Genomic DNA, 288,358 nt, shown 5'->3' on the forward strand with positions numbered 1-288,358 from the left:
GAGCAATTATAATGAACTTACTTCCTTAACTCATTTACATCAGGCAAAGGAATATATGTAGTTATGCTCACCTCGAACATTAACTAGACTCAATGCATAACAATGACATTAGTGCTCCCGCATCTAGTGCTTTAGTAAGAAGGTGATGACTCAAAAGTAAAATAAGATGAAGGTAGATAGAAAGTCCCTTCGTAGAAGGAAGCATTGATTTGCAGAGGTGCGAGAGCTCAAGGTTTTGAAATAGGGATGATTTGTAATTTTGGGTGGTGTGGTTTTCCTGTCAATGTTACAATAGAGTTTTCAATATCTTCCATGCTAAACACATTTGTTAGGGCATATTTCTCCCTAAGTGGTTTTGGTGATTGATGACAATGTACGTGCGGACTAATCGTGTGTATTGAGCATTTCAGATAATTCATGACTAGGCACAAGACGATTCGGTGCCCCTCGAGGTCTTTCAAAGATGGTTGCTTTCTACGTTTCTCTTTGGTGGATTTGAGTTGTAGGAACGTCATACTATTAAGAGGGGGTCCGCTTTGGAAAGGTCTGGGTGGAATCAACACGTACACATTTCTATTGCACCACCTTTCCCTTGCTTCAATGGAGCTCCAATATGCTTTTTACATGTATGTGCAAAAGGGCCAGGGGTAGTACTGCTGGTGCCAGCGGTAGTACCGCAGACACAGCGGTAGTACCGCCCTCTGGGTGGTAGTAGTTTTTTACTACCACTCTCTAGGCGGTAGTAATTTTTTACTACCACTCCATTGGACTTTTTGTGCATCCTTTTACCTCATCAGTGGTATGCATGGTAGTATTTTCTTACCACCGTGCAGTAGTACCACCCCTAGTAGCGGTAGTACCGCTCCTAGCAGCGGTAGTACCGCTCTGCTAGTGCTGTGAGTGGGGGGGGGTAACTGTTGGATTGTTCCCCCACTATATAAAGGTGTCTTCTTGCTGGAAATATGCCCTAGAGGCAATAATAAATTGGTTATTATTATATTTCCTTGTGCATGATAATTGTCTATTGTTCATGCTATAATTGTATTAGAAACCGTAATACATGTGTGAATACATAGACCACAACATGTCCCTAGTGAGCCTCTAGTTGGCTAGCTCATTGATCAATAGATGGTCATGGTTTTCTGGCCATGGACATTGGATGTTGTTGATAACGGGATCACATCATTAGGAGAATGATGTGATGGACAAGACCCAGTCCTAAGCATAGCACAAGATCGTGTAGTTCGTCTGCTAGAGCTTTTATAATGTCAAGTATCATTTCCTTAGACCATGAGATTGTGAAACTCCCGAATACCGTAGGAATGCTTTAGGTGTATCAAACGTCAGAACGTAACTGGCTGATTATAAAGGTGTGCTACAGGTATCTCCGAAAATGTGTGTTGGGTTGGTACGAATCAAGACTAGGATTTGTCACTCCGTGTGATGGAGAGGTATCTTTGGGCCCACTCGGTAATACATCATCATAATGAGCTCAATGTGACTATGGAGTTAGCCACGGGATCATGTGTTACGGAACGAGTAAAGAGACTTGCCGATAACGAGATTGAATACCGATGATCGAATCTCGGGCAAGTATCATACCAGTACACAAAGGGAATTGTATACGGGATTGAGTGAATCTCTGACATCGTGGTCATCCGATGAGATCATCGTGGAACATGTGGGAGACAACATGGGTATCCAGATCCCACTGTTGGTTATTGGCTGCAGAGGTGTCTCGGTCATGTCTGCATAGTTCCCGAACCCGTAGGGTCTACACACTTTAGGTTCGGTGACGCTAGAGTTATAATGGGAATTGTATATGTGGTTACCGAAGGTTGTTCGGAGTCTCGGATGAGATCATGGACGTCACGAGGAGTTCCGGAATAGTCCGGAGGTGAAGATTTATATATGGGAAGTCCAGTTTTGGTGACCGGAAAGGTTTCGAGGTTTATGTGTATTGTACTGGGACCATCAAAAGCGTACCGGGGGTCCACCGAGAGGGTCCACCTGTCCCGGAATGCCACATGGGCCAAAAGTGGGAGGGAACCAGCCCTTGGTGGGCTGGTGCGAGCCACCAAGTGGGGCCCAAGGCGCCCAGGGAAAAAACCCTGGGGCGTGGGGCTCCCTCCCTCCGACTTGGGAGGCAAGCCACCCCTAGGGCCGCCACCGCCCCCTCCTCCTAGGGCTGTCACCAATCCTTCTAGTGTTTCCTAGGGTGGCCACCCCTCTCTCCCCTCCTCCTATAAATAGTGGGGGTTGGGGAGGGCTGCGGACACCCCTAAACCTCTCCCCTTGCCGCAGCCCTACCTCTCCACCTCTCCTCCTCCACGGTGCTTGGCGAAGCCCTGCCGGAGAACCACAAGCTCCACCGTCACCATGCCGTTGTGCTGTCGGAGATCTCCCTCAACTTCTCCTTCACCCTTGCTGGATCAGGAAGGAGGAGACGTCCCCGGGCTGTAGGTGTATTGAAGGCGGAGGCACCGTACGTTCGGTGCTTGGATCGGATCACCGCGAGTATGACTCCATCGACTGCGTTCATAGTAATGCTTCCGCTTTGCGATCTTCATTGATATGAAGATGCTCTTCCTCACTCGTTTCTAGCATCTTATAGATTGATCTTGGTGACACGTAGGATTTTTTTTTGAATTATTACTATGTTCCCCAACAGTGGCATCATGAGCTAGGTCTATGCATAGATTCTATGCACGAGTAGAACACAAGTAAGTTGTGGGCGATGATTTGGTCAATTTGCTTACCGTTACTAGTCTTATCTTGATTCGGCGGCATTGTGGGATGAAGCCGCCCGGACCGACTTTACACGTACTCTTACGTGAGACTGGTTCCACCGCCTGACATGCACTTGTTGCATAAGGTGGCCGGCGGGTGTCTATATCTCCCACTTTAGTTGGATCGGATTCAATGAAGAGGGTCCTTATGAAGGGTAAATAACAATTGGCATATCACCGTTGTGGCTGTGACGTAGGTAAGAAACGTTCTTGCTAGAAACCCATAGCAGCCACATAAAAATTGCAACAACGATTAGAGGACGTCTAACTTGTTTTTGCAGGGTATGCTATGTGATGTGGTATGTCCAAAAGGATGTGATGAAATATATGTGATGCATGAGACTGATCATGTTCTTGTAATAGGATTCACGACTTGCATGTCTATGAGTATGACAACCGGCAGGAGCCATAGGCGTTGTCTTAATTTATTGTATGACGCCATGTGATTACTTTACTTTATTGCTAACCCTTAGCCATAGTAGTAGAAGTAATAGTTGGCGAGACGATCACATGAAGACACAATGATGGAGATCATGGTGTCATGTCGGTGACAATGGTGATCATGCGCGCCCCAAAGATGGAAATCAAAGGCGCAAGATGATATTGGCCATATCATGTCACTTTATGATTTGCTTGTGATGTTTATCATGTTTCTATATCTTATTTGCTTAGAACGATGGTAGTAAATAAGATGATCCCTCACTAAAATTTCAAGAAAAGTGTTCCCCTAAGTGTGCACCGTTGCGAAGGATCGTTGTTTCTAAGCATCACGTGATGATTGGGTGTGATAGATTCTAACATTCGCATACAACGGGTGTAAGCCAGATTTACACACACAAAACACTTAGGTTAACTTGACGAGCCTAGCATGTACAGACATGGCCTCAGAATACGAGAGACCGAAAGGTCGAACATGAGTTGTATGGTGGATACGATCAACATGGAGATGTTTACCATTGATGACTAGTCCGTCTCACGTGATGATCGGACACGGCCTTGTCGATAAGGATCATGTATCACTTAGATGACTAGAGGGATGTCTATCTGAGTGGCAGTTCATTACATAATTTGATTAGATGAAATTAATTATCACGAACTTAGTCTAAATTTGTCTTTACAATCTATATTGTAGATCCAATGGCCCATGCAAATGTCCCACTGAACTTCAACGCCTTCCTAGAGAAAACCAAGTTGAAAGACGATGGAAGAAACTATACGGACTAGGTCCGTAACTTGAGGCTCATCCTGAGAGCTTCCAAGAAAATATATGTCCTTGATGCACCGCTAGGAGATGCACCCATTTTCCCAGTGGCTCAAGACTTTATGAACGCCTGGCAGTCGTGTAGTGATGATTACTCCCTAGTTCAGTGCGGCATGCTTACAGTTTAGAACCGGGGCTCTGGTACGTCCAAAACGTATCTATAATTTTTGATGGTTTCATGCTACTTTTATGCTTTTGATAATTGTTTTTATATTAAGTTTATGATTTATTTGGACTAACCTATTAATAGTTTAAAAAATGCACAATGTTCTTGTTTTACACTTTTATGTGTAGGAACTATCAAAAATAGAAGAGGAAACCTTGTTGGAGTCGAATTGGGACTTTCCTAAAATCTGTGTGATTTTTTTTAAAGATTGCCACATTACGGGTCGAAGACGGCCTCAAACAGAAATCTCACAGAAGACAAAAGTGTGGGAATTGTATGTTGATAATTCTAGACATAAAATTCGGCCTATTTGGAGTTCGAACGCTCCAGGAAAGCCCATTTTACTGGAGGACACATATCTGATTACGGGATTATGAGAATCGGTGACGTGATTGAGTCCAACTCTTACCATATTTGATGGATTTGGCCAAGCCACGACTTTGGAACCTCATTAGGGATGAGAGGGGACCCTAGGAAGGTTCTAGAGGTGCCCAAGAGCCCTTGGATGAAAGGGGCATCCATCGGAGGGCCAAGGATGATCGTCCCAGCTCATATAAGGAGAGGAAAGCCCTGATTTCTGGGCAGCCACCAAAAGACACGAATTTTGCCACCCCCATGGCTTCATCTCCATGGGGGAGGGCTCATTTACAGCACCAAGAAGCCATGGAGGAAGGGGGCTAAGGGGCGGCGCTCCCCCATGATGGCCGTCCGGCGCAGGAGGAGCCCCCTGGACCTCACGTGCTGCCCCTTCTCCATCCTCTCTGCCATGATGCCGCCTTCACCAACACCTCCATCATCATCTCCCCCATAGCTATAGCGGTCCACTCTCCCACAAACCTCTGTAATCCCCTATGTAAACATGGTGTTTGATGTTATAAATTATTTGCAAATGATCTATTGCATCTATGTCATGTTTGTGTAGTTCCCTTTTGTCATATAATTGATTGTTGAATCTCCATGGATGGTTTGAGCTATATATTGAATTTGTTGTCCTATGGTGCCCATCATATGTTTATGCGCGCATGGATCACATCATAGGGTTTGTAGTATGTGGAGAAATCTAGAGGGTGGGCTGCTTGACTCACAGAAACATGGCCCCAATCTAGTGATCAAAGCATATGGGATAAAGAGGATCTTTTGATCTTAATGCTATGGTTGGGTATTTTTGTCGTAATGTATCTTCTATTATTTACGGATGTTTGCTAGAGTTCCAATCATAAGTACTTGCAATCATTGGATAGTGAGAGCTTGTTAGCTTTGCCTCTCCCACATAAAAGAGGAATATCAACCTTGTATTTGACTATTTGATCATGGACAATTCCACCACAATTACAACCACTTTTCCGCTCTCATGGTACTGTGATTTTATGGTTACTTAGTATATTTTATTGCTGCAGCATTAACATTTACTTTCTTGTATTTATTATCTTGCAAAGCTTTCTCTCATACCCGTACTGTCACTCTAGTTTTATCTCCTAGATATTGCGAAACGTTTAGTGTGCGTAGAGTTGTGTGAATGGTTGATAGAACTTGAGAGAATATTTATCCCACCTTTAGATCCTCGTTGGGTTCGCACTCTTACTTATTGAAAAGGCTACACACTGAAAGGATCGATATGGTTGACTAGAGGGGGGGAGGGTGAATAGGCAACTACCAATTTTTAGCTTTTCTAAATAAATAAGGAGTAGCAATCATAAAGGATCACTAACATGACACTAGGTGGCAACCTATATGATGCTACATAGCAACGAGTAAAGAAGCACGTAAGAGGTACTATACAACACCAACAAATACAAAGTAAAGGTAAGAGATAACCACAAGTGGAACCGATGAAGACGAGGATGTGTTACCGAAATTCCTTCCCTTTGACAGGAAGTACGTCTCCGTTGGAGCGGTGTGGAGGCACAATGCTCCTCAATAAGCCACTAGGGCCACCGTATTCTCCTCACGCCCTCGCACAATGCAAGGTGCCGCGATTCCACTATAGGTGCCCTTGAAGGCGGTGACCGAACCTTTACAAACAAGGTTGGGGCAATCTCCACACAAAGCTTGGAGGCTCCCAACAAGACCACGGAGCTTCACCACAATGGAATGTGGCTCCGAGGTGACCTCAACCGTCTAGGGTGCTCAAACACCCAAGAGTAACAATATCTGCAAGGGAGTAGTAGGGGGAATCAAATATCCTTTGGTGGAAGTGTAGATCAAGGCCTTCTCAAGCAATCCCTAGAAAATCAACAAGGTTGATTGGCTAGGGAGAGAGATCGGGCTAAAATGAGCTTGTGGAGAAACAATGGAGCTTAGAGGGGTTGAAGGTGAGCTCTAGGAAGAAGAAGATGCCTTTATATAGTAGGGGGGGGGGCAGATCCACCAATTACCCACCTACCACATAAATGCACGAGCGGTACTACCGCTACCCAGAGCGGTACTACTGCTCCTGGGAGCGGTACTACTGCTCAGCTTCTCACCAACCACGGTAGTACCGGGATACTACCGTGCCACCACCTCCATGGAAAAGTATGCGAGAAAAAAAAGCCCGTCGGTGCGGTAGTAAATTAATACTACCGCACTGAGGGCGGTTGTATCGCCCTTGGAGCGGTAGTAAAAAAACTACTACCGTACTTCGGGCGGTAGTACCGCTCCTGGAGCGGTAGTAAAAGTTTACTACCGCACCTGGAGCGGTAGTAAAAATTTACTACTGCTCTGAGAGCGGTACTACCGCTGTGCCAGCAGTACTACCGCTGGTACAACGGTACTACCGCTTACCCTTTTCGCATAGGCATAGAAAATGCATTGGTGCTCCATTGAAGCCAAAATATGGGTGGGTGCATGAGGTGTGTGCGTGAGGATTCCACCCAAACCTTTTCGACGCGGACCCCCTCTTGATAAGAAGACTTTCCTATGACTCAAACTAGGAAGAGAAATGTAGAAGAAAATCCGTCTTCGAGAACCTCCGAGGGGCGTCGAGTCATCTTGTGCCTAGAAGAGAATATTCTGAAATGCTCAGGACACAAGATTAGTCCGCACAACAATTGTCATCAATCACTAAAACCACTTAGGAGAAATATGCCTTAACAATCTCCCCCTTTTTGGTGGATTGATGACAATGTTGGATTTGCACGGAACAATAGAGATAGGCATATGCAAACTCCAAAGATATCACAAGGGGACTAGTTTCCTCTGGGTATGTGCATACCAACAACTAACGACAGAGAGAACACTCCCCCTAGATTATATAGACTAAGCCATCCTTACTACATATTTACGAGAGATGAAGAATATTGAAGCATGGCAAAGCATGTGAGCAAAGGAATACTGGCACAAGATACTATGTCTCACAAGTTAATAACAATATGGATAAAACTGATAATACTGAGACAAAAGATAAGGAAGATAAAACATATATCTCACATCATGATAGGGTCTGATGACTCATAGTCTCAACCATATAGCAAAAGAAACGAACGAAAGCAACAAAGTTTTATCAAACCAAATAACCAGAAAAACTAGAGAACGAGCAAATCCTACACTCTCTCCCCCTTTGGCATCGGAACACCAAAAAGGCAGAGAGGAGCCCTACGACCCAGGTGGTAGAAACATCAGTCGGTGTCCTTCTCATCACGATACTCCTCATCTGAGTCATCGTCGGTGTCCTCCTCAGATGCAGCCTACTGAAACCGGTGCTTCGCCATCTAGTCAGCCTCGGGGGTGATCTCCCGCTCAGAACTGCTGGAGAAGGGCAGGTCAAGCTTCCTCATGATCAATTTGTCGCGCTCGCGACTCTCCTTTTGAGCAACATGGGTCCTGTACTGGCCCTTGGCCTGCATGCAGAACAGGGTCTTCATCCTGTCCGTGAGCCGTGTGGCCCATGATGGTTCCACAGAGGCAGGCATGTGGGAACCCTCACCCTGTCGGTGAGCCTCTGGAGGGGCCTCATCCTCAGCACCAGGCACATCTTCATCAGAATCCCTTGGGGCAGCAGGACGAGAGGAGGTGTTGGCCCATTTGTCCTTCTGACGCAGTTTGATGGGCTCATGGCGGACCCAATCAAGAGCAAGAAACTCAGCCCCGGGGAAAGTCTTGGTCCAAGTGGCCTTGATGAAGTAGATCAGGTAGGGAACGTAGATTGGGACCTTACGGTTAATGACTGCAGAGTACAGCTCAGTCCACGTGACATGAGAAACATTAAGGGGCTGACACTGACGATTCTTCCCTTTCTGACACATGAGAAGCATGTCTACCAGGTAAGAGTGAACCTGGTCCTTGTTGCCAACCCTGGGAAACAGCGTGTTGTGAAAAATCCGATGCATCACATCCAAAAAGGGGTTCATGACATAGGATATCTCGCCAGCTGGGGTGTGCTTCACAGAGAGGTAAGGGTGCAGCTTCTCCTTTGCAGCAGCTTGAGGCTTGGCATGGGGGCGCAAGCCAACAGGAGTAGTGAGGCCCTCATCCCTGACCTGAAGAAGATCCATGAATTCTTTCCAGGTAGCAGTCAACTGCACTCCATTGGTCAACCAAGTCATAGTACGAGCCTCATCATGGTGAAAGTGCACTGTAGCAAAGAAGTGAGCCACAATGGAAATATCAAAATCTTGGTGAAACGAGATAAGGTCCGCAATCTGAAGTTGTTCCACCATAGCGATGGCCTCCCCAAAGTAAGACATGTCCTTCCTCAAGTGATCAAGATCAATCCATTGCACCAGTACATATAGGTTCTTCTTCGATCTCAGAACGTATTCATAGATCAAGAATTTATCGCGATTCCAAAACAGTTCACCGCCAGGGAAAGTCTCCCTATTGTTGGCATATGGGTTGAGCTTGCGATGGTGTTGGAACTCAGCAAGCGGCATGGTGTTCCAGTTGACCGAGGGCTTCTTCGGAGCAGGCTTCTTGAAAGTGCGCTTGGGGGCATTGGAGCCTTCAGATGGATCGGAGGAAGGTCGCTTGGAGCTGGTAGTGCGAGACGGGTTGGAACGTCGGGAACCACCACCTGGGACACGCAAACAACACACAAAACACGAAAGAGAAGAGAAACAAGTCAAGGAAAAGATCAAGAAAGACCGAAAAACCCATAGAACACAAGAGAGAAGTGTGTGTGCACAAAGGGGAGCGGTAGTACCGCAGATGGAGTGGTAGTAAAATTTTACTACCGCTCTACGAGCGGTAGTACCGCACCATGAGGGGCGGTACTACCGCACGGGGAGGCCTAATCACAGATCTATACATATTTGAATAGAAAAACTTGTGAAGGAAGGTTTAAAGCCTCAGATCTGGATTCTATGCACGCCTGGACACACACACACCTCATATGCCAAGGAATCATACTAACCAAAAACTGCCACTAAATCCCAATCACGGTGCCATGAGACCATATGCCCTAACCCTAGATTGAATCAACAAGAAAGCACAAGAGTGCAGATGAGGGGCAGTACCAGGGTCCATGTCACGTGGGGAATAGTCCCACCGGTCGGAATCGGAGGAGATGGCCGGATAGGGAGATCCGGCGATGCCTTAGGGCAGTTTTTGAGGAGAGGAGAGAGAGAGAGAAAGAGAAGAACTCGGGGCTGAGGGGAAAAGAGAAAGGCCTCCCAGCCCTTTAAATAGCCCCCTGGTCGAGGCGACGCGGTAGTACCGCAGTCATCACGGTAGTACCGCTCCTCATGCGGTAGTACCGCGCCCACAGCGGTAGTAAAAAATTACTATAGTGCTCGGGGCGGTAGTACCGCTTGGTGAGCGGTAGTACCGCTCCCCCAGCGGTAGTAAAATTTTACTACCGTGTTGCGGGCGGTAGTACCGTGCTCGAAGTCACAAAATAGCCACAAAATGAACTCTCCACTCCTTAGGTGGTGGAAAAAACTTGATAAATCCAAGAGAAACAAAACACGGAAACAAGAAAGGATCACCGAAAGAAAAGAAACAACACAGAGTCTCCAACGGAGAGGGCGGTGGCCGAGGCCACCTATGTTTGAGACAAATGGTATGACACCACGAAGAATTATCCTTGGGTTCATGGCCATATATCGTCTTTGAAGCACAAGTGCCATTTAGTAATGGCCAAAGTGAAAGACTCGATCGATCTATGCATAATGGAGGGAGGGAAAGTTCATTGAGAGAACAACACTCCCCCTATGTCCATGCCTACATCTAGAGCAAGATGTAATGTAGAGCGAGGTGCAAAGTGCCTAGTTTCAATCCACATTACTTGAACCAATGATATTTAGCTCATGCCTTAACTCCCGGAACCTTGCTTCATCTAGGGGCTTAGTGAAAATATCTGCAAGTTGCTCTTCAGTGTTGATGAAGTGAATCTCAATATCACCTAGCTTGATATGTTCATGAATGAAGTGATGGCGAATATCAATGTGCTTGGTCTTGCTGTGTTGAACCGGATTGAGAGAAATCTTGATAGCACTTTGATTGTCACGTAGAAGAGGCACTTTGTCACAAGTGACACTGTAGTCCTTTAAAGTTTGCCTCATCCATAGCAACTGGGCACAACAACTTGCAGCTGCTACATACTCAGCTTCAGTGGAGGATAGTGAGATACAATTCTGCTTCTTTGAAGACCAACTTACGAGTGAACGACCAAGGAATTGGCATCCTCCAGAGGTTGACTTCCTCTCCACACAGTCTCCTGCCCAATCCGAGTCAGAATAGCTCACTAGGTTAAAGTTTGCTCCTTTGGGATACCATAGACCAAAGTTTGGGGTATGAGCCAAATATCGAAAGATTCGTTTGACAACCATGTAATGGCTTTCCTTTGGTGCAGATTGAAACCGTGTACAAATCCCTACACTCAACATGATATCCGGTCTAGATGCATAAAGATAAAGGAGGGATCCAATCATGGAGCGATATACCTTTTGATCCACTGCTTTACCATTGGGATCACTGTCAAGCTTGCATCTTGTTGGCATGGGAAACTTGACCGGCTTGACATCCTCTAGCTCAAACCTCTTGAGAGTTTGATCTCGAACCCGAGGAAGAACTTCAACTCACCCATCATAGACATCTCAAATTTCTCGGTCATCAATGCAACAAATTATTCATTGAAAGATTCGTTAGGAGAACCAAAAATGATATCATCAACATATAGTTGGCATATGAACAAATCCCCTTTGACACTCTTAGTAAAAAGAGTGGGATCAATCTTCCCAATTTCAAACCCATGATCTTGTAACAACTCAGTAAGATACTCATACCATGCATGTGGGGCTTGTTTAAGGCCATAGAGTGCCTTATTGAGTTTGTACACATGATTGGGGAGCTTGGGATGTTCGAACCCCGGGGGTTGTTTGACATAGACCAACTCATTTAAAGGACCATTAAGAAAGGCACTTTTCACATCCATCTGTTGTAATTTGAAATTATGATGAGAAGCAAATGCAAGCAGCATGCAAATAGATTCTAGACGAGCAACAGGCCGTAGTCGATACCCTCGACTTGGGAGTAGCCTTGAGCCACCAATCTTGCCTTGTTCCGAATCACAATCCCATTGGCATCTTGCTTGTTTTTGAAGATCCATTTGGTCCTGATGACATTATGTTCCTCCTTTGGCCTTGGCACTAAATCCCAGACTTGATTACGCTCGAAGTTGTTGAGTTCTTCATGCATGGCCATAAGCCCATCCTCATCATCGAGCGCTTCCTGTACCTGTTGAGGTTCACAATACGAAACAAACACATGATGCTCACAATAATTCCAAATTTGTTGACGAGTGGATACTCCCCTTTTCAAACTACCAAGTACATTCTTCATAAGATGTGACTTGACTCTCAGCTTGTTCGCAATCTTGGCTGCCCGACGCTCCAAGAGTTCTTCATTGGATAACTAGGGAACATCGACTTGATTGCTTTGCTTGCCCTTGCGTTTTGATCCTCCCTTGGCACCAGTAGCCTTTTTAGGCGCCGCAGAAGGAAATTGAGACACAACATCCTGATCAACTTGATCTTAGACTTGAGCAGGTTCACTAGTTTGTCCTTGTTCTTGTGGTTGCTCTTGATCTTGATCTTGTGCTTCTATTTGGTCTGGATCGTGTGGTTGCACTTGATCTTGATCTTGAGCAGGTTCGGAACCTTGGGTGAGTGTTTGTTCCTCATGGGACACGTCACCATCTTTAGGCAATTGATCTTGTTCTTGAGTTTGTTCAACTTGTTGAGGGTCTTCTCCTTGTTCATCGGAAGCGTGTGGGACTTGTGAGGATGATGGCTCCACTTGAGTAGAGCATTGTCCTTCTCCTTCGGCCACAAGGGGTTCCTCAATGGGGAGTATTTGACCAATCCCCATTCTTCTTATGGCTTGGGGAGGAATTTCATCATCTACATCACAAAGACCACTTTGCTCCACTTGGGAGCCATTATTTTCATCAAACTCCACGTTACACGTCTCCTCAATGAGTCCGGTGGACTTGTTGAGGACACGGTAAGCATGAAAGTTTGTAGCATAACCAACAAAGATGCCCTCATGTGCTCTAGAATCAAATTTAGCTAAACGTGCACCTTTCTTGAGAATAAAACACTTACACCCGAATACCCGGAAGTACTTGAGATTGGGTTTGTTTCCGGTGAGAATCTCATATGGTGTCTTGTTCAAGCCTTTGCGGATATAGAGCCGATTGGACGCATGACATGCTGTGTTGATGGCTTCGGCCCAAAAGTTATATGGAGATTTGAATTCCGCCATCATTGTTCTTGCAGCGTCCATCAGTGTCCGGTTCTTCCTTTCCACCACACCATTTTGTTGAGGGGTATATGGTGCCGAATATTGATGTTTTACTCCCTCATCACCTAGAAACTCATCCAAGGTGTAGTTCTTGAACTCGGTGCCGTTGTCACTTCTGATCATCAAAATCTTTGCTTCATGTTGATGTTGAGCTTCATTAGCAAAGTTGATAACAGTTTGTTGAGTCCCACTCTTCCTCTTGAAGAAATATACCCAGGTGTATCTTGAGTAATCATCAACAATCACCAAGCAGTACTTTCTGCCCCCAAGACTATCAAATGATGGGGGACCGAAGAGATCAGTATGAAGGAGCTCCAACGGTCTCTTAGTGTAAATGAGAGTCGTTGGACGATGAGCAGTTTCATGAATCTTTCCTTCAATGCAAGCACTGCAAGCACGATCTCTGGCAAAACTCACATTTGTTAGTCCACGAATATGGTCCCCTTTGAGGAGACTTTGCAAAGATCTCATATTGACATGAGCTAGTCGGCGATGCCAAAGCCAACCCACATCAACTTTAGCCATTAGACACGTCGCAGTCTTAGTGGGTTGCTTTGAAAAGTTCACCACATAGAGACCATTTTCGACATATCCAACATAGGCTACTTTAAGAGTCTTGCTCCACAAAAGGACCACGGTATCAAGATTAAAGAATGTGGGAAAGCCCATAATTGCAAGTTGACGAACCGAAAGTGAATTATAAGCAAGGGACTCAACAAGCATGACCTTCTCAATAGATAACTCTTGAGAGATGAGCACCTTACCAAATCCCAATACCTTTGACGATGATGATTGATGCATCGGTGAATTGGACATGGGTGGGCATAGATGGGGAAGGATGCACATCCACCACTATGTCCTTGCTTCCGGTCATATGATTTGTTGCTCCACTATCGAGCAACCATGACACCCCACCGGAAGCAAACTCCTGGAATAGATCATGGCTTGGTTTTAGGTACCCATTTTTGAATGGGTCCTTTAATGTTAGAGACAAGGGTCTTAGGAACCCAAATAGCACATTCAATGTACTCATAGTAAGAACCAACAAATCTGGCATAAACATGCCCATCACCAGCACGACATAAAACATAGGAAGGATTGAGTTTGCCGGCTGTGTTGGTAGGAATGGTTTTGCCCTTCTTGATGCTCCCATTTTCCACCTTGTTCCCGTTCACCTCCTGAGTCCCTTCGCCCTCTTTGAACAAGATGTCCATGAGGGTGGGGGATCGGTTGTTCCTGTTCTTCCTTTTTCTTTTAGACTTGGATGTAAGTCGAAGCCCCTCCTTTCCTACCACACCCTTTTGATTGCTCAAAAGGTCGTTTAGGCTCTTCTTGCCTTGGATGCATGACACAAGGCCCTTCTCAAGTTTATCCTTCAACTTGGCATTTTCCTCCACAAGATGTACATGCTCACAACAAGGGTTAGTTGTACAAGCATTATTAATTAAAACAAAAGGAGGACAAGTAGAGATTTTCTTGGTAAGGTTTGCTTGGAGTTGATCATGAGACTCTTTCAGGGAGAAATGACTACCTTTCAAGACCTTGTGAGCCTTGTCTAGTGTGTCAAACTCCGTTTGAGTCTGTCATGGTCAACCCCAAGAGCATCCTTTTCAGACTTAAGCATACGAGTAAGAACAATAGCATGATCTAGTTTCTTTTGCAATTTAGCGCAGTCATCGTTGTATGACTCCTCAGGAGCCAAATGAAGAGTGCGCTCCTTTTCTATTGCAATTGAAAGTTCAGCAATCTCATCGGCATAGTCACGACTATGACCTTGCATCTCGGAGAGGGTCTCCTCATGAGACTCGATGAGGTCATTAGCCTCACCCAGTTGTTCCAAAAGGGCAACAAAGTGCCTTTTGGTTTCTCCTTTGATAGTACATAGAAATTTGTCAAGATCATGTTCATTAAGTTCCACAACATCACTATCATCAACACAATTCAACAATGAGGGAGCACTAGTGATGTTGGTCTTAATGCTGGGTGTTACCTGATTGATTCCTTTAGCCATGAGGCACTTGGCGATGTGATTATCGTTGGGGGCGTTGAAGAGAGACACATTCTTGGGAGAAGGGGTGGCGATAGCGACAGTCGCAGTTGCCACCATATCATCATCATCATCATCATCGAAGGGGTACTCTTCAAGCGCTACCATACCCTTTGGATGGGGTTTCTTGACAAAGTTGTTCTTGCTTGGGAATGACTTTGTTTTGCCTTTGCGAATGAGCTTGCCTCCGTTGTCTTCCCTCTTCTCATAGGGACATTCCGCCATGAAGTGGCTCACATTACCGCAGTTATAGCATGTCCTCACTCGTTGCTTGGGTTTGAACCCACTTGAGTTGTTCTTGGTGAAATTGGGTCTTGAGTTCCTTTTGCTGCCCCAGAATTTCCTTGACGCAAGAGCCATGTGCTCGTGATAAGCATACTTAGTGTCTTCAGGGCAGCTCTCCTCTTCCTCATCCTCCTCTTCTTCTTCAGAAGCAACCTTTGCCTTTAAAGCAAGGTTAGGTGATGCTGTCTTTGACCGAACTCGAGCAAGTGCATTGTCAGCGGTCTCGTTCATGATTGACATTGCAATGAATTCATCCAACACCTCACTGGAAGACAAGGAGTGGAAATCTGGTCGTTGGCGAATGACTGATGTCATGGCTTTGTTGAAAGGCATGATGGCCTTGAGAAACTTGCGCTTGACCCATGTGTCATCCACATCCTTGCTCCCATGATCCTTGAGAGCAACAACAATAGCAGTCACCCTCCGATAGAGATCACGAGGGTCCTCATCTTCCTTCATTACAAACTCATCGGCCTTATCAAGTACCACTTCATAGTTTGACCGTTGAATGCTTGAGCTTCCCTTGTATAGCACCATAATGTGCTCCCAACAGTCCTTAGCCAGAGTAAAGGGGCGCAAGTGAGGAAGATCTTCAGGAGGTACTGTGGACTATAGAATAAACAATGCGGAGTGATTATATTGATTGTCCGCTTCTTCTCTTGGAGTGAGGTTTCTTGGGTCATGAGGATAGTAGCCTTGCTCGATGATTCTCCATAAATTTGTTGAGCTGTGATTCAAATGAGACTTAATAGAAAACACCCAGTTAGCAAAATCACCCTTAACAAGCTTAGGAGGAGGACCAATAGGGTTAAGACGCGGTGTGGGAACAGGTCCTCCATAGACTATGGGAGGTGGAACTGAGGCATAGGTTCCAGTCCCATCCTTTTCGAGAAAAGAGGAAGGTCGCATACCTTTAGCCGCTTCCTTAAAGGAATTGGCCTCCGAATCTGTGTTGGTGGGTTTAACCACCAATGCCGGTTCGGGTGAACTTTTAATTCCCTCAATTAACTCTTTAAGCATGGTCTTGACTTCGTTCTTCAAGGACGTCTTCAGGGCGGCCATAGCCGTATTCAAGTCGTCCCTTGTGACCGAAGTCAAGTCCATGGCCTCGGGTTGCCCATGGGGAACTCCCTCTTCGCCTTCCATACTCTTCGGGTGGTGAAACCCTTAATAAAGAGACGTGGCTCTCATACCAATTGAAATGATCGATATGGTTGACTAGAGGGGGGGTGAATAGGCAACTACCAATTTTTAGCTTTTCTAAATAAATAAGGAGTAGCAATCATAAAGGTTCACTAACATGACACTAGGTGGACAACCTATATGATGCTACTTAGCAATGAGTAAAGAAGCACGTAAGAGATACTCTACAACACCAACAAATACAAAGTAAAGGTAAGAGATAACCACAAGTGGAACCGATGAAGACGAGGATGTGTTACCGAAGTTCCTTCCCTTTGACAGGAAGTACGTCTCCGTTGGAGCGGTGTGGAGGCACAATGCTCCCCAATAAGCCACTAGGGCCACCGTATTCTCCTCACGCCCTCGCACAATGCAAGGTGCCACGATTCCACTATAGGTGCCCTTGAAGGCGGCGACCGAACCTTTAAAAACAAGGTTGGGGCAACCTCCACACAAAGCTTGGAGGCTCCCAACAAGACCACGGAGCTTCACCACAATGGAATGTGGCTCCGAGGTGACCTCAATCGTCTAGGGTGCTCAAACACCCAAGGTTAACAAGATCCGCAAGGGATTAGTAGGGGGAATCAAATATCCTTTGGTGGAAGTGTAGATCAAGGCCTTCTCAAGCAATCCCTAGAAAATCAACAAGGTTGATTGGCTAGGGAGAGAGATCGGGCTAAAATGAGCTTGTGGAGCAACAATGGAGCTTAGAGGGGTTGAAGCTGAGCTCTAGGAAGAAGAAGATGCCTTTATATAGTAGGGGGGGGGGTAGATCCACCCGTTACCCACCTACCACATAAATGCACGAGCGGTACTACCGCTACCCAGAGTGGTACTACCGCTCCTGGGAGCGGTACTACCGCTCAGCTTCTCACCAACCACGGTAGTACCGGGATACTACCGTGCCACCACCTCCGTGGAAAAGTATGTGAGAAAAAAAGCCCGTCGGTGCGGTAGTAAATTAATACTACCGCACTGAGGGCGGTAGTACCGCCCTTGGAGCGGTAGTAAAAAAACTACTACCATACTTCGGGCGGTAGTACCGCTCCTGGAGCAGTAGTAAAAGTTTACTACCACACCTGGGGCGGTAGTACCGCTCCTGGAGCGGTAGTAAAAAATTACTACCGCTCTGAGAGCAGTACTATCGATGTGCCAGCGGTACTACCGCTTGTACAACGATACTACCGCTTACCCTTTTCGCATAGGCATAGAAAACTGCATTGGTGCTCCATTGAAGCCAAAATATGGGTGGGTGCATGAGGTGTGTGCGTGAGGATTCCACCGAAACCTTTCCGACGCGGACCCCCTCTTGATAAGAAGACTTTCCTATGACTCAAACTAGGAAGAGAAATGTAGAAGAAAATCCGTCTTCGAGAACCTCCGAGGGGCGTCGAGTCATCTTGTGCCTAGAAGAGAATATTCTGAAATGCTGAGGACACAAGATTAGTCCGCACAACAATTGTCATCAATCACTAAAACCACTTAGGGGAAATATGCCCTAACACACACGATCCCCTATACTTATGGGATATCAGGCTCCAAAAGCATTTTGAGCAACATGGAGCATATGACATGTTCCAAGAGTTGAAACTAGTTTTCCAAGCTCATGCCCGGGTCGAGAGATATGAAGTCTCCGACAAGTTCTTCAGTTGTAAGATGGAGGAAAATGGGTCTGTCCGTGAGCACATACTCAGAATGTGTGGGTTGCAGAACCGCTTGTGTGAGCTAGGGTTTAACCTTCCAAATGACTTGGTTATTGACAGAATCCTCCAATCGCTTCCACCTAGCTACAAGAGATTGGTGATGCACTACAACATGCAAGGGATGGAGAACACCATTCCCGAGTTGTATTCAATGCTAAAATAAGCGGAGGTGGAAATAAAAAAGGAACATCAAGTGTTGATGGTGAATAAGACCACTAGTTTCAAGAAAGGCAAGGGTAAGAAGAACTTCAAGAAGGATGGCAAAGCAGTTGCCGCACCCGGTAAACCAGTTGCCGGGAAGAAGCCAAAGAATGGATGCAAGCCTGACACTGAGTGCTATTATTGCAAGGGAAATGGTCACTGGAAGCTGAATTGCCCCAAGTACTTAGCGGATAAGAAGGCCGACAACGTCAAAGGTATATATGATATACATGTTATTGATGTGTACCTCACCAGCGCTCGTAGTAGCTCCTGGGTATTTGATACCGGTGCAGTTGCTCACATTTGTAACTCAAAATAGGAATTGCAGAATAAGCGGAGACTGGCGAAGGACGAGGTGATGATGCGCGTCGGGAATGGTTGATGTGACCGCCGTCGGCACGCTACCTCTACGTCTACCCTCGGGATTAGTTTTAAACCTTAATAATTGCTACTTAATACTAGTTTTTATCATGAAAATTGTATCGAGATCTCGTTTTACGCGAGATGGCTACTCATTTGAATCTGAGAATAATGGTTGTTCTATTTATATCAGAAATATGTTTTATGGTCATGCCCCGCTGGTCAATGGTTTATTCTTAATGAATCTCGAACGTGATGTTACACATATTCCTAGTGTGGGTACCAAAAGATGTAAGGTTGATAACGATAGTCCCACATACTTGTGGCACTGCCGCCTTGGTCATATCGGTGTCAAACACATGAAGAAACTCCATACGGATGGAATTTTGGAGTCTCTTGATTTTGAATCATTTGACACGTGCGAGCCGTGCCTCATGGGAAAGATGACTAAGACTCCGTTCTCCAGAACAATGGAGCGAGCAACCAACTTGTTCGAAATAATACACACCGATGTAGGCGGTCCAATGAGCGTTGAGGCTCGTGGTGGCTATCGTTATGTTCTTACCCTCACTCATGACTTAAGCAGATATGGGTATGTCTACTTAATGAAACACAAGTCTGAGACCTTTGAAAGGTTCAAGGAATTTCAGAGTGAGGTAGAGAATCAACGTGACAAGAAAATAAAGTTCTTCGGTCTGATCGTGGAGGAGAATATATGAGTCACAAGTTTGGCGCACACTTAAGGAAATGTGGAATTGTTTCACAACTCATGCCGCCTGGCACACCTCAGTGTAACATTGTGTGTGAACATCGAAATCACACTCTATTGGATATGGTGCGATCTGTGATGTCTCTTATCGATTTACCACTATTATTTTGAGGGTATGCATTGGATACTGCCGCGTTCACTTTAAATAGGGCACCGTCTAAATCCGTTGAGACGACACCGTATGAATTATGGTTTGGGAAGAAACCTAAGATGTCGTTTCTGAAATTTTGGAGATGCGATGCTTATGTCAAGAAACTTCAACCTTAAAAGCTCGAACCCAAATCGGAAAAGTGCGTCTTCATAAGATACCCCAAGGAAACTATTGGTTATACCTTCTATCTGAGGTCCGAAGGCAAGATCTTTGTTGCCAAGAACGGATCCTTTCTAGAGAAAGAATTTCTCTCGAAAGAAGTGAGTGGGAGGAAAGTAGAACTTGATGAGGTAATTGTACCCCCTGTCGAACCGGAGAGTAGCTCAGATCAAGAAAGTGTTTCTGGAGTGCCTGCACCGTCGAGAGAGGAAGTTAATGATGATGATCATGAAACTTCGGATCAAGTTGCTACTGAACTTTGTAGGTCCACAAGGACATGTTCCGCACCAGAGTGGTACGACAACCCAGTCTTGGAAATCATGTTGTTATACAACGGTGAACCTTCGAACTACGAAGAAGCGATGGCGGTCCCGGATTCCAACAAATGGCTTGAAGCCATGAAATCCGAGATAGGATCCATGTATGAGCACAAAGTATGGACTCGGGTCGACTTGCCCAATGATCGGCGAGCCATAGAAAATAAATGGATCTTTAAGAAGAAGACTAACGCGGATGGTAATGTGACCATCTATAAGGCTCGACTTGTCGCTAAGGGTTATCGACAAGTTCAAGGAGTTGACTACGATGATACTTTCTCACCCGTAGCGATGCTAAAGTCCATCCGAATCATGTTACCAGTTACCGCATTTTCTGATTATGAGATCTGGCAAATGGACGTCAAAATGGCATTCCTTATCGACTTTCTTAAGGAAGAATTGTATATGATGCAGCCGGAAGCTTTTGTCAGTCCTAAAAATGTTGACAAGGTATGCAAGTTCGAGCGTTCCTTCTATGGGCTGGTCCAAGCATCTCGGAGTTGGAACATTCGCTTTGATGATGTGATCAAAGTGTTTGGGTTTGTACATTCTCCATAAGTCTGTATAAACCCAAATGCTTTGATCACCTCATCAAAGTGAATGTTCCAACTCCGAGATGCTTGCACCAGCCCATAGATGGAGCGCTCGAGCTTGCATACCTTGTTAGCATTGCTAGGATCGACAAAACCTTACAGCTGTATCATATACAACTCTTCTTTAAGAAAGCCGTTCAGGAATGCTGTTTTGACATCCATTTGCCAGATTTCATAATCCTAAAATGCGGCAATTGCTAACATGATTCAGACTGACTTCAGCATCTCTATGGGTGAGAAGGTCTCATCGTAGTCAATCCCTTGAATTTGTTGATAGCCCTTAGCGACAAGTCGAGCCTTATAGATGGTCACATTACCATCCGCGTCAGTCTTCTTCGCAAAGATCCATTTATTTTCTATGGCTCGCCGATCATTGGGCAAGTCCACCAAAGTCCATACTTTGTTTTCATACATGGATCCTATCTCGGATATCATGGCCTCAAGCCATTTGTTGGAATCCGGGCCCGCCATCGCTTCTTCATAGTTCGAAGGTTCACTGTTGTCTAGCAACATGATTTCCATGACAGGGTTGCTGTACCATGATGTCAGCTGTTCTTCCCCTTGCAACGGCACCAGAAGAATGCTGCTAGCACTCTCCGGCAATCAAAACTAGAAGAATGTTGTTGACAGCCCACCAGCGCATGGGATCATAGTAGTTTTCGAGGGTAGAGTATTCGACCCAAATTTGTTGGTACGCCTATAGGAGGTGAGAGGATACTCTCAAGTATTAGTAGCTGAATATGTCAGATTCAACCACACCTAAAATATTAGTATCTTCAAGCAAAGTAGTAACAACAAAGTAGTATGATAACAACAGTGTTAGAAACGATCAGTTGACACGGTAGACTATTTCTAACGGTTGTATCAATGGCGCCAAGTTGCCTCGTCGACGGAAATTTTCAGTTCCCGTCAACGACCAGCGAACCAAAATTGTAGCAGGTAGAAGCAGTGTAACGAGCAATAGCAGCGGCAAGGAAAAGCAGTAGTGACAGCAGTAGCAAGTAGCAACAGTAGCAAGCGACAGTAGTAGCAACAGTAGCAGCAGATCAACACAAGTAACAATAGTAGTGACAGCGGTAGCAAGTAGCAACCGTAGAAGGCAAGACAAGTAACAACACCAGTAGGACAAACTCATAGGCAATGGATCAGTGATTTGTTTGGATGATATTAATCATGCAACAGTTATAACACCGAGAGATATGTGGCTAGCTCCCGTTCGTCAATGTGATGTAGGCATGCATTTCGTGTGTTGTCATACGTGCTTAGGGAAAAGAACTTGCATGACATCTATTGTCCATCCCTCCCGTGGCAGCGGGGTCCAAAAGGAAACTACGCGATATTAATGTTCTCCTTTTAAAAAAGAACCAGACCAACGCATTAGCACTTGGTGAACACATGAACTCCTCAAACTATGGTCATCACCGGGAGTGGTTCCCATTATTGTCACTCCGGGGTTGCCGGATCATAACACATAGTAGGTAACTACAACTTGCAAGATCGGATATAAAACACACACATATTGGTGACAACATAATAATTTCAGATCTGAAATCATGGCACTTGGGCCCTAGTGACAAGCATTAAGCATGGCAAAGTAGTAGCAACATCAATCTTAGAACATAGTGGATACTAGGGATCAATCCCCATCAAAACTAACTCGATTACATGATAGATCTCATCCTACTCATCACCGCCCAGCAAGCCTACGAGTAGATTACTCACGAACGACGAAGAGCTTCATGGAATTGGAGAGGGAAGAAGGTTGATGATGACGATGGCAACGATTTCCCCTCTCCGGAGCCCAAGACGGACTCCAGATCTACTCTCCAGATGAAGAACAGGTGGTGGCGGCGCCTCCGTATCGCAAACGCGACAAAAAATTCTCTTTTTTTTTCTGGGACGAAAGTGAACTTATAGACGTGAGGTTGGGGGCGGCAGAGCCGTGTGGGCCCCACAAGCCTGCTCACTGCCACTAGGGGGGTGGTGGCGCAGCCAGGGCTTGTGGCCCACTCGCCCACCCCCTCACGTGGAACTTGGCGCAAATATTTTTCATATTATCCAAAAATGCTCCCCGTAAATTTTCAGGACATTTGGAGAACTTTGATTTCTACACAAAAATAACACCAAGGCAATTCTGCTGAAAACAACGTCAGTTCAGGTTAGTTCCATTCAAATCATGCAAATTAGAGTCCAAAACAAGGGCAAAAGAGTTTGGAAAAGTAGATACGATGGAGACGTATCAACTCCCCCAAGCTTAAAACCTTGCTTGTCCTCAAGCAACTCACTTGACAAACTGAGAGAGAAAGAAACAACTTTGACAAACTCTGTTTGATCTTGTTGTTGCAACTATGTCTAACTCATAACCAGAATTTCGACAAGATCACAAGTTAACCACATAAGCAAACGACACAAAGGTCTCACGGTAAAGTAATAACAGTGGCATAATCAGCTAACGAGCAAATAATAATGAGTTTCAAATACCAACACTTCAATCAAAACAAGCATGAAGCAATATGAATAGGTGGTATCTCGCTAGCTCTTTCTGAGACCGCAAAACATAAATGCAGAGCACTTCCAAAAATCAAGGGCTGACTAAACATTGTAATTCATAGTCATACTCAATATCAATCAAAAGCAAAGCATAAAAATGATAGAGGTGCCCTCTAATTGGTGCTTATAAAAGAAGAGGATGACTCGACAGGAAAATAAATGGACAGGCCCTTCGCAGAGGGAAGCATTGATTTGCAGAGGTGCCAGAGCTCAAGCTTTGAAAGCAGAGATAATAATTTTGGGTGGCATGCTTTCATTGTCAACGCAATGACCAAGAGTTCTCAATATCTTCCATGCTACTCATGCTATAGGCGGTTCCCAAACAGAAAAGTAAAGTTTTAACTCCCCCACCACCAATCAATCACACTCCACGGCTAGCCGAATCCTTGGGTACCGCCCATACTAACATCAATCCGGGGGGAGTCTTGTTTTACAGTTATGTTTTTGAGTTAAGCGTGGAACTGGGCATTCCAATTACCGGCCCCTTTCTCATGAATGACAGTGAATAAACACATGTCGATGATAACACGCCTAGCATGGAAGATACCAATAGCCCCCAGTCACCACATGAGCGGTTCGGGCATGCAAAACAGATTATTTCTTGAAGGTTTAGAGAATGGCACATGCAAATTTACTTGGAACGACAGGTAAATACCGCAAATAGGTAGGTATGGTGGACTCTCATGGAAAAACTTTTGGGTTTATGGAAATGGATGCACAAGCAGTATTCCGCTTAGTACAAGTGAAGGCTAGCAAAATACTCGGAAGCAACCAACTAGAGAGCGACAACAGTCATCAAGATGCAATGAGTTTGACTAACATCGAATGCAAGCATGAACAAGATATAAATCACCATGAACACGAACATCATAGAGGCTATGTTGATTTTGTTTCAACTACATGCATGAACATGCGCCAAGTCAAGCCACTTGAAACATTCAAAGGAGAATACCATCCTATCATACTACATCATAGTCATCGCAAAATCTATGTTGGCATTCAAGACAAACCATTATAAACTCTCAGCTAACTAAGCATGGCATCGGAAACTATGATCTCTAAGTTGTGATTGCAAACATGGTTCTCTCACAACAAAGCTAAATCTGGGTCGACAAGCTAGTCATATTTACAAAAACAAAATAGATAGAGTTCATACCAGCTTTTCAGTCTCATTCACTTCATCATATATCATCATTGTTGCCTTTCATTTGCACGATCGAACGATGTGAACAATACTAAGAGTGCTCGTGCAATGGACTAAGCTGAATCTGTAGGCAAACACAAAGGAGAAGACAAAGTAATATGGCTCTTTTGAAAGCTAAACAGGTAAGCATGCAAGAACCACTAAGCATTTTAACCAATATCTTCTACCTTGACACAAAGAAAAAGAAAACTATTTACATGGGAAAGCTCCCAACAAGCAAAAGAAGAAAGAAAAATCTTTTTGGATTTTCTCAAAAGGACACAAAACAAGAAAACAAGAAAATGAAAATAAACTAGCATGGATAATATAGTGGCAAAGTGTAAACACCGGCTAACAAAGTGAAAGCATAAGCATGAATGTAAAGTCGGTGAGAACATGTACTCCCCCAAGCTTAGGCTTTTGGTCTAGCTTGGTCTACTCCCAAGGATGGTCCTGGCGAAACCCAAAATCATAATGGGTGTTATAGGGAGTGCTGCAGCCACTGCCTGAATAGCTTCCTCACGAAGTCGAGCAGCAGTCGCCTCCCTCTCATACTCCTCTGCCTCTCCTATGGTTATGTAGTATCTTCGTTTTACCTGAAAGTCAAAGAAAGCAGGAGCAGGAAGGGTAATATGGAAAACACGCTGCCGATTAAATATCAAGCGGTATAGGAGGGATCCATGATCTCTCTCAAGGAACTGGTAGCGTGTTAGAGCGATACGATCAAGGTAGGCTGGACGGAGAGGAGGGTCTTCTGGACGGATGGATACTCCAAGAAAATTTGCTAAGCGTGTAGCATAAACTCCACCAAAGAAATCCCCCTCACTGGCATTTTTATTCAGCCTCCTTGCTATTATAGCTCCCATATTGAAGCTCCTGTCACCTGTTATTGCGCTCTTAAGGATACTAAGGTCGGAAGCGCATAGGTGACAATGTGCACCCTTGCCGTTAATGCACCTACCTATGAAGAGGGCAAGGTAGTGCAAGGCAGGGAAATGGATGCTTCCTATGGTGGCTTGCGTGATATCTCTAGTTTCTCCAACAGTTATACTGGAGACAAAGTCTCTGACCGAAGACTTAGAAGGATCATTAATACTACCCCCATCGGGTATCTTGCAAATCCTATTGAAATCCTCCAAATCCACGGTATAGGATTTATCGTATAGATCAAACAGTATGGATGAGTCACGGCCAACTGAGAATTTGAATCTACGCACGAAAGAGGCAGTGAGCATAGCATACTGTTCACATTTATCTAAGAGGAATTCTTCTAACCCGGCATTGCGGACAAGTGCATCAAACTCATCCTTGAAACCTGCTTCGATCATGAACTCATTCGAAGGCCATTCACATGGTTGTACTGGTGCTTCCCTTAGTTGAAAAGGTTCGGGCTCCCGAAAAGAAAGACGAGGACCCTTCTTACTTGAGGAACCACCATGAAACTTCCTCCTAAACATAATTTCCTTTTGCTGAAATTTTTGAAGTTCAAGAGAAAAGTGAATGAAGACCCACCACACCTTGTAGCAACTACTCCTACTAGTGCCTAGAGACCGTATCACGCGCTAAAACTACTTGGGACCAGCTAAAATCAACATTTCTTGCTCAAGAACAGGGTCATCCAAGGTAGCAAGAATTCGCGAAGGATAAAGCACTAGAGCAAAGACTAATTGGACCAATGGAGGAGTCACTTACCAAGGAGTAATTTCCCCAAAACGGTTCAGAGAATGGTTCTTTCAGCAAGGAGATCGAAAATCACAGCCAAATGAGCAAGAACACGGGTTTGAGCTGCGAAACAATTTTTTTCTGGAGGTGGAAGAAGAGGTTGGGAGCTGGAATGAGTGGAGGGGGTCCCTGTGGGCCCCACAAGCTTGCACTCCGCCACGAGGGGGGTGGGTGGCGGTGGCAGGGCTTGTGGCCCACTGGTCTGGCCCCTAGGCCAGCTCTCAGGCCCAGTAATTTTCAAAAATTCCAGAAAAAATCATACTAAATTTTCAGGACCATCGGAGAACTTTTATTTTCAAGGTATTTTTCTCCGGGATGCTAAAACAGAAAACAGGAAAAACTAAACTAATTCTACCATTTTTCTTCCAAGCAAAAGAAAATGAATGCTTTAAAACATAGGTATGTGAATCTTTGATTCATCCGTTTCATGGTCATCGAAAGAAATCCGTCAATATGATTGATCAAGTCCTCATGACAAAACCTTCTCGAATCGCAAGAGAGAACGGAGAATTTTCTAATAGCCACTAAGTCACCTCAATGGGGATATGTATCTCCCCAACAAGCAAATCATACTTCATCTTGACACGAGGAATAGGGCATTCAAAGCTCCCAATGAGAATCGATGAAGTCTTTTCGATAGCATTGATGCAATGTACTTGATATCGTTTCTTCGGGAAGTGCACAGTGTGCTCATTACCGTTGACATGGAAAGTGACATTGCCTTTGTTGCAATCTATAACAGCCCCTGAAGTGTTTAAAAAGGGTCTTCCGAGGATGACAACCATGGCATCGTCCTCGGGAATATCCAAGATAACAAAGTCTGTTAATATAGTGGTGTTAGCAACCACAACAGGCACATCCTCGCAAATGCTGATAGGGAAAGTAGTTGATTTGTCGGCCATTTGCACAGAACTTTCAGTGGGTGTCAACTTGTCCAATTCATCTCATCGAAGCGCTCAAAATCCTCATCATCCTTTTTCTTGGATGGCTTAGGAGGGAAGGGCATAGGTCTCTGAACCCATGGCTCCCTTTCTTTACCATGCTTCCTAGCAGTGAAGTCATTCTTATCGTATTTCTTAGGTTGTGGGTTATCAGGATTAACCTTAATCTCTACATCCTCATCATTGATAGGTTGAGCATTATTATGAACATCACTGTCCATATTTTCACCAGGTTCATGTTCATCACCAGATTGTGTTTCTGCATCAGACGCAAAAATATCATTAGGTTCTTCAGGTGTGACAGTATTTGGTGAACTGGCGTGTAGGTTTCTATCATCCTTATTCTTCTCCTTAGGATGACTGGGTGTATCAGCATTGATTCCTTGAGAATCTTGATCAATTCTCTTAGGATGACCTTCAGGATACAAAGGTTCCTGAGTCATTTTGCCACCTCTAGTAATGACTCTGACAGAGTTGTCATTTAATTCATTGAGCAAGTCATTCTGAGCTTGAAGTACTTGTTCTACCTGAGTAGTAATCATAGAGGCATGTTTACTCAGAAGCTTCAGATCATCGACATTTCTGTCAACAGAAGCACTTAAATGGCTAAGCATACGAGTACTTTGTTCCAAATGTCTGCTAACATAATCATTGAAACTCTGTTGTTTGGCAACAAAGTTGTCAAATTCATCAAAGCATAGGCTAGCAGGTTTATCAAAAGGAATATCACTCTCATCAAACCTACGTAGAGAATTCACTTCTACTACCTGTATCGGGTTATCGAGGCCATGGATCTCTTCTATAGGTGGTAGATTTTTGACATCTTCAAATCTAATGCCTGTCTCTTGTATAGATTTCTTGGCTTCTTGCATATCTTCGGGATTGAGGAATAGAATACCTCTTTTCTTAGGAGTTGGCTTAGGAGGTGGTTCGGGAATAGTCCAAGCATTATCGTTGATCAAGATGTTATTCAGTAGAGTCTCAGCTTGTCCTACAGTTCGTTCCCTAAAAACACAACCGGGACAACTATCTAGGTGGTCTCTAGAGGCATCGGTAAGTCCATTATAGAGGATATCAAGTATCTCATTCTTCTTAAGAGGGTGATCAGGCAGAGCATTCTGTAGCTGGACGAGCCTCCCCCAAGCTTGTGGAAGACTCTCTTCTTGGAGTTGAGCAAAGTTGTATATTTCCTGCAAGGCAGCTTGCTTCTTATGGGCAGGGAAATATTTCTCACAGAAGTAATAGACCATCTCCTGGGGACTACTCACACATCCAGGAGCAAGAGAGGTGAACCAGGCTTTAGCGTCATCCTTTAGAGAGAAAGGAAACAGCTTAAGGATATAGTAGTGACGGATCTTCTCCTCATTAGTGAAAAGGTGTCTATATCGTGTAGTTTGGCAAGATGGGCTACGACCGTCTCAGACTCATAACCGTGAAAAGGATCAGATTCGACTAGAGAGATTATCTCAGGATCGACACAGAATTCATAACCGTTATCGGTGATAAAGATAGGTGAAGTGGCATACTTCGGGTCGTATTTCATCCTAGCTTTCAGAGATTTTTCCTTCCACTTGAGAAGTAATTTCTCAGCGTCGTAGGCATCCTTACACGTAAGAAAATCCTCAACTATCTCTCCCTCCATAACATAACCCTCAGGTATATCAGGCAATTCATATCTAGGAGAGCTAGATCTAGCAGGAGCGAAAGCAAGTTCTATCACAATAGTATCGGTAGTTTCAGAAGCATCACGAGCATTGGCAGTAACTCTAGCAATATGAGCATCGAGGAACACCCCTAGTGGAACATCAGGCAAAGCAGTATCTCTAGCAGTATCATGCATAGCATCATCAGGCAAAATAGCATCTCTAGCATCATCAGGCAAAGTAGTATCAAGCATAGCATCTCTAGCAGTATCAGGCATAGCATCAGGCATAGTATCAAGCACTAGCAGTATCAAGCATAGCATCAGGCATAGTATCAAGCATAGCATCTCTAGCAGTATCAGGAATAGCATCTCTAGCAGTAGCATCATAAGCATCATCAAGCACAGGCGACATATCAAGATATCTAGCAGGAGGTGATGTCGCTAACTTACTCATAACTGAAGGTGAATCAAGTGCAGAGCTAGATGGCAATTCCTTACCTCCCCTCGTAGTTGAGGGCAAGACTTTGGTTTTCGGATCCTTCAGATTCTTCATAGGGATCAACAGATATAAATCCCAAGTGACTCAGAGAATATAGCAATACCTCCCCGGCAACGGCGCCAGAAAAATGCTTGATGTCAGCTGTTCTTCCCCTTGCAACGGCACCGGAAGAATGCTACTAGCACACTCTGGCAATCGAAACTAGAAGAATGTTGTTGATGGCCCACCAGCGCGTGGGATCGTAGCAGTTTTCGAGGGTAGAGTATTCGACCCAAATTTGTTGGTACGCCTATAGGAGGTGAGAGGATACTATCAAGTATTAGCAGCTGAATATGTCAGATTCAACCACACCTGAAAGATAAGTATGTGCAAGCAAAGTAGTAACAGCAAAGTAGTATGATAACAATGGTGTCAGAAACGATCTGTGGACACGGCAGTCTATTTCTAATGATTGTATCAATGGCGCCAAGTTGCCTCGTTGACGGAAATTGTCAGTTCCCGTCAACGACCAACGAACCAAAATTGTAGCAGGTAGCAGCAGTGTAACGAGCAATAGCAGCGGCAAGGAAAAGCAGTAGTGACAGCAGTAGCAAGTAGCAACAGTAGCAAGCGACAGTAGTAGCAACAGTAGCAGCAGAGCAAGACAAGTAACAACAGTAGTGACAGCAGTAGCAAGTAGCAACATTAGCAAGGCAAGACAAGTAACAACAGCAGTAGGACAAACTCGTAGCAATGGGTCGGTGATTTGTTTGGATGATATTCGTCATGCAATAGTTATAACACGGAGAGATATGTGGCTAGCTCCCGTTCGTCAATGTGATGTAGGCATGCATTCCGTGTGTCGTCATACGTGCTTAGGGAAAAGAACTTGCATGACATCTATTGTCCATCCCTCCCGTGGCAGCGGGGTCCAAAAGGAAAGTACGGGATATTAAGGTTCTCCTTTTAATAAAGAACCGGACCAACGCATTAGCACTTTGTGAACACATGAACTCCTCAAACTATGGTCATCACCGGGAGTGGTTCCGGTTATTGTCACTCCGGGGTTGCCGAATCATAACACATAGTAGGTAACTACAACTTGCAAGATCGGATCTAAAACACACATATATTGGTGACAACATAATAATTTCAGATCTGAAATCATGGCACTCGGGCCCTAGTGACAAGCATTAAGCATGGCAAAGTAGTAGCAACATCAATCTCAGAACATAGTGGGTACTAGGGATCAATCCCCATCAAAACTAACTCGATTACATGATAGATCTCATCCTACTCATCACCGCCCAGCGAGCCTACAAATAGATTACTCACGAATGACGAAGAGCTTCATGGAATTGGAGAGGGAAGTAGGTTGATGATGACGATGGCGACGATTTCCCCTCTCCGGAGCCCAAGACGGACTCCAGATCTGCCCTCCAGATGAAGAACAGGTGGTGGCGCCGCCTCCGTATCGCAAACGCGACGAAAACTTCTCTTTCAATTTTTTCTGGGATGAAAGTGAACTTATAGACCTGAGGTTGGGGGCGGCAAAGCTGTGTGGGCCCCACAAGCCTGCACACCGCCACCCGGGGGGTGGTGACGGTGCCAGGGCTTGTGGCCCACTAGCCCACCCCCTCAGGTGGAACTTGGCGCACATATTTTTCATATTTTCCAAAAATGCTCCCCACAAATTTTCATGACGTTTGGAGAACTTTGATTTCTGCACAAAAATAACACCAAGGCAATTCTGCTGAAAACAGCGTTAGTCCAGGTTAGTTCCATTCAAATCATGCAAATTAGAGTCCAAAACAAGGGCAATAGAGTTTGGAAAAGTAGATACGATGGAGATGTATCATACCACTCTGGTGCAGACCGTACCCTTGTCGACCTTTGAGGTTCAATAGCAACTTGATCCGAAGTGTCATGATCATCATCATTAACTTCATCTCTAGCCAGTGTAGGCGCCTCAGGAACATTTTCTTTTCGCTGCGCTACTCTCCGGTTCGAGAGGAGGTACAACTACCTCATCAAGTTCTATTTTCCTCCCACTTACTTCTTTCGACAGAAACTCTTTCTCTAGAAAGGATCCATTCTTAGCAACAAAGATCTTACCTTCGGATCTAAGATAGAAGGTATACGTATTTTTTTGCTTTCGGTTCGAGCTTCTTCGGTTGAAGTCTCTTCACGTAAGCATCGCAGCCCCAAACTTTAAGAAACGACAGCTTAGGTTTCTTGCCAAACCATAATTCGTACGTGTCATCTCAATGGATTTAGAGGTGCCCTATTTAAAGTGAATGCGGCAGTTTCCAATGCATATCCCCAAAATGATAGCGGTAAATCGGTAAGAGACATCATAGATTGCACCATATCCAATAAAGTGCGATTACGACGTTCAGCCACATCGTTACGCTGCGGTGTGCCAGGCGGCGTGAGTTGTGAAACAATTCCACATTTCCGTAGGTGTGTGCCAAACTCATGACTCAAATATTCTCCTCCACGATTAGATTGTAGAAACTTTATTTTCTTGTCGCGTTGATTCTCCACCTCACTCTTAAATTCCTTGAACTTTTCAAAGGTTTCAGACTTGTGCTTCATTAAGTAGACATATCCATATCTACTTAAATCATTAGTGAGGGTGAGAACATAACGATAGCCACCGCGAGCTTCAATGCTCATCGGACCGCATACATTGGTATGTATTATTTCCAACAAGTTAGTTGCTCGCTCCATTATTCCGGAGAACGGAGTCTTGGTCATCTTGCCCATGAGGCACGGTTCGCATGTGTCAAATGATTCAAAATCAATTGACTCCAAAAGTCCATCTGTATGGAGTTTCTTCATGCGCTTTACGCCGATATGACCAGGGCGACAGTGCCACAAGTATGTGGGACTATCATTATCAACCTTGCATCTTTTAGCACTAACATTATGAATGTGCGTGACATCATGATCGAGATTCATTAGGAATAAACCATTAACCAGCGGGGCATGACCATAAAACATTCCACTCATATAAATAGAACAACCATTATTCTCTGATTTAAATGATTAGCCATCTTGCATCAAGCAAGATACCGATACTATGTTCATGCTCAAAGCTGGTACTAAATAACAATTCTTAAGGTTTATAACTAACCGCGAAGGTAGATGTAGAGGTAACGTGCCGACGTCGATCACATCGACCCTGGAATCATTCCCGACGCGCATCGTCACCTCGTCCTTAGCCAACCTACGTTTGTTCTGTAGTTCCTGCTTAGAGTTGCAAATGTGAGCAACAACACCGGTATCAAATACCCAGGAGCTACTACGAGCGCTGGTAAGGTACACATCAATAACAAGTATATCACATATACCTTTGACGTTGCTGGCCTTCTTGTCCGCTAAGTACTTGGGGCAATTCCGCTTTCAGTGACCGGTTCCCTTGCAGTAGTAGCACTCAGTCTCAACTTAGGTACTTTCTTTGACTTCTTCCCGCAACTGGCTTACCGGACGCGGCAACAACTTTGTCGTCTTTCTTGAAGCTTTTCTTACCCTTGCCCTTCTTTAAACTGGTGGTCTTATTGACCATCAACACTTGATGCTCTTTCTTGATTTCTACCTCTGTAGATTTCAGCATTGAATAAAACTCGGGAATAGTCTTATCCATCCCTTGCATGTTGTAATTCATCAAAAAGCCTTTGTAGCTAGGTGGAAGCGACTGAAGGATTCTGTCAATGACCGCATCATCCGGAAGTTCAACTCCTAGGTGAGTCAAGCGGTTATGCAACCCAGACATTGTGAGTATCTGCTCACTAACAGAACTATTTTCCTCCATCTTACAGCTAAAGAACTTGTCAGAGACTTCATATCTCTTGGCCCGAGCATGAGCTTGAAAAACAATTTTCAGCTCCTCGAACATCTCATATGCTCCGTGTTGCTCAAAACGCCTTTGGAGCCCCGGTTCTGAACTGTAAGTCATGCAGCACTGAACGAGAGGGTACTCATCACTCCGCGACTGCCACACGTTCCTAGCATCCTGGGTTGCCGCGGGAATGGGAGGATCACCTAGCGGTGCATCAAGGACATATGCCTTCTTGGAAGCCATGAGGATGAACTTTAAGTTACGAGTCCAGTCCGCATAGTTGCTCCCATCGTCTTTCAGCTTGGTTTTCTCTAGGAACGCGTTGAAGTTGAATGGGACATTTGCGTTGGCCATTGGATCTACAATATTTGTAAAGAGAATTTTAGACTAAGTTCATGACAATTAAGTTCATCTAATCAAATTACTAATGAACTGCCACTTAGATCGACATCCCTCTAGTCATCCAAGTGTTACATGATCCACGTCGACTAGTCCGTGTCTGATCATCACGTGAGACGGACTAGTCATCAATGGTGAGCATCTCCATGCTGATCGTATCAACCATACGACTCATGTTCGACCTTTCGGCCTCCCGTATTCGTGGCCATGTCTGTACATTCTAGGCTCGTCGAGTCAACCTAAGTGTTTTGCGTGTGTAAATTGGCTTACACCTGTTGTATGCGAACGTTAGAACCTATCACACCCGATCATCACATGGTGCTTCGAGACAACGAACCTTCGCAATGGTAAACACATAGACGAATACTTATCTTGAAATTTTAATGAGGGATCATCTTATATTTGCTACCGTCGTTCTAAGTAATAAGATGTAAAACATGATAAACATCACATGCAATCATATAGTGACATGATATGGCCAATATCATCTTGTTCCTTTGATCACCATCTTCGGGGAACCATGATCATCATTGTCACCGGCATGACACCATGATCTGCATCATTGTGTCTCCGTGAAGTTGTCACGCCAATTATTACTTCTACTAACCGTTAGCGATAAAGTAAAGTAACCAACATGGCGTTGCATCTCATACAATAAATTAAGACAACTCCTATGGTTCCTGCCGGTTGTCATACTCATCGACATGCAAGTCGTGAATCCTATTACAAGAACATGATCAATCTCATACATCACATATGTAACATCACATCCTTTTGGCCATATCACATCACATAGCATACCCTGCAAAAACAAGTTAGACGTCCTCTAATCGTTGTTGCAATTTTTACGTGGCTGGTTTGGGTTTCTAGCAAGAACGTTTCTCACCTACGTGAAAGCCACAACGTTGATATGCCAATGCTATTTACCCTTCATAAGGACCCTTTTCATCGAATCCAATTTGACTAAAGTGGGAGAGACAGACATCCGCTAGCCACCTTATGCACCAAGTGCATGTCTGTCGGTGGAACCAGTCTCACGTAGGCGTACGTGTAAAGTCAGTCCGGGCCGCTTCATCCCACAATGCCGCCGAATCAAGATAAGAGTAGTAACGGCAAGCAAGTTGACAAATCAGCGCCCACAACTTTTGTGTTTTACTCGTGCATAGAATCTACGCATAGAACCTTGGCTTGGATGCCACTGTTGGGGATCGTAGTAATTGCAAAAAAATTCCTACGCCATGCAAGGATCTATCTGTGGAGAAACCAGCAACGAGAGAGGTTGTAGAGCATCTTCATACCTTTGAAGATCGCTAAGCGGAAGCATTACTATGCAGGCGGTTGATGGAGTCATACTCGCAGCGATTCAGATCGCGGTGGATTCCGATCTACGTGTCGAAGTACGACACCTCCGCTTTCAACACACGTGCAGCCCGGTGACGTCTCCCGCACCTTGATCCAGCACGTAGGAGGGAGAGGTTGAGGGAGAGAGCTCCGGTAGCACGACGACGTGGTGGCGGTGGAGCTACGTGGTTCTCTAGCAGAGCTTCGCTAAGCTGTGCGGAGGACGAGGAGAGGGAGGGGTAGGGCTGCGCTGAGAGAGAAAGAGTTCGTGTCTCAAATCAGCCCCAATACCTCGAGAATTTATAGGAGGGATGGAGAGAGGGTGTGCACCCCTAGATGTCCAGGAGGGCGGCGACCGGGGCAGGGAGAGGAGGGGTGGCGCACCCAGATGGGCCTTGGGCCCCTCCTGCGCCTAGGGTTTGCCCCCTCCACCTCTCCTTGCACCTTGGGCCTAGGTGGGAGGCGCACCAACCCACTCTGGGCTGGTGCCCTTCCACCTTTCGGCCCATGCTAGCCTTTGGGGATGGCGGCCCCTCCCGGTGGACCCCCGGAACCCTTCTGGTGGTCCCAGTACGTTACCGGTGATGCCCGAAACATTTCCGGTGTCCAAAATCTCACTTCCTATATATAAATCTTTACATCCGGACCATTTCGGAGCTCCTCGTGACGTCCGGGATCTCATCCGGGACTCCGAACAACCTTTGGTAACCACGTACACTATTTCCATATAACCCTGGCATCATCGAACCTTAAGTGTGTAGACCCTATGGGTTCGGGAGACATGCAGACATGACCGAGACATCTCTCCAGCCAATAACAAACAGCGGGGTCTGGATATCCATGTTGGTTCCCACGGATGCACCACGATGTCAAGGATTCAATCAATCCCGTATGCAATTCCCTTTGTCTATCGATATGATACTTGCCTGAGATTCGGTCGTCGGTATCCCTATACCTTGTTCAATCTCGTTACCGGCAAGTCTCTTTACTCGTTCCATAACACATCATCCCGTCGCTAACCCCTTAGTCACACTGAGCTTAATATGATGATGGATTACCGAGTGGGCTGATACGTCTCAAACGTATCTATAATTTTTGATGGTTTCACGCTGTTATCTTGTCTTCTTTGTATGTTTTATGTATCTTTTTATATCTTTTTTGGGGACTAACGTATTGATTCAGTGCCAAGTGCCAGTTCCTGTTTTTCTGTGTTTTTGACTCTTTTCAGATCTGATTTTGGAACGGAGTCCAAACGGAATAAAATCCGTGAAATTATTTTTTCCCGAACGAAAGAAGACCAGGGAGCCTTTGGGCCAAGCCAGGTGGGCCCCAGGGAGCCCACAAGCTTGCGCCACATCACCAGGGGGGAGGCGGCGGTGGGCAAGCTTGTGGCTTCCCTGGCCGCCTCCTGACCTAGGTGTTGCGCCTATATATTCCCAAATATTCCGCAAAAAATTAGGGGAGCCTCGAAAATACTTTTCCGCCGCCGCAAGCTTCCGTTTCCACGAGATTTCATCTGGAGACCCTTCCCGGCGCCCTGCCGGAGGGGACTTTGGAGGTGGATGGATTCTTCATCATCATCATTGCCCCTCCAATGACTCGTTAGTAGCTAGATGGCTTCTTCTCTCTCTTGGATCTTCAATACAAAGTTCTCCATGATCTTCATGGAGATCTATCTGATGTAATCTTCTTTGGCGGTGTGTTTGTCGAGATCCAATGAATTGTGGACTTGTGATCAGATTATCTATGATATATATTCGAGTCTTTGCTGATTTCTTATATGCATGATTTGATATCCTTGTAAGTCTCTCCGAGTCTTGGGTTTTGTTTGGCCAACTAGATATATGATTCTTGCAATGGGAGAAGTGCTTGGTTTTGGGTTCTGCCATGTGGTGACCTTTCCCAATGACAGTAGGGGCAGCAAGGCACACATCAAGAAGTTGCCATCAAGGGTAAAAATATGGTGTTTTTATCATTGGTTTGAGATTATCCCTCTACATCATGTCATCTTGCTTAAGGCGTTACTCTGTTCTTATGGACTTAATACACTAGATGCATGCTGGATAGCGGTCGACGTGTGGTAATAGTAGTAGATGCAGACAGTATCGGTCTACTTGTTTCACACGTGATGCCTATAGAAATAATCATTGCATAGATATTGTCACGACTCTGCACAGTTCTATCAATTACACGACAGTAATTTTTTCACCCACCGTCTACTTGCTTTCACGAGAGAAGCCACTAGTAAACACTACGGCCCCCGGGTCTATTCACATCCATAGTTTACAACTCTGCTTTTACTTTGCTTTGTTACTTTGTTGCTTTCAGTTCTCACTTGGCAAACAATCTATAAGGGATTGACAACCCCTTCATAGCGTTGGGTGCAAGCTTTTGTGTTTGTGCAGGATCTTGAGATACTCTTCCGCCGGATTGATACCTTGGTTCTCAAACTGAGGGAAATACTTACTGTCGCTGTGCTACATCACCCTTTCCGCTTCGAGGGAAAACCAACGCAAAGCTCCAAGGCCACGGGGGAAATCCTTCGCATACTTGCCTAGGAAGTCCCTGCCGCTACAGAAAGATCAAGCCAAGTATTCTCCCATCGACGAGCCTATCTCTAGCGCAGTTGGAAGGTCTTTGGTGCAGTAGCAGAAGTATTTCTGGCACCATTGCTAGGGATACACAGCAAACATCAGAAGTATTTCTGGCGCCGTTGTCGGGGAGGAGAAATCAAGATCTATCCAAGTAGGTCTCACAAACTCTTCTCTTGCATTTACTTTCGTTGCCAGTTGCCTCTCGTTTTCCTCTCCCCCACTTCACATTTGCTGTTTTCATTCACCTTTCTCCTTTGCTATTTTCTTTTGCCCTTGCCGTTTTCCTTTGCTGGTTTCTTGCTTGCTTGTGTGCTTGTTTGTTTGTTGAAGACATCATGTCTGAAAACACCAAACTTTGCGACTTCTCGAGCACTAATAATAACGATTTTTCCTTTCTCGTTGCGAGATCGCGCAAAAACTTGGTTTTCTTCTTTGCCTAAAAATAGTATCGATTCTTGGGATAGTTGCAAAGATGCTTACATATCCAAGTATTTTCCGCCGGCTAAGATCATCTCCTTACGTAACGATATCATGAATTTCAAGCAACTTGATCATGAACACATTGCACAATCTTGGGAGAGGATGAAGCTTATGATTAGAAATTGTCCTGCTCATGGCTTGAGTTTGTGGATGATTATACAAATCTTTTACGCTGGCTTGAATTTCGCTTCTCGCAATATCTTGGACTCCACATCAGGTGTAACATTCATGGAAATCATGTTAGGAGACGCTACAAAACTCCTAGACAATATCATGACCAACTACTCTCAGTGGCACACTGAACGGTCGCCTGCTAGCAAAAAGGTGCACGCTATAGAAGAGATTAACTCGCTTAGTGCTAAGATGGACGAGTTGATGAATTTGGTTGCTAGTAGAAACACTACCGTAGATCCTAATGACATGCCACTATATTCTTTGATTGAGAGTAGCAACGCTAGTTTGGACATGAATTTTGTTGGTAGGAACAATTTTGGTAACAACAATGCTTTTAGAGGAAACTATGTTCCTAGGCCTTTTCCTAGTAACTCCTCTAACAACTATGGCAATTCCTACGACAACACTTATGGAAATCATAACAAATTACCCTTTGATCTAGAGAGTAATATCAAAGAGTTCATCAACTCTCAAAAGATTTTCAATGCCTCCATAGAGGAAAAACTACTCAAAATAGACGATTTGGCTAAGAGCGTTGATAGGATGTCTTGTGATATTGATGCTTTGAAAGTTATATGCGCTCCTCCCAAGATCAACTTTGATGAAACTTTTAAAGCTATGCGTATCTCCATGAATGAGAGCAAAGAAAGAATACCCAAATTCGCGCTAGACATGAATGGTTTAAAAGGGTGCGTCCTAGCGATGCAAATCACGAAGATCTTAAAGTGCTTGGTGTGTCTCCTCTTGAATCTTTGTTTTCGCGTGTCAAACCTACTTATGGAGGGGCTGGATATGAATCCACTTTGGTTGAAAAATGCCCCAATGATTTGGAGTCCACCTATCTTGATGATAAAGGTGTGGAGAGTGGAGTAGAAGAAGTCAAAATTTTGGGTAGTAATGAAACTCCCACTTTGGATTTCAAGGAATTCAATTATGATAATTGCTCCTTATTTGAATGCATTTCTTTGATGCAATCCATTGCAAACTCTCCACATGCTTATAGCCAAAGTAAAGCCTTTACCACGCATATTGTAGATGCTATGATGAAATCTCTTGAAGAGAAGCTCGAACTAGAAGTCTCTATACCTAGAAAACTTCATGATGAGTGGGAACCTACTATCAAAATCAAGATAAAAAACTATGAGTGCAATGCTTTGTGTGATTTGGGTGCTAGTGTTTCCGCGATTCCAAAGTCTTTATGTGATATTCTTGGTTTTCATGAGATTGAAGAGTGTTCTCTTAATTTGCATCTTGCGGATTCTACCGTCAAGAAGCCCATGGGGAGGATCGATGATGTTCTTATTGTTGCAAATAAGAACTATGTACCCGTGGATTTCATTGTACTTGACATAGATTGCAATCCTTCATGTCCCATTATTCTTGGTAGACCTTTCCTAAGGACTATTGGTGCTATCATCGATATGAAGGAAGGGAATATTAGATTTCAATTTCCCTTAAAAAAGGGCATGGAGCACTTTCCTAGAAATAAAATAAGATTGCCTTATGAATCTATGATGAGGCCTACTTATGGTTTGAGCACCAAAGATGACTATACATGATTCCATCACTTTCGCCTAGCTAAGGGCATTAAACAAAAGCGCTTATTGGGAGGCAACCCAACGAATCTATCCTTTTTCTTTCTGTTTTGTGTTTTCCACACTTTCATAATTCTGTTATGATTGTGTTTTTTGTGTTTCTTTTTGCGTTTGTGCCAAGCAAAACCGTTATGATTAGTCTTGAGGATGATCATTTGGTCATGCTGGGAGAGACAGAAACTTTCTGCTCACGAAAAGAATTTTCATTTTTTTTGTAAGAGTTTTTGAGTTGATTCTTTTTGCTGCTGATTGCTATGCAAATTCGTCAGACTGTCGTAATTTGTCAGAATTTTGGAAGTACCAGAGATATACAAAACATACAGATTGCTACAGACTGGTCTGCTGTTAACGGATTCTGTTTTTGTTGTGTTGGTTGCTTATTTCGATGAAACTATGGATAGTATCGGGGGGTATTAGCCATGGAAGATTGAATGTACAGTAACCCAACATCAGCTTCGGTCTACTATGGATAGTATCGGGGGGTATTAGCCATGGATAGCGGTCGACGTGTGGAGTAATAGTAGTAGATGCAGACAGTATCGGTCTACTTGTTTCGGACGTGATGCCTATAGAAATAATCATTGCATAGATATCGTCATGACTCTGCACAGTTCTATCAATTGCTCGACAGTAATTTGTTCACCCATCGTCTACTTGCTTTCACGAGAGAAGCCACTAGTAAACAGTACGACCCCCGGGTCTATTCACATCCATAGTTTACAACTCCGCTTTTACTTTGATTTGTTACTTTGTTGCTTTGAGTTCTCACTTGGCAAACAATCTATAAGGGATTGACAACCCCTTCATAGCGTTGGGTGCAAGCTTTTGTGTTTGTGCAGGATCTTGAGATACTCTTCCGCCGGACTGATACCTTGGTTCTCAAACTGAGGGAAATACTTACCGTCGCTGTGCTACATCACCCTTTCCGCTTCGAGGGAACACCAATGCAAAGCTCCAAGGCCACGGGGGAAATCCTTCGCATACTTGCCTAGGAAGTCCCTGCCGCTACAGAAAGATCAAGCCAAGTATTCTACCGTCGACGCGCCTATCTCTGGCGCCGTTGGAAGGTCTTTGGTGCAGTAGGAGAATTATTTCTGGCACCATTGCCAGGGATAAACAACAAACATCATGGGCCCAGAGATACCTCTCCGTCACACGGAGTGACAAATCCCGGTCTCGATTCGTACAAATGAACGTACATTTTTGGAGATACCCGTAGTGCACCTTTATAATCACCGAGTTACGTTGTGACATTTGGTACACCCAAAGCACTTCTACGGTATCTGGGAGTTGCACAATCTAACGGTCTAAGGAAATGATACTTGACATTAGAAAAGCTTTAGTAGACGAACAACACGATCTAGTGCTATGCTTAGGATTGGGTCTTGTCCATCACATCATTCCCCAATGATGTGATCCCGTTATCAATGACATCCAATGTCCATGATCAAGAAACCATGAACATATATTGATCAACGAGCTAGCCAACTAGAGGCTCACTAGGGACACATTGTGATCTATATATTCACACATGTATTACAGTTTCTAGTTAATACAACTATAGCATGAATAATAGACAATTATCATGAATTGGAAATATAATAATAACTACTTTATTTTTGCCTCTAGGGCATATTTCCAACACGGAGTACATAGCTGCTTCGGAAGCAATGCAAGAAGGAATTTGGATGAAGGAGTGCATCACCGACCTAGGAGTGATTCCCAGTGCGTCGCGCTTGATGACTCTCTTCTGTGACAACACTGGAGCTATTGCCATTGCCAAGGAGCCCACGTTTCACAAGAATACGAAGCACATCAAGCGCCGCTTCAACTCCATTCATGGATACATTCAGGATGGAGAAATAGGTATTTGCAAAGTACATACGAATCTGAATGTCGCAGGCCGTTGACTAAACCTCTTTCATGAGCGAAACATGATCAACACCAGAACTCTATGGGTGTTCGATTCATCACAATGTAACTAGATTATTGACTCTAGTGCAAGTGGGAGACTGTTGGAAATATGCCCTAGAGGCAATAATAAAATGGTTATTATTATATTTCCTTGTTCATGACAATTGTCTATTGTTCATGTTACAGCTGTATTAAACGGAAACCGTAATACATGTGTGAATACATAGACCACATCCTGTCCCTAGTGATCCTCTAGTTGGCCAGCTCGTTGATCAATATATGGTCATGGTTTCCTAGCCATGGACATTGGATGTCACTGATAACGAGATCACATCATTAGGAGAATGATGTGATGGACAAGACCCAATCCTAAGCATGGCCCAAGATCATGTAGTTCGTGTGCTAGAGCTTTTATAATGCGAAGTATCATTTCCATAGACCATAGGATTGTGCAACTCCCGGATAGCGTAGGAATGCTTTGGGTGTATCAAACGTCACAACGTAAGTGGGTGATTATAAAGGTGCACTATAGGTGTCGGGGGGATATCCCCGGGGTAGGCTCAACGAGCCTGCTCCTCTATCTCCGGCCTCAAAGGAATGACCAAGAACCATTCTGCAAGGCCCAAGTCCTCTGGCCGGCTAGGCAACACCTACCGGCTAGGGGGCGAGGCGGCCAACTCTCTAGCCGGACAGGCAACACCTACCGGCTAGAAGCAAGACGGCTACCTCTTCCTGGCCGCCTAGGCCAAGCCAGCCGGCTAGGAACGAGGCGGCCGTGCCCAAGCCGGCTAGCCAAGCGGGCTAGCCGGCCGGGGATCTCAAGTCACATCAGATAGTAGGTCATGACGAGACCCTACGATTAAAGGTCGCTACGCGTCAGCAAAGGTACTGGATCGGAGTGCACGGCGGGTACCAGCGTCGGCAGCCACGCCGCTGACCTCCCCCGGCTCTGATCCATCACCCAACATAGTGTCGGCCGTCCAACTCCCACTCCATTACTGCACTCGGCGTGGGAACAGTAGAGGCGGCCGTACCGTCTGCCCATGACGAATATCGCTGGACGACGTCGGACGTACCACATGTGTCCTGCGTCAACCTTACGCGAGAGCTCCATTGGCTAGCCGGCGGGACCCACAGCCAGACGGGACCTCACAGCCGGCGGGCCCCTCAAGCGACAAGACAAGACCCTTATGGGCCCCCTGGCCAGCCAGCGAGGCTGCCAGCCGGGCCCCACTCTTGTACCCTTTATCCATATTGTAGGCCGATGGGTTCGTCTATAAAACCCCCCGCCCCCTCCATGCAGAGGGTCGGTCAACTGATCATAGACACACACACCAACCACATAGGAGAGGCAGAGACGAGCCAACTGCTCCCTTCTTCCTCCTCCGCAATACAGCTCCAGGAGCAACCTTGTAATCCCATCCATATACATCATACACTCCGGCAGGACTAGGGGTATTATCTCTACGGAGAGCCCTGAACCTAGGTACATCGTGCGTTCCATGCTTGTACCAACCTCGCCCCCAGCGCCCTCCGTTGCCACTTTGGTTCTCACCTACTTTAGCCTACCCATGGCATATGTTGTGAGTATTCACCGACATTTGGTGCCCATTGTGGGGCCGATCGCGGCATCGGCTGGCTTTACGCGCTAGGCGGGGCCCCACACCTACACCAACAGATGCATCATGTCCAGATCGATCTGCATGCCCGTGGAGCCTGCCTTCGATGAGGCAACGCCGTTGATGATCGACATCCCGGTCCGCCATGCAGATTCAGACGAGGAGTCCGATGACGAGGTGCCCCCTAGCGTCGTCGTCGCTGCTATGGAGAACCTCAGCGTCCTCTTTAGCGACATGCGCCTCAACGATGGTCCTCGCTACTTCGGCGAGGACTTCGATGTTGAGGCATTGTGCGCCAGCTTCAGTAGGCTCTCTATCGCTAAGACGCCTACGCACGACGTGTACCCCAACAAAGTACTCGTCTTCGATGGCCCTCCGCCGTCGGTGGGGTTCTTCACCCCATACCATGTCACCACCGTCGTGGATGTGATGGTCGTCGGCGCCGGCACCAGCACAGCTTAGGGCAAAGCGTCAGCAGACGCTGCTGACCCTGCTGCTGACACCGCTGGCACTCTTCAGGCTGCGCTAACCGGCCTGAAGACGCCCATCACCGCCTCCACAAACCCTAACGACGCAGGAGCCTTGCTGGAGGAGGCTCGCAAGAAGATCTTGGAGGAGGCACCGCCATCGCTTCGGCGAAGCGCCGGATGGAGGCCACGCAGCGCGAGTATAACTCCGCATACGACCTCACTCCGGTTTCCGAGGCCCCTAGCCGACTTGGGTCGGTCCGCAGCCGCGGCCGGTTCATTGCCGAGATTCTAAGCGGCAAGCAGCCCGTCTACGAGACTCCTGCAGCCAACTTGCGGGCGACACAAGCGGCCATGGAAGAAATGCCAAGCTTGGAGGGTGAGGAGCGCGTCTTCCAGGACAAGCGGGTCAAGGATCTCCTTGACGCCGCCAACGAGTAGCAGACACGGCTTGACCCCGGTCAAGCCCAGTCAGAGTCTTCGGGACCCAACCCCGGAGCGCGCCGCAACCCTAGCGGTCATCGGCATGCGGACGGATCTTCCTCGCATCGTACTTCCGGCCGGAAGGGCGAGGGAAGCCAAGACAGGCGCTCCCAGCGCCAGAGCGAGCATACTTAGAGTCGGCGTCGGGGAGGCGACAAGAGCGACTTGATGTATGAGGTTCCTCGTCCGGGGAGGACCCATGCCACCGGTTCGCAAGGTGCCCTCCCGATCGCGGCTCGGATCGGCGCTCGCGTTCCCCAGGGTGATCAGGACGCCCGTAGACGTCTCAACGCCCTGGCCCAGTCAGCCCTCCTAGAGGAGGACAGTCCTATCGGTCCAGCCTGCTTCGGCCCCTGGATCCGAGGAGAGCTGTTTCCCCGAGGCTCCACCTTGCCTCGGGATACTCCCAAGTACAACGACATCGCGAAGCCAGAGGACTGGCTGATCGACTACACCACCATCGTTGGCATTGCCAGGGGCAACAAACGCGTAGCAGTCCGCTACGTGCCACTCATGTTGGCCGGCTCGGCTCGGACTTGGCTTAACAGCCTTCCAGCCGGCAGCATCAAGTCATGGGTGGACTTTGAGGAGGCGTTCGTCCGCAACTTCACTCGCACTTACAAGCGCCCTGGCCGGCCTCGCGAGCTGGCCCTGTGCGTCCAGAGGCCCGACGAACCCCTTCGCGACTACACCACTCGCTCGACGAAGCTTCGCAACTCCCGCGAGGGAGTGCATGAGGTACAGGCCATCCAGTACTTGATCAACGGTTGCTGAGACGACACTCTCCTCAAGCACAAGCTCATGTGCTTCAAGCCCACCTCTCTGGCGGTGCTCATGGCCAAAGAGGACTAGTATGCCACGGCCGACTCCGCGATGCGAGTCAAGGTGACCGCCTCGGACAAGGCTGTCCCCACGCCGGCTACTCCCATGCCGGCTGGAGACAGTCGAGGAGGCCAGAACAACAACAAGCGCAACGCGGATCAGCTAGATTCGCGCTCCAACAACAAGTTGGTAGCCAGCGTGGAGGGTGAGGCGTCGACTTCTCAAGCCGGCTCTCAACGAAAGCGGCCCAACAGGGGCAATCTGAACTGGTTGCCCAAGCGGACTTTCGAGCAGCTGCTTGATGCCCTTGATACGTCTCCAACGTATCTATAATTTTTGACGGTTTCATGCTACTATCTTGTCAAACTTTGGATGTTTTGTATGCCTTTTATATCTTTTTTGGGACTAACTTATTAACTCAGTGCCAAGTGCCAGTTCCTGTTTTTTCCGTGTTTTTGACCCTTTTCAGAGGAGGATTTTAAACGGAGTCCAAACGGAACGAAACTTCCAGAAAGATTTTTTCCAAAACAGAAGAAGATCGGGGAACTTGAGAACCAAGGCAGGGGGTCACCAGGGACCCCACAAGCCCCCTAGCCGCGGCCAGGGGGGCCGCGCCTCCCATGCTTGTGGGCTCCCTGGGCCACCTCTGCCCATGGTCTTTCGCCTATATATTCCCAAAAATTATAGAAAAAATCAAGAGATCATCGAAAGTACTTTCAGGAGCACGTTCTCGTGCCCTGCCGGAGGGGGGATTCGGATACGGAGGGCTTCTTCATCAACACCATGACCTCTCCGATGATGCGTGAGTAGTTCACCATAGACCTACGGGTCCTTAGCTAGTAGCTAGATGGCTTCTTCTCTCTCTTGGATCTTCAATACAAAGTTCTCCATGATCTTCATGGAGATCTATCCGATGTAATCTTCTTTTGAGGTCTGTTTGTTGAGATCCGATGAATTGTGGATTTATGATCAGATTATCTATGAATCTTATTTGAGTTTCTTCTGATCTCTTATATGCATGATTTCATATCCTTGTAATTCTCTTCCAGTTGTGGGTTTTGTTTGGCTAGCTTGATCTATGATTCTTGCAATTGAAGAAATGCTTGGTTTTGGGTTCATACCGTGCGGTGACCTCACCCAGTGACAGAAGGGGTAGCGAGGCACGCATCATGTTGTTTCCATCAAGGGTAAAAATATGGGGTTTTCATCATTGGTTTGAGATTATCCCTCTACATCATGTCATCTTTCTTAAGGCATTACTCTGTTCGTCATGAACTCAATACACTAGATCCATGCTGGATAGCGGTCGATGTGTCGAGTAATAGTAGTAGATGCAGAAAGTATCGGTATACTTGTCTCGGACGTGATGCCTATATGTATGATCATTGCCTTAGATATCGTCATGACTTTGCGCTGTTCTATCAATTGCTCGATAGTAATTTGTTCACCCACCGTAATATTTGCTGTTTTGAGAGAAGCCTCTAGTGAACACTATGGCCCCCGGGTCTACTCTACACCATATTTTCAGCCTTACTCTTTTACTTTGTTGCACTTGCCACCTTCAGATCTCACTTTGCAATCAATCTTGAAGGGATTGACAACCCCTTTATAGCGTTGGGTGCAAGCTCTTTTGTGTTTGCGCAGGTACTCTGGACTTGACGAGATTCTCCTACTGGATTGATACCTTGGTTCTCAAACTGAGGGAAATACTTACTGCTCCTGTGCTGCACCACCCTTTCCTCTTCAAGGGAAAAACCAACGCAAGCCCAGTCTCCGTCAACGTGTCAATTTTTGGCGCTGTTGTCTGTTACCGTAGCAGAAGAATTTCTGGCGCCGTTGCCGGGGAGGATCAAGTCAAGAACTCATCCAAGTAAGTGTCGCAAACTCATCTCTTGCATTTAGTTTTTTTGCATCTCGTTTTCCTCTCCCCAACTTCTGAAAAACAAAAAATTACAAAAATATTTGCTTTTTCGTTTGCCTTTTTGTCCGCCCTTTTCTTTCGCTTGCTTTCTGTTGCTTGTGTGCTATGTGCCTTCAATATGCTTGCATCTTCGCTTGCTGGAAATCTTGTGATATGGATCCTCACCCACTTGCTAATCTCTTTAAGAGATCCAATTGCTAGTGAGTTGAGTGCACTTGACTTTCTCTATGGAGTTTTGCTTGAGATGCGTGAATCTGAAAATCGTGATGAAGAAATTCATGAAGTGATTCACGAGGGATTCTTGAATGAAAAGCATGATTGCAATGGTTTCACTATAAATTCTATTAGTGACAATCATGCTAAAAATATGCAAAACCCTAAGCTTGGGGATGCTAGTTTTGCTATGTCCACTATTTGTTGCAATGATCGTGATTGGGGTAATGATTTTTTCTTATGATCTTGAAAATTTGTTTAAGCCTCATGATGATTATGATATTTTCAATATTATTGAAAGTGGGATTGGAGAAGTCATGACTTTAGTTGATGATAATCCCATTTTTTTTAAGAGCGTCAACTTTGCATGCATGTGGGTCATGAAAAGAATATCCTATGCGATAGTTATATAGTTGAATTCGAATATGATCCCACATGTAATTGCTATGAGAGAGGAAAATATTATGGTAGAAACTTTCATGTTACCAAATTACCTCTCGTCATGTTGAGATTGATATTGTCTCTTTCTTCTTCCTTGCATATGGTAACTATTGGTTGTCTTGACAATCTGTTTTCCTATAAAATGCCTATGCATAGGAAGTATGTTAGACTTAGATGTGATTTTCACATGTTGTATGATGCTCTCGTTGTGCTTCAGTTCTTGTCTTTTGTGCGAGCATCATTGAATTACTAATGCCTAGCTAAGGGCGTTAAACAATAGCGCTTGTTGGGAGGCAACCCAATGAATTTATATTTTTCTTTCTGTTTTGTTGCATCCACACCATCATAATTCTGTTATGATTGTGTCTTTTTTGTTTCTTTTTGTGTTTGAGCCAAGCCAAACCTTTATGACTAGTCTTGGTGATGGTTATTTGATCCTGTTGGAAAAAGACAGAAACTTTTCGCTCACAAGATGATTTTTCATTTTTATTTAGAAAGAGATTTTGAGTTGATTCTTTTTGTTGCTGGTTGATATGCCATTTTCCCAAGCGGTCGTAACTTTTCAGAATTTGTGAGGTACCAGAAGTATACGAAGTATACAGATTGCTACAAACTGGTCTGTTTTTGACAGATTATGTTTGTGTTGAGTTTGTTGCTTGTTTTGATGAAACTATGGATAGTATCGAGGGGGTACTAGCCATGGAAAAGTGAGAATACAGTAATATAACACCAATATAAATAGAAATCAAGATTGCTACAGTACCTAAAGAGGTGGTAGTTTGTTTTCTTGTGCTAATGATATCACGAGTTTCTGTTTAAGTTTTGTGTTGTGAAGTTCTCAAGTTTTGGGTGATGTTCTCATGGACAAAGAGATAAGGAGTGGAAAGAGCTCAATCTTGGGGATGCCCAGGGCATCCCAAGCCAAATTCAAGGACACCAAAAAGCCTAAGCTTGGGGATGCCCCGGGAAGGCATCCCCTCTTTCGTCTTCAATCCATCGGTAACATTACTTGGAGCTATATTTTTATTCACCACATGATATGTCTTTTGCTTGGAGCGTCTTGTATCTTAGGAGTCTTTTATTTTTGTTGTGTCACAATCATCCTTGCTGCACACCTTTAGAGAGATACATGCACTCATCGTGATTTTGCTAGAATGCTCATCATGCTTCACTTATATCTTTTGAGCTAGATAATTTTGCTCTATGTGCTTCACTTAGATCTTTTAGAGCACGGCGGTGCGTGGCTTGGTAGTTGGCTTATGCTATGAAAGTAGTCCCAAAGGTGATAGGCACCCAAAGAGGATACGAAAACCTCCATCTTCATGTGCATTGAGTAGAAAGAGAAGTCTTGGTTCCTCTCAATTAGTTTTGAGACATGGATTTGGTAATATTAAGAGTTATGTTAGTAGGGTGTTGTGAATCTAGAAATACTTGTGTTGAAGTTAGTGATTCCCGTAGCATGCACGTATGGTGAACCGCTATGTTAGGAAGTCGTAGCATAATTGATCTATTGATTGTCATCCTTTGTGTTGAGGTCGGGATCGCGCGATGGTAAACACCTACCAACCCTTCCCCTAGGAGTATGCGTTTAGCACTTTGTTTCGATTACTAATAAAAACTTTCGCAACAAGTATGTGAGTTCTTCATGACTAATGTGAGTCCATGGTATAGATGCACTTTCACCTTCCACCATTGCTTGCCTGTCTAGTACCGCGCAACTTTCGCCGGTACACAAACCCACCATATGCCTTCCTAAAAACAGCCACCATACCTACCTACTATGGCATTTTCATAGCAATTCCGAGATATATTTCCATGCAGCTCCCACCGTTCCATCTCATGACCTGTGCCTTCACTCCCATATTGCCATTGCATGATCATAAGATAGCTAGCGAGATGTTTCAACGTCATACGCCAAGCTAGATCGTTGCACATCCCGGTACACTACCGGAGGCATTTCCTACAGAGTCATCATCGTTCTAAGCTTTGAGCTGTGAGTAAATAAAAGTGTGATGATCATCAATATTAGAGCATTTTTCCATGTGAGGAAAAAATAGAAGAGGCCAAAGAGCCCAAATAAAAAAGGGAGATAAAAAAGAGGCCTAAGAGCCCAAATAAAAAAAAAGAGAAAAAGAGAGAAGGGACAATGCTACTATCTTTTTCCACACTTGTGCTTCATAATAGCACCATGTTCTTCATGATTGAGAGCCTCTCGTTTTGTCACCACCATATGCTAGTGGGAATCTTTATTATATAACTTGGCTTGTATATTCCAATGATGGGCTTCCTCAAAATTACCCTAGATCTTCGTGAGCTAGCAAGTTGGATGCACACCCACTAGTTCTCCTTTTGAGCTTTCACATACTTATAGCTCTAGTGCATCATTTGTATGGCAATCCCTACTCATTCACATTGATATCTATTAATGGGCATCTCCATAGCCCTTTGATACGCCGAGTCAATGTGACCATCTCCTCCTTTTTTGTCTCACAACCACCACCACACTCTATTCCACCTACAATGCTATATCCATGGCTCACGCTCATGTATTGCATGATAGTTATAAAAAGTTTGAGAAAGTAAGAGTGCGAAAACAATTACTTGGCCAATACCGGGGTTGTGCATGATTTAAATTAGTTGTGTGAGGATGACGGAGCATAGCCAGACTATATGATTTTGTAGGGATAACTTTCTTTGGCCTTGTTATTTCGAAAGTTCATGATTACCTTGCTAGTTTGCTTGAAGTATTATTGTTTTCATGTCAATAGCAAACTATTGTTTTGAATCTTATGAATCTGAACATTCACGTCACATGAAAGAAGTTACAAAGGACAACTATGCTAGGTAGCATTCCACATCAAAAATTCAGTCTTTATCACTTCCCTACTCGAGGACGAGCAGGAGTTAAGCTTGGGGATGCTTGATACGTCTCCAACATATCTATAATTTTTGATGTTTTCATGCTATTATCTTGTCAAACTTTGGATGTTTTGTATGCCTTTTATATATTTTTTGGGACTAACTTATTAACTCAGTGCCAAGTGCCAGTTCCTGTTTTTTTCCGTGTCTTTGACCCTTTTCATAGGAGGATTTTAAACGGAGTCCAAACGGAACGAAACTTCCAAAAAGATTTTTTCCAAAACAGAAGATCGGGGAACTTGAGAACCAAGGCACGGGGTCACCAGGGACCCCACAAGACCCCTAGCCACGGACGGGGGGGGGGGGGGGGGCTGCGCCTCCCAGGCTTGTGGGATCCCTGGGCCACCTCTTACCTAGGTCTTCGCCTGTATATTCCCAAAAATTCTAGAAAAAATCAAGAGATCATCGAAAGTACTTTTCCGCCGCCGCAAGCTTCTGTCTCTGCAAGATCCCATCCGGGGCACTTTCTGGTGCCCTGCCGGAGGGGGATTCGGATATGGAGGGCTTCTTCATCAACACCATGACCTCTCCGATGATACGTGAGTAGTTCACCATAGACCTACGGGTCCATAGCTAGTAGCTAGATGGCTTCTTCTCTCTCTTGGATCTTCAATACAAAGTTCTCCAGGATCTTCATGGAGATCTATCCATGTAATCTTCTTTTGTGGTGTGTTTGTCGAGATCCAATGAATTGTGGATTTACGATCAGATTATCTATGAATCTTATTTGAGTTTCTTTTGATCTCTTATATGCATGATTTCATATCCTTGTAATTCTCTTCGAGTTGTGGGTTTTGTTTGGCCAGCTTGATCTATGATTCTTGCAATGGGAAAAGTGCTTGGTTTTGGGTTCATACTGTGCGGTGACCTCACCCAGTGATAGAAGGGGTAGCAAGGCATGCATCATGTTGTTGCCATCAAGGGTAAAAAGATGGGGTTTTCATCACTAGTTTGAGATTATCCCTCTACATCATGTCATCTTGCTTAAGGCGTTACTCTGTTCGTCATGAACTCAATACAGTAGATGCATGATGGATAGCGGTCGATGTGTGGACTAATAGTAGTAGATGCAGCAAGTATCGGTCTACTTGTCTCGGATGTGATGCCTATATGTATGATCATCACCTTAGATATCTCATGACTTTGTGCAGTTCTATCAATTGCTTGACAGTAATTTGTTCACCCATCATAATATTTGCTATTTTGAGAGAAGCCTCTAGTGAACACTATGGCCCCCGGGTCTACTCCACACCATATTTTCAGCCTTACTCTTTTACTTCGTTGCACTTTCCGACTTCATATCTCACTTTGCAATCAATCTTGAAGGGATTGCCAACCCCTTTATAGCGTTGGGTGCAAGCTCTTTTGTGTTTCAGTAGGTACACTGGACTTGACGAGATTCTCCTACTGGATTGATACCTTGGTTCTCAAACTGAGGGAAATACTTACTGCTCCTATGCCGCACCACCCTTTCATCTTCAAGGGAAAAACCAATGCAAGCTCAGTCTCCGTCAACGTGTCAATTTTTGGCGCTGTTGTCTGTTGCTGTAGCAGCCCCCTGCAAGATACACTCTGGGGAACAACCTTCTACCCACAACCTTCGACAGTGCAGCTTCGCACGATGGCTGTCGCAAGGGGAGGGCCTGCCGGCTGCCCCAGGTGCACAGGCTGCACCTCAAGCCCCGGCTCCGGGTCCTGCTCCGGCCGCCTCCACGAAGACTACCCCCATCAAGACGACACATTCGTTGTCTTCACTAGTGAAGGAGACGACAAGCATAGCCGCGCCAGCGATGGCGTGAGGTGAATGCCACGGTCCCCCCGGTTCCCCAATACATGCATTGGTCTGACAGGCCAATCACATGGAGCCGGGTAGACCATCCCGCGATGATGCCCAACCCGAGCTCATACGCGCTCGTCCTCGACCGCACCTTCGCCTCCAAGAGGCTCACCTGCCGGTTCTCCCGGGTGTTGGTCGACGGCGGCAGCAGCATCAACATCCTCTACCTCGACACTCTCCGCAAGCTCGGGCTCAAGGAGACGGACGTCCTGCCAACCAGCACTGTCTTCCATGGCATCGTGCCGGGGTAGTCCTGCTCACCTATCGGCAAAATCCAGCTGGACGTCCTCTTCGGAGACAATGCTCACTTCCGCCGTGAGTCCATATGGTTCGAGGTAGTGGACCTCAGCAGCCCGTATCACGCGCTGCTGGGCAGGCCGGCTCTGGCCAAGTTCATGGCTATCCCCCACTACGCCTTACTGAAGATGAAGATGCCGGGTCCAAAGGGCATCATCACCATTGCTGGCAACTACAAGAAGTCGCTCGAGTGCGCACAAGACAGCAGCCGCCTGGCCGACGCCATGGTGATTGGTGAGGAGAAGAGACAGATCAACCGGCTCGTGGCTCAGGCTACCGAGTAGCCGGCGATCCCTTCTCCTCTGTCCCAGTCGACCGGCGAAGGCTCCTTCAAGCCGGCTAAAGAAACGAAGCAGGTGCCACTCGACCCTGCAAACCCCAAGCAGTGCGTCAGCATCGGGGCTGGCCTCAGCCCCAAACAGGAAGGCGAGCTCGTTGACTTCCTCCGTGAGAATCGGACATCTTTGCATGGTCCCCCAAAGACATGTCGGGTGTTTCGAGGAAGTACGCCGAGCACAAACTTCACGTGCGACCGGATGCAAAGCCGGTAAAACAACCTTTGCGCCGCTTCGCCGAGGGGAAGCGGCGCACAATTGAAGAAGAGATTACCTGGATCCTTGCAGCCGACTTCATCATGAAGGTTTTCCACTCGGACTGGTTGGCTAATCGAGTCCTGGTGCTGAAGAAAAACAATACATGGTGAATGTGTATCGACTACACAAGCCTGAATAAGGCCTGTCCGAAAGACCCTTTCGCGTTGCCTAGGATAGATCAAGTGATCAACTCCACTGAAGGCTGCGAAATGCTGTCATTTCTGGAAACTTATTTAGGCTACCATGAAATCAAGCTGGATCCAGCTGATCGCCTGAAGACCTCCTTCATCAGGCCCTTCGGGGCCTACTGCTACACCACCATGACGTTCGGTCTGAAGAACGCTGGTGCGACATTCCAACTCTGCATGCAGCGGTGCCTACTGTCACAGATTGGTAGAAACATCCACGTCTATGTGGATTACATCGTCGTGAAGACCAAGCAGCACTTCAGTCTCCTCGACGACTTGCAGGAGACGGTCGCCAACCTGCGCGAGTACAAGATCTGACTCAACCCGGAGAAGTGCGTCTTTGGGGTTCCAGGCGGCAAACTCTTGGGGTTCTTCGTGTCCGCTCGTGACATCGAGGCGAACCCCGAGAAGATCGGCACCATCGAGCCGATGGTGAAGCCGGCTCGGATCCTAGACGTCCAGAAGTTTGCCGGCTGCCTGGCGTCCCTTAGCCGGTTCGTCAGCCGGCTCGGTGAGAAGGCCCTACCACTCTACCAGCTCATGAAGAAGACGATGAAATTTGAGTGGAACGACCAAGTGGACGAAGCCTTCCGCGATCTCAAGCGGGTCATCTCGAGCCTGCCAATCTTGGCAGTGCCGGCTAAAGGGAACCCGTACTTATATACATTGTCACGACCACTCGCGTGGTTAGTGTAGTGCTGGTAGTTGAACACAAGGAGGAGGGCAAGGTACTGTTAATGCAACGCCCTATCTACTACCTCAGCAAGGTCTTGTCTGCCTCCAAGCAAAACTGTCCCCACTACCAAAAAATGTGTGATGGTGTTTACCTTGCTGCTAAGAAGTTGAAGCAATACTTCCAAGAGCACGCCATCACTGTGGTGAGCACTGCTCCACTTACAAAAATCATGGGCAACCGTGATGTAACTGGCAGGATTGCCAAGTGGTCCATCGCCATGGTGGACCATGATATCCGCTATGAGCCTCGCACCGCCATCAAATCTTAGGTGGTGGCCGACTTCCTGGTCGACTGGGCTGAAACCAGTTTGAGCCACCACCCCTAGACTCCACGCATTGGCGGATGCACTTCGACGGCTCGAAGATGCGGACTGGTCTGGGAGCCGGCATCGTCTTGACGTCTTCAAAAGGATACCAACTCAAGTATGCTCTCCGGATCCACTTCGCCGCCTCCAACAACGTCGCCGAGTACGAAGCACTCACTCATGGTCTCCGGCTCACCAAGGAGATTGGCATCCGATGGCTCATCTGCTTCGGCGACTCAAACCTTGTGGTGCAACAAGTTTCCAGCGAATGGGACGCCAGGGATGCCAACATGGAAAGCTACCGCTTCCTCATCTAGCAGCTCAGCGGTCCCTTTGAGGGTTGCGAGTTCCACCACGTTCCCAGGGCGGACAACGAGGCGGCCGATACATTGGCCAAGATTGGCTCCATGAGACAGGCTATCCCAGCCGACGTCTCCCTTGAGGAGCTCCACAAGCCTTTTATCAGGCCGTCTCCAGAGTCAGCATCGATTTTCGTGCCGGCTGATTCTTCGGTGCAAGCGCCGTCGGCTCCACCAACTACACCGGCTACAGCTCCTGTACCGGCTACGCTGGCTCTGCCGACTCCAATTGCGGCATCGGCTACAACCACTTCGCCGGCTGCGACTACTTCGCCGGCTACAACAGCAAATCCGGCTCCGCCGTGCCTCGAATCCTTTTGTCTCGACACCTAGTGGGTGGACGTCATGGAGGTAGACGGCGAGCCGGCCGCCATGACGGCATCAGAGACACCATGTCTCGAGCCCACGACTACTGCTTCATCAAGCGCGAGGGCTGCAGAAGCCCCTGACAGTCTGGTCGAGATGGAGCTAGCCCTTGTGTCGGCTCCGTCATGGGCTCAACCCATCTTGGCCCTCCTCCTTCGCGGCAAACTTCCTCAAGACGAGGACGAGGCGAGGCAGATCCAGCATAGATTTGTAGCCTACGCCATCATCAATCGCGAGCTGGTTCAACATAGCGTGATTGGCGTGTTCCAGCACTGCGTCGAATTAGAAAAGGGATAGGAGATCCTCAGAGACATTCACCAGGGGGAGTGTGGGCATCATGCCGCCTCTAGAACCCTGCTGGCCAAGGCATTCCGCCACGGATTCTACTAGCCCACGACCCTTGAGGAGGCCGTGGACATGGTCAATGATAACCCACATGTGTAGGGGATCGCAACAGTTTTCGAGGGTAGAGTATTCAACCCAAATTTGTTGGTTTGCCAAAGAAGAAGCGAAAGAATATTCTCAAGTATTAGCAGCTGAGTTTGTCAGATTCAACCACACCTGAACGATTAGTGTCTGCAAGGAAAGTATAAGTAGCAAAGTAGTATGATAGCAACGGTGCCAGAAACGATCTGTTGACGGTAGACTATTCCCAACTGTTGTATCAATGGCGCCAGTAGGTTGCACGTGGATGGGAAATATTCTTCCCCGGCAACAGCACCAGAAAAAGCCTTGCAACAAGTAACAGCGAAGTAGCAAGGAACATCAGTAGCAAAAGTAGCATCAAAGTGGCCCAATCCCTTTTGTAGCAAGGGACAAGCCTAGGCAATGTAACATTGCGAGGACCAGTAGTAAAAGACTCGTAGGCAGTGGATCGGTGATGGATGAGTATGATGGATGTGATTCATCATGTAACAGTTATAACACAGAGAGATATGTAACTAGCTCCCGTTCATCAATCTAATGTAGGCATGTATTCCGTATGTAGTCATACAATGCTTAGGGAAAAGAACTTGCATGACATCTATTGTCCATCCCTCCCGTGGCAGCGGGGTCCTAATGGAAATTACGGGATATTAAGGTTCTCCATTTAAAAAAGAACCGGACCAACGCATTAACACGTGGGGAATACATGAACTCCTCATACTATGGTCATCTCTGGGAGTGGTTCCGGCTATTGTCACTCCGGGGTTGCCGGGTCTTAACACATAGTAGGTGACTACAACTTGCAAGATAGGATCTAAAACACACATATATTAGCGACAACATAATAGGTTTAGATCTGAAATCATGGCACTCGGGCCCTAGTGACAAGCATTAAGCATAGCCAAGTAGTAGCAACATCAATCTAGAACATAGTGGATACTTGGGATCAATCCCCGTCAAGAACTAACTCGATTACATGATAGATCTCATCCAACTCATCACCGTCCAGCAAGCCTACGATGAGATTACTCACGAATGATGAAGAGAATCATGGAATTGTCGATGAAGGAAGCTTGATGATGACGATTGTGACGATTTCCCCTCTCCGGATCCCTGAATGGACTCCAGATCTGCCCTCCAGATGAAGAACAGGATGTGGCGGCGCCTCCGTATCGTAAAACGTGATGAATCCTTCTCTCTGTTTTTTTTCCGGGCAAGACGGAAGATATAGAGCTGAGTTTGGGGGCGGTGGAGCCATGTGGGCCCCACAAGCCCTCACGACGCGACCAGGGGGGTGGCTGCGGCCTGTGGGCTTGTGGCCCACTAGTCCACCTCCTCCGGTGGATCTTTGCGCAGGTATTTTTCTTTTATTCCAGAAAAAATCTCCATAAATTTTCAGGACATTCCGAGAACTTTTATTTCTGCACAAAAACAACACCATGGCAATTATGCTGAAAACAACGTTAGTCCGGGTTGTTCCATTCAAATCATGCAAATTAGAGTCCAAAACAAGGGCAAAAGAGTTCGGAAAAGTAGATACGACGGAGACGTATCAACTCCCCCAAGTTTAAAGCCTTGCTTGTCCTCAAGCAATTCAGTTGACAAACTGAAACAGACAAAAGAAAAACTTTGACGAACTCTGTTTGATCTTGTTGTTGCAACTATGTCTAACTCATATCCAGAGTTTCAGCAAGATCACAAGCAAACCACATAAGCAAATGACATCTAGGTATCACGGTAAACACATATCAATGGCATAATCAAGTAGCGAGCAAATAATAGTAAGTCTCAAACATCAACACTTCAATCAAAACAACATGAAGCAGTACGAATAGATGGTATCTCGCTAGCTCTTTCTGAGACCACAAAACATAAATGCAGAGCACCTTAAAAGACCAAGGGCGACTAAACATTGTAATTCAAGGCAATGAAGATCCAGTCATAGTCATACTCAACACAGTTGAAAGCAAAGCATAAAAATGACAGAGGTGCTCTCTAATTGGTGCTTTTGTAAGAGGATGATGACTCAACAGGAACATAAATAGACAGGCCCTTCGCAGAGGGAAGCATTGATTTGTAGAGGTGCCAGAGCTCAAGCTTTTAAAACAGAGATAATAATTTTAGGTGGCATTATCTCATTGTCAACGCAATGACTAAGAGTTCTCAACATCTTCCACGCTACACATGCTATAGGCGGTTCCCAAACAGAAAAGTAAAGTTTTGACCCCCCCACCACCAATCAATCACACTCCACGGCTAGCCGAATCCTTGGGTACCATCCATACCAACATCAATCCTGGGGGAGTTTTGTTTGCAATTATCTTTTCGATTTGAGTATGGAACTGGGAATTCCAATTACCGGCCCCTTTCTCGTGCATGATAGTGAATAAACACATATCGAGGATAACATGCCTAGCATGGAAGATACTGATAGCCCCCTGTCACCACATGAGCGGTTCGGGCATGCAAAACAGATTATTTCTTGAAGGTTTAGAGAGTGGCACATGCAAATTTACTTGGAACGGCAGGTAGATACCGCACATAGGTAGGTATGGTGGACTCATATGGGACAACTTTGGGTTTGTGGAAGTGGATGCACAGGCAGTATTCCCACTTCGTACAAGTGAAGGCTAGCAAAAGACTGGGAAGCGACCAACAAGAGAGCAACAACGGTCATCAAAATGCATTGAGATTAACTAACATTGAGTGCAAGCATGAGTAGGACATAAATCACCATGAACATGAACATCATAGAGGCTATGTTGATTTTGTTTCAACCACATGCTGAACATGCGCCAAGTCAAGCCACTTGAAACATTCAAAGGAGGATACCATCCTATCATACTACATCATAGTCATCTCAACATTCATGTTGGCAACCAAGACAAACCATTATAAGCTCCTAGCTAAGTAAGCATGGCATAAGCAACTATGATCTCTAAGTTGTCATTGCAAACATGTTTCTCTCACAACAAGGCTGAATCAGGCATGATGAGCTAGTCATATTTACAAAAACAAAATAGATCGAGTTCATACTAGATTTTCCAGGCTCAGTCACTTCCATCATATATCGTCAGTATTGCCTTTCATTGCATGACCGTATGTTGTGAACAATAATAAGTGTGCTCGTGCATTGGACTAAAGCTGGAATCTGCAGCCAAACACAAAGGAGAAGCCAAAGTAATATGGATCTATGAAAGTGCTAACGGCAGTCCCCGGCAACGACACTAGAAGAATGTTGTTGACGTGTTCTTGACTTGATGCCTTCGCGCCAACAGAGCTAGAACTGCTCCCAGTTGCTCAACAATTAGCTATTGTCTTGCAATGGCCCACCAGCGCGTGGGTTCGCGGCAGTTTTCGAGGGTAGAGTATTCGACCCAAATTTGTTGGTTCGCCAGGCAGGAAGTGAGAGGATACTCTCGAGTATTAGCAGCTGAATGTGTCAGATTCAACCACACCTGAAAGATTAGTATCTGCAAGCTAAGTATCAACATCAAAATAGTATGATAACAACGGTGTCAGAAACGATCTGGTGACAAGGTAGACTATTCCTAACTGTCGTATCAATGGCGCCAGAAGTTGCCAGTGGACAGGAAATATTCTTTCCTCTCAACATCGAGCGAAAAAGTATTGTAGCAGGTAGCAGCAGCGTAACGAGTAACATCAGTGGCAAGGAACAACAATAGTGACAGGAGTCGCAAGTAGCAACAGTAGCAAGTAGCAGCAGTAGCAGGCGACAGTAGTAACAACAGTAGCAAGTAGCAACAGTAGTAACAACAGTAGCAAGTAGCAACAGTAGTAACAGCAGCAGAGGAAAACAAGTAACAACAGCAGTGGGACAAACTCGTAGGCAATGGGTCGGTGATTCGTTTGGATGATATTCATCATGCAACAGTTATAACACGGAGAGATATGTGGCTAGCTCCCGTTCGTCAATGTGATGTAGGCATGCATTCCGTGTGTAGCCATACGTGCTTAGGGAAAAGAACTTGCATGACATCTATTGTCCATCCCTCCCGTGGCAGCAGGGTCCAAAAGGATACTACAGGATATTAAGGTTCTCCTTTTAATAAAGAACTGGAACAACGCATTAGCACTTGGTGAACACATGAACTCCTCAAACTATGGTCATCACCGGGAGTGGTTCCGGTTATTGTCAGTCCGGGGTTGCCGGATCATAACACATAGTAGGTAACTACAACTTGCAAGATAGGATCTAAAACACACATATATTGGTGACAACATAATAATTTCAGATCTGAAATCATGGCACTCGGGCCCTAGTGACAAGCATTATGCATGGCAAAGTAGTAGCAACATCAATCTCAGAACATAGTGGATACTAGGGATGAATCCCCGTCAAAACTAACTCGATTACATGGTAGATCTCATCCTACTCATCATCGCCCAACGAGCCTACGAATAGATTACTCGCGAACGATGAAGAGCTTCATGGAATTGGAGAGGGAAGAAGGTTGATGATGACGATGGCGACGATTTCCCCTCTCCGGAGCCGAAAACGGACTCCAGATCTGCCCTCGAGATGAAGAACATGATGTGGCGGCGCCGCCGTATCGCAAATGCGACGAAATCTTCTCTTCTGATTTTTTTGGGACGAAAGCAAATTTATAGAGCTGGAGTTGGGGGCGGCAGACCCTCGTGGGCCCCACAAGCTTGGTTGCCGCGACCAGGGGGGAGGCCGCGGCAACAGGGCTTGTGGTCCACTGGCCCATCCCCTCTGGTGGATTTTTGCGCACGTATTTTTCATATTTTCCAAAAATATTCTTCGTAAATTTTCAGGACGTTCCGAGAACTTTCATTTCTGCACAAAAACAACACCATGGCAATTCTACTGAAAACAGCGTCAGTCCGGGTTAGTTCCATTCAAATCATGCAAATTAGAGTCCAAAACAAGGGCAAAAGAGTTTGGAAAAGTAGATACGATGGAGGCGTATCAACTCCCCCAAGCTTAGAACCTTGCTTGTCCTCAAGCAATTCAGTTGACAAACTGAAAGAGAAAGAAAAACTTTGACAAACTCTGTTTGATCTTGTTGTTGCAACTATGTCTAACACATAACCAGAATTTCAGCAAGATCACAAGTTAACTACATAAGCAAGTGACACAAAGGTCTCACGGTAAATTAATATCAATGGCATAATCAGCTAGCGAGCAAATAATAACGAGTTTCAGATACCAACAATTCAATCAAAACAGGCATGAAGCAATATGAATAGGTGGTTTCTCGCTAGTTCTTTCTAAGACCGCAAAACATAAATGCAGAGCACTTTCAAAGATCAAGGGCTCACTAAACATTGCAATTCATAGCAACGAAGATCCAGTCAGAGTCATACTCAATATCAATGAAAAGCAATGCATAAAAATGACAGAGGTGCTCTCTAATTGGTGCTTATATAAGAAGAGGATGACTCAACAGGAAAATAAGTCGACAGGCCCTTCGCAGAGGGAAGCATTGATTTGGAGAGGTGCGAGAGCTCAAGCTTTGAAGACAGAGATAATAGTTTTGGGTGGCATGCTTTCATTGTCAATGCAATGACCAAGAGTTCTCAGTATCTTCCACGCTACTCATGCTATAGGCGGTTCCCAAACAGAAAAGTAAAGTTTTAACTCCCCCACCACCAATCAATCACACTCCACGGCTAGCCGAATCCTCGGGTACCGTCCATACTAACATCAATCCGGGGGGAGTCTTGTTTTACAGTTATGTTTTCGATTTAAGCGTGGGACTGGGCATTCCAATTACCGGCCCCTTTCTCGTGAATGACGGTGAATAAACACATGTCAAGGATAACACGCCTAACATGGAAGATACCAATAGCCCCCTGTCACCACATGAGCGGTTCGGGCATGCAAAACAGAATATTTCTTGAAGATTTAGAGAATGGCACATGCAAATGTACTTGGAACGGCAGGTAAATACCGCACATAGGTAGGTATGGTGGACTCTCATGGAAAAACTTTTGGGTTTATGGAACTGGATGCACAAGCAGTATTCCGCTTAGTACAAGTGAAGGCTATCAAAAGACTGGGAAACGACCAACTAGAGAGCGACAACGGTCATCAAGATGCAATGAGTTTGACTAACATGGAGTGCAAGCATGAAAAGGATATAAATCACCATGAACACGAACATCATAGAGGCTATGTTGATTTTGTTTCAACTACATGCATGAATATGCGCCAAGTTAAGCCACTTGAATCATTCAAATGAGAATACCATCCTATCATACTACATCATAGTCATCTCAAAATCTATGTTGGCTTTCAAGACAAACCATTATAAGCTCCTAGCTAAATAAGCATGGCATCAGAAACTATGATCTCTAAGTTGTCATTGCAAACATGGTTCTCTCACAACAAAGCTGAATCTGGGATGACAAGCTAGTCATATTTACAAAAACAAAATAGATAGAGGTCATACCAGCTTTTCCAGTCTCAGTCACTTCATCATATATCATCCTTATTGCCTTTCACTTGCACGATTGAACGATGTGAACAATAATAGGAGTGCTCGTGCATTGGACTAAGCTGAATCTACAGGCAAACAAAGTAATATGGCTCTTTGAAAGCTAAACAGGTATGCATGCGAGAGCCACTAAACATTGTAACCAATATCTTCTACCTTGACCCAAAGAAAAAGAAAACTATTTACACGGGAAAGCTCCCAACAAGCAAAAGAAGAAAGGAAAATCTTTTTGGGTTTTCTCAAAAGGAGAAAAACAAGAAAACAAGAAAACGAAAATAAACTAGCATGGATAATACAGTAGCAAAGTGTAAACATCGACGAACAAAGTGAAAGCATAAACATGCATGTAAGGTCCGTGAGAACACGTACTCCCCAAGCTTAGGCTTTTGGCCTAGCTTGGACTACTCCCAAGGACGGTCCTGGCGAAACCCAAAATCATAATCGGGGTTATACGGGAGCGCTGCAGCCATTGCCTGAATAGCTGCCTCACGAAGACGAGCAGCCGTCGCCTCCCTCTCATACTCCCCTGCCTCTCCTATGGTTATGTAGTATCTCTGTTTTACCTGAAAGTCAAAGAAAGCAGGAGAAGGAAGGGTAATATGGAAGACACGCTGCCGGTAAAATATCAATCGTTATAGGAGGGATTCATCATCCCTCTCAAGAAACTTGTAGCGTGTCAAAGCGACACGGTCAAGGAAAGCTGTAAGGAGCGGGGGATCTCCTGCACGGACGGGTACTCCAAGAAAATTTTCTATGCGAGTGGCATAGATGCCGCCAAAGAAATCTCCCTCAATAGCGTTCTTCTTCAGCCTCCTTGCTATAATAGCTCCCATGTTGAAGCTTTTGTCACCCGTAACTGCACTCTTAAGGATACTAAGGTCGGATGCGCATAGGTGACAATGTTCAACCTTACCGTTAATGCATCTACCTATGAAGAGGGCAAAGTAGTGTAAGGCAGGGAAATGAATTCTTCCTATGGTAGCTTGCGTGATGTCTCTAGTTTCTCCAACAAATATACTAGAGAAAAAAAATTCTCTAACCGAAGATTTAGCAGGATCTTTAAGATTACCCCCATCGAGTATTTTGCAAATCCTATTGAAATCCTCCAAATCCATGGCTTAGGATTTATCATACAAATCAAACAGTATGGATGAGTAACGGCCAACTGAAAATTTAAATCTACGCACGAAAGAGGCAGTGAGCATAGCATATTGTTCACATTTATCTGAGAGGAATTCTTCTAACCTGGCATTGCGAACAAGTGTATCAAACTCATCCTTGAAGCCTGCTTCGATCATGAACTCATCGAAAGGCTATTCACATGGTTGTACCGGTGCGTCCCTTAGTTGATAAGGATCGGGATCCCGAATAGAAAGACGGGGACCCTTCTTACTTGAGGAACCACCATGAAACTTCCTCCTGAACATAATTTCTTTTGCTAAAATTTCGAAGTCCAAGAGAAAAGTGAATAAAGACCAACCACACCTTGTAGCAACTACTCCTACTAGTGCCTAGAGACCGTATCACGCGCTAAAACTACTTGGGACCAGCTAAAATCATCATTTCAAGCTCAACAACAGGGTCACCAAGGTAGCAAGAATACGCGAAGGATAAAGCACTAGAGCAAAAACTAATTGGACCAATGAGGAGTCACTTACCAAGGAGTAATTTCCCCAAAACGGTTCAACGAATGATGCTTTGAGCAAGGAGATTGAAAATCACAGCCAAATGAGCAAGAACACGGGTTTGAGCTGAGAAACAATTTTTTCTGGAGGTAGAGGAAGAGGATGGGAGCTGGAATGAGTGGAGGGGGCCCTTGTGGGGCCCACAAGCTTGCTTGCCGCAACCAGGGTGTGGCCCCGGTGACAGGGCTTGTGGCCCACTGGTGTGGCCCCCAGGCCAGCATTCAGTCCCAGTATTTTTCAAATATTCCAGAAAAAATCATACTAGATTTTCAGGACCACCAGAGAACTTTTATTTTCGGGGTATTTTTCTCCGGGACGCTAAAACAGAAAACAGGGAAACTAAACTAAATCTATCATTTTTCTTCTAAGCAACAAAAAGTGAAAGCTTAAAACAGAGGTATGTGACTCTTTAATTCATCCATTTCATGGTCATCGAAAGAAATCCGTCAATGGGGTTGATCAAATCCTTTTGACAAAACTTTCTCGAATCACAAAAGGAAACAGAGAATTTTGGAATAGCCACTAAGTCACCTCAATGGGGATATGAATCTCCCCAACAAGCAAATCATACTTAATCTTGACACGTGGAATAGGGCATTCAAAGCTCCCAATAAGAATCAATGAAGTTTTTTCGATAGCATTGATGCGATGTACTTGATACCGTTTCTTCGGAAAGTGCACATTATGCTCATTACCGTTGACATGGAAAGTGACATTGCCTTTCTTGCAATCTATAACAGCCCCTGCAGTGTTTAAAAAGGGTCTTCCGAGGATGACAGCCATGGCATCGTCCTCGGGAATATCCAAGATAACAAAGTTTGTTAAGATAGTGGTATTAGCAACCACTACAGGCACATCCTCGCAAATACCGACAGGGAAAGCAGTTGATTTGTCGGCCATTTGCAGAGAGATTTCAGTGGGTGTCAACTTATCCAGTTCAAGTCTACGTTAAGAGAGAGAGGCATAACACTAACTCTGGCTCCAAGGTCACATAAGGCAGTTCTTACGTAGTTTCCTTTAATGGAGCAAGGTATAGTGGGCACTCCGGGATCACCAAGTTTCTTAGGAATTCCACCTTTGAAAGTGTAATTGGCGAGCATGGTGGAGATCTCAAGATCTGGTATCTTCCGTTTATTGGTCATGATATCTGTCATGTACTTGGCATACGGAGACATTTTGAGCATATCAACTAACCGCATCTGCAGAAAGACGGGTCTTATCATTTCAATAAAGCGCTCAAAATCCTCATCATCCTTTTTCTTGGATGGCTTAGGAGGAAAGGGCATAGGTCTCTGAACCCATGGCTCCCTTTCTTTACCATGCTTCCTAGCAGTGAAGTCATTCTTATCGTATCTCTTAGGTTGTGGGTTATCAGGATTAACCGTAGGTTCAATCTCCACATCCTCATCATTGCTAGGTTGAGCATTATTATAAACATCGCTGTCCATATTGTCACCAGGTTCATGTTCATCACCAGATTGTGTTTCTGCATCAGACGCAGAAATATCATTTGGTACTTCAGGTGTGACAGTATTTGGTGAACTAACATGTAGGTTTCTATCATCCATCTTCTTCTTCTTAGGATGACTGGGTGTATCAGCATTAATTCCTTGAGAATCTTGATCAATTCTCTTAGGATGACCCTTAGGATACAAAGGTTCCTGAGTCATTTTGCCTCCTCTAGTAATGACTCTGACAGAGTTGTCATTTAATTCATTGAGCATGTCATTCTGAGCTTTAAGTACTTGTTCTACCTGAGTAGTAATCATAGAGGCATGTTTACTCAGAAGCTTCAGATCATTGACATTTCTTTCTACACAAGCACTTAAATGACTAAGCATACGAGTACTTTGTTCCAAATGTCTGCTAACATAATCATTGAAACTCTGTTGTTTGGCAACAAAGTTGTCAAATTAATCAAAGCATAGGCTAGCAGGTTTATCAAAAGGAATATCACGCTCATCAATCCTACGCAGAGAATTTACTTCCACTACCTGTATCGGGTTATCGAGACCATGGATCTCTTCGATAGGTGGCAGATTTTTGACATCTTCAGATCTAATGCCTTTCTCTTGCATAGATTTCTTGGCTTCTTGCATATCTTCGGGACTGAGGAATAGAATACCTCTTTTCTTCGGAGTTGGCTTAGGAGTTGGTTCGGGAATAGTCCAAGCATTATCGTTGATCAAGATGTTATTCAGTAGAGTCTCAGGTTGTTCTATAGTTTGTTCCCTAAAAACACAACCGGCACATAAAAACAGAGACACACGAAAAGAAAACGAGAAAAAGAAAATAAACTAGCATGGATGATACAGTGGCAAAGTGTGAACACCGGCTAACAAGGTGAAAGCATAAGCAAGAACGTAAAGTTGGTAAGAACACGTACTCCCCCAAGCTTAGGCTTTTGGCCTAAGTTGGTATACTCCCAAGGATGGTCCTGGCGAAACCCAAAATCTTAATCGGTGTTATACGGGAGCGCTGCAGCCACTGCCTGAATAGCTGCCTCATGGAGACGAGCAACCTTCGCCTCCCTCTCATACTCCTCTGCCTCTCCTCTGGTTATGTAATATCTCTGTTTTACCTGAAAGTCAAAGAAAGCAGGAGCAGGAAGGGTAATATGGAAAACACGATGCCGGTTAAATATCAATCGGTATAGGAGGGATTCATCATCCCTCTCAAGGAACTGGTAGCGTGTCAAAGCGACGCGGTCAAGGAAAGCTGTATGGAGCGGGAGATCTCCTTCGCGGATGGGTACTCCAAGAAAATTTGCTATGCGGGTGGCATAGATCCCACCAAAGAAATCCCCTTCAATAGCATTCTTATTCAGCCTCCTTGCTATAATAACTCCCATATTGAAGCTTTTGTCACCCGTCACTGCGCTCTTAAGGATACTAAGGTCGGCTGCGCAGAGGTGACAATGCTCAATCTCAGCAAGAGGAGCCAGAACACGGGTTTGAGCTGCGAAACGATTTTTTCTGGAGGTAGGAGAAGCGGATGAGAGCAAGAATGAGTGGAGGGGGTGCATGTGGGCCCCACAAGCCTGGGTGGCGTGGCCAGGGGGGTGCCCGCGCCCCTAGGGCTTGTGGCCCACTGGTGTGGCCCCCAGACAAGCTCTTTGTCTCAGAATTTTTCGAAAAATCCAGAAAAAATCATACTTGATTTTCAGGACGTTCGGAGAACTTTTATTTTCGGGGTACTTTTCTACCGGACGTTAAAACAGAAAACAGGGAAAACTAAACTAAACCTATCATTTTTCTTCTAAGCAACCGAAGGTGAAAGCTTGGAACACAGGTTTGTGACTCCTCGATTCATCCATCTCATGGTCATCGAAAGAAATCCGTCAGTGAGGTTGATCAAGCCTCTTTGACAAACCTTTTTGAATCGCAAAAGAGAACGGAGAATTTTCGAATAGTCACTAGGTCACCTCAATGGGGATGTGTATTTCCCCAACAAGCAAATCATACTTCATCTTGACACGAGGAATAGGGCATTCAAAGCTCCCAATAAGAATCGATGAAGTTGTTTCGATAGCATTGATGGAATGTACTCGATATTGTTTCTTCGGAAAGTGCACCGTATGCTCATTACCATTGACATTCCTTTGTTGCAATCTATAACAGCCCCTGTAGTGTTTAAAAAGGGTCTTCCGAGGATGACAACCATGGCATTGTCCTCGGGAATATCCAGAATAACAAAGTCTGTTAAGATAGTGGCGTTAGCAACCACAACAGGCACATCCTCGCAAATGCCGATAGGGAAAACAGTTGAATTGTCGGCCATTTGCAGAGAGATTTCATTGGGTGTCAACTTATCCAGTTCAAGTCTACGATAAAGGGAGAGAGGCATAACACTAACACCGGCTCCAAGGTCGCATAAAGCAGTTCTAACGTAGTTGCCTTTAATGGAGCAAGGTATAGTGGGCACCCCGGGATCACCTAGTTTCTTAGGAGTTCCATCCTTGAAGGTATAATTAGCAAGCATGCTGGAAATCTCAACCTCAGGTATCCTCCTCTTATTAGTCACAATATCCTTCATGTACTTAGCATACAGAGACATTTTGAGCATATCTGTCAAACGCATTTGCAGAAAGACAGGTCTGATCATTTCAACGAAGCGCTCAAAATCCTCATCATCCTTTTTCTTGGATGGTTTGGGAGGAAAGGGCATGGGTTTCTGAACCCACGGTTCCCTTTCTTTACCATGCTTCCTAGTAGCAAAGTCATTCTTATCGTATCTTCTATTCTTAGGTTGTGGGTTATCACGATGAGGTTCAATCTCCACATCCTTTTCATTGCTAGGTTGAGCATCTTCATGAACATCACTATTGATATTATCATTAGGCTCATGTTCATCACCAGATTGTGTTTCAGCATCAGAGACAGAGGCATCGTTTGGACTCTCAGGTGTAGCAGCAACAGGGTTGCTAGCGTGCAGGTTCCTATCATCTTCCTTCTTCTTTCTAGGATGACTAGGTGCATCAGCGCTAACTCCTTGAGAATCTTGTTCAATTCTCTTCGGATGACCCTCAGGATACAAAGGTTCCTGGGTCATTCTACCGCCTCTAGTGACAACTCTGAAAGAAGTGTCATTCAACTCATTGAGCAAGTCATTTTGAGCTTTAAGTACTTGTTCTACCTGAGTAGTAACCATAGAAGCATGTTTAGAAGTTTAAGATCATTGACATTTCTATCCACACAAGCACTTAAATGACTAAGCATACGAGCATTCTGTTCCAATTGTCTGCTAACATAATCATTGAAACTTTGTTGTTTAGCAACAAAGTTATCGAATTCATCCATGCATAGGCTAGCAGGTTTATCAAAAGAAATATCACTCTCATCAAACCTACATAGATAATTTACTTCTACTACATGTATCGGGTTATTGACACCATGGATCTCTTCGATAGGTGGTAGATTTTTGACATCTTTAGATTTAATGCCTTTCTCTCGCATAGATTTCTTAGCTTCTTGCATATCTTTAGGACTGAGGAATAGAATACCTGTTTTCTTCGGAGTTGGCTTAGGAGGTGGTTCGGGAATAGTCCAAGCATTCTCATTGCAGAAGATGTTATTCAGTAGAATCTCAGCTTGTTCTACGGTTCGTTCCCTAAAAACACTACCGGCATAACTATCTATGTGGTCTTTGGAAGCATCGGCAAGTCCATTATAGAAGATATCAAGTATTTTATTCTTCTTAAGAGGGTGATCAGGCAAAGCATTCAGTAGCTGGATGAGCCTCCCCCAAGCTTGTGGGAGACTCTCTTCTTCAGCTTGAGCAAAGTTGTATATTTCCTGCAAGGCAACTTGCTTCTTATGGGCAGGGAAATATTTTTCAGAGAAGTAGTAGACCATATCCTGGGGGCTACGCACACAACCAGGAGCAAGAGAAGTGAACCAAGTCTTAGCATCATCCTTTAGCGAGAAAGGAAACAGCTTGAGGATATAGTAGTGGCGGATCTTTTCCTCACTAGTGAATAGGGCGGCTATATCGTGTAGTTTGGTAAGATGGGCTACAACCATTTCAGACTCGTAGCCGTGAAAAGGATCAAATTCGACTAGAGTGATTAACTTAGGGTCGACAGAGAATTCATAATCCTTATCGGTCACAAAGATAGGCGAAGTGGCAAACTTCGGGTCATATTTTGACCTAGCGTTCAGAGATTTTTCTTTCCACTTTCGCAGTAGTTTCTCAACATCATAGCTATCCTTACACGCAAGAAAGTCCTCAGCTATCTCTCCTTCCATAACATAGCCTGTATCAGGCATATCGGGAAATTCAGGCATAGTAGCAGGTTCTACTTAAATAGTATCAGCAGTTTCAGAAGTATCATCACGTCTAGCGGCAACACTAGCAAGTTGTGCATCAAGGAATGCACCTAGTGGCAAAGCATTATCAAGCATAGCATCATCGGGCATAGTATCAAGCATAGCATCATCAGGCATATTATCAAGCATAGCATCATAAGCATCATGGGCAGCAAAAGTAGCATCATCAAGCACATGCGACATATCAAGATTTCTAGCAGGAGGCGAAGTCGCAAACTTACTCAAAATTGAAGGTGAACCAAGTGCAGAGCTAGATGGCAGTTCCTTACCTCTCCTCGTAGTGGAAGGCAGGATTTTAGTTCTTGGATCTTTCGGATTCCTCATAGTGATCAGCAGACGTCAATCCCAAGTGACTCAGAGAATATAGCTGTGCTTCCCCGACAACGGCGCCAGAAAAAAGCCTTGATAACCCACAGGTGTAGGGGATCGCAACAGTTTTTGAGGGTAGAGTATTCAATCCAAATTTGTTGGTTCGCCAAAGAAGAAGCGAAAGAATATTCTCAAGTATTAGCAGCTGAGTTTGTCAGATTCAACCACACCTGAAAGATTAGTGTCTGCAAGCAAAGTATCAGTAGCAAAGTAGTATGATAGCAACGGTGCCAGAAACGATCTGTTGACGGTAGACTATTCCTAACTGTTGTATCAATGGCGCCAATAGGTTGCACGTGGACGGGAAATATTCTTCCCCGACAACGGCGCCAGAAAAAGCCTTGCAACAAGTAACAACGAAGTAGCAAGGAACAACAGTAGCAGCAGCAGCAGAGTAACAACAGTAGCAACAGTAGCAACAAAGTGGCCCAATCCCTTTTGTAGCAAGGGACAAGCCTAGCAAAGTAACATAGCGAGGACCAGTAGTAAAAGACTCGTAGGTAGTGAATCGGTGATGGATGAGTATGACAGATGTGATTCATCATGTAACAGTTATAACACAGAGAGATATGTAACTAGCTCCCGTTCATCAATCTAATGTAGGCATGTATTCCGTATGTAGTCATACGTGCTTAGGGAAAAGAACTTGCATGACATCTATTGTCCATCTCTCCCGTGGCAGCGGGGTCCTTATGGAAACTACGGGATATTAAGGTTCTCCTTTTAATAAAGAACCAGACCAACGCATTAACACGTGGTGAATACATGAACTCCTCATACTATGGTCATCTCTGGGAGTGGTTCTGGCTATTGTCACTCCGGGGTTGTTGGGTGATAACACATAGTACGTGACTACAACTTGCAAGATATGATCTAAAACACACATATATTGGCAACAACATAATAGGTTCAGATCTGAAATCATGGCACTCGGGCCCTAGTGACAAGCATTAAGCATAGCCACGTAGTAGCAACATCAATCTAGAATATAGTGGATACTAGGGATCAATCCCCGTTAAGAACTAACTCAATTACATGATAGATCTCATCCAACTCATCACCGTCCAACAAGCATATGATGAGATTACTCACGAACGATGAAGAGCATCATGGAATTGTCGATGGAGGAAGGTTGATGATGACGATGGCGACGATTTCCCCTCTCCGGAGCCCCGAACGGACTCCAGATCTGCCCTCCAGATGAAGAACAGGAGGTCGCAACGCCTCCGTATCGTAAAATGTGATGAATCCTTCTCTCTGATTATTTTCCGGGGAGACGGAAGATATAGAGCTGAGTTTGGGGGCGGTGGAGCCACGTGGGCCCCACAAGCCCTCATGGTGTGGCAAGGGGGGTGGCCGCGGCCTGTGGGCTTGTGGCCCACTAGTCCACCTCCTCTGGTGGATCTTTGCGCAGATATTTTTTTTATTCTAGAAAAAATCTCCGTAAATTTTCAGGACATTCCGAGAACTTTTATTTCTGCACAAAAACAACAGCATGGCAATTCTGCTGAAAACAGCGTTAGTTCGGGTTAGTTCCATTCAAATCATGCAAATTAGAGTCCAAAACAAGGGCAAAAGAGTTCGGAAAACTAGATACGACGAAGACATATCAGTCAACAAATGCGAGGGCTACCAATTCTTTGGCACGCAGAGCCACATGCCGCCTTCGGCCCTCAAAACCATCCCCTTGTCATGGCCTTTCGCTGTCTGGGGGTTGGACATGGTGGGGCCTTTCAAGATGGCTCGCGGTGGCATGACACACCTCTTGGTGGCCGTCGACAAAGTTACCAAGTGGATCGAGGCTAGGCCCATCAAGAAGCTTGATGGCCCCACGACTGTCAAGTTCATCACGGACATCTCTCTCCGATACGGCGTCCCCCACAGCATCATCACCGACAATGGCACTAATTTCGCCAAGGGCGCTCTGGAGCTCTACTGCTCCAAGGTAGGCATCCGGCTCGACTTGACGTCAGTGGCACATCCCCAGTCCAATGGCCAGGTGGAGAGGGCCAACGGCCTAATCCTGGCCAGCATCAAGCCAAGACTGGTGGCACCACTTGTTAGGTCAGCCGGCTGCTGGATCGAAGAACTGCCGGTTGTATTGTGGAGTCTCCGCACCACGCCTAACCGGTCAACCTGCTTCACCCCGTTCTTTCTGGTATACGGGTCCAAGGCCATCATCCCTACGGATATCGAGTTCGACTCGCCTCGGGTCACCCTGTACACGGAGACGGAGGCGAAGGAGGCAAGAGAAGACGGTGTTGATCTCTTCGAGGAAGCAAGGGACCTAGCCTTGAGCCGGACGACCATCTATCAACAGAAGCTGAGATATTACCACAGCAAGAAGATCAAGCCTCTCTCTTTCAGAGAGGGAGACTTGGTGCTCAGAAGAATCCAGCGCACCGCCGGCCAACACAAGCTCTCATCCCCATGGGAGGGACCCTTCATCATCAGTAGGGCATTATACAACAACGCATACTACTTGATCGATGCCCAGAAGCCAAGGAAGCACAAGAGGGACGACTCCAGCCAGGAGACAGAGCGTCCATGGAATGCGGCGTTGCTTCACCCGTTCTATTGGTAGAAGGCAAGTATCAAACATGGAAAGAGCATGCACATGTGTATCTTTCTCCCTCTTTAGGGACTTCTAATGAATGCAATGAAAAGAACATGCCATATGCTTCTTTTTAGATTCATACTTAGAGTGCTCACTCTGTGGGTCCCTTGCCGGCTCTAATAAGCTCGAGGCTCACTAGCCGCCCAGACGACTTCCTTATGTTGTATAAAAACACATAGTGTATGCCGGACCGATCCCTGGTCACCTCGTAACAGCTACAGACCGACTCCCGGCTGTCCGGCTAGCGAGGCGACGCCAGGTAAGGCCGGATACATGGAAAGTTTGACTACAAAAAGGTTGCCGGCTCGGGTTGGCTTGATCTATTTTCCGATCTCATTCTAGCCGGCCTCTGCTGGTTTATGTCTGAATATTTAAGTCTTGATGGCTTCGAAAAATCTAAGTCCTATATTCTCAAAGTCTGAAACCTCGACCCTGTCACAGACCGGCTCCCGGCTGTCGGGCTGGCGGGGTGGAAGCTTGGGGGGTTGAGGAGTTGGAGAAAAAGAAGTCAAACAGGAACCAAAAGATGAAGATATAAAACAACACGCATGGCAATACGAATATAATACTGAATCCATACATTCAAAAGAATTGGCCCACGACCGAGGTTCATTACACCCCTTAGTGGGTGGAACTGTTGGACTGACAAGATAATTGCAGACAACACAAAAGAAAAACAGGATCAGCTAAGGGGCTGCGGCCTCGTTGGTCGCCCCGGCTGCTGCTCCTGAAGTGGTGGCTTCACCATCGCCGGGTGCTCCCGAGGCGGTGGCGCCGTCTCCTCCGCGAGGGCTTCCGGCTCCGTCCTCGTCGGAGTCGGCATACGCCTCGCCGCTGGAGGCGGTGGCATTCTCCACTTCATGGGCCGCCTCGTCGAAGCTGCCATCGGTGTCATAGGGCTGAAGGCCATGCAGATCCTCAGGGATCACATTGCCGCCTTCACCCCGCTCCAAGTTGAGCTCATCCCAGGCGGCGTACGAGGCGATGTCACTGGCCCTCACGCGCAGCTCCTCCTCCACGGCCTGCAGCTCCCCCTCCGAGTCGTCGCGCTGAGCGACGAGCTTGACCAAGTCCAGGTTTCGGTACCAGAACTTGGCCAAGTGCAGGGCCATGTAGGTTCCAACACGCGCGGCCGAAGCGCGCCAGGCGTCAAGGCGGTCTTCGCCAGCCGCAAGCCAGCGGGAGAGCCAGCTTATCGATGCCGGCTCCACGCCATCAGGCCACAGAGCCTTCACCATTGACGAGCCTGCAACCTGGAGCCGATCCACATACTCGCCCAGGGCATGCAGGCGGGCTCTCAGGCCCACCCCGATCTCCTGCACGCTCCAGCCGGAGGTAACGTCTACCTCCTGCCCAGCCGCGCGGCGCTCCTCGTAGCTCACCTCAAAGGCCGTGTCGGCTGCGTCCCGTGTCTCAGGGAAGAGACCTGAGATAGGGAAGGGGGCGCAAAATAAGAGGAGGCGGCAAAGAAGAAAATTCAAGAAAAACAAAGAGGACTCACGGTCGAAGTGGCTGTCAGTCTTGTGAGCGCCCTCCAGGGCCTCTGAAAGTGCGTTATATCGACTAGAGGGGGGGGGTGAATAGGAGATTTTTAGAATTTAATCACTGAGGAAATTCCTTTTGAGGAAATTCCTCACTGATGACTAACTCACAACGGAAATAGTGAAGGATCAGGAGTGCAGAGTTTCACTACATCAGTTTTTCAGTATGAGGAATGTGAAAATGATTGCACAGTAAGCAGGCACGCAGAAAACAGATGATGATTATCTTGCGTGAAGAATTTGGGGTTGAGGAATTTTAGAGAAAGTCTTCAACAAATTCTTCAAACAGTGACAGTGAAAGTCATCAACACATAATCTGAGGAATATAAAGAGTTGAGGAATTAGAACCCGTTTCACAGCGAAGACAGTAGTTGATGACCCAGTTCCAACTGTTGTGACAGTTGTACATCTGGTTTGGAGCGGCTTGGTATTGAAACCAAAAGACACACAGTCCCGGGACACACAGTCCCTACCGTATTCTCCTTGGGTTAAGAACACACAGTCCTCGCCCAACACTCGTGGTAAGTCTTCAGGGCAGACTTCCAAACCCTCACAAACTTGGTCACCCGGTGATCCATAATTGACTGCTGGATTGTTCTAGACCATGACGCCTAACCGTTTGGAGGATGCACAATCCTCAAAGGTAAAAGGCTTCAGTCCCACACAGGAACAACTTCTTCAATGATGCTCAATCACTTGGTTCTTGGTTTGTGGTTTGGTGTTTGGGGTATTTCCTCACTGATGAATTACTCTCGAAGACTGTGAGGAATTGGGTTGCTCTTATGACAAGTGTCAGTTTCTAACGGAGCAGCCAACCCGCTGATGGTTGTGGGGGGCGGCTATTTATAGCCTGGGAGCATCCCGACATGATTAGACACTAATGCCCTTAAATAATATGACCGTTGGTGTGGATAAGACCAATGATGTAGCGTGGCTATCGAAACGGTCGGAACCCTCAACTGTGAGAGTCCTCATGTCACTCATATTCCTCACTTGAGGCTTTTGGTAGGATTAGGCTTGGGTTGAGCATCATGAGGAAATTCATTCCAAAGTGTTACCTCGACCCCCTTTAACAGTACGGTGTTCCTATTACTCAAGTGTGAAGAAAAAAAACAAAAAGAGTAAATCTTCATGCTTCAAAGTCTTCTGAATGATTTTCTTCAGGACACACCGAATTCCTCAATTTCAATATCTTCATGAGGAATATCAATTGCATCGCAGATTCTTCGCGATTCAATTCTTCAGCTTTAGACCAATTTCTTCAACCGAAGATATATATTTTTAGGGGTCGATATTAATCAAATATTTCAAACTCCGAAGTGACTTATAGATCCTGTGTACACTCATGAACACATATATACTTAACCTATAAGTCTTCAAACCACCAAAATCACTAAGGGGCACTAGATGCACTTACAATCTCCCCCTTTTTGGTTGTTGATGACAATTAGGTTAAGTCTTCAACAGGGATAAAAATATGAAGTGTAAATACTCATTTGAGGAATTTGAAATCAAGATTCAGAGAGAGTCCCCCTGAAGATGTGCATATCTTGAGGATTTTGCTTTTCACAGCAAATGCACATTGATGATTTATATCATGGAGATCTCCCCGTGAGTCTTGTAAATCATGCATACATATGACATATAGTATGAAGAATTTGAAGATGCATGATGAAAAATGGTATCTCATGAATTCCAGCATGCGTGCATTAAAATTTTGAGGAATAAGCATGGGAAGAAAAACGTTCAAAAGCGTCAGAGTACCATCGGGCTTAAGTTAAAACTCATTACATAAACACTTCATAAGAGCCAAGAGTTTGTAACTTAAATATAGTTCATAAGCCCCAAAATATCCCGCTTGAAGACTAAATCTCAAGTTTCTCCCCCTTTGTCATCAAGTGACAAAAAAAGGGACAAACTGAGGACTAACGCCCGTGAAGACTTCACTCCTTGGCAGTTGATGAAGACGCGTGAGGATTCTTGGGAGTAGTCTTCTTCCTTGGACCGGTGGCAGTGTCTTATTGTTCTTCATCAGATTTAGCAGTGCGGAATGAAGAAAAAGAACTATCCGCAAGGTCTGGAACTGGGATTGGCCTGAACTTCTTCTTTGGTGGCCACGACCAGTCAAAGTCTCTCTCAAACTCCAATTCTTCAAGTTCTGCTGGAGTCTTCAGATGAGCAAGTGTAGCCCAGGTGCGATCAAAAACCTCATGAAGATAGTGATGGTTAAGCTTCACAGAATTCTGCGTTTCAGTGAGGGTTTTCACAATGGCCCCAAACTGGCGTTTGACCCACTTGTGATTCCGATCCACCTTGTGGTGAAGACTGAGGAGAAGCTCTCTGGTATTCAGCACGCGAGGAGCAATAGGGCTTGGAGGATGAGTTTCAGTATCATCCCATGAAGAATATGGCTCAGGCTCTCTGAACTGGCCATCAAGGGGCCTACTACCTTCATCAATGTCAGACTTGCCTTTTCCTTCAACAGGCTCGAAACTCTTCTTGTTGACCCTGATAGGAGGCATGTAACCAACATGGTTGTTGCAATCAGCGTGAAAGTTGATGCCTGTCCTTTTCCTGATGAATCTCATGATCCATGGAGCATATATCTTGTGGTCAAAAGGACACATTGCGTTGTCGGCCAAAGTCCTCAAAAGAAATCATGGATGTTGATAGGAATACCATGAATGATGTTGAAGAGGATATTCTTCATGAGGCCTACAACATCTTCTTCATCATCGTGTCCCTTGATTGGCGCAAGGACGCTGGAGAGGATTCTGTAAACAGTCCTTGGTTCATATTTGAGCTCGTGGATGAGGAAGGTTTTTCTCGGTGATTTCCCTTTAGCCAAAGGCTTCATGAGGACTTCCATCATCCCGTTGGGCAGCTCACGTTCATCATAAAGCTTCACGACTTGTTCTGAAGGAATTGATACTGGCAGTTCACGCAGAAGCTCAATGGCACGAGCCTTGTGGTGTGTTGTTTGCGTCATCCAGTCAAACACCCAAGTGTTGATATCTGCTGGATCCCCAGATATGTGAAGAGTGGCATAAAATTGAAGAATAAGCTCACTGTTCCAATCACAGATATCAGAACACATGGGGAGAAGTCCAGCTTCATGAAGGACGTTGAGGACTGGAGCTAGGCATGGTATTGCTTCAAGCTCAACATGAGGAATATGCCTGTGCTGGAAAATCTTGTTTCTTCCACACATCACAGAGGCATAGTAATTGAGCTGTGTCCTCGTCCAAAACTTCAGATGCCTGATTTGAGGTTTTCCATAGGGATTTTCTCCAATGAAGTACATGCGTTCTTCAAAAAAGTTCTCCTTTTGAAACTTTGGCCGCTTGGAGAACGGCTGACGCTGCATTGGTTGAAGATTTTGCTGTGGGACTTGAGGGGATACAACAATTGCAGACTCTGGGTTGAGCACAACGAAAGCATTGTCTTGATCTGGTGCATTTTCCTCAGCATGGTCCTCAGGGTGAGGAATTTCATCAGCTTGAGCTTCAGGCTGAGGAGCATGCTCTTGTTGTGCTTCAGGCTGAGGAATGTGATCGGGCTGAGCCTCAGGCTGAGGAATGTCGTCAACTGGAGCATCCTGTTGAGGGTTTTGCTCTGGAGGAGAATGGGTTCACCCTGAGACTCAGTTTGAGGATCTTGCTGAGGAGGAGTTGGGTCAGCCTAATCCACAGGGTGAGGATTTTGCTCAGGGCTCTGAATTTCATCAGCATGAGGATTTTCACTTTGTTCTTCCTCATCTTGCTTGGTGACAGAGCCAGATTCATCAGCTGGTGCAGCTGATCCTTGTGCAGTTTCTTCATGAGGAATGGAGGGCTGAGGACTGTCGTCAATGCGAATTTCTTCGTTAGTATGTTTCTCAGATGTAGCATCCTTCATCTCCTCATCTGGCCCTTTCTCCTGGTCTTCAAAGGTGACCATTTCGTAAGATGGAGCGATGTTAAGAGGCACAGGGTCCGGTGGAGCATTTTCTTCAAGTGCTTTGAGGCGCTTGGCCTCAGTGTGTTCTTCTGCTGAAGAAGCCTTTCTCTTCTTGGCTTCCTTTTCAGCAACCCTTGTCTTCTTCACGTCTGATGCAGACGGAGTCATCTTCTTCACCTTTGAAGCTTTTGGTGAAGGTGTTTTCTCAGCAGACTCATCAGCTGGCTTTGAGGAACCAGCTGGAGCAGAGTCATCAGCTGGCTTTGAAGCAGCAGTTGGAACAGATTCATCAGCTGGCTTGGAAGCAACAGCTGGAGCAGGGTTTGTCTCACCAGCTGTAGCAGATTCATCAGCTGGATTATCAGTCGTGATTTCCTCAATTGCCAGTTCATCCACACGGCTTTCTTGAGGGATTTCTTCAGCTTGAGGAGTTTCATCAGCTGGTTCTTCAATCAGAGGCTGAGGAGTTGGTACTGGAGGGGCAACTTTCTTGTTGTAGTCATTAACTGCTTCAGTAGCAAGTTTGATGAAATTGCTTTTGAGACTTTGACAGTCAGAAAGCTTGGAGTACTTATTTCTCGAAGTCTTCAACTCTGCCTGTGTTGATACAAGATCATCAGGCGTCAGATTGAGGAGATTCTGCTTCAGGAATTTCTCCTTCTTGAGCTTAGCCACCTTGGCCTGTTTAGCTTGCTGCTCCTTCCACTTGGCCTCGTTGATGAATGTGGCCACCATGTGGCTGATGCCAGGGGGAAGTTTCAAATCATCAAGCGGAGTGTTGGGGTCCTCATACCAAATATTGATGTAGTCTAGGAGGACTTTTGGGTCCATGGCCAGAGGAATGGAGCTGCCAGAAGCTTGAGCTACCATCTCCTGCTTGTTTCTGATCATTGCTTGCAAAGTTTCATCATCATATTCATCACTACCCTCTGATCCAGAAGGGACCGTGATGATTTTGCTTGGGCTGGGTCTTGTTCCTCTCCCAGTAGTCACCTTAGTCTTCAGAGGAGTTGGTGAAGACTTTGTCTCCGAGCTGGTTGCAGCTGGGAGTGAGGAGCTGGAGGTAGCTGGCAGTGGCTTCATTATCGGCTTCTATTCAGGTTTTGAAGCCTGTGGTGGTGCTGAGGATTTTGGAGTTGAGGGTTTTGGTGCAGATGGTTTTGTAGCTCATGCTGGAGTTGATTTCTCTTGAGGCTTTGAAGCCTTTGGTTTTGATGGCACTGACTTTTGTTGAGGAATTGCCAATCCAGAAGTCTCAGCAGCAGAGGAAGTAGCGGCAGTTGAAGCAGCAGCAGATGATTCGTTGAATTTCCTCACAGCAACATCTGCCTGCTTCTTGAGCTTTGCCAAGTGCTTCTCCTTTTCATCAGGATAGTCATCAAGGGTCTTGAAGCTTGAGGGATGTGCTTCTTGATAATCCTCAAGTGGAGCCCGTTTGCCAGGAGGCTTCAGAGCGAATTTCTAAACATATTTGGGAGTGACGAATATGTACTCCTTCCACTCCTTAGCCCATCGGCGTTCTATCTTCTGAAGCCGAATTTTTCTCTTGGCCATAGTTTCATGTTCATCAGGGGTGCAGTAATCCAGGTATATATCCTCAGGGATGTCTAAGGTTGTATTCTGCTCAAGTTTCTTTCCTCCCTTTTGCTTCCTGTCATCCTCCATTTTCTTCAGCTGAGGATTTTGCTGATGAGATTGAACTCTTGAGGACTCTGATGAGACTTGATGATTTTCTTCAAGAAATGCTGCAAATGAGTTAATTTGATGAGAACCGAGAGATTCATCAGCTGACACGTGTGTACCTGTGAACAGAGTATAGTTGCGAGGAAATTGGAGAGGTCATATGCGTTCTCAGATTTGAAGAAAATGAAAAAATTTGACATTTGAGGAATTTGACCAGTGGTTGAGGAATTTGCCTAAGCATACTTTTCTTGGGTTCCAGAGTTGTACAGATCCGAAAATTCGCACAATTGAGGAATGTCGTGAAAATCTTAGATGCTTAGTGAAGTTCATCAATAGTGTGGTGATAGGCAGTGTTTGAGGAAAAGGAACAGATGGATTCTTGAGGAAAAACAGATTTCACATAACAGAGGTAAAATAGTAGATCAAACTTGCTGTAAAAATAGGGTTTTTATTTACCCTAGATGGCGCGCACGAAGAACAAAGAAGAGTAGTAGGGAGAAGCTCTTTCGGTGCGTGTCCAATGCGCCCTAACCCGGCAGCAGAGGACGTCTACGGCGGCGGCGGACGAGGATGGTCCGACTCCGGCGTGGTTTCGGTGACGGAAAAGTCGAGGCAGTGAAGCTCTTCTTCGCCGGCGACGAGACTTCCAGCGGTGGCGCTAGGGTTCGGGGCGTTTGCTGTAGCAGGAGAGTGATGGAGCTAAGAAGTGTTTAGCGAGGGGGTATGGGGACATATTTATAGCCAGGCAGTTACTGTTGGCGCGAAGAAATCGGAACAAATAGCCCCTGCCTCTACGTCTCCGCAGGACATGTGTAGCTTACGAGCAAAGCGGTGGAGATCGTGGTTATCCGAATGACGAAAGTGGGGTTCAGTTACTGTTCATTTAATTTTTTTTTTGAAGATTTGAGGATTTTGTTACATAATCATCAGCTGACAAGGACACAGTGAGGATTTTGAACAAAGTTTCAAGTAGAACGCATATGAAGAATTGAATAGACTGGATGAGAATAGCATAGAGGGAAAGTAGGGTCCGATCACATTCACTTAGATGAAATATCAACTTGAAGAAATAGCTATAAGTGAATGTTGTTGAGGACCTAAAATCACAGTCTATCTAGGTAAACGAAAATCATCAAGTGTTTTTGAAGATTTGACTAACTTGAGGATTTTGTGATAAATCGTCACAATGAAGAACAACTGTTTTGAAGAAAATCAAATTTTGAGGAAATGGAACTTTGAAGAAAATCAACTTGAGGAATTTCATGTTGGGCGGTGGCATGACCCACCATATAAGAATGTTGATTACAGACGCCGCGTACAATTGTCGTAGGGCCTTGAGAATCAATTTCTTCATTGATTTCTTCACACTCAGAGTGATATTCTTCATTAGTTGAAGAAAATCGATTCATCGTGTGTTGCACATTTAAGTCATCAATTTTGCATAAGTGATAGGATGTGTGCATGTTTTTACAAAACATTTGAAGATTCTAAGATATTTAGCTCACATCACAACTTGCAAAACCTTTTCTCATCCAAGGGCTTAGTGAAGATATCTGCTAGTTGATCATCAGTCTTCACATGGTCAATGAGGATATTGCCCTTGAGGACATGGTCTCGAAGAAAATGATGACGAATCTGGATGTGCTTGGTCTTCGAGTGTTGTACTGGGTTGTATGCAATCTTGATTGCACTCTCATTGTCGTAGTAGAGAGTAATATTCTTCATGTTGATGCGGTAGTCCTTTAGGGTTTGCTTCATCCACAACAGTTGAGCACAGCTTGAACCAGCAACAATGTACTCAACTTTGGCAGTGGAGAGTGATACGCAGTTCTACTTCTTTGAGGACCAGCAAACTAGTGATCTTCTGAGGAAATGGCATGTGCCAGATGTTGACTTATGATCCACACGGTCACCAGCATAGTCAGAATCAGAATACCCTACCAGATGAAGATTTGAGCCCTTGGGATACCATAATCCTAGTGTTGGTGTGTGAGCTAAGTATCGAAGAATATGCTTCACATTCTTATGGTGTGATTCCTTCGATTTTGCTTGAAAACGTGCACACATGCAAACACTAAGCATTATATCTAGCCTAGATGCACATAGATACAATAAAGAGCCAATCATAGAGCGATATACCTGCTGATCGAATTCTTTACCATTTTCGTCAGTGCCGAGGTGGCCGTTGGTAGGCATTGGAGTCTTGGCACCTTTGCATTCATGCATGTCGAATTTCCTCAGAACATCCTTGAGGTATTTCTCCTGTGATATGAAGATTCCATTGCGTTGTTGACGAATTTGAAGACCTAAGAAGAATTTCAGCTCCCCCATCATAGACATCTGATATTCTTCACTCATCATGTAAGCAAATTCATCACTGTATCCTTTGTCAGTACACCCAAATATAATATCATCGACATATATCTGGCACACAAATAGCTCATTATCATAGGATTTAGTGAAAAGAGTTGGATCGAGTGAACCAGGTTTGAAGCCTTTCTTCATGAGGAATTCCTTCAATGTATCATATCATGCCCGAGGAGCTTGCTTGAGACCATAGAGCGCCTTTTTGAGTCTGAAGACTTTGTCTGGATTCTTTGGATCCTCAAAACCTGGGGGCTGAGCAACATATACTTCTTCCTCAAGCTTACCATTGAGGAATGCACTTTTCACATTGATTTGATATAATATGATGTTATGATGATTAGCATAAGCAAGTAGTATTCGAATAGCTTCAAGTCTAGCAACAAGTGCAAAAGTTTCATAGAAATATATTCCTTCAACCTGGATGTAGCCTTGGGCTACAAGTCGTGCCTTATTCCTCACCACTTGACCATCCTCATCTTGCTTGCTTCGGAAAATCCACTTGGTTCCGATGATGTCGTGCTTGCGAGGATCTGGTCGTTTGACGAGCTCCCATACGTCATTCATCTTGAATTGAAGAATTTCATCTTGCATAGCTTGGATCCACTCGAGTTCCAGGAAAGCCTCAGCAACTTTTGAGGGTTCTGTGATAGATACAAAGGAGAAATGCCCGCAAAAGTTAACTAAGTGTGAAGCTTTTGAGCGAGTGAGAGGACCTGGCGCGTTCATGTCATTGAGGATTTTGTCAAGTTCTAATTCATTTGCAATCCTGGGATGAGCTGGTTGAGGATTTCGTCTGGGCTGAGGAAGTGGTTCTGGAGCAATTTCCTCAGGAGCACCTTCTTGATTTTCATCAGTGATGGGGATGGTTTGTTCATCAATTTCCTCAGTGGGAACAATGTCTTCAGTAGGTTTGAGCTTTATTGCTTCCTCAGGAGACAACTTATCTGGATCAGAACGTAATTGCTCTTTGCGAGCCATTAGTTTCATCGAACCGCACATCTACAGTCTCAACAACTTTGTTGTGATAGTTGTTGAAGACTCTGTAGGCGTGCGAGTCCTATCCATAACCAAGCATAAAACCCTCATGTGCCTTAGGTGCCAATTTTGAGCTATGGTGAGGATCTCTAATCCAACATTTTGCACCGAAGACTTTGAAATAACTTACATTGGGTTTCTTATCAGTGAGGAGTTCATATGAGGTTTTGTTGAGGAATTTGTGAAGATATACCCTGTTGATGATATGGCATGCAGTGTTGATTGCTTCAGGCCAAAAGGGACGAGGAGTCTGATATTCTTCAAGCATGGTTCTTTCCATCTCAACCAGAGTCTTGTTCTTCCTTTCGACGACACCGTTCTGTTGAGGAGTATAAGGAGGAGATAATTCATGAGTAATACCAAGTTCATCACGATAATCATCAAGACCAGTGTTTTTGAACTCTGTTCCATTATCACTCCTGATATGTTTGATCTTGATGCCGAAGTTCGTCGAGGTCCTTGAAGAAAATCGTTTGAAGATTTCTTGCACTTCAATTTTATATAAGATGCTATGCACCCATGTATATCTGGAATAATCATCAACTATGACGAAGCCATATAAAGATGCTGCATTTGTTAGTGTGGCATAGTGAGTAGGTCCAAATAGATCCATATGAAGCAATTCGAAGGGATGAGTAGTGGTCATGATAGTCTTCGAGGGATGCTTGGATCTGGTCATTTTCCCACATTCAAATGCATCGCAGAGATGATCCTTGAGGAATTTGACTGATTCGATGCCGATGAAATGCTTCTTCTTCGCGAGCGTGTGCAAATTCCTCATGCCTGCATGACCTAGTCTTCGGTGCCACAACCATCTTTCTGAGGTTTTTGCTAGTAAGCAAGTGGCTGGTTGAGGACCTGTAGTGAAATCAACAATGTACAAATCCCCTCTTCTTACACCTTCGAAGACTTTGGATTTGTCAGATTCCATGATCACAACACATCTATATCTACCAAAGATAACAATCATATCAAGATCACAAAGCATTGAGACTGACATGAGGTTAAATCCAAGGGATTCAACAAGCATCACTTTGTCCATATGCCTATCCTTGGAAATAGCCACTTTGCCAAGTCCCAATACCTTGCTTTTACCTTTGTCAGCATATGTGATTTGCTTCAGAGGTGATGGAATTAGTGGCATATTCATGTGCAGGCTTTTATCACCAGTCATGTGATGTGTGCAGCCACTATCAAGAACCCACTCAGTACTCTTGGGTTTTTCATCCTGCAGATGAATTAGTACAGCTTACCATCTCATATGCTTCAAACTTGAGGAATATGATATCAATTTCATCATATAGGAATTATAAGGACGTGTGAAATATTTATATTTCATCAATATTAGCTTGCGTCTTATCAAGCATTTCCTCAGGTCTCCAGCAAATTTTTCAGATGATGATTTTCATCTGGAGACCTGTCCTACAGAAGTGATTAGTTCAATTTCTTCACCACCCACATCTGAAGGGGTGGTAAAGCATTCATCATCCTGCGAGCACCATATGAGAAAGGAGGCATTGAAGCTAATGCACTTTTCTTAGCAGTAGGGGGGTTAAAGTACTCATATAAATATGCAGAGAACTGGTTTGAGGATTTATGAACATAATGATTTGAAAAGTAACACTCATATTCATATTCCTCATAGTTTCCCTGCATGTTAGAAGCATCAGCACGGGTACGAGCATAGTTTTGACCAGTTAAGGATTTTGATCCTCTTGAAGACTTTGCTCCTCCTGAGGAATTTGATCTGGGGTTCAAATTCTTCAATGGTGGTGTCATGAAGAAATTCACTTGGAGATTTTCAAGGCAACTTTTGGGAACCCAGATTTTCCTCAAGGGAGGGCCATTCCTGCAGTTAGTTCCAACATATCGAGCAAATACTTCACCAGCTTTATTTTTGAACAGTTTATAGTTGGAGTCAAATGACTCATCTGAGGAATAGGATAATTCACATGAAAAGCCAGTTAGATTGGATGGATCAAAAGGAGGCCCAGTAGCAGCAACCCATGAGGTTTTGGGATACTGCTCAGGTTTCCAATAAGATCCATCAGCATTCAATTTCCTCTCAAAGGCAATTCCTTCTTTCCTCGGGTTCCTGTTCAAGATCTGCTTTTTGAGCACATCACAAAGGGTTTGATGTCCTTTGAGAATTTTGTATATGCCTGTCACATACAATTCCTTCAGCCCTGCATTTTCAATAGTGACATTTGTGTTTTCCTCAAGTGAGGAATTTGACACTACAGGAGCAGTTGAAGAATTTGTAGCAATAGAAGCATTTGATGATTCTGGTGAAGAATTAGCAGTTTCGCGTTCAATGCATTTAAGATATGGAGGAATGAATTCAACTTGAGCATCGCTGATCTGTTGAGCTAGTAATGAATCATTTTCCATACAAAGATCATCATGAGAAATCCTCAGCTTCTCTAGATCAAGCTTTCTTTGAAGAAATTCATAGGAAAGTTTCTCATGATCAGCGAGGAGTGTACCATAACGATCTTGAATATTATCAAATCTAGACTGAAGACTTTTCACATCTTCAGTGAGGATTTCGGTAAGATTCATTTCATCATTCAACAGATCATCGCTTCTATCTAGCAGTTTCTGAAGCTTTTCCACGACAGTTTGTTGTTTAGTGGCAATGATAGCAAGTTTACTGTAACTGGATTTTTTATAATCATCAGGTTCACAGTCACTTGAATCAGAGGAGGAAGCATCATTCGGTACCTTTGAACCTTTTTCCATGAAGCAATAGGTTGGAGCGAAGTCATCAGCATAGTCATCAGTGTGGATGGTGTTATCATCTTCTTCAAGGTTGAAGATTGACTTACCGACGAAAGTGGTTGCAAGTGCAAGACTGGCCTGTCTGGATTCTGAGTCTTCATCAGAACCCTCCTCTTCATCACATTCCTCTGATTCTACTTCGGAATCCATTTCCTTGCCAATAAGTGTCCGAGCCTTTCTGAAACTAGTCTTCTTGTGCGATGAGGGCTTTGAAGATGAGGATTTTGAAGATTTGTTCTTCTTCTTCGAGTCATCAGAACTGTCATCCTTGTATTTCTTCTTCTTTGATTCCTTTCCCCAACAGGGACAATCAAGAATGTAGTGACATGATTTCTTGCATTTGTAGCAGGTTCTTTTCTTGTAGTCCTCAGATGAAGATTCTGATTTCCTCATATCTATTCTTGAAGATTTACCGAACTGGCCACGACGTGTAAACCTCTGGAATTTCCTCACGAGCATTGCAAGCTCCTGTCTAAACTCTTCAGGGTCACCAATGCTATCATCCGAGTCTTCTTCTTCAGATGAGGAAATTGCTCTAGCCTTCAGTGCACGAGGTCTAGAATAGCTTGGTCCATATAGATCTTTCTTTTCTTCTTGCTGGAATTCATGAGTATTGAGTCTTTCGAGTATATCAGCTGGATCAAGCATCTTGTAGTCTGGTCTTTCTTGAATCATCAGGACTAAAGTATCAAATGAAGAATCCAAAGATCTTAGCAGTTTCTTCACAACTTCGTGATCAGTAATGTCTCGAGCTCCTAGTGCTCGCAGTTCATTTGATATGTTAATGAGGCAATCAAAGGTATCTTGGCAGCTTTCATTCTCAAGCCTCTTGAAGCGATTGCGAAGAACATCAACACGAGAATCACACTGGGTTGATACTCCTTCATTTACTTTGCACAGTCTCTCTAGATAAGTGTTGCTGAGCCCAAAGCACTCACTCTTCCAAACTGGCATGGGCTCAGATGGCCACAGATGATATTCTTCGCTTGAGAATCAAGTTGCTTGAATTTCTTCACATCAGCAGCAGAGGCACTAGCAGAGATAATGGGGACGCCATGTTCCACAATATACCAGAGATCATTGTCAATAGCTTGTAGATGCATCTGCATCTTGGTCTTCTAGAAGGGAAAGTTCTTTCCTTCGAAAGTAGGACATGCAGGAGTAACCTTAATCATGCCTGTAGTCGACATAACTAAAACTCTAGGTGGTTAAACTAAAATCACACAGGACAAGGGAGTACCTCGCTCTGATACCAATTGAAAGTGCGTTATATCGACTAGAGGGGGGTGAATAGGAGATCTTAAGAATTTCAACATTGAGGAAATTCCTTTTGAGGAAATTCCTCACTTATGACTAACTCACAGCGGAAAGAGTGAAGGATCAGGAGTGCAGAGTTTCACTACATCAATTTTTCAGTATGAGGAATGTGAAAACAGATTGCACAACAAGCAGGCACACAGAAAATAGATGATGATTATCTTGCGTGAAGAATTTGGGGTTGAGGAATTTCAGAGAAAGTCTTCAGCAAATTCTTCAAATAGTGACAGTGAAAGTCATCAACACATAATCTGAGGAATATAAAGAGTTGAGGAATTAGAACCCGTTTCACAGCGAAGACAATTGTTGATGACCGAGTTCCAACTGCTGTGACAGTTGTACATCTGGTTTGGAGCGGCTTGGTATTGAAACCAAAAGACACACAGTCCCGGGACACACAGTCCCTACCGTATTCTCCTTGGGCTAAGAACACACAGTCCCCGCCAAACACTCGTGGTAAGTCTTCAGGGCAGATTTCCAAACCCTCACAAACTTGGTCACCTGGCGATCCACAATTGACTGCTAGATTTCTCTAGACCATGACGCCTAACCGTCTGGAGGATGCATAGTCCTCAAAGGTAAAAGGCTTCAGTCCCACACAGGAACAACTTCTTCAGTGATGCTCAGTCACTTGGTTCTTGGTTTGTGGTTTGGTGTTTTGGGTATTTCCTCACTGATGAATTACTCTGGAAGACTCTGAGGAATTCGGTTGCTCTTATGACAAGTGTCAGTTTCTAATGGAGCAGCCAACCGGCTAATGGTTGTGGGGGCGGCTATTTATAGCATGGGAGCATCCCGACATGATTTGACACTAATGCCCTTAAATAATATGACCGTTGGTGTGGATAAGACCAATGATGTGGCATGGCTATCGAAACGGTCGGAACCCTCAACTGTGAGAGTCCTCATGTTACTCATATTCCTCACTTGAGGCTTTTGGTAGGATTAGGCTTGGGTTGAGCATCATGAGGAAATTCATTCCAAAGTGTTACCTCGACCCCCTTTAATAGTACGGTGTTCCTATAACTCAAGTGTGAAGAAAACAAAACAGAAAGGGTAAATCTTCATGCTTCAAAGTCTTCAGAATGATTTTCTTCAGGACACACCGAATTCCTCAATTTCAATATCTTCATGAGGAATATCAATTTCATCACGGATTCTTCGCGATTCAATTCTTCAGCTTCAGACCAATTTCTTCAACCGAAGATATACATTTTTAGGGGTCGATATTCATCAAATATTTCAAACTCCTCAGTGACTTATAGATCCTGTGTACACTCATGAACACATTAGATACTTAACCTATAAGTCTTCAAACCACCAAAATCACTAAGGGGCACTAGATGCACTTACAGCCTCAAGTTCCCGCACCTTGCTTGCTTGGGTGAGGCGGGCGACTTCTTCCTGGAGGGACGCCGCCACGTCCAGGGCCTTGGCCAGCTGTGCCTGCTTCTGGGTTAGGGCTTCCTCCTTCTCCTTCAAGGCAGCGTCCCTGAGCTTCATCTTCTCGAGATGAAGGGTCTCAAGACGCTCCACGTCGGCAGTATGGGAGGCGTCCTTCTCCTGAAGTGAGGCGCGCAACTGCTCCTGCTCAGCTTGGTGGGCCGCCTCGAGCTCCTTCTTCTCCGCCTAGAGAAGAGTCAGTTGCTGCTGAGTCGGTTGTCTGCCTCGCGTAGGGTGTCCCGCTGCATGGCAGTCTCGCCCAGCCGGGCCTCAAGCTCGGCGATCCGGCCATCAACTGCCTGTTTTTGAGCCCGCAACGTGTTGTAGGCTTGCACCTGGGTGTCATAAAGATCCTACAAGCAATAAAGAAGCAAAAGTAAGATTCGGCCTGGTCAAATCATAACCAGCCCGATTCTCGAGGGCTACACCCAGTGGGTGCGCTAGCGCGCCCCCACTAAAAAAGCAAAGCAAGAGATAAAGCTCAAAGAGATTCAGCCCAGCCGATGATAGGCCGGCCCGACTCTCGGGGTTACACCCAGTGGGTGCGCTGGCGCACCCCCACTGATTCAAGAAGAAAAAAATCGAAGACAAAAACAAGACACTTAGCCTGGTGCGTTCCTCCAACCGTTCCATAGCGCCGCCCACCACGCGGGCCGCCTGGTCCACCTTGTATCGGCTGCTGGCAAACAGCGATACAAGCTCTGGGACACCGTGGAGCACGGTGCCTACGGGCAGCTTTTGGTGCTCCAGATTGGCCGCTCGCCAAGCCTTCATGGGCTGACTCCTGAAGCAGCCGAGCCACGATTGGAGACGATGATGGTGCCGTCTCCAGGCGCTCGCATGCCGGCCGGCTCCACCGACGCCCCAGCCGGTGCCGTCTCCTTAGCAGGAGGTGGATGGGCCGTGTCCGGCACATCCATGATCACACCTGGTGCATCCTGGGCCACGTCTGGCGTGTCCAGGTTCAGTTCTGGCGCGCCGGCAGCCGCCTCGGCCACTGGTGAATCGGTGATCACCTCGAGGTCCACCGGCGCAGAGACGTCCGACTTGGACGGTTGGGCCTCCTCGATCCTCGGGGCGCGCCTCGGGGCCGCCTCGCTAGCTGGCTCCTCCATGCGAGCACGCGTGGAGGGGTCATGTCTAGCCTTCGTACGCTTCTCCGCCGGCTTCTCGGCCCGGCTGGGCCAAGAGTGGCCGGCCGTCTTCCCCGTGGCCGCATCCCAGCGGTGGGTGGACTGCTCCTCGAGCTCCTTCCGAACAGCATCAGCCGCTGCGCAGTCGGCTCGCTCGGCGGGGGAGGCGGTGTCTTCCTCCACGTCTTCCGCCTCCCTGCCAAGTGACACTTTGAGGAACAAAGCTTCACACAAGACAAAGAAAAAAGAAGGGAAGGGAACCCTTACCCCGCGAGAATGGGCACTTGCCTCCTGCCGCCACCAGCACGACGCTTCTTACCGCCGCCTGCTCGTGTTCCGGCTGGGGGACCCGCCGCCGGTCGCTTGGGAGCCGGCCTGGAAGTTGTGGCACCCTTGCCCTTCTTTTGGGCCGCCTCGCCAAGTCCGACCGCCTCGGCCTTATGATGTCGTCCGCTCATCCGAGGCGGGCTGGTGACCTCCTCCACCCCGTTGGAGTCTTCCTTGAAGGCTGCACCATATAGGGAGGATGGAGTCTCGTCATCATCCGTCCAATCTACAATGGAGGGCTTCAGATGCTCACCAGACGGCTCCGTCCCCTCCGACTCCAGCGCATCCTCCGAACCTTCGGAGGAGGCAGAACATGACTCAATCATGCCCTCGTCCTCAATATTTGAGGCGTCAGACGTTACCACGTTGGGGGCAGGCTGGTTGAGTGCCTGCAGCTTCTCGAACACCTGCGCAATGGAGTTGGCGGCCGGCTCAAAAAGACGGCCAACCACAAGAATAACAACCAGAACAGATGCAAGGAAAAGTACTTACCACCGGAGGCGGACGGGACCTGCTATAAGGGGACATCCCCCACACACAGTTCCCACTATCGTCCATACGAGCGGTGGAAATCTGGTTCACCCCCCGCGCCACCGCGCTGGCGGTGAAGCTCTTGGTAGAGGTCCCACAGGGGTCATATCGGCCACTCATCTGGCAGACGAGATGGGGCCGCCTCTGCAGGGGCAGGATCCTGCGGGTGACCATGGTGGTGAGCAGGTCGCGGCCGAGGAGTCCGCGATCCTGCAAAACATCGAGGTGGGCGCCAATCTGCGCCACCTTCGGAATCGGCCTCGGGTTCTTCGCCCCCAAGTTCAACTTCGTCGGAGGATCGATGTTGAATGGGGGCATGTTGAGGTCGTCATGCGCGGGGTTGGCATTCTTCACTTAGAAGAAGCCTCTTTTCCACTGCTTGATGGACTCCTGCAGCGGCATCTGGGGGAAGCCGGACTTCGAGCGATGATGCATCAGTGTGGCTCCGCACGGCGTCATCGGGCGAGGCCCGACGAGCTTGTCCAGCTCAGCCTTGTCCATCTTCTTGGACTACTTCTTGAAGAAGAACAAGCTTTGCCAGAGGTCGAGGCAGGGTTCGATCCCCTGGAAGCCCTCGCACAGGATGACGACGGCCGACAACTGAAGGATGGCATTCGGCGCCAGGTGATGCGGCTGCAGGCCGAAGAAGATAAGCCAGTTGGAGAAGAAGGTGCTCGCTGGGAGCCCGAAGCCCCTGTAGAAGTGCTCGTCGAACACGATGATCTCTCCATCTTGCAGTGTTAGGGTTGTCTCGACACGAGGGATCCGCACCGACACCTGAGAGGCCAGGGGCAGCATTCAGCGGTGGCGAAGCGCCTCGATGCGACCGTCGCAGATCTCACTGTCGATCCAAGCTCTGTGAGACGAGGTCTTCTTCGAGGAGGAGCCACTCGCCATGACTGCGGGCGGCGGATGCTTGGGAAGGCTCGCGGCGCGACGACGACGGAGAAGAAGAAGACGAAGGTAGGCGGGCTCTTCCTCTCTGGGCTCAGGGAGGAAGAGGGCATCGATGCGGGGCAAGAAGGGGGCGAATGGCCTCCTTGGTACCCCGTCATCCCATTTAAACCCCACGAAGGATCGTGGGGAGGGGATCCGGTGCGCGCGGAGCCCCACTAACCCCTTGTATTACGGGCGGTAGCGCTTTCCGAAACCCAACCGTCGCAGAGTAAATCCGTGGAGGACCTTCCGCGCGGAGGCCGAGGGGACGTCGTGGCGGGACCCAGGGCCCATGCCCGGTCCCGTCACCAGTAAAAATCATCATCACGTCAGGCTGGGCCTAGCACGTGGCGCGATTTGCGCAGCCTACGACGAAGTCGTGGCGACGCTTCGAAGCCACCCGGCTCCCTAGCCGGCGACCCGTGCCATAGGTGGCGGCAGGAATAAAAGGAAAAAAATCAAGCCGGTGAGGTCACCCGCAAGCAGGCAGCGGGCCTCTCCAGCTTCGGGGACTACTGTCGGGGGATAACCCCGGGGTAGGCTCAACGAGTCTACTCCTTTATCTCTGGCCTCAAAGGAATGACCAAGAATCATTATGCAAGGCCCAAGTCCTCTAGCCGGCTAGGCAACACCTACCGGCTAGGGGGTGAGGTGGCCAACTCTCTGGCCGGACAGGCAACACCTGCCGGCTAGAAGCAAGACGGCTACCTCTTCCTGGCTGCTAGGCCAAGCCAGCCGACTAGGAACGAGGTGGCCGTGCCCAAGCCGGCTAGCCAAGCGGGCTAGCCGGCCGGGGATCTCAAGTCACATCAGATCGTAGGTCATGACGAGACGCTACGATTAAAGGTGGCTACGCGGCAGCAAAGGTACTGGATCAGAGTGCACGACGGGTACCAGCGTCGGCGGCCATGCCGCTGACCTCCCCCGGCTCTGATCTATCACCCATCACAGTGTTGGCCGTCAAACTCCCACTCCATTACTGCACTCGGCGTAGGAACAGTGGAGGCGGTCGTACCGTCTACCCATGACGAATCTCGCTGGACGACGCCGGACGTACCACACGTGTCCTGCGTCAACCTTACGCGAGAGCTCCATTGGCTAGCCGGCGGGACCGACAGCCAGACGGGACCTCACAGCCGGCGGCCCCTCAAGCGACAAGACAAGACCCTCGTGGGCCCCCTAGCCAGCCGGCGAGGCTGCGAGCCGGGCCCCACTCTTGTACCCTTTATCCATATTGTAGGCTAGTGGGTTCGTCTATAAAACCCCCCGCCCCCCTCCATGCAGAGGGTCGGTCAACTGATCACACAAACACACACCAACCACATAGGAGAGGCAGAGGTGAGCCGGCTTCTCCCTTCTTCCTCCTCCGCAATACACCTCCATGAGCAACCTTGTAATCCCATCCATATACATCATACACTCCGGCAGGACTAGGGGTATTATCTCTACGAAGAGGCCTGAACCTGGGTTCATCGTGCGTTCCATGCTTATACCAACCTCGCCCCCAGTGCCCTCCGTTGCCACTTCAGTTCTCACCTACTTTCGCCTACCCATGGCATATGTTGTGAGTATTCACCGACAACAGGCATCTCCGAAAGTGTCTGTTGGGTTGGTACGAATCAAGACTGAGATTTGTCACTCCGTGTGACGGAGAGGTATCTCTGGGCCCACTCGGTAATACATCATCATAATGAGCTCAATGTGACTAAGGAGTTAGCCACGGGATCATGTGTTAAAGAACGAGTAAAGAGACTTGCCGGTAACGAGATTGAACAAGGTATAGGGATACAAACAATCATATCTCGGGCAAGTATCATACCGGTAGACCAAGGGAATTGTATACGGGATTGAGTGAATCCCTGACATCGTGGTTCATCCGATGAGATCATCGTGGAACATGTGGGTGCCAACATGGGTATCCATATCCCGCTGTTGGTTATTGGCCGGAGAGGTTTCTTGGTGATGTCTGCATTGTTCCCTAACCCGTATGGTCCACACACTTAAGGTTCGGTGACGCTAGAGTTGTAATGGGAATTGTATATGTGGTTACCGAAGGTTGTTCGAAGTCCCGGATGAGATCCGATATCACGGGGAGTTCCGGAATAGTCCGGAGGTGAAGATTTATGTATGGGAAGTCCAGTTTCGGTCACCCAAAAGGTTTCGGGGTTTATCGGTATTGTACCGGGACTAGGGAAAGGGTACCGGGGGTCCACCTGTCCTGGAGGGCCACATGGGCTGAAAGTGAGAGGGAACCATCCCCTGGTGTGCTCGTGCGAGCCAACAAGTGGGGCCCAAGTCGCCTAGGGCAAAAAACCCTAGGGCATGGGGCTGCCTCCCTCCAACTTGGGAGGCAAGCCACCCCTAGGGCCGCTGCCGCCCCCTCCTCCTAGGGCTGCCACTGCCCCTCCTTGGGTTTCCTAGGGTGGTCGGCTCCCTCTCCCCTCTCTCCTATAAATAGTGGGGTTTGGGAGGGCTGAGGACACCCCTGAACCTCTCCCCTTGGCACAGCCCTACCTCTCCTCCTCCGTAGCGCTTGGCGAAGCCCTCCTAGAGAACCACAAGCTCCACCGTCACCATGCCGTTGTGCTGCCGGAGCTCTCCCTCAAATTCTCCTTCACCCTTGCTGGATCAAGAAGGAGGATACGTCCTCGGGCTGTAGGTGTGTTGAACGCGGAGGCACCATACGTTCGGTGCTTGGGTCGGATCACCGCGAGTACGACTCCATCAACCACATTCATAGTAACGCTTCTGCTTTGCGATCTTCAACGACAACACTAGTAGAAACGAGGGCTTTGGTCCACGGCCTGCAATCCCATTAGTCCCGGTTCACCCACGAACCGGGACCTATGGTGTCATTGGTGCCGGTTCGTGAGGCCAGGGCGCCAGCCGGTCATCATGGGCCAGTGGTCCCGGTTCATGTCAACCCTTTGGTACCAGTTCCAGACATGAACCGGGACCAATAGGTAGGGACCGTTTGTATCCCCCCTTTAGTCCCGATTGGTAGATCAAACCGGGACCAAGTGAACCATTTGTATCCCCCTTTAGTCCCGGTTAGTAGAACAAACTGGGATGAAGTGGTGGTGGCAACTGTTCGTATCACCCTTTAGTCCCGGTTGGTGGCTCAATCCGGGACTAAAGGCCCAAACGATTTGCCTCCCGCTTCACAAAAGCACAACCAGAGCAGAGTATGTCGCCATTTCTCTGTTATTCTCCTCTTTCGCTCTCCTCTCTTCTTCCCCTCTCTTCTTCCCTTCTCTTCTTCCACCATGCCAACTCGCTTCAGAGAGGTGCTCGCACATGGCAAGACCAAGCTCGATGTCGTGTACACAAACGAGAGCAGGGAGGTGCCGCATTTTCTTAGACAGTTGAAGGGACGATGGCTTGACGCCGCGGTGGATCATGAGAAGTTTTTGGGGCTTGATCTGAAGTACACGACCAATCAACGAGGTGTTGCCGTCATCCAACTATGTTTCAAACACCATTTCTGGATCTTCCAATGGGCGAGGTATGTTTTGAGGCTTTCTTTGATCCAAGATTATGAAAATTTCATATCTATAGTGATTTCTTTAGGTTCCATTGGATAGCAATATGCAGTTTCTATATATGTTCCATTGTATAGTTAGTTGAGGGTTTCTTGATCAATTCATAGGATATGAAAATTGCATAGGATCGATAGCAATATGTTCCATTTTGGAATCCTATAAAGATCAATTTCTCTTTAGTTGTAGTGAAACAATTTTATGCGGCATTTTTTGATCCAAGGTTATATAAATTGCATATAGCTAGTGATCTCTCTAGGTTCCATTGGATAGCTATAGTGATCTCAGTAGGTTCCATTGGATAGCAATATGCAATATGTCTAGCTTGTTGCATATTTGCAAAACCGTGGGAGAATATATATATATATATATATATATATATATATATATATATATATATGTCATAGTTAATTTACGGTTTCTTGATCAATTCATAGGATATGAAAATTGCATAGGATAGCAATATGTTCCATTTGAATCCTAAAGATAATGTTCTCTTTAGTTGTAGTGAAACATTTTTCCTTGTTGCAGCAGTATGTAACATTTGTTCCATTTTAATTTGTTGATGTTGCAGTAGTGACAAGCATTGTCCAGAACTCATGGACTTCCTTCGCAGCGGCATCAGTTTTTCTACCGTTGACATAAGGAACGACAAGCTGAAGATGAGGCACAACTTTGGTATTGAGATACTAGTTAATTGCCTCATTGATCTCTAATAGGAATTCAGTCTTCGACACGAGAGGACTTCAATGGCTCATATGGCAGTCGCCTAGATCGACGAGGAGTATGCTGAGACGAAGATCACATTCCCAAAGTCTTAGCACAGACTTTGGGAGATGACCCCACTTGATCGTATCAACATTGAGTATGCAACAAAAGATGCATACGTTTCATATGAGTTGTACCGCAAGATTCGAGTCGTCAACTATGGCCAGCGTCACCTCAGAGCAGGTGGACATTCTAATTTAGACGAGTAGTGTTCACAACGGCGAACACTTGTATATATATCTATGCTAGCTATTATTATGTACTATTTGGACTAGTATCATTATGTACTGCTTGTACCAATTTATATATGTCTAGTTTCTGTTTGTGCCATTATAGTTTCCAAATTTGAATGGTTTAGCCATTTCTAACTTCATTTGCTACTTTTCAGGGTATCATGCATTCGCACCTCGGAACTTCTATACACGAAGTGCATCCAGTTTTTGCCGCAACCCTCTCAACTTTTTACCACATGCTATGTGGGTTAAATGATGATACCATGCCAACTTTCAACCTATTCAAAGTTCATTTTTAGTGCCTTTCAATTTCTGGGCCATTTAGCTGAAAATATCACTAAATGCATGAAAAATACCAAATGAACTCACAAAATGTTGAAAAATTGATGATGCGGCATTGTGGTGCATTTTGAACACACAAAAAGTCTTGAGTTCAAATAAGTTCAAAAAAATGAAATCCCTTTTGTAAGAGATGAGTTTTTGTAAGAAACCGTGATTCTTCGAAAGAGATTGTCCGATTTGTACACGAAGTGCATCCAGTTTTTGCCGCAACGCTCTCAACTTTTGAGCACATGCTATGTGGGTGAAATGATGATACCATGCCAACATTCAACATATTCAGAGTTCATTTGTAGTGCTTTTCAATTTCTGGGCCATTTAGCTCAAAAAATCAGTAAATGCATAAAAATACCAAATGAACTCAGGAAGTGTTGAGAATTGATGATGTGGCCTTGAATGGTGCATTTTGAACACACAAAAAGTCTTGAATTCAAACAAGTTAAAAAAATGAAATCCCTTTTGTAACAGATCTGTTTTCGATTAGAAATCGTGATACTTCGAAAGAGATTGTTCGATTTGTACACGAAATGCATCCAATTTTTGCCGCAACCCTCTCAGCTTTTTATAACATGCTATGTGGGTGAAATGATGAAACCATGTCAACTTTAAACCTATTCAGAGTTCATTTGTAGTGCTTTTCAATTTCTGGTGCATTTAGCTAAAAAAAATCGGTAAATGCATGAAGAATACCAAATGAACTCAGAAAGTGTTGAAAATTGATGATGTGGCCTTGAATGGTGCATTTTGAACACACACAAAGTCTTGAGTTCAAATAAGTTCAAAACAATGAGATCCCTTTTGTAACAGATGTGTTTTCGTAAGAAACCGTGATACTTCAAAAGAGAGTGTCCGATTTGTACATGAAGTGCATCCAGTTTTTACCGCAACCCTCTCAACTTTTTATCACATGCTATGTGGGTGAAATTATGATACCAAGCCAACTTTCAACCTATTCATAGTTCATTTGTAGTACTTTTCAATTTCTGGTCCACTTAGCTCAAAAAAATCAGTAAATGCATTAAAAATACCAAAAACTCAGAAAGTGTTGAAAATTGATGATGTGGCCTTGAATGGTGCATTTTGAGCACACAAAAAGTCTTGAGTTCAAATAAGTTCAAAAAAATGAAATCCCTGTTGTAACAGACGAGTTTTCGTAAGAAACCCTGATACTTCAGAAGAGATTGTCAGATTTGTACACGAAGTGCATCCAGTTTTTGCCGCAACCCTCTGAACATTTTAGCACATGCTATGTGGGTGAAATGATCATATCATGCCAACTTTCAACCTATTCATAGTTCATTTGTAGTGCTTTTCAATGTCTAGGCCATTTAGCTAAAAAATCAGTAAATGCATGAAAAATACCAAATGAACTCAGAAAGTGTTGAAAATTGATGATGCGGCCTTGAATGGTGCATTTTGAACACACAAAAAGTCTTGAGTTCGAATAAGTTCAAAAAAATGAAACCCATTTGTAACAAATGTGTTTTCGTAAGAAACCGTGATACTTCAAAAGAGATTGTCCAATTTGTACCTGAAGTGCATCCAGTTTTTGCCGTAACCCTCTCAACTTTTTAGCACACGCTATGTGGGTGAAATGATGATACCATGCCAACTTTCAACCTATCCAGAGTTCATTTGTAATGCTTTTCAATTTCTGGGACATTTAGCTCAAACAAAATCAGTACATGCATGAAAAATACCAAATGAACTCAGAAATTGTTGAAAATTGATGATGCGGCCTTGAGTGGTGCATTTTGAACACACAAAAAGTCTTGAGTTCAGATAAGTTAAAAAAATGAAATCCCTTTTGTAACAGATTAGTTTTCGTAAGAAACCTTGATACTTCGAAAGAGATTGTCCGATTTGTACACGAAGTGCATCCAATTTTTTCCGCAACCCTCTCAACTTTTTAGCACATGCTATGTGGGTGAAATGATGATACCATGCCAACTTTCAACCTATTGAGAGTTCATTTGTAGTGCTTTTCAATTTCTGGGACATTTAGCTCAAAAATAAATCAGTAAATGCATGAAAAATACCAAATGAACTCAGAAACTATTGAAAATCGATGGTGTGGCCTTGAAGTGCATTTTGAACACACAAAAAGTCTTGAGTTCAAATAAGTTCAAAAAAATGAAATCCCTTTTGTAACAGATCTGTTTTTGATTAAGACCATCATTTAAAATAACGTAAAACCTACCAAATTGAATATAATGATAAAAACACAGTAATATTAAATAGCAGGAAAAAGAATCAGTCAAAAAACTATTTTTTAGTAAGGTTATTCACAAAATAAAATAAATAAAGTAAAAAACGAAACAAAAACTAGTTTTTTTTAAAATGCAACCTAGTGGGCCACCGCGGCCTGAATACGACTAGAAACCCAACAAGAGAGTTGGGCCAGGATTCAGGCCCGCAGAAGGCCCAGTAGGCCCACATGAAGTGACAAATTAGGCCCGGAAGCCTGCAGCTGAGAGGAGCTCGAGAGGGTCTGCACACTAGCGCTTATAAACCACTCCCGGGCTCTCTCGGCTAGCGAGGTGGGACTAAACATCCAACTGCACCGCGGCTGTGCCAGGCACAAGCCTTTAGTCCCGGTTTGTGCCACCAAGCGACACGAAATACGCCTTTGTGTCGGTTGTCGACACCAACCGGGACTAAAGGTCTCTTCTTCTCGCCCTTTGGGCTGTTGGAAATTGGCCTTTAGTCCCGGTTGGCGGCACAAACCGGGACGACAAGGGTGCATTGGTGACGATTTTTGCCTTGAACCGTGACCACTGGTTTTCACATATAGGCGGGAGTTGTTGAAATTTTTCCCAAACTCTCCCATTTGCCCCCAAGCCCGTCCTCCTCGTCGTCGCTGCCGTTCCGAGCCCGTCGTCCTCCTCGCCGGCGTCGCCGCCCCGAGCCCGTCCTCCTCCTCATCGTCGCAACCGCCCCCAAGCCCGTCCTCCTCCTCACCGTCGCCGCCGCCCCCGAGCCCGTCATCGTCGCCAACCCGCCTTATCCACCCCGTGTGCACCCTCTCTCTTCGTCACTCCTAGCCCCTCACTCCCCCCTCACACTACCGGCCCCTCCTAGCTCCGCCTTCCTCCTCCGTCCTCCTTCCTCCTCCCTCCTTTAGTCGCCCCTCCTTCTCCCTTCTCCCTCCTCCCGCCCCACGTCCTCCCTCCACTCCTCCATTTTCCGCCGGCCGTTCCCTCCTCAATCCGCCTTCCTCCTCCTTCCTCCTTCCTCCTCTCTCCTTCAGTCGCCCCTCCTTCTCCCTCCCCCTCCTCCATCCACAACCCCTCCTCCCTGCTACTTCTAATTTAGTAGGCTAGTTGATATTTTCTTGTTGATATGCAACATTTTGATTTACTTAATAGTTTCTAGTTGATATCTAACAATTTTGATTTAGTATGATTAACTGATTAGTAAAAATTTAGACATAGTTGATAGTTTTTAGTTGATATAAGCTTGTGTTAATATATAACACTTTGATTTTGGATAGTTTCTAGGGTTTAGTTGATAGTTTCTAGTTCACTGAATTATTACTAGGGTTTTAGTATATCATTTTTAGACATAGTTGATAGTTTCTAGTGATCCTGAAACTATTTACTCATTTGCTAGAATGAACATGTCATAGTTTGTTTATGCAGAAATCAAGTATTTTCCCCTGCCACATCCCCGCAGTCGTCCCCATCGCTGACCCCCTAAGACTTCTAGGTGAGAATAGCCAAATCCCCATGTTGTTGATACAGATGATAATGTGTTGTAAATGTGGATGATGAAAATGCTAGTGCTAGTCGCCATGTTATTGATGTCGATGATGATGCATTCTGAATATAGAGGATGTCTTGGTGTTCTTGTTTGCAAATGTTGATTCATTTCCGTTCCGGCAAATTTCAGGCGCTCCATATGTCCACTTTTTAGCAAAGGTCATGCCCAAATTTTCCATGAATTTCGGCATGACTAGTGCTAGAAACTAGGACATATGAAGTGCCCTGTAATTTTCGGAAATGGGAATGAAGAGGAGAAGTAGAGGAAAAATAGAAGAACAGGAGAAGTAGAAGAAAAAAGGGGAGAAGTAGAAGAGGAAGGAGAGGAAGAAGAGGAGGAGAGGAAGAAGAGGAGGAAGGAGAGGGAATTATATTTTTTTACGTTAATTCTCTTTTAGGTTAATTCTGTTTTAGAATTATTTAGGTTAATTCTATTTTAGAATTATTAGAGGAATAGGAGGAGAGGAAGAAGAGGAGGAAAAGAAGAAAGGAAGAATTATTTAGGTTGATTCTGTTTTAGAATTAATAGTGATCTGTCATATAAGTTTCCTGGTAGTTGCCTTCAATTGATTTTAAATGTTTCAGCTATGAACATAGGAAATGTTTGACGACGAAAGGGAATTCGTTATGTGCGAATACTACAAAGATGAGCACGGCCTGTGCGACACGCCTCACCTAGTTGATGGTAGGCGCTTCAGCATCATGCTGGATGAGAACTTCGAAGTGGATACAGTAAGTCACGACGACAAGTCTTTTTTTTCATAATTAAGCATGACTTCTTTTGCTTCAACTTATATTTATTTTACTATTCTACTAATGTATCCCCTTCCATGCAAGAATTTATGTCTTGTATAAGATTGCTTTCAGTACTAAAAAAACTATGGAGGTAAAGAGAGTTCACTTGAGGACCGAGCATGATTATACTTTTGTCGTAAAGTTGTACAATGCATACACCTACTCCTATTTTAATTGCACAAATTGGCAAGCACTATGCAAGGCTTATGCATTTGAGCCTAATATGCTTATCACCTTTGATATTCGTCTGGAAGATGAAATTGAAGGTAATACCGACATGTGGGTCGATGTGCAGACGCCTCCAGTTCTACCATTATGTGAGTTTCTCAACCATATTTATTAAGTAATTTATACTGTTTATTTAAAAATAGTTGACAACTTATTTCCATTGATAGCTTATTTTCATTCTTAAAAAAGTGTACGAAAGGTGGTAGATATAACCTACTACTACAATGATGAAGCAGAATTAACTTATAAGGAGAAAAATCATCTTATCGCATTTATTAATTATCTTGAGAATTACAATAGCTATTATCAAACTCCTCCACATTATGGTCTATATGTGCCACTAGTGCACGTGGTGAACTATGGTAACATCCATGGAGATTGCATGGTAAGATTTTCTACTATTACGACATCCGTGCATCTTTTGCATAAATTCTTCTAAAACTAAACTACATTGCTAACTACAAAGTTATTACTATGTTTTTCAACAGAAAATTCCAAAGGATTGTGTGCCTCATCTGATGTTTTAGAGAGGTGACTAGCACTCTCTGGCAATAGCTAGACGAATGATGTTCTCGATTGCTCAACAATTAGAAATTGTCTTGCAATAACCCACCAACGCGTGGGATCGAGGCAGTTTTCGAGGGTACAGTATTCAACCCAATTTGTTGATTCGCCGATAGGAGGTGTGAGGATACTCTCAAGTATTAACAACTGAATGTGTCAGATTCAACCGCACCTGAAAGATTAGTATTTGCAAGCAAAGTGTCAGCAACAAAGTAGTATGATAAATACGGTGTCAGAAACGATCTGTTGACGGCAGACTATTCCTAACGATTGTATCAATGGCGCCAGAAGTTGCCCGTTGACGGAAATTGTCTTTTCCCGTAAACGACCGGTGAACCAAAATTGTAGCAGGTAGCAGCAGTGTAACGATTAAGGGCAGTGGCAAGGAACAGCAGTAGTGACAGCAGTAGCAAGTAGCAATAGTAGCAAGTAACAACAGTAGCAAGTAGCAACAGCAGCAGAGCAAAACAAGTAACAGCAGTAGTGGGACAAACTCGTAGGCAATGGGTCAGTGATTTGTTTGGATGATATTCATCATGAAACAAACATGGAGAGATATGTGGCTAGCTCCCGTTTGTCAATGTGATGTAGGCATGCATTCCGTGTGTCATCATACGTGCTTAGGGACAAGAACTTGCATGACATCTATTGTCCATCCCTCCCGTGGCAGCGGGGTCGAAAAGGAAACTACGGGATATTAAGGTTCTCCTTTCAATAAAGAACGAGACCAACACATTAGCACTTGGTGAACACATGCACTTCTCAAACTATGGTCATCACCGGGAGTGGTTCCGGTTATTGTCACTCCGGGGTTGCCGGATCATAACACATAGTAGGTAACTACAAGTTGCAAGATCGGATCTAAAACACACATATATTGGTGACAACATAATAATTTCAGATCTGAAATCATGGCACTCGGGCCCTAGTGACAAGCATTAAGCATGGCAAAGTAGTAGCAACATCAATCTCAGAACATAGTGGATACTAGGGATCAATCCCCGTCAAAACTAACTCGATTACATGATAGATCTCATCCTACTCATCACCGCCCAGCGAGCCTACGAATAGATTACTCACGAACGATGAAGAGCTTCATGGAATTGGAGAGGTAAGAAGGTTGATGATGATGATGGCGACGATTACCTTGATCCGGCGCCCAAAACGGACTCCAGATCTGCCCTCCAGATGAAGAACAGGATGTGGCGGCGCCTCCGTATCGCAAACGCGACGAAATCTTCTCTCTTTATTTTTTCTAGGACGAAAGTGAATTTATAGAGCTGAGATTGGGGGTGGCCGAGCCACGTGGGCCCCACAAGCTTGCTAGCCGCCACCAGTGGGGGGTGGCGGCTACAGGGCTTGTGGCCCACTGGCCCATCCCCTCCGGTGGATCTTTGCATAGGTATTTTTCATATTTTCCAGAAATATTCTCTGTAAATTTTCACGTCGTTCTGAGAACTTTCATTTCTGCGCAAAAAAACACCACGACAATTCTGCTGAAAACAACGTCAGTCCAGGTTTGTTCCATTCAAATCATGCAAATTAGAGTCCAAAACAAGGGCAAAAGAGTTTGGAAAAGTAGATACGATGGAGACGTATCAACTCCCCCAAGCTTAAAACCTTGCTTGTCCTCAAGCAACTCAGTTGACAAACTGAGAGAGAAAGAAAAACTTTGACAAACTCTGTTTGATCTTGTTGTTGCAACTATGTCTAACTCATAACCAGAATTTCAGCAACATCACAAGTTAACCACATAAGCAAGTGACACAAAGGTCTCACGGTAAAATAATATCAATGGCATAATCAGCTAACGAGCAAATAATAATGAGTTTCAAATACCAACACTTCAATCAAAACAAGCATGACGCAATATGAATAGGTGGTATCTCGCTAGCTCTTTCTGAGACCGCAAAACATAAATGCAGAGCACTTTCAAAGATCATGGGCTAACTAAACATTGTAATTCATAGCAACGAAGATCCAGTCATAGTCATACTCAATATCAATCAAAAGCAAAGCATAAAAATGACAGAGGTGCTCTCTAATTGGTGCTTATAAAAGAGGAGGATGACTCAATAGGAAAATAAATAGACAAGCCCTTCGTAGAGGGAAGCATTGATTTGCAGAGGTGCCAGAGCTCAAGCTTTGAAAATAGAGATAATAATTTTGGGTGGCATGCTTTCATTGTCAACGCAATGACCAAGAGTTCTCAATATCTTCCATGCTACTCATGCTATAGGCGGTTCCCAAACAGAAAAGTAAAGTTTTAACTCCCCACCACCAATCAATCACACTCCACGGCTAGCCGAATCCTCGGGTACCGTCCATACTAATATCAATCCGGGGGGAGTCTTGTTTTATTGTTATATTTTCGATTTAAGCGTGGAACTGGGCATTCCAATTACCGGCCCCTTTCTCGTGAATGACAGTGAATAAACACATGTCGAGGATAACACTCCTAGCATGGAAGATACCAATAGCCCCCTGTCACGACATGAGCGGTTCGGGCATGCAAAACATATTATTTCTTGAAGGTTTAGAGAGTGGCACATGCAAATTTACTTGGAACGGCAGGTAGATACCGCAAATAGGTAGGTATGGTGGACTCTCATGGAAAAACTTTTGGGTTTATGGAAGTGGATGCACAAGCAGTATTCCACTTAGTACAAGTGAAGGCTAGCAGAAGACTGGGAAGCGACCAACTAGAGAGCGACAACAGTCATCAAGATGCAATGAGTTTGACTAACATTGAATGCAAGCATGAAGAAGATATAAATCACCATGAATACGAACATCATAGAGGCTATGTTGATTTTGTTTCAACTACATGCATGAACATGCGCCAAGTCAAGCCACTTGAATCATTCAAAGGAGAATACCATCCTATCATACTACATCATAGTCATCTCAAAATCTATGTTGGCATTCAAGACAAACCATTATAAGCTCTCAGCTAGTTAAGCATGGCATCAGAAACTATGATCTCTAAGTTGTCATTGCAAACATGGTTCTCTCACAAAATAGTTGGATCTAGGATGACAAGCTAGTCATATTTACAAAAACCAATTAAGATAGAGTTCATACCAGCCTTTCCAGTCTCAGTCACTTCATCATATATCATCATTATTGCCGTTCATTTGCATGATTGAACGATGTGAACAATAATAAGAGAGCGCATGCATTGGACTAAGCTGAATCTGCAGGCAAACACAAAGGAGAAGACAAAGTAATATGGCTCTTTGAAAGCTAAACAGGTATGGATGCAAGAGCCACTAAACATTGTAACCAATATCTTCTACCTTGACCCAAAAAAGAAGAAATAAAACTATTTACACGGGAAAGCTCCCAACAAGCAAAAGAAGAAAGGAAAATCTTTTTGGGTTTTCTCAAAAGGACACAAAACAAGAAAACAAGAAAACTAACTAGCATGGATAATAGAGTGGCAAAGTGTAAACACCGACTAACAAAGAGAAAGAATAAGCATGAATGTAAAGTCGGTGAGAACACGTACTCCCCCAAGCTTAGGCTTTTGGTCTTGCTTGGCCTACTCCCATGGTGGGAAATAACCAGCTCCGGGATACCCCGGAGCAGACTGTGGATGCCACTGCTGTGTGAGCTCCTCTAGCTCCCACTGATAAACTGGCGTCTGGTACTCGACTGGAGGCTCGGGCACGGGCACCTGTGGTTGGGCCAAGCCCCAATATGCGTAGATGTCCGAGGGCATAATAGTGTACCTGCCTGCATGAAGATCGAACAGAGAAGGAGCAGGCAAAGTAATAGTCTCTCGAGTACCCTGACTAAATACCAGGTTATAAATCATCCGTCTACTAGCATCTCTATCCAGAAAATCATGGCGAACCATGCTGTCATAATCCAGATATTTCTCAGGGAGAATTATCTCTCCTTCCTCTCCCAGTCTAATGGGTATCTCAAAGTGTCTGACAAGACGGGTAGCATAGACACCTCCATAGACGACACCCTTGGAACAGTTGGTGTTCAACCGTTGGGCCACTATAGCACCTAGGCTATAAGTCTTATCGTTATAAAGGCCTTCACGCAAAACCGCAAGGTCTGGAGAACTAAGTGATCCAGCCTCCCCACGGCCAATCAAACATTTTCCCACAAATAGTGAGAAGTACCGAAGCACAGGAAAATGTATGCTAGCAATTCTAGCGCGAGACACTCCTCTCTCCTCTCCAACAGCAATAGTACCAATGAAATCCTCTAAGTCTCGTGGACGAGGGTCACGGATATCACCAACATAAGGTAATTTGCATACATTGCAAAAATCCTGTAGTGCATGCACTGGGGAACATCGTATATCATGAACTCAACCATGGGAGGATTCTTCCTCGGATAAAAAGTTGAAGCTTTGAACGAAAATATTGGTGAGGAGGAGGTATTGCGAGCACTTATCTTCAACGAACGCAGTAAGACCCGCGTTCTCCACCAAGTAATAAAAGTCTTCATAAAGCCCAGCGGCGCGCAAAAATTCATCACTTGGCCATTCGCACGCTCGAACTTCTGTGACTCGAGGGACTACGTACATGGGGTGGTTCTTCTCATCCTCCTTGGGGTTACGGCTTGAAGAGCCTCTCAAGAACCTCCTCATCTTTTCATTTTTCTAGCTCTAAAAAATTCTGAAATTTTTAGAGACTTCGAAAAAAAGAGAATAAAGATTGACCCAACTTGTAGCAACTACTCCTACTAGTGCCTAAAGATCGTATCACGCGCTAAAACTACTTGGGACCAGCTAAATCAACATTTCTAGCTCAAGAATAGGGTCACCAAGGTAGCAAGAATACGCGAAGGATAAAGCACTAGAGCGAAAACTAATTGGACCTATGGAGGAGTCACTTACCAAGGAGTAATTTCCCCAAAACGGTTCGGAGAATGGTGCTTTGAGCAAGGAGATCGAAAATCACAGCCAAATGAGCAAGAACACGGGTTTGAGCTGCGAAACATTTTTTTCTGGAGGTGGAAGAAGAGGATGGGAGCTGGAATGAGTGGAGGGGGTCCCAGTGGGCCCTAGAAGCTTGCTAGCCGCCACCAGGGGGCGGCTGCAGGGCTTGTGGCCCACTGGTCTGGCCCCCAGGCCAGCTCTGAGGCCCAGTATTTTTCAGATATTCCAAAAAAAGTCATACTAAATTTTCAGGACCATCGGAGAACTTTTATTTTCGGGGTATTTTTCTCCTGGACGCTAAAATAGAAAAAAGGAAAAACTAAACTAATTCTATCATTTTTCTTCTAAGCAACAGAAAATGAAAGCATAAAATAGAGGTATGAGACTCTTTGATTCATCCATTTCATGGTTATCGAAAGAAATCCTTCAATGGGGTTGATCAAGTCCTCATGACAAAACCTTCTCGAATCGCAAGAGAGAACGGAAAATTTTCGAATAGCCACTAAGTCACCTCAATGGGGATATGTATCTCCCCAACAAGCAAATCATACTTCATCTTGACACGAGGAATAGGGCATTCAAAGCTCCCAATAAGAATCGATGACGTCTTTTCGATAGCATTGATGCAATGTACTTGATATCATTTCTTAGGAAAGTGCACTGTGCTCATTACCGTTGACATGGAAAGTGACATTGCCTTTGTTGCAATCTATAACAGCCCATGCCGTGTTCAAAAAGGGTATTCCGAGGATGACTGCCATGGCATCGTCCTCGGGAATATCCAAGATAACAAAGTCTGTTAAGATAGTGGTGTTAGCAACCACGACAGGCACATCCTTGCAAATGCCGATAGGGAAAGCAGTTGATTTGTCGGCCATTTGCAGAGAAATTTCAGTGGGTGTCAACTTATCCAATTCAAGTCTACCATAAAGAGAGAGCGACATAACACTAACACCGGCTCCAAGTTCACATAAGGCAGTTCTTACGTAGTTTCCTTTAATGGAGCAAGGTATAGTGGGCACTCCGGGATCACAAGGTTTCTTAGGAGTTCCACCTTTGAAAGTGTAATTGGCAAGCATGGTGGAGATCTCAAGATCTGGTATCTTCCGTTTATTAGTCACGATATCTTTCATGTACTTGGCACACGGAGACATTTTGAGCATATCAGTTAACCGCATCTGCAGAAAGATGGGTCTTATCATATCAACAAAGCGCTCAAAATCCTCATCATCCTTTTTCTTGGATGGCTTAGGAGGAAAGGCCATAGATCTCTGAACCCATGGCTCCCTTCCTTTACCATGCTTCCTAGCAGTGAAGTCATTCTTATCAACCGTAGGTTCAATCTCCACATCCTCATCATTGCTAGGTTGAGCATTATTATGAACATCACTGTCCATATTGTCACCAGGTTCATGTTCATCACCAGATTGTGTTTCTGCATCAGACGAAGAAATATCATTAGGTTCTTCAGGTGTGACAGTATTTGGTGAACTGGCATGTAGGTTTCTATCATCCTTCTTCTTCTCCTTAGGATGACTGGGTGTATCAGTATTAATTCCTTGAGAATCTTGATCAATTCTCTTAGGATGACCTTCAGGATACAAAGGTTCCTGAGTCATTTTGCCTCCTCTAGTAATGACTCTGACAGAGTTGTCATTTAATTCATTGAGCAAGTCATTCTGAGCTTTAAGTACTTGTTCTACCTGAGTAGTAATCATAGAGGCATGTTTACTCAGAAGCTTCAGATCATTGACATTTCTGTCTACACAAGCATTTAAATGGCTAAGCATACGAGTACTTTGTTCCAAATGTCTGCTAACATAATCATTGAAATTCTGTTGTTTGACAACAAAGTTGTCAAATTCATCAAAGCATAGGCTAGCAGGTTTGTCAAAAGGAATATCACTCTCATCAAACCTACGCAGAGAATTCACTTCTACTACTTGTATCGGGTTATTGAGACCATGGATCTCTTCGATAGGTGGTAGATTTTTGACATCTTCAGATCTAATGCCTTTCTCTTGCATAGATTTCTTGGCTTCTTGCATATCTTCGGGACTGAGGAATAGAATACCTATTTCTTGGCTTAGGAGGTGGTTCGGGAATAGTCCAAGCATTATCGTTGATCAAGATGTTATTCACTAGGGTCTCAGCTTGTTCTACAGTTCGCTCCCTAAAAACACAACCGGCACAACTATCTAGGTGGTCTCTAGAAGCATCGGTAAGTCCGTTATAGAAGATATCAAGTATCTCGTTCTTCTTAAGAGGGTGATCAGGCAAAGCATTCTGTAGCTGGACGAGCCTCCCCCAAGCTTGTGGGAGACTCTCTTCTTGGAGTTGAGCAAAGTTGTATATTTCCTGCCAGGCAACTTGCTTCTTATGGGCAGGGAAATATTTCTCACAGAAGTAATAGACCATATCATGGGGACTACTCACACATCCAGGAGCAAGAGAGGTGGACCAGGCTTTAACATCATCCTTTAAAGAGAAAAGAAACAGCTTAAGGATGTAGTAGTGGCGGATCTTCTCCTCACTAGTGAAAAGGGTGGCTATATCGTGTAGTTTGGTATGATTGGCTATGACCGTCTCAGACTCATAACCGTGGAAAGGATCAGCTTCGACTAGAGAGATTATCTCAGGATCGACAGAGAATTCATAATCCTTATCGGTGATAAAGATAGGTGAAGTGGCAAACTTCGGGTCGTATTTCATCCTAGCTTTTAGAGATTTTTCCTTCCACTTGAGAAGTAATTTCTCAGCGTCATATGCATCCTTACATGCCAGAAAATCCTCAGCTATCTCTCCATCCATAACGTAACCCTCAGGTATATCAGGAATTCATATCTAGGAGAGCTAGATCTAGCAGGAGCAAAAGCAGGTTCTATCTCAATAGTATCGGTAGTTTCAGAAGCATCACGAGCAATGGTAGTAACTCTAGCAATATGAGCATCAAGGAATACCCCTAGTGGAACATCAGGAAAAGTAGTGTCTCTAGCAGTATCAAGCATATCATCATCATGCAAAATAGCATCTCTAGCATCATCAGGCAAAGCAGTATCAAGCATAGCATCTCTAGCAGTATCAAGCATAGCGGTATCAGGCATAGCATCTCTAGCATTATCAGGCAAAGCAGTATCAGGCATAGCATCTCTAGTAGTATCAGACAAAGCAGTATCAGGCAAAGCATCTCTAGCATCATCAGGCATAGCATCTCTAGCAGTATCATAAGCATCATCAAGCATAAGCGACATATTAAGATTTCTAGCAGGAGGTGATGTCGCAAACTTACTCTTAACTGAAGGTGAATCAAGTGCAGAGCTAGATGGCAATTCCTTACCTCCCCTCGTAGTTGAGGGCAAGACTTTGGTTTTCGGATCCTTCAGATTCTTCATAGTGATCAGCAGATATAAATCCCAAGTGACTCAGAGAATATAGAAATACCTCCCCGACAACGTCGCCAGAAAAATGCTGACTAGCACTCTCTGGCAATAGCTAGACGAATGTTGTTCTTGATTGCTCAACAATTAGAAATTGTCTTGCAATAACCCACCAGCGCGTGGGATCGAGGCAATTTTCGAGGGTAGAGTATTCAACCCAATTTGTTGATTTGCCGATAGGACGTGAGAGGATACTCTCAAGTATTAGCAGCTGAATGTGTCAGATTCAACCGCACCTGAAAGATTAGTATCTGCAAGAAAAGTGTCAGCAGCAAAGTAGTATGATAACAACAGTGTCAGAAACGATCTGTTGACGGCAGACTATTCCTAATGATTGTATCAATGGCGCCAGAAGTTGCCTGTTGACGGAAATTGTCTTTTCCCATCAACGACCAGCGAACCAAAATTGTAGGAGGTAGCAGCAGTGTAACGAGTAGCGGCAGTGGCAAGGAACATCAGTAGTGACAGCAGTAGCAAGTAGCAACAATAGCAAGTAACAATAGTAGCAAGTGGCAACAACAGCAGAGCAAAACAAGTAACAGCAGCAGTGGGACAAACTCGTAGGCAATGGGTCGGTGATTTGTTTGGATGATATTCATCATGCAACAGTTATAACACGGAGAGATATGTGGCTAGCTCCCGTTCGTCAATGTGATGTAGGCATGCATTCCGTGTGTCGTCGTACGTGCTTAGGGAAAAGAACTTGCATGACATCTATTGTCCATCCCTCCTGTGGCAGCGGGGTCCAAAACGAAACTACGGGATATTAAGGTTCTCCTTTTAATAAAGAACCGGACCAACGCATTAGCACTTAGTCAACACATGAACTCCTCAAACTATGATCGTCACCGGGAGTGGTTCCGGTTATTGTCACTCCGGGGTTGCCGGATCATAACACATAGTAGGTAACTACAACTTGCAAGATCGGATCTAAAACACACATATATTGGTAACAACATAATAATTTCAGATCTGAAATCATAGCACTTGGGCCCTAGTGACAAGCATTAAGCATGGCAAAGTAGTAGCAACATCAATCTCAAAACATAGTGGATACTAGGGATCAATCCCCGTCAAAACTAACTCGATTACATGATAGATCTCATCCTACTCATCAACGCCCAGCGAGCCTACGAATAGATTACTCACGAACGATGAAGAGCTTCAGGGAATTGGAGAGGGAAGAAGGTTGATGATGACGATGGCAACGATTTCCTTGATCCGGAGCCCAAAACGGACTCCAGATCTGCCCTCCAGATGAAGAACAGGATGTGGCCGCGCCTCCGTATCGCAAACGCGACGAAATCTTCTCTCTTTATTTTTTCTGGGACGAAAGTGAATTTATAGAGCTGAAATTGGGGGCGGCAAAGCCACGTGGGCCCCACAAGTTTGCTAGCCGCCACCAGGGGGGTGGCGGCTATAGGGCTTGTGGCCCACTGGCCCATCCCCTCCGATGGATCTTTGCGCAGGTATTTTTCATATTTTCCAGAAATATTCTCCGTAAATTTTCAGGACGTTCTGAGAACTTTCATTTCTGCACAAAAACAACACCAAGGCAATTCTGCTGAAAACAGTGTCAGTCCAGGTTAGTTTCATTCAAATCATGCAAATTAGAGTCTAAAACAAGGGCAAAAGAGTTTGGAAAAGTAGATATGATGGAGACGTATCAAGAGGTCACGTTGTTGTTATGCTCTTAGGGCCACCACGGCTAGGTCAACCTACGCATCCCTCCTGTCCATACCGGATTTCCAAAACCGATGAAGTCATGACAATAAAAGATTGGAAAAAATGTATGGTCTATCGTAGAGAGATACTTGGAAGCAACATTGTGCGTAGGCCAAGAATTGGAGACAGGATGATCTCCATTCTCCATAATGGAGAGTCAGGGCCTATCTTGTTTTATGATATTGTACCTAAGAGAGGGTAGAGTAGGTCCTATGAGAGAGGAGTAGGTCCTAGGTACAATGTGTTATTATGTGCTACAATGTGTTAGAGTTGACGATGATGATGAGGAGGAGTTGTGATTATGACTAGTGACCAACTTGTTATATGATGTCTCATTGACGAAAATGATGATTAAATAGTGTTGGTGGTAATGACTATGATGATTATTAACTATAGTGATGCAAGAGTTTTTATATTAATATGATGATGATGTTGATCATGATTATCATGATGATTTGTTATTATGATCATGATTTTTTATTATATCATTGGGGGAAGGAAAGCGGATTAGATTCATGTGGATGGATTAAAAGTGACCAAAAGTTTAATTAGTAGGATCGTCGTCCTACTAATTCAACTTTGGATCACTCTTGATTCATTTGGATGAATAAAATCCATGTTTCTTCCTCACAATGATATAATAATTCATCATGAACATAATGATATAACAATCTCTTAATTGGTACTGTATCAAAATTTGTATAACGACGTATAAATACACTAAAAATTAAAAATAATGAAAAACAGATTACTAGTAGCGCAGGTTTGCAAGAACGCTACTACTAGTTGTCTTATCAGTAGCGCTGGTATGATACACGCTATAACTATATGTCTTAGCAGTAGCGCGTCTTACACGTGCTGCTGGTAAGTAATAGTTGTGGCGCCTTACTATAGCGCGGTAACCCGCGCTACTAGTAGGCACTAAACCCGCGCTACTACTAGGCTTTTCCCTAGTAGTGGACACTTCTCTCTATTAGGTAGCTAACACAATACGAAACCACTAAATTAACCCTCCAAAAACCCCCCAACCCCCCCCCCATTAAAAAAAATCCAACTCGGGCCAGATGCTGACGCATGGATGCCATTTGGTCCCGGTTGGTGTGACCATCCAGAACCAAAGTTCCTCCTGCCTGGGCTCCCCGCAGTGGCCACGTGGAGACCCTTTGGGCCCGGTTCATAAGTCAAACGGGACTAAAGGTTTGGGCCTTTAGTCCTGACCCTTTAGTCCCGGTTCTGGAACCGGGGCTAATGGGCCTCTGGAACCGGGACAAATGGGCCTTTTTCTACTAGTGTATGAAGATGCTCTCCCTCACTCGTTGCTAGCATCTCCTAGATTGATCTTGGTTACACGTAGGAATTTTTTGAATTATTACTACGTTCCCCAACAGTGGCATCATGAGATAGGTCTATGCGTATATTCTATGCACGAGTAGAACACAAGTAAGTTGCAGGCGATGATTTGGTCAATTTGCTTACTGTTACTAGTCTTATCTTGATTCGACGACATTGTGGGATGAAGCGGCCCGGACCGACTTTACACGTACTATTATGTGAGATTGGTTCCACTGCGTGACATGCACTTGTTTCATAAGGTGGCTAGCGGGTGTCTGTCTCTCCCACTTTACTCGGATCAGATTCGATGAAGAGGGTCCTTATGAAGGGTAAATAGAAATTGGCATATCACCGTTGTGGCTGTGACATAGGTAAGAAACGTTCTTGCTAGAAACCCATAACAGCCACGTAAAACTTGCAACAACATTTAGGGGACGCCTAACTTGTTTTTGCAGGGTATGCTATGTGATGTGATATGGCCAAAAGGATGTGATGAAATATATGTGATGTATGAGATTGATCATGTTCTTGTAATAGGATTCACGACTTGCATGTCGATGAGTATGACAACCGGCAGGAGCCACAAGAGCTGTCTTAATTTATTATATGACGCCATTTGATTACTTTACTTTATTCCTAACCGTTAGCCATAGTAGTATAAGTAATAGTTGGCGAGATGATCTCATGAAGACACAATGATGGAGATCATGGTGTCATGCCAGTGAAAATGGTGACCATGCCGCGCCCCGAAGATGGAGATCAAAAGGGCAAGATGATATTGTCCATATCATGTCACTTCATGATTTGCTTGTGATGTTTATCATGTTTCTATATCTAATTTGCTTAGAATGATGGTAGTAAATAAGATGATTCCTCAATAAAATTTCAAGAAAATGTTCCCCCTAAGTGTGCACTATTGTGAAGGATCGTTGTTTTGAAGCACCACGTGATGATCGCGTGTGATAGATTCTAATGTTCGCATACAATGGGTGTAAGCCAGATTTACACACGCAGAACACTTAGGTTGACTTGACGAGCCTAGCATGTAAAGACATGGCCTCGGAACATGAGATACCGAAAGGTCGAACATGAGTCGTATGGTGGATACAATCAATATGGAGATGTTCACCATTGATGACTAGTCCATCTGTCGTGATGATCGGACACGGCCTAGTCGATATGGATTATGTATCACTTAGATGACTAGAGGGATGTCTATCTGAGTGGTATTTCAGTAAATAATATGATTATATGAACTTAATTATCATGAACTTTGTCTAAAATTGTCTTTACAATCTATATTGTAGATCCAATGGCCCACGCAAATGTCCCACTGAACTTCAACGCGTTTCTAGATAAAACCAAGTTGAAAGATGATGGAAGCAACTATACGGACTAGGTCCGTAACTTGAGGCTCATCCTCATAGCTTCCAAGAAAATATATGTCCTTGATGCACCGCTAGGAGATGCACCCGTTTTCCCAGTGGCTCAAGATGTTATGAACGCCTCGCAGTCGTGTAGTGATGATTACTCCCTAGTTCACTGCAGCATGCTTTACAGTTTTGAACCGGGCTCCAAAAGCATTTTGAGAAACATGGAGCATACAAGATGTTCCAAGAGCTGAAACTGGTTTTCCAAGCTCATGCCCGGGTCGAGATTTATGAAGTCTCCGACAAGTTCTTTAGTTGTAAGATGGAGGAAAATGGGTCTGTCAGCAAGCACATACTCAGAATGTTTGGGTTGCACAACCACTTGTCTCAGCTGGGGGTTAACCTTCTGGATGACTCGGTTATTGACAGAATCCTCTAGTCGCTTCCACCTAGCTACAAGAGCTTTGTGATGAACTAAACCATGCAAGGGATGGAGAAGACCATTCCCGAGTTGTATTCAATGCTGAAATCAGTGGAGGTGGAAATCAGAAAGGAACATCAAGTGTTGATGGTGAATAAGACCACTAGTTTCAAGAAAGGCAAGGGTAAGAAGAACTTCAAGAAGGTTGGCAAAGCAGTTGACACGCCCGGTAAACCAGTTGCAGGGAAGAAGCCAAAGAATGGACCCAAGCCTGAGACTGAGTGCTAATATTGCAAGGGAAACGGTCACTGGAAGCGGAACTGCCCCAAGTACTTAGCGGATAAGAAGGCCAACAATGTCAAAGGTATATATGATATACATGTTATTGATGTGTACCTTACGAGCACTCGTAGTAGCTCCTGGGTATTTGATACCGGTGCAGTTGCTCACATTTGTAATCCAAAGCAGGAGCTGCGAATAAGCGGAGACTGGCGAAGGACGAGGTGACGATGCGCGTCGGGAATGGTCCCAAGGTCAATGTGATCGCCGTCGGCATGCTACCTCTACGTCTACCCTCGGGATTAGTTTTAAACCTTAATAATTGTTGTTTAGTACCAGCTTTGGGCATGAACATTGTATCGGGATCTCGTTTGATGCGAGATGGCTACTCATTTAAAATAGAGAATAATGGTTGTTTTATTTATATGATAGATATGTTTTATGTTCATGCCCCGCTGGTCAATGGTTTATTCTTAATGAATATCGAACGTGATGTTACACATATTCATAGTGTGGGTACCAAAAGATGTAAGGTTGATAATGATAGTCCCACATACTTGTGGCACTGCCGCCTTGGTCATATTGGTGTCAAACGCATGAAGAAACTCCATACGGATGGACTTTTGGAGTCTCTTGATTTTGAATCATTTGACACGTGCGAACCGTGCCTCATGGGCAAGATGACTAAGACTCCGTTCTCCGGAACAATGGAGCGAGCAACCAACTTGTTGGAAATAATACAACCGATGTATGTGGTTCAATGAGCGTTGAGGCTCGCGGTGGCTATCGTTATGTTCTTACCCTCACTGATGACTTAAGAAGATATGGGTATGTCTACTTAATGAAACACAAGTCTGAGACCTTTGAAAGGTTCAAGGAACTTTAGAGAGGTAGAGAATCAACATGACAAGAAAATAAAGTTCTTGCGATCTGATCGAGGAGGAGAATATTTGAGTCACGATTTTGGTACACACTTAAGGAAATGTGGAATTCTTTCACAACTCACGCCGCCTGGCACACCTCAGTGTAACGGTGTGTCTGAACATCAAAATCACACTATATTGGATATGGTTTGATCTATGATGTCTCTTACTTATTTACCGCTATCATTTTGGGGATGTGAATTAGAGACTGCCCCCATTCACTTTAAATAGGGCACAGTCTATATCCGTTGAGACGACACCGTATGAATTATGGTTTGGGAAGAAACCTAAGCTTTCGTTTTTGAAAGTTTGGGATGCGATGCTTATTTCGAGAAACTTCAACCAGAAAAGCTCGAACCCAAATCGGAAAAGTGCGTCTTCATAGGATACCCTAAGGAAACTATTGGGTATACCTTCTACCTCAGGTCCGAAGGCAAGATCTTTGTTGCCAAGAATGGATCCTTTCTAGAGAAAGAGTTTCTCTCGAAATAAGTGAGTGGGAGGAAAGTAGAACTTGATGAGGTCATTGTACCCCCTCTTGAACTGGAGAGTAGCGCAGCTCAAGAAAGTATTTCTCTAGTGCCTGCACCGGCGAGAGAGGAAGTTAATGATGATGATCATGAAACTTCGGATCAAGTTGCTACTGAACTTCGTAGGTCCACAAGGACACATTCCGCACGAGAGTGGTATGGCAACCCTGTCCTGGAAATCATGTTGTTAGACAACAATGAACCTTCGAACTATGAAGAAGCGATGGCGGGCCCAGATTCCAACAAATGGCTTGAAGCCATGAAATCCGAGATAGGACCCATGGTATGGACTCTGGTGGACTTGACCGATGATCGGCGAGCCATAGAAAATAAATGGATCTTTAAGAAGTCTGACGCAGATGGTAATGTGACCATCTATAAGGCTCGACTTGTCGCTAAGGTTATCGACAAGTTCAAGGAGTTGACTACGATGAGACTTTCTCTCCCGTAGCGATGCTGAAGTCCGTTCGAATCATGTTAGCAGTTGCTGCATTTTATGATTATGAGATCAGGCAAATGGACGTCAAAACAACATTCCTTAACAACTTTCTTAAGGAAGAACAGTATATGATGCAGCCGGAAGGTTTTGTCGATCCTAAAAATGCTGATAGGGAATGCAAGCTCCAGTGTTCCATCTATGGGCTGGTGCAGGCATCTCGGAGTTGGAACATTCACTTTGATGAGGTGATCAAAGCGTTTGGGTTTGTACAGACTTGTGGAGAAGCTTGTATTTACAAGAAAGTGAGTGGGAGCTCTGTAGCATTTCTCATATTATACGTGGGTGACATATTGTTGATGGGAAATGATATAGAACTTTTGGAAAGCATAAAGTCATATTTTAATACGTGTTTTTCAATGAAGGACCTTGGAGAAGCTGCTTACATATTAGGCATCAAGATCTATAGAGATAGATCAAGACGCCTCATTGGGCTTTCACAAAGCACATACCTTGACAAGATATTGAAGAAGTTCAATATAGATAAGTCCAAGAAGGGGTTCTTGCATGTATTGCAAGGTGTGAGATCGAGCACAACTCAATACCCGACCACGACAAAAGATAGAGAAAAGATGAGTATCATCCCCTATGCTTCAGCTATAGGCTCTATTATGTATGCCATGCTGTGTACCAGACCTGATGTGAACCTTGCCATAAGTTTGGAAGGGAGGTACCAGAGTGATCCCGGAGTCGATCATTAGACAGCAGTCAAGAATATCCTTAAGTACCTGAAGAGGACTAAAGATATGTTTCTCGTTTATGGAGGTTCCGAAGAGCTTGTCGTAAAGGGTTACGTCGATGCTAGCTTCAACACAGATCCGGATGGCTCCAGGTCACAAACCGGATACATGTATATTTTGAATGGTGGAGCAGTCAGCTGGTGCAGTTGCGAGCAAAGCATTGTGGCGGTATCTACAAGTGAAGCGGAGTACATAGCTGCTTCGGAAGCAGCACAGGAAGGAGTCTGGATGAAGGAGTGCATCACCGACCTAGGAGTGATTCCCAGTGCGTCGGGCCCGATGACTCTCTTCTGTCACAACACTGGAGCTATTGCCATTGCCATGGAGCCCAGGTTTCACAAGAAGACCAAGCACATCAAGCGCCGCTTCAACTCCATTCGTGGATCCATTCAGGATGGAGATATAGATATTTGTAAAGTACATACAGATCTGAATGTCGCAGATCCGTTGACTAAACCTCTTCCATGAGCGAAACATGATCAGCACCAGAACTCTATGGGTGTTCGATTCAGCACAATGTAACTATATTACCGACTCTAGTGCAAGTGGGAGACTATTGGAAATATGCCCTAGAGGCAATAATCAAATGGTTATTATTATATTTCCTTGTTCATGATAATTGTCTATTGTTCATGCTATAATTGTATTAACAGGACACCGTAATACATGTGTGAATACATAGCCACAACATGTCCCTAATGAGAGTCCAGTTGGCTAGCTCATTGATCAATAGATTGTCATGGTTTCCTGGCCATGGACATTGGATGTCGTTGATAACGGGATCACATCATTAGGAGCATGATGTGATGGACAAAACCCAATCCTAAGCATAGCACAAGATCGTGTAGTTCATGTGCTAGAGCTTTTATAATGCAAGTATCATTTCATTAGACCATGAGATTGGGAAACTCACGGATACCGTGGGAATGCTTTGGGTGTATCAAACGTCACAACGTAACTAGGTGATTATAAAGGCCCACAACAGGTATCTCCGAAACTGTCTGTTGGGTTGGTACAAATCGAGACTGGGATTTGTCACTCCATTTGACGGAGAGGTATCTCTGGGCCTACTAAGTAATACATCATCATAATGAAATCAATGTGACTAAGGAGTTAGCGACGAGATCATGTGTTATAGAACGAGTAAAGAGACTTGCCGGTAACGAGATTGAACAAGGTATAGGGATACCGATGATCGAATCTCAGACAAGTATCATACCGACAGAGAAAGGGAATTGTATACGAGATTGAGTGAATCCCTGACATCGTAGTTCATAGGATGAGATCATCATGGAACACGTGGGAGCGATCATGGGTATCCAGATCCCGCTGTTGATTATTGGCTGGAGAGGTGTCTCGGTCATGTCTGCATTGTTCCCGAACCCGTAGGGTCTACACTCTTAAGGTCCGGTGACGCTAGAGTTGTAATGGGAATTGTATATGTGGTTACCGAAGCTTTTCGAAGTCTTGGATGAGATCACGGACGTTACGAGGAGTTCCAGAATAGTCCGGAGGTGAAGATTTATATATGGGAAGTCCAGTTTTGGTCACCGGAAAGGTTTCGTGGTTTATCGGTATTGTACGGGGACCACCGAAAGGGTACCGGGGGTCCACCAGGAGGGTCCACCTGTCCCGAAGGGCTAGATGGGCTGAAAGGGGGAGGGAACTAGCCCGTGGTGGGCTGGTGCGAGCCACCAAGTGGGGCCCAAGGCGCCTAGGGCAAAAAACCTTAGGGCGTGGGGCTACCTCCCTCTGAGTTGGGAGGCAAGCCACCCCTAGGGCCGCTGCCGCCCCCTCCTCCTAGGGCTGCCGCCGCCCATCCTAGGGTTTTCTAGGGTGTCCGTCCCCCTCTCCCCTCCCTCCTATAAATAGTGGGGGTTTGGGAGGTCTGCGGACACCCGTGAACCTCTCCCCTTGGCGCAACCCTACCTCTCCACCTCTCATCCTCTGCGGCGCTTGGCGAAGCCCTGCCGGAGAACCACAAGCTCCACCGTCACCACGCCGTCGTGCTGCCGGAGCTCTCCCTCAACTTCTCCTTCACCCTTGCTGGATCAAGAAGGAGGAGACGTCCCAGGCTGTAGGTGTGTTGAACGCGGAGGCACCGTACGTTCGGTGCTTGGATCAGATCACCGCGAGTACGACTCAATCGACCGCGTTCATAGTAACTCTTGCGCTTTGTGATCTTCAACGGTATGAAGATTATCTCCCTCACTCACTGCTAGCATCTCCTAGATTGATCTTGGTGACACGTAGGATTTTTTTTGAATTATTACTACGTTCCCCAACACTTCTTCCCTGAGAAGACCACCTCTCACCTCCCCAAGCTCCATTGTTGCTCCAAAGCTCAATCTTGCCCGATCTCTCTCCCTAGACAATCAAACTTGTTGATTTCCTAGGAATTGGTTAAGAAGACCCTGATCTACACTTCCACCAAGAGATATTTGATTCCCCCACTAATCCCTTGTAGATCTTGTTACTCTTGGGTGTTTGAGTACCCTAGAGGGTTGTGGTCACCTCGGAGCCACATTCCATTGTGGTGAAGCTTCGTTGTCTTGTTGGGAGCCTCCAAGCTTTGTGTGGAGATTGCCCCAACCTTGTTTGTAAAGGTCCGGTCGCTGCCTTCAAGGGCACCAATAGTGGAATCACGACATCTCACATTGTGTGAGGGCGTGAGGAGAATACGGTCGCCCTAGTGGCTTCCTGGGGAGCATTGTGCCTCCACACTGCTCCAATGGAGACGCACTTCCTGTAAAAAGGAAGGACCTTTGGTAACACATCCTCGTCTCCACCGGTTCCACTTGCGGTTATCTCTTACCTTTACTTTGTACTTATTACTGTTGTGGTGTATTCCTTGCTTGCACTAGTTGTCTTTCTTGTTAGCAGTATATAAGTTGCTCACCTAGTTGTTCATCTAGAGAAAATTTTGTTGCAAACCCTAATTTGTTAAGAAGGGCTAAAAATTGGTAGTTGCCTATTCACCCCCCTCTAGTCAACCATATCGATCCTTTCAATTGGTATCAGAGCCACATCTCTTTATTAAGGGTTTCACCACCCAAAGAGTATGGTTGACGACGGTGGGGTTGGTCCCGAAGTGCCCGAGGCCGTGGAGTTGAGTTTGATCACACGTGGCGACTTGAATAAGGCTATGGCCTCACTCAAGACGTCCATGATGACCGAAGTCAAGTCCATGCTTAAAGAGGATGAAGAATTCTCTCGACCCGTTGCTTGTGGTTAAACCCACCACATCGGAGTCGGAGGCCAATTACGATAAGGAAACGACTAAAGGTACTCGAACTCCTTCTCTTCTTGACAAGAATGGGACGGGAACCTTTGCCTCGATTCCTCCTCCCCCGGTCTATGGAGGACCGGTCCCTACACCGCATATTAATAACCTTGGTCCTCCTCCTAAAGTTGTTAAAGGTGATCTCGCTAATTGGGTCTTTTGCATCAAGTCTCATTTGAATCACAACTCAAAAAATCTTTGGAGAATCATCGAACAAGGCTTTTATCCACATGATCCAAACAACCTCACTCCAAGAGAAGAGGCGGACAATCAATACAATCATTCCACTTTGTTCATCCTTCATTCAGTGGTCCTCCCGAAGATCTATCTCACTTGCACCCCTTCACCCGTGCAAAGGATTGTTGGGAGCACATCATGGTGTTGTACAAGGGGAGCTCGAGCATTCAACAGTCCAACTGTGAAGTGGTTCTAGATGAGGCCGATGAGTTTTTGATGCTAGAAGAGGAGGACCCCCGTGATCTCTACCGGAGGGTGACTGTTCCTGCTGTTGGTCTTCAGGATCAGGGGAGCAAGGATACGAATGACACGTGGATCAAGCGCAAGTTTCTCAAGGCCATCATGCCATTCAACAAAGCCATGTCATCCGTCATTCGTCAAAGGCCAGATTTCCACACCTTGACCTCAAGCGAAGTGTTGGATGAGTCGATGCCATGAATATCATGAACAAGACCAGCGACAATGCTCTTGCTCATGTCCGGTCGAAGAAGGCCTCACCCAACCTTGCCTCGAGAGCTAAGGTCATTGTTGATGAATAAGAAGAAGAAGAAGAAGAAGAAGAAGAAGAAGGGGAAGAAGATGGCTGCCCCGAAGACACAAAGTATGCTTATCACGAGCACATGGCTCTTGCATCAAGGAAATTTTGGGGCAACAAGAGAAATTGAAGGCCCAACTTCTCCAAGAACAACTCAAGTGGGTCCAAGAACAAGCAATGAGTACAGACATGCTACAAGTGCGGCAATGTGAGTCACTTTGTGGTAGATTGTCCTTATTAGAAGACGGAAGACAACGGGAGCAAGCTCATTCGCAAGGAAAAATACAAGTCTTTCCCGAGCAAGAACATCTTCACAAAGAAGACTCCTCCAAGGGGTTGGTGGCCCATGAAGAGTACACCTGTGATGATGATGATGATGATGATACATGCCGTGAGGGGATGGCAAAGACTACCGTGGCCATTGCCACTTCCTCCCCCAATGTGTCTGTGTTCGGCGCCACCAACGAGAACCACATCGCCAATTGCCTCATGGCCAAAGGTATCAATAAGGTAACCCCCAACATCAAGACCACTATCACTACATCTCCTTCATTGTTAGACTATGTTGATGATACTGAAGTAGAGCTTGATGATAATGAGTTTGACAAATTCTTGTGTAAGATTAAAGGTGAAACTAAAAAGCACTTTGTTGCTCTTTTGAAACAACTTGGTGAGGCCAATGATCTCATTGAGACTCATGAGGAGACTATCTCCAAGTTGGTGGGACATAGTCGTGATTACCCCGATGAGATAGTGAAACTATCCATTGCTCTAAAAGAAGAGTGTGGTCTTCGTTTGGCTCATGAGGAGTCACACACCGTTGATCATGCTAAATTGCAAAAAGATCTTAATCATGCTCGTGTTCTTACCCGTGTGCTTATTTCTGAGAAAGTTGCACTTGGGATTGGCCATGATAGACTCAAGGAAGAATTTTACACACTTGACAAGGCCCTCAAGGTCTTGAAAGGTGTTCATTCCTCTCTCAAGGAGTCTCGTGATCAACTCCAAGTAAAACTAACCAAGGAGATTTTTTACTTGTCCTCCTTTTGTTCTAATTGATAATGCTTGTGCTACTAACCCTTGTTGTGAGCATGTGCATCTTGTGTAGGAGAATGCTAACTTGAAAGAACAACTCGAAAAGGGCCTTGTGACATGCATCCAAGGCGAGAAGAACCTAAATGGTCATTTGAGTAATCAAAAGGAAGTTGTAGGAAAGAAGGGACTTGGGTTTGCACCCAAGTTTAAGAAGAAAAATAAGAACAAGACCAAGCTATCTTCCCCTCTCGAGGACATTTTTATCAAAGAGGGTGAGAGTACTGATAAGAAGATGAATAACAAGGAAGGGGGTGCTACCTCTTGAGCTTGCGTTGGTTTTTCCCTTGAAGAGGAAAGGGTGATGCAGCACAGTAGCAGTAAGTATTTCCTTAGTTTGAGAACCAATGTATCAATCCAGTAGGAGTATCAAGACAAGTCTCCAATGTACCTGTGCAAAAACAAACAAACTTGCACCCAACGCTATAAAGGGGTTGTCAATCCCTTCACGATTAACTGCAAGGTGAGATCTGAAGGTGGAAGGTGCAACAAAGTAAAAGTGTACAGCTGAAAATATGATGTGAAGTAGACCCGGGGGCCATAGTGTTCACTAGAGGCTTCTCTCATGATAGCAAGTATTACGGTGGGTGAACGAATTACTGTCGAGCAATTAATATAACCACGCAACATGATGATATCTAAGGCAATGATAATACATATAGGCATCACGTCCGAGATAAGTAGACCGATACTGTCTGCATCTACTACTATTACTCCACACATCGACCGCTATCCAGCATGCATCTAGTATATTAAGTTCATGACAAACGGAGTAACGCCTTAAGCAAGATGACATGATGTAGAGGGATAAATTCATGCAATAGATATAAACCCCATCTTTTTACCCTTGATGGCAACAACATGATGCGTGCCTCGCTACCCCTTCTGTCACTGGGTGAGGACACCGCACAGTTTGAACCCAAAACCAAGCACTTCTCCCATTGCAAGAATTATACATCAAGTTGGCCAAACGAAACCCACAACTCGAAGAGAATTACAAGGATATGAAATCATGCATATAAGAGATCAGAGAAAACTCAAATCCACAATTCATCGGATCTCGAAAAACACACCGCAAAAGAAGATTACATCGGATAGATCTCCATGAAGATCATGGAGAACTTTGTATTGAAGATCGAGAGAAGAAGCCATCTAGCTACTAGCTATGGACCCGAAGGTCTGTGGTGAACTACTCACGCATCATCGGAGAGGCAATAGTGTTGATGGAGAAGCCCTCCGTGTCCGAATCCCCCTTCGACAGGGCACCAGAATGGTCCCCCGATGGGATCTTGCGGAGGCAGAAGCTTCCGGCGGCGGAAAAGTATTTTCGTGGCTGTCTCTGGCAGTTTTGGATTTTCGGAGAATTTATAGGGGGAAGAAGTAGGGTAAAGGAGCCACCGGGGGGCCCACAAGCGTGCTAGGTGCGGCCCCCCACGCCGCGGCTAGGGGCCTTGTGACCTCCCCCAGGGTCCTTTGTCTTGGTTCTCAAGTCCCCTGCGTATCTTCTGTTATGGAAAAAAATCATTCCGCATATTTTATTCCCTTTGGACTCCGTTTAATATTCTCCTCTGAAAAAGGTAAAAAACACGGAAAAAACAGAAACTGGCACGTGGCACTGAGTTAATAGGTTAGTCCCAAAAAAGATATAAAATAGCATATTCATGCATACAAAACATCCAAAGTTGACAAGATAATAGCATGGAACCATCAAAAATTATAGATACATTGGAGACGTATCAAGCATCCCCAAGCTTAACTCCTGCTTGTCCTTGAGTAGGGAAGTGATAAAGACTGAATTTTTGATGTGGAATGCTACCTAACGTATTTGTCCTTTGTAACTTATTTCTTGTGGCATGAATGTTCAGATCCGTAAGATTCAAAACAATAGCTTACTATTGACATGAAAACAATAATACTTCAAGCAAACTAGCAAAGTGATCATGAACTTTTGAAATAACAAGGCCAAAGAAAGCTATCCCTACAAAATCATATAGTCTGGCTATGCTCCATCATCCCCACACAACGAATTTAAATCATGCACAACCCCGGTATTGGCCAAGTAATGGTTTTCACACTCTTACTTTCTCAAACCTTTTCAACTCTCACGCAATACATGAGCGTGAGCCCTGTATATAGCACTATAGGTGAAATAGAGTGTGGTGGAGGTTGTGAGGAAAAAAGGAGAAGATGGTCACATTGACTCGGCGTATCAACGGGCTATAAAGATGCTCATCAATAGATATCAATGTGAATGAGTAGGGATTACCATGCAACGGATGCACTTAGAGCTATAAGTGTGTGAAAGCTCAAAAGGAGAACTAGTGGGTGTGCATCCAACTTGCTTGCTCACGAAGACCTAGGGCAATTTTGAGGAAGCCCATCATTGGAATATACAAGCCAAGTTTTATAATGAAGATTCCCACTAGTATATGGAAGTGTCAAAACAAGAGACTCTCAATCATGAAGAACATGGTGCTATTCTGAAGCACAAGTGTGGAAAAAGATAGTAGCATTGTCCCTTCTCTCTTTTTCTCTCATCATTTTTTTTGTTTGGGCTCTTTGGCCTCTTTTCATTTTTTTGTGGGCATCTTTGGCCTCTTTTCATTTTTCCTCACGTGGGACAATGCTCTAATAATGATGATCATCACACTTTTATTTACTCACAACTCAATACTTAGAGCAATGATGACACTATAGGAAATGCCTCCGGCAGTGTACCAGGATGTGCAACGATCTAGCTTAGCGTGTGATGTTGAAACATCTCACTAGCTATCTTACGATCATGCAATGGCAATATGAAAGTGACCACACAAGTTATGAGACGGAACGGTGGGAGTTGCATGGCAATATATCTCGGAATGGCTATGAAAATGCCATAATAGGTAGGTATGGTGGTTGTTTTGAGGAAGGTATATGGTGGGTTTGTGCACCGGCGAAAGTTGCGCGGCACTAGAGAAGCTAGCAATGGTGGAAGGTGAAAGTGCATCTATACCATGGACTCACATTAGTCATGAAGAACTGATATACTTATTGCGAAAGTTTTATTAGTAATCTAAACAAGGTGCTAAACGCATACTACTAAGGGAAGGGTTGGTAGGTGTTAACCATCGTGGGATCCCGACCACCACACAAAGGATGACAATCAATAAATAAATTATGCTTCGACTTCCTAACATAGTGGTTCACCATACGTGCATGCTATGGGAGTCACTAACTTCAACACAAGTATTTCTAGATTCACAACACCCTACTAAAATAACTCTAGTATTACCAAATCCATATCTCAAAACTTAATTGTGAGGAATCAAACTTCTCTTACTAATCAACGCGCAAGAATATGGAAGTTTTTATTGTATCCTCTTTGGATGCCTATCATCTTTAGGACTACTTTCATAGCACAAGCCAATTACCAAGTTACTTAGAGAGAGCACTCTCAAAAATATATAAGTGAAGATTGAGAGTTTTTATTTCTTCAAAATATGACACTACCGTGCTCTAAAAAGATCTAAGTGAAGCACTAGAGCAAAGTTATCTATCTCAAAAGATATAAGTGAGGCACATGCGAGCTAAATTGCCTAATTCAAAAGATATAAGTGAAGCTCAATGAGTATTCTAGCAAATACACGATGAGTGCATGTCTCTCTCAAAAAGGTGTGCAGCAAGGAAGATTGTGACACAACAAAAAATAAAAGACTCCTATAATACACGACGCTCCAAGAGAAACACATATCATGTGGTGAATAAAAATATAGCTCCAAGTAACGTTACCGATGGATTGAAGACGAAAGAGGGGATGCCTTCCCGGGGCATCCCCAAGCTTAGGCTTTTTGGTGTCCTTGAATTTGGCTTGGGATGCCTTGGGCATCCCCAAGCTTGAGCTCTTTCCACTCTTTATCCCATTGTCCATGAGAACATCACCCAAAACTTGAAAACTTCACAACACAAAACTTAGACATAAACTCGTGATATCATTAGCATAAGAAAAGAAACTACCAACTCTTTAGGTACTGTAGCAAACTTGATTTCTATGTAGATTGATGTTAGATTACTGTATTCTCACTTTTCCATGGCTAGTACCCCCCCCCCCCCGATACTATCCATAGTTTCATCAAAATAAGCAATCAACACAACAAAAACAGAATCTGTTAAAAACAGACCAGTCTGTAGCAATATGTATACTTCGTATACTTCTGGTATCTCAATTTTTTTGAAAAATTAAGAAAATTAGGTCAATTGGCATATGAACCAGTAGTAGAAATAATCAAGTCAAAATCTCTTTCTGGATAGGAATTTAAAATAATTTCGTGAGCACAAAGTTTCTGTCTTTTTCAGCAAGATCAAACAGCCATGATCAAAACTAGTCATAAAGGTTTTACTTGGCACAAACAAAATAAGAAACACAAAAAACACAATCATAAAAGAATTCTGAAGGTGTGGACACAACAAAACAAAAAGAAAAAAGCAAAGATAAATTCATTGGGTTGCCTCCCAACAAGCGCAATTGTTTAACGCCCTTAGATAGGCATTAGGCGATAGAATCAAGTATCGTCGTCTTTGGTGCTCAAACCATAAGTAGCCCTCATCATGGATTCATAAGCCAATCTTATTTTCTTTCTCAGAAAATGTTCCATGCCCTTCTTTAATGGAAATTGAAATCTAATATTCCCTTCCTTCATATCGATGACAGCACCAATAGTCCTTAGGAAAGGTCTACCAAGAATGATGGGACATGTCGGATTGCAATCAATATCAAGGACAATGAAATCTATGGGTACATAGTTCCTGTTTGCAATAATAAGAACATCATTGATCCTTCCCACAGGTTTCTTAATAGTATAATCCGCAAGATGCAAATTAAGAGAGCACTCATCAATCTCACTGAAGCCTAGAACATCACATAAAGACTTTGGAATAGTGGAAACACTAGCACCCAAATCACACAAAGCATTGCATTTATAGTTTTTAATCTTGATTTTGATAGTAGGTTCCCACTCATCATGAAGTTTTTTAGGAATAGATATCTCCAACTCAAGTTTCTCTTCAAGAGATTTCATGATAGCATCGACGATATGATCGGTAAAAGCCTTGTTTTGGCTATAAGCGTGTGGAGAGTTTAACATGGATTGCATCAAGGAAATACATTCAATCAAACAGAAACTATCATAATTGAATTCCTTAAAATCCAAAGTAGTAATTTCATTACTACTCAAAGTTTTGACATCCTCTACTCCACTTTCAATGCTTTTAGCATCAAGACAGATAGACTCCGAATCATTGGGGCATTTCTCAACCAAAGTGGATTCATATCCAGCCCCATCATCATTAGGTTTGACATTAGAAAACAAGGATTCAATGGGAGTCACACCAAGCACTTTAAGATATTCGTGATTCTCATCACGAGAACACGCCTTTTTAAGCCATTCATGTCTAGCACGAATTTGGGCGGTTCTTTATTTACTCTCATTCATGGAAACACGCATAGCTTTCAAAGTTTCATCCATATTAATCTTGGGAGGAGCACATCTCAATTTCAAAGCATCAATATCAAGAGACATTCTATCAACGGCCCTAGCCAAGTCATCAATTTTGAGCAGTTGTTCTTCTTTGGATGCATTGAAACTCTTTTGCGATTTGATAAACTCTTTAATATTACTCTCTAGATCAGAGGGTAATTTATTGTAATTTCCATGAGCATTTTTGTAGGAATTGCCAATGTTATTAGAGGGATTACTAGGAAAAGGCCTAGGAATAAAGTTTCCTCTATAAGCATTGTTGTTGCCAAAATTATTCCTACCAACAAAATTAACATCCAAGCTCTCATTGCTATTCTCAATCAAGGAAGACAAAGGCATATCATTTGGATCTAGAGGACCACCTTTACTAGCAAACAATTTCATTAACTCATCCATCTTAGCACTCAAAGACTTAATTTCTTCTATAGCATGCACTTTTTTACTAGTAGGTGACCTTTCAGTATGCCATTGAGAATAGTTTGTCATGATATTGTCTAGGAGTTTTATGGCTTCTCCTAATGTGATTTCCATGAAAGTTCCACCGGAGGCGGAATCCAAGATATTTCTAGAAGCAAAATTCAAACAAGCATAGAAGATTTGTATAATCATCCAAAGACTCAAGCCATGAGCGGGACAATTTCTAATCATAAATTTGATTCTCTCCCAAGATTGTGCAACATGTTCATGATCTAGTTTCTTAAAATTCATGATATCATTACGGAGAGAGATAATCTTAGCCGATGGAAAATACTTGGATATATAGGCATCTTTACACTTATTCCAAGAATCAATACTATTTTTGGGCAAAGATGAAAACCAAGTTTTTTGCTCGATCTCGCAATGAGAACGGAAATAGCTTCAATTTAATCACATCATTATCCACATCTTTCTTCTTTTGCATATCACATAAATCAATGAAGGTATTAAGATGGGATGCGTCATCTTCACTAGGAAGGCCGAAAAATTGCTCTTTCATAACAAGATTCAGCAAGGCAGCATTGATTTCATATGATTCCGCACTAGTGGCGGGAGCAATCGGAGTACTAATAAAATCATTATTATTAGTATTCGAGAAGTCACACAATTTGGTGTTTTCAGTCATGGTGACTTCAGCAAGCAGACAAGCACACAAGCGAACAAAAATCAAGTGAAAAAAAGGGAGAACGAAAAAGGCAAATATTTTTGTAAATTTTTGTTTTTCAGAAGTGGGGGAGAGGAAAACGAGAGGAAAAAGGCAAAAAAGTAAATGCAAGAGATGACTTTGCGACAGTTACTTGGATATGCTTCACTTAGAATAGTCCCCGGTGCCAGAAATTACCACGTTGAAGGAAGACTATTCTTGACTTGATACTCCCCGGCAACGGCGCCAGAAATTCTTCTTGCTACCTCTTGAGCTTGCGTTGGTTTTTCCCTTGAAGAGGTAAGGGTGATGTAGCATAGTAGCAGTAAGTATTTCCCTCAGTTTGAGAACCAAGGTATCAATCCAGTAGGAGTATCAAGACAAGTCTCCAATGTACGTGCGCAAAAACAAACAAACTTGCACCCAACGCTATAAAGGGGTTGTCAATCCCTTCACAATTAACTGCAAGGTGAGATCTGAAGGTGGAAAGTGCAACAAATTAAAAGTGTAGAGCTGAAAATATGATGTGAAGTAGACCCGGGGGCCATAGTGTTCACTAGAGGCTTCTCTCATGATAGCTAGTATTACAATGGGTGAACGAATTACTGTCGAGCAATTGATAGAATCGCGCTAAGTCATGATGATATCTAAGGCAATGATCATACATATAGGCATCACGTCGGAGACAACTAGACCTATACTGTCTGCATCTACTACTATTACTCCACACATCAACGGCTATCCAGCATGCATCTAGTGTACTAAGTTCATGACAAACGGAGTAACGCCTTAAGCAAGATGACATGATGTAGAGGGATAAATTCATGCAATAGATATAAACCCTATCTTTTTACCCTTGATGGCAACAACATGATGCGTGCCTTGCTACCCCTTCTGTCACCGGGTGAGGACACGCACGGTATAAACCCAAAAGCAAGCACTTCTCCCATTGCAAGAATTATAGAACAAGTTGGCCAAACAAAACCCACAACTCGAAGAGAATTACAAGGATATGAAATCATGCATATAAGAGATCAGAGAAGACTCAAATAATATTCATAGATAATCTGATCATAAATCCATAATTCATCGGATCTTGACAAACACACTGCAAAAGAAGATTACATTGGATAGATCTCCATGAAGATCATGGAGAACTTTGTATTGAAGATCCAAGAGAGAGAAGAAGCCATCTAGCTACTAGCTACGGACCCGAAGGTCTGTGGTGAACTACTCACGCATCATCGGAAAGGCAATGGTGTTGATGGAGAAGCCCTCCGTGTCCGAATCCCCCCTCCGGCAGGGCACCAGAACGGTCCCCATATGGGATCTTGCGGAGACAGAAGCTTGCGGCGGCGGAAAAGTATTTTTATGGCTCTCTCTTGCAGTTTTGGATTTTTGGAGAATTTATAGGTGGAAGAAGTAGGGCAAAGGAGCCACCAGGGGCCCACAAGCCTTCTAGGCGTGCCCCCAGGGCACGGCTAGGGGGCTTGTGTCCTCCCTCGGGGTCCTTTGCCTTGGTTCTCAAGTCCCCTACGTATCTTCTGTTATGGAAAAATCATTCCGCAGGTTTTATTCCGTTTGGACTCCGTTTAATATTCTCCTCTGAAAAGGTCAAAAACACGGAAAAAAGAGAAACTGACACGTGGCACTGAGTTAATAGGTTAGTCCCAAAAAGATATAAAATAGCATATTCATGGATACAAAATATCGAAAGTTGACAAGATAATAGCATGGAACCATCAAAAATTATAGATACGTTGGAGATGTATCAGGCGGTGATAATGCAAAGAAGGGCAAAACCACCTCTACCAACAAAGTTGGTGACTTTAACCCCTCTTATGTTTTATGTCGTGCTAGTGATGGGCATGTTTACGCTAAATTTGTTGTTTCTTATTATGAGTACATTGAGTGGGCTATTCGGGTTCCTAAGACCCTTGTTTCTAACATCAAAGGACCCATTCAAGAATGGGTACCTAAATCCAAGCATTGATCTCTTGTAGGAGTTTCCTTCCGGTGGAGTTTCATGGTTGCTCGACTGTGGAGCCACAAATCATGTGAACAGGAGCAAGGACTTGGTGGTGGATGTGCATCCAATTCCATCTATGCTCACCCATGTCCAATTTGCTGATGCCTCAACATCTAAGGTAATGGGATTTGGCAGGGTGGTCATTTCTCAAGATTTATCTATAGAGAAGGTCATGCTTGTTGAGTCCTTTGCATACAATTTTCTTTCCGTTTGTCAGCTTGCAATTATGGGCTTTGCCACATTCTTTAATCTTGATACCATGTCCCTTTTGTGGAGCAAGACTCTTAAAGTAGCCTTTGTTGGACGTGTCGAGAATGGTCTCTATGTGGTGAACTTTTCGAAGCGACCTACTAAGATCATGACTTGTCTAATGGCTAAAGTTGATGTGGGTTGGCTTTGGCATCACCAGCTAGCTCATGTCAATATGAGATCTTTGCAAAATATCCTCAAAGGGGACCATGTTAGTGGACTAACAAATGTGAGTTTTGTGAGAGATCGTGCTTGAAGTGCTTGTATTGAAGGAAAGCTTCATGAAACGGCTCACCGTACCACAACTATCATGTACTCGAAAAGGCCCTTGGAGCTCCTTCACATGGATCTCTTTGGTCCTCCATCTTTTGATAGTCTTGGGGGAAGAAAGTATTGCTTGATGATTGTGGATGACTACTCAAGATACACTTGGGTATACTTCTTCAAGAGGAGTAGTGAGACTCAACAAACCCTCATGGACTTTGCTAATGAAGCTCAACGCCAACATGAAGCAAATATATTGATGATTAGAAGTGATAATGGCACCGAGTTCAAGAACTACACCTTGAATGAGTTCCTTAGTGACGAGGGGATCAAGCACCAATATTCAGCACCCTATACCCCTCAACAAAACGGTGTGGTAAAAAGGAAGAACTGGATGTTGATGGACGCAGCAAGAACCATGATGGCGGAATTCAAATCTCTGTACAACTTTTGGGTCGAAGCCATTAACACCGAATGTCATGCATACAATCGGCTCTACCTTCGGAAAGGCTTGAAGAAGACTCCATATGAGATTCTTACCGGGAACAAGCCCAACCTCAAGTATTTCCGGGTGTTCGGTTGTAAGTGTTTCATACTCAAGAAAGGTGTTAGTTTGCCTAAATTCGAAGCTAGAGCTCATGAGTGCATATTTGTTGGTTATTCTTCAAACTCTCATGCTTACCGTGTTCTCAACTGTCCACTGGACTCATTGAGGAGACGTGTAACATAGAGTTTGATGAAAATAATGGCTCCCAAGTGGAGCAAAGTGGTCTTTGTGATGTAGGTGATGAAATTCCTCCTCAAGCCATAAGAAGAATGGGGATTGGTCAAATACTCCCCATTGAGGAACCCCTTGTGGCCGAAGGAGAAGGACAATGCTCTACTCAAGTAGAGCCATCACCCTTGCTAGACCCACACGCTTCCGAAGAACAAAGTGAAGGCCTTCGACCCGATGGACAAGATCAAGGACAAGATCAACCTCATGAATATGGTGTTACACAAAATGATGTACACGATCATGCTCAAGACTCCGAGTTTGCTCAAGATCAAGTGCAACCACAAGATCAAGGGGAAACTAGTGAGCAAGCTCAAGACGGTGCTCAAGATGTTCAAGAAGACGCTCCTAAATTACCTAATAAGGAAGTCTTGGTGCGCTGCACCGCCAAGATAGCTAACTGTTTCCGGGTTCGACAACATATCTTCTAGAATGTGCTTGGAAGCTTCACTAAGGGGGTAACTATTCGTAAAAAATTATCGATCTTTTGTTTGCATCATGCGTTTGTTTCGTGTGTTGATCCCCAAAAGGTACATGATGTGCTCGATGATGAGGATTGGCTTGAAGCCATGCATGATGAACTTAACAACTTCGAGTGCAATTAAATTTGGGAATTAGTGCCAAGGCCAACGGAGGACCATAATGTCATTGGAACCAAATGGATCTTTAAGAACAAGCAGGATGCAAATGGTGTTGTTATTCGAAATAAGACAAGATTGGTGGCTCAAGGATACTCCCAAGTCGAGGGTATCGACTATGGTGAAACCTTTGCCCCTGTTGTTCGTCTTGAATCTATTCGCATGTTGCTTGCATTTTCTTCTCATCATGATTTTAAATTGCAACAAATGGATGTGAAGGATGCTTTTATTAATGGTCCCTTAAATGAGTTGATATATGTCAAACAACCCCTGGTATTCGACGATCCCAAGCTCCCCACTCATGTATACAAACTCAAGAAGGCGCTCTACAGCCTTAAACAAGCCCCACATGCGTGGTATGAGTACCTTACCGAGTTGTTGCAAGATCGTGGGTTTGAGATAGGGAAAATTGACCCCACCCTTTTTACCAAAAAGGTCAAAGGGGATTTGTTCATATGCCAACTATATGTTGATGATAATATATTTGGTTCTCCTAACGAATTTTTCAATGAAGAGTTCGATGCACTAATGAGCGAGAAGTTTGAGATGTCTATGCTGGGAGAGTTGAAGTTCTTTCTCGGGTTTGAAATCAAACAAGGAAGAGAAGGAACATTCATAAAACAAGCCAAGTACACTCAAGGCATGCTCAAGAGGTTCGAGCTCGAGGACGTCAAGCCGGTCAAATTTCCCATGCCAACCAAATGCAAGCTTGACAATGATCCCAATGGTAAAGCAGTGGAACAAAAGGTATATCGCTCCATGATTGGATCATTGCTTTACCTTTGTGCATCTAGACCAGATATTATGTTGAGTGTGGGAATTTATGCACAGTTTCAATCCGCACCAAAGGAAAGCCACTATGCGGCAGTCAAACGATTCTTTTGATATTTGGCTCATACCCCAAACTTCGGCTTATGGTACCCCAAAGGACCAAGCTTTAGTCTAGTAGGTTACTTTGACTCATATTGGGCTGGAGACTGTGTCGGGAGGAAGTCAACTTTTGGAGGATGCCAATTCCTTGGTCACTCTTTGGTAAGTTGGACTTCGAAGCAGCAAAATTGTGTGTTACTTTCTTCCACCGAGGCCAAGTATGTAGGTGCCGCAAGTTGTTGTACTCAATTATTATGGATGAGGAAAACTTTAAAGGATTACAGTGTCACTTGTGACAAAGTGCCTCTTCTTTTTGACAATGAAAGTGCCATCAAGATATCTCTCAATCTGGTGAAACATAGCAGAACCAAGCATAATGATATTCGTCATCATTTTATCCGAGATCATATCAAGCAAGGAGATATTGAGGTCCTCTTCATCAACACTCAAGAGCAACTTGCGGATATTTTCACCAAACCTCTAGATGAAGCAAGGTTTTGTGATTTAAGGCATGAGCTAAATATCATTGGTTCAAGCAATGTGGATTGAAACTAGGCACACCACACCTCACTCATCATTATATTTTGCTCTAGCTGTAGGCATGGACATAGGGGGAGTGTTGTTCTCTCAATGAACTCCCCCCCCCATAATGCAAAAATTGATCAAGTCTTTCACATTAGCCATTGTTGATGGCACTTGTGCTTCAAGGATGAGCTTTGGTCATGAACCCAGGACGAGCTTTGGTCATGAACCCAAGGATATTACAATGTCATACCATTTGTCTCAAACATTGGTGGCTCCGGCCACCGCCCTCTCTTCGTCAGAAGATTCGGTTCAATGTTCGGGTTTCGTGCTCATTTCACTTTTCTTATCTTCCCTTGGGTTTTTCCTACCTTTTGCTCTTGTTCTCGCATAGTTCAAAGTGTATCTTTTGATGTGGGCATGGTACTACCGCTCCAGACACGACAGTAAAATTTTACCGCCGCTGGACGAGTGGTAGTAAAATTTTACTACCGCTGGCCAAGCGGTAGTACCGTAATGACCACCGTACTATCGTGCCGCCACGACCACGGGGGATTATATTAGGGTAGGGGCAGTTCTTTCTCCCCCATACCCACTCATCTCATGGTTCTCTCTTCTCACAAAACGGTGCGAGAGGGACTTGCTGGATCTCCTTCTCCGGCCACTCTCCTCCGATTCCATTTTTTGGGATCGTCTCCCTCCTCTTCCTCATGCTATGGAACTCAGTATTGCCCTCGTTCCCTTCTCTTTGCTTCGTTCTTGTTGAATCTAGGGTTGGGGGCATATGCGTTAGTTCATCGTTCCATGGCACAATCTTTTCATGCAAAGAGGGTTGGACAGTGCTTTTATGGTAGAAATTTTACTCACTAGGATACAACAGGTGGGTTTGGGTCTAAGGTAGTACCGGATCTGAAGGTTTCCATGTCAGATCTTGGACTTTTCGCCCATGCGGTACTACCGCTCCTCCTAGAGCTGTACCACCACAGTGGAGCGGTACTATCGCTGTCAAAGCGGTAGTAATTTTTTACTACCGCTTGGGCAGCGGTACTACCGCTGTCACGACAGTAGTACCGCTGTTCCTTGAATGAACATGTTTTGTCCTCCTAGTTTTCCTTTTTTTGGGATTTTTTGGTTTGCTTTGATCTTTGCCTTGACTTCTTTTGTCGCTTTCTTGTGTTTGCGTTGCGTGTTATAGGTGGTGGCTCCAGCGTTCGAACCCTCATTGGGATGCCAGTTCCAAGCACCCTCGTACTTCAGATGCACTCGAGGGGTCCCAGGCTCCGTAACGCAATTTCAAGCGGCCCGCTCACAAGAACAAGGAAAACACTGTCGATTGGGGTGCTATGCCACAAGCTGAGTTTCAGATTCGCTGGAAGATCAACCCCTATGACAACGATAAGGTTCAGCTCCTCGGATGTGAACTATTCTGGTCTAAGCACGAAGCTCTCATTTATGAAGATGTGATAAAGACCAAGAAGAATATCTATGTGTCGGTTCAGTGAATAGACATGGAACATCTCAAGAAGGACCCACGTACTTTGGTGAACCTCTGACCATGGTGGAACAACTTGGGATTGGGGAGCTCAGCACGTTTCACCTTGACTTTGATCCTGAGATAGTGGCTCAGTTCTTTGTTACTGTCCACTTCCACTCTGATGAGGAGCGCACTATGACTTGGATGACCAATGGGGAGAGGTTGTGTGCTACTTGGAAGGAGTTTATGGATTTGCTGAACGTCCGTGATGAGGAGCTTGAGCACCCAGTTGGTTTGCGCCCACACGCTAAGCCATGTGCTACAGCTAAGGAGAAGTTGCTGCCCTACTTTATTGAGAAGGTGTCCCCATCTGGTGAGGTCTCTCATGTGCTGAACCCATTCCTTGATGTCATGCATCGTATCTTTCTCAACACTCTTTTTCCGCACGGTGGCAACAAGGACTAGATGCATTCATACCTGGTGGATATGCTCTTGATGTGTTAGAAGGGGAAGACTCATACCTCTAGACCACTTGATGTGTCTCACGTCATGTGGAGTGAACTTCAGTCAGGATTCTTTCACCGTAAGGTCCCCATCTATGGCCCTTATTTGTTTTACCTGATCCAGAATAAGTGGGCGGAGGCCTTCCCAGCTATTGAGTTCCATGCTCCCGGGTGGATTCTCCATGAGCCTATTAAGCCGCAACAGAAGAACAAGTGGGCCAACACCACCACTACACCTGCTCCTGCCATTATGGATACTGATGAGGCTGCGGCTGAGGATGAGGGTGTTCCGAAGTCACATGTGCCTTCCTCTGCCGAGCCATCGTGGGCCAAGAAGCTCACGGACCGGATGAAGACCTTGTTCTGCATGGAGGCGAAGGGGGAGTACATGACTCATGTTGCTCACAAGGAGAGCCGTCAGCGCGACAAGCTGATTATGAGGAAGCTCGACGTGCACATCTCCAGTGGGTCTCAGCAAGACATCACTCCTGAAGCTGCTTGGACTACCTCTTGATCTTGTGTTGGTTTTCCCTTAAAGAGGAAAGGGTGATGCAGCAAAGTAGATAAGTATTTCCCTCAGTTTGTTGAGAACCAAGGTATCAATCCAGTAGGAGGAACAAGCAAGGCCCCAATCGTAGTACCTACACAAATAATCAAACTCTTGCACCCATCGGTAAAAAGGGGTTGTCAATCCCTTCAGAGTTATTTGCAAATATGAGATCTGATGGAGATAGGTATAAAAGATTGCTGAAACAAAAGTAAATAAATTGCAGCAGGATATTTTTGGTATTTTTGGTTTATAGACATGAAAGTATAATATGGAAAATAGACCCGGGGCCATAGGTTTCACTAGAGGCTTCTCTCATAATGGAAAATAATACGGTGGGTGAACAAATTACTGTCGAGCAATTGATAGGTAAGCGAATAATTATGAAGATATCTAAGACAATGATTATGCATATAGGCATCACATCCGTTTCAAGTTGACCGAAACGATTGTGCATCTCCTACTATTACTCCACACATCGACCGACTCCGGCCTCCCTCTAGAGTATTAAGTTCATGAAGAACAGAGTAACACATTAAGTAAGATGATATGATGTAGAGGGATAAACTCAAGCAATATGATTAAAACCCCATCTTTTTATCCTTGATGGCAACAATACAATACGTGCCTCGCTACCCCTACTATGTCAGTGGGTGAGGACACCGCAAGATTGAACCCAAAACTAAGCACTTCTCCCATTGCAAGAATTACCAATCTAGTTGGCCAAACCAAACCAATAACTCGAAGAGACTTGCTAAGATATGAAATCATGCATATAAGAATTAAGAAGAGATTCAAACAATATTCATAGATAATCTGAACATAATCTCACAATTCATCGGATCTTGACAAACACACCGCAAAAGAGTATTACATCGGATAGATCTCCATGAAGATCATGAAGAACATGGTATTGAAGATCAAGGAGAGAGAAGAAGCCATCTAGCTACTAGCTATGGACTCGTAGGTCTATGGTGAACTACGCACGCATCATCGGAGGGGCAATGGAGTTGATGTAGATGCCCTCCGTGATCAATTCCCTCTCCGACAGATTACCGGAAAAGGCTCCCATATTGGGTCTGATGGGAACAGAGCCTCCCGGCGGCGGAAAGGTATTTTCATGGCTCTTTTTAGCGATGGGGGGAATATTTGGGAATATATAGGCCAAAGAATAGGGTTAGGAGGCCTGCAGGGGACCCACAAGCTACGGGGCGCGACCACCCACCTAGGGCGCGCCGTGCAGGCTTGTGGCCTCCCGGCAGGTGTCGTGCCCCCTACTCCAAGTCTTCTCGGTTTCTTCTGGTCCAAGAAAAATTATTCCGGATATTTTATTCCGTTTGGACTGCGTTTAATATTCCTTATCTGTAATACTCAAAAACATCGGAAAACAGAAACTGGCACTAGGCTTTAGTTTAATAGGTTAGTCCCAAAAATAATATAAAACAACATATTAATGCATATAAAACATCCAAAACAGATAATATAATAGCATGGAACAATAAAAAATTATAGATACGTTGGAGACGTATCAGCATCCTAGCTTAATTTCTGCTTGTCCTTGAGTAGGTAAATGATAAAAAACAGAAATTTTGATGTGGAATGCTACCTAACATATTTGTCCATGTAATATTCTCTATTGTGGCATGAATATTCAGATCCATAAGATTCAAAACAAAAGTCTAATATTGACATAAAAACAACAATACTTCAAGCATACTAATAAGGCATTTGCTTCCTTCCAAAATAACATGGTCTTAGAAAGTTATCCCTACAAAATCATATGGTCTGGCTATGCTCCATCTTCAGCACACAGAGTATCTAAATCATGCACAACCCCGAGGAAAATCAAGCAATTGTTTCACACTTTTAATGTTCTCAAACCTTTTCAACTCTCACGCAATACATGAGCGTGAGCCATGGATATATCACTATAGGTGGAATAGAGTATGGTGGAGGTTGCAAAACAAAAAGAAGAAGATAGTCTCACATCAAGTAGACATATCAATGGGCTATGGAGATGCCCATCAATAAATATCAATGTGAGTGAGTAGGGATTGCCGCAACAAATGCACTAGAGCTATAAGTGTATGAAAGCTCAAAAAGGAAACTAAGTGGTTGTGCAAAAGATGCAATTCCACTAGTTATATGAAAGTGACAAAAATAGGAGACTCTCTGTGAATAACATGGTGCTACTTTGAAGCACAATTGTGGAAAAAGATAGTAGCATTGTCCCTTCTCTCTTTCTCTCATTTTTTCCTTTTTTTGTGGGCTTCTTTGGCCTCTCTTTTTTTGTGGGCTTCACTGGCCTCTTTTATATTTTGTAAAGTCCAGAGACTCATCCCAACTCGTGAGGGAATCATAGCTTACATCATCCTTTTCTCACAAGGGACAATGCTCTAATAATGCAAATCAACACACTATTATTTACTTGCAACTCAAAGATTACAACTCGATATCTAGAACAAAATATGACTCTATAAGCAATATGGAAGTGATGGTGCGTGTCATAAAAATGAGACGATAGTGTTGCATGGCAATATATCTCGGAATGGCTATGAAAATGCAATAATAGGTAGATATGTTGTCTATTTTGAGGAAAATATATGGTGGTTGTTTTGAGGAAGGTGGGTTTAATATATCGGCGAGAGTTGCACGGTACTAGAGAGGCTAGCAAAGGTGGAAGGGTGACAGTGCGTATGGATGAACTCAAAATTAATCATACATAACTCACATACTTATTGCAAAAGCCTATTAGTTATTGAAGCAAAGTATTAGATGCATGCTCCTAGGGGAAGGGTTGGTAGGAGTTAACCATAGCGCAATCCCGACCTCCACATAAAGGTTGACAATCATTAAACAAATCTTGCTCCGACTTCATCACATAATGGTTCACCATACGTGCATGCTACGGGAATCACAAGCTTTAACACAAGTATTTCTTCTAATTCACAATTACTTACTAGCATGACTCTCATATTACCTTCTTCATATCTCAAAACTATATGCAAGGAATCAAACTTCTCATCATATTCAATGCACTTAATATGAAAGTTTTTGTTATATCCCTCTTGGATGCCCATTATATTAGGACTAAATTCTTAACGTAAACCAATTACCATGATGTTTAAAGAACTATCAAAATAATATAATTGAGGTACGAGAGTTTAATAATTTCCATAAAACACCACACCACCGTTCTCTAAAATATATAAGTGAAGCACTATAGCAATATTGCCTAGCTCAAAAGATATAAGTGAAGCACAAAGAGTATTCTAACAAATTCACGATTCAACGTGTCTCTTTGAAAAGATGTGTGCAGCAAGGATGATTGTGGCAAACTAAAAGGTAAATACTCATATAATACATGATGCTCCAAGCAAAACACATATCATGTGGTGAATAAAAATATAGCCTCAAGTAAATTTACCGATGGATTGAAGACGAAAGGGGGGATGCCTTCCGGGCCATCCCCAAGCTTAGGATCTTTGGTATCGTTGAATATGGTTGGCGTGACCTGGGAATCCCCAAGCTTAGTCTCTTGCCACTCCTTATTCCATACTCCATCAAATCTTTACCCAAAACTTGAAAACTTCACAACACAAAACTCAATAGAAAACTCGTGAGATCCGTTAGTATAAGAAAAAAAATCACCACTTTATGTACTATTGTGTACTCATTCTTTATTTATATTGGTATAATATTTATTGTATTCCAACTTCTCCATGGTTCATACCCCCCGATATAACCCATAGATTCATCAAAATAAGCAAACAACACAAAGAAAACATAATCTATCAAAACAAAACAGTTTGTAGTAATCTGTTTACTTCGAATACTTCTGTAACTCCAAAAATTCTAAAAAATTAAGAATATCTGGGAAATTTGTAAGTAAATCTGGTGTAAACATTCAGATCAAAAGAAGGTTCCAGAGAATTAACAAAATTCCTGGACTAAGAGCGAAAGTTTATGTTTTTCAGCAAAATCAACTGGCAAACACCGTAGACCATCCCAAAGGTCTTACTTGGCTCAAACACTAATTAAAACAAGAAAACAAAATTATTATAGAGGTAATAATGGGTGCAGCACTCAAAAACATAAGCAAAAACAAAAGCATAAAAATAAAATTGGGTTGCCTCCCAACAAGCGCTATAGTTTAACGCCCCTAGCTAGGCATACTACAATAGATCTAGGTATTGTCATCTTTGGTATGATATCCATAAGTAGCTCTCATAATAGATTAATATGATAATCTTATTTTATTTATAGTAAAGTGCTCCATGCCTTTCCTTAATGGAAATTGGAATCTAATATTTCCTTGTTTCATATCAATAATTTCACCAATCGTTCTAAGGAAAGGTCTACCAAGAATAATAGGACATGTAGGATTGCAATCTATATCAAGAAATATGAAGTCTACGGGCACATAATTCATATTTTCAACAATAATAACATCATTAATCCTTCCCATAGGTTTCTTGATTGTAGAATGCGCGAGATGCAAATTTAAAGAGCAATCATCAAATTCACGGAATCCTAGCACATCACATAAAGTTTTTGGGATCGTGGAAACGCTAGCACCCAAATCACACAAAGCATGGCAATCGTAATCTTTAATTTTAATCTTAATAGTAGGTCCCCACTCATCATAAAGCTTTCTAGGTATATGAACTTCCAACTCAAGTTTTTCTTCAAAAGATTTCATCAAAGCATTCACAATATGTTTAGTAAAAGATTTATTTTGATTATAAGCATGTGGAGAATTTAGCATGGATTGCAACAAGGAAACACAATCAATCAGAGAGAAACTATCATAATTAAAGTACCTAAAATCCAAAAGAGTGGGCTCATTGCTATTAAAAATTTGACCTCTTCCATCCCACTTTTATCAATCTTATCATTAAGATCTATGAACTCCGAATCATTGGGACGCCTTTTAAATAAAGTTGACTCATATGCAGTCCCATTTTTTCAATATTTATACTAGACAACAAAGATTCAATAGGTGTCACATCAATTATTTTAAGATCTTCATCATTCACGAGAAAACACCTTTTCAAGCCATTCACGCTTAGCACGTATTCTAACGGTTGTTCCCTTACACTCATCAATATAAATTGTCGTAGCTTTTAAAGACTCATTAATATCATTCTTGGGTGGAATAGATCTAATTTTCAAAGAATCAATCTCAAGAGAAATTCTATCACCGTTCCTAGCCAAATCATCAATCTTGAGCAACTTTTCTTCAATCATAGCACCGAAACCTTTTTGCGAGCTAATGAGTTCTTTAATATTATTCTCAAGATCAGAGGGCATCTTATTATAATTTCCATAAGAATTGTTGTTGGAATTACCATAATTTTTAGAGTAATTACTAGGAAACAGCCTAGGATTGAAATTACCTCTATACGCGTTATTGGGAAAATTGTTCCTACCAACAAAATTCACATCCATAGATTAATTATTATTTCCAATCAAAAAAGATAAAGGAATATAATTGGGATCAATAGGATCACTCTTACTATCAAACAATTTCATTAATTCATCCATCTTTCCACTCAAAGTGTTTATTTCTTCAAGAGCATGCACTTTTTTACTAGTAGGAGATCTTTCGGTATGCCATTGAGAGTAATTTGCCATAATATTATCTAGGAGTTTGGTAGATTCTCCTAATGTGATTTCCATAAAAGTACCACCCACGGTGGAATCTAAAAGATTTCTAGAAGGAAAATTCAATCCCGCATAAAAAATGTATAATCACCCATAAACTCAAACCATGCACGGGGCAATATCTAATCATTAGTTTCATGCTCTGCCAAGATTGTGCAACATGCTCATGATCAAGTTGCTTAAAATTCATTATATCATTCCTAAGGGAGATAATCTTAGTAGGCGGAAAGTACTTGGAAATAAAATCATCTTTACACTTATTCCATGAATCAATACTATTTTAGGTAAAGATGAAAACCAAGTCACGATCTCGCAGTGAGAAAGGAAATAGCTTCAATTTAAAATTTTCATTATCCACATGTTTATTCTTTTGCATATCACACAACTCAACGAAAGTATTTGTGGATTTGAGTCGTAGGAAAGAAGTACTATTAAGAAGGGGTCCGCTTTGGAAAGGTTTGGGTGGAATCAACACATACACATGTCTATTGCACCCCCTTTCCCTTGCTTCAATGGAGCTCCAATATGCTTTTTCCCTGTATGTGCAAAAGGGCCAGCGGTAGTACCGCTAGTGCCAGCGGTAGTACCACGGGCACATTGGTAGTACCGCCCTCTGGGCGATAGTAGTTTTTTACTACCGCTCTCTGGGCGGAAGTACCGGTCTCTGGGCGGTAGTAGTTTTTTACTACCACTCCGTCGGGCTTTTCGCGCATCCTTTTTCCTCAGCAGTGGTACGCACGGTAGTATTTTCTTACTACCGTGGTTGGTGAACTACCGTGCGGTAGTACCGCTCCTAGAAGCGGTAGTACCGCTCTGCTAGTGGTGTGAGTGGGGGAGTAATGGTTTGATTGTTCCCCCCACTATATAAAGGTGTCTTCTTCCCTGAGAACCACCTCTCACCTCCCCAAGCTCCATTGTTGCTTCAAAGCTCATTCTTGCCCGATCTCTATCCCTAGACAATCAAACTTGTTGATTTCCTAGGGATTGGTTGAGAAGGCCCTGATCTACACTTCCAGCAAGAGATATTTGATTCCCCCTACTAATCCCTTGCGGATCTTGTTACTCTTGGGTGTTTGAGCACCCTAGACGGTTGAGGTCACCTCAGAGCCACATTCCATTGTGGTGAAGCTTCGTGGTCTTGTTGGGAGCCTCCAAGCTTTGTGTGGAGATTGCCCCAACCTTGGTTGTAAAGGTCCGGTCGCCGCCTTCAAGGCATCAATAGTGAAATCATGGCATCTCACATTGTGTGAGGGCATGAGGAGAATACGGTGGCGCTAGTGGCTTCTTGGGGAGCATTGTGCCTCCACGCCGCTCCAAAGGAGACTTACTTCCTGTCAAAAGGAAGGAACTTTAGTAACACATTCTCATCTCCACCGGTTCCACTTGCGGTTATCTCTTACCTTCACTTCGTACTTATTATTGCTGTGGTGTATTCTTTGCTTGCACCAGTTGTCTTTGTTGTTAGCATCATATAGGTTGCTCACCTAGTTGTTCATCTAGAGTACCTTTTGTTACTAACCCTAATTTGTTAAGAATAGCTACAAATTGGTAGTTGCCTATTCACCCCCTCTAGTCAACCATATCAATCCTTTCAACATTATTGGTGGTTCCCTAGTGGAAATATAAATTTTACTCATTTTCCCCCATCCAAACACAAACCATGGCTAGCCGAATTTATGGGTTCCCTCCAACATATAAACTGTCCCAGGAGTTTTGTTTAATTTATTTTTTATTATCCAGGACTAGTGTCATAGCATATTTCTCCATATGTGGTTTTGGTAGTTGATGACAATCCCTATGGACTAATGGTTGCCTTAAGTTATATTCGAAGGATTTGTCCATAGGCACTTCTTGAAGTCCATCTATTGGTTTCAAGGAGTTTAGATAATGACCAAGGTGGTATTCAAAGTATTATCCAAAGATTGGTCATAAAGACACAAGGTTGATCAAGACTAAGCAGAGAGTAAATCAAGATGATCAACACACAAAGTGTAGAAGAGGTTCTGAGAGGGATCAAGTGATCCCATGGTATGGTAAGCATTGTCCATAACAATTTTGTGTACTAACCCATGGTCTTCGTGAGAGTTCTATGTGGGGTTAGGTGTGTTTCCATGGGTTTGCGTCAAGAGTAATATATCATTCAACCTATGAAGGATGACATCAAGTGGTGATCATCATCTAGATTGCAATGTGCAAGTTCAGGTGGAGCATACGAATATATCATGCTTGAAGCTTGCCGTCCATTGTGGTGGCAATGGACTTGTGAAGATGTGCTGAAGAGTGGCTCATCCATAGTGAGTATGGGGGAGCAATCAATAAAGGTGGTCCACCTTGAGGAAGCCAAGATCATCATCATCTAGCTCAAGAGGACTAGGTGCAAGGTATAGGTTTGCCCTTGATAGGTTTTTCTATTGTAGGATACTTTGTCGTACTGTCAAGGGGGGCTCTCAAGCGAGTAGCTTGATGGTATCATTCGTAGAGAGCTCAAACCATATGCATCCTTGTATTATCTTTCTTGATTCTTGTTTGGTTTCTCTTTGTGAGTTGTAGAGCTTATGCTCATCTTCGTGACAAGCTCGAGTTCATCGAAAACGGAGTCCATATGCATCTTCTGTGATGTTTTCGATGTTGGAAGTTTTTGCCGGTTCTTCATTCATAGAGGTCTCACATCTATATATCATTGGCATTTTCACAACTGCATGTTCTTAATATTTTTTTCTGTTTTGATAGCTCTTGTCGTCCGGAATTCAACAAGCTTGAGTTTGCTCAATTCGGAGTTCGTATGTGAAAGTTATGGTAGTTTCAGTGGCCATCGGTAGTACCGCAAGTGCCAGCGGTAGTACCACATGTGCCAGCGGTGGTACCGCTCTTGGAGCAGTAGTAGTTTTTTACTACCGCCCAGCAGTAGTACCACTCGCTGGGCGGTAGTACCGCTCTATGGTCAGTAGTAGTTTTTTAGTACCGCTCCGTCGGACATTTTGCGCATCCTTTTGCCTCAGCACTGGTAGGTAAAGTAGTAGTTTTTTACTACCGTGGTTGGTGAAACTACTGTGCGGTAGTACCGCTCCTAGTAGCGGTAGTACTACTCCTAGCAGTGGTAGTACCACTCTGCTCTGCTCGGGCTATGAGTGGGGTTAACGGTTGGATTATTTCCCCCACTATATAAAGGGGGTCTTCTTCCCCATTGGAGAGGGTCCATCTGTTGAGCTCGTGTTCTTCCCCCATTGTTGACCTTCTTAGATCTTGCTAACTCTCAGTCCCTCCAATGATTCTTGCTAGTTCTTGAGGGAAAAAAGATAGAGGAGATCTAGATCCACATTCCGCCAATCACTTTCTTCTCTATGTGAGGGGAACCCCTTGGATCCTGATCTTGGAGTTCTTTGTGAGCTCCTTGTTCTTCCTCTCATATTTCTCCAAAGCTTTTGTTGTTGTGGAGGGATTTGAGTGTGAGGGACTTGACCACTTCGTGTGTTCTTGCCATTGCATTAGTTGCATTAGTTTGAGTTCTCCACGGTGATACGTGGAAGTGAGAAGTTGAGAAGCTTATTACCCTTGGGTACTTGGTACCCCTAGAGATTGTTCTTCGTGGATACTTTGGCATCCTAGAAGCTTGGTGGTGCCTCAGATCTCAATCATTGTGGTGTAAATCTCCGGGCAAGTGTCGGGGTCTCCAATTAAGTTGTGGAGATTGCCCGAGCATTTGTGGTCACCTCGAAGCCATATGCCATTGTGGTCAAGCTTCATTGTGTTGTTGGGAGCCTCCAATTAAGTTGTGGCCGCCCCAATCTTGTTTGTACGGTTTTGGTGACCGCCCTCAAGGGTCCCTTAGTGGAATCACTGCATCTTGCATTCTGCAAGGGCATGAGGAGATTATGGTGGCCTTAGTGGCATCTTGGGGAGCATTGTGCCTCCACACTGCTCCAAATGGAGATTAGCATCCGCAAGGGTGTGAACTTCAGGATACATCATCGTCACCGTGTGCCTCGATTATCTCTTACCCGAACCCTTTACTTATGAACTTTACTTTGTGATAGACATATTGTTTCTTGTCATATATATTGCTATCACTTAATTGTTTATATTGCTTAGCATAAGTTGTTTGTGCAAATAGGTGATCCTAGTTGTTTTAGGTTTTGTGCTTGACAAATTAAACGTTAGTTTTATTCCGCATTTGTTCAAGCCTAAACCGTAATTATTTTAAAGCACCTATTCACCCCCCTCTAGGCGACATCCACGTCCTTTCAACTGGGCATTCTTTTACCAGCCTCTCCCATGCAATGAGATGCGAGTAAACGCCTATCTTGAGAATAACCCGCTTAGCATGGAAGATACCAACCATCCCAGCGCTCCATGAGCGGTACGAGCACACAAAACATATGTTTACTTGAATATTTAGAGGTGGCGCTTGCAAATTTACTTGCAACGACAGGGTAATTCCGCATATAGGTAGGTATGATGGATTCATATGGAACAACTTGGGTTTAAGAGTTTGGATGCACAAGCAGCATTCCCGCTTAGTACAAGTGAAGGCTAGCAATAGGTTGAGAAGCGACCAGCTAGAGAGCGAAAATGGTCATAATCATGCATGAATGATTAACATTGAAAATTAGCATGAGTAGGATATAAACACTCTGAATTTAAATATCATGAAGGTTGCATTGGTTTCGAATCAACTGCATGTTTGCATGTGGGTCAAGTCAAGCTGCTTGAATTACTGAGAGGGAAATACCATACTACCATATTATATCATAACCATTTTAATGCATGTTGACAAATAATATAAAACATTATCCATTCCTAGCCATTTAAGCATGGCATGAGAAACTATAATCTCTAATTGTCATCATAAACATGTTTACTCATGATATACTGAATCGATATTAAACGAGCTAAACATATTTACAAAAAACGGAAAACAAGGAGAGTTCATACCGGCTTCCTTTACCACGATCACTTCATCAGATATCGTCATTATTACCTTGCACTTGCATGACCGAATGATATGAAAATGATAGTAGTGCAAGTGTGCCATGACTAAGCTAGAATCTGCGAAATAGTTTATACAAAGGAAAATACAAGGTAATATTGGCTATTTTTTTGGATCAACAATAATTCATATGAGAGCCACTCAAAATTTTCATCATGGTCTTCTCCTTTCAACGGCTCAAAGAAAAGAAAAGAAAATTAAGAGAAACACAATGAAATATTTTTGGAGTTTTTGTTTTTTCAAAGAAAGCAAATAAACAAGAAAACAAGAAAAAGAAGAAAAACTATTTGCACGAGAAAGCTCCCAACAAGCAAAGAAAATATATTTGGGTTTTCTTTTAATACTACAACTAATTAACAAGAAAAAAAACTGAAAAAAAACTAGAATAATTTTGGATTTTCAAAGTTTTTCAAACACACAAGAAGAAATACCGGGGGATGACCCCCGGGTAGGCTAAAGGAGACAATACAACGTTTCTAAACATCGGGGGAGTTTCCCTTGATACACCGTACCCTGCGAATCAACAAGGACGATCGAAGGAGTGAAGACACAAGACCGTCTGGCCGGAGCCCGTCCGGCTGGAACCCGTCCGACTAGAGCTTCTCGAGCTATTGACTACTCTTGTCTGTCTGCTGGTTGGAACCTATCTGACTAGAGACATGTTCGGTTGGAGTCTTGTCCGGCTGGAACCCGTCCGACTATAACCCGTACGGCTAGAGACTGTCCGACTGGAGCCCACCGAAGTTAGCTGCAACGTCCCATCAGACACAACGCGAGGATGCTGCAGCCTTCATCACTGCGCCCCAACAGTCCAGCCTGCATCGTTGCGCACCGGTCACCTCCAATAGGGAAGTTAGGCCATGTGGGTCACCCTCACCCATCACCTCCAACAGTAAAGTTAGGCCATGTGGGCCACCCTTTGTCCCGTGGGCACCCCTTTATAAGGTGACCCAGGGAGCCAACCCACAGTGACGCACACGAGGGGAGACTCTCCTTGGCTCCCCCATTCTCTCGTTCATCCACACTCCAAGGGAGGAATGAAGCTTAGAGCCTTCTTCTACCTCTGCCATATAGATCAAGGAGCACCATGTAGAAACATATACACTCCATATACATAATGTTGGGGAACATCGCATGGGAAACAAAAAAATTCCCACGCTCATGAAGATCAATCTATGGAGATCAACATCTACGAGAGGGGGGAGTGCATCTACATACTCTTGTAGATCTCTAAGTGGAAGCGTATATTACGCGGTTGTTGTAGTTGAACGTCTTTGCGATCCAATCAAAATCCGTCTGACGATCCCATCACAATCCGTCCCGCGATCCCATCACGATCTGTCCCGATCTAGTGCCGAAAGGACGACACCTCCGTGTTCAGCACACATACAACTCGATGACGATCTCCACTTCCTTGACCTAGCAAGAGAGGGTGGAGAGGTAGATGAGTTCTCCGTCAGCACGACGTCATGCCGGCGGCGGCGGTGGAGCTTTTCCGGCAGGGCTTCACCAAGCAATACCGGAACCGATCTAGTGGAGAAAACTGATATATGGGAGAGACAGGGGCTGCGCCATGGCATAGGTGTGTTGCAGCCCTCTCTCCCCAGCTATATATATAGGAGGGAGGGAGAGGAAGGCCGCGCCCTAGGGTTTTCCCCTAGGGGGCGGCGGCTAAAGGAGAGGTGGGGCCACTGCCCTAGGGGTGGTTGCTACCCAAGTTAGTGTGCTGCCCCCTCTAGGGTTGGCCCTCCACCAGCCCAGCCGCATGGGCCTTAGGTGGGGAGGTGTGCTCTGCTCACCATGGGCTGGTGGGCATCCCTCACAACCAATGTGGGCCCTCCGGGGCTGGTGGCCCCTTCCTGTGGACCCCGAAACCCTTCCGACACCCTCGGTACGCTACCGGTGATGCCCAAACTTTTTCCGGTGACCCACACGGAACTTCCCATATATCATTCATTACCTCCAGACCATTCCAGAGCTCCTCATGACGTACGAGATCTTATGTGGGACTCCGAACAACCTTTGGTCACCAACATACATAACTCAACTATACCGAAGTATCACAGAACCTTAAGTGTGCAGACCCCGCGGGTTCGAGAACTATGTAGACATGACATGAGCCACTCTCGAGTCAATAACCAATAGCGGGACCTGGATGCCCATATTGGCTCCTCCATATTCTATGAAGATCATTATCGGTCGAACCATGATGTCAAGGATTAAATCAATCCCATACACTGTTCCCTTTGTCCATCGGTATGTTACTTGCCCGAGATTTGATTGTCGGTATCTCCATACATAGCTCAATCTCATTACTGGCAAGTCTCTTTACTCTTTTCGTAATACAAGATCCCGTGACTAACTCCTTAGTCACATTGCTTGCAAGCTCATTGTGATGTTGTATTACCGACTGGGCCCTAGAGATACCTCTCCGTCATACGGAGTAACAAATCCCAGTCTCGATTCACGCCAACCCAACAGACACCTTCAGGGATACCTATAGAGCACCTTTATAGTCACCTAGTTACGTTGTGATGTTTGATACACACAAGGCATTCCTCCCGTGTGCCGAAGTTGCATGATCTCATGGTCATAGAAACAGATACTTGACGTGCAGAAAACAATAGCAATAAACTGACATGATCATATGCTACGTTCATAGATAGGGTCTTGTCTATCACATAATTCTCCTAATGACGTGATCCTGTTATCAAATGACAACTCATGTCTACGGTCAGGAAACCTTGAGCATCTTTGATCAACGAGCTAGTCCTTAGAGGCTCACTAGGGACAATGTGTTGTCTATGTATCCGCACATGTATTTGAGTTTCCAATCAATACAGTTATAACATGGATAATAAACGATTATCATGAACAAGGAAATATAATAATAACTAATTTATTATTGCGTGTAGGGCATATTTCCAGTAGTCTCCCACTTGCACTAGAGTCAATAGTCTAGTTCACATCACAATGTGATTCACACCCAATGAGTTCTGGGGTTTATCATGTTTTGCTTGTGAGATAGGTTTTAGTCATCGGGTCTGAACCTTTCAAATCTGTGTGTGCTTTACAAATCTCTATTTCATACTGTAGATGCTGCTACCACGCTCCATTTGGAACTATTCCAAAGGACTACTCCATTATATGAATCTGGTCTGCTACTAAGAGTCATCCGGATTGGTGTCAAAGCTTGCATCAGTGTTACCCTTTACGACCAACTCTTTTATCACCTCCATAATTGAGATACATTTCCTTAGCCCTCAATTTAGTAAGGATAATTTGACCGTTGTCCAGTGATCCATTCCTGGATCACTCTTGTACCCCTTGACACACTCATGGAAAGTCACACATGAGGTGCGGTACACAACATGTCATACTATAGAGCCTACAGCTAAGGCATAGGGGACGGCCTTCATCCTTTCTCTTTCTACTGCTGTGGTCGAGCTTTGTGTCTTAATCAAATTCACACCTTACAACACAGTCAAGAACTCTTCCTTTGACCAATCTATTTTGAACTCCTTCAAAAACTTGTTAAGGTATGTATTCATTGAAAGTTTTTAGCAAGGGTCTTGATATATCGCCATAGATCTTGATGCTTAGTGTTCAAGTAGCTTAATCTAGGTTTTCCTTTGAAAAACTCCTTTCAAACAACCTATATGCTTTACAAAAATTCTACATAATTTCCGATCAACAATATGTCAACTACATATACTTATCAGAAATTCTATAGTGCTCCCACTCACATTCTTGGAAATACAAGTTTCTCATAAAATTTGTATAAACCCAAAAGCTTTGATCATCTCATCAAAGCATATATTCCAACTCTGAGATGCTTGCTCCAGTCCATAGAAGGATCTTTGGAGCTTGCATAGTTGTTAGTATCCTTAGGATCGAAAAAACCTTCTGGTTGTATCACATACAACCTTTCCTCAAGGAAACCATCAAGGAAACAATGTTTTGACATCCATCTGTGAGATTTCATAATTGAAAAATCCAGCAACTACTAACATAATTCCAACAGATTTTAGCACCGCTACGAGTGAGAGAGTCTCATCGTAGTCATCTCACTGAACTTGTCAGAAACCTCTTCGCGGCAAGTCGAGCTTTCTAAATGGTGACATTCACCATCGTCATTTGTCTTCCATTTAAAGATCCATTTGTACTTAATAGCCTTATGACCCTGAAGTAGTTCTTTCAAAGTCCACACTTTGTTTTCATACATGGATCCTATCTCGAATTTCATGGCCTCGGGCCATTTGTCGGCATCCGGGCCCACAATCGCTTCTTCACAACTCGTAGGTTCATTGTTGTCCAGTAGCATGACCTCCAAGACAGGATTACCGTACCACTCTGGAGTAGTACGTGTCCTTGTCGACCTATGAGGGTTTGTAGTAACTTGATTTGAAGCTTCATGGTCACCATCATCAGCTTCCACTTCAACTGGTGTAGGCGCCATAGGAACAACTTGATGCGCCCTTCTACTCTCTGGTTGAAGTGAGGTTCAAAAACCTCATCAAGTTCCACCATCATCCCACCCAATTCTTTCGAGAGAAACTCTTTCTCGAGAAAGGACCTGTTTTCATCAACAAACACTTTGCTTTCGGATCTGGGATAGTTGGTATACCGAACTGATTCCTTTGGGTATCATATGAAGATGCATTTATCCGCTTTGGGGTCGAGCTTATAAGGTTGAAGCCTTTTGATATAAGCATCGCATCCCCAAACTTTAAGAAACACCAGCTTAGGTTTCTACAAACCATAAGTCATACGGTGTCATCTCAACAGAATTATATGGTGTCCCTTTTTAAGTGAATGTGGTTGTCTCTAATGCATAACCCCAAAAATGATAGTGGTAAATTGATAAGAGACATCATATTATGCACCATATCTAATAGGGCACGGCTACGGCGTTCAGACACACCATCGCACTCTGGTGTTCCAGGAGGCATGAGTTGTGAAACAATTTCCACATCGTCTCAAATGTATACCAAACTCGCAACTCAGATATTCAACTCTACAATCACATAGTAGACATATCATCCTCTTGTCACGAAGATCTTCAACTTCACTCTGAAATTGCTTGAACTTTTTAACACTTCAGACTCGTTATTCATCAAGTAAATACATATGTATCTACTCAAACCAGCAGTGAAGTAAGAACATAACGATATCCACTGCGTGCTTTAGCACTCATTGGAGTGCATACATCAAAATGTATTATTTTCAACAAGTAACTTGCTCGTTCCATATCACTGGAAAACGAGGTCTTCAGTCATCTTGCCCATGTGGCATGATTTGCATGTCTCGAGTGATTCAAAATCAAGTGATTCCAAAAGATCCATCTGCATTGTGTTTCTTCATGCGTTTACACCTATAGGCATGGTTCGCATGTCTCAAACGATTCAAAAACTAGAGAGTCATAAGATCCACCAGCATGGAGCTTTCTCAACTGTTTTATACCAATATGACTTAAGAGACACTTACACAAGTAAGTGGTACTATCATTACTACTTTGTATCTTTTGGCATCAATATTATGAACATGTGTATCACTACGATCGAGATTCAATAAACCATTCATATTGGGTGCATGACCATTGATGGTATTATTCAAGTAAAGAGAGTAACTATTTATTGTCTTTAAATGAATAACTGTGTCACAATAAACATGATCCGATCATGTTCCTGCTCAATGCAAACACCAAACAACATTCACGTCTAACACTAATCCCAAAGGTAGAGGGAGCGTGCGATGGTGATCACATCAACCTTGGAAACACTTCCAACACACATCAGCACCTCGCCTTTACCTAGTCTCCGTCTATGTCATGGCTTTTATTTTGAGTTACTAACATTTAGCAACTGAGTCGGTATCTAATACCCAGGTGCTACTAAGAGTACTAGAAATATACACATCAATGACACATATATCTACTATACTTCCATTTCCAGCCTTCTTATCTACTAAGTATCCAGGACAGTCCTGCCTCAGTGACCATTCCCCTTATCATATAAGCACTTAGTCTCGGGTTTGGGTTCTTGGGTTTCTTCATTGGAGCGACAACTGACTTGTCATTCTCAAAGTTTCCCTTCTTTCCCTGGCCCTTCTTGAAATTAGTGGTTTTACTAACCATCAACAGTTGATGCTCCTTCTTGATTTCGACCTTCACGGTGTCAAACATTGCGAATAGCTCAGGGATCATCTTTTTCGTCCCTGGTATGATGTAGTTCATCACGAAGTTTAGTAGCTTGGTAGGAGTGACTTTGGAGAACTATGTCAATCTCTATTCATCTGGAAGATCAACTCCCACTCAATTCAAGTGATTGCAGCACCCACACAATTTGAGCACATGCTCAATGATTGAGCTTTTCTCCTTTACTTTCTAGGCAAAGAATCTTGTCGGAGGTCTCTTACCTCTTAATACGGGCACGAGCCTGAAATCCTAATTTCAGCTCTTGGAACATCTCATATGTTCCGTGACGTTGAAAACATCTCGAGTGCCTCAATTCTAAGTCGTAAAGCATCACGCACTGAACTATCACATAGTCATCACAACGTGTGTGTCAGATGTTCGTAAAATCCACAAACGACGCTTGGGGCAGCACACCGAGTGAAGCATTAAAGACATAAGCCTTTTGTGCATCAATGAGGACAATCCTTAGTTTACAGACCGAGTCCGCATAATTGCTACTATCATCTTTCAACTTAGTTTTCTCTAGGAACATATCAAAATACACGGGAGCTATAGCGCAAGCTAATAATCTACACCATAATTTGCAAAGGCATTTTGACTATGTTCATGATAATGAGTTGAATTAATCATATTACTTAAGAACTCCCACTCAAATTGACATCCCTCTGGTCATTCAAATGGTACATTATCCAAATCCACTAACCCATGTCCGATCATCACATGAGATGAGGTGGCTTCAATGGTGAACATCTCCATGTTAATCATATCTACTATATGACTCGTGTTCGACCTTTCGGTCTCTTGTGTTCCGAGGACATCTCTGTACATGCTAGGCTCGTCAAGTTTAACCTGAGTGTTTCGTGTGTGCAAAACAATCTTGCACCCGTTGTATGTGAACGTAGAGCCTACCACACCCGATCATCACGTGGTGTCTTGAAACGACGAACTCCTGCAACAGTGCACACTAGGGGAGAACACAATTTTATCTTGAAATTTTAGTGAGGGACCACCTTATAATGCTACTTTCGTCCTAAGCAAAACAAGGTCTATAAAAAGGATTAACATCACATGCAAATCATAAGTGACATGATGTTGGTGCACTGAAGACTGGGGTCTCCTGTGCCCCAGAATTGTGAACGGGCGTCGGCAACCCCTTTGAAGGCAAGGCTCGACAATTTAACGCTTGCACTGAGTGCGGCAAGGAGTCTTGCCGGTAACGACCCATCCGACGAACTGCTAAGGATCAATTCCTCAAAGCACTAGCGGCAGGATCAGTCAAGCCGGCAAGCTTCCGGAAAATGCAAGGGGCGTATCATACAAAAAGGGGGATCAGACAAGAGGGAAACAAGATTTCATTCATTTGTTTGAGGCAAACTCAGACATATTACATTGATGATTTTTACTACTCTAACATATGATACTGTCTTTGGCGAGGAACAATGCTTGTCGTACAGAAGTTCAAGAAGATAAAAAATGGCGAGGCCCCCGGCGCATCCCAGGCTGGCTCCTCCAGGACCAGTACTACACATAGGAGAACGGATCCAGAAGGGACGACGGAGCTAGGAACCAGGCGCTGCCAGCAATATGCGGTAGCGTCGGTTTTTCCGACGCGTCGGTCCGAGATCGAGAGGAGGAGAGCCGCGGACTAACAGTGATGGTGACGCCGGCGGTCAGTCTGAGGTGACGTCCTCGTACCCAAGCTTAGCCTGTCGAGGATCTGACCCATACCCGCTGTCACTCCCGTCTATCCCTACCTCGTCGCTCCCGCACGAGGAACGGCTTTCAGTCCTGCTCAAGCTCTCTTCAAAGCAGCTGAGGCATACACCTGAGCTCCAGTATATCTTCACGGAGAGCAGGTTGTCCGCCATCATCTTGAAGCGAAGAACGTGCCCATCCCAGAGATTGTGGGCACGAGCAAAGCTCGTCCACCCACGGCCAAGGAACAGGAGCCGAGGCCCCGGTTGCTCCACGGCCACCGGTATGGTGCCGTTGCCGCAGCCATGCACCCGAAGCCACAACACCGGGAGCTTCGCTTCGCCCATCACCACTGGATACGTGTCGATACCATCCTGATGCAGGTCAGGAGACTGGCGAGGCATTTACTGCCCCTGACACCGCGGTAGATAGATAGCGGTGAACCATGTTCACTGTATAGATCGTGAACCCTCTGTTTACCACTGTTGGTGACCCCTTTTCCTATAAAAGGAGGCCCAAGGCTCAGTTCTATGGGGTTAGACACTTCAGGCAGTGGCCAACAGGCAATCACTGTAGCAAGTAATCCTACAGTAAGCACCTAATACAACAATCAAAGCAGAAGTAGGGTTTTACGCACTAAGCGGCCCGAACCTGGGTAAAAACGTTTCCGGTGCTGATCGCTAGCTCTGCTCTTGGCGCCACCCATCTCCCTGCCGAACGGTCAAGGGATCCTTGGAGGTTCCCATAGGTTTCATTTTCCCGACACATGATATGGCCATGAACTTGTGCCTTTTGATCTCCATCTTCAAAGCACTGACATGATCTCCATCGGCACCGGCACCACACCATGATCTCCATCATTGTGTTGCCATCGTGGTTGTCGCACCAACCATGCTTGTACTACTATTGCTACCATTTAGCGATAAATTAAAGCAGTACAAAGCGCTTAATGAGTGACACGAAGGTCATACAATAATTAAAGACAACCCTTGTGGGGACCCCGACATACGGGTCGAGATTGCCGAATGAACGTGCTCAGTGATCCCAGAGATCAATGCTCACTGAGCTCACAGAAACTGAATAACAAGAGTCTTACATCCATATATACCGTTTCATACAATAAATGACCGTTGAGATCTAGTATTACATATATAGGCCTTGAGGGCCAACACACCAAACTCGACCAATAGCGGAAATATTGGTCGAAATCATGAACCCATGCCATCAGCCTTAACCTATAGGCATTCTGACTGGGAAGCGTCCTAGCTCGTAAGAACATCACCAAGTTACTCTTCACCCTATGCTATTATCTCGTACCTGGTCAATGAAATAACTTTGAATGTACTCGCAAACAACCCATGATATGGATAATGCAGTTGGTATGGTAGCAAGTAATATGCAGTATTTGGTGGATATCAACTTAACTGTAAATAAACATGATCATAGATGGATATGCAACACGAGCTAGATGGTATTTAGAAGAACAGGTTATAGATATCAACATATTTGTTATGGGTTGAACACTCCGGGTTCACCCGATATGCCAAGTCACCAAACTTGGTCATATCCACTCTTTTTCAGGTAACTCCATTAAACACACACACGCTTGGTTTATGCAGAAACGTCTGGACATAGTTTAAGCAGCACCACCCAACTGTCCTTGACCGTGGACATGGCTATTCAAATAGTTTTACACTCTGTAGAGGTAGTACGATGTATCCATGAGATCCGGGAAACATCCATGTCATCCACGACTCGCGGTATATAACATACCCGAGGTAAGTACCCGATCAATGCCTTTCCCCTGACGATACTAGACAAAGAGGTCCACTCGATTGGTACCCATCCCACATGTTGTACGTCTTATGAGCACTGACTCTGGACAATATCAATCATGCGGGGACCAACGGTATGCCCGGAACACGTAAAAACGGCATAGTTGTCCTACCTGGCACGACCCAGTCACAAGAGTGACCACACATCACTCCCGCCACTAGTAATGTGATGCTTTGCTAGCACCGACCAGAGTAATCAACAAAGCCCCGTTCCATAAAGGGGTAACATGGTCGCACATGTAAGGTTGGGACGGTCGACACATCATAAATCTAATCCCATTTCCGAAACCATACACACACAAAATACCCGATGCACCACTTCACCTTTGATTTTATACCATCATCATTCTCATGCTACTATGATTATCTCTACTTGTCAACATGATATTAGCGTGACCCTCATAGGTGGTAGGATCATGCTCAAAATGCAAGTGCTCCGGAGGAGCCATCGGTAACATCACTTCAATGATTTATCGATACTTATGATCACATGCAACGGAAATATTTGCTACACTAGCATGCAATATAACATATGCTCAAACATGGTAAAAGGGCTTCTTGCCTTTGCTCTCATAGTTCTCGGGGTCTTCGAGGTCTTCCGATCTAACTCCGAGAACTCCGCCTACTCGTCAACTATCGTCGGAAACAATCACAGTTGGCCATACAACAACCAGAACAAAAGTGCTATATAAAATAGAAGTTTATTTCTCTTGGACCCCTCTGGTCACAAGAAAAATACCTGAAGCTTGCTATATGAGGTTTAGACCAACGGGGATTTTTGAATGTGTGAAAGGAGGAATAGGGGATCCTTTACGAAGCCCACAGAAAATATTATAATAAAAATGAGTGGAAGCACTCATTTAACACGGGACAATTTTAGGAACATTTAGGAAGTTGTTTCACTGGATTTGGAGTTTTAGGTGAATATTCTAGGGATTTTCCAATACTGGGTAAATAGAAAAAGGGAGCTATTTATTTATAGCAGCAGAAATATGCCACATAAAAATGTTGACCAAGGCTCTAAAAATAGGGAGCTATTTATTTATAGCAGCATAAATGATATTAGAAGGTTCTAGAAATTGGAACCACTCCATTTGGAGTTGAATTAAATGCTATAGGAATTTACAAAGTGGGGTTTAAAATATTCAAATGGGCATTTAAATATTACTTCCCACAAAAGGTCTTTTCGAAAAATATGCAATGCACATATATGGATAGGCCTTGATTTTAAAAACCTGCTGAATTTTGAATTGTCAGATTTGGAGCTCAGATGGATTTTTGAGAGATTTATGAAGTTTCTGATAAATATAAAAGGAAAAGCTTACACGAGGGCTAAAGTCACCTTGGGCGTTGGATAGATCGTGGGACGGCCATTGGCTCGGGCTGGCCAGCACAGGAGGCCACGCAGGAGGCGTATCGACCGAGTACGCCTTCGGTGAGGTGGAGACGCAAACCGCTAGGGCGCCTCCACTTAACAGCAGAGGGCCCGGCCGATGGCTGGCTGACACGGGGCCCCGCCTGTCGGGCCTTTCTTCCTCCTTTCGCACGACGGGGTGGAGTAGGGGAGGGAGAGGCGCCCGCGCCGGCCCGGTGCCTCCGGTCATCTCCGGCCGAGGCGAGAGCACCGGCGGGCTTGGGAGAGTGCGCCACACCCATCCCCACGCTCAGCGCCTGTGCAGAGGGGCTGTAGGGGAGCCGACGACAACGGCTGCGGGGAGGTCGACGACCCTCACTAGTTTCGACACCCAGAGCGAGGGGAGGGAACTGGTGGTGTCGGGGAGGAGCTGCGACGGCCAGGGGGAACCCCTGGGGTAGCTAGAAGGGGAGGAGAGGAGTTAGCTAGCTCGGGCTCGAGCGTAGGTCGCCCGGGAGCTTCGACCATGGTTGAGCAGGAGGGGGAAGCTTGGGAGAGAAGAGGAGATGCTCAGGGGTTGCTGGGAGGCAGGAGAAGCTAGGTGGGGAACTAGGGAGAGTTGGGTGAGGAGATAAGAGAGGAGGAGGGTGAGAGAGAGCTCGGGAGCACCTCGGAGCTTCCTGTGCATGGACTCCACGCACCCCAGAAGGAGTTTGCAAGCTAGCTGGTTATGGGGAGTGTTTGGAACAGTTAAAAGAAGGGGCTTTGACATTCTCAAACTAGCTTTGGCTGCCAGATTCAGGCTGTGGGGCAAGGTTAAGGTGCAGAGCACCAGTTCTGCATGCCAAGAAGGTGGTCACCATGGCCACTTATGACTAAAGTAGCGTTTTGACTAGTCAAGGATGTCCTACATGTAGGGCATACATGCAGGAAGATGACTTTGGAGTTTGGTAGCTAGTGGAGCTGGTTTGAATGGGTTTTGACTCTGGTTAAGTTTGTAGCAGCAAATTTGGGGCTGTCATAAGTGGTTTTCAGTGGGGTGGTTTGGGATGAAATCATGTCTAGCAGTGCTAGCTATACAAGGACTACAACTCTGCCAAGTTTGAGCTCAAACACAGAAGGGTAGCTAGCACTTGCTGTACAGAGCTACATTTCAGCCACATTTCAACCTGCAGATGTGCTGCTCATTTTCTCCACATGAGCATGCCATATCTTGGTTTGAAATGATTCCTAGGGATGCTAGAGAGGCTCTGGAATGAATTGGGGGCCTTAGCTTAAGCAGAGGTGGGCAAGAGGGGTAAAGATGTTGATCCTAGGGTAAAAATGAGGAATAGCTACAAGGGGTCTCTCTCCAATAATTGACCAGTGGGCATGGGAATGTTACTGGAGGTAAAAGGTAGCTAGAGAGAGCTGTGGTAGAAAGTTGAGCTCAAGGGTAAAAGTGGAAGGGGTCAAAGTAGCCATTAAAGTGGGTGCACACAAGGTGTTTGATGAGTGTCAGGGAAACCAGATGAAGTTCAATGGATATGAAACTTAATAGGATCAAAAAATAGATGAAAATAAGCTTGGACACCAAATTTGGGATTTGGTGGAGAATGTTTCCAATGTAGACTTGGAAAACCCATGAAATGGGCAGAAATGGCCTTCTGCTTACAAAGTTATTCAAATCAATTCCTACAAATCCAATATTTGATGTGGGGGCATAATTTGAGCGATAAAGCATGGCCAAAAAGTTTGGGGTCAATTGGAGAAACTTTGTAATGAAAATTTTCCAAAGTCAGAAATCAACAAAGCGGGTTTTGACGGGCTAGGGACAAGTTATTCTATTCTCCTGGATGCACCACTTGGTGTGGATGCATTATTGGAGTACCAGAACATGTCTACCAAATTTGAGCACAATTGGAGATACTTGACAATGTAGAGTTGCTCAAATTTCGATCTGGACAGATAGGGTTTTAGAATAATTAGGGGGATCAAATCAACTTGGATTGAAATGAAACTTGGCAAGATCATCACATATATCATAGGTGACATGCTGTAATTTTATAGGAATTTATTGTGTATATTTCTTATACAAATATTCCAAAAGTTTGAAATAGACACGAAGGGTTTTGGAGGGGTTTGCCTAATATTTTGAACATGACTATGTGTTGACACTCGTATATACGGAATATATATATCCACTCAGTTTCCCTAAAATTTTCTCAAATATTTTGAAAGCAAAAAAGAATTACTTTCCTTCATAAGAGACCATATCTGGCCTCACAGGAAGGCATTTAAATAAAATAGTAAAATAAATTTTCAAATAATAATATTGTGGTTTTGGGAAGTCATTTTGATAATGGGTTTTAAATAAAATAATTGGTGCAAAATAAATTTCCTAATTTGACGACTTGTAGTACAAATCCCATCTGAGGGGTTTTGAAAGCATAATTCAAAGAAATGCCTTCTGGTGAAAATAATATTTGGTAAAAAATAGTTTCTGGTCCTAAACACATGGTATGATCTTTAGGCTGGAGTTTTGAGTTAAGGAGGTGAGTGTGGAGAGTAACAGGGATTATTGAGAATCAAACACAAGCATACAAGAAAGCAAGCAAACAAAAGTTACTTCAAGCATCATAAGTATTCACACACAAAATTAATTGGTCCTAATTTTTTGAAATAAGCTAATTACTCAGGAAAGCTAAACACACGGTGTTACAAACCTATGGCTCATGTCGGTTGTCGTAGCATCGACATGCAAGTCGATATTAACTATTACAACATGATCATCTCATACATGAAATATATACCATCATGTCTTTTGCCATATCATATCACAACATACCCTGCAAAAACAAGTTAGATGCCTCTAATTTGTTGTTGCATGTTTTACGTGGCTGCTATGGGTATCTAGCAAGAATGCTTCTCACCTACGCAAAAACCACAACGATGATATGCAAGTTTCTATTTAACCTTCTACAAGGACCGCCTCTGTTGAATCTGATTCAACTAAATTAGGAGAGACAGACACCCGCCAGCCATCTTTATGCAACAAGTTGCATGTCAGTCGATGGAACCGGTTTCTTGTACGTGGACAAGTAAAGTTGGTCCGGGTCGCTTCATCCCAGAGTACCGATGAACCAAGAAAATACTAAGGAGGGAAGCAATCTGAATATCAACGCCCACAAACTCCTCTGTGTTCTACTTGTGATGCCATCTACGCATAGACCTAGCTCATGATGCCACTGTTGGGGAACGTCGCATGGGAAACAAAAAATGCCTACGCTCACGAAGATCCATCATGGAGATCAACATCTACGAGAGGGGGGGTGCATCTACATACCCTTGTAGATCGCTAAGCGGAAGCGTATATAATGCGGTTGATGTAGTCGAACATCTTCGCGATACAATCATGATCCGTCCCGCGATCTCATCACGGTCTGTCCCGCTATCCCATGACGATCCGTCTCGATCTAGTGCCGAACGGACGACACCTCCACATTCAGCACACATACATCTCGATGACGATCTCCACTTCCTTGATCCAGCAAGAGAGGGTGGATAGGTAGATGAGTTCTCCGTGAGCACGACGGCATGGCGGTGGTGTTGGTGGAGCTGTTCCGGTAGGGCTTCGCCAAGCAACACGGAAACCAATCTAGTGGAGAAAACTAATGTATGGGAGAGACAAGGCTGCACCATGGCATATGTGTGTTACAGCCCTCTCTCCCCATCTATATATATAGGGGGAAGGGAGAGGAGGGCTGCGCCCTAGGGTTTCCCCCTAGGAGGCGGCGATCGAAGGAGAGGTGGGGCGTCTGCACTAGGGGTGGCTTGCCACCCAAGTTAGGGTGGAGCCCCCTCTAGGGTTGGCCCTCCATCAGCCCACCTGCATGGGCCTTAGGTGGGGAGATGTGCCCAGCCCACCAGGGGCTGGTGCACATCCCTCATAGCCCATGTGGCCCCTCCGTGGCTGGTGGACCCCCGGAACCCTTCCAGCACCCCCGATACGCTACCAGTGACGCTTGAGCTTTTTTCGATGACCAACACGGAAATTCTCATATATCAATCTTTACCAATGGACCATTTAGTACCACCCCGCGACGTCCGGGATCTCACAAGGGACTCTGAACAACCTTTGGTCACCAATATACTCAACTATACCAAAATGTCACTGAACCTTAAGTGTGCAGAATACCCTACGGGTTCCAGAACTATGTAGACATGACCTGAGACACTCTCCAGTCAATAACCAATAGCGGGACCTAGATGCCCATATTGGCTCCTACATATTCTACGAAGATGCTGGTAGAACCACAATTTCAAGGATTCAATCAACCCCGTACACTTTTCCCTTTGTCCATCGGTATGTTACTTGCCCGAGATTCGATTGTCGGTATCTTCATACCTAGCTCAATCTCATTACCAGCAAGTCTCTTTAATCGTTTCGTAATACAAGATCCCGTGACTAACTCCTTAGTCACATTGCTGGCAAGATCAATGTGATGTTGTATTATCGAGTGGGCCCTAGAGATACCTCTCCACCATACGGAGTGACAAATCCCAATCTCGATTCACGCCAACCCAATAGACACCTTCGGAGATACCTGTAGAGCACCTTTATAGTCACCCAGTTACATTGTGATGTTTGATACACACAAGGCATTCCTTCGATGTGCCGAAGTTGCATGATCTCATGGTCATAGAAACAGATACTTGATATGCAGAAAACAGTAGCAATAAAATGACATGATCATATGCTACATTCATAGATTGGGTCTTGTCCATCACATCATTCTCCTAATGATGTGATCCCATTATCAAATGACAACTCATGACTATGGTCACGAAACCTTGACCATATTTGATGAATGAGCTAGTCCTTAGAGGCTCACTAGGGAGAGTGTGTTCTCTATGTACCCACACATGTATTTGAGTTTCCAATCAGTACAATTACAACATGGATAATAAACTATTATCATGAACAAGTAAATATAATAATAACTAATTTATTATTGCCTCTAGGGCATATTTCCAACACATCACGCGTGTAGGAGTAGGGGTGTTACCTCCACGTGAGGGCCCCAAACCTGGGTAAAATACCGCGTGTTGTTGCCCAATCCCGTTCCGGATCTCCATGACAGCCTTGGTCTCACCTCTTTAAGCCACCCCCTGGCATCTGTCGTGCGAAAATACCACGACAGTTGGCGCCCACATAAGTGGTCCGAGCGGGACCCTTTTCATCATCATCAGCGTGGTGCGATATCTCACAAGTATAGGGGATCGTGTGTAGCCTTTTCGATAAGTAAGTGTGTCGAACCCAACGAGGAGCTAATGGTGGGATAAATATTCTCTCAAGTTCTATCAACCATTAACACAACTCTACGCACACTAGACGTTTTGCAATATCTAGGAGATAAAATTAGAGTGACAATACATGTATGAAAGAAAGCTTTGCAAGATAATAAATACAAGAAAGTAAATGTTACTACTGCAGCGATAAAATATACTAAGTAACCATAAACTAACAGTACCCTGAGTGTGGAAAAGTGGTGTTAATTGTGGTGCAATTGTCCATGATCAAGTAGTCAAATACAAGGTTGATATACCTCTTTTATGTGGGAAATGCAAAGCTAACAAGCTCTCACTATCCAATGATTGCAAGTACTTATGATTGGAACTCTAGCAAACATCCGTAAATACTAGAAGATACATTAAAGTAAAAATACCCAACCATAGCATTAAGATCAAAAGGTCCTCTTTATTCCATATGCTTTGATCACTAGATTGGGGCTCATGTTTCTGTCACTCAAGAAGCCCACCCTCTAGCTTTCTCCACATACTACAAACCCCATGATGTGATCCATGCGTGCATAAACATATGATGGGCACCATAGGACTGTAACAAATTCAATATATAGCTCAAACCATCCATGAAGATTCAACAATCAATCATATGACAAAAGGGAACTACACAAACATGACATAGATGCAATAGATCATTTGCAAATAATTTATAACATCAAACACCATGTTTACATAGGGGATTACACAGGTGTGTGGGAGAGTGTACCGCTGTAGCTATGGAGGAGATGATGATGGAGGTGTTGGTGAAGGCGGCATCATGACGAAGAGGATCGAGAAGGGCATCACGCGAGGTGCAGGGCGGCGCTGGCGACGGCGCTGGTTGCTCCTCCTGCGCCGGTCGTCCATCATGAGGGAGCGCCGCCCCTTAGCCCGCTTCCTCCATGGCTTCTTGGTGCTATAGATGATCCCTCCCCCATAGAGATGAAGCCATGGGGGAGGCATAATTCGTTGCTTTTGGTGGTTGCACAGAAATCACGGTTTTCCTCTCCTTATATGAGCTGTGACGATCATCCTTGGCCCTCCGATGGATGCCCCTTTGATCCAAGGGCTCTTGGGAACCTCTAGAACCTTCCTAGGGACCCCTCTCAGCCCTAATGAGGTTCCAAAGTCGTGGCTTGGCCGAAATCATCAAATATGGTAAGAGTTGAACTCAATCACGTCACCGATTCCCGTAATCCCGTAATCAGATATTTGTCCTCTAGTAAAACGGGCTTTCCTGGAGCGTACGAACTCCAAACGGGCCGAATTTTATGTCTAGAATTATCAGCACAAAATTCCCCACACTTTCAGATTATGTCAGATTTCCGTTTGAGGCCGTATTTGACCAGTAACGCGGCAATTGTTAAAAAGAGTTTTCAAATAGATTTGAGGAAAGTCCTGATTCGACTCCAACAAGGTTTCCACTTCTATTGTTGATAGTTTCTACACATAAAAATGTAAAACAAGAACATTGTGAACTTTTTGCAACTATTAATAGGTTAATCCAAATAAATCATAAACTTAATATAAAAAATTATCAAAAACATAAAAGTAGAATGAAACCATAATAAATTATAGATACGTTTTGGACGTATCAACATTCCTAAGCTTAGTTCCTACTCGTCCTCGAGTAGGTGAAACGATAAAAACAAAATAATTATTGAGGTAACATGGTACCAACATAATCTTGATCATCATATTTGTAAAAGCATCTGTAAGTTAAGATCATAGCACTCTAAACATAGGCATGATAGATATAATTCTAACAATGAAACTTAGCAACCATGTTGCAACATGAAAGGTAATACAAACAAAAGATCATGAATAATAATGCACTTGAAAGTTATACATTTGTCTAGAGCATAAAGAAAACATAGCAAAGTGGTATTTCGCTTGTCCTTAAGAGTGGGGCAAAACATAAATGCCAGGACACCTTCAAAGTTCAAGTAGATGACTAGAACAAATAATTTGAGAGCAAGTAATAACACATCATGAATAAATCAATAATAAATATTGGGACTATGCACATTATACTCAGAGTGACAACTATGCTCTCTTAATTGGTGCATAAAGTTAGAAGATGAAGACTCAACATAAAAGTAAAAGAAAGGCCCTTCGCAGAGGGAAGCAGGGATTACTCATGTGCTAGAGCTTTTAGAGATTTTTGAAATCAATAAGATTGTAAAACAAGCTTTTGGGAGGTGCATAATTGGTCCACAATGCTAGAAGATAGCCCAATACTTCTCACGCTGGACAAGTTTTAAAAAACGGCTCCCATAGAGGGGACGATCACATCCCCTTAGTCTCCTTTGTTTATCACTATTCTAATTTCTCATGAACAAACCATGAAGGAGGTTTTATTTGTTGCTATTATCTTTTACGACTTGGCCGCACTCATGCCAGTCTCTTCCCGTATTAGGGGTTCCCAGATTAGACATGCAAACCCAAGATAAAGCTTGTCCAGTATGAGAAGATCATGAATTATCTACTACTTCCTCATGAGTTAAAACAGAGGCACAAAACAGGAATAATTTTGAAAGTTTTAAAGGTAGCACATGAGAAATTTACTTGGAGTGTCAGTTAAATACCACATGTAGGTAGGTATGATGGACACATTTGGCAAACTTTGGTTTTTGGGAGTTGGATGCACGAGTCGAGCTCATACTCCGAATAGGTGGAGGCTAGCAAAAGACTAAGAGCGACAAATTAAGAGAGCAATAATGGCCATAATCATGCATAACGACAAAAACATTATTAATCAAAGCATAAATGGTATTACAAGTCAAAAAATAAATGATCATAGAGGCTATAAGTGACTGGTTTGTAGTCATAACATGGTGTGAGCATGCGCCTAGTCAACCCAAATGAAGTAGTAAAGGAGAATACCACAAAATTATGCTTCGAAATGATAAAAACAATACATGATTCTTTCAATGGCACATTAAGCACTCTGAGCTATTTGAGACAAGTCATGCTACATCAGTAACTACTAAGCATATAATTAAGATAATATCTAACATGACATGTTAAAGTTTAAGCCACAGTCTAAACGAGCTTCCTATTGCACCACTATAAGCATGAAATATTTTACTCTTCTCCAACACCAATCAACTTTCTGGAAACAACTCTCATAGATAATATTAATTAAAGACCAGAGAGATAATCATATATAACTGAAGCAAACTAACAAGCTCTAAACAAAATATGAGTGGAAAGCAAGAGCTAAACGCAGTACTAGCAAAAAGTGAACACTCACAGAACAATAAGAGTGAAAACTAGAGTGTTCTAAGCAATTAAAACAGAGCGTGTCTCTCTCCAAACTAATATGCTGGGATCCAATAATTTATTATAACAAACAAAACTAAACAAACTGAGAAGTAAAGAGCGGGATTCTCCAAGCATAGCACATAACATATGAAGTGATACAAATATAGTATGGAGAAGGACGAACTGATGATTGTTGATGGAGAAGGGGATGCACGGGGGCATCCCCAAGCTTAGATGCTTGAGTCTCCTTGAATATTTCTTGGGGGTTCATGGGGGCATCCCCAAGCTTGAGCGCTTGACACTCGTGGATCTTCTTTCATCATCTTCCATCACATACTTGAAAACTCCCTTCATACTAAACTCATCCTAAGCTGATTAGAGTGGTTAGTGCCCATAATAAAATAATTTATTCTCTACTGGAAATAAAGATTTTCAGGAAGAGCTACTATTTCTTAAGATTTTCAAAATATGTTTGCAAAGAATAAGCAAGCGCTTTTATTTAATGCCTTTTAGCTAGGCATGTAAAAAGGAGGGATGCCTTGGGCATTCCCAAGCTTTGATGATTGAATATTCTTGAATACTTCATTGAGGTGCACTTGGGAGTCCCCAAGATTGAGCTTTTCTCTTCTCATTCATCTCGTATCACCATCTCCATTTGATCTTAAATACTACATTCACATAAAACTTGACAAAAACTCATTAGTAGGGTTAGTACTCATTAAATAAAATCCACTCATGTTCAAGAATTGACAAGTTTCATAATATTTACTCAACATTAGACACTGTATATACTAAGGTGTTCATGATTTCCGTTGTCCATCGAAAAACTAATGAAACTAATAATACCAAGTACACTATTGAATAAACTAAGAAATCTGTCAAAACTGAACAGTCTGTAAAGATGACACTCAACGAGAAAGTTAGGTAGCTCAAATATAAAAACTCAAAACTAATGTAAGACAGATCATAATCTCAGGTTTATGCACAAACAATTTCAGATAAAAATATTATTCTGAGATTTATCACTATTTTTACAGTGAAGCACAGGAAATCTGTTTAAACAGAACAGTCAGTAAAGATCGAATTATTAGACCTATCTACGCACCTCAAATAAGAAAAGTAAAAACTAATAAAAGTAATGTAATAAACATTACTTTGCACTCAAGAAATTTCAGATCAAGATCGTGTTCTGGTGATTTTTAATATTTTCTACGGTGGAGCACGGAAATCTGTTTCTAGGCAGCAAAGTGACAAACTTGAATCCTAAACAAACTAGAAGTTATCTATGCATTTTATTTTTATGGTACAGAGGAATATGTACAATATATACAAGTTTTAACTGAAAATCTTCCATGGAAAGAATTGTTTTGATTTCATAGGCATGAACACAAGTGTTCAAGGTCGACCCCCACTTAACCATTACTCATCTTTCCAATCACTTTCATTTTTGAAAACGTTTTTAGATAACAAGTACAACTATTTTTTTTGTAATTCGCGTTCCCTATCCATATAAAGATAGAGAACAACTTAAAACTAAAAGTAAAACTACTTAGAGACAAAGCAAACAAGTTCAGACAAGAACATTCACCCCACGCTATTGCTCCCTAGCAACGGCGCCAGAAAAGGTCTTGATATCCCACAAGTATAGGGGATCGTGTGTAGCCTTTTCGATAAGTAAGAGTGTCGAACCCAACGAGGAGCTAAAGGTGGGACAAATATTCTCACAAGTTTTATTAACCATTTACACAACTCTACAAACACTAAATGTTTTGCAATATCTAGGAGATAAAACTAGAGTGACAATACGGCTATGAGAGAAAGCTTTGCAAGATAATAAATGCAAGAAAGTAAATGTTAGTGCTGCAGCGATAAAATATACTAAGTAACCATAAAATAACATTACCATGAGTGCAGAAAAGTGGTCATAATTGTGGTGGAATTGTCCATGATCAAATAGTCAAATACAAGGTTGATATTCCTCTTTTATGTGGGAGAGGCAAAGTTAACAAGTTGTGACTATCCAATGATTGCAAGTACTTATGATTGTAACTCTAGCAAACATCCGTAAATACTAGAAGATACATTAAGCTAAAAATACCCAACCATAACATTAAGATCAAAAGGTCCTCTTTATCCCATATGCTTTGATCACTAGATTGGGGCTCATGTTTCCGTCACTCAAGCAGCCCACCCTCTAGCTTTCTACACATACTACAAACCCTATGATGTGATCCATGGGCGCATAAACATATGATGGGCACCATAGGACTGTAAAAAATTCAATATATAGCTCAAACCATACATGGAGATTCAACAATCAATCATATGACAAAAGGGAACTACACAAACATGACATAGATGCAATAGATCATTTGCAAATAATTTATAACATCAAACACCATGTTTACATAGGGGATTACAGAGTTTTGTGGGAGAGTGGACCACTGTAGCTATGGAGGAGATGACGATGGAGGTGTTGGTGAAGGAGGCATCATGGCGGAGAGGATGGAGAAGGGGCAGCACGTGATGTGCAGGGTGGCACCGGTGGCCGGCGGCGGCGCAGGGGGCTCTTCATGCGCGGGCCGACCATCATGAGGGAGCGCCGCCCCTTAGCCCCCTTCCTCCATGGCTTCTTGGTGCTGTAGATGAGCCTTCCCCATGGAGATGAATACATGGGGGAGGAAAATTTTGTGGCTTTTGGTGGCTGCCTAGAAATTAGGGTTTTCCTCTCCTTATATGAGCCGGGACGATCATCCTTGGCCCTCCGATGGATGCCCCTTTGATCCAAGGGCTCTTGGGCACCTCTAGAACCTTCCTAGGGACCCCTCTTAGCCCTAATCAGGTTCCAAAGTCGTGGCTTGGACGAATCCATCAAATATGGTAAGAGTTGGACTCAATCACGTCACCGATTCCCGTAATCCCGTAATCAGATATTTGTCCTCCAGTAAAACGGGCTTTCCTTGAGCGTCCGAACTCCAAATGGGCCGAATTTTATGTCTAGAATTAGCAGCATACAATTTCCACACTTTTTTCTTCTGTGATATTTCGGTTTGGGGCCGTCTTCGACCCATAATGTGGCAATCTTTAAAAAAGTTTTCACAGATTTCAGGAGGGTCCCAATTCGACTCCAACAAGGGTTCCTCTTCTATTTTTGATAGTTCCTGCTTCCTACACATAAAAGTGTAAAACAAGAACATTGTGCACTTTCATAACTATTAATAGGTTAGTCCAAATAAATCATAAACTTAATATAAAAACAATTATTAAAAGCATAAAAGTAGCATGAAACCATCAAAAATTCTAGATACGTTTTGGACGTATCATGGTGTCGCCGCTGTCTCTTCGGTAGCGCTCGGGGGTCCGTCATCGACACGCCCTCGGGGAGACCATGCGAGGCGGTGCTTCCTCGTCGCTAGTCACACCCTCTTCATCACCACTCTTGCGACACCGGCTATCCGTCGCGGCTCCCGTTTTGCCCAATCTGCGCACATACATCGCATAGACCCTACTCGGATATTCACCATACACAAGCTAGATAATGGCCAGACACTTCCATCTATAAGCCAGATGCGAGTCGGACGCTGCTCATACACTGCATGTACACGCCCGAGATAATGGTTGTATAATGGTCATATACTCTTCCCAGACAATGGCTATACACTAGCACGCCTCTGCTCGTCCTCCTGTGTGTCATCACGGGAGGCACCCGTACGCGTGGCCGCGCTGCTCGAGCCCAGTCCTACCTCAACGAGCTCCTCGAGCGCCTCCGCCTCAACGACCGCGCGCCCGCGACGCTGTCGGCTGCCTCTACCCCACACGAGCATCCCCCATGGTTGCGCGTCATCTACCACCTCCTCCGGCTCCCGCACCGTGCATCGCGTCCGGCTGCTTCGCACCGGTTCTTCCGCATGTTTCGGTCGGCTCCTACCTCATCCGTGCACCCGCGAGACTCCGTGTCACGCTCACCTACATCGCTGCTGTGGCCGGCCCCTGCTCCGCCTCGACCGCGCTTGCCCCGACCGTCGCGCTCGTCCTACGCAGCTCGCAACACTGGTTGTCCTGCTCCGCTATTAGAGCATATTTTCTAGATGTGGTTTTGGTAATTGATAACAATCCCTATGGACTAATGGTTGCCTTAAGTTATATACTAACGATTTATCCATAAGCACTTCTTGAAGGCCATATGTTGGTTTCAATGAGTTTATATGATGATAAGGGTGGTACTCAAGGTATTATCCAAAGAATGGTCATAAAGACACAATTTTGATCAAGACTAATACAAAGAGTAAATCAAGTTGATCAACACACAAAGCATACAAGATGTACCGAGAGGGCTCAAGTGATCCCATGGTATGGTAAGCATTGCCCATTACGCTTTTGTGTACTAACCCATGGTTTTTGTGAGAGTTCTATGTGGGGTTAGGTGTGTTTCCATGGGCTTACGTCAAGAGGAAGATCTCATACAACCCATGGAGGATGACGTCAAGTGGTGATCGTCATCAAGATTGCAGTGTGCAAGTTCAGGTGGAGCATCACGAAGATATCATAAAAAACGAATGGTCATTGTTTGGTGGGCTTACGTCAAGAGGAAGATCTCATTTCTTCGATCTTTTGGTGGTTATCTTTGTGAGTATTAGAGCTTATGGTCAACTTTATGACAAGCTCGAGTTCATGTGCATCTTCTATGATGTTTTCGATGTTGGAGTATTTGCTCGTTCTTCATTCATAGATGTCTCACATCTCTATATAATTGGCATTTTCATAATTCCATGTTCTTAAGATTTCGAGTCATTTTTGGATAGCTCTTGTCGTCCTAAATCCAACAAGCTTGAGTTTTCTCAATTCGGATCTCGTATGCGGAAGTTATGGCGATTCTAGTGGCATGACAGTTTTTCTCTCTCAGGTGGAAGTACTGCTGAGAGTTGAGCGATACTACCGCTTAGGCGGTACTTCCGCTCCCTACTTCCGGCCTCACTTCCGTTTATGTTTCCAATTTTTCGATTCTGCTTAGCAATTATTTTGGAGCGGAAGTTTGTAGGAGAAGTACTGTCCTGAGTGGTACTTCTGCTCTGTTTCTTAATTGTTAGTAAGTAGCGGTAGAACCGCTGGTTGGAGCGGTAGTACCGCTCCAGCAGAACTATCGCTCCCCCTGTCACCTGTGTGTTGGCTGCCCGACGTGTACTTCCGCGCAAGCAGAAGTACCGGTCCCCGAAGCGGTACTACCGCTCCTGCATGACTTATGGGCAGAAAACGGTCAGATTTTCTACCTCTATATAAGGGGGTTGATACATCTCCGTCGTATCTATAATTTTTGATTGTTTCATGCCAATATTATACAACTTTCATATACTTTTGGCAACTTTTTATACTATTTTTGGGACTAGCATATTGATCTAGTGCTGAGTGCCAGTTCCTGTTTTTTGCATGTTTTTTGTTTTGCAGAAAATCTATATCAAACAAAGTCCAAACGGGATAAAAACTTACAGAGATTTTTTTGGAATATTTGTGAATTTTGGGAAGTGGAATCAACAGAAGGCGGTGCCCGAGGGGGCCACAAGCCATAGGGGCGCGACCTGGGGGATAGGTCACGCCGGGCAGGCTGGTGGCCACCCCATAAGGCGGTTAATGCCCTTCTTTCGCGAGAAGAAACTAATTTCTAAATAAAAATCTTTTTAAAATTTCAGCCCAATCAAAGTTATGAATTTCCGAGAATATAAGAAACGGTGAAACACCAGAATCTAGAACGCAGAAGAATGCTGAAACAGAAGGAAACAAAGAGAGAAAGATCCAATCTCAGAGGGGCTCTCGCCCCTCTGCCGCCATGGAAGCCAAGGACCATAGGGGAAAACCTCCTCCCATCTAGGGGGCGGACAAGGAAGAACAAGTAGGAGGGGCTCTCTCCCCCTCTCTCCCGGTGGCACTAGAACACCGCCAGGGCCATCATCATGACGTCGATCTACACCAACAACTTCGTCGCCGTCATCACCAACTCTCTCCCCCTCTATGCAGCGGTGTAGCACCTCTTCTCCCTGCTACAATCTCTACTGAAACATGGTGCTCAATGCTATATATTATTTCCCAATGATGTATGGCTATCCTATGATGTTTGAGTAGATCCGTTTTGTCCTATGGGTTGATTGATAATCATGATTGGTTTGAGTTACATGTTTTATCATTGGTACTGTCCTATGGTGCTCTCCGTGTCGTGCAAGCATGAGGGATCCATGCTGTAGGGTTTGCAATATGTTTGTGATTCACTTATGGTGGGTGGTGTGAGTGACAGAAGCATAGAGCCGAGTAAATAGTTTGTTTGTGTATGGGAATAAAGAGGACTTGATACCTTATAATGCTATGGTTGGGTTTTACCTTAATGATCTTTAGTAGTTGCGGATGCTTGCTAGAGTTCCAATTGTAAGTGCATATGATCCAAGTATAGAAAGCATGTTAGCTTATGCCTCTCCCTCATATAAAATTGCAATAATGATTACCGGTCTAGTTATCGATTGCCTAGGGACAAATATCCTTGTTGTGACGAAAAGCTCTCTACTAAGACTAACTTAGTTATTTCTTTATCTTAGCAGACCCTAGTTCTTATTTATATGTTCTTTATTATCTTGCAAACCTATCCTATCACACCTACAAAGTACTTCTAGTTTCATACTTGTTCTAGGTAAAGCGAATGTTAATCATGCACAGAGTTGTATCGGTGGTCGATATAACTTGAGGGAATATTTGTTCTACCTTTAGCTCCTCATTGTTTTGACACTCTTACTTATCGAGAGAGGGTACAATTGATCCCCTATACTTGTGGGTTATGAAGACCTTTTTCTGGCATCGTTGCCTGGGAGCAATAGCGTGGGGCGAATATTCCCGTGTGTGCTTGTTTGCTTTATTACTAAGTAGATTTTATTTGTTGTTTAGCTTGTTTTCTATCTTTAGATATGGGTGGGAAATGCAAAATACCGAAAAAAATGATGTACTTGCTGCTCCAAAGTTAAGGAACCACTAGTGTTCCGTTCCACCGAAGAATATTACTTGGGTCATCTTCGATCCATTTGTGCTCGTGCTGAAACCCCAAAAAAGGGAAACTCATTAAATGAGCCAAGTTGAGGGCAACTCGTTAAATGAGCATGCTTATTATGTGGGACATTGTTTATCTCAAAAAGGGAAACTTTATGGCATCATATTAATACTTTGCAGTGCTATGCTTGGAATTTATGCGAAATTTATGATTTTACTTGTTGTTCTGAAGACCCTAAAAAAACCTTCCCTATCAATGTGAGTTTAATGATAATGGAATCATATCTTCTTATGCCAAGGCTGTTTATAATTACTATGATATTGAGCACACTGAAGAATTTGTTGCTTTTAAGGGTGCCTATGAAATTGCTTCTTTGATTGAAAAGTATGATGCTACTCTTTAGAAATCTGAAAGTTTTGCCATACTTAAATATTTCTATGGAAACTATGCTTCTAATGCTTATGTTAAGCCATATATTTAGGACTCCTCCGTTGTCCAAGAGGAGACTAACATTTTGCAGGAATCTATGGAAGAAGAAATTGATGACACTGTGAGCTCATTGGATGAAAAAGATGAGGAGGAGAGCGTAAAACAAAAGGAGGAAGATCGGATTAGCTACCCGTACCCACCTTCTAATAATAGTAACTCTTCAACTCATATATTGTTTAATTTCCGTTCGTGCTTATCGAAGGATGAATGCTATGATCTCTTGGATTCGTTTGAAATATCCCTTTTTGATGAACTTGATGGTTGCTATGCTTGTGGCCATGATGCCAATATGAATGATGCTTATGGAGATGAACTTTCTATAGTTCCTTATGTTAGACGTGAAATTGTTGCTATTGCACCCACACATGATAGTCCTATTATCTTTCTGAATTCTCCCAACTACACTATATTGGAGAAGTTTGCACTTATTAAGGATTATAAAGAGGGTTGCCTTTTACTATTACGCATGATTATTTTGATAGATATAATTTGCATGTGCTTGCATCTCCTACTTGCAATTATTACGAGAGAGGAACTAGATCTCCGCCTCTCTATGTTTCCAATACGATAAAATTGCAAGAAATTATTTATACTATGCATTGGCCTTTACTTTGTGTGCATGAATTGTTCTTTTATGACATGCCGATGCATAGGAAGAGAGTTAGACTTCGTTGTTGTGTGATATATGTTACTTTGTGCTCACTACTAAATTACAAATCTTTGTTAATTAAAATTGGATTTGATATACCTTGGGATCCGTGTGGATCCATTACTTAAGCACTTTATGCCTAGCTTAATGGCTTTAAAGAAAGTGCTGCCAGGGAGACAACCTGGAAGTTTTAGAGAGTCATTTTATGCTGTTATGTGCTTTCATATAGTTTTAAAAAAGAGGGTAACCTAAAACTTTTTTCAAAAATAGAAGTGAAAGTAAGAAGGACGAGCACCGTTGAAGTGGGGGAGCTCCTTAAACTTTGTTCATGCCCATGGAAACTTTGCGAATCTTAATTACAAAAACCTTTCAACAAAAATAATTATCCCCTTGTATAAATCCATTGTATAGAAAAATAATGTGCCAAGATTTGCCTTTAGGATGATTAGATTGCTTGTTTGGTGTATGAAGTGCAAAAAAATAAACTTTGGCTGTAGTGCATGATTTTTTTTTTACTGAAATGTCAAAAGTTTCTGAAATTCTAACATAGTACTTCTATGCATTTTATATTTTGTCCTATTTTTTCTGAATTTTTAGAGTTACATAAGTATGGTTAATGTACAGATTACTAAAGACTATCCTGTGTTTGACAGATTCTGTGTTTGATGCATTGTTTTGCTTGTTTTGATGAAACTATCGATTGTACCGGTGGTATAAGCCATGGAAAAGTTATATTACAGCAGATACAATGCAAAAAATATATGAATTGGTTGGCAACATTACTTAAAGTTGTAATTTGCTTTATTATTACTAATGGATCTTATGAGGGTTTTGTAAAGTTTTGTGTGATTGAAGTTTTCAAGTTTTGGGCGAGATCATAATGGATGATGGATTAAAGGGTGGAAAGAGACTAAGCTTGGGGATTCCAGAGGCACCCCAAGGCAATATTCAAGGACTCCCAAGCAACTAAGCTTGGGGATGCCCCGGAAGGCATCCACTCCATGTAACAACCATCATTAATTTTACTTGGAGCTATATTTTTATTGTCACATGATATATATAAATCTTGGAGTGTCATGTTTTTTTTATTTTAATAATGCACCATGCTAGTATGACAAAGTCCTTGGTTGATTTATAGAAGGCTCTTCTCACCTCATTATATCTTTTGAGTATGACTTTATAGAATGTTTCATGTGCTTCACTTATATCATTTGAAGTTTGGATTGCGTGTTTCTCTACATATAGAAAACCGCCATTTGTAGAATGCTCTTTTACTTCACTTATATTTGTTAGAGCGTGGGCATATATTTTTAGAAAGAATTAAACTCTCATGCTTCACTTATATCTATTTAGAGAGTTAACAGGAGTTGGTCGTTATTATGGTTAGTCATAAAATCCTACATAAAACTTGTAGATCACTGAATATGATATGTTTGATTCCTTGCAATAGTTTTGCGATATAATGATGGTGATATTAGAGTCATGCTAGTGAGTAATTGTGGATTGGTAGGAATATTGGTGTTAAGGTTTGTGATTCCCTATGCATGCACGAAAGTCAATAGTTATGCAATGAAGTTATATCCTACCGCGGTGCATTATTCGGTGTTAGTTCTGACTCAGTGTCACTTATGTGAATTTTTATTTCTTGGTTTCATTGCTTCCCAGTCTATTTGCTAGCCTTCATTTGTACTAAGTAGAAATAATACTTGTGAATCCAAAATCCTTAAACCAAGTTTTTCCTCATCAGTCCACCATACCTACCTATATGCGGTATTTCCATGCCATTCCAAGCAAATTTGTATGTGCCATCTCTAAATTTTCAAAATAAATTTTCTCTTTTGTGTGCCCGTACTTCTCATGAAACGGTGGGGAGTATCCAATATTTTTCCATGCTAGGTGGGTTATTCTCACAATATGTGTTGATTCACTATCATTCAAGAGAAAGTGGCTGGTATTCGAGATGCCCAGTTCCATGCTCAAAAATCAAATCAAATATAATGGAACATAACTCCCCGAGGAATGTTGTTGGTATGCACGGTACCCGTGGATTCGGATCGCTGTGGAGTGTGATTGATTGGTGGAGGGGGAGTAAAAAATTTACCAATCTGTTTGGGAACCGCCTATAATGTATCTAGCATGGAAACTATTGTGAGCTACTTTGTCATTTTCGTTGACAGGAAAAGCATGCTACTCAAAATAAATTTTCTCTCTCAATTTAAAACCTGAGCTCTGACACCTCTACAAATCCCTACTTCCCTCTCTGAAGGGCCTATCTATTTACTTTATGCAATTTTTATTTTTGCTTTGAATCTCCATCTTCTCTTATAAGCATCAACTAGGGAACACTATGATCGTACATGAGCATTGGGCATAGCTAATATTTGAGTGTGTTTCATGAATGGATCAATGATTGGGCATGATGGGCTAGAGATAACTTTCTTTAGTGTTGATATTTTGAAAGACATGGTTGCTTGTTGACATGCTTGAGTATTGAAGTCATTATGTTAAAACTAGACTATTGCTTTGAATTAATCGTGGTTTAATATTCATGCCATGATTACATTATATGATCAAGATTATGCTAGGTAGCATTCCACATCCAAAATTATCTTTTTTATCATTTATCTACTCGAGGAGGAGCATGAATTAAGCTTGGGGATGCTGATACGTCTCCGTCATATCTATAATTTTTGATTGTTTCATGCCAATATTCTACAACGTTCATATACTTTTGGCAACTTTTTATACTATTTTTGGGATTAACATATTTATCTCGTGCCCACTTCCGGTTCCTGTTTGTTGCATGTTTTTTGTTTCGCAGAAAATCCATATCAAACAAAGTCCAAATAGGATAAAAACTTACGGAGATTTTTTTGGAATATTTGTGAATTCTGGGACAGGGAATCAATAGAAGGCGGTGCCCGAGGGGTCCACAAGCCACAGGGGTGCGACCTAGGGGGTAGGTCGCGCCGGGCAGGCTTGTGGCCACCCCGTAAGGCGGTTGGTGCCCTTCCTTCACCGCAACAAAGCTAATTTCAGGATAAAAACTATGTCAAAATTTCAGCCCAGTCGGAGTTACGGATCTCCGAGAATATAAGAAAGGTGAAACACCAGAATTTGGAACACAAAAGAATGCAGAAGTAGAAGTAAACAGAGAGAGAAAGATCTAATCTCGGAGGGGCTCTCGCCGCTCCGCCGCCATGGAAGCCAAGGACCAAAGGGTAAATCCTCCTCCCTTCAAGGGGGGAGGACAAGGAAGACAAAGAAGGAGGGGGGTCTCTCTGCGCCTCTCTCCCGGTGGCATCAGAACACTGCCTGGGCCATCACCGTGACGGCGATCTACACCAACAACTTCGCCGCCGTCATCACCAACTCTCTCCCCCTCTATGCAGCGGTGTAACACCTCTTATCCCTAATATAATCTCTACTTAAACATGGTGTTGAACTCTATATATTATTTCCCAATGATGTATGGCTATCCTATGATGTTTGAGTAGATGTGTTTTGTCCTATGGGTTGATTGATGATCATGATTGGTTTGAGTTGCATGTTTTATTATTGGTGTTGTCCTATGGTGCTCTCCGTGTCGCTCAAGTGTGAGGGATCCCGCTGTAGGGTTTGCAATATGTTTATAATTCGCTTATGGTGGGTGGTGTAAGTGACAGAAGCACACACCCGAGAAGTAGGTTGTTCGCGTATGGGAATAAACAGAACTTGATACCTTTTAATGCTATGGCTGGGTTTTACCTTAACGATCTTTAGTAGTTGCGGATGCTTGCTAGAGTTCCAATCATAAGTGCATATGATCCAAGTAGAGAAAGTATGTTAGCTTATGCCTCTCCCTCATATAAAGTTGCAATAATGATTACCGGTCTAGTTATCGATTGCCTAGGAACAAATATGCTTCTTGTGACAAAAAGCTCTCTACTAAGACTAACTTAGTTGTTTCTTTATCTTAGCAGCCCCTTGCTACGGCGACAGAAACCTTTCTGTCACCCCTTGAGCTTGCGTTGGTTTTTCCCTTGAAGAGGAAAGGGCGATGCAGCACAGGAGCAGTAAGTATTTCCCTCAGTTGAGAACCAAGGTATCAATCCAGTAGGAGAATCTCGTCAAGTCCAGAGTACCTGCACAAACACAAAGAGCTTGCACCAAACGCTATAAAGGGGTTGTCAATCCCTTCAAGATTGATTGCAAAGTGAGATCTGAAGGCGGAAAGTGCAACGAAGAAAAAGAGTAAGGCTGAAAATATGGTGTGGAGTAGACCCGGGGGGCCATAGTGTTCACTAGAGGCTTCTCTCAAAATAGAAAATATTACAATGGGTAAACAAATTACTGTCGAGCAATTGATAGAACCGCGCAAAGTCATGAAGATATCTAAGGAATGATCATACATATAGGCATCACGTCCGAGACAAGTAGACCGATACTTTCTGCATCTACTACTATTACTCCACACATCGACCGCTATCGAGCATGCATCTAGTGTATTGAGTTCATGACGAACAGAGTAACGCCTTAAGCAAGATGACATGATGTAGAGGGATAATCGCAAACCAATGATGAAAACCCCATCTTTTTACCCTTGATGGCAACAACATGATGCGTGCCTCGCTACCCCTTTTATCACCGAGTGAGGTCACCGCACGGTATGAACCAAAAACCAAGCACTTCTCCCATTGCAAGAATCATAGATCTAGTTGGACAAACAAAACCCACAACTCGAAGAGAATTACAAGGATATGAAATCATGCATAAGAGAGATCAGAAGAAACTCAAATAAGATTCATAGATAATCTGATCATAAATCCACAATTCATTGGATCTCGACAAACACACCGCAAATGAAAATTACATCGGATAGATCTCCATGAAGATCATGGAGAACTTTGTATAGAAGATCCAAGAGAGAGAAGAATCCATCTAGCTACTAGCTATGGACCCGTAGGTCTATGCTGAACTACTCATGCATCATCGGAGAGGTCATGGTGTTGATGAAGAAGCCCTCCGTATCCGAATCCCCCCTCCGGCAGGGCACCAGAACGTGCCCCAGATGGGATCTTACGGAGACAGAAGCTTGCGGCGGCGGAAAAGTACTTTCGATGATGTCTTGATTTTATCTGGGATTTTAGGGAATTTATAGGCGAAAGACCTAGGGCAGAGGTGACCCAGGGAGCCCACAAGCCTGGGAGGCACGGGCCCTCTTGGCCGCGACTAGGGGGCTTGTGGGGTCCCTGCTGGCCCCTGCCCTGATTCTCAGGCTTCCTCATCTTTTTTTGTTTCGGAAAAAATATTTTTGGCAGTTTCGTTCTGTTTGGACTCCGTTCAAAATCCTCCTCTGAAAGGGGTCAAAAACATGGAAAAAACAGGAACTGGCACTTGGCATTGAGTTAATAAGTTAGTCCCAAAAAATATATAAAAGGCATACAAAACATCCAACGTTTGACAAGATAATAGCATGAAACCATAAAAAATTATAGATACGTTGGAGATGTATCAAGCATCCCCAAGCTTAACTCCTGCTCGTCCTCGAGTAAGGAAGTGATAAAGACTGAATTTTTGTTGTGGAATGCTACCTAGCATAGTTGTCCTTTGTAACTTCTTTCATGTGACATGAACGTTCAGATCCATAAGATTTAAAACAATAGTTTGCTATTGACATGAAAACAATAATACTTCAAGCAAACTAGCATGGTAATCATGAACTTTCAAAATAACAAGGCCAAGGGAAGTTATCCCTACAAAATCATATAGTCTGGCTATGCTCCATCATCCTCACACAACTAACGTAAATCATGCACAACCCCGGTATTGGCCAAGTAATTGTTTTCGCACTCTTACTTTCTCAAACTTTTTATAACTATCACGCAATACATGAGCATGAGCCATGTATATAGTACTATAGGTGGAATAGAGTGTGGTGGTGGTTGTGAGACAAAAAGGAGGAGATGGTCACATTGACTCGGCGTATCAAAGGGCTATGGAGATGCCCATTAATAGATATCAATGTGAATGAGTAGGGATTGCCATACAAGGGGTGCACTAGAGCAATAAGTATGTGAAAGCTAAAAAGGAGAACTAGTGGGTGTGCATCCAACTTGCTTGCTCAAGAAGACCTAGGGCAATTTTGAGGAAGCCCATCATTGGAATATACAAGCCAAGTTATACAATGAAGATTCCCACTAGCATATGGTAGTGACGAAGCAAGAATCTCTCAATCATGAAGAACATGGTGCTATTATGAACCACAAGTGTGGAAAAAGATAGTAGAATTGTCCCTTCTCTCTTTTTCTCTCTTTTTTTTATTTGGGCACTTTGGCCTCTTTCCATATCTCTTTTTTTTGGGCTCTTTGGCCTCTTTTTTTTATTTCCTCGCACGGGACAATGCTCTAATAATGTGATCATCACACTTTTATTTACTCACAGCTCAAAGCTTAGAACGATGATGACTCTATAGGAAATGCCTCCGGTAGTGTACCGGGATGTGCAACGATCTAGCTTGGCGTATGACGTTGAAACATCTCGCTAGCTATCTTATGATCATGCAATGGCAATATGAGAGTGACGGCACAAGTCATGAGACAGAATGGTGGGAGTTGCATGGCAATATATCTCGTAATGGCTATGAAAATGCCATAGTAGGTAGGTATGGTGGCTGTTTTGAGGAAGGCATATGGTGGGTTTGTGTACCGGCGAAAGTTGCACGGCACTAGAGAGGCTAGCAATGGTGGAAGGTGAAAGTGCATCTATACCATGGACTCACATTAGTCATGAAGAACTCACATACTTGTTGCGAAAGTTTTTATTAGTAATCGAAACAAAGTGCTAAACGCATACTACTAGGGGAAGGGTTGGTAGGTGTTAACCATTGCGTGATCCCGACCTCAACACAAAGGATGACAATCAATAGATCAATTATGCTCAGACTTCCTAACATAGCGGTTCACCATACGTGCATGCTACGGGAATCACTAACTTCAACACAAGTATTTCTAGATTCACAACACCCTACTAACATAACTCTTAATATTACCAAATCCACGTCTCAAAACTAATTGAGAGGAATCAAAACTTCTCTTTCTACTCAATGCACATGAAGATGGAGGTTTTCATATCCTCTTTGGGTACCTATCGCCTTTGGAACTACTTTCATAGCATAAGCCAACTACCAAGTCACGCACCGCCGTGCTCTAAAAGATCTAAGTGAAGCACATAGAGCAAAATTATCTAGCTCAAAAGATATAAGTGAAGCACTATGAGCATTCTAGCAAAATAACGATGAGTACATGTATCTCTCTAAAAGTGTGCAGCAAGGATGATTGTGACGCAACGAAAAGAAAAGACTCCTATGATACAGGACGCTCCAAGCAAAACACATATCATGTGGTGAATAAAAATATAGCTCCAAGTAATGTTACCGATGGATTGAAGACGAAAGAGCGGATGCCTTTCCGGGGCATCCCCAAGCTTAGGCTTTTTGGTGTCCTTGAATTTGGCTTGGGATACCTTGGGCATGCCCAAGCTTGAGCTCTTTCAACTCCTTATCTCTTTGTCCATGGGAACATCACCCAAAACTTGAAAACTTCACAACACAAAACTTAAACAGAAACCCGTGATAACATTAGCACAAGAAAACAAACTACCACCCCTTTAGGTACTGTAGCAAACTTGAATTCTATTTATATTGGTGTTGAGCTACTGTATTCTTACTTTTCCATGGCTAGTACCGCCGGATACTATCCATAGTTTCATCAAAACAAGCAACCAACTTAACAAAAACAGAATATGTCAAAAACAGACCAGTTTGTAGCAATCTATATACTTCGTATACTTCTGTTACCTCATAAATTATGAAAAATTATTACTGCCTGGGAAAAAGGCATATCCACCATCAGCAAAAGGAATCAACTGAAAATATCTTTCTGAATAAAAATGAAAAATCATCTTGTGAGCGAAAAGTTTCTGTCTTTTTCAGCAGGATCAAACAACCATCACCAAGACTAGTCATAAAGGTTTTGCTTGGCTCAAACACATAAAGAAACACAGAAAACACAATCACAACAGAATTATGATGGTGTGGACGCAACAAAACAGAAAGAATAAGATAAATTCATTGGGTTGCCTCCCAACAAGCGCTATTGTTTAACGCCCTTAGCTAGGCATAAAAGTGATAGAATCACGTATCGTCGTCTTTGGTGCTCAAACCATAAGTGGCCATCATCATGGATTCATAAGGCAATATTATTTTCTTTCTAGGAAAGTGCTCCATGCCCTTCTTTAAAGGAAATTGAAATCTAATATTCCCTTCCTTCATATCGATGATAGCACCGATAGTCCTTAGGAAAGGTCTACCAAGAATAATAGGGCATATAGGATTGCAATCAACGTCAAGCACAATGAAATCCACGGGTACATAGTTCCTATTTGCAATAATAAGAACATCATTGATCCTTCCCATGGGTTTCTTGACAGTAGAATCAGCAAGATGCAAATTAAGAGAACACTCTTCAATCTCATTAAAACCCAGAACATCACATAAAGACTTTGGAATCGCGGAAACAGTAGCACCCAAATCACACAAAGCATTGCATTCATAGTTTTTTATTTTGGTTTTGATAGTAGGTTCCCAGTCATGATGAAGCTTTCTAGGGATAGAGACTTCCAATTCAAGTTTCTCTTCAAGAGATTTTATCATAGCTTCAACGATATGATCGGTAAAGGCCTTGTTTTGGCTATAAGCGTGTTGCGAGTTTAACATGGATTGCATCAAGGAAATGCAATCAATCAAGGAGCAACAATCATAATTAAATTCCTTGAAATACAAAGTAGTAATTTCATTACTACTCAAATTTTTAATATCTTCTACTCCACTTTCAATGCTTTTAGCATCAAGATAGATGGACTCCAAATCATTGGGGCGCTTTTCAACCAAAGTGGATTCATATCCAGCCCCATCATCATTGGGTTTGACACAAGAAAACAAAGATTCAATGGGAGTCACACGAAGCACTTTAAGATCTTCGTGATTCTTATCATGAGAACACGCCTTTTTAAGCCATTCATGTCTAGCACGAATTTGGGCGGTTCTTTCTTTGCTCTCAATCATGGAAACAGGCATACCTTTCAAAGTTTCATCCATGTTGATCTTGGGAGGAGTACATCTAACTTTCAAACATCAATATCACTAGAAATTCTATCAACGCTCTTAGTCAAATCATCAATTTTGAGTAGTTTTTCCTCTATGGACGCATTGAAAATCTTTTGCGAGTTGATAAACTCTTTGATATTACTCTCTAGATTAGAGGGTAATCTATTGTAATTTCCATGTGTATTGTTGTAGGAGTTTCCAAAGTTATTAGAGGAGTTACTAGGGAAAGGCCTAGGAACATAGTTTCCTCTAAAAGCATTGTTGTTGCCAAAATTATTCCTACCAACAAAATTAATGTCCAAGCTAGTGTTCCTAGTCTCAATCAAGGAAGACAAGGGCATATCATTAGGATCTAAAGGAGCACTTCTACTAGCAACCAAATTCATTAACTCATCCATCTTAGCACTCAACGAGTTAATTTCTTCTATAGCGTGTACCTTCTTACTAGTAGGTGACCTTTGAGTGTGCCACTCAGAGTAGTTCGTCATGATATTGTCTAGGAGTTTTGTGGCTTCTCCAAACGTGATTTCCATGAACGTTCCACCTGAGGCGGAGTCCAAGATATTTCTAGAAGAGAAATTCAAGCCAGCGTAGAAGATTTGTATAATCATCCAAAGACTCAAGCCATGAGCGTGACAATTTCTAATCATCAATTTCATTCTCTCCCAAGATTGTGCAACATGTTCATGATAAAGTTGCTTAAAATTCATGATATCATTACGGAGAGAGATAATCTTAGCCGGCGGAAAATACTTGGATATATAAGCATCTTTGCACTTATCCCAAGAATCGATACTATTTTTGGGAAAAGACGAAAACCAAGTTTTTGCTCGATCTCGCAACGAGAAAGGAAAAAGCTTCAATTTAATCACATCATTATCCACATATTTCTTGTTTTGCATATCGCAAAGCTCAATGAAGGTGTTAAGATGGGATGTGGCATCTTCACTAGGAAGGCCAGAAAATTGCTCTTTCATAACAAGATTCAGCAAAGCGGCATTGATTTCGTATGACTCCACACTAGTGGTGGGAGCAATCAAAGTACTAATAAAATCATTATTATTAGTATTCGAGAAGTCACAGAGTTTAGTGTTTTCAGTCATGGTGACTTCAGCAAGCAAGCAAGCACACAAGCGAACAAAGAGCAAGCGAGAGAAGGGGGCGAACGAAAAGGCAAACGAAAAAGGCAAAGACTTTTTTGTAAATTTTTGTTTTTCAGAAGTGGGGGAGAGGAAACCGAGAGGCAAAAAAGTAAATGTAAGACATGAGTTTGCGACACTTACTTGGATGATTTTTTGACTTGATCCTCCCCGGCAACGTCATCCAAAACCGCGAGGCAACAGGGCGAATCGCCAAATGGGCAATAGAACTTGGGTCACATCACATTCAATATACCCCCCGCACGGCCATCAAGTCCCAGGCACTAGTTGATTTCGTCAATGATTGGACGGAGCTTCAGGCTCCGGAAGATCGCCCTGACCTTACCTATTGGACTATTTATTTTGATGGATCCAGGCAGTTGGAGGGCTCGGGGGCTGGTGTGGTGTTGATATCCCCTCAAGGAGATAAGTTCTGCTACGTCCTCCGGCTCATGTTCCCTTGTACAAATAATGCAGCAGAGTATGAAGCTCTGCTTCACGGTTTGCGACTAGCAAAAGAGATGAACCTAACCCGAGTCAGATGTTTTGGGGACTCAGATCTGGTGGCGCAACAGGTTTCGGGCACCTGGGACTCTCGAGATCCTATGATGGCGGCTTACAGGCGAGCCGTATCTGACGTGGCGGGCTATTTTCATGGGTACCAGGTTGATCATGTTGATCGGCGACTCAACGAAGCAGCTGATGCCCTCTCGCGACTCGGCTCACAGAGAAAACCGGTCCCCCCTAATGTCTTCTTGGATGTCCTGCATAAACCGTCCGTAACTGTACCCACGGAGGAGGAATTGGCGATACCAGATCCCGAGTCTCAGCTTGTGGCGGCTCTCCATATCGCTCCGGATTGGGCTCTTCCTTATCTAGCTTATCTTGCTCGTGGCGAGTTACCCACCGACGAAGTTTTGGCTCGCCAGATTGTTCGGTGTAGCAAGTCCATGGTCATCATTAATGGCGAGCTATATAAACGAAGTGCTTCAGGGGTCTTTCAGCGGTGCGTTTCCTCCGAGGAAGGATGCACAATCCTTAATGACATCCATTCTGGAGATTGCGGACATCACGCCGGGTCACGTTCTTTGGTATCAAAAGCCTTTCGACACGGTTTCTTCTGGTTGACGGCTCACGCAGATGCAGAAGATATAGTACGGCGGTGTGAGGGGTGCCAAAGATACGGGAGACAGGCTCATGTGTTGGCTCAAGAATTGAGGATGATCCCCATTACTTGGCCTTTCGCAGTCTGGGGGCTGGACATGGTCGGTCCCTTTAAGATGTCCTCCAACAAGAAAACTCACTTATTGGTGGCGGTTGATAAATTCACTAAATGGATTGAGGCGGAGCCTGTTGGGACTTGCGATGCGGAGACTGTGGTAAAATTTCTGAAGAAGCTGATTTTCCGTTTTGGATATCCGCACAGTATCATCACGGACAATGGTACTAACTTGTCCCAAGGAGCGATGCTGGATTTCTGTCGCCGTGAACATATCCGGCTTGATATCTCTGCACTTGCTCACCCACAGTCAAACGGACAGGCCGAGCGGGCAAATCAGGAAGTTTTGCGAGGGATCAAACCTCGGCTCATAATTCCCCTGGAAAGAACTCCAGGATGTTGGGTGGAGGAGTTACCTTCGGTGTTATGGAGCATCCGGACCACCCCGAATCGGTCCACGGGGTTGACCCCTTTCTTCTTGGTCTATGGTGCAGAGGCCGTCCTCCCTACTAACATAAGGCATGATTCTCTTAGAATCGCCGCATATGTGGAGCAAGACAACGAGCTGGCACGTCAGGACTCTTTGGATGCCTCGGAAGAGGCACGTGACTTAGCAGCGGCTCGTTCGGCGATCTATCAGCAAGATCTGCGGCGTTATCATAGTCGCCGGGTGAAGAGTCGGACCTTTCAGGAAGGCGATTTGGTGCTTCGACTGATACAAGATTGGGCAGGCATGCACAAGCTTTCGCCCCCTTGGGAGGGACCTTTCGTTGTCAGCAAGAACCTCCGCAATGGTTCTTACTATTTGACGGATCTTCGGCCTGATCGACCGACTACGGGGGCTGAATCAACTCGCCCTTGGAATATTGCCCATTTGCGGCCTTATTACACTTGAGTTCTTAAAACTCCATGCTTTGTAAGTTTTTCAGTTTTCATTATGGAATAATATAATGTTTCCCTGACTCGGGGGCTTCTTCTTTAAGAAAAAGAGAGAGCAATTTCATGACATCCTGTTGCGACCTTATGAGCCGACAGAACATGCATTAAGGGTGGGTGCACGAGCTTTCTGACTCGCCTCCCCCTGTCGCGACCGTATGAGCCGACGAAACCTGCATTAAGGGTGGGTGCACGAGCTTTCTGACTCGCCTCCTCCTGTCGCGACCGTATGAGCCGACGAAACCTGCATTAAGGGTGGGTGCACGAGCTTTCTAACTCGCCTCCTCCTGTCGCGACCGTATGAGCCGACGAAACCTGCATTAAGGGTGGGTGCACGAGCTTTCTGACTCGCCTCCCCCTGTCGCGACCGTATGAGCCGACGAAACCTGCATTAAGGGTGGGTGCACGAGCTTTCTAACTCGCCTCCTCCTGTCGCGACCGTATGAGCCGACGAAACCTGCATTAAGGGTGGGTGCACGAGCTTTCTGACTCGCCTCCTCCTGTCGCGACCGTATGAGCCGACGAAACCTGCATTAAGGGTGGGTGCACGAGCTTTCTGACTCGCCTCCTCCTGTCGCGACCGTATGAGCCGACGAAACCTGCATTAAGGGTGGGTGCACGAGCTTTCTAACTCGCCTCCTCCTGTCGCGACCGTATGAGCCGACGAAACCTGCATTAAGGGTGGGTGCACGAGCTTTCTGACTCGCCTCCTCCTGTCGCGACCGTATGAGCCGACAAAATTACTCGTGTTATGATTTGACCTTGGAGATTTTTATCCTCACTGCTTATTCGTTGAAATTTTTTGTAGTTCTTTTATTTTCACAGGTAATGTGCTCAAGGTTTTCATCCTTGGCGGATTGAGCATTTCAGGCGATTCTGATAAGGATTAACAAAATATTTTAAACCGCCTCAAAAGCGGTATAAGGGTTTTTTGGCAGAAGATGTCATCAAAAGATAGTACTGACTATTACATGGCTCTTGGGCCAAATCCAAGGAAAATCTATTCTGCTAAGTCTTGGCGTGAGCTCTGACCAGCTTCGATTTGTAAATCGCCCAAGACCCAATTGCATCTGGACAAAGAGGCAAAATCGTCTTCATCGGTCAAGATTGATGCCAGTTATGTTTCCCAGTCGAAGGGATTCTTGGGTCGCCGAGGGATAAGGTTGGTCACCACGAAGGTTGGCGGGCTGATTTTCTTATTCTTGTCATCATAAGCCGCCTGATATTTTGTCAAGTCAAGGCTGGCGGCAAGTTGAGTCGCGGCAGTCGAGAATCCTTGACAACCTTCTCGTAGTCTTCTTCCACGAACTCCGAGCCGTCATCTTTAAGCTGAGGGAAGCCGGCAGCCACTTTTTCCAAATTAATTTCTGGAGCATACGCCAGGCAGCGACTCAGAGCCGTCAGGACACCCTTCCGGGCGGCTGATCGGGTTAACTCGCCGATCTGGGGAGGTAGTGTGGATAGATATCCAAGCACCTTCTTGATGGAAGTTATGGGCTCCTTTGCACCTATCACAGCTTTGACGGTCAGCACACTGCCTGTGTATAGTTGTTCCGTCAGTGTATAGATCGCCTTCAGCATCAACACGCTGTCGTCTTGCAAATTGGCGACTCTCGAACCTGTGATTACATAACCGGTAAGTTAAAAATTAAGGAATTCGCCCAAGGAAGAGGATAAGATTGGAGAGTTAGGAAAAGCTTACCAAAGATGGCTTGTGTCATGTTGGAAATATGGCGCTTTAAGCCGGATAGCTCCTGCTGCACGGTTGCCAGCTTTGCTTCTGCTTTTTCGGCTCTCGTCAAAATCGCGTTGTGGTCAGCCTGAGTTCTTTCTAACTCGGCTTTGAGCTTTTCCAGTTCAACCACAGCCAGCTTATATTTGTCTTCCGACTGAGTTCGGGCATCTTGTTGGTCAGCCAAGTTTTTCCTTAAGTCGCCCAGGGCCAGTTCGGTCTGGGCAAGGCTTTCCTGTTCAAAATTTAAAACAAAGACAAGTCTCAGAATTATTGCAAGGCAATACCCCTGACACTTGGGGGCTAATGTATAATTTCTCAAGGGAAATTATACAGAAATCAAGACCCGGCTCATCATTTTACTGATGACCCGGCCCTTGGGGTTACTGGTCGCGAAGTTTTTAAAAAAAGACCCGGCTCATCATTTTACTGATGACCCGGCCCTTGGGGGTTACTGGGAATAATATAGAGTATAAATCTTACCTCATGCTTGTTATTTAACATCTTCAGCAGATTTTTTTCCATCTCGTAACTCGCTTCCAGGCGACTTGCGAAGCCAGAACAGAGTTCTGTAAACTCCAGACCTGCATAGTCAGAAAGTTTCGCCTTGGAAGGCCCAGACTCGGGAATTGATGGAGAAGGGGATGCCATATGTTTGGAGAGGATTGTCGCTGCCGGCTTGGAGAAACCAAAACCAGTAATGACCACAGCATCTGGGTCATCAGCTGTCGCCATTACGACCGGTGATCTAGGGACATCCGTTGATCCTTTGGGCGACTCAGGAGGATTTGCTTGAATTGTCGGCTCGTTTTGACTCGGATCTTCTTGAGTCGGAGTTGCTTTCCTTGGAGGTTCAGAAGTGGCATCAGGGATTGATCCACTGGTTTTCCTCTTTTTGGCTTGCGCCCTAATAAATGAGATAGGCGTGTTAGAAAATTAAAAAGAGTGCTATTCTCAAGGATCAGGACAAGAAACTTACCCCGGGACTCGGATCATTGGTGGAAGGGTCGACATCACTGAGTCGCCATAAGTAGGGGGAGAATCCTGTAGAATTTGTACATCGATAATAACAGGCGGGTTATGACTGTGATCCAAAACAACACGAACAATGGTTGCTCAAATAAAAAAAAGAGGAGGTACCTCGCTTGGTTTTCTTTTGTTCGTTGTTGGCAAGCCAGGTGTCAGGTCGCCAGAATGACTTCGCGTTTTCCGTTTCGAGGCGTGCTGCGTTTTGTTCAGTAAGAAATTTGGGTCCAAACGGGCATTTGGATGTGAGAGAGGTACTTTTCCACATATTCGCCGGGCCGGCTTAGGTGGAGAAGGAGATGAATCGGAGGAGACGGAAATTACCTCGACAAAATCTTCCTGGCTTTCGTTATCTTCATTCTATTATAAGAGGAGTGAGAGATAAATAGAAGTTAAAAGGTAATAGGTGGCGAGTGAAAAAGAGGACGGATTGGTACCTCGGAGAGTGCGTCGCCAGCTTGAGATTCGTCGACTTCAGATGGCTCGGCCGCAGCCGATTTACCTTTGCCTTTGTTTTTCTTGGAAGGCGGCTTAGCACTCTTCATGGCTTGTTTCTTAGGTCTCCGAGACCAGAACTTGTCGCCTTTCTGGAAAGGGATGTGGCATGAAGTCATGATGGCAGTAAAACAGATGGAATAAAAATTGAGGGCGAGTTAGTCTTGGTTACCTTGGGCGCCGGGTTAATCTTGCAGAAGGGCTTAAGGCCGATTTGGCCGCACTTTGCTGTAGGCTCGCCGGTCAGTTTCTTGATGATGGCGACGATGTCTTTTTCTGTTAATGCTGTGTGAAAGTAGCATTGTGGATGATCCAGAGTACCGTCAAATTCGCACATCAAGCCTTCTCGGCGGCTCAGAGGAAGGATCCGCCATTCGACCCAGCAGCGGATCAGGTCAACCCCGGTGAGACCGTTGTTAGTCAAGGATCTCAGTTCGGACAGAATTGGGACAAATTCCGACTCTTCTTCCTCGGTGAGCTTATCAGGGAGCTTGAAGTTGACCGGGAGGCGGCTTGGCCTGTAGCCCTGAAGTTTGTTCTCGCCGGCAGGGGATGTTTCTTTGCAGTAAAACCAAGATTCACCCCAACCTTTGGGATGGCTGGGCATAGTGAGTGCAGGAAACGGACTGTCCCTGCGACGCTGGACGTTGACCCCGCCGAGTTCCAAACTGGGGCCATTGTGGAATTCTGTCTGGCGATTCAAGTGGAAAAAGTACCAAAACAGGGGGACGGAAGGCTCGATCCACAAATAAGCTTCACAAAGGACTTGGAATTGACTCAGGTTACTTATGGAATTGGGTCCCAAATCCTGGAGTCGGACGTTCATAAAATTCAGGGCGTCTCTAAGGAATTTAGATCCGGGCGGCTTAAAACCCCGTTCTAAGTGTTCCACAAAAACTACTATCTCCCCTTCCTTGGGGTTGGGTAGGTCTTCTCCTAACCCGGTGCGCCATCCAATGACGTCTTGAGGATCCAAGCATCCCGCTTTCACGTAATTCGCCAAAACAGCATCATCGACTTTGGTGGGAAGCCAATCGCTCTTGAAAACGGCACCCATGCTACAAATAGGCAAGAAAATGGTATTACATGTCTCGAACATTTACTATGTGAGTCGGGACTAGCTTCTGCTTAACCCGCCGGATTGGGAGGCCGGGTTGGGCTGATGTGGCGACCTATCGGAGCAGGGCTATTCTTAGAAGCGACGCTACCATGGGTGCTAAAATTTATTCTTTCCGAAACACTAAGGGAAGGACGAGGTTTCCAAACAGCTTTTTGCAAACAGTGAAAGAGGAATGGATCTATTCAACAGATATAAAAGCTTACGGACATGGCTAAAACATGAACGATGTGCGATCAGGATGGTGCTTCATGTTTGAAAAGACTAGTCTATTTAGAAAATTCGCAAGGGCACAGATGGATAGGGTTGTTCGAAGCACTAGGTGCCCTAATGGCGCTCGGACTAATCAGTTCGACAGTTAAGATGGTGGAGAGCATAGAGCTTCGGAGCTATGGCAATGGCGGCGGCAAGAACAAGAACTAAATCTACCCTTAAAGAAGGGGAAACAGTGGCCTAACCTGAAGATCTTGGTCGAAGAAGATCGGTGATGATGGAGGCTGTTGGAGAATGAGGAAACCCTCGGCGGCGGTGGAGCCTGGCGACGGCGACGACGTGCGGGCGGCGCTGGAGCTCCCCGAACGGCACCGGAACTCTTCGAACGGCAGCGGCTTGCGGGCGGCGCCGGAGCTCCTCGAACGGCGTCGGCTTGCGGGCGGCGCCGGAGCTCCTCGAACGGCAACGGCCTGCGGGTAGCACTGGAGTTCTTCGGACGGTGATGGAGTTTGCGGCCGGCGGCAAAGCCTTCGGGATGCGGAGCGTTTCTTCTCGCTGAGATAATGGTGGAGGTATTGACAGGACTGGTAGGTGGCCGGTGTCAGCCCTGTCCCTTCCACCTATTTATCAGGACGGGCGCGGGGATCGAGGCGCTATGAGCGGGAACCGACGAGGAAGGAAAGATTCGCCATGATGGCGCCCAAAATTTTTGGGATAATGACGCACTAAAAGATTCGTTGGGATTGTGTTGGAGTTCCCGGAAATTGAGGGCTGAGGAAAGTACTGATGGGAAATACGTTGGCGGCTCAGAGACTTTCGCCGGTACCAGTTGGCGAGTTAAGATTTCTGGTGTACGGAGGAACACAGAGGAGTGAATCGCCTTCGACTAAAATGGAAGCATTGGCGTGAAGATTCAAGTCAATTTGGGGCCTAATGTTGGGGATATTGCGTGTTAAAGTGACCGGCCGAATATGGGCCGGGTTACCGTTAAGGCGATTCATCCTTTAAGGCTAGTTGGGCCTCGGCCCGGGCGGTTCGAAGTCGTAGGATGGTTATGATTTATGGAAGGACTCTGGGTTTTGCAAGACGGCGACTTAGAGACCGCGGTGGTCACGATTTGTAAAAAGGAAGGGACTCTTGTAAACCCTAAGGCTTCGACCTATATATAAAGGCGAGTCTGGAGGGGGAGAGGGAGGTTAGAAATCATCGAGTGCTAGGTTCAGGCGAGTTACGCCTTCCTTGTAATCGAATCCACATCAATACACACAAAGCAGGACGTAGGCTATTACCTCTTCTCGAGGGGCCGAACCTGGGTAAATCGCCGTGTCTCTCCCGCTCAACCCCTTTGAGTCGCCACCAAGGTGCGATGGCTCCAGTACTAAGTCCTTTCACAAGGACATCTGCCGTGACAAAACCACGACAGCAACGGCACCAGAAATTCTTCTGCTATGGCGCAGAAACCTTTCTGTCACCCCTTGAGCTTGTGTTGGTTTTTCCCTTGAAGAGGAAAGGGCGATGCAGCACAAGAGCAGCAAGTATTGCCCTTAGTCGAGAACCAAGGTATCAATCCAGTAGGAGAATCTCGTCAAGTCCAGAGTACCTGCACAAACACAAAGAGCTCGCACCCAACGCTATAAAGGGGTTGTCAATCCCTTCAAGATTGATTGCAAAGTGAGATCTGAAGGCGGAAAGTGCAACAAAGAAAAAGAGTAAGGCTGAAAATATGGTGTGGAGTAGACCCGGGGGCCATAGTGTTCACTAGAGGCTTCTCTCAACATAGCAAGTATTACGGTGGGTAAACAAATTATTGTCGATCAATTGATAGAACCGCGCAAAGTCATGACGATATATAAGGCAATGATCATACATATAGGCATCACGTCCGAGACAAGTAGACCGATACTTTCTGCATCTACTACTATTAGTCCACACATCGACCTCTATCCAGCATGCATCTAGTGTATTGAGTTCATGACGAACAGAGTAACGCCTTAAGCAATATGACATGATGTACAGGGATAATCTCAAACCAATGATGAAAACCCCATCTTTTTACCCTTGATGGCAACAACACGATGAGTGCCTCGCTACCCCTTCTATCACTGGGTGAGGTCACCGCGCAGTATAAACCCAAAACCAAGCACTTCTCCCATTGCAAGAATCATAGATCTAGTTGGCCAAACAAAACCCACAACTCGAAGAGAATTACAAGGATATGAAATCATGCATAAGAGAGATCAGAAGAAACTCAAATAAGATTCATAGATAATCTGATCATAAATCCACAATTCATCGGATCTCGACGAACACACCGCAAAAGCAGATTACATCGGATAGATCTCCATGAAGATCATGGAGAACTTTGTATTGAAGATCCAAGAGAGAGAAGAAGCCATCTAGCTACTAGTTATGGACCCGTAGGTCTATGGTGAACTACTCACGCATCATCGAAGAGGTCATGGTGTTGATGAAGAAGCCCTCCGTATCCGAATGCCCCCTCCGGCAGGGCACCAGAACGTGCCCAGATGGGATCTTGCGGAGACAGAAGCTTGCAGCGGCGAAAAAGTACTTTCAATGATCTCGTGATCTTTCTGGGATTTTAGGGAATTTATAGGGGCAGAGGTGGCCCAGGGAGCCCACAAGCGTGGGAGGCGCGGGCCCCCGTGGCCGTGGCTAGGGGGCTTGTGGGGTCCCTGCTGGCCCCCTGCCCTAATTCTCAGGCTTCCCGATCTTTTTCTGTTTTGGAAAAAATCTTTTTGGCAGTTTCGTTCCGTTTGGACTCCGTTCGAAATGCTCCTCTGAAAGGAGTCAAAAAAATGGAAAAAATAGGAACTGGCACTTGGCACTGAGTTAATAAGTTAGTCCCAAAAAATATATAAAAGGCATACAAAACATCCAAAGTTTGACAAGATAATAGCATGAGACCATAAAAAATTATAGATACGTTGGAGAAGTATCACCCGAAGTTTTTATTTACGTGTTCTTTATTATCTTGCAAACCTATCCTATCACACCTACAAAGTACTTCTAGTTTCATACTTGTTCTAGGTAAAGCGAACGTTAAGCGTGCGTAGAGTTGTATCGGTGGTCGATAGAACTTGAGGGAATATTTGTTCTACCTTTAGTTCCTCGTTGGGTTCGACACTCTTGCTTATCAAGAAAGGCTACAATTGATCCCCTATACTTGTGGGTTATCAGGGGTCTTCTTCCCCAATGGTTTTGTATCCGTTGAGCTCTTGTTTTCCCACATTGTTGACCTTCTTTGAGCTTGCTAACTCTCAATCCCTCCAATTATTCTTGCTAGTTCTTGACGGAAAATAGAGAGGAGATCTAGATCCACATTTCCACCAATCACTTTCTCCTCTATGTGTGGGGAACCCCTTGGATCTAGATCTTGGAGTTCTTCATGTACTTCTCCGTTCTTCCTCTCATTTCCTTCCATAGCATTAGTTGTTGTGGAAGGATTTGGGAGAGAAGGACTTGGGCACATCGTGTGCCCTTGCCATTGCATTTGGTTCATAGGTTTGAGTTCTCCGCGGTGATACGTGGAAGTGAAGTTTGAGAAGCTTATTACTCTTGGGTGCTTGGTACCCTAATACTTGTTCTTCTTGGATGCTTTGGCATCCTAGAAGCTCGGTGGTACCTCGAAGCTCAATCATTCTGGTGTAAAGCTCCGTGCAAGCTTCGGTGTCTCCAATTAGGTTGTGGAGATTGCCCCGAGCATTTGAGGTTACTTTGAAGCCATATTCCGTTGTGGTGAAGCTTCGTGGTGTTGTTGGGAGCCTCCAATTAAGTTGATGATATTGCCCAAACCTTGTTTGTACGGGTTCGGTGACCATCCTCAAGGGCCGCTTAGTGGAATCACGACATCATGCATTGTGCGAGGGCGTGAGGAGATTACGTTGGCCTTAGTGGCATCTTGGGGATCATTGTGCCCCCACACCGCTCCAAACAGAGATTAGCATCCGCAAGGATATGAACTTCGGGATACATCATTGTCTCCGCATGCCTCAGTTATCTCTTACCCGAGCGCTTTACTTATGCACTTTACTTTGTGATAGCCATATTGTTTCTTGTTATATATCTTGCTATCACTTAGTTGTTGATCTTGGTTAGCATAAGTTGTTGGTGCACATAGATGAGCCTAGTTGTTTCAGGTTTTATGCTTGACAAATTAAACTTTAGTTTTATTCGGCATATTGTTTAAGCCTAAAATGTAATTATTTTAAATCACTTATTCACCCCCTCGAGGCGACATCCACGTCCTTTCACCCGCCTGCTGTCTGCCTCTTCTAGCCGGCTCCCCATGCCCACCTGCCGCGCACTCCGCCCACGCGTGCAAGCTCCCACACTGGTCGGCTGCCGCGCCCAGCGCGCCCGGCTACCGTGCCCGCAGCCGGCTCCGCCGTGACGGCTAGTCCCGTCCGTCGGGCCTCAAGCTGCTCCGTCCTTGCCCCCTCAAGCTATGGTCGTGGCCCTGCGGCTTGGTCGCCCTATCTCACGCACCGCTACGCCCTCCTGACCTTTAGGGCGGAGCCATTGCGCCGACCTGCTCCACCTCCGCGCCTCTGTGATCGGTGTCCCCCGACATGTGATACATCTCCAACGTATCTATAATTTATGAAGTATTCATGCCATGTATACAATAATTTTATATGATTTTGTTATGATTTGATTAGAACTAACCCGAACTAACACTGTTTTTAGCAGATTTACCGTGGTGTTGTTTTGTGTAGAAATAAACGTTCTCAGAATGAGCTAAAAATTTATGAAGACATTTTTGGAAAACATAAAATACTAACAAAAGAATGAACCGGAGGGGGTCCACCATCTGCCCACAAGCTAGGGGGCGCGCCCCCCTCTCTTGTGGGCCCCTCGGGCACCACCTTGACGTGAGACAGACGCCAAAAATTCCTATAAATCAAGAAACCTCCAGAAAGAAACCTAGACCGGGAGTTCCGCCACCGCAAGCCTCCACACCCACGAAAAACCAATCGGGAGCCAGTTCCGGCACCCTGTCGGAAGGGGAAACCATCACCGGAGTCCATCTTCATCATCCCGGCGGTCTCCATAACAAGGAGGGAGTAGTCCACCCTTGGGGCTGAGGGTATGTACCAGTAGCTATGCGTTTGATCTCTCTCTCTCTCGTGTTCTTGAGATGGCACGATCTTGATGTATCAAGGGCTTTATTAATATAGATGGATCATATGGAGTTTTCCCCTCTCTATCTTCTTGTGATGAATTGAGTTTTCCCTTTGAAGTTTTCTTATCGGATTGAGTCTTTAAGGATCTGGGAACACTTGATGTATGTCTTGCGATGGAATATCCGTTGTGACAATGGGTTGTTCTATTGATCCACTTGATGTATGCTTTGGTGGTCAACTTGCAAGTTCCGTGAACTTGGGAATCTATGCATAGGGGTTGGCACATGTTGTCGTCTTGAATCTTCCGTAGAAACTTTAGGGTACTCTTCGAAGTTCTTTGTGTTGGATTGAACATGATGAATCTGAAATTGTGTGATGCATATTGTATAATAAAGCCCATGGGTACTTGTGGTGACATTGGAGTATCTAGCTGACATTAGGGTTTTGGTTGATGTGTATCTTAAGGTGTTATTCTAGTATGAACTCTAGGGCTGTTCGTGACACTTATAGGGATAGCTCATAAGATTGATCAAAAAAGATAACTTTGAGGTGGTTTCGTACCCTACAATAATTTCTTCGTTTGTTCTCCGCTGTTTATGACTTTGGAGTGAACTCTTTGTCGCACGTGAGGGATTTATATATGATTCAACTATGTTAGTATTGTTGGGAGAACTTGCACTAGTGAAAGTATGGACCCTGGGCCTTGTTTCCAAGCACTTATACAACGTTTTGCTCGTTGTTTACTATTTGTTACCTTGCTGTTTTTATATTTTTAGATTACAAAAACCTATATCTACCATCCATATTACACTTGTATCACCATCTCTTCGCCGAACTAGTGCACCTATACAATTTAGCATTGTATTGGGTGTGTTGGGGGCACAAGAGACTCTTTGTTATTTGATTGCAGGGTTGCTTGAGAGAGACCATCTTCATCCTACGCCTCGCACAGATTGATAAACCTTAGGTCATCCTCTTGAGGGAAACTTGCTATTGTCCTACAAAACTCTGCGCTTGGACGCCCAACACGAGTCTACAATAAGAAGGTTGTGTAGTAGACATCAAGCTCTTTTCTGGTGCCGTTGCGAGGGAGGTGAGTGCTTGAAGGTATATCTTTAGAGCTAGCAATTAAATCTTTTAGTTTCTTGTTTTCACTAGTTTGGTTTTATAAAAGAAAACTACAAAAAAATGGAATTGAGGTTGCCTCATATTCTTCATCTTTTCAATGTCTTTCATCAAAATGATGGAATGGAAAATTGTGCTCAAGTGTTAGAAGAAGAAGTTATTAAAATGTTTTGCACTAAATCTTTGAGTGATGAGCATGATAGAAATATTGTAAGTATGAATTCTCTGAATATTCATGATGCTAATGATATGCAAAGCCACAAGCTTGGGGATGCTATGTTTGATGAATATGCTATTTTTAGTCCCCCGAGTTTTGATGAGCAAAACTATTATGATGATAGCATGCCTCCTATGTATGATGATTATTGTGATGACATGTATGCTATAAAGAGTGACAGTAACCATGCAACTTTTTATCATGATTTTAATATTCAAAGTTGTTATGCCAATCAAGTACCTCGTGATAGTTATTCCATTGAGTTTGCTCCCACTATTATGAATGAGAAGAAGTTTGCTTATATGGAGAGTGATAAATTTTCTATGCTTGTAGATCATGAAAAGAATGTTGTATGTGATAGTTATATTGTTGAGTTCCTTCATGATGCTACTGAAAATTATTATGAGGGAGGACCATATGCTTGTAGGAATTGCAATAATATCAAGTTTCCTCCCTATGTATTCAAAGTCTTGAAGTTATGCTTATTTTTCATCCTATGCTAGTTGATTCTTGCTCCCATAAATTGTTTGTTCACAAAATACCTATGCATAGGAAGTGGGTTAGACTAAAATGTACTTGCCATGAGATTCATGATTTTCTTTTGCATGTTATAATTATTATTCCTATGTGAGCATCATTGAAATCATCATGCCTAGCTAAAAGGCATTAAAGAAAAGCGCTTGTTGGGAGACAACCAAACACTTTCACAGTTGGAAATATGCCCTAGAGGCAATAATAAAATGGTTATTATTATATTTCCTTGTTCATGATAATTGTCTATTGTTCATGCTATAATTGTATTAACCGGAAACCGTAATACATGTGTGAATACATAGACCACACCATGTCCCTAGTGAGCCTCTAGTTTACTAGCTCGTTGATCAATAGATGGTCATGGTTTCCTTACCATGGACATTGGATGTCGTTGATAATAGGATCACATCATTAGGATAATGATGTGATGGACAAGACCCAATCCTAAGCATAGCATAAGATAGTGTAGTTCGTGTGCGAGAGGTTTTCTAATGTCAAGTGTCATTTCCTTAGACCATGAGATTGTACAACTCCCGGATACCGTAGGAATGCTTTGGGTGTATCAAACGTCACAACATAACTGGGTGACTATAAAGGTGCATGATACGTCTCAAACGTATCTATAATTTTTGATGGTTTCACGCTGTTATCTTGTCTTCTTTGGATGTTTTGTGTACCTTTTATATCTTTTTTTGGGACTAACTTATTAATAAAGTGCCAAGTGTCAGTTCCTGTTTTTGTGTGTTTTTGACTCTTTTCAGATCTGATTTTAGAACCGAGTCCAAACGGAATAAAAACCCCGAAATGATTTTTTTCCCGAATGGAAGAAGATCAGGGGCCTCTGGGCCAAGCCAGGTGGGCTCCAGGGAGCACACAAGCCCCCACTCCGCCACCAGGGGGAGGCGGCGTGGCAGGGCTTGTGGCCTCCCTGGCTGCCCCCTGACCTAGATCCTTGACCTATATATTCCCAAAAATTCAGCAAAAAATTAGGGGAGCCTCGAAAATAATTTTCCGCCGCCGCAAGCTTCCGTTTCCGTGAGATCTCATCTGGAGACCCTTCCTGGCACCCTGCCGGAGGGGACTTTGGAGTTGGAGGGCTTCTTCATCATCATCATCGCCCCTCCAAAGACTCGTGAGTAGTTCACTTCAGACCTACGGGTCCGTAGTTAGTAGCTAGATGGCTTCTTCTCTCTCTTGGATCTTCAATACAAAGTTCTCCATGATCTTCACGGAGAACTATTCGATGTAATCTTCTTTGGTGGTGTGTTTGTCGAGATCCAATGAATTGTGGATTTGTGATCATATTATCTATGATATATATTTGAGTCTTTGCTGATTTGTTATATGCATGATTTTATATCCTTGTAAGTCTCTCCGAGTCTTGGTATTTTTGGCCAACTAGATCTATGATTCTTGCAATGGGAGAAGTGCTTGGTTTTGGGTTCTACCATGTGGTGACCTTTCCCAGTGACAGTAGGGGCAGCAAGGCACACATCAACTAGTTGCCATCAAGGGTAAAAAGATGGGGCTTTTATCATTGGTTTGAGATTATCCCTCTACATCATGTCATCTTGCTTAACGCGTTACTCTGTTCTTATGGACTTGATACACTAGGTGCATGCTGGATAGCGGTCGACGTGTGGAGTAGTAGTAGTAGATGCAGACAGTATCGGTCTACTTGTTTTGGATGTGATGCCTATAGAAATAATCATTGCATAGATATTGTCACGACTTTGCGCGGTTCTATCAATTGCTCGACAGTAGTTTGTTCACCCACCGTCTACTTGCTTTCATGAGAGAAGCCACTAGTAAACACTACGGCCCCCGGGTCTATTCACATCCATCGTTTACATCTCCGCTTTTACTTTGCTTTGTTACTTTGTTTCTTTTAGTTCTCACTTGGCAAACAATCTATAAGGGATTGACAACCCCTTCATAGCGTTGGGAGCAAGTTTTTGTGTTTGTGCAGGATCTTGAGATACTCCTCCACTGGATTGATAGCTTGGTTCTCAAACTGAGGGAAATACTTACCACCACTACGCTACATCACCCTTTCCGCTTCGAGGGAACACCAACGCAAGGCTCCAAGGCCACGGGGGAAATCCTTTGCATACTTGCCTAGGAAGTCCCTTAAGGCGTAGCCGCAGCAGAAGGATCAAGCCAAGTATTCTCCCGTCGACGTGCCTATTTCTGGCGCCATTGGAAGGTCTTTTGTTGCAGTAGTAGAAGTATTTCTGGCGCTGTTGCGGGGGAGGAGAAATCAAGATCTATCCAAGTAGGTCTCACAAAATATTCTCTTGCATTTACTTTTGTTGCCAGTTGTCTCTAGTTTTCCTCTCCCCCACTTCACATTTGTCGTTTTCATTTGCCTTTCTCCTTCGCCGTTTTCTTTTGCTTGTTGCCTTCTCCTTTTGCTCGCCTGCTCTTAGGCTTGTTCGTGAGAGACCTTTCCTCATGGCCAAACCAAATTATTTCAGAAAATTGGAGGAGATTGAAACTAATGTCAAAGGTTTCATGTCCTCCCAGTTTGACCAAAATAGTTACTTCCATAGGGAATTAAAAGAGCAAAATTCCTTTTTGGTCTGTTTGAATAAAGAGGTTGATGATATGGCCAATGATTTCCTTGCACTTAACTCTCAGCTTGCTCACCTTGAGAAATTTATGGGCCAAATTTATGACAAGCAGGCTACCTTAGTCAATAAGATGGCAGCTAAACCTGAAATTTGTGATGAAAATCATGAAGATCTTAAAGTGCTTGGTGTGCCTCCTCTTGAATCTTTGTTTTCTCGTGTCAAACCTACTTATGGAGGGGCTGGATATGAATCCACTTTGGTTGAAAAACGCCCCAATGATTCGGAGTCCACCTATCTTGATGATAAAGGTGTGGAGAGTGAAGTAGAAGGAGTCAAAATTTTGGGTAGTAATTAAACTACCACTTTGGATTTCAAGGAATTCAATTATGATAATTGCTCCTTATTTGAATGCATTTCTTTGATGCAATCCATTGCAAACTCTCCACATGCTTATAGCCAAAGCAAAGCCTTTACCGCGCATATCGTAGGTGCTATGATGAAATCTCTTGAAGAGAAGCTCGAACTAGAAGTCTCTATACCTAGAAAACTTCATGTTGAGTGGGAACCTACTATCAAAATCAAAATCAAAAACTATGAGTGCAATGCTTTGTGTGATTTGGGTCCTAGTGTTTCCGCGATTCCAAAGTCTTTATGTGATATTCTTGGTTTTCATGAGATTGAAGAGTGTTCTCTTAATTTGCATCTTGCAGATTCTACTGTCAAGAAACCCATGGGGAGGATCGATGATGTTCTTATTGTTGCAAATAAGAACTATGTACCCGTGGATTTCATTGTACTTGACATAGATGGCAATCCTTCATGTCCCATTATTCTTGGTAGACCTTTCCTAAGGACTATTGGTGCTATCATCGATATGAAGGAAGGGAATATTAGATTTCAATTTCCTTTAAAGAAGGGCATGGAGCACTTTCCTAGAAAGAAAATAAGATTGCCTTATGAATCTATGAGGAGGGCTACCTATGGTTTGAGCACCAAAGATGACTATACGTGATTCCATCACCTTTTGCCTAGCTAAGGGCGTTAAACAAAAGCGCTTGTTGGGAGGCAACCAAACGAATTTATCCTTCTTCTTTCTGTTTTGTGTTTCCCACACTTTCATAATTCTGTTATGATTGTGTTTTTTGTGTTTCTTTTTGCGTTTGTGCCAAGCAAAACTGTTATGATTAGTCTTGGGGATGATCGTTTGGTCATGCTGGAAAAGACAAAAACTTTCTGCAAACGAAAATAATTTTTTTTCTGTAAGATATTTTGAGTTGATTCTTTTTGCTTCTGATTGCTACGCAAATTCTTTAGACTGTAGTAATTTTTCAGAATTTTTGAGGTACCAGAGGTATACGAAATATATAGATTGCTACAGACTGGTCTGCTGTTAACAGATTCTGTTTTTGTTCTGTTGGTTTCTTATTTTGATGAAACTATGGATAGTATCGGGGGGTATTAGCCATGGAAGATTAAAAGTACGGTAACCCAACATCAGCACAAGTAGAATTTAAGGTTGCTACAGTACCTAAGGAAGTGGTGGTTTGCTTTTTTGTACTAATGTTATCACGAGTTTCTGTTTAAGTTTCGTGTTGTGAAGTTTTCAAGTTTTGGGTGAAGTTCTTATGGACAAAAATATAAATAGTGGCAAGAGCTCAAGCTTGGGGATGCTCAAGGCACCCCAAGAGATTCAAGTATGCCGTAAAATCCTAAGCTTGAGGATGCCCCGGGAAGGCATCCCCTCTTTCGTCTTCAATCCATCGGTAACGTTACTTGGGGCTATATTTTTATTCACCACATGTTATGTGTTTTTGCTTGGATCGTCTTGTATCGTAGGAGTCTTTTTTTGTCTCACAATAATCCTTGGTGCACACCTAGAGAGAGAGACATGCACACACCGTGATTTTGTCGAGCTTCACTTATATATTTTGGTAGACAATTCAGCTCACATGTGCTTCACTTATGTCTTTTGAGCTAGATACTTTTTCTCTTTGTGCTTCACTTATATATTTTAGAGCACAACGGTGCGTGGCTTGGTAGTTGATCTATGCTTTGAAAGTAGTCCCAAAAGGGGTAGTTATCCAAAGGGATACGAAAACTTCCACCTTCATGTGCATTGAATAGTTAGAGAAGTTTGATTCATCTCAATTAGTTTTGAGTTGTGGTTATGGTAATATTGAAGTCATGCTAGTAAGGTGTTGTGGATCTAGAAATACTTCTGTTGAAGTTAGTGATTCCCGTAGCATGCACGTATGGTGAACCGCTATGTGATGAAATCTGAGCATGATTAGTATATTGATTGTTATCCTTTGCGTGGCGGTCGGGATCGTGCGATGGTTTATACCTACCAACCCTTCCCCTAGGAGTATGCGTTGAATGCTTTGTTTCGATTACTAATAAAACTTTTGCAACAAGTATATGAGTTCTTCATGACTAATGTTGAGTCCATGGTTTAGATGCACTTTCACCTTCCACCATCACTATCTTCTTAGTGTCGTGCAACTTTCGCCGGTGCACAAAACCCACCACTAGCCTCCCTCAAAACTGCCACCATACCTACCTACTATGGCTTTTTCAAAGTCATTCCGAGATATATTTCCATGCAACTACCACCATGACATGTGCCACCACGTCTACATTGCCATTCCATGATCGTAAGATAGCTAGTCTATGCCATGCTAGATCATTGCACGGTACACTACCGAAGGCATTCCATATAGAGTCATAGTTGCTCTAAGTTTTGAGTTGAAAGTGTGATGATCATCATTAATGGAGCATTGTCCCATGTGAGGAAATAAAAGAGACAAAGAAGCCCACCAAAATAAAAATAAAGAGGCCAAAGAGCCCAGCAAAATAAAAAAATGAGAGAAAAAGAGAGAAGGGACAATGCTACCACTTTTTTTCCACACTTGTGCATATTAAGCACCATGATCTTCATGATTGAGAATCTCTCATTTTGTCACCACCATATAGCTAGTGGGAAATTTTCATTATATAACTTGGCTTGTATATTCCAATGATAGGCTTCCTCAAAATTGCCTTAGGTCTTCGTGAGCAAGCAAGTTGGATGCACACCCACTAGTTTTCTTTAAGAGCTTTCACATACTCGTAGCGCTAGTGCATCATTTGTATGGAAATCCCTACTCATTCACATTGATATCCATTGATGAGCATCTCCACACCTCATTGATATGCCTAGTTAATGTGACTATCTTCTCCTTTTTGTCTTGCAACCTCCACCACATTCCACACCATCTATAGTGCTATAACAGGTTTGAGAAAGGAAAGGTGTGAAACAATTACTTGGCCAATACCGGGGTTGTGCATGATTTAAATTCGTTGTGCAATGATGATAGAGCATAGCCAGACTATATGCTTTTGTAGGGATAACTTTCTTTTGGCCTTGTTATTTTGAAAGTTCATGATTACCTTGCTAGTTTGCTTGAATTATTATTGTTTCCACGTCAATAGCAAACAATTGTTTTGAATCTAATGGATCTGAACATTCACGTCACATAAGAGGAATTACAAAGGACATCTATGCTAGGTGGCATTAAACCATCAAAAATTCATTCTTTATCACTTCCCTACTCGAGGACGAGCAGGAGTTAAGCTTGGGGATGCTTGATACGTCTCAAACGTATCTATAATTTTTGATGGTTTCACGCTGCTATCTTGTCTTCTTTGGATGTTTTGTGTACCTTTTATATCTTTTTTGGGACTAACTTATTAATTCACTGCTAAGTGCCAGTTCCTGTTTTTTCTGTGTTTTTGACTCTTTTCAGATCTGATTTTGGAACCGAGTCCAAACGGTATAAGAACCCCGAAATGATTTTTTCCCGAACGGAAGAAGATCAGGGTGCCTATGGGCCAAGCCAGGTGGGCTCCAGGGAGCCCACAAGCCCCCACTCCCCCACCAGGGGGAGGCGGCGGTGGCAGGGCTTGTGGCCTCCCTGGCCGCCCCGTGACCTAGATCCTTGGCCTATATATTCCCAAAAATTCAGCAAAAAATCAGGGGAGCCTCTAAAATACTTTTCCGCCACCGCAAGCTTCCGTTTCCGCGAGATCTCATGTGAAGACCCTTCCCGGCACCCTACCGGAGGGGACTTTGGAGTTGGTGGGCTTCTTCATCATCATCATCGCCCCTCCAATGACTCGTGAGTAGTTCATTTCAGACCTACGGGTTCGTAGTTAGTAGCTAGATGGCTTCTTCTCTCTCTTGGATCTTCAATACAAAGTTCTCCATGATCTTCATGGAGATCTATCTGATGTAATCTTCTTTGGCGGTGTGTTTGTCGAGATCCGATGAATTGTGGATTTGTGATCAGATTATCTATGATATATGTTTGAGTCTTTGCTGATTTCTTATATGCATGATTTGATATCCTTGTAAGTCTCTCTGAGTCTTGGGTTTTGTTTGGCCAACTAGATCTATGATTCTTGCAATGGGAGAAGTGCTTGGTTTTGGGTTCTACCATGTGGTGACCTTTCCCGGTGACAGTAGGGGCCGCAAGGCACACATCAAGTACTTGCCATCAAGGGTAAAAAGATGGGGTTTTTATCATTGGTTTGAAATTATCCCTCTACATCATGTCATCTTGCTTAAAGCGTTACTCTGTTCTTATGGACTTAATACACTAGATGCATGCTGGATAGAGGTTGACGTGTGGAGTAATAGTAGTAGATGCAGACAGTATCGGTCTACTTCTTTTGGACGTGATGCCTATAGAAGTAATCATTGCATAGATATCGTCACGACTTTGCGCGGTTCTATCAATGCTCGACAGTAATTTGTTCACCCACCGTCTACTTGCTTTCATGAGAGAAGCCACTAGTAAACACTACGGCCCCCGGGTCTATTCGCATCCATCGTTTACACCTCCGCTTTTACTTTGCTTTGTTACTTTGTTGCTTTCAGTTCTCACTTGGCAAACAATCTATAAGGGATTGACAACCCCTTCATAGCGTTGGGAGCAAGTTTTTGTGTTTGTGCAGGATCTTGAGATACTCCTCCACTGGATTCATACCTTGGTTCTCAAACTGACGGAAATACTTACCACCCTACGCTACATCACCCTTTCCGCTTCGAGGGAACACCAACGCAAGGCTCCAAGGCCACGGGGGAAATCATTTGCGTACTTGCCTAGGAAGTCCCTTAAGGTGTAGCCGCAGCACAAGGATCAAGCCAAGTATTCTTCCGTCGACGTGCCTATTTCTGGCGCCATTGGAAGGTCTTTTGTTGCAGTAGCAGTGCACTATATGTATCTCCGACAGTGTGTGTTGGGTTTGTATGAATCGATACTAGGATTTGTCACTCCGTGTAACGGGGAGGTATCTCCGGGCCCACTCTATAATACATCACCATAATGAGCTAAATGTGAGTAAGGAGTTAGTCACGAGATCGTGTGTTACAGAACAAGTAAAGACACTTGTCGGTAACGAGATTGAACAAGATATAGGGATACCGACCATAGAATCTCGGGCAAGTAATATACCGATGGACAAAGGGAATTGTATACGAGATTAATTGAATCCGTGATATCGTGGTTCATCCGATGAGATCATCGTGGAACATGTGGGAGCCAATATGGGTATCCAGATCCCGCTATTGATTATTGGCTGGAGAGGTGTCTTGGTCATGTCTGCATGGTTCCCGAACCCGTAGTGTCGACACACTTAAGGTTCGATGACATTAGAGTTGTAATGGGAATTGTATGTGGTTACCAAAAAAAATTCGGAGTCCTGGATGAGATCCCGGACGTCACGAGGAGTTCCGGAATATTCCGGAGGTGAAGATTTTTGTATGGGAAGTCTAGTTTCAGTCACCGGAAAGGTATTGGGGTTTATCGGTATTGTACCGGGACCATCGAAAGGGTACCGGGGTTTCACCAGGAGGGGCCACCTGCCCCGGAGGACTACATGGGCTGATAGTGGGTGGGAACCAACCTCCTAGTGGTCTGGTACTCCCTCCCCTAGAGCCCAAGGTGCCTAGGGTTGGGAACCCTAGGCCGTGGGGGCTCCTCCCACCAACTTGGGAGGCAAGCCTCCCCCCTTGGCCGCTGCCCCCTCCTCTAGATGGATCTAAGGAGGCTGTCCCCCTCTCCCCTTCAGCACATAAATAGATGAGGGGTGGGAGGGCAGCCACACCCTTGCCCCTGGCGCAACCCTCCCCCCTCCTACACCTCCTCCTCCGTAGTGCTTAGTGAAGCCCCGACGGAGAACCACGAGCTTCACCGCCACCACGCCGTCGTGCTGCCAGAGCTCTCCCTGAACTTATCTTCCCCCCTTTCTAAATCAAGAAGGAGGTGACGTCCCCGGGCTGTACATGTGTTGAATGCGGAGGCACCGTCCGTTCAGCGCTTGGATGGATCTTCCTGATATAAGTCACACCGAGTACGACTCCATCAACCGTGTTCTTTGCAACGCTTCCGCTTAGCGATCTTCAAGGGTATGATGATGCACTCCCTCTCTCTCATTGCTAGATTCTCCTAGATTGATCTTGGTGACACGTTGAATTTTTTCGAATTATTACTACATTCCCCCACAGTGGCATCATGAGCTAGGTCTATGCATAGATTCTATGCACGAGTAGAACACAAGTAAGTTGTGGGTGATGCTTTGGTCGATTTTCTTACCACTACTAGTCCTATCTTGATTCGGTGGCATTGTGGAATGAAGCGGCCCAGACCGACTTTACACTTACACTTACGTGAGACTGGTTCCACCGCCTGACATGCACTTGTTGCATAAGGTGGCTAGCGGGTCTCTGGCTCTCCCACTTTAGTCGGATCGGATTCGATGAAGAGGGTCCTTATGAAGGGTACATACCAATTGGCATATCACCGTTGAGGCTGTAAAATAGGTGAGAAACATTCTTGCTAGAAACCCATAGCAGCCACGTAAAACTTGAAAAAACAATTAGAGGACGTCTAACTTGTTTTTGCAGGGTATGCTTGTTCGGGAACGTCGCATGGGAAACAAAAATTTTCCTACGCGCATGAAGACCTATCATAGTGATGTCCATCTACGAGAGGGGATGAGTGATCTACGTACCCTCGTAGACCGTACAGCAGAAGCGTTAGAGAATGCGGTTGATGTAGTGGAATGTCCTCACGTCCCTCGATCCGCCCCGCGAACAATCCTGCGATCAGTCCCACGATCTAGTACCGAACGAACGGCACCTCCGCGTTCAGCACACGTACAGCTCGACGATGATCTCGGCCTTCTTGATCCAGCAAGAGAGACGGAGAGGTAGAAGAGTTCTCCGGCAGCGTGACGGCGCTCCGGAGGTTGGTGATGACCTTGTCTCAGCAGGGCTCCGCCCGAGCTCCGCAGAAACGCGATCTAGAGGAAAAACCGTGGAGGTATGTGGTCCGGCTGCCGTGGAAAAGTCGTCTCAAATCAGCCCTAAAACCTCCGTATATATAGGTGGGAGGGAGGGGGCCTTGCCTCGGGGTCCAAGGACCCTCAAGGGGGTCGGCCGAGCCAAGGGGGAGGACTCTCCCCCCTAAACCGAGTTGGACTAGGTTTGGTGGGAGGGAGTCCCCCTCCCTTCCCACCTCCTCCATTTTTTTTCTTTTCCTCTTGATTTTTCTTCTCTTGGCGCATAGACCACTTGTGGGCTGTCCCACCAGCCCACTAAGGGCTGGTGTGCCTCCCCCAAGGCCTATGGGCTTCCCCGGGGTGGGTTGCCCCCCCCCCCCCCCCCGGTGAACTCCCGGAACCCATTCGTCATTCCCGGTACATTCCCGGTAACTCCGAAAACCTTCCGGTAATCAAATGAGGTCATCCTATATATCAATCTTCATTTCCGGACCATTCCGGAAACCCTCGTGACGTCCGTGATCTCATCCGGGACTCCGAACAACATTCGGTAACCAACCATATAACTCAAATACGCATAAAACAACGTCGAACCTTTAGTGTGTAGACCCTGCGGGTTCGAGAACTATGTAGACATGACCCGAGAGACTCCTCGGTCAATATCCAATAGCGGGACCTGGATGCCCATATTGGATCCTACATATTCTACGAAGATCTTATCGTTTGAACCTCAGTGCCAAGGATTCGTATAATCCCGTATGTCATTCCCTTTGTCCTTCGGTATGTTACTTGCTCGAGATTTGATCGTCAGTATCCGCATACCTATTTCAATCTCGTTTACTGGCAAGTCTCTTTACTCATTCCGTAATACAAGATCCCGCAACTTACACTAAGTTACATTGCTTGCAAGGCTTGTGTGCGATGTTGTATTACCGAGTGGGCCCCGAGATACCTCTCCGTCACACGGAGTGACAAATCCCAGTCTTGATCCATACTAACTCAACGAACACCTTCAGAGATACCTGTAGAGCATCTTTATAGTCACCCAGTTACGTTGCGACGTTTGATACACACAAAGCATTCCTCCGGTGTCCGTGAGTTATATGATCTCATGGTCATAGGAACAAATACTTGACACGCAGAAAACAGTAGCAACAAAATGACACGATCAACATGCTACGTCTATTAGTTTGGGTCTAGTCCATCACGTGATTCTCCCAATGACGTGATCCAGTTATCAAGCAACAACACCTTGTTCATAATCAGAAGACACTGACTATCATCGATCAACTGGCTAGCCAACTAGAGGCATGCTAGGGACGGTGTTTTGTCTATGTATCCACACATGTAAATGAGTCTTCATTCAATACAATTATAGCATGGATAATAAACGATTATCTTGATACAGGAATTATAATAATAACCACATTTATTATTGCCTCTAGGGCATAATTCCAACAGTCTCCCACTTGCACTAGAGTCAATAATCCAGCCCTCACATCACCATGTGAATTACATTGTAATAAATCTAACACCCATACAGTTCTGGTGTCGATCATGTTTTGGCCGTGGAAGAGATTTAGTCAGCGGGTCTGCTACATTCAGATCCGTGTGCACTTTGCATATATTTACGTCCTCTTCCTCGACGTAGTCGCGGATGAGGTTGAAGCGTCGTTTGATGTGTCTCGTCTTCTTGTGAAACCGTGGTTCCTTTGCTAAGGCAATGGCACCCGTGTTGTCACAGAACAAGGTTATTGGATCCAGTGCACTTGGCACCACTCCAAGATCCGTCATGAACTGCTTCATCCAGACACCCTCCTTAGCCGCCTCCGAGGCAGCCATGTACTCCGCTTCACATGTAGAATCTGCTACGATGCTTTGCTTGGAACTGCACCAGCTTACTGCACCCCCATTAAGAATAAATACGTATCCGGTTTGCGACTTAGAGTCGTCCGGATCTGTGTCAAAGCTTGCATCAACGTAACCTTTTACGGCGAGCTCTTCGTCATCTCCATACACGAGAAACATCTCCTTAGTCCTTTTCAAGTACTTCAGGATATTCTTGACCGCTGTCCAGTGATCCACTCCTGGATTACTCTGGAACCTACCTGCCATACTTATGGCCAGGCTAACATCCGGTCTAGTGCACAGCATCGCATACATGATAGAACCTATGGCTGAAGCATAGGGGACGGAACGCATATGCTCTCTATCTTCATCAGTTGCTGGGCACTGAGTCTTACTCAATCTCGTACCTTGTAAAACTGGCAAGAACCCTTTCTTGGACTGTTCCATTTTGAACCTCTTCAAAACTTTATCAAGGTATGTGCTTTGTGAAAGTCCTATCAGGCGTTTTGATCTATCCCTATAGATCTTAATGCCTAGAATGTAAGCAGCTTCTCCTAGGTCCTTCATAGAGAAACTTTTATTCAAGTAACCTTTTATGCTCTCCAAAAGCTCTACATTGTTTTCAGTCAGTAATATGTCATCCACATATAATATTTGAAATGCCACAGAGCTCCCACTCACTTTCTTGTAAATACAAGATTCTCCAACCACTTGTATAAACCCAAATGCTTTGATCACCTCATCAAAGCGCTTGTTCCAACTCCGAGATGCTTGCACCAGTCCATAAATGGATCGCTGGAGCTTGCACACCTTGTCAGCATTTTTAGGATCGACAAAACCTTCGGGTTGCATCATATACAACTCTTCCTTAAGGAAACCGTTAAGGAACGCCGTTTTGACATCCATCTGCCAGATTTCATAATCGAAAAATGCAGCTATTGCTAACATGATTCTGACGGACTTAAGCATCGCTACGGGTGAGAAAGTCTCATCGTAGTGAACTCCTGGAACTTGTGAAAAACCCTTTGCCACAAGTCGAGCTTTATAAACGGTCACATTACCGTCAGCGTCCGTCTTCTTCTTAAAGATCCATTTGTTCTGAATAACCTTGCGGCCTTCAGGTAGTATCTCCAAAGTCCACACTTTGTTCTCATACATGGATCCTATCTCGGATTTCATGGCTTCTAGCCATTTGTTGGAATCTGGGCCCACCATTGCTTCTTCATAATTTGCAGGTTCATTGTTGTCTAACAACATGATTGATAAGACGGGATTACCGTACCACTCTGGAGCAGCGCGTGATCTCGTCGACCTGCGTGGTTCAACAGAAACTTGAACTGGAGTTTCATGATCATCATCATTAACTTCCTCCTCAACCGGCGTCGCAATGACAGAGGTTTCCCCTTGCTCTGCGCCACCATCCAGAGGGATGAGAGGTTCGACAACCTCGTCAAGTTCTATCTTCCTCCCACTCAATTCTCTCGACAGAAACTCCTTCTCGAGAAAAGCTCCGTTTTTAGCAACAAACACTTTGCCCTCGGATTTGAGATAGAAGGTGTACCCAACTGTCTCTTTTGGGTAACCTATGAAGACGCATTTTTCCGCTTTGGGTTCCAGCTTTTCAGGCTGAAGCTTTTTGACATAAGCATCACATCCCCAAACTTTAAGAAACGACAACTTTGGCCTTTTGCCATACCACAGTTCGTATGGCGTCGTCTCAACGGATTTTTATGGTGCCCTATTTAAAATAAATGCAGTTGTTTCTAATGCATAACCCCAAAATGATAACGGCAAATCAGTAAGAGACATCATAGATCGCACCATCTCTAACAAAGTACGATTACGACGTTCGGACACACCATTACGCTGTGGTGTTCCAGGCGGTGTTAACTGCGAAACAATTCCACATTGTCTTAAGTGAGCACCAAACTCGAAACTCAGATATTCACCCCCACGATCAGACCGTAGGAACTTGATCTTCTTGTTATGATGATTTTCCACTTCACTCTGAAATTGCTTGAACTTTTCAAATGTTTCAGACTTGTGCTTCATCAAGTAGACATAACCATATCTGCTTAAATCGTCAGTGAAGGTGAGAAAATAACGATATCCACCGCGTGCCTCTACGCTCATTGGACCACACACATCGGTTTGTATGATTTCCAACAAGTCACTTGCACGCTCCATTGTTCCGGAGAACGGAGTCTTAGTCATCTTGCCCATGAGGCATGGTTCGCACGTGTCAAGTGAATCAAAGTCAAGTGACTCCGAAAGTCCATCAGCATGGAGTTTCTTCATGCGGTTTACACCAATATGACCCAAGCGGCAGTGCCACAAAAATATGGCGCTATCATTGTTTACTCTAACTCTTTTGGTCTCAATGTTATGTATATGTGTATCGCTATCAAGATTCAATATGAACAATCCTCTCACATTCGGTGCATGACCATAAAAGATGTTACTCATAGAAATAGAACAACCATTATTCTCAGACTTAAAAGAGTAACCGTCTTGCAACAAACAAGATCCAGAGATAATGTTCATGCTCAACGCAGGCACTAAATAACAACGATTTAAGTTCATCACTAATCTCGATGGTAGCTGAAGTGACACTGTGCCGACGGCGATTGCATCAACCTTGGAACCATTTCCTACGCGCATCGTCACTTCGTCTTTCGCCAGCCTTCGTCTATTCCGCAGTTCCTGCTTCGAGTTGCAAATGTGAGCAAAGGAACCGGTATCGAATACCCAGGCACTACTACGAGAGCCGGTTAAGTACACATCAATAACATGTATATCAAATATACCTGATTTTTCTTTGCCCGCCTTCTTATCTGCCAGATACTTGGAGCAATTGCGCTTCCAGTGACCCATACCCTTGCAATAGAAGCACTCTGTTTCAGGCTCAGGTCCAGCCTTGGGTTTCTTCGGCGGATTGGCAACAGGCTTGCCGCTCTTCTTCAAATTGCCCTTCTTGCCTTTGCCGTTTCTCTTGAAACTAGTGGTCTTGCTCACCATCAACACTTGATGCTCTTTACGGAGTTCAGACTCTGCGACTTTCAGCATCGCAAACAATTCGTCGGGAGACTTGTTCATCCCTTGCATGTTGTAGTTCAACACAAAGCCTTTATAGCTTGGCGGCAGTGATTGAAGGATTCTGTCAGTGATAGCTTCTTGCGGGAGTTCAATCCCCAGCTCAGCTAGACGGTTTGAGTACCCAGACATTTTGAGCACATGTTCACTGACAGACGAGTTTTCCTCCATCTTGCAAGCATAGAATTTATCGGGGGTCTCATACCTCTCGATCCGGGCGTTCTTCTGAAAGATAAACTCCAACTCCTGGAACATCTCAAATGCTCCATGACGCTCAAAGCGACGTTGAAGTCCCGGTTCTAAGCCATACAAGACTGCACATTGAACTATTGAGTAGTCCTCCTTACGTGCTAGCCAAGCGTTCTTAACATCCTGATCAGCCGTAGCGGGTGGTTCATCTCCTAGCGCAGCATTAAGGACATAATCCTTCTTCCCAGCTTGTAAGATTAGCTTAAGATTATGAGCCCAGTCTACAAAGTTGCTTCCATCATCTTTCAACTTAGCTTTCTCTAGGAACGTATTAAAAATCAGGATGACTGTCGCGTGAGCCATGATCTACAACACAAATATATTCAAAGTGGACTTAGACTATGTTCAAGATAATTAGAGTTCAACTTAATCAAATTATATGCTAAACTCCCACTCAAAAAGTACATCTCTCTAGTCATTTGAGTGGTTCATGATCCACTTACACTATCCCAAGTCCGATCATCACGTGAGTCGAGTATAGTTTCAGTGGTAAGCATCCCTATGCTAATCATATCAACTATATGATTCATGATCGACCTTTCGGTCTCATGTGTTCCGAGGCCATGTCTGCACATGCTAGGCTCGTCAAGCTTAACCCGAGTGTTCCGCGTGCGCAACTGTTTTGCACCCGTTGTATGTGAACGTTGAGTCTATCACACCCGATCATCACGTGGTGTCTCGAAACGATGAACTGTAGCAACGGTGCACAGTCGGGGAGAACACAATTTCGTCTTGAAATTTTAGTGAGAGATCACCTCATAATGCTACCGTCGTTCTAAGCAAAATAAGGTGCATAAAAGGATTAACATCACATGCAATTCATAAGTGACATGATATGGCAATCTCACGTGCTTCTTGATCTCCATCACCAAAGTACCGGCACGATCTTCTTGTCACCGGCGCCACACGATGATCATCCATCAACGTGTTGCCATCGGGGTTGTCATGCTACTTATGCTATTACTACTAAAGCTACATCCTAGAAAAATAGTAAACGCATCTGCAAGCACAAATGTTAGTATAAATACAGCCCTATGGCTCCTGCCGGTTGCCGTACCATCGACGTGCAAGTCGATATTTCTATTACAACATGATCATCTCATACATCCAATATATCACATCACATCGTTGGCCATATCACATCACATTCATACCCTGCAAAAACAAGTTAGACGTCCTCTAATTTTGTTGTTGCATGTTTTACGTGGTGACCAAGGGTATCTAGTAGGATCGCATCTTACTTACGCAAACACCACAACGGAGATATATGAGTTGCTATTTAACCTCATCCAAGGACCTCCTCGGTCAAATCCGATTCAACTAAAGTTGGAGAAACTGTCACTTGCCAGTCATCTTTGAGCAAAGGGGGTTACTCGTAACGATGAAACCAGTCTCTCGTAAGCGTACGAGTAATGTCGGTCCAAGCCGCTTCAATCCAACAATACCGCGGAATCAAGAAAAGACTAAGGAGGGCAGCAAAACGCATATCACCGCCCACAAAAACTTTTGTGTTCTACTCGAGAAGACATCTAGGCATGAACCTAGCTCATGATGCCACTGTTGGGGAACGTCGCATGGGAAACAAAAATTTTCCTACGCGCACGAAGACCTATCACGGTGATGTCCATCTACGAGAGGGGATGAGTGATCTACGTACCCTCGTAGACCGTACAGCAGAAGCGTTAGAGAACGCGGTTGATGTAGTGGAACGTCCTCACGTCCCTCGATCCGCCCCGCAAACAATCCCGCGATTAGTCCCACGATCTAGTACCGAACGGACGGCACCTCCGCGTTCAGCACACGTACAGCTCGACGATGATCTCGGCCTTCTTGATCCAGCAAGAGAGACGGAGAGGTAGAAGAGTTCTCCGGCAGCGTGACGGCGCTCCGGAGGTTGGTGATGACCTTGTCTCAGCAGGGCTCCGCCCGAGCTCCGCAGAAACGCGATCTAGAGGAAAAACCGTGGAGGTATGTGGTCGGGCTGCCGTGGAAAAGTCGTCTCAAATCAGCCCTAAAACCTCCGTATATATAGGTGGGATGGAGGGGGCCTTGCCTTGGGGTCCAAGGACCCTCAAGGGGGTCGGCCGAGCCAAGGGGGAGGACTCTCCCCCCCCCCCAAACCGAGTTGGACTAGGTTTGGTGGGAGGGAGTCCCCCTCCCTTCCCACCTCCTCCTTTTTTTTCCTCTTGATTTTTCTTCTCTTGGCGCATAGACCACTTGTGGGCTGTCCCACCAGCCCACTAAGGGCTGGTGTGCCTCCCCCAAGGCCTATGGGCTTCCCGGGGTGGGTTGCCCCCCCCCCCCCGGTGAACTCCCAGAACCCATTCGTCATTCCCGGTACATTCCCGGTAACTCCGAAAACCTTCCGGTAATCAAATGAGGTCATCCTATATATCAATCTTCGTTTCCGGACCATTCCGGAAACCCTCGTGACGTGATCTCATCCGGGACTCCGAACAACATTCGGTAACCAACCATATAACTCAAATACGCATAAAACAACGTCGAACCTTAAGTGTGCAGACCCTGCGGGTTCGAGAACTATGTAGACATGACCCGAGAGACTCCTCGGTCAATATCCAATAGCGGGACCTGGATGCCCATATTGGATCCTACATATTCTATGAAGATCTTATCGTTTGAACCTCAGTGCCAAGGATTCGTATAATCCCGTATGTCATTCCCTTTGTCCTTCGGTATGTTACTTGCTCGAGATTCGATCGTCAGTATCCGCATACCTATTTCAATCTCGTTTACCGGCAAGTCCCTTTACTCGTTCCGTAATACAAGATCCCGCAACTTACACTAAGTTACATTGCTTGCAAGGCTTGTGTGTGATGTTGTATTACCAAGTGGGCCCCGAGATACCTCTCCGTCACACGGAGTGACAAATCCCAGTCTTGATCCATACTAACTCAACGAACACCTTCGGAGATACCTGTAGAGCATCTTTATAGTCACCCAGTTACGTTGCGACGTTTGATACACACAAAGCATTCCTCCGGTGTCCGTGAGTTATATGATCTCATGGTCATAGGAACAAATACTTGACACGCAGAAAACAGTAGCAACAAAATGACACGATCGACATGCTACGTCTATTAGTTTGGGTCTAGTCCATCACGTGATTCTCCCAATGACGTGATCTAGTTATCAGGCAACAACACCTTGTTCATAATCAGAAGACACTGACTATCATCGATCAACTGGCTAGCCAACTAGAGGCATGCTAGGGACGGTGTTTTGTCTATGTATCCACACATGTAAATGAGTCTTCATTCAATACAATTATAGCATGGATAATAAACGATTATCTTGATACAGGAATTATAATAATAACCACATTTATTATTGCCTCTAGGGCATAATTCCAACAATGCTATGTGATGTGATATGGCCAAAAGGATGTGATGAAATATATGTGATGTATGAGATTGATCCTGTTCTTGTAATAGGAATCACAACTTGCATGTCGATGAGTATGACAACCGAGAGGAGCGATATGAGTTCTCTTAATTTATTGTATGACCCACGTGTCAACCAAAAACGCAATATGATTACTTTACTTTATTGCTAACCGGTAGCCATAGTAGTAGAAGTAACAGTTGGTGAGACAACTTGATGAAGACACAATGATGGAGATCATGATGATGGAGATCATGGTGTCGTGCCGGTGACAATGGTGATCATGCCGTGCCCCGAAGATGGAGATCAAAGGCGCAAGATGATATTGGCCAGATCATGTCACTTTATGATTTGCATGTGATGTTTATCATGTTTTTACATCTTATTTGATTAGAACGACGATAGTAAATAAGATGATCCCTCACTAAAATTTCAAGAAATGTGTTCCCCCTAAGTATGCACCATTGCGCAGGATCGTTGTTTCGAAGCACCACATGATGATCCGGTGTGATAGATTCTAACGTTCGCATACAACGGGTGTGAGCCAGATTTACACACGCGAAACACTTAGGTTGACTTGATGAGCCTAGCATGTACAAACATGGCCTCGGAACACGACATACCGAAAGGTCGAACATGAGTCGTATAGTAGATGCGATCAACATGGAGATGTTCACCATTGATGACTAGTCCGTCTCACATGATGACCGGACATGGCCTAGTTGATATGGATCATGTATAACTCGAATGACTAGAGGGATGCCAATTTGAGTGCGAGTTCTTAAGTAATATGATTAATTGAACTCATTATCATGAACATAGTCAAAAGGTCTTTGCAAATTATGTTGTAGCTTGCGTTGTAGCTCTACTGTTTTTGATATGTTCCTAGAGAAAAACTTAGTTGAAAGATGATAGTAGCAATTATGTGGACTGGGTCCGTAAACTAAGGATTGTCGTCATTGCTGCACAGAAGGCTTATGTCCTTAATGCACCGCCCAGTGTGCTAAACCCCGAACGTCGTTTGTGGATGTTGCAAACATCTAACATACACATTTTGATGACTACGTATAGTTCAGCATGTAATGCTTAACGACATAGAATTGAGGCGCCGAAGACGTTTTGAACGTCAGAAAACATATGAGATGTTCCAAGAGCTGAAATTGGGATTTCAGTCTCGTGCCCACGTTAATAGGTATGAGACCCCCGACAAGATTCTTGGCCTATGAAGTAAGGTAGAAAAGATCAATCGTTGAGCATGTGCTCAGATTGTCTGAGTGCTACAATCGCTTGAATCGAGTGGGAGTCAATCTTCCAGATGAGATAGTGATGGTTCTCCAAAGTCACTGCCACCAAGCTACGAGAGCTTCATGATGAACCATAACATATCAGGGATAGATATGATGATCCTTGAGTTGTTCGCGATGTTTGACACCGCGAAAGTAGAAATCAAAAGGAGCATCAATTGTTGATGGTTAGAAAAACCACTAGTTTCAAGAAGGGCATAGGCATGAAGGGATACTTCATAAAACGGCAAACCAGTTGCTGCTCTAGTGAAGAGACCCAAGGTTGAACCGAAACACAAGACTAAGTTCTTCTGTAATGAGGGGAACAGTCACTGAAGAGGAACTACCCTAGATACTTGGTAGATGAGAAGGCTGGCAAAGTCGACAAAAAGTATATTGGATATACATGATATTGATGTGTACTTCACTAGTACTCCTAGTAGCACCAGGGTATTAGATACCGGTTCGGTTGCTAAGTGTTAGTAACTTGAACTAAAAGCTATGGAATAAACGGAGACTGGCTAAAGGCGAGGTGACGATATGTGTTGCAAATGTTTACAAGGTTGATGTGATCACCATCGCACGCTCCCTCTACTTTCGAGATTAGTGTTGAACCTAAATGTTGTTTGGTGTTTTGCGTTGAGCATGAACTTGATTGGATTATGTTTATTGCAATATGGTTATTCATTTAAAGAGAATAATGGTTTTTTACTTGAATAATACCTTCAATGGTCTTGCACACAAAATGAATGGTTTACTGAATCTCGATCATAGTGATACACATGTTCATAATATTGATGCCAAAAGATATAAAGTAGTAATGATAGTACCACTTACTTGTGGCACTGCCACTTGAGTCATATTGGTATAAAACGCATGAAGAAGCTCCATGTTGATGGATCTTTTGACTTACTCGTTTTTGTAAAGTTTGAGACATGCGAACCATGTCTATTGGTACAAACACATGAAGAAACTCCATGCAGATGGATCATTTGGACTCACTTGATTTTGAATCACTTGAGACATGCAAATCATACCACATGGACAAGATGACTGAAGGCCCCATTTTTAGTGAGATGGAACAAAAAGGTAACTTGTTGGAAGTAATACATTTTGATGTGTGCAGTCCAATGAGTGCTGAGGCACACAGTGGATACCGTTATGTTCTTACTTCACAGATGATTTGACTAGATACTAGTATATTTACTTGATGAAACACAAGTCTGAATTATTGAAAGGTTCAAGTAATTTCAGAGTAAAGTTGAAGATGGTCGTGACAAGAGGATAAAATGTCTACGATATGATCATAGAGATGAATATCTGAGTTATGAGTTTGGTACACAATTAAGACATTGTGGAAATTGTTTCACAACTAATGCCACGTGGAACACCATAGTGTGATGGTGTGTCCGAACGTCATAGTCACGCCCTATTGGATGTGGTGCATACTATGATGTCTCTTATCAAATTACCACTATTGCTTTTGGGTTAGGCATTAGAGACAACCACATTCACTTTAATTAGGGCACCACGTAATTCTGTTGAGATGACATCGTATGAACTATGGTTTGGAGAAACCTAAGTTGTCGTTTCTTAAAAAGTTTGGGGTTGCAATGCTTATGTGAAAAGTTTAAGCCTCATAAGGTCGAACCCAAAGCGAATAAATGCATCTTCATACGACAACCAAAAAAGTTGGGTATACCTCCTATCTTAGATCCAGAAGCAAAGTGTTTGTTTCTAGAAACGAGTCCTTTCTCGACGAAAAGTTTCTCTTGAAAGAATTGAGTGGGAGGATGGTGGAAACTTGATGAGGTTATTGAACCGTCACTTTAACCAGTGTGTAGCAGGGTGCAGGAAGTTATTCCTGTGGCTCCTACACTAATTGAAGTAGAAGCTGATGATAATGATCATGAAGCTTCAGATCAAGTTACTACAAACCTAGTAGGACGACAATGTCACGGACTACTACAGAGTGGTACGGTAACCCTGTCTTGGAGATCATGTTGTTGGGCAACAATGAACCTACGAACTATGGAGAAGCGATGGTGGGCCCGAATTCTGACAAATGGCTAGAGGCCATGAAATCCAAGAGAGGATCCATGTATGAAAACAAAGTGTAGACTTTGGAAGAACTACTTGATAGTCCTAAGATTGTTAAGTATAGGTGGATCTTTAAAAGGAAGAAAAAATATGATGGTGAAAAGTCACCATTAAGAAAGCTCGACTTGTCGCAAAGATGTTTCCGATAAGTTCAAAGAGTTGACTACGATGAGACTTTCTCACTCGTAGCGATGCTGAAAGTCTGTTGGAATTATGTTAGCACTTGATGTATCATTTATGAAATCTTGCAGATAGGATGTCAAAATATTGTTTCCTCGGTGATTTCCTTGAGGAAAGGTTGTATGTGATACAACCAGAAGGTTTTCGTTGATTCTAAAGGATGCTAACAAGTATGCAAAGCTCCAACAATCCTTCTATGGACTGGAGCAAGCATCTCAGAGCTGGAATATATGCTTTGATGAGGGGATCAAAGATTTTGGTTTTATACAAAGTTTATGAGAAACTTGTATTTCCAAAGAAGTGAGTGGGAGCACTATAGAATTTCTGGAAAGCCTCTAGGTTTGTTTGAAAAGTGTTTTTCAAATGAAAACCTAGATTGAGCTACTTGAACATTGAGCACCAAGATATATGGGAATAGATCAAGACGCTTGATAAAACTTTCAATGAATACATACCTTGACAAGATTTTTGAAGGAGTTCAAAATGGATTACTTAGAGAAGGAGTTCTTTAATACATTGTAAGGTGTAATTTTGAGTAAGTCTCAAAAGCGCGACCACGACAGAAGAAAGAGAAAGGATGAATGTCATCCCCTATGCATTAGCCGTAGGCTCTATAGTATGCTATGATGTGTACCGCACCTGATATGTGCCTTGCCATGAATCTGTCAAGGGGTACAAAAGTTATCCAGGAATAGATTACTCGAGAACGGTCAAAAGTTATCCTTAGTAACTAGTGGACTAAGGAATTTTTTCTCGATTATGGAGGTGATAAAAGAGTTTGTCGTAAAAGGTTACGTCGATGCAAGCTTGGACACTAATCCGTATGACCCTAAGTAGTAAACCGGATTCATATAGTGGAGGAGTCATTTGGAATAGTTCCAAATGGCGTGTGGTAGCAGCATCTATAGGATGAAGTAGAGATTTGTAAAGCACACATGGATCTAAAAGGTTTAGACCCGTTGACTAAGACCTCTCTCGCAAGCGAGATATGATCAAGCACCAGAACTGTATGGGTGTTAGATTCATTACAATCACATATTGATGTGAACTAGATTATTGACTCTAGTGCAAGTGGGAGACTGTTGGAAATATGCCCTAGAGGCAATACTAAAATGGTTATTATTATATTTCCTTGTTCATGATAATTGTCTATTGTTCATGCTATAATTGTATTAACCGGAAACCGTAATACATGTGTGAATACATAGACCACACCATGTCCCTAGTGAGCCTCTAGTTGACAGGATCGTTGCTCAATAGATGGTCATCGTTTCCTGACCATGGACATTGGATGTCGTTGATAACGAGATCACATCATTAGGAGAATGATGTGATGTACAAGACCCAATCCTAAGCATAGCACAAGATCATGTAGTTCGTCCGCTAGAGCTTTTCTAATGTCAAGTATCATTTCCTTAGACCATGAGCTTGTACAACTCCCAGATATCGTAGGAATGCTACGGGTGTATCAAGCGTCACAACGTAACTGGGTGACTATAAAGGTTCACTACATGTATCTCCGAAAGTGTGTGTTGGGTTGGTACGAATCGATACTAGCATTTGTTACTCCGTGTAACAGGGAGGTATCTCTGGGCCCACTCGATAATACATCATCATAATAAGCTCAATGTGACTAAGGAGTTAGTCACGAGATCGTGTGTGACAGAACAAGTAAAGAGACTTGTGGGTAACGAGATTGAACAAGGAATAGGGATACCGACGATCGAATCTCGGGCAAGTAATATACCGATGGACAAAGGGAATTGTATACGGGATTAATTGAATCCTTGACATCGTGGCTCATTCGATGAGATCATCATGGAACATGTGGCAGCCAATATGGGTATCCAGATCCCGCTATTGGTTATTGGCCGGAGAGGTGTCTTGGTCATATCTGCATGGTTCCCGAACCCGTAGGGTCTACACACTTAAGGTTCGGTGATATTAGAGTTGTAATGGGAATTGTATGTGGTTACCAAAAGTTGTTCGGAGTCCCGGATGAGATCTCGGACGTCACGAGGAGTTCCGGAATAGCCCGGAGGTGAAGATTTATATATGGGAAGTCCAGTTTCAGTCACCGGAAAGGTTTCGGAGTTTATCAGTATTGTATCGGGACCACCGAAAGGGTACCGTGGGTCCACTGGGAGGGGCCACCTGCCCCGAAGGACTACGTGGGCTGAAAGTGGGTGGGAACCAACCTCCTAGTGGGCTGGTGCGCCCTCCGCAAGGGGCCAAGGCGCCTAGTGTTGGGAACTCTAGGGCGTGGGGGCTCCTTCCACCAACTTGGGAGGCAAGCCTCCCCCCTTGGCCGCCGCCCCTCCTCTAGATGGATCTAGGGAGGCCGCCCCCCTCTCCCCTTCAGCATATAAATAGAGGAGGGGTGGGAGGGCAGTCGCACCCTTGCCCCCGGCGCAACCCTCCCCCCTCCTACACCTCCTGCTCCATAGTGCTTATCGAAGCCCCGCCGAAGAACCACGAGCTTCACCGCCATCACATCGTCATGCTGCTGGAGCTCTACCCCAACTTCCCCCCCCCCCCCTTGCTGGATCAAGAAGGAGGAGACGTCCTCGGGCTATACGTGTGTTGAACATGGAGGCACCGTATGTTCGGCGCTTGGATCGTTTCTTCCGCGATTTGGATCGCAACGAGTACGACTCCATCAACTGCGTTCTTTGCAACGCTTCCGCTTAGCGATCTTCAAGGGTATGAAGATGCACTCCCTCTCTCGTTGCTAGCTTCTCCTAGATTGATCTTGGTGACACGTAGAATTTTTTTTGAATTATTACTACGTTCCCCAACATTTAATTTCTATTTTTTTGGTGTTAACATGATTAACTTAGTGTAGTAATCATGTTTTATGCCTTTTCTTTCCATAAAGTGCCAAGTAAGCCTTTGTGATAGTGTGGATAATAGTTGACTTGATTGTGTGCAAAAACAGAAACATTTGCTCTCAACCCAGATATTCTGTAAATTCACTGGAACGTGCTTTTGATATGTATTTTTGACACATGATTTATATACAAATTGCCTGGATTTTCCTAATTGTTCAAAATTAGTAGAGACACGAAAGTATGGTTACACTACAGATCTTCACAAACTGTTCTGTTTTTGACAGATTCTGTTTTGCATGCATAGTTTGCTTGTTTTAGTGTTCCCATAGCTTATATTCAGTGATATAAATTATGGTAATAGTATAATACAGTAGGTATCATGTGGGAATAATTATGAATCTTGTCTTGACAGTACGATCATTATTTATTATACTAACTCATCTCACGAAGTTTCGTTAAGTTTTGTGTGATTGAAGTACTCAAGTTTTGGGTGAGACACCGATATGAGGAGAATAAGGAGTGACAAGAACCTAAGCTTGGGGATGCCCAAGGCACCCCAAGGTAATATCCAAGGAAGACTCAAGCGCCTAAGCTGGGGTATGCCCCGGAAGGCATCCTCTCTTTCGTCTTCAACATTATCGGTATATCTTACTTGGAGCTATATTTTTACTCATCACATAATATGAGTTTTTATTGTTTTTCTATGTTAGGTGTTATTTATAATCTTGTTTTTCAATAAAAAGTTCCAAGAATTGCATTAGGATGCTTGCATTGCATGCTTTGATTGGTGCTGTGTAAAAACAGAAACTGGTGCTATAGTGTTTGAATTTTCATATTTTACTGGAACGTGAAAAGTTTCTGAAATATTTACAGAGTGTTATCATATAAATTTTATAGCATGTCCAAAATTTTAATAATTTGTTGAGTTACATAAGTACACCATTTTCATAAATTTCTACAGACTGTTTTGTTTGGACAGATTGCTGTCATAGATATAAATTGTGGAAATGATAGTAAACAATAGATGATGTTTGCAATTATTATGCAACTTGTCTTGGCAGTACATATAGAGTTGATTTATTTTTATGTGCACTAACCTATCTCACGAGTTCTTTTCAAGTTTTGTGTGCATGAAGTTTTTGGGAATAGGTGAAACCGGGATACGAGAGGATTGAGAAAGATACAAAAGCTCAAGCTTGGGGATGCCCAAGGCATCACAAGTAAATATTTCAAGAACCCTCAAGCATCTAAGCTTGGGGATGCTACGCATCCCAACTCTCTTCGTCAACTACCGGTTAGCCTATGTTGAGCCTAGATTTTTATTCGTTCACATGATGCGTCATATTCTTGGAGTGTTATTTTTCTTTTTCTTGCTGTTTAAATAAAATACTCACATGTAAAAATCTTTATGAAGATAGAGATAGAGAGTCCTCACATAGCAACTTAATTCTTTGACTACTCATTGATCTTCACATATATGTTTTGGAGTAGTTTTGTCATTTACTTTCGTGCTTCACTTATATCCTATGAGTAAATGGTTGAATGAATTGAATATCATAAATCTGAAATTAAATATGCTTCATATACTTATCCCATGGGGAGTAATGACTTCACATGTAAGAAGTATAGGTGGTAATATTTATTGAAAGTTAGCAAACACCGCATTGGTCACTTGAACAATTCATGAAAGAATATTGAAGGAAGAGAGAATTCACATATAAATATAATATCTTGGAAATCTTCTATGACTGTGAATACCCTTAATATTATCAAACTTGAGCAAATTAGTTGAAGTTTGACAAGGAAGACAACATAATGAGTTATTCTTGGGTATATTTGTATAGAAGTTATATTGTTATGGATCCTCCAACATGTGGTGCTTGCTTCCACCTCATACAAGCCAAAACTTCCACACCAAGTAGAAATACTACTTGTGCATCCAAACACCCTTAAACCCAAAGTTGTTCCATATGAGTCCACCATACCTACCTATATGAGGTATTTACCTGTCGTTCCAAGTAAATTTGCATGTGCCAAACTCTAAACCTTCAAATAATATTCTGTTTAGTATGCCCAAATCGCTCAATATAGTGACTAGGGGCTATCAGTATCTTCCATGCTAGGTGAGTTATTCTCACGACATGTGTTGATTCAATATCATTCACGAGAAAGTGGCTGGTATTCGGGATGCCCAGTCCCATGCTCAAAAAAATCAAATCAAAATATAATGAAACAAAACTGCCCCAGGATTGTTGTTTGTATGGATGGTGCCCGTGGATTCGGCTCGTCGTGGAGTGTGATTGATTGGTGGAGGGAGAGTAAAAACTTTACCATTCTGTTTGGGAACCGCCTATAATGTATCTAGCATGGAAGATACCTAGATCTCTCGGTTGTTATGTTGACAATGAAAGCATACCGCTCAAAAATATTATCCATCTCTATTTTAAAAGCCTCAGCTCTGGCACCTCTGCAAATCAACGCTTCCCTCTCCGAAGGGCCTATCTTTTAGTTTCTAGTACTTACCTTTATACAAGAGTCATGGTGATCTTCACCACTTCCTATATTTCGCCTTTTTCTCTTGGCAAGCATCATGTGGTGGGGAAAGATCCAAGCATATATGGCCATTCAAATATATTTTATCATGAATTATTATTGTTGACAATTATCTATATGATAAATAAGTTGGGAGGCGAAACTTTAAGCCCCTATCTTTCTGTGTGTTCGACGGATGCCATTTGCTCTAAAAATATGCTTTGACTGTTAGCAATCATGGAAGACTATATGATAGTTGAGTATGTGGAATTTGCTAAATCAAAGCTCTTACATAGACCCTTCCTGAAAATAAGATGAATTGCAATTGTTCGATGACTAGAATTATGGTTTGTTAGTTTTCAAGGAACTTTTTGGTCTATACTTTAACATGTGATTAGCTTGTTACTTGATCATGAGAAGTTTTATGAGATGAGCTAGTGTTTGGAAGTATCATTGATCAAACTTGTGCACTTGGTAGCATTCACACTTCATAAATTGTTTATTTTATCATTCACCAACTCGAGGACGAGTAGGAATTAAGCTTGAGGATGCTGATACGTCTCTAATGTATCTATATTTTATGAAGTATTCATGCCATGCTTACAATAATTTTATATGATTTTGGTATGACTTTATTAGAACTAACCCGGACTCACGCTGTTTTCAGCACAACTACTGTGGTGTTGTTTTTGGGCACAAATAAAAGTTCTCGGAATGAGCTGAAAATTTACGGATAATATTTTAAGAAAATATAAAAATACTGGCGAAAGAACCAAGCAAAGGGGGTCCACCACCTGGCCACAAGCCAAGGGGCATGCCCCCTGTCTTGTGGGCCCCTCGGGCACCGCCTTGACGTGAGACCCATGCCAAAAATTCCTATAAATCAAGAAACCTCCAGAAAGAAACCTAGATCGGTAGTTCCTCCGCTGCAAGCTTCAAGAGCCACGAAAACCAACCAGGAGCCCGTTTCGGAACACTACCGGAGGGGGAAACCATCATCGGAGGCCATCTTCATCATCCCGGCGGTCTCCATGACGAGGAGGGAGTAGTTCACCGTCGGGGCTGAGGCTATGTACCAACAGCTTTGTGTTAGATCTCTCTCTCTCTCTCTCTCTCTCTCGTGTTCTTGATATGGCACGATCTTGATGTATCGAGAGCTTTATTAATATAGATGGATCATATGGATTTTTCCCCTCTCTATCTTATTGTGAAGAATTGAGTTTTCCCTTTGAAGTTTTCTAATCGGATTGAGTCTTTAAGGATTTGAGAACACTTGATGTATGTATTGCGATGGGATATCCGAGGTGACAACGGGGTGTTGTATTGATCCACTTGATGTATGTTTTGGTGGTCAACTTGCGGGTTCCGTGACCTTGGGAATCAATGCATAGGGGTTGGCACATGTTGTTGTCTTGACTCTCCGGTAGAAACTTTGGGGCACTCTTTGAAGTTCTTTGTGTTGGATTGAACATGATGAATCTGAAATTGTGTGATGCATATCGTATAATCAAGCCCATGGGTACTTGTGGTGACATTGGAGTATCTAGGTGACATTAGGGTTTTGGTTGATGTGTATCTTAAGGTGTTATTTTAGTACGAACTCTAGGGATGTTTGTCACACTTATAGGGATAGCTCATAAGATTGATCAGAAAAAATAACTTTGAGGTGGTTTGGTACCCTACAATAATTTATTCCTTTGTTCTCCGCTATTTGTGACTTTGGAGTGAACTCTTTGTCGCACATGAGGGATTTATATATGATTCTACTATGTTAGTATTGTTGGGAGAACTTGCACTAGTGAATGTATGGACCCTAGGCCTTGTTTCCAAGCATTTATACAATGTTTTGCTCGATGTTTACTATTTGTTACCTTGCTGTGTTTATATTTTCAAATTACAAAAACCTATATCTACCATCCATATTACACTTGTATCACCATCTCTTCGCCGAACTAGTGCACCTATACAATTTACCATTGTTATTTGATTTGAGACACAAGAGTTGGGGACACAAGAGACTCTTTGTTATTTGATTTGCAGGGTTGCTTGAGAGAGGACATCTTCATCTTATGCCTCCCATAGATTGATAAACCTTAGGTCATCCACTTGAGGGAAACTTGCTATTGTCCTACAAAACTCTGCTCCATCCTCCCCCGCGGCCCACTACAGCTGCGCCTGTGGCCGGCCAGCTGCGGTCAACTGTGCTCCGTGTGTGGTCAACCAAGTGCGCTTGCACTTCCTTGATAGTTGGAAAGTAAAATAAGAGAGGGTCGGTTACACGAAGAAAAGTCTTATCCAACAAAAAAATCTGGTCGAGAGGAGACCACAAAGCGTTGCTAACCAAAAAAGAAAAAAGAGGGGCCATTTGCGCCCGCCCGCTCATACGTCCGTTTTGCATCATGCTTTTATATTGATATTTATTGCATTATGGGCTATAAATACACATTATGGTACAATACTTATGTCTCTTCTCTCTTATTTTACAAGGTTTACGTGAAGAGGGAGAATGCCAGCAGCTAGAATTCTGGACCAGAAAAGGAGCAAATCTGAGACACCTATTTTGCACATCTCCAAAAGTCCAGAAAAGTTACGAAGAATTGATTTGGAATATATAAAAAATATTGGGTGAAAGAAATACCAAAGAGGAACCACCAGAAGGTCAAAAGCCAGGGGGCGCGGCCTACCCCCCTGGCCGCGCCCTGCAGGCTTGTGGGCCCCTTGGCAGGCCTCCGGTGCCCATCTTCTGCTATATGAAGGGTTTTGACGTGGAAAAACCATATTAGAGCTTTCGGGACGAGGTGCCTCCGTCACGAGGCGGAACTTCGACATAACCAATCTAGAGCTCCGGCAGAGCTATTCCGCCGGGGAAACTTCCCTCCCAGAGGGTGAAATCGAAGCCATCATCATCACCAATGACCCTCTCATCGAGAGGGGGTCAATCTCCATCAACATCTTCTTCAGCACCATCTCCTCTCCAAACCCTAGTTCATCTCTTGTATCCGATCTTTGTCTCAAAACCTTAGATTGGTACCTATGGGTTGCTAGTAGTGTTGATTACTCCTCGTAGTTGATGCTTGTTGGTTTATTTGGTGGAAGATTATATGTTCAGATCCTTAATGATTATTAATACTCCTATGATCATGAATATGAATATGCTTTGTGAGTAGTTATGTTTGTTCCCGAGGACATGGGATAAATCTTGTTATAAGTAATCATGTGAATTTGGTATCCGTTCGTTATTTTGATAAGATGTATGTTGTCTCTCCTCTAGTGGTCTCATGTGAACGTCGACTACATGACATTTCACCATTATTTGCGCCTGGGGGGAGGCATTGGGTGTTGGAAATATGCCCTAGAGGCAATAATAAAATAGTTATTATCATATTTCCTTGTTCATGATAATCGTCTATTGTTCATGCTATAATTGTATTAACAGGAAACAGTAATACATGTGTGAATAAATAGATCACAATGTGTCCCTAGCAAGCCTGCAGTTGGCTAGCTCGTTAGTCAATAGATGATCATGGTTTCCTGGTCATGGGCATTAGATGTCATTGATAACGGGGTCACATCATTGGGAGAATGATGTGATGGACAAGACCCAATCCTAAGCGTAGCACTAGATCGTATTGTTCGTATGCTAAAGCTTTTCTAGTGTCACGTGTATTTTCCTTCGACCGTGAGATTGTGCAACTCCCGGATACCGTAGGAGTGCTTTGGGTGTATCAAACGTCACAACGTAACTGGGTGACTATAATGGTGCACTACGGGTACCTCTGAAAGTGTCTGTTGGGTTGGTACGAATCGAGATCGGGATTTGTCACTCTGTGTGACGGAGAGGTATCTCTAGGCCCACTCAGTAGAACATCATCATGAGCTCAATGTGACTAAAGGAGTTAGTCACACGATGACGTGCTATGGAACGAGTAAAGAGACTTACCGGTACTGAGATTGAACAAGGTATAGGTATACCGACGATCGAATCTCGGGCAAGTTCTATACCGAGAGACATAGGGAATTGTATACGGGATTAATTGAATCCTTGACATCGTGGTTCATCCGATGAGATCATCGTGGAGCAAGTGGGAGCCATCATGGGTATCCAGACCCCGCTAATGGTTATTGGCCGGAGAGGTGTCTCGGTCATGTCTACCTGTCTCCCGAACCCGTAGGGTCTACACACTTAAGGTTGGATGACGCTAGGGTTATAGGGAATTGTTATACGAGGTTATCGAAAGTTGTTCAGAGTCCCGTATGAGATCCCCGGACGTCACGAGGAGTTCCAGAATGGTCCGGAGGTAAAGATTGATATATAGGACGGATGGTTTCGGACACCGGAAGTGTTTCGGGTGTCACAGGTAACGTACCGGGACCACCAGGACCACCGGAGGTGGCCCGGGGGGTCCAGTGGAAGGGGGCAACGACTTCGAGAGGCTAGATGGGCCAAGTGCGGGAGGGAACCAGCCCCTAGGTGGGCTGGTGCGTCCCCCACACTCAGCCCAAGGCGCAGGAGGTGGAGAGGGGGGGAAACCCTAGGCGCTGGTGGGCCTAAGGCCCACCTAGGGGTGCGCCACCCCTCCCCCTTGCCCTGGCCGCCGCACCTCCCATCTGGGGGGCTGCTGCCACACCACCTAGGGTGGGAACCCTAGGGGTGGCACCCCACCTCCCCTCCTCCTATATATAGTGGGAACTTTTGGGCTTTTGGAGACACAGTTATCCCTCTCCCTCGGCGCAGCCCTGCTCTTCTTTCTCCTCCTCTCCGCCGGTGCTTGGCGAAGCCCTGCCGGGAGACCAAGTCTCTCCATCAACACCACGCCGTCGTGCTGCTGGAGATCTTCCCCAACCTCTCCCTCCTCCTTGCTGGATCAACGTGCGGGAGACGTCACCGGGCTGCACGTGTGTTGAACGCGGAGGTGCCGTAGTTCGGCACTAGATCAAAATCACACCGCGATCTGAATAGCCGCGAGTACGAATCCATCAATCGCGTTCTAGCAACACTTTTTCTTAGTGATCTTCAAAGGTATGAAGATGCACTCACCCCTCTCTCGTTGCTGGTCTCTCCATAGGAAGATCTTAATATGCGTAGGAAATTTTTTGAATTTATGCTACGTTACCCAACAGTGGTATCAGAGCCAGGTTTTCTATGCGTAGATTCTATGCACGAGTAGAACACAAAAGGTTGTGGGCGATCATTTTTCAATTGCTTGCCGCTACTAGTCTTATTCTTTTCCGGCAGTATTGTGGGATGAAGCGGCCCGGAGCGACCTTACACGTACGCTTACGTCAGACCGGTTCCACCGACAGACATGCACACCGTGCATAAAGGTGGCTAGCGGGTGTCTGTCTCTCCTACTCTAGTCGGATTGGATTTGATGAAAAGGGTCCTTATGAAGGGTAAATAGCTTTGGCATATCATCGTTGTGGTTGTCACATAGGTAAGAAAGTGTTCTTGCTAGAAACCCAAATCAGCCACGTCAAACTTGCAACAACAATTAGAGGACGTCTAACTTGTTTTTGCAGGGTTTGACATGTGATGTGATATGGCCAAAGTTGTGATGTTGCATGTATGATGTATGAGATGATCATGTTATTGTAATAGGTTTCACAACTTGCATGTCGATGAGTATGAAAACCGATAGGAGCCATAGGAGTTGTCTTAATTTATTGTATGAGATGCAACGCCATGTGCTTACTACTTTTACTTCATTGCTAGTGGTTAGCTATAGTAGTAGTGATAGTAGTAGTTGGCATGACGACTTCACGGAGACACGATGATGGAGATCATGGTGTCACACCGGTGACAATGATGATCATGCGATGCCTCAAGATGGATATCGAAAGACCAAAGATCATAATGGCCATATCATGTCACTATATGATTGCATTGTGATGTTTATCATGCTTTTCATCTTATTGCTTAGAACGATGGTAGCATAATAAGATGATCCCTCTTAAAATTTCGAGAACGTATTCCCCTAAGTGTGCACCGTTGCGAAGGATCGTTGTCTCGAAGCACCACGTGATGACCGGGTGTGATAGATTCTAACATTCGCATACAACGGGTGTAAGCGAGATTTACACACGCGAAACACCTAGGTTGACTCGACGAACTTAGCATGTACATACATGACCTCGAATACAAGAGACCAAAAGGTCAAAAGATGAGTCGTATGGTTGAATATGATCAGCATGAAGTTGCTCGCCATGGTGACTAGTCCGTCTCATGTGGTGATCGGACACGGGTTAGTCAACATGGATCATGTATCACTTAGATACACTAGAGGGATGTCGATTTAAGTGGGAGTTCATACTTAATTTGATTAAATGAACTTAATTGTCATGAACTTAGTCAAAAAGGTTGTCTTTATAAATATTGTAGATGGCCAACGTCAACCTCAATTTCAACGCATTCCTAGAGAAAAACAAGCTCAAAGATGATGGTAGCAACTATGCGGACTGGGTTCGCAACTTGAAGATCATCCTTGAAGCAGCTAAAAAGGCTTATGTCCTTGATGTGCCCTAGGGGACCCTCCCGCTCTCGCAGCAGCCCAGGACATTCTGAACGTCTGGCAAACATGGAGTGATGACTACTCTCTGGTTAGGTGTGGATGTTATACAGTTTATAAACGGGGCTCCAAAGGCGTTTTGAGCAACACGGTGCATATGAGATGTTCCAAGAGCTGAAGCTAGTTTTTCAAGCTCATGCCCGTGTCGAGAGATATGAAGTCTCCGACAAGTTCTTTAGCTGTAAGATGGAGGAGAACAGTTCTGTCTGTGAGCACATACTCAAAATGTCTGGGTTACACGGTCGTGTGACTTCACTTGGAGTCGAACTTCCGGATGATGCCATAACTGACCGAATCCTCCAGTCTCTCCCACCAAGCTACAAAGGTTTTGTGCTGAACTACAACATGCAAGGGATGGAGAAGACCATTCCCGAGTTGTACTCGATGCTCAAGTCTGCAGAAGTAGAAATCAAGAAAGAGCATCAAGTGTTGATGGTCAACAAGACCACTAGTTTCAAGAAGGGCAAGGGTAAGAAGAACTTCAAGAAGGACGGCAAAGCCATTGCCGCGCCCGGTAAGCCAGATGTCGGGAAGAAGAAAAAGAATGGACCCAAGCCTGAGACTGAGTGCTTCTATTGCAAGGGAAAGGGTCACTGGAAGCGAAACTGCCCCAAATACTTAGCAGACAAGAAGGTCGGCAACGTTAAAGGTATATGTGATATACATGTTATTGATGTGTACCTTACCAGTGCTCCTTGTAGCTCCTGGGTATTTGATACCGGTGTTGTTGCTCACATTTGCAACTCAAAGCAGGAACTGCGGAATAAGCGGAGACTGGCCAAGGACGAGGTGACGATGCGCGTCGGGAATGGCTCCAAGGTCGATGTGATCACCGTCGGCACGCTACCTCTACATCTACCGTCGAGATTAGTTTTAAACCTTAATAATTGTTATTTAGTACCATCTTTAAGCATGAACATTGTATTAGGGTCTTGCTTAATGCGAGATGGCTACTCATTTAAGTCAGAATAATGGTTGTTCTATTTATATGAGTGATATGTTGTATGGTCATGCTCCGCTGGTGAATGGATTATTCTTGATGAATCTCGATCATGATGTTACGCATATTCATAGTGTGAGTACCAAAAGATGTAAAGTTGATAATGATAGTCCCACATACTTGTGGCACTACCGCCTTGGTCATATCGGCGTTAACCGCATGAAGAAGCTCCATACTGATGGACTATTAGAGTCTCTTGACTTTGAATCATTTGACACATACGAACCGTGCCTCATGGGCAAGATGACTAAGACTCCATTCTCAGGAATAATGGAGAGAGCAACCGACTTATTAGAAATAATACATACTGATGTGTGTGGTCCAATGAACGTTGAAGCTCGCGGTGGCTATCGTTATGTTCTCACTCTCACCGATGATTTGAGTAGGTACGGGTATATCTACTTGATGAAGCACAAATCTGAGACATTTGAAAAGTTCAAGGAATTTCAGAGTGAGGTCGAGAATCAACGTGACAGAAAAATTAAGTGTCTACGATCTGATCGTGGAGGAGAATATTTGAGTCACGAGTTTGGTACACACCTAAGGAAGTGTGGAATCGTTTCACAACTGACGCCGCCTGGCACACCGCAACGCAACAGAGTGTGTGAACATCGTAATCGCACTTTATTAGATATGTTAGATCTATGATGTCTCTTACCGACTTACCGCTATCATTTTGGGGATACGCATTAGAAACTGCAGCATTCACTTTAAATAGGGCACCGTCTAAATCCGTTGAGACGACACTGTATGAACTATGGTTTGGCAAGAAACCTAAGTTGTCGTTTCTTAAAGTTTGGGGTTGTGATGCTTATGTGAAGAAACTTCAACCAGAAAAGCTCGAACCCAAAGCGGAGAAATGCGTATTCATAGGATACCCTAAGGAAACTATTGGGTATACCTTCTATCTTAGATCCGAAGGTAAAACCTTTGTTGCCAAGAACGGATCCTTTCTAGAGAAAGAGTTTCTCTCGAAAGAAGTAAGTGGGAGGAAGGTAGAACTTGATAAGGTAATTACACCCCCTCTCGAACAGGATAGTAGCGCAGCGTGGGAAGTTGTTCCTGTGGCGCCTACACCAACTGAAGAGGAAGTTAATGATAATGATCATGAAGCTTCGGATCAAGTTATTACTGAACCGGGAAGGTCCACGAGGGCACGCTCCACACCAGAGTGGTACGGCAACCCTGTGATGGAAATCATGTTGTTAGACAACGGTGAACCTTCGAACTATGAAGAAGCGATGGCGGGCCCGGATTCCAACAAATGGCTTGAAGCTATGAAATCCGAGATAGGATCCATGTATGAGAACAAAGTATGGACTTTGGTGGACTTGCCCGATGACCGGCGAGCCATAGAAAATAGATGGATCTTCAAGAAGAAGACTGATGCAAACGGTAATGTAACCATTTATAAAGCTCGACTTGTCGCAAAGGGTTTTCGACAAATTCGAGGAATTGACTACGAAGAGACTTTCTCTCCCGTAGCGAAGCTGAAATCAGTCTGAATCATGTTAGCAATTGCCACCTTTTATGATTATGGAACTTGGCAAATGGACATCAAAACAGTGTTCCTTAACGGGAACCTTAAGGAAGAGTTGTATATGATGCAACCAGAAGGTTTTGTCGACCCTAAGGGTGCTAACAAAGTGTGCAAGCTCCAGCGCTCCATCTATGGGCTGGTGCAAGCATCTCGGAGTTGGAACATTCACTTTAATGAGGTGATTAAAGCGTTTGGGTTCATACAGGTTTACGGAGAAGCCTGTCTGTACAAGAAAGTGAGTGGGAGCTCTGTAGCTTTCCTCATACTGTATGTGGATGACATATTATTGATGGGGAATGACATAGAGATGTTGGAGAGCATAAAGGCCTATTTGAACAAGAGGTTTTGAATGAAGGACCTTGGATAAGCTGCATACATATTAGGCATCAAGATCTATAGAGATAAATCGAGACGCCTCATAGGTCTTTCGCAAAGTACATACCTTGACAAGATATTGAAGAAGTTCAATATGGAAAACTCAAAGAAAGGGTTCTTGCCAGTTTTGCAAGGTATGAGATTGAGTAAGACTCAGTCGCCAACCACGGCAGCACATAGAGAGAAGATGAGTTTTGTCCCCTACGCTTCAGCCGTAGGCTCTCTTATGGATGCCATGCTGTGTACCAGACCTGATATAAACCTTGCCATAAGTTTGGTAGGGAGATACCAAACTGATCCCGGTATGGAACACTGGACAGCGGTCAAGAATATCCTTAAGTACCTGAAAAGGACTAAGGAAATGTTTCTCGTTTATGGAGGTGACGAAGAGCTCGTCGTAAAGGGTTACGTCGACGCTAGCTTCGACACAGATCCGGATGACTCTAAGTCACAGACCGGATACGTATATGTGTTGAATGGTGGGGCAGTGAGTTGGTGCAGCAGCAAGCAAGAAGTCGTGGCAGCATCTACATGTGAAGCGGAGTACATAGCTGCTTCAGAAGCAGCTCATGAAGGAATTTGGATGAAGGAGCTCATCACCGACCATGGAGTGGTTCCAAGCTCGTCGGGTCCAATGACACTCTTCTGTGATAACACTGGGGCCATTGCCATAGCCAAGGAGCCCAGGTTTCACCGGAAGACGAAGCACATCAAACGCCGCTACAACTCCATCCAGGATCATGTCCAGAGTGGAGTAGTAGAGATTTGTAAAGTACATACGGATCAGAATGTTGCAGACCCGTTGACTAAACGTCTTCCACGAGCAAAACATGATCAACACCATAATGCTATGGGTGTTCGATACATCACAATGTAACTAGATTATTGACTCTAGTGCAAGTGGGAGACTGTTGGAAATATGCCCTAGAGGCAATAATAAAATGGTTATTATCATATTTCCTTGTTCATGCTATAATTGTATTAACAGGAAACAGTAATACATGTGTGAATAAATAGATCACAATGTGTCCCTAGCAAGCCTCTAGTTGGCTAGCTCGTTAGTCAATAGATGATCATGGTTTCCTGGTCATGGGCATTAGATGTCATTGATAACGGGGTCACATCATTGGGAGAATGATGTGATGGACAAGACCCAATCCTAAGCGTAGCACTAGATCGTATTGTTCGTATGCTAAAGCTTTTCTAATGTCAAGTGTCTTTTCCTTTGACCGTGAGATTGTGCAACTCCCGGATACCGTAGGAGTGCTTTGGGTGTATCAAACGTCACAACGTAACTGGGTGACTATAAAGGTGCACTATGGGTACCTCTGAAAGTGTATGTTTGGTTGGTACGAATCGAGATCGGGATTTGTCACTCCGTGTGACGGAGAAGTATTTCTGGGCCCACTCAGTAGAACATCATCATGAGATCAATGTGACTAAAGGAGTTAGTCACACGATGACGTGCTACGGAACGAGTAAAGACACTTACCGATAACGAGATTGAACAAGGTATAGGTATACCGACAAATCGAATCTCGGGCAAGTTCTATACCGAGAGACAAAGGGAATTGTATACGGGATTGATTGAATCCTTGACATCGTGGTTCATCCGATGAGATCATCGTGGAGCAACTGGGAGCCATCATGGGTATCCAGACCCCGCTGATGGTTATTGGCCGCAGTGGTGTCTCGGTCATGTCTACCTGTCTCCCGAACCCGTAGGGTCTACACACTTAAGGTTGGATGACGCAAGGGTTATAGGGAATTTTTATACGAGGTTATCAAAAGTTGCTCGGAGTCCCATATGAGATCCCGGACGTCACGAGGAGCTCTGAATGGTCCGGAGGTAAAGATTGATATATATGACGGATGGTTTCGGACACCGGAAGTGTTTCGGGCGTCACCGGTAACATACCGGGACCACCGGGACCACCGGAGGTGGCCTCGGGGGTCCATCGGAAGAGGGCAACGACCCCGGGAGGCTAGATGGGCCAAGTGCGGGAGGGAACCAGCCCCTAGGTGGGCTGGTGCGCCCTCCACAATCAGCCCAAGGCGCAGGAGGTGGAGAGGGGCGGAAACCCTAGGCGCTGGTGGGCCTAAGGCCCACCTAGGGGTGCGCCACCCCTCCCCCTTGCCCTGGCCGCCACACCTCCCATCTGGGGGGGCTGCCGCACCACGTAGGGTCGGAACCCTAGGGGTGGCACCCCCTCCCCTCCTCCTATATATAGTGGGCACTTTTGGGCTTTTGGAGACACAGTTTTCCCTCTCCCTCGGTGCAGCCCTGCTCTTCTTTGTCCTCCTCTCTATCGGTGCTTGGCGAAGCCCTGCCGGGAGACCTCATCTCTCCATCGACACCACGCCGTCGTGCTGCTAGAGATCTTCCCCAACCTCTCCTTCCTCCTTGCTGGATCAAGGTGTGGGAGACGTCACCGGGCTGCACGTGTGTTGAACGCGGAGGTGCCGTAGTTCGGCACTAGATCGGAATCACACCGCGATCTGAATCGCCACAAGTACGACTCCATCAACAGTGTTCTAGCAACGCTTCCGCTTAGCGATCTTCAAAGGTATGAAGATGCACTCACCCCTCTCTCGTTGCTGGTCTCTCCATAGGAAGATCCGAATATGCGTAGGAAAAATTTTGAATTTATGCTATGTTACCCAACATTGGGAAGTAATAAGTAGATGATGGGTTTCTAGAGTCACAGAAGCTTAAACCCTAGTTTATGCATTGCTTCGTAAGGGGCTGATTTGGATCCATATGTTTCATGCCATGGTTAGATTTATCTTACTTCTTCTTTCATAGTTGCCGATACTTGTGAGGGAGGTTAATCATAATGGGATGTTTGTACAAGTAAGGGCAGTACCGAAGCACCAGTCTACTCACATATCAAATTATCAAAGTAACGAACACGAATCATATGAGCATGATGAAAACTAGCTTGACATAAATTCCCATGTGTCATCGGGAGCGCTTTTCTTTATATAAGAGTTTTTACAGGCTTGTCCTTTGCTACAAAAATGATTGGGCCACCTTGATTCACCTTTGTTAATTTTGTTACTTGCTACCCATTACAAATTGCCTTACCACAAAACTATCTCTTACAGACAATTTCAATGATTGCACAGAATACCTTACTGAAATCCGCTTGTCATTTCCTTCTGCTTCTTGTTGGGTCAGGCACTCTTACTTATTGAAAGGACTACGATAGATCCCCTACACTTGTGGGTCATCAAGACTTTTTTTGGCGCCGTTGCCGGGGAGTGAAGTTCCTTTGGTGAGTGGAACTTGGTAAGAATAAGTTTATATACTTTGCTGAAATTTACTATATCTTGTCACTATATAAAATAATCCTTTGAGGGGCTTGTTCGGGGTATCTTCACCTAGACTGGAAACACAAAGATATTATCCTCAACTTGCTGCACCTACTGAAAATATTTATTATGAAATTCCTTCGGGTATGATAGAAAAACTGCAAGCTAATCCTTATGCAGGAGATGGAACACTACATCCTGATTTGCATGTAATCTATGTAGATGAAGTTTGTGGATTATTTAAGCTTGCAGGTCTACCCGAGGATGATGTCAAGAAGAAGGTCTTTCATTTATCTTTGAAGGAAAAGGTGTTGAGATCGTATAGGCTATGCGATGATATTGGATCATGGAACTACAACCGATTGAAATTGGAATTTCATCAGAAGTTTTATCCTATGCATTTGGTTCATCATGTTTGGAATTATATTTATAATTTTTGGCATCGTGAAGGAGAAAGAATCGCTCAAGCTTGATGGAGGCCTAAGTCAATGTTATATTCATGCCCCAATCACGAGCTCGTGAGAGAAACTATTATTCTGAATTTTTATGCCTGACTCTCTCATAATGATCAATCCATGCTCGACACTTCTTGTGTTGGTTCCTTTATGAAGAAATATATTGAATTCAAATGGGACTTATTGGAAATAATTAAATGCAACTCTGAATATTGGGAACTCGAGAAGGTAATGGGTTAGGTATAAGCCTTAAGTTTGATTGTGTTAAATCCTTTATAGACACCGATGTTTTTCGTAATTTTAGCACTAAATATGGACTTGACTCTGAGGTAGTAGCTTCATTCTGTGAATCTTCTGCTACTCATGTTTATCCCCCCAAGGAGAATTGGTATAAATATCATCCTCCCATTGAAGTTAAAGTGGTTGAACCTATTAAAGTTGAAGAAGAAACTATTATTTATAATGATGATCCTCTTATTCCTACTGCTTATATTGAGAAACCGCCCTTTCCTTTTAGAATAAAGGATCATGCTAAAGCTTCAACTGTGGTTCATAAGAGTTGTGCTAGAACACCTATACCTCCTGAGAAAATTAAAGTTGAACCTAATGTTGCTATGGTTAAAGATCTCTTCGTTGCTAATATTGATGGGCATGTCATTCATTTCTGTGTTGAAGCTGCTAGAATTGCTAGACCTGATACTAAAGGTAATCATAGACCTATTGTTGGTGTGCCTATTGTTATCATGGCTTATGTGATGTGGCTGCTAGTGTGAGTGCAATTCCCTTTACCTTATACCAAGAAATTATGAATGATATTGCACCAGCTGAATTAGAGGAAATTGATGTTACCATCAAGTTTGCTAATGGAGATACTATTGCACCAATTGGGATTGTTAGAGATGTTGAAGTCTTGTGTGGGAAAATAAAGTATCCTACTGATTTTATTGTTCTTGGTTTCCCGCGAGATGATTTTTGTAATATTATATTCGGTAGGCCCTTCTTGAATATTGTTAATGCTAGGATTGATTGTGAAAAAGAAACGATTACTGTAAGTTTTGCGGATGCGTCTCATGAGTTCAATTTCTCTAAATTTCATAGAAAACGCCATGACAAAGAATTGCCTAGTAAAGATGAAATTATTGGTCTCGCTTCTATTACTGTGCCTCCTACTAATTCGTTAGAACAATATTTGCTAGACCATGAAAATGACATGCATATGAATTAAAGGAATGAAATAGATAAGATTTTCTTTGATGAGCAGCCTATTTTGGAACACAACCAGCATGTTGAAAAGTTGGGGATCCTCCTCCATCCAAGGGTGATCCCGTGTTTGAGATTAAACAATTATCTGATACTCTGAAGTATGTTATCTTGATGAAAAGGAGATATATCCTGTTATTATTAGTGCTAACCTTTCAGAGCATGAAGAAAAGAGATTATTGAAAACTCTAAGGAAGCACCGTGCCGCTATTGGATATACTCATGATAATCTTAAGGGCATTAGTCCCACTCCATGTCAGCACAAAATCAATATGGAGCCTGATGCTAAACCGGTTGTTGGTCACCAACGATGATTAAATCCTAAAATGAAGGAAGTGGTAAGAAATGAAATACTAAAGCTTTTGGTGGGAGGTATAATTTATCCTATTACTGATAGTAGATGGGTTAGTCCCGTTCATTGCGTCCCTAAAAAGGGAGGTATTACCATTGTACCTAATGATAAAGATGAATTGATCCCGAAAAGAATTCTTACATGATATAGAATGGTAATTGATTTCAGGAAATTAAATAAGGGTACTAGGAAAGATCATTACACGTTACCTTTTATTGATCAAATCCTAGAAAGACTATCCAAACATACACATTTTTGCTTTCTAGACGGTTATTTTGAAATCTCTCAAATACATGTGTCAAAACAGGATCAGGAGAAAACCTCTTTTACTTGCCCTTTTGGTACCTTTGCTTATAGACGTATGCCTTTTGGTTTATGCAATGCACCTGATACCTTTCAAAGATGTATCATGGCTATATTCTCTGACTTTTGTGAAAAGATTGTAGAGGTTTTCATGGATGATTTTTTTCGTTTACGGAACTTCTTTTGATGTTTGCTTGAGCAACCTTGATCGATTTTTGCAGAGATGTGAAGAAACTAATCTTGTCTTGAATTTGGAGAAGTGACACTTTATGGTTAATGAAGGCGTTGTCTTGGGACACAAAATCTCCGAAAGAGGTATTGAAGTTGATAAAGATAAAGTTGATGCTATTGAAAAAATGTCGTGTCCATGAGATATCAAAGGTATAAGGAGTTTCCTTGGTCATGTTGGTTTCTATAGGAGATTTATTAAAGACTTCTTAAGATTTATAAGTCTCTCACTAATCTTTTGCAAAAGGATGTTCCATTCATTGTTGATGATGATTGTGTAGAAGCATTTGAAATTCTTAAGAGAGCCTTGATCACTACACCTGTTGTCCAACCACGTGACTAGAATCTACCCTTTGAAATTATGTGTGATGCTAGTGATTACGCTATTGGTGTTGTTCTAGGAAAAAGAGTTGATAAGAAATTAAATGTCATCCATTACGCTAGTAAAACCCTAGACAATGCTCAAAGAAACTACGCTACCATTGAAAAGGCATTTTTAGCAGTTGTGTTTGCTTGTGATAAGTTTAGACCTTATATTGTTGATTCCAAAGTAACTATTCACACAGATCACGCTGCTATTAAGTACCTTATAGAAAAGAAAGATGCTAAATCTAGACTTATTAGATGGGTTCTTCTGCTACAAGAATTTGATTTGCATATTATTGATAGAAAGGGCGCTGATAACCACGTAGCAGATAACTTGTCTAGATTAGAGAATGTTCTTTATGACCCACTACCTATTGGTGAGAGCTTTCCTGATGAACAATTAGCTATCATAAATGTTTCACGCAGTGCTCCTTGGTATGTTGATTATGCTAACTACATTGTTGCTAAATTTATAGCGCCTAGTTTCACATACCAACAAAAGAAAAAGTTCTTCTATGATTTAAGACATTACTTTTGGGATGATCCACACCTTTATAAAGAAGGAGTAGGTGGTATTATTAGATGTTGTGTACCTGATCATGAATAGGGACAGTTCCTATACAAGTGTCACTCAGAGGCCTACAGAGGACATCACGCTAGACATAGAACTACACGCAAGGTATTACAATTTGGTTTTTATTGGCCTACTCTCTTCAAGGATGCTCGCAAGTTTGTCTTGTCTTGTGATGAATGTCAAAGAATTGGTAATATCAATAGACTTCAGGAAATGCCTGTGAATTAGTCTATTGTTATTGAACCATTTTATGTTTGGGGTTTTGATTATGGGACCTTTTCCAAAGTCCAACGGGTATACTCATATTCTATTTCATGTTGATTATGTTACTAAGTGGGTAGAAGCTATTCCAACTTGTAGTGTTGATCATAACACTTGTATTAAAATGCTGAAAGAGGTAATTTTCCCTAGATTTGGAGTCCCTAGATATTTAATGACTGATGGTGGTTCACACTTTATTCATGGTGCTTTCCCTAAATTGCCTTATAGGTATGATGTTAATCATAGAATTGCATCTCCTTATCATCCTTAGTCTAGTCGGCAAGTAGAATTCAGAAACAGAGAAATTAATTTGATCTTGCAAAAGACCGTTAATAGATCTAGAAAGAATTGGTCTAAGAAACTTGACAATGCATCATGGGCTTATAGAACCGCTTACAAAAACCCTATGTGTATGTCTCCTTATAAAATGGTTTATGGTAAAGCATGTCACTTACCTCTAGAACTAGAACATAATGCTTATTGGGAAATTAAAGAGCTTAACTATGATTTCAAACTTGCTAGTGGAAAGAGGCTATTTGACATTAGCTCACTTGATGAATGGAGAACCCAGGACTATGAGAGTGCTAAGTTGTTTAAAGAAAAGGTTAAGAGATAGGATACAAAAGTGTGACTTTTATGTAGGTGATCATGTCTTGCTATACAACTCTCGTTTAAGATATTTTGCAGCAAAACTTCTCTCTAAATTGGAAGGGCCTTACATTATTTAGGAAGTATATCGTTCCGATGCCATCAAGATCAACAACACCGAAGGAACAAATCCAAAGGTGGTAAATGGGGAAAAAATCAAACATTACATCTCAGGTACTCTCATAAATGTTGAAACCAATATTATCAATACCATAACTCCGGAGGAGTACATTAGGGAGACCTGTTAGAACGTTTCAGACTCCGAAAAGGAATAGGTATGTGTTACGCTAAGAAAACCGACTCCAAATCTTTTCCAATGGCAATTTTTATCAGTTTTGGAATATTTAAAAAATTAGTAAAATTTAAAGCAGTCCAAAAAGTGCACGAGGAGGCGACAAGCCAAGAGGGCACGACGTATCCCCATGGGCGTGCCCTGTAGGCTTGTGTCCACCCCGTGCACCCTTCGGACTCTGTTTTCTTGTGGATTACTCTTTCGGGTCGGTAAAAATTCATTATATAATCTCCCGAAGGTTTGGATCTTTGTATCTCGACAATATCCCCTGTTTTCGTTTTGAGTTGTTTCTGTAGCAAATTTAGATCGACATGACGTCTTCAAGTACTCTGAAGGACAAGTTCTTTGAGAGGGTCATCAACCCCTATCTTGCGGAGGTGCTACAACACCCTCAAACCATTGAGATGCATGAGGGGGTGCTGCACATCCGTGATGTTGAGGGGCCAAAGAAGACCGTAAGCATGGAGACAAAGCTTGAAGCAATGGAGCAACAAGTATTCAAGTGCCAAGGGATGGTGGAACGAGGACTTAGTGCCAATCACCTGATGATCGTGGAGATTACCCATAAGCACAAGCTAGATGCCAAGGACCTCTTGGATCACGTCTTCAAGATTTACGAGAAGATCGAGCACCTCCAAGCCAGATCTATGACCTGCAAAACCAAAACTGTGAGTATGAATACAAATTTAAGAAAATGAGTTTGGCTGCAGGCTTGAGGATCCCGGCGACTAGTTCATCTTTTCACGATGGTGAGCCCATGCCTTGGAAGACGGAAGACAAACCTTCAACCTCACCAACAACTCTAACATCACCGCCTCCGAAGAAAGACAACTAAGCATATGGGTATGGGCACCCCCTTGGCTTGTGTCAAGCTTGGGGGAGGTGCCCCGATATCGTATCCCCATCACACATTTTTTACTTTATTCGTTTTTTTTCATTCGATCCTTTTCGTTATCTCTTCATCTAGTAGAATAAAGTTTTAGTGTGATCTAGTTTTGAGTTTTTCTTTATGTTCCCCCTATGTAAGCAAGTCCGAGAGTTCTATAATAAAGAGTAGTTTTGAATATAGGGCTTTCCTTGCTTGCTATGATCTTGAGAAATAGAAACAGAAAGAAGTACAGAATAAAAGCAAAAGAGTATATATAATGATCTTATGGAGAATGATGACTTCACAATATAAAAGTATGTCGATTGAAATTTGTTGTGAGTTGACAAACAAAGCTATTGGTCATTGTTGCAATTATAAGGAAGTAATAAAGAAAGAGAGTTTCACATATAAATATATTACCTTAGACATCTTTTGTGATTGTGAGCACTCATTAAAATATTATATGTTAAGAAGTTGATATTGAACAAGAAAGACAACATAATGAGTTACGTTTGCTTATTTTCGAATAGAAGTTATATGGTTTTTATAGATCCTCCAACATGTGCCGCTTGCTTCCACCCCATATTAGCCAAAAACTTCCGCACCAAGTAGAGATACTACTTGTGCATCAAACACCATTAACACAGTTTTGCCTTGAGAGTCCACCATACCTACCTATGGATTGAGTAAGATCCTTCAAGTAAGTTGTCATTGGTGCAAGCAATAAAAATTGCTCTTTAAATATGTGTGATTGATTAGTGTGAGGAAAATAAACTTTATATGAACTTCTCATATAGAAGAAATAAAAGCGACGGACTGCGTAATAAAGTTCTTTATCATAAGGGGCAATATAAAGTGACGTTCTTTTGCATTAAGGGATCACACATCCAACTCTAAAAGCGCATGACAGCCTGTGCTTCCATCTGTGAAGGGCCTATCTGTTACCTTTACTTTGTAGTACTTACCTTTATGTAAGAGTCGTGGTGATCTTCACCATTTCCTTTATTTCACCTTTATCTTTTGCCAAGCGTCATGTGTTGGGGAATGATCTAGACAAATATATCCACTCGGATGTGGGTGATCATGAGTTGTTATTGTTGACATTACCCTTGAGGTAAATAGTTGGGAGGCAAAACTATAAGCCCATATATTTCTTTGTGTCCGATTTATGCTTTGACCTTATAAGTATCGCGTGAGTGTTAGAAATTATGAAAGACCATAAGATGATTGAGTATATGGATTTTCTTTACAAGCTCTTATATTGACTCTTTCCTATGTTGCGATAAATTGAAATTGCTTCCCTGACTGAAATCATAACTTGTTAGTTGTCAATAGAGTTCTTGATTCATATTTACCTTGTGAATGAATTGTTACTCTAGCATAAGAAATTATATGTCAATATGTGTTGCTATTCTAAAGATAACCATGATGCCTTCATGTCCGTATTTTATTTTATCGACACCTCTATCTCTAAAGATGTGGGCATATTTATCGATCTCGGTTTCGCTTGAGGACAAGCGAGGTCTAAGCTTGGGGGAGTTGATACATCCATTTTTGCATCATGCTTTTATATCGATATTTGTTGCATTATCGGAGGTTAATATACATTATGGTACAATACTTATGCCTTTTCTCTCTTATTTTACAAGGTTTACATGAAGAGGGAGAATGCCGGTAGCTGGAATTCTGGACCGGAAAAGGAGCAAATCTGAGAGACCTATTCTGTACAGCTCCAAAAGTCCTGAAAAGTTATGGAGAATTTTTTTGGAATATATAAAAATATTGGGCGAAAGAAATACCAGAGGGGACCCACCAGGAGGTCACAAGCCAGGGGGCGCGGCCTACCACCCTAGTCGCGCCCTACAGGTTTGTGGCCCCCTGGTAGTCCTCCGGTGCCCATCTTCTGCTATATGAAGGGTTTTGATGTGGAAAAAAATCATATCAGAGCTTTCGGGATGAGGCGTCGCCGTCACGAGGCGGAACTTCTGCAGAACCAATCTAGAGCTCCGGTGGAGCTATTCCGCTGGGGAAACTTCCCTCCGGGAGGGGGAAATCAAAGCCATCGTCATCACCAACAATCCTCTCATCGAGAGGGGGTCAATATCCATCAACATCGGCATCAGCACCATCTCTTCTCGAAACCCTAGTTCATCTCTTGTATCCGATCTTTGTGTCAAAACCTCAGATTGGTACATGTGGGTTGCTAGTAGTGTTGATTGCTCCTTGTAGTTGATGCTAGTTGGTTTATTTGGTGGAAGATTATATGTTCAGATCCTTAATGATTATTAATACTCCTTTGATCATGAATATGCATATGCTTTGTGAGTAGTTATGTTTGTTCCTGGGGACATGGGATAAGTCTTGTTATAAGTAATCATGTGAATTTGGTATTCATTCGATATTTTGATAAGATGTATGTTCTCTCTCCTCTAGTGGTGTCATGTGAACGTTGACTACATGACACTTCACCATTATTTGGGCCTAGGGGAAGGCATTGGGAAGTAATAAGTAGATGATGGGTTGCTAGAGTGACAGAAGCTTAAACCCTAGTTCATGCGTTGCTTCATAAGGGGCTGATTTGGATCCATATGTTTCATGCTATGGTTATATTTATCTTAATTCTTCTTTCGTAGTTGCGGATTAATAACAAGTGGGATGTTTGTCTAAGTAAGGGAAGCACCCAAGCACCAGTCCACCCACATATCAAATCATCAAAGTAACGAACGCGAACCATATGAGCATGATGAAAACTAGATTGACATAAATTCCCATGTGTTCTCGGGGCGCTTTTCGTTATATAAGAGTTTGTCCAGGCTTGTCCTTTTCTACAAAAAGGATTGGGCCACTTTGCTGCACCTTTGTTACTCTTGTTACTTGCTACCCGTTACAATTTTCCTTACCACAAAACTATCTGTTACCGATAATTTCAGTGCTTGCAGAGAATACCTTACCAAAATCATCTTGTCATTTCCTTCTGCTCCTCGTTGGGTTCGACACTCTTACTTATCAAATGTACTACGATAGATACCCTACACTTGTGGGTCATCACCCACCAACGTCACTGCTCGGTCGGCTGGCCTTCCCGCGTCGCCTCCTAGCCAGCACGCCCGCCTTCTTCGATAGTGGGCCGACCCGGTTGCCCATTCGCTTCGACGTTCGTCCCTTAGAAAGTTGCGTCAGCTGTCATCGGAAACAACCAACTCGTGTGCACGAAAGCAACATGAGCTCCTGTCCATACATCCTTGCACCGCGCGCAAAAATGGATACACCAAGCAACCCTCGGGGGCCATCCCCGCATTTCATTTCAGCTACTTTGCTCCTCACCCCGGCGCTGACTAGTCTCGACCCGGGTGCTGGCCGTTTGGCCTGATTCGTTCCTCCCCACACACAGGGCTAGTAGCGTCTACGGTACCAAATTCCCACTCTTCGTCTCAGCTACAAACCATATCACGGCTATCCGGCTAGCAAGAGAAAACGCTGCAGGTCACCTCAATAACAACATCCGGGGAGAAAACGGCTTGGGCGAACTAGTCGTTTGCCTCGTGAATTTCGACCCGGTTGAGCCTGCTCCCGGAGTCAGAGTACTGTGCGCTCCCTTCTATAGCCCACTCTTCGTCTCAGCTACAGACCGTATCGCGGATGTCCGGCTAGCAAGAGCAAAAGCCAAAGAGCTGAGGGGACACAAAATGACTCAAGGGGCTCGGACGACACCAAGTCGCCATTTCACCCGCATAAAACTTGCATGGCCAAAGTTCAATATTTGATAAATCTGCACTGACGAACTTTGTCTTTTGCACGATCATCTTTGTGGAAAACCCCATCACATGTCCGACTGCTGGATACTCTTGTCTAGTTGCCGGCTTTCGGCTGGAAACTGTTCTGCTGGAGACCTCTCCGGCTGGAGTCCTGTCCGGCTATACACTTGTCCGACTGGAGTCATGTCTAGCTGGAGCCCATCCAGCTGGAACCTATCTGGCTGGAGCCTCGCCCATAGGAAGAAAGCTACGCCGACTGCAGCCCGTAGCCGGCCGCCATAGCCAACCTTCTGCTACATCAACAACAAGAAGCCTCCGCATGACTCATCGAGTCGCCCGGAGGCTTGGAGGCTACACCTAGTGGGTGTGCTGGCGCACCCCCACACGAAGAAAGTTATGCTGGCTGCAGCCCGCAGGTGGCTGCCACCGACAACTTTTTGCTACAACAACAGCAAGAAGCCTCTGCCTGACTCTTCGAGTCGCTCGAAGGCTACATTGAGTGGGTGCGCTGGCGCGCCCCATTGGAAGAAAGCTATACTGACTGTGCTAGTCTGAGAAGAGTGCACAAGAAAAATCAAAGGACAAAGATTTGGCCCACCGCGCTGCCGCCCGAATATCGGAGGCTACACCGAGTGGGTGTGCTGGCGTGCCCCCACTGGAAGAAAGCTGCTACCAGCTACAGCTCGCAGCCGGCCTCCATCGGCAACCTCGCCCACATCGACGGTAGTGCCCCGCGCACATGAGACGGTGGACTCCTCGTTCACGCACGGCACCGCATCGCGCGCAAGAGCCACCGGACTCCGCGCCCGCGCTTGGCAGTGCCCGCGCACAAGAGCCGGTGGACTCCGCGTCCACGCACGGCAGCGCTTCGCGTGCAAGAGCCACGGGGCTCCGTGTCCACACATGGCAATGTCCCATGCACAAGAGCCAGTGGACTCCGCGTCCACGCACGACAGTGCTGCGCGCGCAAGAGCCACTAGACTCCGCGATAGCGCATGGTAGTGTCCCGCACACAAGAGCCAATGGACACCACGTCCATGCACGGAAGCGCTTCGCTCACAAGAGCCACCAAACTCCACATCTGCGCATGGCAGTGCCCCACGCACAAGATCCAGTGGACATTGCGTCCACGCACGGCAGCGCTTCGCGCGCAAGAGCCACCGGACTCCGCGTCTGCACATGGCAGTACTCCACGCACAAGAGCGAGTGGACTCTGCGTCCACACACGGAAGTTCCCCGCGCACAAGGAATTAGTGGACTTCGCGTCCGTGCCCGACATCGCTTCGCGCACAAGAGTCGGTGATACGTCCCAAACGTATCTACAATTTCTGCTTATTCCATTATCTTTTTGGTGACATTGTTATATGTTTTGCTACACTTTTATATCTTTTTTACACATATTTGGACAAACCTACTAACTCAGTGCACCTAGTGCCAGTTTCTGTCTGCTGATGTCTTTTTTGCAAGGGCTTTTACCCAAATTTCCAGAGCCCCAAAAATCCCAAGAAAAATATAAAAAAATCAGCATGACGGAAGCTTCCATATCACCGAAGATGGGACACAGGGGAGCCAGGGGCTGCCCAGGTGGCCACCCTGCGCAGCCTGGCCCCTGGTCGCGCCCACAGGACGCCTGGGTGGGCCCCACCTCCTCTGACGCCCACCTTTGTCCACTATTTACCCCTCCGATCGGAAACCCTTCCATCACATCCAGAATAGCAAATTTCTCCATCATCCCTCCGCCACAACGCTTCCGATATCGGGAGTGTCAGGAGACCTCTTCCCGACACCTTGTCGGAGGGAGGATTGACCTCCGGGAGCTTGTCCACCGCCATGGACGCTTCCCGGACGTGCCGTGAGTAGTCCTCCTTGGACCATGAGTCCATGACCAGTAGCTATGTGATGTCTTCTCTCCAATCTTGTGCTTCAATGATTAGCTCTTATGAGCTGCCCTACATGATCAAGGCATCTATGTAATTTTCATGCTATTGCTATGCTCGGTTTGTTGGGATCCGATGCATTATGATATTATGTTCAGATTGTTATGAGTTATATATTTGATTATCCTTTTATATTATGTTCTTTAGTGATTCATGCATGTTCTTCGTTGCTCTTTATTGCTTTGGCCGAGTAGTAGATTGTAACTCCAAGAGGGAGCGTTATGCATGATTGTGGGTTCAAGCCCCTGATGTCTAGCTTGAGTGACAAAAACATGAGACTAGGTGATGTGATGTTGCCACCAGGAAGAAAACAATGGTGCTTGTGACCAAATTGCAAGGATTGTTTACCTTACGCATAGTTCGTTAATGCAGTTGCCCGTTGCTTTGAGTTTACACTTTGGGTGGGGCTCGCAACTTTATACCAGCGAGATGTTCTGGATAAATATCTCAAGGTGGATGATTAGTAAGTAGATGCTGATGAATAAACGGTCTACTTGTCTTGGCATACTGCCCATTACTATTGAGCCTCTAACTTTCAAGTAGCATAATTACCATTGTGGTGCGTTTATAATTCTGTCAATTGCCCAGCTGTAATTTGTTTACCCTTGCATAGTTGTTTATCGTGTTTTGGGAGAGAGACATCACTAGTGAACATCATGTGACTCCGGTCCATATCACCACCATTGCATACACCTCAATCATTTATTGCTTTCATTTACTTTTCCGTTGCAATCACAATCACTATTCCTGCTTGTGTGTTGATCCTTTGCAAACTACAAGGCCGGAGAGATTGACAACCTCTCTGTACTCGTTGGGAGCAAAGTTATTTGTTGTGTGTGTAGGTCCATGCCTTTTGCTAGCGCCAGGGCAGCAGACACCTACTTTTTGATCCTCGGAGTCCTCCTGGTTCGATAAACCTTACAGTCTCCGTGTAAGGGAAAACTTGTTGCTGACTACATCTCCACCTTCCACTTGGGGTAACCAACGAGGGGCGAGAAGTATATTCATCTACTCGTCATCAAGCAAGTTTTCTGGTGTCATTGCTGGGGACTCTAGTCTTCAAGATAGGGGAGTTGCACGCTATCTTTTACCTTTGCTTTTTAGTCTTGTTAGTTTTCTTTCTAATTTTTTGCTTTAGAGCCTTATATCAAAAACCACAAAAAAAATAGTTGATTTGTTCTTGCTTGTTGTTGCTACTATGGGTTCCACTGAGAACACCAAGTTGTGTGACTTCACTAGTCACAACAACAATGACTTTATCTGCACTCCTATTGCTGCTCCCGCCACTGGGGCTACCTCCTATGAGAATAAACCTACTTTACTGAACCTTGTTATGAAAGATCAATTCTCCGGTGCTGGAGATGATGCTGCTTTGCACTTGAATAATTTTGTTGAGCTTCGTGATATGAAAAAATATAAAGTAGATGGTGATATTGTTAAACTTAAGATCTTTCCTTTCTCCTTGAGAGGAGGAGCTAAAGTGTGGCTTTAATATTTGCCTAGGAATAGCATAGGTTCTTGGGATAAGTGCAAAGATGCTTTTATTGGGAAGTATTACCAGCCTGCTAAGATTATCCAGTTAAGAAGTAACATTATGAATTTTAGGCAACTGGATAATGAACACATTGCTCAAGCTTGGGAACATATGAAATCTCTTGTTAAGATTTGCCCTACGCATGGTTTGACTACTTGGATAGTTATCCAAACTTTCTATGCAGGATTGAACTTTACCTTGCGGAATCTGTTAGACTCGGCCGCGGGAGGAAACTTTATGTCAACTACACTTGGTGCTGCCACAAAGCTATTGGATGAGATGATGAAAATTATTCTCAATTTCACACCGAGAGGGCTCCAACAGGTAGGAAGGTAAACTCTGTTGAGGAGATCTCCTCCCTTAATGATAAGGTTGACATGATCATGACTTTACTCACTAAGCAAGCTCCTATTGATCGTCATGATGTTCCTTTAAATTCTTTGGTTGCTCAAGAAAGATATCAAGTTGATGTTAATTTTAGTTCTAGGAACAACTTTAATAATAAAGCTTATAGGAGTAATTTTGGTAGCAATCCTAAACCGTTTCCATCCAACAACTATGGGAACAACAACACTTATCCTAGCACCAAAAACTCCACTTCTGAATTAGAGAGCATGCTTAAAGACTTTATCACTTCTCAAAAAGCCTTCAACAAGAGTGTAGAAGAGAAATTAGAAAAAATAGATAATCTCTCTTTGAAGGTAGACAACATAGTTCATGATGTAGAGATGCTTAAAATTAGAACCCCCCCCCCCCCCGTGAGGAAAGGAACACCACACCCATGAATGCTATCCAAGTCCAAATTAATGAGAACATAAGAATGTTAGCCAAACTTAAGGATAGATGGGCTAGAGAAAAAGAAGAGGAAGATAGGATTAAGAGCCTTCCTACACGCACTACCCTTGCTACTATACAAGTTGTTGAGGATCTCAAAACATTTAGCACCCATCACACCGCTAGTCCCAATGGACCTATTAATGGTGATGCTAATACCTTAACTATAGGACAAGAAGGTCCTTTGAACTTAGAGACTACCAAAATAATGAGCTTAGATGCCATCACTACCACTTTAATTAATGGTAGTAATCTTGATTTTGATAATTGTAATCTCTCCGAAGTTATCACTTTTTTGCAAAGAATGGGTAAAGACCTCCACACTAGTACACTAAATATTGCCTTCACCAAGCATATTACCAATGCTCTTATCAAAGCTAGGGAGGAGAAGCTCAAGCTAGAGACTTCTATTCCTAGGAAACTAGAAGATGGTTGGGATCCTATGGTCAAGATTAAATTGAATAATATATCTTGCTTTGCTTTATGTGATGTTGGAGCTAGTGCCTCCATTATGCCCAAAAGAATGTATGATATGCTTGATTTGAAACCTTATGATCAATGTTCTTTTGGTGTTCTTCTTGTTGATTCTTTCGTAAAGAAACCTTCAGGGATAATTGGTGATGTGCTTATCATTATCAATGATAATTATGTGCCCATTGATTTTCTTATTATGGACATTGAGTATGATTCCTCATGTCCAATAATTTTGGGACGTCCTTTTCTCCGCACGGTTGGTGTTATCATTGACATGAAAGAAGGGACCATTAGATTCCAATTTCTCCTTAAAAAGGGAATGGAACACTTCCCTCGAAAGAAGATTAAGTTACATTATGAGTCTGTTATTCGGGCAAGTTATTCTTTTGGAGTTGATAATACTTGATCTTTTTGCATCATGCCTAGCTCAAAGGCATAAAAAAGCGCTTGTTGGGAGGCAACCCAATTTGTTTTTACTTTCAGTTTTAGTCATCTTGATGTTTGTTACTACTGTTAAAACATCATTGTATCTTTATTTTTCAACTTTGTGCCAAGTTCTAGCCTCCGATTGCAAGAAAGTTCAAAAGTTGTGACATGTTGTCCAGAAACAGATTCTGTCTGCTTGACGAAACAATTCGCCAAAAATCACGAGATCATCTTTTTGATTGGAAGTTTTTTGACAGCATGCTCTATATAATTGTATTTCTTGAATATGCTCTGAGTTTTTCAAATTGAGTTTCAGAAGTGCCACGAAAAAATTATTTACTACTTGTTGTTCTGTTTTTCACATATTCTGCCACGTTTTGCGTTTTCATCATTTTGCAAATCTCTAGCTTGCTTTTCCTTTGCAAAACCCTTTTGGCAATCATGAGAAATACTAGATTTTCATGAAAATCTTTATTTCCAATAGGTAATGAATTATTTTATCATGGGTACTAACCACTCTAATCAGCTTATGATGAGTTTCGTATGAAGGGAGTTTTCAAGCATGCGATGGAAGATGATGAAAGAACATCCAGGAGTGTCAAGCGCTCAAGCTTGGGGATGACCCCATGCACCCCCAAGAACTATTCAAGGAGACTCAAGCGTCTAAGCTTGGGGATGCCCCCGTGCATCTCCTTCTCTATCAACAATCATCAGTTCGTCCATCTCCATGCTATTTTTTATCACTTCATATGTTATGTGCTATGCTTGGAGCGTCCTGCTCTTTAACTTTTAGTTTGTTTTAGTTTTTATTTCGGTTCATAATAATTCTTAACCTAGCCTTCCTTGTTTGGGAGAGAAACACGCTCCATTCCACTCTAGAACACAACATAGGTTTTCATGCTTATCTTTTTTGTGTGTTCTTTATCTTTTCATAGCTATTGTCCTGCTTAGTTCTTAATTTTCATGTTATATCTTTTTAACAACTTTTATTTAGGTTGCTTTTGGAACTCTCTTGAGTTATCATGCTTATCTTGTTTAGAGAGTTGCCTCGTTGCACTGAGTTGTGTGTCTTGCATGAGTAGGTAATTGAGGTTGCTATTTAAGTATATTAGTAACTTGCAATAGTTTTGAGGTATTGATTTGAGTAATGTTTGGACTATTGGTGCCAAGAGCTTGAGCCTATTAGTGATAGGTGTCATATTTTGGGAAATCCGTGTGTTTTTCAAAAACTAAAAATTAGTTGAGAACTCTAGCTACTAGATTGATCTCTAACATTTGGAGGGGTTGTAATATATAGACTACCCTCACGTTACCATGGGTCGAGGATGGGCAAGGATAACCAAACCCCCAAACACTCCTCATTAGGGTACTTGTCTGTTTGTGAATCTCCAGACTAGATAGAGAGCTACCGATAATAAGTGTATGAGTTCTTCGGACTAATGTGAGTATTCGATTGTTGGCACTTCCACCATCCATATTTTGCTAGCCTCTTTGGTACCGTGCATTGCCATTTCTCACCTTGAGAATTGTTGCAAACTTCGCCCGTGCATCCAAACCCTTGGCACGATACGCTCCGTCATCATAAGCCTCATTATATCTTTCCTCAAAACAGCCACAATACCTACCTATTAAGGCATTTCCATAGCCTTTCCGAGATACATTGCCATGCAACATCCACCATCTCATGACTTTATCTTCATGTATACATGCTTTTGGTTGATCCAGGAGCCGCATGCTAGTTGGGCTTTGCCCTTATTATTGCTACATGACACGCTAATTTCATTGCATATCCTGCTACACTGGCAGAGGCATACATTTGCATACATCATGATAGTTTTCACTTGTATTTATGTGAGTACTTCTTATAAAGTGTGATGATCTTCTTTCTATTCTTGTAAAACATAGAGTGTTGCCCTTAAGTGAGGAAAAGATCCCAAAGAGGACAAATTAAAAGATCCCAAAGAGGACAAATGAAAAGATCCCAAAGAGGACAAATGAGAGATAAATAGTAAAATCCAAAGAGGCCACAAAAAAGAAAAAAATAGAACAAGAAAAGAGAAGGGGGCAACACTACTATTCCTCTTGAAAGATCCACACTCTTACTCCATTGTCATACTTGTACTACATACAAATTATCATTCATGCATAACTATGAGGGGACCCTTACACAATAAAACTTGGCTTGTATATTCCAATGATGAGACTCCTCAAATGAGCTCTAGGTATTCATGAGCGAGCAAATTGGATGCACCCCCACTAGTTCCATTGGAGAGCTTACCTTATGTGACAGCCCGATGCCGACGTTCCAGAACATTCCCCTCTCTTTCCGTTTTCGTCGTGTGTCTGTTTTATTTTGTCGCATCATCATCGCACCATTCGCATCATCTGCATTGCATCGGCATCTCCGTTGCCGCCAGTTTTCAAACGTTGCATCCATTGTTAGTTGCCGATTAATGTCGTTGTCCGTTCCGAGCCTGACCGCACACGCACGCGCCCGCGGCACCGTCGTAACTATGTTTTTAAAGCGTGTATAAAACTTTCTCCGATTGAGCTGGAATTTGTCGTGCGGTTTTATTTATATATAGGTAGGCCGCTTGTCAAATTTCGTCGCGATCGGAATCCGTCTGGTACCCGAACGGTCGACCCTAGCGACACCATATTCGGTCTACCATCGGACATGTGTCGGTGTTTTAAAATTCGTGTCGCGCCGCCCGTTCTCCCTCTCGTCTCCGGATATCCCCTCTACACGGCCGCGTAACCGTTCCCGCGTTCGGAATTGTCCGAATCCGACCCCGCGGTTGGATCCGGAACGCGATTCTGGTTAACCCTAGCCCCCCATATGTACATAAATAGACCCCCCCCCCCCCGTGCCTATTTTTAGACAGCAGCCCCCTGCCTCGGGATCTGTGCCCCTCAAACCCTAGCCGCCATCTCCCCCAGCAGCCTCTCTCTCCCTCCTCCAGCCATCGGGCCCGCGGAGCCCGCGTTGGGCCCGCCCGAGCCCATCTGGGCCCGAGGCTCCCGCAGCTTCTCCCCATAGCGCCTCCCTGCTCCCGAGCAGCAGCCTCGCGTGCCGCTCCGCCCTAGGCCGTCGCCGGAGCCCCTCTGCGCCGCCTCCTCGCGACCCCCCCTCGAGTCCCTGCGCCGTGCCCCGCCGCCGGCAGCCGCTCGCCGGAGAGCGCCGCAACCTGCCCCGATCTGCGTCGCAGCCGCGCCGCCCTCTGCCTACAGCAGCCGCCACCTCGCCTCCCTGTAGCTGTGTCATCGCCCAAGGGTGCCGTCGGCCGGATCCAACCCGGGGAACCATCTCCGGCCAGTGCCACCCCTCGTCCTCGCCGGGTCCCCAAGGCGTCGCCGGCGTCGTCTGTGTCGGTCTCGCGAGGCGAGGGAGACGAGCACATCGCCCCAGCGCCGAACGGGCCACGTCAGCGCCACCCTTCCCCGGCCCACTCGCGGGCTAGGCCGAGGCCTGCCTCGCTTCGCCCCTGGCCGCGTGGCCACCGCCAGCAGCCGGCCCAGAGCGCCCCCGAGGCCCGGCTACTCCCCCCCGCGCCCTAGGCCCCCTTCGGCCCACTGCCTCATCGCCCCAGGCCGAGCCTGCTAAGGTGAGGCCCTCTCTCGCCTAAATCACGCACTGGGCGCTAGGTTTTATCCTGCGCCCCGGTGAAGCCCAATAGTGTTATTATTTTTAGTTTTAGAATTTAATTAATTTCAGGAGATAGACGTGTTTTAGTTTGCCCGTAGTTTAATAACCGTGTGTCTGAACGAAGCGTGTAATATATGGTTTTCGCGTAGTTTTACGCGTAGATTACGTTTGTGCACCTTGCGTATTTGTTCGATTTAGTTTAGCGTGCCAAATGCATTGTTTACCGTGCTGTCTACATAGGATAGACGCCGTATTTATTTTTCGCGCTAGACCGTATAGCTCGTATGCCGTATTAGAAATGTCCATGTTTTGGGGACCATTTTTCCATGCATTTTAGAGCGGTCATTTCTATTTTTGCGTGTAGGGAATTCCCTCTAGTTTATTTTCCTGTATATAGGTTATTTTCCCGCATTTATGTGCGGCATTATTTTGTGTTGCAAACCCCACATATTTTATATGTTTCCGGGGTAGAAAAATCCCATGGATTTTTCTGTGCAATTAGTTTTAGCATTAGAGCAAGTTAGTTCGCGAGATATTTTGCTAAGTTGCCCTTTTGTTTAATTCGTAGGATTTATTCCGTGCCTCGTTTGAATTAGTTGTCAATTAGGGAATTGTTCTTGGATGTTTAGACTAGCCCCTGGTATTTTTAGTTGCGATAGAAAAGCATGTTTCGGTGTGGTTTTATTGCTCTCAAGTTGCCAGAATTAGTGCTGATTTGGAGGTGCTGAAATATTTCTAAGTCTGGAATCTGTTATTATTTTGTTGCTGTTTTGTTGTGCTTCTAGCTTTTGATATGTAGCTCTTTTGAGGTTCGTCCAATGGAGTTAGTTGTACCCGTTGTGTTTCTCTAACATGCTGCGAAGTTTCATGCCATTTGGAGTCCTGTAGCTATAGGTTTTGCTGCTGTCAATATTGCTTCAAATCGAAAACTGCACTTTCATGAGGTGTAATTTTCACTAAGTCTGAAATAGTGTGTGAGATGCCATTTTGTGTCTTCTTTCCCTAATGATCAAAGATACCATGCTAGTTGTTGTTAGTTGTTTGTAGTAGTGCTTCTTTCCCTCTTCCGTGCCATGCCTTTCTTGAGCATATCGGAGTTGTGTAGCCGTAGTTGTGGGGCGTAGAAAATGCTATGTGGCTGATTTTGGCAGATTGTAGTGTTTTCTTGTTTTGCTTGTAGATGTTGAACCGTAGCTCCGTTTTGATCGTGTCCTACATGAAACTTGCTTTGAATCTCGGGTAGTTTCATTTTCTCTTTATGTTTGTATGTTTTGAAGTGCTCGTGTCCGTCGTTGCACACATATTGCATTCATGCCATCATATCTTGCGGTGCTTGTATCTTTTGAACCGTAGCTCCGTTGGAGATGTTCTTTATGTGTAGATTGCTTGAAATGATGTGTAGAATCACGTGAACCTATTTTTTTTGGTGTTTAACAACGAAATAAATGCATTAGTTCAGATCTGGACAGAATTGTAAATTAACATGTGAGGTCGTCTCGGAGGTGCTATATGTCATTTCCGACCTCATTTAAAATGTCTGTATAGGTAGTATAATTTCCTCTTCACCTCTTGCCATGTTTCACCACATTTAATATTGCCGTGTATCTAATCGGGATAGAACTAAATAATTAACGTGGAGTTTCGTCAATATGCAACTCGTTGCATATTGAACTTCACTTAATGTGTAGTGTTTGAGTGTTGTGAATTGGCATGTCGTGTCTTGCATGTGTTCAGCTTCTCATGCATCATATGTGTTGTGCATCGTGTGGTGAATTCCGTGAGTTGATTTGTGTTTCCGGTTTCCTCCGTCTCGATAGAGTTCCGCAAGCGTGTCGGATGTGAGGACCTGTTCGACTACGTTGGTTCGTCTGCTTCACGGAGGCATTCTTCTTCCAAGCGGGATCTTAGGGAAGATGATCATTTCCCCAGATACCATTACTATCATTGTCATACTAGTTTTATCGCTTCTATCGATTATGTCTCGTTGCCTACCACCTGTTAAATATCAGCCTCTCAACAATGCCATGTTAACCTTCAACCTGTTCAACCAAGCAAACCACTGATTGGCTATGTTACTGCTTGCTTAACCCTGTTGATAGCGTTGCTAGTTGCAGGTGTAGATGCTTCCATGCGAAAGCATGGGTTCCTTGTTATATCACCATATTAAATGCTATTTAACTTAATGCACCTATATACTTGGTAAAAGGTGGAAGGCTCGGCCTTTCTAGCCTCGTGTCTTGTTCCACCTTTGCCCCCTTAGTTTCTGCTACCGGTGTTATGTTCCATAAATGAGCGCTCCTAACACGAGCGGGGTTGTTATGGGGACCCCCTTGATAATTCGTTTTAGATTAAAGCTGGTCTGGCAAGGCCCAACTTTGGTACTACATTTGCCTAATAACTAATGAACTCCATAGGGAGTAATTAACCCGAGGAAATTTAATCAACCCCCGGGCCAGTGCTCCTCATGAGTGTTGATCCAAAACTAGAGCCGTTTGCGGGGCCAACCCGGGGCAACTCGGGATATTTCTATCAGCCCACCGTACGCTGTGCTTATCCGTCGTGTCCTGAGAACGAGATACGCGGCTCCTTCCGGTATCGTCGACTCGCCGGGTGGCCTTGCTGGATTAGTTTTACCTTTGACGAGATATCTTGTGCATCGGGATTCCGGTGATGCTTTGGGTAATCTCAGAGTTGAGGTTTTCCACTAGGGAATCCAACGAGATCGCGAGCTTCGTGATTGAGGATTTCTATGCGGCTTGTGGTAATTTGTGATGGACTAGTTGGAGCACCCCTGCCGGGTTAAATCTTTTCGGAAAGTCGTGCCCGCGGTTATGTGGCAACGTGGAAGGTTTGTTTAACACTGGTTCTAGATAACTTGAAGTTAACTTAATTAAAATATGCCAACTGTGTGCGTAACCGTGACTGTCTCATTCGTGAGTTCTTTCTCCGATCGAGGACACGGTGGGGTTATGTCTGACGTAGGTAGGTGTTCAGGATCATTCATTTGATCAACCGTAGTTCACGTCCGTTATGCGTAGATCATCCCCCTCTTATTTCTTGTACTCGTAAGTTTAGCCACCAAATATATGCTTAGCTGCTGCTGCAACCTCACCACTTAACCATGCCTCACCCATTAAGCTTTGCTAGTCTTGATACCTTTGGTAATGAGATTGCTGAGTCCCCTGTGGCTCACAGATTACTACAACACCAGTTGCAGGAATAGGTAAAGGGTACTTGACGCGAGCGCGTTGATTGTTCATTTGGAGTTTCTTCTTCTTCTTCTTCTTCATCGATCTAGGATGGGTTCCAGGCCGGCAGCCTGGGATAGCAACGATGGACGTCGTTCTTCTTTCTCGTTTGTTTTCGTCCTTAGTCGGACCCTGCTTTTACTCTTGATGATTATGTAATGTACTGATGTGACTTTGATGTAGCTTGTGGCGAGTGTAAGCCAACTCTTTATATATATCTCTTCTTTTCAGTACATGTACTTGTAATGATATCCATTCTTGTGACACGACGAGATGCGCTTCTATCCCTGACGAGTCCTTCATGCCAAATTGAGGATAGGGTCGCATCTTGGGCGTGACACCTTAGCTCATATGTGCATTCGTTGCATGGTTGTAGCGACCCGACCTGAAATGGCCAAGTCTCTGGTGTTTCCGTACCATCCCAAGATCATGCTGGTACACACTCAGTACATCAATGTATATATCAAGAGTTCAATCACACAGCTTTATTAATCGAAATCTCATATCGAGTACTTTATTACAATAATGGATTACAATAAAGTGATTGAAGGCCGTCTCATGAGATAACTAACGGAGACTAGCGGAAGCTTCAAAGGTAGACGAGTCCATCCGACTCCAGGGCATATCACCGAGCGAATATCGTAGCCTCACTCCTGGTCGGAAAAATACTCTGCAACATGATACGTTGCAGCCGTGTAGGTCAGCATATGGAATATGCCGGCAAGTCATCAAAGAGAGGGGGTGAAATAATAACCAACTATTTCTACATGCATATATGGTAGGTGGGGCTATAATTTTTTAGCGAAAAGCAAGTTTTCTCCTACATCAAGAGAGGGCTAAAAGCAAAACATTACTACATTGTCTGTTGTTAACGAGATGGTTCCGCCAACCAATTCTCGTACCCGAGTTGTCAATAATTACCACATCATTTTTAAATTGTGTTGAGAGTTCAGGAAAATTCCAATGCCTTCGACTCAAGTTGTCCATGACCGTGGACACGGCTAATCGATTAGGTTTGGGCACTCTGCAGAGTTTTGCACACGTTCCCACAAGATTTGATCGCCTCCGGGTATGTCCTCGCACTTCGGGGTGTTTGAAGACCGGATGATCAAAACATGGTCTTTCAACGGGTCCCTCTGATCCCCTGTCGGTGCCCATCCAATCCTACCGTTCTTCTACATCTGCTAGCACCGCTTGGCCAGAGTCTCCGCGTTGTCCAACCAAGCCAGAGCCCATAATGACTTGTGGCTGTGCAGGTAAGCCTTGGGTCTTAAAGCCTCCGTCCATCCCTTCGAGCCTGGGTGAAGCTTTCCGCAAGATGTCATGGCACTTCTCCCTGCATCCCGGGTCGTCCACTGGTTTCTCTAGGGAGCCCATCAAAACCGTCCTTCACCCAGAGTTGCATTTGCTTCACGAGGTCTTGAAAAGTCTTGTCTTGACCGGTCTTGGTTATTAAATTATTCTCGCATCACTCGTGATAAACTCTCAACCAGAACCCCGTCTACACAAGCATAGCAATATAGAATTTGTCGTCCCGAGCCAAGTAATGGGGTTGTTGGGTGCCTACCACATGATACTACAACAAGTAACCAATATTTGAAAGTACCTACTCAGCATGCAATAGGGTGTTTGAAGGGTAGAACTACAATGCATAAAACATAGGTAATACATGATCAAATGACTTGCCCTGCTGATAGTTGTCGTTATCGAGCGCTTCTAAGTAGCACACTTCGCACTCCGGGTGATCTATCGATACAAACAAATACATACCATAAGCACTACAATCGTTAACAAGCAAAATAACATCACTAGCATAAAACTACTATTGCATAAAGTGAAGAAAAACACTTAACTTATGAAAAACAGAATCTGTTTTTGATAAAACCCCAACTAAAAATATTTAAAAACAATTGAAACTTAAACTACAGAAAGATATGATCACTAGGAAGAGTAGCAAAAAGAATCAAATTAAAAGCTATTTTTAAACCCCTGGAATAGGCAAAACAAAATTTAAACTAAATCTGATCTAATTCAAATTTTGAAAATTCAAACATAGGCAAATAATATGTTTTCGAAAACTACAGAAAAATTTTGATCTACTGGAAAAAGAATCAACCTCATTGGATCCCTAGATCAAAAGTTATAGGGAAAACAAAATTAGAACTCTCTCTGTTTTTTTTAAACTAAAAACAGATTAAACTAACTAGTGCACGGGGGGGTGATTTCTGTGGGGAAACTAACAAACGGTCGAAACTTAAGAAAATCCTCTCGGCTAAAACTTAAGTGAACTAAAACCGGCTCGGTCTTTTAACTAAAAACCGAAGGGGTAACTATTTCTGATCTACACTGTAGATGAAAGATCCTACGACTACAGGAGAGAGATGGGGAGATGCTCATAGGCAGGAGCTCCGGCGAAACTCCAGCGAGGCCGAGGCGGTGGTGGTCGACGGGGACGGGGCTCCGGCGAGTCTCTGGCGAGGCCGAGGGCACCAGGGAATGGCGGCGAGGTTCCTCCGACGGATGGACGCGACAGCGAGGCAACTCGGGGGCCGGGGGGAGAGCAGCAGGGCGCCGGGGCTTCGGGTGGAGCTCGGCTCCGGCGAGGAGGGAAACGGGGCGAGGAGGGGCCGGGGGGAGTCGGCTTTTATAGGGAGAGAGGGGGGCTCCAGAGGGAAAGAGATCGGGGCGGAGGGGGAAACTCCGGCGAGGGTGGCCGGTCGAGCTGAGAGAAGGAAGGAGAGAGAGAGAGAAAAGGTAGGCGGAGGGGATGACCGATCGGGGGTGGGGTCGGACGGGGGGGGGGGGGGGGGGGGCGGGGTCCCACGGGTCAGCGACGGAGAGAGGGGGATGACCGGGTCGGTTGGCGGGCTCGAAGGAAATAAAAATCCCGGGCCAAGTGGGATCTGGCACGGTAGGCTAAGATGCGCTCAGGCACTTCCTTTTTTTAAAAAATCCTTTCCCAATTTTTGTTTTCTTTTTCAAAAACAGAAAGTAATAAAATATAAAAAGGAAATAAATAAATACCAAACATAGGGGTATTATATACCAAAAATTTTAGAAAAAAATTTCCTACTCGTTTATCATTTTTCCAAGACCAAAATAAAAACTTTTTAAAAATGTTTTTCCAGAAAAACCCCTAAGGTTTTATTTTATTTTTGGCAATTAATTTCTCCATAAAACTTTGGTTTTTCTTGGCTCAAATATTTCAAAAATACCCCTGATTTGGGAGGGTCATATTCCTCCACTCTTTCTTGCTTGCAAGAATTATTTGCGGGGTATTTCTTGTGGGAAGAAAAATAGAAAAGCAAGGAGCAAAAATTTAAAGAATTCAAATGCAAACTTTATTGCAAACAAAATGCATAGATGCTTAGCTATATTTGTAGAACATTCCAAAGTAGGAAATTTGGGATGTTACAAACCTACCCACCTTAAGATGAATCTCGCCCTCGAGATTCGGGTTGGCTAGCAAATAGGTGCGGGTGGTCTCGATGAAGATCCTCTTCTCGTTCCCAGGTGGCTTCTTCCTCGGTGTGGTGGCTCCACAACACCTTGCAGAACTTGATGATCTTGCTGCGGGTAACTCTGTTGGCATTCTCGAGAATCCTGACGGGTTTCTCCTCATACGTCATATCACTGTCAAGCTGTATGGCCTCTAGTGGCACTGTATCTCTCAACGGAACATCAGCCATCTCAGTGTGGCATTTCTTCAACTGGGAAACATGGAAGACATCATGAACTCCGGACAATCCTTCCGGCAATTCCAGTTTATATGCAACTTCACCTCTACGTTCAAGGATTTTGTAGGGGCCAATGAATCGGGGTGCTAACTTTCCTTTCACACCAAATATCTTGATTCCTCGAAGTGGAGCCACCCGAAGATATGCTCGGTCTCCCACTTCATACGTTACTTCCTTGCATTTGCTGTCAGCATAACTTTTCTGCCTGGACTGAGCTATCTTGAGTCGGTCACGAATCAGCTTGACCTTCTCTTCAGAATCTCGGATAAGGTCGGGACCAAAAAGTTGTCGGTCTCCAACTCCATCCCAATCAACGGTGTTGTGCACCTCCTTCCGTATAGAGCTTCGAAAGGGGCCATCTTCAGACTGGTATGATAGCTGTTGTTGTATGAGAACTCGGCATAAGGCAAATTGTCATCCCAGCTAGACCCATAGTCTAGTGCGCAAGCTCTCAACATGTCCTCCAGAACCTGATTGACTCTCGCGGTCTGTCTGTCGGTCTGAGGGTGAAAAGTTGTACTGAACTCCAATCTCGTTCCCAAGGTTTCGTGCAGCTGGTGCTAAAATTTTGATGTGAATTGAGTCCCTCTATCTGACACAATACTCTTCGGTACTCCATGTAGACATACGATCCTGGTCATATAGATCTTGGCCAGATTAGCACTCGTGTAGGTAGTCTTTACGGGAATGAAGTGAGCTACCTTGGTCAAACGATCGACCACAACCCAGATAGAATCATAACCAGAACGGGTCGTGGGTAATCATGTGATGAAGTCCATACCAAGCTTATCCCATTTCCACTCGGGTATCGGCATAGGTTGAAGCAAAGCTGCTGGCTTTTGATGCTCGGCTTTTACTCGCTGACAAACATCGCATATTGCTACAAACTCGGCAATGTCTTTCTTCATTCCTGTCCACCAGAAACTTTCTTTTAGATCCAGATACATCTTGGTGTTGCCTGGGTGTATCGAGTACGGGGAATCATGGGCCTCCTAAAGTATCAACTTCCTGAGTTCGGGATCATTGGGCACATAGATGCGATCCTCGAACCATAAAGTTCCGTGTTCATCCTCACGAAAACCTTTAGCCTTCCCGTCTTTCATTTTCTGCTTAATCTCAGTTATCTCCTTGTCTGTCTTCTGTTCTTCGCGGATCTTTTCGGTCAAAGTGTACTGAATTACCAGTGTGGCTACAAATCGTCTTGGAACTATCTCCAATTTGAGCTCTCTGAGATCATCGGCTAACTCCTGGGGTAATCCTCCCGATATGACTGTGTTCACATAACTCTTGCGGCTCAAGGCATCGGCTACAACATTTGCCTTCCCGGGGTGATAATGCAATCTCATGTCATAGTCCTTGATCAACTCTAGCCATCTCCTCTGTCTGAGGTTCAACTCCTTCTGCGTCAAGATATATTTCAGGCTCTTGTGATCAGTGTAAACATCACAACTATTTCCGATCAGGAAATGTTTCCAGGTCTTGAGAGCGTGCACTACGGCTGCTAGTTCCAAGTCATGTGTGGCATAATTCAGCTCATGGGGCCTCAGCTGTCTGGATGCATAGGCTACAACTTTACCTTCTTGCATGAGCACTCCTCCAAGTCCTTGACGAGAAGCGTCACAGTAAACCTGGAAATCCTTCTGAATGTTCGGCAATATCAGCACTGGGGTTGTAACCAAACGTTTCTTCAACTCTTGAAAACTGGCTTCACATTCCTCCGTCCAAACATACTTGGACTCCTTCTTCAACAACTCTGTCATGGGCTTTGCGATCTTTGAGAAGTTCTCAATAAACCTCCGGTAATATCCGGCAAGTCCGAGGAAACTGCGGATCTCCTTAACTGAAGTGGGTGCTACCCATTCGGTGACTACTGCGACCTTGGCAGGGTCCACTGCTATTCCTTCTCCTGAAATGACGTGTCCGAGGAATCCGACTTCCTTCAACCAAAATTCACATTTGCTGATGTCGTGGGTATAAGTCTGACAGTAGATGTGTAGGGTACGAAAGGATGGGCAGAGCCTTAGCTACGGCGAGGTTGTATGAGTTCAGGCCCCTCTACGATGGAGGTAATAGCCCTATGTCTCAGTGCTCTTGGGAGCTTATTGTCGAGTGGAATATGGATTACGGTGAATTGCTAACCCCTGCACCAGTGGGGAAGGGTGGCTTATATAGAGTGTGTTGCCCTTCACAATAGTTCGGTGCACAGGGGTGGAGTAGTGGCGAATAAATGCCTACGTTACCTGGTAACGTATGTCTTAAATGCTAATAAAGGCACATGGAAAGGTACGACCGTTTCCCTCCAGGGGGGTTACGATGCACAAAGTGGAATCCAGTCGGTTAGTTTGATACACCCCGGATGCTCATCTCCGACTGGATGATGGAGGATTCGTCACCGACTGGATGATGGGAAGTTCTTAATTCAGTCGGAACTGACTAAGGGCCTTATCCCTTATGAAGGGTAGTCCTTGGGTAGGACTTATAGGGCAGGCCTATGACCCTACCCTAGGACTATAACCCCATCATTAGTCCCCGAATGGATAGGGGTTGGAACAACGAAGCGATGTTTGGAGTACGGATCCGACTGGTATGGATGCGACTTTGGCGTTGTTTGCCTCGATCCATTTTATCTTCTTTGACCCACGATCCGAGTGGATGTACTTGTGAAACAAACTGTCAGGGACCGAGTGCTTCTGTGGTATCTTTTGACGTGACCAGTCAACTGACAGCGGCGGATTTTCCGGGATCCTCAAATTTCGGTTGCCGCAAGCTCAGCGGGGATGACGATATAGCAATCGAGTAGTATCTGACGCCTCGGTTCCCGCGCCTTCATCTTCTCCACTAATATCGCAGCAACCGGTCGGGGGATAAGATTTCGGGGCCACTTGCTAGTGACCCAGCCGGAACCTTATTTAAACCTCTGCGGTGAGGGTTTTTTGTTACACTCGCCGGATAACTTGCACTTGCCCCGCTTCTCTCGCCATCCCCTGCGCATCCCAAGCTCCTTCCTTCTCCTTCTCCCTTGCGGATCTGCAGCCTCCGCCATGACAAAGGGGCAGACTAGCAAGCTAGAGGAGCGGAATAAGAAGGGGAAGGCGGCGGCCCCTGCTCAGCGGCGGCAGCGAGCGCTACCGGCGGGTTGGATCCAGGGGATTTCCTCCCCTCCACGGTGACGGAGGAGAACTTGCTGGAGTTGGTGGAGCACGGAATGATTGTGCACAAGTCGTGGAGGTTGCCGGCGGAGGGCGAGACCGAGCCGGCGCCCCGGGACGGGGAGCGCGTCTTGCTACTCAGCCACGTGCACCGAGGTTTCTCTCTGCCTCCTCATCCCTTCTTCAAAGGTATAATGAACCACTTCGGGGCGCAGCTCCACCATTTTCCTCCCAACACAATAGCTCATCTCTCTGCCTTCGTCGTGTTGTGCGAGTGTTTCATCGGCTGTCCTCCCCATTGGGGGCTTTTCAAACACATCTTCTCTGCTAGATCCCAAACCATCAAACGACTTAACCAGTCGGATGATAAAACTCACCTCCTCCAACTCTGCGGAGGCTTAGGCTTCCAAAAGAAGAGTAAAAGTAGCTATCCCGCTCTTCAGTTGTGTGAATCTGTTAGGAACTGGCAGTCGACATGGTTCTACTGCCACGACGTTGCATGCCCGAATGCCACAACTGGACTGCCTCCTTTTAGTTTAGACCGACCGGCTCCGCCTAAGCAGCTCGCCCTCACAAAGGCGGAGAAGATTCAGATCCAGCCTCTGGTAGATGCGCTTGTAGATGTCATCCGAAGTGGAGTCACCGGCATAGATTTGCTGGAGGTTTTTCTGGGTCGGCGTATCTAGCCTCTGCAAGCTCGACACCATGCCATGTGGCACTACACGGGGCCTGAGGATTCCACTCGGACTAACGTCGAGTGCGGGACCGGGGAGATGGTGGCGTCGTGGGTCCTCAACATCACAGGCGCCTGCGAAAACCCCAGAGGGGCCCGGCGAGTGAAGGCCTTCCGCGCGGACAACCCTCCTCCGAATGAGGTGAGTACAACTTGTCGAGTACACACAATTGTCTTAGATTTATCGCTTTCTTGAATCACTGTCTGACGTCTGATGTTGTCGAATGTATCTCGTGCAGGCGTTGACCAACTGGTTTTCTCCTGTCTCGAACGGGAATCCGGCCGAGGAAGAGGAAGGTAGCCAGGAGGGCAGCATGGAGAGCGTCGAGTATGTCTCCGACAGTGGGGAGACGGAGGAGGAGTCCGAAGAAGAAGAGGAGGAAGATGAGGAGCAGAACTCGCCACCCCCACCGCCAGAGCTTCGAACTAAACACCGTCATGAACCCGTGGCTCCTTTGGCCCCTCCAGCATCCTCGAGTGCGCCGCCAGCTGCTCCTGTGGTTCCGAGTGCTCGGAGCACCAAGAGGACCAGGGACGCTGCTGCTGAGCCTGCGGGTCAGCCCTCTAAGGTGGCCAAACCGAGTGGATCTAAGCCTCGGAAGGCTTTGCCGCGGATGAGGGTCACAGTTCCCGTCACCTCAACGTAAGTGCTTTGTTCTTCTATCTTCTTCCAGTATTAGATTCAACTCCTGCTTATTGGTCGAATGAATTTTACTCGACAGAGCTACCACCTTCGCCACCTCTCCGGCACGCCAGGGGGACGATCCCATGGACATGGACAATGTTGTCACATCCCAGCCAGGTGCGTCATGGCGATTCCGAGAGTTTACATTATTGCATCATGAATTCTGTCTTTGGTGTTGCCTTTTTCCTATGGTCTCACGTCGTTCGGTCGGGTTTCTCTCAGGGGTGATTTATGTGGAGGAGGGCGACCAGAGGAGGTCCGAGAAAGCTACGGTGCCTGTCCTTGAGGCTGTTCCGCCGGTTACTACTCTCGCCATGGACGCGCCGCCGACTGAGACGATGCCGTCGACTGAAACGGCGCTTATCGCTGCTGAACCGACTGGAGCAGGCCTTGGGATGCCCAAGGAGTCTCCTATGATTCCAGGTCTGTCGACTATCCAGTACAACGTCCAGCGCCTCCTGGAAGATCAGGTGGGAGCTGCCAAGGGGGCCATGGTGCAGGCGGAGTTGATGGCGGGAGAGGCCAAGAGAGCGTACGACTCCATCGCGTCCGTGTACAAGCAAAGCTTGGAACTGCGGGACGATATCCGAGTAAGTGGGCTAGTAAGTATTTACTTTCCTCTTGTAACCCACTGGGTGTTTGAGGAATGCACTCGGATACAGTATGATTATTTTGCAGTGGGTTCACTCTTAGTGAACCCAGTGGGTGTAGTCCCCGAGACTTCTGTCGAGTTCTTGCACCGGAAGTTGTCTTTATACACATTTTCTTTAACTTGATCAGATCAAAAACTAATCTGTTCGAATGTTACCGGTGGGGGCACTCCGAGTGCACCTACTGGATGAGTCCCCGGGAGTAATTTTACTTAGGTCGGGTAGTAGTAACCTCATAGGTTTGTTTGTTGTCATGTATCTCAATAGGGCGGACCAGTTTGAGCTTCATGCCAGTGGGGTCGCTCTTAGTGAACCCACTGGGTGTAGTCCCCGAGACCGCTGTCGACTGCTTGCGTCGGCAGGGGTCTGAAGAACTTAGAATTTTTATTGTTGTCCTTGTTGAATTTGTCTGATCGTCTCTTGGCGCTGACTTGCAGAAAACTTGCGAGATGGGATCAGCGTACGAGACTCTGAGGGCTGAAAAGGTTCAGTTTGCTGGGGAACTGGATGCAGCAATGGTTGCCTTGGCTGGTATGAAGGATGTTCTGGCTGAACGAGAAAAGTCCTTAGAGGAGGCCCGTGAGGCAAACAAGGCATTGGCGGCTGAAGTGGAGAAAATGGGAAACAAAGGACCGAGCTGATGGGACAGATGCAAGTGTTGAACAGGCGGTGCATAGCACAGGAGAATTACGTCAGTGACTGGGCCCGGAAGATGATAGCGCTTCTCGGTGGTAAGTTCTATTTTTCCGAGTGCTTCTAGACTGTGCATTTCATTCTCCGCTTACTGTTTGCTCGTCCTGTCTTTGCAGATTTTTGCATGGATGCTGAGGCTGAAGCAGATGACGTTGAGCGGTCGATTTTTGCGAGCGTTCCACTCAGCGAGGACGCCAATCGAGATATGCTCCGAGCGCACATTCGCCTGGGCCAAGTGGGACCTTTCATCGGTCGACTAAGAGAGGTCGTCGGTCGAATCGACAAGGAGCTTTGGCCTGAAGACGAGTCTCGGCAAGAGATGTAAGGCTTGATAACTCGGCTGGAGGAGGTCCCGAACCGAGTGCAGGCGTGGAAGAAGTGTGCGGCTCGCTGTGGTGCGGACGTCGCTCTGTCGCTGGTCCGAGTACACTGCAAGGAGGCTCGCGACGAGAAGCTGAAGGCGTTGCAAGTCGCCAACACGAAAAAGCTTCGATTCGAAGATTTCATGGAGACCTTCCTTGAGAGCGCCACTCGCATCGCAGACGGGATCGACCTCGACACATTCGTGGAGCCTGCCAGTCCCAGTGCCAGTCCTGACAACGTTTAAGAAAACTTTTACCTCGGTATGCCGAGTGTTAGCTGTATGAAACTTGGGCCACTGCTGTTGGCCGTCACATTCGTGGTTCGGTGTGGATAAGCTTGATCTACACCGTACCAGCTATCTTTAGGCGAACTTTGAATTTGAATCGAATCTTTTGCTCTGCTTTTGCCAAAGAGTTGTTGACACAATTTTGGCTCGTGGTTTTTGTTTGGCGTTTCTTGGTGAAGCCAATGGCAAACATGCGGAGCATGTAATTGTCAGTTGTCTTGACATCTGCATGAGCCTCACTGAGGGTCTGCTGAGTCTCCGAGTGGATCTGTAGGATACACTCGAAGGAAATTGAGTACTTAGGCTATTCGTGACCGTGGCTAAGTCTTCGAGTGTGACTGTAAGGTCGTACTCGGAGCGAGTTGTTACTCATGTAATTGTCAGTTGTCTTGACATCTACATGAGCCTCACTGAGGGTCTGCTGAGTCTTCGAGTGGATCTGTAGGATACACTCGAAGCCAATTGATTACTTAGGCGATTCATGACCGCGGCTAAGTCTTCGAGTGCGACCGTAAGGTCATACTCGGAGCGAATCGTTACTCATGTAATTGTCAGTTGTCTTGACATCTACATGAGCCTCAATGAGGTCCTGCTACTTATGTAATTGTCAGTTGTCTTGACATCTACATGAACCTCCATGAGGTTCTGCTACTCATGTAATTGTCAGTTGTCTTGACATCTACATGAGCCTCAATGAGGGTCTGCTAAGCCTCCGAGTGGATCTGTGAGATACACCCGAAGGAAGCTTTCTATTTAAGCGATTCTTGATCGCAGACAAGTCCCCGAGTGCGACGTTAAGTGCACACTCGGAGAAAGTGTGTAGTTAGGCGATTCGTGATCGCAGCTAAGTCTCCGAGTGCGACGTTTAGTGCACACTCGGAGAAAGTTAATACTTCTGCGATTCTGGATCGCAGCTAAGTCCCCGAGTGCGACGTTAAGTGCACACTCGGAGAAAGTTAATACTTAGGCGATTGTGGATCGCAGCTAAGTCCCCGAGTGCCACGTTTAGTGCACACTCGGAGAAAGTTTGAACTTAGGCGATTCTTGATCGCAGCTAAGTCCCCGAGCGCGACGTTAAGTGCACGCTCGGAGAAAGTTAATACTTAGGCGATTCTGGATCACAGCTAAGTCTCCGAGTGCGACGTTAAGTGTACGCTCGGAGAAAGTTAATACTTAGGCGATTCTGGATCGCAGCTAAGTCCCCGAGTGCGACGTTTAGTGCAAACTCGGAGAAAGTTAATACTTAGGCGATTCTGGATCACAGCTAAGTCTCCGAGTGCGACGTTTAGTGCACACTCGGAGAAAGTTAATACTTAGGCGATTCTGGATCGCAACTAAGTCCCCGAGTGCGACGTTAAGTGCACACTTGGAGAAAGTTAATACTTAGGCGATTGTGGATCGCAGCTAAGTCCCCGAGTGCGACATTTAGTGCACACTCGGAGAAAGTTTGTACTTAGGCGATTCTTGATCGCAGCTAAGTCCCCGAGCGCGACGTTAAGTGCACGCTCGGAGAAAGTTAATACTTAGGCGATTCTTGATCACAGCTAAGTATCCGAGTGCGACGTTTAGTGCACACTCGGAGAAAGTTAATACTTAGGCGATTCTGGATCGCAGCTAAGTCCCCGAGTGTGACGTTTACTGCACACTCGGAGAAAGTTAATACTTAGGCGATTCTGGATCGCAGCTAAGTTCCCGAGTGCGACGTTTAGTGCACACTCGGAGAAAGTTAATACTTAGGCAATTCGTGATCGCAACAAAGTTTTTTTTTGTTTGTTTTTTTTGAGACCGGAGTCTGCGACCGCGGAAGAATTTTGAATCTGCAAAAACTCAGTCTGCTTTGTATTACTTCAACAATACTTGTTCTTTACATTGCTTCAGTCGACGGTCACGTGTAGAAACGCTTGAGGAGATCTCCGTTCCATGCTCGCGGCTCATCCGTTTCCCTATCGATGTTGTAGAGTCGGTATGCTCCGTTGTTCAGCAACTTGGAGATGATGAAGGGTCCTTCCCAGGCGGGAGCCAACTTGTGAGGTATGTGTTGATCCAATCGGAGCACCAGGTCGCCTGCTTGGAATGTACGACTCCTGACGTGTCACGCATGAAAGCGCCGCAGATCTTGTTGATAAATGGTTGAGCTAGTCAGTGCCATCTCGCGCTCCTCCTCTAGAAGATCCACTCCGTCTTGCCTTGCTTGTTCTGCTTCAGCTTCGGAGAAGAGTTCAACTCGTGGAGCGTTGTGAAGCAAGTCACTCGGAAGGACTGCCTCTGCTCCGTAAACGAGGAAGAATGGGGATCGCCCTGTAGATCTATTTGGGGTTGTGCGGAGACCCCAAAGCACCGAAGGTAGCTCGGTGACCCATGCGCCAGCGGCATGTCACACCTCTCGCAGTAGTCGAGGCTTCAAACCTTGCAGAATAAGTCCATTCGCCCGCTCTGGTTGCCCGTTTGTTTGGGGATGCGCCACAGATGCGAAATCCACTTGGATACCTTGGCCTGTACAGAAATCTTTGAATCTGTCCAAGTCAAAGTTTGTTCCGTTGTCAGTGATTATGCTGTGAGGTACCCTGAATCTGGAGATGATGTCCTTGACAAACTTGATGGCCGTTAGGGCGTCGAGCTTCTTGATGGGCTTGGCTTCGATCCACTTTGTGAACTTGTCGACTGCCACCAACAGATATGTGAATCCCCCTTGGCCTGTCGCGAATGGACCGACTGTATCTAATCCCCATACCGCAAACGACCAAACAAGAGGGATTGTCTTCAACGCAGATATTGGCTTGTGGGACTTGTTAGAGTAGAACTGACAGCCTTCACATCGGTCGACCATATCTTTCGCCATTTCATTCGCCTACAGCGAGAAGAAGCCAACTCTGAATGCTTTGGCGACGATTGCTCTTGAAGAGGCGTGATGACCGCAGGTTCCCGAGTGAATTTCTTCCAGGATTAACTGTCCCTCCTCAGGGGAGATGCATCGTTGAAGGATGCCTGAAATGCTTTCCTTGTACAACTGGCCATCAATGACAGTAAACGACTTTGACCTGCGGACGATCTGTCTGGCTTGGACTTCGTCTTCAGGTAATTCTTGCCTCAGGATGTATGCAATGATCGGCACAGTCCAATCGGGGATGACAACAAGGATCTCCATGATCAAATCAACCACAGCAGGTACTTCGACTTCAGTCGGATCTGTCGAGCTCTTTGGTTGTACTGGTTCCTCTGTGAAAGAATCTTCTTTAACTGAGGGAAGGTGGAGGTGCTCGAGGCAGACGTCACTCGAGACTGGTCTCCGAGTGGATCCGAGTTTTGCCAACTCATCAGCTGCTTGGTTTTTCAGTCGCGGAACGTGGTGGACTTCTAGACCTTCAAACTTTTTCTCGAGCTTCCTCACTGCATTGCAGTACGTGGTCATGGTGGGGTTCCTGACGTCCCACTCCTTCATCACCTGATTAACCACCAAATCTGAATCGCCATAGACCATCAGGCGACGTACGCCGAGTGCGATGGCCATGCGCAGTCCATAAAGGAGAGCTTCATACTCTGCCTCATTGTTGGAGGAATCAAAGTGTATCTGCAACACATACTTGAGCTTGTCACCCTTTGGCGATATGATCACAATGCCAGTGCCGGAGCCATTCAACATCTTGGACCCATCGAAGAACATTGTCCAATGAGCCGAATAGATGTGGGTCGGTTGCTGTTGTTCTACCCATTCTGCTATGAAGTCAGCCAGAGCTTGAGACTTTATAGCTTTCTTGGCCTCGAACTTGATGTCGCAGTAAAACATCTCCATTGCCCACTTCGCCACTCGGCCCTATGCGCCCCAATTGTGGAGGATTTCCGACAACGGAGCATCAGAAACGACAGACACCGAGTGATCTTGGAAATAATGGGCCACCTTCTTCGCAGTCATGTAAATCCCGTAGATAAGTTTTTGATAGTGGGGATACCTCTGCTTGGAAGGAGTCAGGACTTCGGAGACATAATACACTGGCCGCTGAACCTTGTATGATGTGCCTTCTTCTTCTCGTTCAACTGTGAGAACAGTGCTGACGACTTGATTTGTAGCCGCGATGTACAGAAGAAGGGGCTCTTTACTGAGCGGAGCAATAAGAACCGGCTGGGTGGAAAGTAGGACTTTGAGGTCGTCGAATGCGACTGGGGCTTCGTCTGTCAACTCGAAGGTATCTGATTTTTTCATGAGTCGGTACAGAGGAAGTGCCTTCTCGCCGAGTCGACTGATAAACCTGCTCAAAGCCGCTAGGTAACCTGTGAGATTTTCAACATCGTGTATTCTGACCGGCCGCTCCATTCGGACAATGGTCCCGATCTTTTCGGGGTTGACATCGATCCCTCGTTCGGAAATGAAGAAACCGAGTAACTTTCCGCTGGGAACACCGAATGAACACTTGGCTGGGTTGAGCTTGATATCGTACCTACGAAGGTTGGCGAATGTTTCTGCCAAGTCAGTCTGCAGGTCGGAACCTTTGCGTGACTTGACTACGATATCATCCATATACGCCTCCACATTCCGACCGATCTGGTCGAGAAGGCATTTTTGGATCATGCGCATAAAGGTTGCTCCTGCATTCTTCAAACCAAATGGCATAGTGATGTAGCAGAAGCATCCGAATGGGGTGATGAAGGGTGTTTTTAATTCATCGGGGCCATACAGACGGATCTGATGATAGCCCGAGTAGGCATCAAGAAATGACAAACGCTCGCAACCCGCAATCGAGTCGACAATTTGATCGATGCGGGGGAGTGTAAAATGGTCTTCGGGCAGACCTTATTGAGGTGCTTGAAGTCGATGCACATTCGGAGCGACTTGTCCTTCTTGGGCACCATGACAACGTTGGCGAGCCACTCGGAGTGGTGTACCTCGCGAATGAAGTTGGCTGCCAAAAGCTTGGCCACCTCTTCCCCGATTGCCTTCCTCTTGTGCGCGGCGGACCGACGCAGGCGTTCTCGGACAGGCCGAGCGGCGGGATCCACATGCAGTCGGTGCTCAGCCAACTCCCTGGGTACACCTGGCATGTCAGAAGGCTTCCTGCGAAGATGTCCCAGTTCTCATGGAGGAATTGGATGAGCTCGGCTTCCTATTTAGGATCGAGGGTGGTGGAGATGTTCGTCGGGGCAGCGGTGTCGTCCGTCGGGTGGATGCTGACCTTCTTAGTCTCTCCCGCCGACTGGAATGCGGACTCCGAAGCTGGCTTCTTCGAACGCATCAAGTCAGCGGGGTCGACTGTCTTCTTGTACTCGTCAAGCTCGAGGACAGCCATCTGCTGATCGGCGATCCTCGATCCCTGCTGCAGACACTCCTCAGCCCGCTGCCGATTGCGTGTGATAGTGATCACACCTTTCGGGCCTGGCATATTCAGCTTCAGGTACACGTAACATGGACGGGTCATGAAACGCGCATACGCCGGGCGGCCCAGAATCGCGTGGTACGCACTCTGGAAGTCCACCACCTCGAACGTCAGCTTTTCCTTGTGGAAGTTCTTGTCGGAGCCGAAGACGACGTCCAACGCGATCTGGCCGAGTGACTTGGCCTTTCGTCCAGGGACGACTCCATGGAACTGCATGCTGCTCTCGCTGAGTTTGGACATTGGAATGCCCATCCCCTTGAGAGTGTCGGCGTACATGATGTTCAAGCCACTACCACCGTCCATGAGGATTTTGCGCAGTCGGACTCCTTCCACCACCGGGTCGGCGACCAGAGCCTGCCTCCCTGGGCTGGGTACGTGTGCTGGATGATCCGACTATTCAAAGATGATCGTAGTCTGAGACCATTTGAGGAACGTGGGGTTGATCGGCGTGGCCATGTTCACCTCCCTGTTCACCAGCTTCAGTCGACACTTGCTCTCAACGTCAGCAAAAATCATCAGTGTTGCATGGACTTGGGGGAACGGATCCTCCTTGTCCTCCTCATCATGTTCATTGCCCTTTTCACTCGGTTTCCCTTCGCCGAACCCCTGGATCAGGAGGCGACATTGCCGAGTGGTATGCTTCGGATATATGGCGTTGCCCTCTTCATCCATCTTCGTGTGAATCGGACATGGCTGGTCCAGGATGGGGTTACTGAACTGCTTCTTCTTGGGGGTGAATTGAGCCTTCCCCTTGCCTTTGAACTTGGCATTGGTAACAGCTGCGGCTTCTGCCTGCGGAGTGGACAGAGCTTTCTGCTTCCGCTTCCGAGTGTTATTCCCATCTCCATCGGCGACTGCTTTGTGCTTGCCGCTACGGATGCGGTCCTCTTCTTCGCCATTTGCATAGTATGCTGTTATCTCCATCATCTTGCTCATGGAGATGTCGCCTGTTCGACCGAACTTCAGGTACAAATCCCTGTACCGCACGCCTGCCTTGAAGGCGCAGACTGCTTGGTGTTCTGTGACGTTCTCCACCGTGTGGTAGAGGGTCATCCAACGCTGAATGAAATCGCGCAGGGGCTCATTCTGCTTCTGGACACAGTGCTGGAGCTCCACGAGGCCAGCAGGGCGTTTGCACGTCCCTTCGAAGGTCCTGATGAATACTCGGGCCAGATCTGCCCAGCTGTAGATGCTTGAGGGGGCCAATTGGTTCAGCCACGCTCGTGCCGAGCCGTCGAGCATCAGAGGGAGGTGCTTCATGGCGACGTGATCGTCCCCTCCTCCGATCTGGACTGCCACTCGGTAGTCGTCCAGCCGCGTTTCTGGCTTGGATTCTCCTGTAAACTTGCTGATCCCCGTCGCCAACCGGAAGTTGGGAGGGATGTCAGCCGAACGGATGGCTCGACTAAAACACTCGAGACCGGAGACGATGGTCCTGCTTCCACTCGGACGGCCATATCAAGACCATCGCGGTGGGCTCGGCCCCTGTCGACCCTCCGCTGGGCGATATGCCCTCTCGCGTCGGGCCTTGGATCGTAAGTGTCACCGACTGAACGCCGATGATCATGATGTCGGGGCTAGTAGGGCCCACCCCGCGGAGGGGTGCGTGAACGGCGACGATCTTCGGGATTTATGGAACGGCTGCCTCCCCTGTGTCGCTGATGAGAACCGGGGCTGTGAACTGACCGATGCGTGTTCGCATGAACAGAACTATTGTGGATCCTGTTGTGCGACTGGGAGACCACCGAATTTTGCTGCTGCGACGTGTGCAGCAGGGCGCAGATTTGCTCGATCCCCCTGCCAGCCTCTGAATCAGTCGGCTGAAGGGAATCGGCTATCTTCGCGGCGGCGGCCAGGTTGAGGACGGGTGTGCGGAACACCTCCACGTTGCTCCGCCGAGTGTGCCGACTGGCAGAACGGTGGGGATGACGGCGAGCGCCGGATGTTTCGCCGACCTCGTGCTCGTTCCGGCCAGTTTGGCGGGGACTTTCATGGGAGTTGGCCATGTGCACTTCAGCCGCAGGCCCGCGACCCAAGTACTCGGAAGGAAACTCAGTCGGAACTGAGTCCGAGCGTTGGGGCGGCGGTGCAACCACAACCGATGCTAGGACCGCCACTTGTGAGGACTCGTTCTGGCGCGCCTGGGCGTGTTGCACCCAACGCTGGAGCCGCGGACGGCGGGACCGCTTGTTCCGGCGCGTGACGGCGGCGTAGGTCGACACCGGAGCCGACTGCTGCAGAAGAAGAATACCGCGGGCACCGGCACGGAAGTGCGTAGCCCCGCGACGGGGGAGCGCCTCGATGTCGAGAGGGGCGTCCCGAAGCCATGTCGAATCGTCGACGATGAAGGAGAGAGCACCGAAGAGGATCTCGTGACCCATGCTCAAATCTCCACCGGAAGACATGACGAAAAGATGTAGTCGCAAACTCGCCGGAAGTCGCTTAGACGCCTGTCCCATGGTGGGCGCCAACTGTCGTGGGTATAAGTCTGACAGTAGATGTGTAGGGTACGAAAGGATGGGCAGAGCCTTGGCTACGGCAAGGTTGTATGAGTTCAGGCCCCTCTACGATGGAGGTAATAGCCCTACGTCTCAGTGCTCTTGGGAGCTTGTTGTCGAGTGGAATATGGATTACAGTGAATTGCTAACCCATGCACCAGTGGGGAAGGGTGGCTTATATAGAGTGCGCTGCCCTTCACAACGGTTCGGTGCACAGGGGTGGAGTAGTGGCGAATAAATGCCTACGTTACAAGTAACGTATGTCTTAAATGCTAATAAAGGCACATGGAAACGTACGACCGTTTCCCTCCAGGGGGGTTACGATGCACGGAGTGGAATCCAGTCGGTTAGTTTGATACACCCCGAATGCTCATCTCCGACTGGATGATGGAGGATTCATCACCGACTGGATGATGGGAAGTTCTTAGTTCAGTCGGAACTGACTAAGGGCCTTATCCCTTATGAAGGGTAGTCCTTGGGTAGGACTTATAGGGCAGGCCTATGACCCTACCCTAGGACTATAACCCTATTAGTTGAACTTCGCATACAGCTGATGCTCTCGGAGTTTCTCCAAAACCAGACGTAAGTGTTCCTTGTGTTCCTCCTCGTTCTTGGAGAATATCAGTATGTCATCGATGAACACCACGACAAACTTGTCCAAGTATTCCATAAATACCTTGTTCATCAGATTCATAAAGTATACCGGGGCATTAGTCAGTCCAAATGACATGACCGTGTACTCATACAGACCATACTGGGTGGTGAAGGCTGTCTTGGGTATATCTTGTTCACGAATTTTCAGCTGGTGATACCCGGATCGAAGATAGATCTTGGAGAACACTCGGGCTCCAACTAACTGGTCAAACAGATCGTTGATCATCGGCAAGGGATACTTGTTTTTGATGGTCGCCTCGTTCAATGCACGATAATCGACAACCATTCTCAAGGACTTATCCTTCTTTTCAACCAAGAGCACTGGGGCTCCCCAAGGTGAAGAACTTGGGCGAATATACCCTTTGTCCAACAACTCCTTAATTTGCTTCTTGATTTCTACTAAATCATTTGCGGGCATCCGATAGGGTCTCTTGGATATCGGGGCTGTTCCGAGTAATAGCTCAATCAGGAACTCAATCTCTCTATCAGGTGACATCCCCGGCAATTCCTCCGGGAATACATCTGGGTATTCTTGCATAATCGGTACTTCCTCCTGGACTACTCCCATGAGAGAGTTTACCCGATTACTCCGTGTCGGGCGCTGGGATACGTACGTAATCCACTTTTTCTCGGGGGTGGTGAGCAAAATAGACTTAAGGGCACAATCAATATTCCCTTCGTACTTGGCCAACCAATCCATGCCTAGGATTACATCCAATCCCTGAGACTCTAATACGATGAGGTCGATGGGAAACTTATGGTTCCCGATGTTGAGACTCCAAGCATGGCATCCTATCCCGGCTGTCATCATGCCTCCTGGGGAACTGACCTTAATAGGCTGGCTGAGGGTTCTAGTTGGCAAACTATACTTTTCCACAACTACCCTTGATATGAATGAATGTGTTGCACCAGAATCAAAACGTACCAATACTGGACGTGAATTTAGCAAAAACTAACCAACCACAGTATCGGGGTGATCATAGACCTCTTCAACATCAATGTGATTCACCTGAGCTCAAGGAAAAGGGTTGGGTTTCTTTGCTGCTGAGTTGTCGTTGCCGTTTCCATCTCCCTGCTTGTTCTGGGGACATTCAGTGGCATAGTGTCCCGTCTTCTGATACTTGAAGCAGGTGATGTGGTTCAGATCCTTCTGAGCTGGAGCAGAATGATGCTGAGTGCCGGTACCGCCATTCTTGAAGTTGTTGTTGTTGCGGTGGTTCCCATTTCCTCCATGGTTGTGGCCTCCATGGTTGTGCACTGGGTGGTTATGCTGGACGTGTCCTCCAAACTTACCAGATCCAGTCCCGGTATTCCCTGAATAGGGGGTGTAGCGAGGCTTCTGCTGAGTATCGGAGTTGAACTTCCCATTGCCATACTTCCGCTTGTGGTTCTCCATCTGCTGATGTTTCCCCTCCAAGATGAGGGCCTTATCTACCAGCTCCTGGTAGTTGTTGAAGTTGGCTACAGTCAGCTGAATGCTCAGCTCATCATTGAGTCCCTCCAAGAACTTTTCCTGCTTGGTCGCATCATCGGCCACATCTCCAGGTGCATAACGGGCGAGCATGCTGGATTCATCAACATACTGAGCCATAGAGCGATTTCCCTGGCGTAGGATGCGAAACTCACGCTTCTTCACACTCATGGCCCCTGCAGAGACATGAGCGGTGCGGAAGGCTTGCTTGAACTGCTCCCAAGTGACTCCAGCAATGGGGTATGTGGTGGTGTAGTTCTCCCACCATGCAGCTGCAGGGCCTTCAAGTTGATGCACGGCAAAGCGCACCTTCTCACCTTCAGTACAACCAGCAGTGATTAGTTCCCGCTCCATCTTGCGGAGCCAATCATCTGCCACAATGGGCTCAATGCTTCTGGAGAAAGTCGGAGGGTACAACCTCAGGAAACGGGTGAGATTGTCGGCCTGGGGTGGATGATGGTTGTTGTTATTGTTCTGGTTCTGGATGATCAGATGCATCAGGGTATTCTGTTGTTGAATCAACTGAGTGAGCTCCGGCGGGAAGTTGGAAGCAGGGTCATGTCTCGGAGGCATCTGGTGTTTGTAGAGGGGTGGGATTAGCATAGAACAATGGTCTAAAGAGTAATTACACTACCCATATGAAATGCAACAAACAAGTATCACACCACACATTTTATTCCATACCATCACAAAAGGTTCACACACGGGGATACAAGTTTCGATAACCTAAACATCGGCCTAAGCGTTTAACGATAAGATAAATTGGTGGACTAGTCTAAGTGTCCTCCTCAGAAAAGCATGGTGGTGGGTCCTTCGGTGGAGCTTGTTTTGTAGTCCTCCTCATTGCTGATCAAGGGGGCTACGTCTCCTTCAGGATGAAGGTTCTCGCCCATGTCCAGTTCTTCCTCCAGATATGCGACACGAGCCTTCAGCTTCTCGATCCTCTCGAAGAAGTCCTTCACCTCCAATTCGTGCTCATAGTGGGCTTCCCGGGCTGCTTCTTCGAGTTCGAGTTCACGGAGCGACAGTTGCTTGATCTTCCTGGCGTCCTTGACCACACGATGCTCCAGAGTCCTGTTGTGCTTCTCCAAGGTCTGGGCATAGGACAGGAGAGCGTACTTGGTCTTGATTGAGATGATTTCTCCATCTTCTCCTCTCCGGGATACCGTGAATAGGTCCGGTGAAATAGGGCGGCCTCTGTACACTTCCTTGATACGTCCGAGTGCACAATGGACCGCCATGTCCCTTCCGAGAATCCAGCTGGGTGCGATGAACTTGAAGTCCACAGGCTGAGTGCGCGGCTCGAATGTCCTTCCGGGGACGTGCACCTCAATCCTGTAGCGTGAATCCTCCGGGTAAGACGAAGTAGGCTTCCCTGTGATAGTTTGTAGAGGAATCCTCAAGTCCTTGGTGATCTGCATCAGCTCCTTTCCGAAAGGCATAGTGGCGTCGGGTTGGCAAAACTCTGTGAACTTAACGGGGATGAAGGTGGCAATCTAAAACATTAGAAAATCGGAGAGAAGTCAGAAATGAGCAGAAGAGGAAATAGAAGATTTATAGACATAAGAAAAATAGTTTTCTTCCTAAGGCTTTTCCACTCCTAGAGGTTACATCCTATGGTCAGCGTGTGCTCTGATACCATATCTGTAGCGACCCGACCTGAAACGGCCAAGTCTCGGGTGTTTCCGTACCATCCCAAGATCATGTTGGTACACACTCAGTACATCAATGTATATATCAAGAGTTCAATCACACAGCTTTATTAATCGAAATCTCATATCAAGTACTTTATTACAATAATGGATTACAATAAAGTGCCTGAAGGCCATCTCATGAGATAACTAACGGAGACTAGCGGAAGCTTCAATGATAGACGAGTCCATCCGACTCCAGGGCATATCACCGGGCGTAGATCGTAGCCACACTCCTGGTCGGAAAAATACTCTGCAACATGATACGTTGCAGCCGTGTAGGTCAGCATATGAAATATGTCGGCAAGTAATCAAAGAGAGGGGGTGAAATAATAACCAACTATTTCTACATGCATATATGGTAGGTGGGGCTATAAGTTTTTAGCAAAAAGCAAGTTTTCTCCTACATAAAGAGAGGGCTAAAAGCAAAACGTTACTACATTGTTTATTGTTAACAAGATGGTTCCGCCAACCAATTCTCGTACCCGAGTTGTCGATAATTCCCACATCATTTTTAAATTGTGTTGAGAGTTCAGGAAAATTCCAATGCCTTCGACTCAAGTTGTCCATGACCATGGACACGTCTAATCGATTAGGTTTGGGCACTCTGCAGAGTTTTGCACACGTTCCCCACAAGATTTTATCGCCTCCGGGTATGTCCTCACACTTCAGGGTGTTTGAAGACCGGATGATCAAAACATGGTCTTTCAACGGGTCCCTCTGATCCCTTGTCGATGCCCATCCAATCCTACCGTTCTTCTACATCTGCTAGCACCGCCTGTCCAGAGTCGCCGCGTTGTCCAACCAAGCTAGAGCCCATAATGACTTGTGGCTGTGCAGGTAAGCCTTGGGTCTTGAAGCCTCCGTCCATCCCTTCGAGCCTGGGTGAAGCTTTCCGCAAGATGTCATGGCACTTCTCCATGCATCCCGGGTCATCCACTGGTTTCTCTAGGGAGCCCATCAAAAATGTCCTTCACCCATAGTTGCATTTGCTTCACGGGGTCTTGAAAAGTCTTGTCTTAACCGGTCTTGGTTATTAAATTATTCTCGCATCACTCATGACAACCAGAACCCCGTCTACACAAGCATAGCAATATAGAATTTGTCGTCCTGGGCCAAGTAACGGGGTTGTTGGGTGCCTACCACGTGATACTACAACAAGTAACCAATATTTCAAAGTACCTACTCAGCATGCAATAGGGTGTTTGAAGGGTAGAACTACAATGCATAAAACATAGGTAATAGATGGTCAAATGACTTGCCTTGCTGATAGTTGTCGTTACCGAGCGCTTCTAAGTAGCACGCTTCGCACTCCGGGTGATCTATCGATACAAACAAATACACTCCATAAGCACTACAATCGTTAACAAGCAAAATAACATCACTAGCATAAAACTACTATTGCATAAAGTGAAGAAAATCACTTTACTTAAGCAAAACAGAACCTGTTTTTGATAAAACCCCAACTAAAAATATTTAAAAAAAATGAAACTTAAACTACAGAAAGATATGATCACGACGAAGCAGTAGCAAACACAATCAAATTAAAAGCTATTTTTTAACTCCTGGAATAGGCAAAACAAGATTTAAACTAAATCTGATCTAGCTCAAATTTTTAAAATTCAAACATAGGCAAATAATATGCTTTCGAAAACTACAGAAAACTTTTGATCAACTGGAAAAAGAATCAACCTCATTGGATCTCTAGATCGAAAGTTATAGGGAAAACAAAATTAGAACTCTCTCTGTTTTTTAAAAACTGAAAACAGATTAAACTCACTAGTGCACGGGGGGGGGGGGTATGTGGCGTGCTCTTATTGGCTAAGGGGGTGAGTGCTGCGGGGAAAACTAACAAACGGTCGAAACTTAAGAAAATCCTCTCGGCTAAAACTTAAGTGAAGTAAAACCGGCTCGGTCTTTTAACTAAAAACCGAAGGGGTAACTATTTCTAATCTACACCGTAGATGAAAGATCCTACGGCTATAGGAGAGAGATGGGGAGATACTCACAGGCAGGAGCTCCGGCGAGACTCCGGCGAGGCCGAGGCTGTGGTGGTCGATGGGGACGGGGCTCCGACGAGTCTCGGGCGAGGTTCCTCCGACGGATGGAGGCGACGACGAGGCAGCTCGGGGGCCGGGGGAGAGCAGCAGGGTGCCGGGGCTTCGGGTGGAGCTCGGCTCTGGCGAGGGTGGCGGGCGGAGGTGGCGAGGCTCGGGCAGGGGGCGGCGAGGAGGGAAACGGGGCGAGGAGGGGCCGGGGGGAGTCGGCTTTTATAGTGAGAGAGGGGGGCTCTGGAGGAAAAGAGATCGGGCGGAGGGGGAAACTCCGGCGAGGGTGGCCGGTCAGGCTGAGAGAAGGAAGGAGAGATTGAGAAAAAAGGAAGGCAGAGGGGGATGACCGGTCGGGGGTGGGGTCGGATGGGGTGGTCCCACGGGTCAGCGAGGGAGAGAGGGGGATGACCGGGTCGGTTGGCCGGCTCGAAGGAAATAAAAATCTCGGGCCAAGTGGGATCTGGCCCGGTAGGCTAAGATGCGCTCACGCGCTTCCTTTTTAACTAAATTCCTTTCCCGATTTTTGTTTTTTTTTCAAAAACAGAAAGTAATAAAATATAAAAAGGAAATAAATAAATACCAAACATAGGGGTATTATATACCAAAATTTTCAGAAAAAAAATTTCCTACTCGTTTAACATTTTTCCAAGACCAAGATACAACTTTTTAGAAATGTTTTTTCAGAAAAACCCCTAAGGTTTTATTTTATTTTTGGCAATTAATTTCTCCATAAAACTTTAGTTTTTCTTGGCTCAAATATTTCCAAAAATACCCCTGATTTGGGAGGGTCATATTCCTCCACTCTTTCTTGCTTGCAAGAATTATTTGCGGGGTATTTCTTGTGGGAAGAAAAATTTAAAGAATTCAAATGCAAACTTTATTGCAAAGAAAATGCATAGATGCTTAGCTATATTTGTAAAACATTCCAAAGTAGGAAATTTGGGATGTTACAATGGCAATCCGTACTCCTCACATCATATCTATCATTTGGATTTCTCTCGCCTATGGTTGTCCTCATTGATGTGAGCCTTTCACACCTTTTTGTCTTCCTTCCCCATCATTATTCTATTTGCCATCCTAAGTGCCAACATATCTTGCTTGCGCTCATCCATTGCATGAGTGCTCAAAGTCGAAAGGGAGAGGATCATTTTTACTTGTGCCTGACTAGTGGTCTGGGGAGGAATCAAAATAAGATTCCGAAGGAGACCAAGTGTGAGGTTTAGTAGTTTGAGTTCTCAATTAAATAAATATTTTATGCTCTAAACCCATCTCCCATTTCTTGCACGCAAACACCATTTGGAGACATTCGAGTCACGGAGAACGAGAGCTCTTCCACCTTTATGTTCTTGCTTTGCTATTTTCAATACTAAATATAAACTCTTGCTTGTTATTGTCTTGACTTGAATTGCATATCTTACTTGCTTTACTTTGAAGTTCTTATATGTGTGTTAGCATGTCACCACATAAAGTATTTGTGTTATCATTTACCTACTCGAGGACGAGCAGGAATTAAGCTTGGGGATGTTGATACGTCCGAAACGTATCTATAATTTCTGCTTGTTCCATGATCTTTTGGGTGACATTGTTATATGTTTTGCTACACTTTTATATATTTTTACACATATGTAGACTAACCTACTAACTCAGTGCACCCAGTGCCAGTTTCTGTGTGCAGATGTCTTTTTTGCAGGGGCTTTTACCCAAATTTCCAGAGCCCCAAAAATCCCGAGAAAAATATATATAAATCAGCGTGACGAAAGCTTCCAGATCATCGAAGATGGGCCAGAGGGGAGCCAGGGGCTGCCCAGGCGGCCACCCTGCACGGCCTGGCCCCTGGCCGCGCCCACGGGCCGCATGGGTGGGCCCCACCTCATGTGACGCCCTCCTTTGGCCTATATTTACCTCTTCGGTCAGAAACCCTTCCATCACATCCAGAATCACGAATTTCTCCATCGTTCCACCGCCGCAGCGCTTCCGAGATTGGGAGCGTCAGGAGACCTCTTCCCAGCACCCTGCCGGAGGGAGGATTGACCTTCGGGAGCTTCTCCACTGCCATGGACGCTTCCCGGACGTGTCGTGAGTAGTCCTCCTTGGACCATGAATCCAAGACCAGTAGCTATGTGATGTCTTCTCTCCAATCTTGTGCTTCAATGATTAGCCCTTGTGAGTTGCCTACATGATCAAGGCATCCATGTAATTTGCATGGTATTGCTATGCTCGGTTTGTTGGGATCAGATGGATTATGAGATTATGTTCAAATTGTTATGAGTTATATATTTGATTATCCTTTTATATTATGTTCTTTCGTGATTCATGAATGTTCTCTGTTGCTCTTTATTGCTTTGGCCGAGTAGTAGATTGTAACTCCAAGAGGGAGCGTTATGCATGATTGTGGGTTCATGCCTGATACGTCCATTTTTCATCATGCTTTTATGTTGATATTTATCGCTTTATGGGCCGTTATTACACTTTACGGTACAATACTTATGCATTTTCTCTCTTATTTTATAAGGTTTACATGAAG

The sequence above is a fragment of the Hordeum vulgare genome, chromosome 4H (assembly GCF_904849725.1).
Source record: "Hordeum vulgare subsp. vulgare chromosome 4H, MorexV3_pseudomolecules_assembly, whole genome shotgun sequence".
Taxonomy (NCBI): domain Eukaryota; kingdom Viridiplantae; phylum Streptophyta; class Magnoliopsida; order Poales; family Poaceae; genus Hordeum; species Hordeum vulgare.